The sequence below is a fragment of the Choloepus didactylus genome, chromosome 4 (assembly GCF_015220235.1).
Source record: "Choloepus didactylus isolate mChoDid1 chromosome 4, mChoDid1.pri, whole genome shotgun sequence".
In the NCBI taxonomy this organism is placed as follows: Eukaryota; Metazoa; Chordata; class Mammalia; order Pilosa; family Megalonychidae; genus Choloepus; species Choloepus didactylus.
Genome location: NC_051310.1, coordinates 4,485,099 through 4,750,439, shown reverse-complemented (window position 1 = coordinate 4,750,439; position 265,341 = coordinate 4,485,099). Strand labels below are relative to the sequence as shown.

At 44.5% G+C, this 265,341-nt stretch overlaps 1 protein-coding gene and 3 pseudogenes across 1 annotated transcript; 3 read left to right on the top strand and 1 right to left on the bottom strand.

Annotated features, from left to right (window-relative positions):
- Positions 1-37,847: 37,847 nt before the first annotated feature.
- RCOR1 (REST corepressor 1) lies at positions 37,848-210,462 on the top strand. Its single transcript, XM_037831800.1, is given in 13 exon segments — positions 37,848-38,224; positions 38,226-38,389; positions 38,466-38,525; positions 145,252-145,335; positions 186,115-186,167; positions 187,479-187,640; positions 188,318-188,436; positions 190,924-191,002; positions 193,245-193,439; positions 202,010-202,087; positions 202,306-202,363; positions 202,972-203,201; positions 206,339-210,462. Coding segments are annotated over 13 exon segments (1,443 nt in total). The 5' UTR covers positions 37,848-38,105; the 3' UTR covers positions 206,381-210,462.
- On the top strand, positions 58,446-64,535 carry LOC119531054 (annotated as a pseudogene).
- Positions 168,219-169,684, bottom strand: LOC119531053 (annotated as a pseudogene).
- A 3,188-nt stretch (positions 210,463-213,650) lies between the features above and the next one.
- LOC119533122 lies at positions 213,651-220,503 on the top strand (annotated as a pseudogene).
- The last annotated feature ends 44,838 nt before the right edge of the window (positions 220,504-265,341 follow it).

Below are 265,341 nucleotides of genomic sequence, written 5' to 3'. Positions count from 1 at the left end.
ATGGTTAAGTTCATGTGTCAACATGGCTAGGTCATGGTGTCCAGTTGTTTGTTCAAACAAGCAAGGGCCTGATGGTTACTGTGAGGATAATTCATGGCTTTAAATCGTTAGTCAGTTCATTGCATCTATGGCTGATTGCATCTACAATCAACAAAGGAGATTGCCTCCAGCAATGAGAGAAGTCTCATCCAGTCTGTTGAAGGCCATAAAGGGAGAACTGATGTTTTCAGCAGTCAAAAAGAATTTCTATCTCGATTTCCATTGCCAGCTTCTCCTGGGGAATTTATCAAACCTCCATCTGAGTCCCCAACTTGCAGCCTGCCCTTTGGAATTTGGATTTGCCAATCCCCATGGTCACATGAGACAATTCCTATGATTCATTATATTAGATGTGTATATATATATATATATATATATATAATACATTTTTAAAATATTTATTTTTATATCCAGTCTGTTCTGTTTCTCTTGAATACACTGACTATTACAAGCTTCTTTTCATGTACTTATTGGCCATTTGCATATCTTCTTTGGAGAAATGTCTATTCAAATCCTTGGCTTATTTTTAAATTGCATTGTCTTTTTGTGTTGAGTTGTAGGAGTTCTTTACATACAGGCATACCCCATTTTATTGTGCTTTACGTTATTATGATTTGCAGATATTGTGTTTTTTACAAACTGAAGGTTTGTGGCAACCCTGCACTAAGCAAGTCTAGCAGCACCATTTTTCCAAAGCACGTGCTCACTTCGTGCCTCTGTCACATTTTAATTAAAAGTATTTTCACTGTTTTTTCGCAGATAATGCTATCGCACATTTAATAGTCTACAGTATAGTGTAGCCATAACTTTTATATGCACTGGGAATCAAAAAAATTTCTGTGACTTACTTTATTACGATATTCACTTTATTTTGGTGGTCTGGAAACAAACCTGCAATATTTCTGAGGTGTGCCTGTATTCTGGCTATTAAACCTATTCTCAGATATATGATTTCCAAATAGTTACTGCTATTCTGTAGGTTGCATTTTCGTTTTCTTGATAGTATCTTTTGATGCAGAAAAGTTTTTAGTTTTGATGATGTCCATTTTATCAGTTTTTTCTTTGGTGGCTCATGCTTTTGGTGTGAAATCTAAAAACCCACAGCCTACTACAAGGTCCTAAAGATATTTCTTATTGTTTTCTTGTAATCGTTATATAGTATCAAATCTGACACAGGTCATTGATTCATTTCAAATTAATTTTTTACATGGTGAGAGGTAGGTGTCCACACTCAGACTTTGCTTGAGGATTTCCAGTTGCCCCAGCACCATTTGTTGAAGAGACTATTCTTCCCCATTGAAAGGATATGGCATTCTTGTAGAAAATCAACTGACTGTAGATGTGTGGCTTTATATCAGCCTGAAAGAGTCTCTAGCATTTCCTGCAGGACAGGTCTTCTGAAAGTGACCTCTTTCAGCTTTTGTTTACCTGTAAATGACTTAATTTCTCCTGCATTTTTGAAAGATAATTTTGCCAGATACAGAATTCCTCTTGACAGTTTTATCTTTAAGGACTTTAAATGTGCCATCCCACTGTCTCCTGGCCTCCATGATTTCTTAGGAGAAATTGGCTGTTAATCTTACTGGGGATCCTTGTGGGTGAAAAGTCACGTCTCCTGCTGCTTTCTAAATCCTCTTTGGATTCTGACAATTTCTCTGTAATGTGTCTTCGCTTACATCTCTTATATTCCTTTCGCTCATTGAACACACTTAAGGCAGTTGATTTAATGTATGAGCTTCCTCAGGAATGGTTTCTGTCAAACTCTTAATTCCTGTGAATGGGCCATGCTTTCCTCTTTCTTTGCATGTTTTGTAATTTTTTTGTTGAGAACTGGACAGTCGGAGTGTTATGTTGTCATAACTCTGGAAATACAATTCTCCCACACCCCGGAGCTTGCCAGGTTTTTGTTTGTTTGTTTGTTTATGTTGTCGTTGTTGTTGAGGACTGGGGCTGTTCAAATGAGACATTCCCAACCTATTTTTTTCTCCCACGTGGGGAACTGCAAGAGAAAAGAATGGGTGTTGCCCCTTTAAGACTCTTCTGCTCCTTTTGCCTGATGGTAGACCCCAGAGCAGCCCCCAGACATCTGATAAAGTTTATCAAAAGGAGCGATCCGTGGTCAGATATTGTGAGCACTGGGTCCCCGTAGCTGGGACCAGCTCATTCTCCTGCTGCCAGCCACACGTGGGGTGGGGTGGGGTGGGGTGGGGTCCCCCCTGGAGGGAGAAAGTCACTGTCTACAGCTTACCGCTCTCCCCCAGCTCTCCCTGGACGCTGCGCAGCATTTCTGATGCTCCAGATTTTCAAAATAGTCGATCCAGACACTTCCTGCCAGGTCAGTAGTTGTTTTGGTGGAGGGACTGAGTCCTGCAGCTCCCGACTCCGCCATCTCCCCACGGGCCTCTTTCCCTTTGATTTTAAATGAAATTGAACATCTCGGGTGTTCATCTGAAGGGGTCACAGTTTCTGTCCCAGGGGACGAAGGCTTTCAGTAATGGATGTGCCGATGGTAGCACCACAGTGTGGATGTAATTAACTTGACACTGGTTAAAATGAGAAATGTTGTATTGTATATACGTTAACACAATAAAAACCTTAAAAATTAGACTATCTCACGGGCCCCTACAATTACGGGGGCCCTGGGCACCTGTTTACTGTGCTTAAGGGAGGAGAGTCACTCCTGACAGCCCCTCTGGTTGGAAACTGATGAGGGACATGAACCCCGTCTTCTGCCCTGCCCCGCTCCACCCCACGCAAGGCTCCTCCCACTCCACGCCTTTCTGTGCTGGGGAAATACAAGATGAATTTTTGCTGATTTTTGTTATCTCTTAACAGCCATCCTGTGGTTGGAGCACCTTATTATAACAAGGGTAACAGTAGTGGTAGTAGTAATAGCGATAGTTGTGCACAAAGCCCTCGGCCCTTTTCCAGCCCTTTCATCTCCATCATCTGGCCTTCCCCACAATCCTGTGAGATGCACGATCAGCCACTGTTATTCCCACTTTACAGCTGAGGCAAGCAGGACTCACAGAGGACAGCCAAGCAGTCGAGCAGAGCCCCTGTCCCTTTAAAGGCGCGTCCTCTGTCTGCAGTCCGCTTGGGGTAGGAGGGCGGCACGGATTGGGAGCACACTTGGTGCAAGGGGGAAAGTCAGGAGGTCCTAGCAAGGGGGGCAGTGACAGGGTGCAAGCAGGGGACGGAGAAGCAGAGTCTGGTCGCCCATGGGATGGGGAGAGCCCAATGCAGCCTCCAGGGCTGGGGAGGCAGGAGCTATACTGGGGTGGAGGTGCTGGGGGGGCGGGAAGGGGTCCCAGGAGATATCTGGGAGAGACCTGGTGACGGATATATGGAGCCACATGGTGTGTGTGTGTGGGGGGGGGGGCTGGATTGACGGAAATTGTCCTATGTGTGAGTGAGATTTAAGCCTTCAGAGGCCCAAGACCCTGGAAAGAACTTAACGCCTGTCGGTAATTAAATGACAATATATATTGACTTTTTTTTTAAACTTTATTTATCAAAAAATTAAAAAAAAAAAACATTTCAAACAAAACAAAACAAGGGAATAAGAAAAACAAATATCTTAAAATAACTACATTTCCTCCAATATGCTCCTACCATATCTCAAGAAAATTAGCGAACCCTAGTCATTCCTGAGCATTCCCGTATCATTAAGATCACCCTCAATGTCTTGTCTGTTCTTACTAGATTATTGTTCCCCCTTCACTAGTTGCTGTCTATCTCTAGGTCCCCTGTATTCTACAATATAAGACACTTGTTTTACGTTTTTCATCAAGTTCACATTTGTGGTATCACACAATATCTCTCCTTTTGTAACTGACTTATTTCACTCAGCATTGTCCTCAAGGTTCATCCATGTTGTCATAAGCTTCACAACCTTGTTCTTTCTCACTGCTGCATAGTATTCCATCGTCTGTCTGTACCACAGTTTATTTATCCATTCACCAGATGTAGGACATTTACGTTGCTTCCGTCTCTTGGCAATTGTGAACAATGCTGCTGTGAACATCAGTGAACAAGCACCTGTTTGTGTCACATTGAAGAAATGAAACATTTAATGACAACAACAATTCAGCAGAATCCTTCTTAACCCCGTTGCACTTAACCAGCTCACTGCACTGAGACACTCCAGACCCTCTGTAAAGCACATGGGAAAAAAGCTGAGGGGTGCTCACTATCCTTTCCAAAACGCACACGTGCCCACCCATCCATACCAAAAAGTAGGTCCTCGTTCAAGCAGCTCCCGGAACCTCCAAAGCGCAAGTGTAGAACTCGGGGCTCTGGGCCCAGGGGAGGAACCCCTGATGGGGGCTGCCCTGAGCCTGCCTGAGCTCCCCCTGCGGAGAGGCTGAGCTTTGTTCCCCGACCTCTTTCTACCTGCGGAACTTATCCCCGTGACTGATCCCTTTAATGAAATAGCACGCAAACTGCCGAAACACGAGCGCAAAACCAAAAAAAACAAAAAATAAAATAAATAAAATAAATAAAAACAGAGCTCCTATGTCTGGAAAAACTAAGTCAGTGCTTTGGAAAGACTTGTTAAAAGGAATTTACCTTTTAAAAATTGCTATTAAATTAGGTGTAGGTGAGACGGTTGTAAAGACGGGGTGAGGGAACAGAAAATCCTGGACGGATCCTTGGCGGCGTTGCCCCCCACGCACCTTTGAGTTCCCTGGAAGGGCAGTGGGCCTCGTGGACTCTACGTCCCCAGCGTGTGGGGAAGGCTGCGGCCTGCAAATGCAGCTGCTAAGCTAACATGTCTGAAGGTTCCAGTTCTCTAAAGGGCTGTTTCAATCAACCTCTGTACTAGGGATCGATTGCCACACAACAAATCACCCCAAAACTCAGCCACTGAAAGCAACACACGTTTCTTTCCTCACCATTTTGGCAGGTCATGGGTCCAGAAGTGGCTTAGCGGGGGTGATGACTCAGAGTCTCCCAGGCTGCAGCCAAGTCGTCGGGGGGACAGCAGGCCCTCGCGGCCGGAGCTGCTCACCCGGCTGTTGGCCAGGGGAGAGAGCAGATGGCCAGAGAAAGCACCCAGGACAGACGCCGGCCGTGTTGCAGCCTGATCTCAGAAGTGCCGTCCCACCGCTTCAGAGTCACCGCAGGCTGGACCCCTGGGCACCACCTTGGAGGTGCTGGGTCACGGGCCTCCCCGCAGAAGTCAGTGCAGTCATAACTGAGCACGTCACCTGACCCACACCACCCGCTCTCTAGGATGCCAGCCCTACCATCACCCTCAGTTTATGGATGGGAAACTGAGGCAGAGGGAAGCTGGTTTGTCCCAGATCCTCCAGCTGCTGGGAGCCTGAGTAGCAAGAATTCAAATCCGCATGGGTTTGAGTCCAAGAAGAGGTTGGGGCGAGCTGTGGCCTGAGAAGCCGCGAGCGTGGGTGGGGGTGGGCACTATGCCCTCGCACAGTGGCACCCCAGAATGTGGGGTCAGGGATGGCACTGGGAAGCCCTGGGCTGGGGGGAGATTGATGAACTCACTCAGGGAGCTCACCCCCAGAAGATACCACTTGATGCCCCAATCAGGGCAGCCCCTCCCAAGACCTCTGCATGACACTGGACAAAGATATTGGGGTGCAGCCCCCCACTCTGGCCTGGGGTGGGTCCTGGGCATGGGCACAGGCTGGCTCCCCCGGCTGACCAAGCAAGAGTCTTGGTGGTGGGGGACAGTCCCTGTTTGGGAAGTGGGGTGCTCAGAAGGCAGAGTGAAGGTGTGGGGCAAGGGAGGGGTGCAGCGAGTGGATTTCTCTTGGGAACAGCCCGGCTGTGGGAAGGCCTCAGGGACAGGAGGTTGTTAGTGGGGTCTGGGTTCAACGGCTGAGGGGGGTTAAGGTTTCTGTTTGGGGGGCCTGGTGGGGAGTAGAGAAGACCCCCTTTCCTGGGGCCCTGGCCGGGGCTGTGGCCACACCAGCTGCCCTCTCAGCAGGGCCCAGGCGGGCCCAGACCCCGCCCAGGCTGACGCCCCAGATGTGGCCTCCCAGGTCTCCAGCCCTCAGGCGTCGAGTCAGCAGCACGTCATGGGTGCCCCACCCAGGGGCCGTGCCCCCGGCTCCCAGCGGGTCCAACCCGTTTCCCCAGAGCCCTGCCCTCCGTCCTCGGCCCTCAGCTTCCGCTGTCCCCCCTGCCCTGGGACTTCCTGCCCTGCATGGAGCAGCCCATCCCTCAGGCCAGGCGGCCAGGCAGCCACGCCGCCTCCTCCAGGAAGCCTCCTAGCTATTCCCAGCCCTTCTGAGGGTTCAGATGAGGGGTTTGTGCAGAGAGGGCCGCAAGAATCCAGTGCCTGAACAAATACAGATATTTGGGGTCTCCCCAGAACCGACTTCCATGCACCCAGGGCCCACAGGTCCCAGCCAAGGCCATTCTCCAGCCCCAGATCCGCTGCCCACCCCACCAGCCTCAAAGTCCCTCCGGCAAACACTGCACACCTTCCTCTCTGGTCCCACGGGGCTGGGCCTGCTCACGCCGGCCTCCAGCCTCCAGCCTCCCTTTCCAGCCTCCACCTCCCTTTCCGGCCGCCGGCCTCCGCGCCCACCTCCAAGCCGGGTCCCGGCGGCTCCTCGGCCTCCCCCGCCTCTCCTCCCTCCTCCCCATGCCCGGTCTTTCTTGTCCTCCGAGGCTCAGCTCCAGGCCCACCTGCTGAGCTTGGGAAAGCGGCCTCGCCTCCCCGAGCCTCAGTTTCCCCAGCCTTAACTGGAGGCTAATCGGTCCTCCCGGGAGGACGGGAGTAGGTGCGGCCTGTGGGGTCCCCCGTCCCCCCGCGCCGGCCCAGCCCTCTCCCAGCCAGGTGCTCGCTGCCCCTTCCCGCGCCCCAGAAACAGCCAGGGTCCCCCAAACGCGGCCCGGACGGCCCGGCGGGGGAACACCAGCGCGGAGCTGCTGGGAACCGGGGCGGGATGAAATCCGAGAGGCCCGGGCGGCGGGGTGTCGGGCGCCCCCCACCCAGCGGGCACGCGGAGCGGGGGCGCGCACAGCTGTCCGCGGGCCGGGACCCCCGCGCGCTGAGCCTCGGCCTCCCGGCCTGAGACGGGGTGACCGCTCCCGCCCCCCGGCGAGCCCCGACCAGGGGCCTCTTGGGGCGCGTCCTGTTGTCCGACACCGACAGGAACGCGGAAAAGTCAGGCAAACACCCCAAAAGATGCCCGGGGCCGGGCCGGGGGCCTCGCGGCCGCAGCCCCCAGCCCCTCGCGAGCCCGGCGTCCTGTCATCCGCCCCTTGCGGGAGAGGCGGGAGGCCGAGGCCGGCGACCCGCCCGGGGTCCCAGGGCGCCTGGAGGGGGCGACAGCTCTACCGTATTCCTCAGAGAGGCGGCGCCACGTCGCTGCCCTCGCCCCCGCGCGGCCCGGCGCCATCCCGCGCACCGCACAGCCCGGGTCCGAGCGGCCGAGTGGGGGCGCCGGGTGGGGACGCGGCCGCCGGGGAGCGGCTCCCCCAGCCCACTGCGCGTGCGCCGGAGGGTCTGGGGCCCGCCGCCCCTCCCCCTCCACACGGAGGCGATTCAGCGGGGACTTTGAACCCTGTGCCCGAGCCCTGATCCCGGGAGGAGTAATCCGATTGCCTTTGCAGCCCCGGCCTCCCCTGGCCGCGCCGCCCCTCTCGGGCTGGTCTCCGTCCCCGCCCTCCAACCCACCCTCCGGTGGGGAGAAGGAGGCTGCAAAGGGGGTCGGGGGCAGTGCCATGACCGGACCAGCCTCCCCCTCCAGGGCTCTTTCCTGTGCTGGGGCAGCCCACCCCCTCTTGGGGTCCCAGCCCGGGAGGCCCGCCTTAGTCGGGAAGCTTTTCCTTCTCACCGCCTAGCCACGAAGGGGTCCTTGGCGGGGACCGCACCCCGAGACCCGCTCCTTTCTCCTACTCCCCGCCACGGGGGCCTGGAGCAGCCTGCCGCGCCTCGGTCTCCCCGCGGGCACAGGAGGGACGGGGCTCGGTGGCCGGGGCGCGCTGGGGGTGGGGGCTGCAGCCCCCTGGGTTCACCCGAGGGGTCCTCACCCAGCTTCCCCATTTCTTGGATAAGGGCATCCCAGTTTTCCAGGGGGAACCTGACGCCCTCCCCGCCCCCAGGCCCGGTGACTGGCAGATCCCGACAGCTGGTTTGGGGATAGGCACGGCCTGGGGGGGCCGAGGAGACCCAGGCCTGCGGCTCCGGGCGCCATGGGAGGGAGGGTGAGCCGGCTGCAAAGAAGCAGGCCCGAGGCCGCTCCACTCTGGAACTGTCTGTCTGTCTTTTTGGCTTCAGGCTGCTTAGAGTCCTAGGCCACCCCCACCCAGCCTCTAAGCACCCAGGGGACTCGGTTTATTTTTACCCCGTTTTCGTCTGCCACAGTGGCTTTTCCACATTCCCTCATTCATTCTCCCAGGTGCTCTGAGATGGTGTTGGGGCAGGTCCTGCAGCAGCTCAGACCCAGCCCTGCCCCCTGGGCTTGCGGCCTGGGGGACCACCCAGTTGGGTGGTTCTGGGGTGATCTGTGCCACCGAGCTGTGGGCAATCCATGGGGCACAAGGGCTTGTCTCAGGCTGTGTCTGGAGACCCCCTGCGGAGGTGAGCTTGGCACCCACAGGGTCACCCTGGACATGACAGAGAAGGGGGAGTGGGTGGAGGGGAGGGAGCATCCATGCAAGGACCCCCTCCAAGAGCAGCGAGTGGGCGGGAAGGCCGCCAGGTGGGCCTGAGCTGTGCCTGTGCTGCCCGGGGCCGTGGATGTGACTGGGTCTAAACCTGGGCGTGCCGCAGCCGACAGTTTTGGTCAATTCTTCTGACCTCCCTGCTTGCCCAGGGCTCTGACGACTTGGGAAGAAAAGAGTTCCTTCCTTCATCACGGGACAACAGGAGGATGCCTTCTGGCCCTGGCCGGCTTTGGGCAGAGGTGGGAACAGATGCGTGTGACGCCCACTTGGCGGGTGCTTGTGGGATGTGTGACTCCAGCTGTGCTGGGGCGGTCAGGGCAGAGCAGGGCAGAGCAGGGAAGGCTTCCCAGGCTCTGTTCAAGTAGGAATTGCTAGGGAGATGCCAGGAGAGGGGGAGGGTGGTGGAGAAGGAGCTCCAGAGAGATGGAACAGCATAGGCGAAGGCACAGAGGCAGGAGACCGCACACGGTGCCCAGGAACCCCCCAAAGCAGGAGTTTGGAGTGTTTGGAGCCTGTTGTTTCTCAGAGTCTCTGTGTGAGGCTGCTAAGGGCAGGCAGGGAGCAGTCAGAGGCCCCTAGGTTTGGATGGGGTTGGCTTGGGGGAGGTGGGTAGTGGAGGGGCAGGAAGACGGCCTCAAAGCCGAGGCCTTGTCAACTGGTCAGACTGATCGGGGAGGTTAAAGATGGAGACTCGACCATGTGCTTATCTCTGCTTCCTCCAGAAGCTTCATTAGATTCACGGCAAAGGATAAAAAAGGCAGAAGCAGGGGCAAGAAGACCCTGGAGGAGGCTCCTACACATTTTAGGAAGAGAGAAACTGGGAGAGTGCAGCCCCGACTCGGTGGAGAGCAGGAAGCAGATGCTGATGTGTCTCCCGGGGGTGCCTGCGAAAAGCACCCACGCACCAGCAGAGCCTGGCGGGGCTAGATCTGGGGGTCGGGTGCCGTGGGAGGCGGGGTGGGTTGAGCGTCTGTTCACGGAGTGGTTACAGCCCCTGGGGTGGGCAGACCTGACGGGGACCCCAGTGATTTCTGATTTCCGGGGACCACCCCTGTGATCCCCTCCCCTCAGGTGCAGCAAGCTCTGGACTGACTTCTGGGTTTTTGTTTGTTTGTTTGTTTGTTTGTTTGTTTTTTCAGCACAGCGCTTGGCATCTAATAAGCATTCAATAAATAAATATCAGTTCTTATTGCTGCTATCATCATCATCATCATCATTTCTCTAAAAGGCAATGGGCTGCCACGCTGATGATTACATCACGTTGCCTAGGACCTCGTCTTAGCAGTTGGATGGGGAGATCCTCCTGAGCGTGGTGACGTCAGCAGCTGTGTGGAGGAAGCCACCTGGCAGGGAACTGTGGGTGGCATCTAGGAAGGGTAGGCAGCCTCCAGCCAGCAGAGAGCCAGGGCTCCCAGTCACACGGCCGCAAGGAAATCAGTTCTGCCGACAACCAGAACACGCTTGGGAGCAGAGGCCTCCTCAGCGGAGCCTCTGGATGAGCAAGCAGTGAGCTTGCAGCCTTGTGAGACCCTAAACAGAGGACCCGGCTAAGCCAGACTAATAAGCCATGAAAACTGTGAGATACATTGTGTTGCTTTAAGGTGCTAAATTTGTAGTGATTCGTTACACAGCATAGAAAACCAGTACACTCCCAAGTCCACCCACACCTGCTCCATCAAGCAGGTCCTCCACCCCCCGCCCTCCGTCAGCCCCACAAGACACAAGACGCGTAATCTCTGGACGGAGACCCCAGATTCGGGATGTCAGGCCCGGCAGAGGTGGGGGTGAGGTGTGGGCTGCCAAAAGCGGCTTGACTGACCATCTGCACCCTGAAGAGTGGCCTCCCAGCCCTTCCATGTCCTGCCCTTAGGATGCCAGGAACCAAGTGAAATCCCCCCAGGCAGGAGACTGAGGGGTCTTCCCTGGAGACCAAATGACAGGCCCACTGGATGTCTCCCAATTGCTCACAGCCCTGGCTGTGACAAGCCATGTGACTTCTTTAAGCAATGAAAAGAGTGGAAGTGACATGTGCCCCTTTGCAAGTGAGAACTTGAAGAGTCACCAATAGTCCCACCATTGCTCTTTTCCCTCTGCGATAAGCAAAGCTCATCCTCGGTGGAGGCTTCTTCTTCAGCCTGTCTCAGAATGAAAAACACACCTGGGACAGAGCTGCAGTGACCTGCAGACACCATGTAACATGAGTGAGAAATACACCTTTGCTATTGTAAGCTCCTAAGATTTGGGGATTGTTTGTTACTGCAGCATTGCTTAACAAAGCTGACCGATACACCCAACAGAAAAGCCCTCTTGATGCCTGGTAACACACCCAGGAATCCTTCCCCACACACAGAGATTCCAATCAGCTTATCCATGCCCACTCTGGCATGCGTGGCAGTTAGGGCTTGCCAGACATTAAAGATAAACCTCCAAAAGGAAGGACAAAGACCAAAACTAAGAGAGAAAAGGAAGTGGGGTGAAAAGAGATGATTCCGGAAGCAGACGAAAATGCCACAATAAATCCTAATTCCTCAGAGAGGACATTAATCGAGAATGATATTATTTGTTGTTTTATTTTTCTCTGCTAAGCAGTTTTATTGAGATACATTCACATACCATACAATCCATCCAAAGTATACAATCAATGGCTCGTAGTGTCATCACACAGTAGTGCAAGAGAATGATGTTATTTGTTTTGAATGGAACAAAGAACTAACAGCTCATAAAATTTTAATGACAGTTAAATAAAGGGTGATAGAAAAGGTTAAGGAAATCTCCTAAAGAATAGAACTAAATGACAAAGAAATAGAACTATGAGAAGAAAAAAGAAGAATATTAAAGGATGAGCTCAGGGGTACTCAAATCCAACCACAGGGGTCCCAGGAGGAGAAAACTGGAGGACAAAAGCCTTTGGGGCCCAGGCCCATGGCCCTGCACGGCGATCACCAAAAGACCCACCCCAGGGCAGCACAGCATCGTGCTTTGGTGGGTCTTCTTCAGAACGCCAGGGCTAAATCAAAGATCCTAAATGCTTCCAGAAAGGAAAAGCAAGTCTCATGTAAAGCATTGAGGGTCAGAATTGCTGTGGGCTTTGCGCCAGTTTGGATATACTATGTCCCCCCAAACCCCATATTATTTAATGCAATCTTGTGGGGGCAGATGTATTAGTGTTGATTAGGTTAGAATATTTTGATTGAGTGTTTCCATGGAGATGATGTGACTCAGTCAGCTGTGGGCAAAGCATTTGATTACATTGTTTCCATGGAGATATGGAGCACACCCATTCAGGGTGGGTCTTGATTAAATCACTGGAGCTCACAAAGAGAAAGGGCTTGGAGCATCTGAGAGGGACATTTTGGAGAGAAGCTAAGAGCTGACACTGATGCTGACACTTGGAGATGCATGGAGACATTTGGAGATGCTAGCCAGGAGTTTGGTCCAGAGAAGCTAAGAGAGGACCCCAAGCTTAGATGCACAGGAGCTGAAGAAGTTAAGAGAGATCCAGAGACATTTTGGGGAAAGCCATTTTGAAACACAACCTGGGGGCAAAGGAACAGAAGATGCCAGCCACGTGCCTTCCCAGCTGACAGAGGTGTTCCAGATGCCATTGGCCCTTCTTCAGTGAAGGTATCCTCTTGTTGATGCCTTAGTATGGACACTTTTATGGCCTTAGGACTATAAATTTTGTAACAAAATAAGCTCCCTTTATAAAAGCCAATCCATTTCTGGTATTTTGCAAAGGCAGCACTAGCAAACTGGAACAGGCTTCTCGGCAGTTGCACCGGAAGCTAGAAGGCAACAGGGAAATGTCTCTAAATGCTGGGGGAAAAGGATTTCCAATCTGGAATCCTATAGCTAGCCAAGCTGGCACCAGGCATGAGGTTGGGATAAAGACCTTTTCAGGCATACAAGGATTCCTGAAATCTATCTCCCATGCACCCTTTCTCAGGAAGCTACCAGAGGATGTTCTCTAGTAAAATGAGGGTAGAAACCAAGAAAAAGACTCAGGATCCAGGAAACAGGAGTCCACCCCAGGAGAGAGGTGAAGGGAAACCCAGGTCAACAGAAGCTGTGCCGCAGGCCTAGAGAGCAACCAGCAGGGGTTGATGTAGGAGAAGGAAAATGTGGGGGAAGGCGTGGGACTATGTTAATGCACAGAGAATGCCACTGAGTAATTGTGGAGCCCTGGGAAGAGTCAGAAATGGGTAAAAGAAAGCTCAACAGGTCAGCTACCTATTGCTGTACAACGGATTACCACCCAGACTTAGCAGCTTCAAATAACACACGTTTATGATCTCATGGTTCCTGTGGGTCGGGAGTCTGGGTGCGGCTTCCTGGGATTTCTGGGCAGGGTCTCACCAGCCTGCATGGAGACGCCAGCTGGGATGCCGTCTCATCCGAGGCTCGCCCGGGGAAGGCCCCGCTCCCAAGGTCACCGAAGTCAGCAGAAGTCAGTTCCTGGGTGCTGGAGCACTGACGGCTTCAGTTTCTTGCTGCCTCCAACACCTGCCCTTGGCTCCTGGAGTCCATGGATGTTTCCTTGCCACATGGCCCTCTTGATGTTGGCTGCCTCTGGCATAGCAACGTGCTCCTTCCAAGCCAGCCAGGGAGTTAGGTTCCAGCAAGATGGATGCTCCACTCTCATGTCATGTAATTTCATATGTCCTGTCGCCTTTGTCATATTTTATGGTTACAGAAAGTCACAGGTGATGCCCACAGTCCAGGGGCGGGGCCATGAAAGGGCATGAACACTGGGGGTGGGAGGGTACAAAAGTAATTATTAACTTAAGGAAAAACTAAAAGCTACACCACAAAGGAAATAGAACCAGAGGGCATTGCACTACTTGGCTCAGCAGCCAACAATATTTATGAAATCATAGTGATGGGACAACTGAATAGTGACTTAACCCAAACCTGCTTTATGTCAGCAAGGAGAGGTGACCCAGGGAGAGTCTACGCCTGGAAGTGTTGAAGGGAGGGGCGGGAGAAGCTAAACTCTCTTGGATGAACCTTGAAGACCTCGTGATGAGTGAAATAAGCTGGACGACAAAGGACAGATAGTGTCTGATCTCACCTATGTGCAGTAACTAGAATATGCAAGTTCGTAGAGACAGAAAGAAGATTACAGTCCACCAGGGGCGGCGGAGGGGCCTGGGGAGTTCTAGCTTAGCGGGTGTGGAGTTTCTGTTTGGGGGGGATGGAAAAGTTTTGGTAATGGCTGGTGTTGATGGTGGGTGGCACAGTATTGTGAGTGCAATTAACACCACTGAAGTGCACACTTTAAAATGGTTAAAATGAGAAAGCGTATTTGTATATCTGCTAACACTGTACCAGTCGATAAATCAAGTAGCAGCAGCACAGCATGTTATATATGAACATGAAGGTAAAATTCAGAACAGCAGCCAGAAGAGTTGAAAGTGGTTGCCTCTTGGGAGAAAGACTGGGGGCAGCGCAGGTGGAGAGGGCCTGCAGCTTCTCATTTCAACCTATTTGTCTTTTAAAATTCTGCACATACCGTGTGCATAAACTGCCAACTATTGTGTTACTTGTATAAAAACATTCGTTAAGAGAGAAAGAAACGAGGAGGAGAAGCGTCCTCCAGAGGGAACGGTGGGGTCCCCAGACACCCTGACAATCGTGAGCTTCAGGTTGGGGGGGGTGGCATCCATTCCAAAGAAGGGATCCTGGGGAAGAAAAGGAGCCCCTGGGGACACTAGAGCTGGCGCATACTTGAGGGAATATGGTAATCAGAACTTCCATGGGGAGAATACGGTAACTCCCTGGAGACTGGGAGGCCTGGAGCTCAGGAGCTCTGGGGCTGGATGGATTTGGGGGGACAGTGGTGGGGTTGGGGGGGGGAGTTAGGATCTCTCCATGGGAAGATGGAGGAGGCGCAGGCCCAGGGTGGGATCCATCCCCACGGGACCTCCCCCCCCGCAACTCCATAGATATCACTTGAGGAGACTCTGAAGGCTCCACCAGGTTTTGTTTTGTTTTGATTCAGTAGGTTTCGGAATAACTTTCTTTTTATCAAAGTCATAAATGCTTCTGTTAAAAACATGGAAGGCAGGAGATGCCTTGGGAAAGCAGCACCCTCCCGCAGCGACCACTGTTAGGCTGTCCGACTGTCCTTCCGGACCCTGTTGTTTCTCCTTCTGGCCTCTCTCTCTGCACCCCTGGCCTCACGCTCTGGATTCACCCAGCACCCCCACCTAGGAGCCCGTTCCACACAAAGACAGGGAGAGCGCCTGGCTCCCACGTGGGGTCCTGCATGGGGAGACCCCCATTCGCGCCTCAGGCTCTGCCAATGGGCTCTCTCAGGCCCTGCTGCCGTGGGCACTTCTGCACCCCCTGCCGGGCTTTCTTTTGCCCCCTGTGCAGGGAGGATCATGACCTGGGGGCCTGGGTCCAGTTGGGGACATTGTCACAGGCCAGGAGATGTGTGGCCTGAACATTTGGAGGGGGTTTGGGGGTAAAGGAGAAGGCCAGGGGAGGAATGGTATTGAGAGATGGGGGGAGAAAGGGATTTCTGGGGTTGCCTGGCCTCCTCCGAGGGCATAGGGTCGTGGCGGGGCACTGGCCGAGACGGTGCCTGGAGCACAGCAGTCACCAGGGTGATTCTGGTTTTACCACTTATTTCCTGTGTGGCCTTGGGCAACTGGCATAACTTCTCTGTGCCTCAGTTTTCTTGCCTGTAAAATGGGGGTGATGGACAGCACCCCTGTCACAGGAGAGGAGGCAGGAGACAGCCAAGGGGACAGAAAAAGGAGAGCAGGGCCCTCGCAGAGGAGGGGTACGTGGACTGGGCTGTGAAGGAAAATGCCTGAACCGACGTGAATGGGGTGGGTGGAGGGGGGTAAAGGTTTCAGGGTCTGAGCCGCCCCTGTGGCTCCACTGCACCTCCTGTGGCGGCCCTGGGCTCCAAGTCTCAACTTCCTCATCCAAACAAGGGGCACGGCAGCCCCCAATTTCTCAGCCTTGCCCCCCATACCCTGCAACCTGGGGTGGGTCAGGTGGCCCCCTTCCTCTGGAGCCTGGGGGTGGCTTGGCCAAATCCAGAGGGGGAGCCCGACAGGGACACAGAGTCTAGAAGGTGAATCACGAGCCCGAGTGCAGGAGGTGGCTGGGCACCCCCTGCAGCCCCCCTTGCCAGCCCCAACCAGGGCTTGGGACCTAGCGGGGTGTGTGTGTGTGGGGGGCGGGGGAGTTCCCACACAGGAAGGCCAGGAGGGAGGCTGCTGAATACCAAGGCTGGTGGGAGGGCAGGGTCAGAGGGAGTGAGGGGCCCGGACCACCTCCGCACTGCCACCCTCACCCAGAGCAAGGCCTGCCTGTACTTATGGGGACCCCCTACCTGCCCCCAGCCAGGGAGCCCTCCCGAGGGCTTATTGCGGCAGGAGGGATGATGTGCCACCCAGCAACCCCCGCAGGCACGTACTCAAAGACAGAAACAGGACAGAAGTTCACAAAACAGCGCTCACCCTTATCAAATACTATAGTGTTTTGTTTAATTTTTTTAAATGCTGTTGCTTTATTCATAATCACCCCAAACTGGAAACAACCCAAATATCCAACTGGTGAATGCATAAACAAATGAGGTATATTCATAACAGGAAACGCTACTCGATTCCATCAAGCACCCTACTGAGTGAGAATAAACTTGGAGCCCTGGAAGCTCCCAGGAGCGTCCGTGACTGAGGGAGCCCAGGCTGCCCCTGGAGGGAGCTCAGAGGACCGCACCCACCTAGCCCTTGCCGGCTCCTCTTCTTTTGGCTTCTTGTTATTCTGTCCTTTTACTGTGATAAAACCATAATCGTTCTGCAGGGAGGTGTGGGCCCCTGCACCTGTTAGCCACGGAAAGATCCCCTCCTTCCTGTTGAGAGTCCATCCCCGGGGTAAAGGGGGAGTAACAGGCTCTGTGAACTTCGGGTCTCTAAACATGGACCAAATGCTTAGCTGCCAGCTGGGTGAGATAGAGTAGTTCACGATGGGATCCGACTTGCGTGGATTCAGATCCATTCTGTGTGCTCATCCTCACAGCCAGGCTCCCTCTGTTCCAGAGAGCAAGATGCACAAACAAAACACGAATAACAACAACACACGGATAAAAAGGAAAAAAAAAAAACAAAACATTTTCAGGAATGAAAATCAACGAACTACGGTTACACGCACCACCACCGTCTATGCCAAGGGAAAGAATTCTCATACAACCAGGACATATCCTGCGATTCCATTTATAAAAGCTCTAGAACAGGCAAGACCAATCTACAGAGATGAAAAGCAGATCTGTGGCCGGAAGTGTGTGTGGGAGGATTGACCCCGAAGGAGCATGAAGGAATATTTGGGGTGACAGGAAGTTTCCATATCATGTCTGGTCTGGTTACACAGATGCACATATTGGTCAAAACTCAAGAAGTACTTTAAATGGGTGCACGCTACCATGGGACACTCTTACATAAATGAAAGAAAATGCTGGTGTCCCCTATAAATTGATGACTAATGAGTCAGTGGCCCACAATTAAGGGCGTGCTAACATCTGTGGGGAGGAAGGGCAGGGAAATACAGCTGCATTCTGAGAGGACCTCAGCAGACTAGAGGGGTGGGGGCTGCTTAAGTTTGATAAGCTAACCAGGGGGCAGGGGAGGGGGCAGGGGTGGGGGTGGGGGTACCCCTGGTGGCCTCAGTGCCCCTCGAGGGAGGGGCGGAGGTCTTTGTTCTGTTCTGGGAGGCACCCCCAGACCCTGATGCATAGATTTTTACTGAATGAATGAATGAAAAAATGAAGAATACAGAGCAGGGTGAGCCCGGGAGCGGGCTAAGGAGACTCTGCGGGGCAAAGCCGCGGGGAGCCCCCGGCCTCCAGTCCGCAGCAGGCGGAGCTGGGAAAGCGTCCCGGGGGATCTCGGAGGGGGTCCGCGCTGGAAGGTCACGTGCCCGCCCGGAACCAATCGCAGTGCCCCGGGATGCTCGCCCTGATTGGCTGCGGCCTGGTTCCTGCTCTTCTCGGTGAAGCCGGGCCCGCCGGAGCTGCCCCCGAGGGTGGAGGGGACGGCGGGGACGCCTGCCCTGTCCTCCACGTGCAGGAGGCCGGGCTAAGGAGATACAGCTCGCCTCCGGCGCCGGGTACTCGGCCGCCATGGCCTTGCTTTCCGCTTCCGCGAGATGGGACTGGGCTGTACCCACGGATCTGCCCCCTGCTTCTGTCTCAGCAGCGACCCGGATAGCTTGCCATGCCCGGCTCTGGCCGAGGGGTCGCGGGGACTCCCCAGCTTTGGGCCTTGGACTGTCCCGGAAGACGGCGGCTGCCGCCCCGCATGCGGTGCCGGGCGCCCACGTGGGCAGGAGAGAGCCCCGCGGCCTGCACCCCGGGACCCGGCACTCTCCCGATGCAGGCCCCGCTTCTTTCCCTCCCACCGCCACAGCATCTCCCTCCACCCCGTACCCTTCTTTAAGAATAACGAGGGAGAAATTAGCCGGCCCGGCCCAGCGCTGCCCCCAAGCTCGGCGCGCAGTAACTCAATCCCCCAAACGGCAGGTTCTAGGAACAGCCACCCCCATTTACACCCGGGGCTGCGGGGCCACAAGCAGCGCCTTCCCGCCGCCCGCCCGCACGCGCAGGGCTGAATTCCCACCCGGCTCCAACCACTGGGCCGCCCGCGCCTTCCCCTCAATTTGCCACCGCGCAACTGAGCGTCTCCACGGTTCCATCTGACCACGGGCGCCCTCCTGCTTAAAGCCCTCCTAGGCTCTGAATTGTCCGCGCGTAGGACCGGCTATACAATTTGCAGAAAAAAAAATAGAGACCTTCAAGACAGCTGTCCCAAAGCATTACACCAAGCGCGGGGCGCAGCCCCCAGGCCCCAGCCCCACGTCTCCCCGGCCGCTGCCCCCGCGCCTTCCCTTCAGCTGGGCCAGGGCCCCCGACTTCCATGCGGTTCCCTCAGCGTGACATGCCCTTCCCTGCTGCCTCCTGGCGCGGCCCTAGTTGGGGGTACCACCCGGGGTTCTCCGCCGCGGCCCCGGCCCCAGCCCCAGCCCGGGCCTGCCCAGGGGCCGGCATTTCCCGACTGAATTCACTCGAGTCACCACGTTTTATTCAGAAGATGCCCCCACGCGGTCGGCCCAGGCGCGCGGCCAGCGGCGGCGAGGACGCGCCCCCGCGACCTTCCAGCGACCACGTGGAATCGCCCCCGAGTGACCCGGGCGGGAGCGCGCGCGGGGAGGCCGGGACCCGCCCCAGGACGCGCGACAGCGGGACGCCGCCGCGGGGGCCGGGGCCCTCAGGGTCCTGCCCGCCTCCCTCACGCGGCTTTTCCTTCACAGCGCGCGCATGTGCTAGACGGGGAAACTGAGGCCAGGCCTGGAGGCGACCCCCCCCGGGCCTCAGGGACCCTTCCCGGCCCGCGGCGCACCCCACCCGAGGGAGAAATCCCGCCGGCGGCCGGAGGCGGCGGCGCGGCCACTGCGCGCAGACGGGAGCCGTAGTCATGGTGACCGCGGGAGACAAAGAACCCGCGGCCGCCGGCGAACGGGGCGGCGGGAGGGAAGCTCCGGGCTCGCGGGACGACCCCCTTGGGGAGGGGCCGAGGGCCAGTGCCGCTGTCTCCGGACCTCAGTTTCCTTATCTGGGCAGCGCGGGCCGAGTGGCACCCGCTCCTCCTGCTTATCGCTGCGCTTGGCGGTTCCTTTCTCTCCCTTCCCGTCCTCCCTCCCCACGAATAAAGGCCGAAAGGCCTGTGGGGGTGGGGATGGGGATCTGGGGCGGGGGTGCTGAGTTCTGAGGGGCTCAGCCTCCTCCCCAATGTACAGAGGAGGAGACTGGCCTGGCAGGTGGAAGGGGGAGGTCACCTGGGCTTCAGGTCAGGCTGAGAGGGGCTGGGGGTGACATGTCCTGCGTTGAGACCCAGCCCCGGCAGGGCCAGCTGAGGGGCTTTCTCCGCAGAGGGGACCAGGTGGTGTTGGGCTGAGAGAGCTGAGGTAGGGTCTGGGGGCGTCCCCCTCAGGCTGCCCAGGGGTGGGGAGGCAGCAAGGCGGCCTGGGGGCTGCTGGGCCCAGCCTAGACTGCAGGATCTGGAAGGGGTTCCCCCGGGACTCAGCCCACTTCCCCACTCCTTCCCTCCCTCCTTCCTGCCAGGCTCTGTCAGGGGGATGCCAGGGTGCCCTGGCTCGGGGCACATAGCAAAGCCAAGAGGGACCCCTGGCAGGCCAGCAGGGCCAGTGTTGATTGCACTTTGGGAGAGGAGGCACGGAGCCCTCCGGCGGAAGTGGCCTCCCACACAGCCACCTCTGGGCGTGGCCGTGGCTGGAATGCAGCTGCCTCGGGCGCCTGGGGCACTGAGGCCCGAGAAGGCTCCAGAAGATTTAGCTTTGCTTTCTCAATACCCTAGAGGCTTTACTAGACCAGGCCAGGGCTCCCAAAGGGAACCACACCAGACTTCTTCCTTCTGGAGAAGCTTCCTTGGGGCAGGCTTTGGCCCCCCACCCCCCACCCCCGCAGCCCCTCTCCCCTTGTTGGACAAAGGGTACTCACTCATCCTGGGCTGCAGAGGCTGAGTCGGGGCCCAAGTCCCCCTCTCTTGGGCTGGCCCTGCCTTCAGCACCCACCACAGTCCAAGGACAGGGAGTGGCTCCACTTCAAGACAATGGTGCCCTTCTGGCAGGTGGGCCACCCAGGCCACCTCACACCTTCCCAAGAGCTCCGTCAGTCTGTAGTCACAGGCTGGGGGATGCTGGCCCAGCTCTTGACCCCAAGCTGGGCCTCAGCTTCCCCATCTGTAAAAGGGGATGGCCAGAGGTTTACACCCCAGCCTCTCCCAGCTCCACGATCTCCAAGGCTTTGCTCCAGTCACCACCCGCCCCTCTGGGCTGCACATACCTGTGTGTGCTGAGTGCACCTGAGAAGCAGCTGCAGGGAGCAGAAGGGATCCCTGGGCCAGACCAGAGGACTCTGGCCCGGTCACTGCCCCCCCAGAGCCCCCCAGACGCAGACCCAGGCAGAGCAGGTCAGGTGCGGCGTCAGCAAGCTCCTCAGCACCTGTGAGGCCCTGGCGCACCTTAACTGTTTGGGGCTTGATTTCCTTCCCTGGCACCAGGGTGACTCCAGGGCTCCCTCAGGTGCGGGGGTGAGGATGACTTCAGTTCTCATCCACAGTTCAATGTATCTAAAATCAGGGCGTTTCTTTGAGTCATGTTGGCCAGTGGCAGTGGGGGCACGACTGTCATCATCTGCAGGAACATGACCTGACCATACAGCTGCCCCCTCAACAGCAAACGAACAGGATACTCGGTCATTGTCTGAATCTCTTCCAGAGACCCCTTCTGGGAAGATCAGGAAAGCTCAGGGTGAGGTGGAATACTATTCAGCCATGAAAAGGGGTAAGGTTCTCATGCTCGTGACAGCAGGGATGGGGCTCCACAGAGATCGAAAGCAAACTGGTAATTGCCAAGGGATGGAGGGAGGGGAATGGGGAGTTAACTGCTTAATGGGGACGGGGTTTTCTTTTGTGGTGATGGAAATGTTTGGGTACCAGTAGAAGTGGCATCGGCACAATATTGGGAATGTACAAAATGTTATTACATTGCTCGCTTTAAAATGGTTAATAATCTTATGCTATGTGAATTTCACCTCGAGAAGAAAAAGAAAGTATTAAAATGAACAGACTGGTTGTCCATGGCTTTGAGGAAAGTCCTGGAGACAACACTGGAGCATCTTTTTTAGAAATGCCATGTCACCCATGCTCTCAACGGCACAGACTGATATTACACCGGAAACAGGGACACTGACGACACCGCCAGAATGCCATTCAGAAGGTTCAGACCCTGAATACACAGCCGCTTTAGGGATGCCTTCACCAACTGTTTCATTTCTGTCTTCTTTTTTTATATATGCACCAAAGTGATGTCTGATTTTTAAAATATCCAGTCTGAATAAGGCTGCCGTAAATGATGGAGTGCCATATTGTAATTTACTTAGTGGTGGTAAATGAGTCTTCAGCTTTGACGACAAAATGGGTAACTGAGGCAGCTGCCGGGCATAACGTGCAGGCAGTGGTCCCAGGGCATCGGGCCCCCTCCAGGCCGAGGCGGACGGGGCTCACCCAATTCTGCTGTTCCGGGTCTCAGTGGCTCAGGACCCGCTGCCCAGACATTGGAAATTCTTCCCTGGAGGCCTCACCCTGTCCCTGTCATGCCCCTTCCCCCCCACCCCCCAGCTTCTGAAATGGCCTGGGAGTGGCTTGTCTGTCTGCACTGCTGGGCCTCCGAGGGCAGAGGCTGTGCTCACCCCGCTGCCTGCCCGCTGCCTTTGACATGCTGTTCCTTGGGCTTCGAATGCCCTTCCCACCCTCGTCTGCATGGCACACCACTGCTCATCTTCGCCTCTCAGTGCACACACCCCTCCTGCAGCCCTGTGGCCCCCCTGACAGCACCCCATCACAGCCTGTTGGAGACAGCATCCTTCTGTCCGTCTAGGTCCTGACACCGGGCCGGGTCTTGGCACCGGGGGAGCAGCCGTGGCCTGGAGTGTTTGTGGAGCTAACTAGAGAGTGTCCTCCAAGTAGAAGAGACCTTGGGTTCATCACCCCATTGACCAGATGGGGAAACTGAGGCCCTCAGATGGCAAGGGGTGGGTCCTGAGGCTGCCCTGGAGTCCACCAGAGCTGGGCAGGAGCCGGGACAGCTCGCCCGAGGGAGGGAAAGTGGCCCCGTGATCTCTGGAGTGGGGCTGCCTGCAGTCTCCTCGGCCACTCTCCCACTCTATGACCCTGACCAGGCCATGCCCCAGGCTGGACTTCAGCTTATACCCATCCACAAAGGGGAAGGAGCCGCAGGATGGCTCCAGGGGGTCCAGCCGCTAACACGTGGGGAGCGCTCGGCAAGTGCCTGGCTCCCTGCTGGTGCTCTGCTGGGTGGGCTCTGCCTCGTCCTGCACGTTGGATCCCAGCTCCTTGACCTCCATACACCTTCCCCCAACCAGAGCCAGAGCCCAGGGGCCTCTCTGCAACACCCTCTCCCCCCGGCCTCCCCATCCACACCCAGGGCTTGGCACACATCCCTCCCAAGTTGGAGGCCCTGCCTGAGGTGGCCAAGGTAGGGAGGGGCATCCCAGGTGAGGGAAAGCGTATGTAAAAGGGAGGGATGGCATTGGGCAGAGCCCATTCCAGAACAGGTTGGGGTCAGGCTCCTTTTTTGGGAGCCCTGGGCATGTGATGGAAGAGGCAGGAGAAGCCAGCAGGCACAGGATCGGGCAGGCCTCGAATGCCGGGCTGAAGAGCTTGGCACTTGCTCCTGGAAGTGCCTGGGAGCCATCGAAGAGCTTGGAGCTTGGAGCTGGGCAGGCCGTGGTCAGATAACTTAAGGGTTGGACTGGAGTGTCTGGCAGAAGGCGAGACTTGTGGCCAGGCATCAGGCTCTTGCCCTCACTGAGCGAATGCCATTGTGGGCCTCCAGGTGACTGGCACTGGGCTGGCACTTGGGGAGTGCATGAATGAAGCCTGTACTTGGATTGGAGACACCCAGGAGGGGTTCTGCACATGGCCTGATCCCCTCAGCCCCAGGCCAGAGCCTGAGAGAAGGGCAGCTCTATGTCCTTGGCGGCACTAGAAAATTGATGGGGCGCCACAATGGGTGCAATTTTCTTTGGGGATTCAGCTGCCCCCAGCACTGTGGCCTCCAGGCAGTCTCTCCAGGATGCCACAGCTGTCCTCCAGGGCAGGACTGGGGGAGGAGAGGGGGCTCCTGGGTGCACTCACTCAGGAGCTTTCTCAGACTTGGGGTCTGGGGCCCACTGAGGCCAGAGCCTCCACTGCCCAGTGGGGGACCGAGGCCAGGGATTGCCAGTCAGTCCTGCTGCCCACTTGCTGTGTGGTTTGGGGCAAGTCACTTCACCTTTCTGAGGGGCTCTTTCCCATCGGTATAGAGGATTCAGTGAGCTCAAGAGCAGGAGGATGCTTTTGGTCCAAAGATGGACCCAAGCTAAGTGCTGTGATGTTAACAAACGGTCTGGGCAGTTCTTTAGAGGCACTTGTTTCCCCCCAACCCCAGCCTGAGACCTGGCAGAGCTGGTGCTTAATGAACACGTGCTGAATGACTGAATGAGTGAATGTTTTATCATCTTCCCCGTCCTGACTACTCCCTCCTCCTGCTCCAACCCATCTTAGCCCTATGAGCTCATTCAAACTCGTGACCAGCATTTTTCAAGTCTATAGGACACAGTTAGCACTTATTAGTGCCAAACAAAACAGGCAAAAGGAAGGTGTATTAGTTAGGATGAGCTAGGCAATGTGGCAGTAACAAACGACCCCAGCATCTTCTTGTTTTCCAGCTCAAAATTCTTTATTGCCTACAGATTTTGTACATAAAAGCTTTATTGAGGCATAATTCACATACTATTCAATTCACCTCCTTAAAGTTGTACAATTCAGTGGCTGTCAGTATATGCAGACAGTTGTGCAACCATCAGCACAAGCAAGTTTAGAACATTTTTGTCACCCCCAAAAGGAACCCTATACCCAATAGCAGTCACTCCCTGTGTGGTTTGGATCTGTTATGTTCCCCACAAAAGGACATGTTCTAAGTCAGTCTAGAAACTGACCACCTTGCTCATTATCCTAAGTCTGCCTGCCTTTGTTTAAATGCCGTAAAACACTGAAAGTTTCTCCAGTTCAGGGAGACAGATTTATGGCCTTCAGATCTCCATGCTTTGTGCATAGCAATAAACTCAAAAAGGCCATGTTCTTTTAATCCACTCTTGTGGAGCAGACCTGTTGTAGGTGGGACCTTCTGATTACGGTGTTTCCATGGAGACGTGACCCCGCCCATTCCAGGTGGGTCTCCGTCCCCTTGCTGGAGTCCTCTGTGAGACGATAAAAGGCAGACACATTTTGGAGAGGGCTCAGAGGAGCTGAGATACGTAATCCAGAGTTTGTCCCTGGGAGAAGCTAAGACAGAAACCACGGAAAACAGAAGCTAACCCCGGGAGAGGATCAGCAGACTCCAGCCACGCGCCTTCCCAGGTGACAGAGGAGCCCCGGATGCCATTGGCCTGTCTTCAGAGAAGGTATCCTCCTGTTGATGCCTTAATTGGGACATTTTCATGGCCTTAGAACTGTAAATTTGTGAACCAATAAACCCCCATTGTAAAAAACAATCCATTTTCAGTATATTGCATTTTGACAGCTTTACCAAACCGAAACACTCCCCATTTCCCCTCAAACTCCCAGCCCCAGGCAACCACGAGTCTACTCTCTGTCTCTGTAGACTTGCCTATTCCAGACATTTCATATAAATGGGATCATACAGTGCATGGTCCTTTATTAGTGGCTTCTTTCATTTAGCAAAATCTTTTCAGTGTTCCCCCATGTCGTGGTATGAATCAGTACTTCACTTCTTTTTATGGCCGAGTAACATTCCATTTTATGGATATACAGCATTTTGTTTAATGATTCATCAGTCTATGGATATTAAGTTGTTTCTACTCTTTTGGTCTTATGAATAATGCTGCTATGAACACTTACCTGCAAGTTTTTGCATGGACATATGTTTTCATTTCTCTTGGTTATATACCTAGGAGTGAGATTTCTAGGTGAGATGGTAATTCTATGTTTATCTTTTTGAGGGACAGGTAGTTTGTTTTCCAAAGTGGTTACACTATTTTATATTCTCACAAGCAATGCATGAAGGTTCCAATTTCTCCACATCCTTGCCAACACTTGTTATTATATCTCTTTTATTAAATTATTTTAGCCATCTTAGTGGGTGTGAGGTAGCATCTGGTGTTTTCTTTTAACAATCATCCCCCCATCCCTTTGAAATCACCCTTGTTGACATATCTGAACATATTAGATTATTATTCCCCCTCACTATCGTCTATCACTAGGTCCCCTCATTGTGGGTTTGATTTGCATTTCCCTAATGACTAATGATGTTGAGCATCTTTTCGTGTGCTTATGGGTCATTCATATATCTTCTTTGGAGAAATACCTATTTAGGTCCTCTGCCTGTTTTTTACTGGTGTGGCACGGGATTGATTTCTTGCTCTTGCTTCATGCCCCTCACAGGTCCTCGGGGAGCTTCTCTGGTTGCCACGGCAGGGAAAGATGAAGAGGCTCTTAAAGCTTCTGCCCAGGGATAACACAGGTCACTCCCACTCAGATTTCAGTGGCAAAGCAAGTCACACAGCCTTGCCTAACTTCAAGGGGACATGTGATCCTCCCACGGGCCTGGAAAGAGAGGGTCTGAATATTTGTAAACATTCTTGATGACTCACAGGAGTTAAAGAAATTTCTTTCCTGCAGGACTTCTCAGTGCCCTTACTACTTCGTTAACAGAGTGGGATGCAGCAGGCAGAGCAGGGCAGAGTTATTTGACTGAGGAACCCTTTTCTCATAGAGCATCTCATGGGGTGGGTGTTCCCTGGAATCCCCTTTGAGAAACATTGCTTTGGCTTGTGGCCACTTCCTAGAGCAGGGGTTGGCAAACTTTTTAGAAAGGGCCAGGGGTAAATATTTTAGGCTTTGGGGGCTATCAGGTCTCTGTTGTAACTACTCAACTTGGCTCTTGAAGGGTAAAAACAGTCACAAATAATATGTTAACAAATGGGCATGACTGGATCTCAGTACAATTTTACTTATGGACAATGAAATTTAAATTTCATTTAATTTTCCATTAAATTTCATTTAATGTTCTTTTGCTTTTGTTTTCAACCATTTAAAAATGTAAAACAAAAAACAAAAAACATTTTCAGCTTGTGGGTTGGATTTGGCTCTTAGGCCCCTGCTTGTCAAACCCCATCCTAAAGGATCGAGGGCAGCCATCCTGGCCTGGCATTCTGGCACCTTCATGTCCCTCAACCTCATCTGCTCCACACCGAGCCTGGGCTCGGGCTCTGTTGGATGTTTTTCCAGGAACACATCACGTCCTTTCCCTCCCTGGGGCCTTGCACAGGCTGCCCCCGCCTGGAATGAACTCCTACCTGTTCTCTGCTTGGAAGCCCTGAGGTCTCTCCTGACCTGGACAATCAGCAGCTTCCAAGGAAATAACTGAGACCGAGGTGCTGTAACCCATAACATTCTTTGAAATTTGCTCCCTAACTCCTTGTTAAATTGCACCTGGAAAGTTATCACTTCTATGTATATATGTTATATTCTACAATAAAAAAAAATGATTAAAAAAATCAACAGCTTCCATCGCTCTCTAACTTTCTAACACTGCAGAGGCACAGCTGCCTCGTTCTGTTCTAGTTGCTTATAGACCTATTTGCTTCCCCACCCAGGCCGTGAGCTGCTGGAGGGCGGGGACTTTGTCTTTGTGAGGAGGAAGGGGGCTCCAGGTGGAGAGCCCAGACCAGGCACAGGTGCAGAGGTGGGAATGTGTCTGGAACACTGGAAGGACCTGGAGACTGCTCAGCTGCCTCTGGATTGGAGGGAGACAGGAGACACACCTGGGTTTCTACAGTGATGCTAGGGCAGGTAGGGTTGGTGCAGTTCAGCAATAGGGAGCCATGGGGGGTTCTGGAGCAGCGGAGTGGCTTAGTAAAATTGGTGTTTGGAGGGAGGTCCTTTGTGGTGGCCCACCTCCTGCCCTCTGTTTATGCCAGGCCCTTCTGGCTATTCTCCGCTGACCCTGAGCCTAGAGGGGTCCAGGAGGACCCTGTGAGCTGGATGTGGATCTGCCCTTCCCAGTTCTCAAGGCTCAACGGTGCGCTGGTTTGGATATATTATGTCCCCCAGAAGAGCCATGATCTTTTAATCCAATCTTGTGGGGTGGGACATCTTGATTGAATGTTTCCATGGAGATTTGACCCTGCCCATTCAGGGTGGGTCTTGATTAGTTTACTGGAGTCCTTTAAAGGGAGCTCACACAGAGAACAGGGAGATGAAAAAGTCCACCTTAGGATATACTAAGCCAAGACACACAGAAACTGAGGGAGCTGGAGCCAACAGAGATGCTTAAGAGACACCTGGAATTGCAAATAGAAGGATGTTTGGAGATGCTAAGCTTAGAAATGAAGCCCAGAGTTTGCCCCAGAGAAGCTAACAGAGGACTCCCAGATGCTTAGACAGAGACGCCCTGGGAGAAAGAAGAAAGGATGCACAGGAGCTGAGGGAGTTGCCCAGAGACATTTTGGAGAAAATCATTTTGAAACACAACCAGCAGATGCCAGCTGCGTGCCTTCCCAGCTGACAGAGGTGTTCTGGATGCCATCATCTGTTCTGCAGTGACGGTATCCTTGTGTTGATGCCACAGTTTGGACACTTTTATGGCCTTAGAACTGTAAACTTGTAGCCAAATAAACCCCTTTTATTAAAGCCGATCTGTTCGGTATTTTGCATCCCAGCAGCTCTAGCAAACCGTAACAGCTGGCATCCATGGACGCGTCCAGCCGAGGGTCAGAAGGTCCAGAGTTCAGTTCTAGTTCTGCCAGGACTTCCCGTGGGATCTTGAACAAGTCACTTCCCCTCTTGGGGCCTCATCTGTCAAATGGGAGTGAAGACCCTGCCCCACAGGCTCCCGGGGGTGTTCTTGGGGTCACATAAAACCCGGCCACAAAGGGACTGTGATGACAGAGGCCTGACCCTGGAGGATGACCCAGGGATGGGGATTTGGTGAGGGGCCCGAGGCACGGGCCCTGCAGGGAGGGTGCCGTGGGCCGGCGATGTCAACTCCTCTGGCCCCAGCAACTGGCTACAGTAGCACTCAAGATGTGTGGCGCTTACTTAAAGAATAAAGGAGCCTGAGTGTGGGTTTAAAATGGACGTGGCTCGCTTCTCTGGGAGTTTCCGAATTTAAGAATGAAACCCAGGAATTGCGGTCACACGTGTGTCAGAAAGAATCGTGCCCAACCAAATCCAGCCACCTCTGTACGTGTCGTTCCCATCCTCTAGGACCTGGGTGTGGAAGCTCGCTGGAGCAGATCAAATTAATTGGAGGTGAAAGCCCCCCTTATTTAACAAATGGGGAAACTGAGGCCCCGAGAAGCCCTGACAGGCTCAGGGCTCTCAGGCCTAGCCCTGGGCTGGAGGCTCCACCCTTACCCCGGGATTCCCCCCAGACCTTCCTGGCACAGTGCCCCGAGGGTCTCGGCCTCGCTGCCCTGTCCCCGGGACGCACAGGTGCCAGAGACCCTGGCACTCATTAGTCACATCATTTTTGGCATCTCACACAGCCTTGGGGAACTTCAGAATGCCATTGTCAAAGTATTTTTGAATATTTGCCTTCTCAGCAAGAAGATACTGCAAGAACACTCAGTCTTCCAGATGGATGGATAATAATGAAAATAACAACCAGCGTGTGCTGGAAGGATCTGGGAGCTCGGGACACAGGCCTGGGGAGACACTGGTGCGCCCGTCGCAGCCGCCCAACCCCCTTCTGTGCCTTGGTGCCTTCACCTGTAACACCTGTCAACTGTTCACGGAGCCCACCAGGTGCCCGGCATGGCTCCAGGCTCTGGAGAAACAGCAGTGAACAAACCAGGCGGAGCTCCCTGCCCTCAAGGAGCTGCCATCCCCAGGCCGAGCCAGACAATCAAAAATCAAACAACGGAAATATGAGGTGTAGGCCAGGGAGCAGGAGAGCACGTGGGCGGTAGTGGCCTCTTCCAGGAGGGTGGTGGTGGGGGCTTCACTGAGAAGGTGACTCCTGAGTGAGGATCTGCAGGAGGTGAGGGAGTAAACAAAGGGATATCGGGGCAAGGGCTGATTGTCCTTGTCACCGGACAGGGGAGCTGGGGCATGGAGAAGGACTTCTTGAGCAGTTTGGGGGTTCTTTGGAGTCAGAGATGGTGTCTCGGCTTCCCCACTGCCAGTTCCGGATTCAGCTTTATCGGTCGGGAAGTCGGTGACGTTCGCCCATCTGATTTTGGGTTCCAAGATTTCTGTTGCCGTCTGCTCAGCTGTCTTTGCCCCTTTGCGTTCCTTGAGCTGGGGCTGTGGGCGGACAGAAGGGAAGTGACCGCTCCTTTCCCTCCGCGCTGGACAGTGGCTCCCTGGCCTCCCCAGCCTGCCTGCGGACAGGCCTCCTGGCCCTCCTCGGGGGAACCAGGGGCTGCGGGGTGGGCTGATCCCTCCACGGGCCTGGGGGGGCCCCATGTCGTCCCCCCACCTAAAGGGGTCTCTTCCCGGTCTCTCCCACCCGGAGCCACAAGCCTTCCCTGAGGCCCACCCTGGCAGCCACGTGGAGGACAGACGCTCGGCCTGGAGAGGGGCTGGGGGTGAGCGCGGCGCCCAGGGGGTGCTGAGCCCGTCGCGGTGGCCTCTTGGGGCACCTTCACCACCATCCCCTCCAGGCCGGCACATCCGGGGCCGAGCACCGGGAGCCAGGCAGGCAGGGTCCCCTCTGCCCCTGCAGGGCACCGGGAGCCCGAGATAAGGGGCAGGAGCTGCGCCCACACCACTGCGGTGGAGATAAAGGCTGGGAGCAGGGTGCAGTGGGGGTGGACGGCCCGGGGGGGCCCCTGCTGCAGATGGGGTACACGGGAGGGCTCCCCGAGAGGTGACAGTGAAGTCGAATGAGGAGGAGGAGGCCTGGGAAGGTGTGTGTGTGGGGGTGCCAGGCCCAGGAACAGCAGGTGCCCAGTGCCCAGGGCAGGTAAGAAGTGTGTGGGGGGGATGCGGGGAAGGAAGGTGGGGGAGGCGGGCCGGGTCACATGCGTCCTGGCTGCGGTGGGGAGGGGAAGGGCAGACCCAGTCGCTGCCCCTGTGCTGAGAGGGGCTTCTGCCTTCCAAGCCTGGGAGGGGGCAGTGACAGGCGTCCTGGCTCCCAGGGACCCTCCTGTGGCCACGGATGGGGCAGGTTGTCCCCCCCTGCCCTGGGGAAGGCCCCTGGGGCTCTCCTGAGCCAAGTAGAAGTTTGACCTGTCCCAGTGACCTGTCCCAGGCCTGAAGGTGACCAGCAGTCTCAGCACCCCCACCAGGTGGTCGGCCTTTTACTGACCCAGTGTCCTGGGTGGGGGAGGGTCATCACTCCTGTGGACTGGGGTGGGCCTCGGACAGGAAAGCACAGGTTGGAAGGCCGTTCCCAGATGGCGGAAGGAACCCCCCTCCCTCCCTCTGAGGGTCTCAGCATCTGGGGGCGGGGGGCCAGGCACCAGGTGCAAACGGGCATCTGCCCAGGAAGCCAGCACAAGCTCAGCCTTTACTTCCCTGGCAACCTGTCTTGCTGGGATCTTGTTTAAATGTCTCAGCCTGACCCCACAACAACCCCACAACAGTGGCCACTTAATGGGCTGCCCAGTGGCTCCAGCTGGGTGTGGGGTTCCCAGAGGCACCTAGTGGGCTTCCATTCGCATGGGGGGGAAGGACAATTAGAGGCCTGGGCAGAGCTGGACAGCAGGGTTAGAGCTAGGAAGGGAACAGCAGGGCTGAGGGTGGGGGCCTGGCTGGTCAGGGAGGTCCGAGGGGCTCCCTGGAGGAGGCGACCTGTGAGCTGAGATGTCATGGACTAGCGGGTAACATCCAGGCCATGAGACCCGGCTGGGGACAGATCCCCGGGGCCACCCCAAGAAGGGAGAGGTCCCTGAAAGTGGGGAATCTTGAGAAGACTTGGGGCTGGGAGCCCCCTTTGGTGCTGGGGCTGGGTGCTGTCACAGTGAGTCCATCCACCTGCGTGTGGCCACTTGGGAGCCTCTGCCTGGGAGCCCCCACACTTAGCCCAGCCCTGCTGCCAAGTCCCCAGTCCTCTTGGGAGAATGAGAGAAATAAGTTCCTGGAGAAATTGAAGTAAACGGTGAGGTGAGAGGGCACGGGCCCAACACTTCCCCTCTGCAACTCATTCCCTGATCAGAGCCTCTGGCTGCAGTTGCTCATCTGTAAATGAGGGTCTCAGGCTGTGGGACCAGAGCTGGGGCCTTCCTGTGTGAGTGGGGTCACCCATGCCAGCACCCCAGCAAAGTCAGAGATTCGTCAGTAGTGCCCGGGGCCCTTTGTGAGGAGCCTAGGGTCCCCAGACAGGGCAGGGAGGTGCCCCCCCCCAAACCTGGGCACATGAGGGCAACCGAAACCAAATACATGAGGACAAAACCGCCTGTGGTATTTCCCCGCGTGCAGCTGCCACTTCCTCCACTTCATCCTTCTTCTGTGTTATTTAATCTCTGTTTTTGAAGGGGCTTTATTGAGATATAATTCACATATCATACAATCCACCCATTTAAAGTGTACTGTCTAGTGGTTGCTAATATATTCACATTGTGCCACCATCACTACAATTTGAGAACATTTTCATCACCCCTAAAAGAAACCCATACTCATTAGCAGCCTCTCCCCATTTCCTACTGCCCTCAAGCTGCAGTAATCTCTAATCTACTGTCTCTATAGATTCGCCCATTCCAGACATTTCTTATAAATGAATCATACAATATGTAGTCTTTTATAAGCGGCTTCTCTCGCTTAGCATAATGTTTCCAAGGTTCACTCATGTTCTAGAATGTATCAGTAGTTCATTCCTTTTTTATGGCTGAATAACATTCCATTGTTTGTACACACCATATTTTGTTTACCCATTTGTCACTTGATGGACATAAAATTCTTTCCACTTTCAGCAAGCATAACGCTGCTGTGAACATCTGCAGTCAAGTTTTGATGTGAACATATGTTTTCATTTCTCTTGAGCACGTGCCTTGGAGTGGAATTGACTTGGATCACATAACTCCACGTTTAACCCCTTGAGGAACTACCAAACTATTTTCCAAAGCGGCTGCACCGTTTCACATTCCCACTAGCATGTAAGAGGGTTCCAATTTCTTCACATCTTTGTCAACACTTATTATCTGACTTCTTGATTCTAGCCATCCTAGTGGTTGTGAAGTGGGATCTGATTGTAGCTTTGATTTGCATTTCTCTGATGGCTAATGATGTTGAGCATCTTTTCATGTGCATATTGGTCACTTGTTTATCTTCTTTGGAGGAATGTCTGTTCAGATCCCTTTCCCATTTTTTGATTGAGTTGCTCATCTTTTTATTTTTTTAACTTGTTATTTGGAAATAACTTGAAATTTATAAAAGAGTTGCAAAATTAGTATGAAAATAATATATAGAACTCCAATATAGCTCCCACCCAGATACCTAGACTTACCACTTTCAGAATTTTGCCACATTTGTTCTATCATTCTATCTATCTTCTAAATTATCTTTTTACTATCAAGTAGTAAGAGTTCTTCCTATATGCTGGATACAAGCCCCTTATCAGACATATGATTTGCAAACATTTTCTCTAACATGTACATTGTCTCTTCACTTTCTTGATGGTATCATTTGCAGCTTAAATGTTCTTATTCAATTTTCTTTGGTTACATGTGCTTTTGGTGTCATATTTAAAAAGCCTTTGCCTAAATCAAGGTCCTGAAGATTTACTATGTTTTCCTTTAAGAATTTCATAGCTTTCGCTCTTACAGTTAAGTCTATGATCATTTGGAGTTATCTGTTCAGTTATTAACGCATCAAGTACCAAGATCTTTTGCCAGGCTTAGAAACTTCTGTGATGCTGGAGAAGTGGTAAGGGTAGATGTTCATCTGAGATATCTCCAACAACTGCGATTTAAAGAGCAAGCACTGCGATTTCTGTGGGTGACAGAGCTGCAGGTACTGCCAATATCCCCGACACTGGTAATGGAAGAAAAGGCTACGTTTCTGTTAAAGGCTATTTTAAATAAAGCTGTAGTTACCCCTCCCTGGTGTGTCAGGCCCCTGAACTCTATCCATGGACCCAAGGTTGAGAACCCCAGGGATGGCCAAAGTTCCTGCCTGAAGTCTCTCAGGTTCTGAATAATCTTTTGGGGGCTTGAGCCCTCCTAGAACTAACTTTCGGGCTCTGTCTTCCTGCCCCCTCCCCACCATGGCTGCAGCCCATACCCTGACCTTGGCCTGGCCCTATACTTGGGGAAGTTATTCCTTGCCAAGAAGAATGTTCTAACAACCACCTATTACTAATGATGATGAGAATAGCAATAAGAATTATAAACACTATGTTTAGAGTCAGATAAGCCATTTTGCACTTCCACTCCCCTCGTCCTAAGAGGGTCTCTGGTGCTCAAAGGCGGGAGATTACCTGGGCAGGGAAGTGCCCGGCTCCTCCTCCTCACCTGCTGCATGGGTTTAGGTAGTTTCCTTACTGTAAGGTGGGGATGACAATACCTATGCTGACCTGATGGGATTACTGTGCAGATTAAAAGAGCTGGTGACTTCAACAAGGAGAGCCGAGTCAGGTACACAGTTACATGCCAAAGACAGGAGCTATTATCATCAGGCCTTTTACAGAGGAAGGGAAGGCCTATTTCCTCTTCCTGCGATTCTTTCCCCTGCTCCTCACCAGGTGAACATCGGGTTATCTCCATCATTCGGGACTCTTTGCGTTGTAATAGAAACTCAAGTTGCCCAATTTTAAAAGGCCGGGATCTTGGGCTGGTTTACGGTGGGGAGGGGGTGCAGATGATCCTATCAGGGCTCAGCCTACCCTCTCCAGCTCCACCCTCCTTTCTTCCCAGGCAAGGTGGGGCAGCAATGCCTCCCGGGCAGGGCCCACAGCGGGCTGGAGCAGGCCACCGCCCAGGTGCAAAATTGAAGGAGGAGCACTCCCCCACCCCCTCGGGGACCCATCCTGGAGTCCTAGAGCCTCCTCAGATTTTGCACCCTGGACATCTTCTTTGCTTCCTCAGAGCCTGGGCTCAGCCTGGAGGCTCTAGGTTTTCCTGGTCCTCACCTTCCTGAGAGTTCCAGAAAAGGTCTCGGAAGGGCCCTGATTGGCTTGGCTAGGTCACGTGCCCAACCCTGAGCCAATCGCTGTGGCCAGCAGGCTGGGGAGCCCCGATTGGCCATCTGAGTCACGTGGATGCTCACCAACTGGGGAAGCGCCAAGCAAACTTGTGGTGGGAAGATGCTTTTTGGGGTGGGGTTATGGATCCCTTAGATGCCGTGCTGACAAAACCATAAATCCCTCCTCATGGAATATTTCAGGTCTCAGCCCAATGTCACTTGCTACAGGGGCCCTCCCCTCACTCCCCAGACTGGGATAGATTCCTGTCTGTGCACCCACCACAACCAGTATTATCTGCCATCATTCATTCCTTCCTTCCTCACTCAACACATTTCTAGAGCGTCTGCTATGACCAGGCACAGAGGAGAGAAGAAGGTCCAGGGGGTAACCCCAACATTTATAGGTTGGAAGGAGGGGATGGAGGCTGCAAAGGAGATTCAGGGAGCAGTGAGGTAGGAGAACCAGGTGAGTGTGGTGTCTCCAGGTCCAGAGATGGGGGTGGGGGTGGGGTTTCTGGAAGGAGGAGTGGTCGGCTTCTCAGGTGCTGCTGAGTGAGACCTAGAAGCGATGGCTGCACTGGGTGCAGGGAGGTCATGGGTGACCTTGGGAAGGGAAGTTTAAGAGGGAGTGAGGTGGCAGAGGGAGTACTGGGAAGGGAGTGGAGAAAACAGGTGTAGGCAAGTCTTTGGAGGAATTTGTCTGTGGGAGGAATAGAGAAATGAGGAAACAGGAGGTGCTTTGGGAGAAGGGAGAGGTTTTCCCTTTTTCTGGAAGATGCAGGAGTACCCGCGTTTCCTGATGGGCTGGCCCGGGGGAGAGAGGCTGCTGGAGCAGGAGAGAGCAGGGAGGGGAGGGTGGCAGGAGGTGGGGGCCTGAGAACCGCCTGGGAGGATCTGAGGAGGTGGGCACCAAACAGAGAAGTGTGTCAGTTTGTGTGTGAAGGCGAGAGAGGTCCTGGCTGATGGCTTGTTTTTCTTGTTGAAGAATGAGGTAAAGCCGTTGGCTGGGAGGGAGGGCAGGACAGGCTGTAAGGAGGTGTAAGGAGAGAAGTGAAGGGATGAAATCCTCCTCTCAGAGGGGGTGAGAGTCTCACAGGAAAACCAGGCAGGGTTGCTAGTTTGAGATCAGGAATTACAATCAGCTGAGTTGTGGGTCCCCACTCCCCAAAACAATGGGTAGGAGGTTTCCTTCAGGGTTGCGGTCCCTGTGGTGGAGGGAGAGAGGGGCTGGGTAGTTGGACTCTATAAAAATCAGGTGGGGGGTACTAGTGGGTACTAGTATCCACATTTAATGGATGAGGAAGCTGAGTGTTAGAAGGTTATGGGTTTATCTGTGCAGTTTTGGAGAAACAGTAGAATAGGACCACACACGTTAGGTGTCAAACACTTGTTGAAAGAGCTGAGAGGATGGAATTCAAGTGATGCACCCACAGTCACCCAACCAGGAAGTGATCCAAACTTGGGGGTTGGTGGGTAGGGGACCCCGTGTGCCTGCCCCTTCTCACTGCCCTAATAAACGGCTCACACCCCCTCTGCCCTCTTATAAGTCAATCTTTCCAGAGTCTGGTGGCAGAACTTTGTGGACCCAGGGTGAGCAGCCTGCTCTTAGCCTCACTGCACAGTGCTCACTCCAGGTGAGTCATGCAGGGCGTCCAGCCCAGAGGGCCACCCCTGGTTCCTCACCCTTGGGTCTGCTGCCTGTACCCTGCCCAGGCCAGTGGGGAGCACGGCAGGGAAGTCCCTCTTTTGAGGGGAGTCCAGGAGCAGCGACCCTGAACTGGGTGGGGGCAGGGCTCCTCCCCAGGGAGGGCTCCCGGTTCCCGGAAGGCCATTTAGGCTGAAGTGAACGTGGTCACTGCAGTGGAGTTAGTAATGATGGTTCATGCTGCACAAAATGTGGAAGAGAAAACCCTGATTATTTATTCAGGCTTTAAAACCATAACACTCCAGATTTCTCCTTGTAGCTATTTATATCCCGAGCTGGTGTAAACTGTCCCCATATCAAGCTCAGGTTTGGAGTAACTTAAAGGGAAAACAGCTATCCCCTGCTTTAAAAAAAAAAAAAAATGATTTCATTTATAGACCTCCTCTCGCTTCTTAAGTATGAACCGAGGGCTTGGTGGGGGTGGGACTCCCGGCCCCCATCCAGCTCTAAAGCAGCTCCCGGGGCCGGCCGGCGGCAGGCTGTCTCCAGGGCGGGGATGGGTCTCGGCCCATCCAGCCCCCCGACCCCCCGCCGCCGAGCTCTTCCTCGCTGGGGTCCCCGGGGTGGCATCGGGGGACGGGGGCAGGGCAGGCAGCAGACCCGGAAAAGTGGCTCAGCCCCGGAGGAAGTTGACCCTCCTCCTCTACCGAGGGCCTGGGATAGAAATAGCTTCTTCCTCTTCGCCCTTCCCGGACCCCAGCCCATTTCTAGAAGCAACCCCCCGTCCATTTCTGTAGATTCCCCCCAGCCCCTCCGGACCATTCGGTCCCCTCCATTTATCTTTAAATGGCCATCAAGGACGACGGCTCGAGCCGTCCCCGCCGCCCGACCGGGGCGGTGTGTGTCTGTGGGGGGGAGTCAGGGACCCTGCGCCCCGGACGCGGCGTCCAGGCAGAGGCCGCGGGACCTGCCGGCCCCCGGGCGGCTGCGAGGGGGCGGCGCGCGGCAACTCCAGCCCCCCCGGGGACCCCCAGCCCCCCCATTAGCAAAGAGCCCCGCTCCCCCCCCACAGCTCCCCCACTTTTCTTTCTCTTCACGGGAGGCTGTCATCTGGGAACGCTGTCACCTGGGAACCCTGTCCCCTCGCAGCACGGCGCCCCCAGCCCTGGGGGCAGCCCCACGCCCCTCGGGAAAGATGGGGGCGCGATTAGTTTCTCCCAATTAGTTTCCCTTCTTTGTATAGAAACCGTTCAAACTGTGGCCTGTAATCCTCCGCGAGAGGGGAAAAGTAGTCCCAACCTTGTATTCTATTTCTGTACTCCGGTCCGGCATATTTTACTTTGGGAAGCGGATGGGACTCTCGGTGGGGCCTTCTGGGGGAGGAGGGGCAGCAGCGGGGGGCCACGCGGCGGGAGGGGCGGGGGCCGCCGAGGGGAAGCGGTGGGGACGGCAGCTAACTCCTCGCTATTGCCTGGAGAGATGGATCATGGGGCGTAGAGAGATTGCAAACCTCAAACCACGTACAGCGGGCGATACGCGTCAACCGAACCTGACCAACGGAAGCCCGGAGCCGCCCCCTCCCCGCTTCCCCGCCCCCGCCCTCCAGACAGACGGGCGCGGGGAGCCAACTGGGCTGCCGCTTGCCGTCCAAATCGCACCAGGGCCAATGGGAGCGCGGGCGGGGGGCGGAGCCAAGCCGCGTCGGGTTGGGCTGCGCGCGGCTTCCCCCCGCTCGCCTCAGGCCCCGCCCCCGCCCCTCCCGGTCGCTGCTCCCGGAGTAGTTAGTGCCAGTGAAGTGCGGGCGGCGATGAGAGCGAAAGTTGCGCTCGCCTCGGCGCGGGGGGCTTGAGGGGGCTTTAAGGGGCTTGACGCGGCTCCGCGCTCCGCCCGCCAGAGCCGCCCCCAGCCTCAGCCCGCGCCCCGGGCTCCCGCCGCGCCCGCCCCGCGCCGCCCCCCCCACCTCACGGCCGGCGCCCCCTCCTCAGGAGCCGCGGGTCCCCGGCTCTTCGGCCCGGGCCCGGCCCCCGCCGATGCCGGCCATGGTGGAGAAGGGCCCCGAGGTCTCAGGGAAGCGGAGAGGGAGGAACAACGCGGCCGCTTCGGCCGCCGCCGCCGCCACCGCCTCGGCCGCCGCCGCCGCCGCGGCCGCTGCAGGCCGCCTCGGCCGCCGCCTCCGCGTCCGGCGCGGCCTCGGCGTCCGCCGCCCCCAGCAATGGGCAGAACAAAAGTTTGGCGGCGGCGGCGCCCAATGGCAACAGCAGCGGCAACTCCTGGGAGGAAGGCAGCTCGGGCTCGTCCAGCGACGAGGAGCACGGTAGGTGGCAGCCCGCGCCCGCCCGCGCCCCGCGCCCCGCGCCCGCCCGCTCACCGCCCCTCCGCTTCCCCCGCAGGTGGCGGCGGCATGAGGGTCGGACCCCAGTACCAGGCGGTGGTGCCCGACTTCGACCCGGGTGAGTAGCGCCCCGGGCTGGGGGCGCGGACCCCCTCGCGGGCCGGCGGGGGGCTCGAGCCCGGGGACCCGGGGGCCGGGGCGCCCCGGGGGGTGGGGAGCCCGGCGACAACTTTCTTTTTGTGTGTGTTCGCCCTGCTGCCCGCGGGGAGAACAGCAGGGTGAGGAGGAGGAGGAAAACACGGACGCACGCGCGCGCGCACACACACACACACACACGCGCGCGCATCTGTACACGGGGGAGGTCGAATTCGCCCCATGTCGGGTCGGTGCAGCCCCCCTACTCCTCCGTCGTGCCTCCAAAGACAGGAGGAGGAATCGGCGCAGCCACACCTGGCCTGGGGCCACCGGGGGTCCGCGGGTCCAGGTGAGCTGCGCCACGGCCCGCGCCCGGGGTGGGGGTGGCAGTGCCGGAGAGTTGGCGTCCTGCGAGCGCCCCGGGTTTCCCAGAGCCCGCTGGCCCCACGCACCCCTTTCTGCCCTTGCCAAACGTTGCCCCGCATTCATTTTCTTCCTCCTGCCAGTCCCCGGGCTCTTGCTTGCTCCTCACTCCCTTCCCTTCCCGCGGAGGGCGAGGAGAATAAGGACCCCACAAAAGCAAGTAATAAAAGAAGTGTGTTTTCCAGAGGGTGTCTGCTTGGGGAAAGGCTCGCGTGTGGCAGTGTGCTTTTTAGGACCTATTTATTTGTAAATGTGTACCTTGTTTCGTGTTTTTTGAAGGAATGGGTTATGAAAGAATAGAGGCATTAGAAGCTTTAACTTAACGCATGATTTCCACCTACAAGAAATCCCTCCACCCTAGAATAGAATGGGTACTTACTTCCCTTGCTGCTCTTCTGCGTGAAAGCAAATTTAAAGTGATACAAGAAAAAAATCCAGTCAGACAAAGGAATTCGTCGGATTTGAATGCATGAGATTCTAGCCCATCTCTGTATGAGAGCTTTAAAGGTTGTTGGTATAGAAGTGCTTGAAAGGGCGTGGGTTTTATTTCAGGAATAAAATTCAAAAGAGAATCTTGTAGAGCTGGAGTTAACAGTCTTACTGATTGGAGGGCTCTAGAACTGGAGGTTCTGTATGTATAGTATGCCCCCAGTTCATTTGAAAAAATAAATGCGTAAATGCCTTACTTGGAAGCAAGGCTGCAGAACATTCCAAGTCCTTGAAAAGGGTGATCCCTCTTAAGCCGTTTTTAAGGTAGTAAACTCTGGGTGTTCTTTGAAGCAGAAGTACACAGGGATCCCTGAGTGAGCTCTTGGGCACTTTGGAAATATATGACTTTTCCCAAATCTGCCTTCCAAATTTTGGTCTGTTGATTTAAATCTCTTAAATTTGTGTAGTCTACCACCCAGGTTTGAATTCCTTTTAAACCCATTTTAGTCTTTTTGATAGTTTCCCCTTCCCCCACATCTTCCTTTTTTGTTAGTCACTTCTCCTTTACATGCATGACAGGGCCCGACTCGGGGACCCAGCCTTTTCTCCATGCTGGGCTGCTCTGTTCCTCGGCTGACCACCAGGGGAAGCACATTGTTTTTGGTTACAGTTGACCCTACCCTAATTTTGTAGGTCAAGTCTGTCCTTGCTTTAATACTCAGGACATAAAACGTGTCGCCAAGTTCCCCCCACATATTGTTTTTAAAAATCTTTCAGTAAGTTGGTCAATTTTGGTTACATTAATTTTTAAAGCTCTTACTTAAATACGTTGGATGTGACTAAGGAAAAGAGCATATTTACATTAATGGAAATTAGATTCCTGCCTTTTCTCCTAAATATTGATGTCTGTCTCTGCATTGTTAGGAATGAGCCTTTTTTGAAACAGCATATGTAATAGGATCATGTTTTAAACTGTTCTTGAACCTTTTGATGGAACATGTGCAAATACAAGCTTGCTAGAAACCTACCATTCCAAAAGGTAAAATATTGTAAATGTTCTATTGCATAGTCTTGCTGCAAACTGATTTTGTCTTTTGTATTAACATTTCTGAACTTCCCACTTTGCGTTTGTTGTAACCTGGAAGGTGATCTAAAATGGTGTGGAATAATTTCAGACCTTGTTTTGCCAATCTGTCCGGTTGGGACACATTCTTCAATATGGCTGAAAATTGTGGCACTTTACTGTTTCCCAGTGACTTTTAGGTGTGTTCTTTAAGGAAGGGGTTACTTCCATTTTGGAATAGAAATGGTATACCATGTTTGTTTCATGGGGAAAACTTTTATTTTTTTTAAGGTCTTCAGACTTAACAGTTTCTTTCCACGAGTACAAGTTACGAATGACTTGAGGGTGTGATTGTTACTGCTTTTTCTTTTTCCTTCCTGAGTTTTGAAAGCATTTTGTTCTCCTTTAGCAGAATTTGAACAGGCAGGTGGATGTGGAACTCAGCAGAAAGCCTTTTTTTCTTTTTTTAACCATTATCTCTAGTAAAGGTGTGTAGGTGGACGAAGTTGATATTAACTTTTTTAAAGGCAACTTTTTACTTATCCACAGTATCCCAACTTGACCCTATTTAGCTTTAAAAGCAGATGGTTGGGGCTAGGGCCACCTGATATTCTCTATAAAGTCCAAGGAAGAGTCAATCATCCCTCACAAATAGGGAATGAAATAGAACACTGGAGTCCTAAACGGTTGCTTCAGTTCTTATAATTTACTTAAAAGCTAGGCTAGATCAGTGGAGTATGGCGTACCATCTCTGTTTACAGTGCAAGAAAAGGTTTCATCAGCTGGAGTTTAACACCAAGCCTGGAGTGCAACACTGCCCCTCTAACTCAGCTTTGTCCTCTGTGGGGTGTCCGGGCTACCTTGCCATCACCGCAGAGTTGGCGCTGGTGCCTTTTAGAATTTAGCAGTCACGGGATGGAGCAGGAGGGAAGGCTGCCTGATCCATCCTACCTGCGCTGTCAGAGCATGACTTATTTTGAAATGAGTGGTGTTTTCCCATAAAGAATGTGAGCGTTCCCATGGTCTTAGCCATAAGGATGCAGAGGAGGAGCCTGTAGCCTATTTCCTAGGTCAATTGTTTGGTTCTCTTTCCCTGTGCCATCTTCTGGCTGAAGGAGCACAGTGACAGGATTTTAAGGTTGGCTCAAGTTTGTTTTGTAAAGCATGTGTTACCCAGTCAGCTTTCATCTTGAGTTGATTTTCAGTATCATAGCTCACTAATAATAAAATAAAGACTGACAGAACAGAAAATTGTCAATGATAAAAATTTTTTGAGTTATTGGTCTTTAAAACAATCACATTGAACCCAATATATTTAGTCAGATTTGAACATTTTTAGTTGTCATTGGCTTAACTCTCACTTCAGAGCTGACTTGTATTAGTAAAAAGTGTTATGCTTTAATGTTGAATGGAGATTCTACCAAAGAGGGTGTTTTGACCAGTTGTTCCATTTGTTTTCACTGGCACATTCCTCTTTGGGCACATTACTCTCTATGCTTTAGTTTAATTGTAAAAAGACAATTTTTATAGGTATCCTAAAATTCATAAGTCATGATGAGTGCTTTGTGTTCACTCAAATGAGAGGTGAGGGTTTTAGCAGGTAATAATACATCCTGTGAGTGTTCAACCTCATTAATCAGTGTGGAGAGAGACACCCAGGCCGGTTGTCTGGAGATTGAGTATCCTGCCTCTGTGACTAGGAAGGTGATATAAGATAGAGCTGGTCATTTTATCTCCAGGGGCCTCAGTTTCCCCATTGTGATCAGGGGTTCTTTTTATCACTAATGGTTTATGATTATGTCAGTTATAGAATAGTGTCTTTATAAATTTTATATTTCTTTTGGAAGCAAAATAGAGTAGACTGAGAGTTGGGCTGTGAGAGTAGGTTCAGATCTGGATTCATTCCTGACATTGCCCCTTGCCAACGGTGTGCTGACCCTGGGCAGGTTACTTCACTTTTTGCCTTCATCTGTAAAAGGGAGATTATAGAATTTCTTCCTCAAGACAGGGAATTAACTGAGCTAACATATGTAAAATGCTTAGCACAGTGGCTGGCACACAGTCAATGCCAAGTAAATTTGTTGCTGTCCTTAGAGTTATGACTGATGTAACTTGGGTTGCCGAGCAGAGTCCCTACATTGCACTTTGCTGCATAGGTGCGACTGGGTTGGAATGAAGCCACTGATCGGAATGCACATCGGGTGCTCAGACACTGAAGATGACTGCTTTTGACTTAAGTGTACCTACCACTATTTAAATACTCTTTACCGGAAGAGAGAGAACTAGTCCAAAACATGCATATAGAAGAGAACACTGAGGTCTGGAGAAGATTAGGTTTGTTTATCAGACCTTTTCTAGATAGTGCAGAGGAAGCCTCTAATCCAGCCCTGAGCCAGAGGGTGTGTGCATTAACCAGGTTTTGAGCCACAGAGTTTCCCCTGAACTTTTGGGTTCTTGCCTTCTTGTTCCTGAGAGTTAACACTTTTGAAGTGGAGCCCTCCGCCACACCATCCCTTCACCACATCCATCCCTTCCCTGGATGGTGGCCCTCAGTCAAAGGTTAGGCTGGTTGCAGTTGGCCAGGGCAGCTGTTTTAAAAGTAGTGTTAAGGTCGTTTGTACTAAAGCAGGCTAGGCTTTTTCGTGTGTGTGTGTGTGTGTGTGTGTGTGTGTGTGTGTGTGTGTGTGTGTGTTTAGTATATATTTTTTGTTTTTCTTTATTAGAGAAGTTTGGGGTTTATAGAACAATCATGTATAAAATTCAGGATTCCCATACATCACCCTACCATGAACATTTTGCTTTACTGTGGAACATTTGTTACAATTGATAATAGCACATTTTGATAATTGTACTAATAACTAAATTCCATGGTTTAACTTAGGATGTACTTCTTTGGTGTTTTACAATTCTTTGGAGCAATTTGGTTGGAAAAAATCGTAGTCTTTGGAGATCAAACATCAAAGTTCTGTCCAAGTGACTGCATTCTTCCTCAGCTTATCCTGCTTTTTATATTTTTTCATCTCTGCATTGCCTATAGACTGCTGTGGTTTAGTTTTTATATAGTTTAGTCCTAACTTTCTTCTGAGCCTTTATTCAGAGGTTCCATGCTTACTGTACAAATATGAGAAGAGGCTTCTGTTTGCCCCTTTCCCCTAAAGGATGACAATGATCTCTGTTAAGGAGTATGTATTGTTAGTGCTTATATTCAAAACAGGGAACTTGAAATTACTGTCTGGGACAGAAACTCTCAAGCAGCAGAGTAAAAATGTGAATAAGGTAGGAATTGGGAATTGAAGGCTGATTCAATGATTTGAACTGGGTTGATTCCCACAGCTTTAAATAGCAATTGTGGAAAGTGTTTGTGACCCTAGAAATGATAGGGAGGGATGCAGTTGCAGTATAAGCAATTTCTTCTGTTATATGTTCTGGAAGTATTTCCGTGTTCTTTTATTAATGTATACATTAATAAAATTGATATCTCACTCTGTGGTTGAGTTTTATGGTTTTTGTTGACTTTTTAAAATGGAATATTTTAAAGTTGGTTTAAGGTAGAGAAAATCATTTTGCTAAAATGTCTAAGAGCAATAAATACTTTAAAATAACATTAACATGTCATTTAAATGACATTTTAATGGTAGGCTTAAAACTTGTATTTTTCCCGAACTGGTCAAATTCTTTAAAGATCATCTTGGTAAGAATTGCACACTAGACATAATTCTTTGAAGTTTCTTGACTTTCTGTGCCTCACGGTCATCAAAGAGCAAAATTGTAGATGATCCAACGTTGCTGCTTTGTAGATAAGGAAAGTAAGGCCTTGGGAGAGCAAGTGCCTTTTATTTGTCTGTCTTTCAGGACCTAATCATTATGAATATATCTCCAGGTAGACTTTTACTTGAGGGCCTATGAGGTTGAACACCAAATTTTTATACTTGGAGATGTTTTAAAGCTTTGTTACTGTGTGCACTAATTGGGAACAGTAATACGCATTAATAATTTTAGTAGCAAAAGTAAGGTGAAACTTTTAAAAATTGAGATGACAAGATAGTTACTGTCTTTTTGCAAACTACCATAAGTTAGTATAGAATTGTAAAGATGGAGTTATTTAGAATAGAAAATAATACAAACACTTATGTGCCAACCACTGTGATTAAAAAATGTTAATATTAGGCCATATTTGCTTGAGGCGCAGTAAAGGCGAATCACCCCCTCCCTCCTTCAACTTGAAGCTGATTTATAGCTTTCCTGTGATAGTTCACATCCTCCGAGAAGCAGTTGCCAAGATAGAGTTAGATGTGTGAGAGATTCGTTGGGGGAAATGCCTGTAGAAGGACAAGGGAAACAGGAAGTTTAGGTGGCAGGAGCCATCAGATCTTGAGGCAGGTCTAACAACTATAAAAGAAGAGAGGGAAGGAAGGAATGTTGGCTAGAATATCCTCACAGTACAGTGCAGCTTGGAGAAAATCTCAGCCAGACCAGAGAATGTTCGTTAGAGGAGTCTGTTGGACAGGAATGGCCTGGCTCCAGCACACCTGTGTTCAGTGATTGGCTGGGAGCGCCGGGGCAGAGCCTGGCCTTGGAGCGCGAGGTGTGGGGTGGTCGGCACTGCCAGCTAACACACTCCTCACGGCACATCGCCGCTTGACAGGAGAGCTGAGTGGCACACTCCTAGATTGCTGTAATTCCCATGCATAGCTTTATACTTCAGTACATATTTAGGTATGATAAACTGTGTGTTTTATTGTTGTTAAGATCTTTATGTAAACAGATCATATTGTGCATATCCTTTTTCGTCTTGCTCTTTTCACTTAAAAATGATGCACACATGTAGATGTCATTAACTTGTAGTAACTTCTTTGTAGTAGTCCTCTATATGAATAAGCCATCTTGGCTTTATTCCCCTGCAAAGGTTTAATTGGAATACTTATACTTTTTTATTATTAGAGTATTAAGAGGTAGCCAGAGTTTCTCTGGAGTAGAATTTGAATTATTGGATTGTAGGATATGCTCATCTTCAGCTTGACTAGGAATTGCCAAAATGCTTTCTAAACAGGAACATTCCCACTAGCAGGGCACATGAGTTCCATTTTTTCTCCTAATTTTCACCATGGTGCTAGATTTATTAATTTTTGCCCATGTGATTGTGAAATGCTAGCTTGTCTTTTTGTTGGCAATTTTCTAATTACTATTGAGGTTGAGTATCTTTGCGTGTTTTTTGGCCATTTGGGTTCCTTCGTTAGTGAATTGCTTCTTTGTATCTTTTGCTGTTTTCCTATAGAGTGTTCGTCTTCTTGTTAATCGTATAATTCTTTGTTAGAGTTGTGTATTTAGAGCTTTTGTTTTCTATTTAGTAGGAGGGGGGAAATTGAGTATCTTTGCTTAGGAAGGAGTAAAATTAAGTCTGATTGGAGACTCCGGTTGAAGAGTGGCCTTGATACACAGCCCCTGTGATATTTGTCACCAGGATCCCCGATAGCCAGGATGAAAGTCACTGAGGATTAAGACATATCTTTTTGTTTTGTTTCAAATGGATGTTGTTCAGTTCATTTTGTTGCACTAGTAAGTGGTTGACCCAAATTATAGTGCCAGATGACTTGAAAAGCCCTGATTTGACTTCTGTCCTGTATGTAGTTGTGATAGTATACTAGTTAGAGGGTAAAGTTATGGCTTTGGTTTCCATAATGGTCAGTTTCCCACAAAGATAAAGGTGCTGTGATTGAAAATTCAGCTGTCTGATGGGTTTGCCACTGATTACGAGGGAATGGGTGTATGTATAGGTGGATGGGTGCAACTTGTCATCACCAAAGAAAACCCAGGCTGGTTTGAACATGTTTACATCTATTAAACCATTTACTTCTCCCAATAATCTTTTTTTTTTTTTTTTAATCTTCATTTTATTGAGATATATTCACATACCACGCAGTCATACAAAACAAATCATACTTTCGATTGTTTACAGTACCATTACATAGTGGTACATTCATCACCCAAATCAATCCCTGATGCCTTCATTAACACACACAAAAAAATAACAAGAATAATAATTAGAGTGAAAAAGAGCAATTGAAGTAAAAAAGAACACTGGGTACCTTTGTCTGTTTGTTTCCTTCCCCTATTTTTCTACTCATCCATCCATAAACTAGACAAAGTGGAGTGTGGTCCTTATGGCTTTCCCAATCCCAGTGTCACCCCTCATAAGCTACATTTTTATACAACTGTCTTCGAGATTCATGGGTTCTGGGTTGTAGTTTGATAGTTTCAGGTATCCACCACCAGCTACCCCAATCTTTAGAACCTAAAAAGGGTTGTCTAAATTGTGCGTAAGAGTGCCCACCAGAGTGACCTCTCGGCTCCTTTTGGAATCTCTCTGCCACTGAAGCTTATTTCATTTCCTTTCACATCCCCCTTTTGGTCAAGAAGATGTTCTCCGTCCCACGATGCCAGGTCTACATTCCTCCCCGGGAGTCATATTCCACGTTGCCAGGGAGATTCACTCCCCTGGGTGTCTGATCCCACGTAGGGGGGAGTGCAGTGATTTCACCTTTCAAGTTGGCTTAGCTAGAGAGACAGGGCCACATCTGAGCAACAAAGAGGCATTCGGGAGGAGGCTCTTAGGCACAACCATAGGGAGGCCTAGCCTCTCCTTTGCGCTTGCTTTGTACTTAAACCCAGGGCACTTAGGTGAGTCTCTGCTCCTGAAATTTGGCTGTGGTTATCCTTCAGCAGTTTCAAGTGGCCAACAAAGACTACCTGATGGCCTTGTGTCTGGAAAACTGTCCCCAGGGTTATATTTTTAGATTAGGTAATCATTCTTATTAACTTGAACTTAGGGTATTTCTGTGGAATTTTATGCACACACACACACACAAACACACACTGTCATGCCAAGGTTACAGTTTCTGCTTTACCTTTCCTGGCATACTAGCTTCTGGGCTTGGGCTTGTTCCGATTTGAAACTTAAGCCTAGGTTTGGGGAGATGAGGTGAGAAGAATAGTAGAGTAAATACTCACCTGCTCTGCCCTACTCAGTAACCTGACGTCTTCTGGGAGCTAGTGTTGTCACATACTTTTGTTTTCTCTAAGGGTGGTAGTGTCGTTTTTTGAGCCCCCAATTCAACTTGAAGTATCTTAGGGCTCATGTTCTAACTGTTTGAATTTCATAATAATGTGGTTTGAGCATGTGCTTGGTTTGGCTGAATTTCCTTGAATAGGCATTTTGTAATGGACATGGGATAATTAAGCATGGAGTGTATTTATTTAAAAAATGGAAACCTAAGGGAAAAATGAACCTTTAAGTTGCAGTTAAAAGCTGATTTCTTCCCCGTTTTCCGTGCCTTTCTTAATGAACTGGTATGAATCAAGGAGATGCACATCTTGTGCAAGATACAGTCTTTAAATTTTTTTTAATTTAAGGTGAAATTCGCCTAACATAAAATTAACCATTTTAAAGTGAACAGTTCAGTGGCATTTTTTACATCCACAAGGTCATGCAACCACTTCCTCCATCTAGTTCCTAAACATTTTTACTCCTCCAAAAAAACCCTGTCCTGTTAAGTGATTAACTCCAATTCTCCCCTTCCTCCATCCCTTGCCAACTACCAGTCTGCTGTCTCTATGGATTTACCTATTTTGGATATTTCGTATTAATGGAATCAGATAATCTGACCTTTTGTGCCTGCCTTTTTCCCTTTAGCATAATGTTTTTGAGATTTGTTTCTGTCGTAGTGTATATGAGAACTTTGTTTCTTTTTATGTCTGAATAATATTCTGTTGTATGGATATGCCACAATTTGTTTATCCATTTATCACTTCATGGCTATTTGGGTTATTTCTCCCTTTTACCCTTTTAGCTATTGTGAATAATGCTGCTGTGAACACTTATGTGCCTGTATTTGTTTGAGCATCTGTTTTCAATTCTTTGGTATACCTAGGAGTGGAAGTTCTGGGTCATATGGTAATTTTATGATAGGCTCTTTTTTTTAAAATTCAATTTTATTGAGATATATTCATGTACCATACAGTCATCCAAAGTGTACAGTCACTTGTACCATCATATATTTGTGTATTCATCACCACAATCAATTTTTGAACATTTTCATTACTCCAAAAAAAAAAAAATAAAAATAAGAATAAAAATAGAAGTAAAAAAGAACACCCAAAACATCCCATCCCCCCCATTATTCATTTAATTTTTGTCCCCATTGTTCTACTTATCTGTCGACACACTGGATAAAGGGAGTGTGAGCCACATGGTTTTCACAATCACACTGTCACCCCTTGTAAGCTACATAGTTATACAATCGTCTTCAAGAGTCAAGGCTACTGGGTTGCAGTTTGACAGTTTCAGGTATTTCCTTCTAGCTATTCCAATACACTAAAACCTGAAAAGGAATGTCTGTATAGCACATAAGAATAACCTCCAGAGTGACCTCTCGACCCCATTTGAAATCTCTCAGCCACAGGAATCTTATTTTTTTCATTTCACTTTTCCCTTTTGGTCAAGATTTTCTCAATCCCATGATGCCAGGTCCAGGCTCATCCCTGGGAGTCATGTCCACATTGCCGGGGAGATTTACACCCCTGGGAGTCATGTCCCCAATAGTGGGGAGGGCAGTGAGTTTACCTGTTGAGTTGGCTTAGAGAGAGACCACATCTGAGCAACAAAAGAAGTTCTCTGGGGGTGACTCTTAGGCGCAATTATTATAAGTAGTAATTATTATAAGTAGGCTTATCCTCTTCTTTGCAGAAACAAGCTTCATAAGGGCAAGCCCCAAGATCAAGGGCACGGCCTTCTAAACTGGTAGTCCGCAAGCTTGTGAAAATACCAGCAATTCCCCAGCTGGGGAAGTTTAATATTTCTACATTTTTCTCCAGTCCCTCAAGGGGGCTTTGCAAATACATTTTTATTCTCTGCTCAAATTACTCTGGGATGTATATAGTGAGCTTTCTAAGGAATGACCAGACTGTTGCCTGTTTTTTTCTGTGATGACTAAACCATTTACATGCTTAGCAGCAATGTATGAGGATTCTGATTCCTTTACATTCTCACCAAGGCTCTTTATTTCCATATTTTATTATTAAGTTTCCTCTTCTGAGCTAGTTTATCAGCAGAGGTTTCCCTGCAAGTCTTTGGTGAGTATAGGGTGATGGGCTAGGTTAGAGTTTTATGACCCACTGTCTGCTCTCGAGGAGTTCAGCCTAGTGTAGGAGATATATGTATGAAGTATGAAAATTCTACTGATGGAAGTGTACAGAGGGCACTGTGAAACAAGGTGTAGTGGGGTCACCTGATCCTTCCTAGGGTATAGTGTAGGGTGGGGAATTGAATAATCGGCACACTTCAAATGGATGGTCCTTTGAGCCAAGCCTTAAAAAAATACTAGTTGTAGTCAGTGTTTATGATTTTAGTTGTTTATTAATTTAAAAGTCAGTTTTAAAATTATGTAATATATGTTTGTAAATTTATAAAAAATACTTGTTTTGGCCATTTCTAATCTTTAGTTTCAGCCTATATTTTTCTCTTTAATTGTATAGAGATTGTGATGTCAAAACAATGTAGCCACAAGTTCCATGTAGCTATTTAAATTTAAATTACTTTAAAAATTAAATAAAATTAAAATTTATTGCGCTGTTCACATTTCAAATGCTTAGTAGTCTTATATGGCTACTGGCAGCCCTGTTGGACATGTCAGTATAGAACATGTCCATCATCTCAGAAACTGATTGGATAGCACCAATCTAGAGGTTCTGATGAATTGAAAGCTTCATTGTTACTAATTTATCTAGTTAGTGTCTGAGACTTGCCTCTTTGATCAAATCAGAGTGCATGGTAAATTATGAGGCCTGTATACTGAATTCTTTTAATGTAGTATTTGTTGAAATATTACTTGTTAAGGATTCAAAATAAAGCTTTTCAAAAATAATTAAAAGTGGAAGCTTAGGAGAGCTTTGTTTTTTGAGGTGGTTATTTAGTATCTACCTAAAACCAAAAGATGATTAAGATGAATGGGACATAAAAGCCATCAATATGATGGTTCAGTCTTGACTTGAAAGTTTAGGTTCTTTAAAAACAGCTTTATTGAGGGACAGTGGGCATACAACAAACTGTACATATTTAAAGTATACAATTATGCATATACTAGGCTGTGTGATGTTCCACTGCTTATTGACGCCCTGTTTATTTGTTTAATCTTTTATTCCGTTTCATTTTTAATAGTTTCTATTGCTACATCTTCAGATTTATTGACCTTTTTTTTCCCCTCAATGTCTGATCTGCCCTTAAATCCCATGTAGTGTATTTTTCGTTGCAGACATTTTAGGTTTCGTATCTAGAAGTTTGATAGATTTGAAAAACATATTTCATTTCTCTGCTAACATTTTCATTCTTTCCTTTAACTTCTTTTTTAATATAATAAATTTATTTTTAAATGTGGCAAACATAACATAAATGTTATGTTTACATAATGTTTAAATAACATGTAATGTTAATGTTTACATAACATAAAAATCGTTAATGATTTTAAGTGGGCAATTCTTTAACATTAAGAACATTGACAATACTGTGTAACTTTCACCATTATCTATTTTCAGACTATTTCGTTATCTTAAACCAAAACTAAACTCTTTTAGCAATAATTCCCCATTCCCCCCTCCCCTCACCTCTGGTAACCACTATCTGCTTTCTGTCTCCATGAATTTGCTTATTCTTATAGGAGAAACCATTCTATATTTGCCTTTTGTTTCTGGCTCATATCACGCAACATGATGTCTTCAAGGTTTATGCATGTTGTGGTGTGTACTAACACTTCCACTTCTTTTACAGCTGAGCAGTATTTTAATGTAGGGAGAGACCACATTTTGTTTATCCATTTGTCTGTTGAGGGACACTTGTGTTGGCTACCAATTTTTGACTATTGTGAATAAAGCTGTGATGAACATTGGTGTACAAATATCTGTCTGAGTCTCTGCTTTCAGTTCATTTGGGTATATACCTAGGAGTAGAATTGCCAGTCATATAGTAATTCTGTGTTTAATTTTCTGAGGAACCACCAATCTGTTTTCCACAGTAGCTGCACCATTTATATTGCTGCCAACAATGTACGAGGATTCCTACTTCTCTGTCTACTCTCCCACACTTGTTATTTCCGTTTTTTTTTTTTTGAATAATAGCTATACTAGTGGTTGTGAAGTGGGATCGTGTTGTAGTTTAATTTGCATATCTTTAATGCCAATAATGTTTGAGCATCTTTTCATTATACTTACTGGCTCTTTGAATATCTTTTTTGGAAAAATGTCTTTTCAAATCTTGACCCAGTTTTTAATTGAGTTGGTTGTCTTTTTGTTGAGTTGCAGGAGTTCTTTAAGTTTTCTGGATATTAACCCTTATCATAATATTGGTTACCAAATATTTTCTCCATTGTGTGGGAGTCTTTTTTTTCTTCCCCATTTTCTTGATAGTATTCTTTGATGCATAAAAGTTTTAATTTGGATGAAGTCCGTTTTATGAATTTTTTTCTTTGGTTGCTCAGGCTTTGGTGTAAAATCCAAAAATGCATTGCTTACAGCAAAGTCCTGAAGATATTTCCCTATGTTTTCTTCTAAAAGTTTTATAGTATTTGCCCATATGTTTTGGTCTTTTCTCTACTTTGAATTTTTGTATATGCTGAGAGGTAAGGGTCCACATTCATTCTTTTGCATGAGGATTTCCACTGGTTCTAGTACCATTTGTTGAAGAGACTACTCTTTACCCATTGAATTGCTTTGGCACCCTTGTCAAAAATTAATTGGTCATTCAAAAGGGGGATGTGAAATGAAATGAAATAAAGCTTCAGTGACTGAGAGATTTCAAACAGATTCGAGAGGTCACTCTGGTGGACGTTCTTATGCACTATATAGATAACTCTTTTTAGGTTTTAATGTATTGGAGTAGCTAGAAGTAAATACCTGAAACTACCAAACTCCAACCCAGTAGCGTTAACTCTTGAAGATGATTGTATTACAATGTATATTACAAGGGGTGACAGTGTGATTGTGAAAACCTTGTGGATAACACTCCCTTTATCCATGTATGGATGGATGGGTAGAAAAATGGGGACAAAAACTAAATGAAAAATAGGGTGGGATGGGGGGCATGATTTGGGGTGTCTTTTTTATTTTTATGTTTTATTCTTATTCTGATTCTGGGTGTAAGAAAAATGTTCAAAAAATAGATTTGGTGTTGAATGTAACAACTATATGATGGTACTGTGAACAGTTGATTGTAACACCATGGATGATTGTATGGTATGTGAATATCTCAATAAAACTGAATTTAAAAATCAGTTGTTCATAGATGTGTGGCTTTAACTCTGGAATCTGTCAGTTCTATTCCACTGGTCTATATGTCTATCCTTATGCCAGTACTATGGTTTTAATTACTGTAGCTTGTACTAAGTTTGAAATCAGGAAGTGTGAGTTCTTCAACTTTGTTCTTCTTTTTCAAGATAGTTTTGGGTATTTAGTGGCCCCTTGGCAATTCCATAAGAATTTGAGGATCAGCTTTTCCTTTCTCCAAAAAAGCTGCTGAAATTTTGATAGGGATTGCATTGAATTTGTAGATTGCTTTAGGCAGTATTGACGTCTTAACAATATAGTTAAGTCTTAAAATCCATGAACATGGGATATCTTCCCATTTATTTAGGTCTTGTTTAATTGCTTTCAGCCATGTTTGCAGTTTTCAGTGTACAAGTCTTCATGTCCTTGGTTAAATTTATTCCTAGGCATTGTAGTTTCTGAGATGCTATTGCAAATGGAATTTTTCTTGATTTCCTTTTAAGAAGGTTCATTACTGGTATATAGAAACTCAAAGGATTAATGCATGTTTATTTTGTATCCTGTACCTTTCCTGAATTTATCAGTTCTAGTAGCTTTTGGGGGATTCTTTGGGATTTTCTATACATTGAATCATGTCTTCTGATGAATAAGGATAATTTAACTTCTTCCTTTCAATCTAGATGCTTTTTCTTTCTTTCTTTTGCATGATTTCTCTGGCTAGAACTTCCTGTACAGTGTTGTGTAACAGTGGTGACAGCAGGCATTCTTGTCTTGTTCCTGATCTTAGAGGAAAGGTTCCAGTCTTTCACCATTGAATATAATATTTGCTGTGGGTTTTTCATAAATGCTCTTTACCATGTTGAGAAAGTTACCTTTTATTCCTAGTTTTCTGAGTGTTTTTATTGTGATAGGATGTTGGATTTTGTCAAATGCCTTTTCTGTATCAATTCAGATGATCATGTGTTTTTTTTCCTTCATTCTTTAATGAGGTGTGTTGCATTGATTGGTTTTCTTATGTTGAACTGTCCTTGCATTCCTGGAATACATTCCACTTGGTCATGGTGTGTGTGTGTGTACACACACACACACACTCACACATATACTATATATGTATATATTCTTTATATATATTGTTGGATTCAGCTTTCCGTTATTTTGTTGAGAATTTTACATCCATATTCCGAAGGGATATTGATCTGTAATTTTCTTTTCTTGTATCGTCTTTATCTGTCTTTAGTATTAGGGTAATGCTTGCCTCATAGAAGTGAGTTAGGAAGTAATTCTTCCTATTCTAATTTTTGAAAGCATTTGAGAAGGATTGTGATAAGTCTTTAAATGTGTGGTAGAATTCAGCAGTACAGCCTTCTGGTTCTAGATTTTTCTTTTTTGTGAAGTTTTAAATTGTTGGTTCAAACTACTTTTTATTGGTCTGTTGAAATTTTCTATTTCTTCTTCTTCTTCCTCTTCCTCCTCTTCCTCTTCCTCCTCTACCTCTTTCTCTTCCTCCTCTTCCTCTTCCTTCTCTCCCTCCTCTTCCTCCTCTACCTCATTCTCCTCTACCCTTTCTCCTCCTCCTCTTCCTCCTCTTCCTCTTCCTCCTCTACCTCTTTCTCCTCCACCTCTTTCTGCTCCTCCTCTTTTTCCTCCTCCTCTTTCTCCTCCACCTCTTTCCTCCTCTTCCTCCTTCTCTTCTTCCTTCTCTTCCTCCTCTTCCTCCTCTTCTTCCTCCTCTTCCTCCTCCTCTTCCCCTCTTCCTCTTCTTCCTCCTTCCTCCTCTTCTTCCTCCTTTCTTCCTCTTCTTCTTCCTCTTCTTCCTCTTCTTCTTTTGGCATCCCTGGGTGGGCTTGATCTATTTCTTCTTGCATCAGATTAGGTCAATGTGTATTTCTAGGAATTTGTCCATTCATTCAGGCTTTCTAATTTGTTGGCAAATAATTATTGTTAGTACCCTCTTAATCCTTTTTATTTATGTAAGGTTGGTGGTAATGTCCCCACTGTAATTCCTGGTTTTAGTTATTTGTGTCCTCCTTCCCTTATTCTTTGTCTGGCTAAAGGTTTGTCAAATTTATTGACCTTTTGAAAAACTCAATTTTTGGTTTTCTTAATTCTCTCTACTGTTTTTCTGTTCTCTATTTCATTTCTCTCTGCTCTAATCTTTAGTACTTCCTTCTTGTGGTGGATTGAATTGTGTACCCTAGTCCAGTATCTATTCTTTGTATTTGTGGGTGAGGACACATTATAAATAAGATTTCTTCTAGATGTTACCTCAGTTATGGTGTGGCCCAACTGAATCAGGTTAGGCTTTAATCTGGATTACTGGAGTACTCTATAGCCATAGTTAAAGTGAGACAGAGAGAGAATCCACAGGGAGCAGCCAGAGCTGGAAGTTAACAGAGACCAAAAGACAAAGTGGTAGAAGCTGCCATATGCATTGATGTGTGACCGAAAATCCAAGGAACACCAGGGATTGCCGGCCAGCCAGAAGATACCAACCCCAGGAGGCTCTAAAACATGATCGAGTAAATGCCCGTTGTTAAACCAACCCATTGTATGGTATTTGTTTTAGCAGCCAGGAAACGAAAGCATTTCCTTCTCTTAACTTAGAGTTTAGTTTGCGCTTCTTGTTCTGATTTCTTTAGGTGTGAAGTTAAGTTACTGATTTGATCTTTCTGTAAACTTCCCTCTGAGCACTGCCTTCACTGCATCCCATAATTTTAGGATGTTGTGTTTTCATTTTCATTCATCCCAAGATGTTTCCTAATTTCCCTTTTGATTTCTTCTTTATTCTATTGGTTATTTAGTAGTGTGTTCTTTAATTTTCACATATTTGTAAATTTTCTATTTTTCCTTCTATTAGTTGATTTCTGACTTTATTCCATTGTGGGTTGATTAGATACTTTGTATGATTTCAATTACTTCAGTTTATTAAGATTTGACTTGTGGCTTACCATATGGAAAATGTTCCAAGTGCATTGGAGAAGAATGTGTATTCTGCTGTTGGATGGAGTTTTATATTCATGCCCATTAGTTAATTGGTTAATAGTGTTGTTCAAGTCCTCTATTACCTTAATAATTTTCTGTTTAGATGTTTTATCAGTTATTGAAAGTGCTGTATTGAAGTCTCCAAATATTGTAGAACTATCTATTTCTCCTTTCACTTCTGTCCGTTTTTGCTTCAAATATTTTGGGACTTTTCAGTGAGGTAAATATATGTTTATACTTGTTAAATCTTCTGCCTGGTGAGCCTTTATCAATATGTCTTTTTTTTTGTCTCTTGTTATCATTTTGACTTAACATCTATTTTGTCTGACAATAATATAGCCATTCTGCTGTTTAATCTTATTGGGGAATCCTTTGTGAGAAAGTGCTACTCTCTTTGTCTTTGGATTTTGACAGTTCCACTCTGAAGTCTAGACTTCTTAGAGTCTATCCTGCTTAACACTCCTTGAGCTTCCTGGATGTGTGATTCATGTCTTTCATCAGATTTGGGAAGTTTTGGGCCACTATTTCTTCTAATACTTTTGCCCCTTTCTTTTTTGTCCTTCTGGGGCTTTAGCGATGCATATGTTGGTACTCTTGATGGTGTCCCACTTGTCCCTTAGATTTTCTTCAATTTTCTTCATTATTTTTTCTTTTTGCTACTCATATTGGGTAATTTCAGTTGCCTTGTCTTCAGGTTAACTGATCTTTCTTCTCTGTGCTCAAATCTGTTGTTGAGTCACTCTAATGAGTTTTTAATTTCAATTCCTGTACTTTGTGGTACTAAAATTCCTGCTTGGTTCCTTTTTATAATTTCCATCTCTTTATTTTGTTTAGTCAGTGTTTTCCTAATTTCCTTTAGTTCTTTGTATATCCATTCCTTTAATTTACTGAACATGTTTAAAACATGTGGTTTAAAGTCTTTGACTAACAGATCCAATATATGAGCTTCCTCAGGGATGGTTTCTGACAGATTCTTTTTTTCCTGTGAATGGGCCATGCTTTCCAGTTTCTTTGAGTGTTTTGTAATTTTTTTTGTTGGGCATTCTGAGTATTATGTTTTTATAACAGGAAATCTAGTTATCTCACTCCTCTGGGATTGTTAGGGTTTTGTTGTTGTTGTTGTTGTTTATGATGTTGAGGGCTGGAGCTGTCAGTTTGTGACTGTACGAAATTATTTTTCTCCTCAACAGTAAATAGGAAGAGAAAAGAGAGATTAAATAGTTGGTACTGCCTTGTTGAGACTCTTCTGCCATTTTGATTGATGAGAGTTGAAAAATGGCCCCTTTTAGAAACCGCCTGCCTCCTAGTGAGCTGAAATAACTAATTTAAAAAAAACCAGTTTTTGGAGGACTAGGTCTTTTTATAGTCTGCCTTGTCACTGCTGCCTGCCTTTCTTTTGGGGGATGGTTGCCACTCCACAGAGGGTGAAATTCGTTACCACAGTTCACCAGCCTCTTCCTCCAGCTCTTCCCTGGATGCTGCACAGCATTCCATGAGACTCGGGAGTTTTGAAATAGGTAATTCGGCTAGCTCCTGCCAGGTCAGTAGTTGTTATGGTTGAAACACTGATTCCTTACTCTACCGTCTTCTCTCAGTCCTCTCCTCTTTTAACTTCCTGAGCACATGAAATACAGTTAAAATTGTTAGAATGCCCTTGTCTATTAGTTCTGTCATCTTTGCCATTTCTGGGTTAGTTTCAATTGGTCAGTTTTTCTCTGCATTATGGGTTGTCTTTTTTCCTTCTTTGCTTGTCTGGAAATTTTTTTTGGATGGCAGACATTGTGAATTTTGCTTTATTGGATGCTGAATACTTTTGTATTCCTGTGAATATTCTTGAGCTTTGTTCTGGGATATACTTAACTTGAAAGAGTTTGATCACTACACTTAGTCTAGGACTCATTATCTCCCACTACTGGGGCAAAACTTCTCTGAGTACTCTACCTGGCTGCCCTGTGTGAGCTTTATGGATTGTTTCCTGTGATTCTTTCTGTGGTTCTTTACAGAAAAACTTCCTGGAGTGTGTTCTAGTTTGCTAATGCTGCTGGAATGCAAAACATGAGAAATGGATTGGCTTTTATAAAAGGGGGTTTATTTGGTTACACAGTTACAATCTTAAGGTCATAAAGTGTCCAAGATAAGTCATCAATAGTTGGGTACCTTCGCTGGAGGATGGCTGGTGGTGTCTGGAAGACCTCTGTTCGCTGGGAAGGCACCTGGCTGGCGTCTGCTCCAAAGTTCTGGTTTCAAAATGGCTTTCTCCCAGGATGTTCCTCTCTAGGCTGCAGTTCCTCAAAAATGTCACTCTTAGTTGCTCTTGGGGTGTTTATCCTCTCTTAGCTTCTCTGGAGCAAGAGCCTGCTTTCAATGGCCATCTTCAAACTGCCTCTCATCTGCAGCTACTCTCTCAGCTTCTGTGTATTTTTCAAAGTGCCCTCTTGGCTGTAGCAGGCTAGCTCCTTCTGTCTGAGCTTATGTAGTGCTCCAGTCAACTAATCAAGACTCATATTGAATGGGTGGGGCCACGCCTCCATGGAAATAATCCAGAGTTATCACCCACAAAGTTGGGTGGGGTGCATTTCCATGGAAACAACCTAATCCAAACGTTCCAACTTGTCTGCCCCCACAAGATTGCATCAAAGAACATGACTCTTTCTGAGGGACATAATATATACAAACCGTTACAGAGTGTCTTCACAGGCCTGTGTTTCAGTGCTTCTTGAATATTCGAGGGGACTGTTTTGCAGACTTCTGAAGTTCTCTTTGTATACAGCTCTTTCTTTTCTGATATTGGCCCCAGGAGTTCAGCTGCCTTGGCTTCTGACATCGTCTCCTCGCCTCAGGGAGGCTGTCTAACTCTGCCTGCGTTCTCCCTCCACAGGCTGATGCTTGGAAACTCTCCAGGCCACCAGCTTGGGCGGTGGTAGGGTTTGCCCCATTTCCTCCCAGATCTCAGGGGCACTTTGTTGCCTGCTGTCCAGTGTCTTGAAAGATACCATTTTAGTTGCTGGTCTGGTTTTCAGTTGTTGAAGATGAGAGGGTAAATTTGATTCACGTTAACTTCACCTTGGCTGCAAGCAAAAGTCTAGATTTTTTTAAAAAAGGAAACTAGAGGAATTGGGTACTCTCTTGTATTTGTTATAAAATGTCAATAAGTGTTTGAACGCTCTTACCTCTGTCCTGTTCAGTTTATTCTTAAAGTTGTTATAGCTTTTTAACTTTTAAAATTTTGTTTTAGCTTCCTGGAAACATTCTGTAAATAAGATAGTAATTTTTTTTAGAAACCAGAATACCAAATTTCATATTTTCATATAGTCATTATTCATTTCAATGTTTGTGATAAAGTGCTTGATCTGATTTACCAGCTTATTGAAATTTGATGCTTACGTTGATATTTTAAGCCCAGAATTTTCCAAAGGGAGGATGGTTTTGTTGAATTAACTGTTCTTTAAAATATGTCATTTAAAAATTGTTACTTCTAATTAATTTACTTCTGAGAGAAGTGTAATTCAGGAAATATCTCATAGTTGGACTGTCAGGGACGTCTATTGTGCAGGAAATAGTAAAATCCATATTTGTGTGTGTGTTCTCTTGAAGCACTTTTAATAGAACCTTTATGATTTCCTAATCATTATCAGTTAGATGTCTTTTAGATATTTGAACATCTGGCACTTTCATATGCCACATGTTGGTATCCTTAAACTGAGTTAGGATTTATGCATCAGTTGATGAACCGTCATTTTGAGTTCCTGCTTGGGGCTCTGCTTGCCTGGCAACAGGTCTGTTTCCATGGCATTGCCATTTTTGTACGACTGGTAAGGGGAGTTAGTGCAAAGGTTGTGGGGGTGGGGTTGCAGGCCCACCCCATGTCCTGCTTTAGCTAGAATAGCTGAGCTTTTTATATGCTTTTGCATATTAAGTTTTAGGGTAATAATTTTTTGTGAGAGTTTTATTGCTGTAAAAAAAGTTGGAAAACCACATTCGCTCTCTGCCTTGTTAAGGACAAGTGGCAGTACAGGAGAGAAAGAGTTGATACCAGTAATGCAAAGTGTAGATTTCACAAACATAATGCAGTTGTGACAAAGCTAATAATCATCAGGCATTCTAAAAGCACCCAACTTTTACCTTGGCTAGGCATACTTACTGGTTGACTGTTTAAATGTGTACATGTATGAAATTGGAATTATAAACTGGAAAACTGAGATGAGATGTAATTGGATGTTTTTGTGTTTTAGTTTTCCAGGAAGGCAATTCTCCTCATGGTATGTCTAATACTTTGCTTTCATATATTCTACTTTTGTGCATGTTTTTAGGAACTCATTATGTTAGAAAGTGGTAGACTGCTTATGCTTCTGGCTGTCTAAACACAGTAATTTGACTCTTTGTTACAGAATATTACACTTACATAGTTTTCCTGAATATCAATAAATTTGCTTTTTTGTTTAGGAAAAATTTGAACAGGTAGAAAAATAGAATATTAATTAATCCCATATGCCGACAACCACGTTTAAGAATTGTAAAAAGTTTGCCATATTTGCTTCATCTGGAAGAATTTGCTTTTAAATGGCACTTACACATTATAGAAAATGAAACAGTTGCATATTGGATATTATATTTATGTGGGTACCTACTATTTGTTGTGCTCATAATATGCCTGGTGTGGTTTGATAAATGCTGTGTGCTAGAGGTATGCCTGGTGCTCTGAGAGCCTGGGGTGGGCGCAGGGGGATGGGAGGGTGGTTGAAAGTTCATGTAGAAGGGAAGGCTTTCTAGAGGTGATCCTTAATGTACATTTTGAAGGGCAGATGAAGGAAAGACACTTGAGGCTGAGGGAGCTACACATTTAGATAAATCTGAGTCCCCCGGATAGAGAGGGCTTGATTATCCAGAGGAATCCTGAGTAGTTTGGTATGCTTGAAGCTTTGCTAATTGGGAAAGTGCTGGAAGAGCTTGTACATAGAAAGGATCTAGCTAAGGCATTTACTTGTTTTTTTTTTTTTAGCAGTTTTATTGAGATATAATCCACAAACCATAAAATTCATCCTTTAAAGTGTACAGTGTAGGGCTGGTGTGGTGCCTTAGCCGGAAGGGTCTGCGCTCGCTGCTGGGACTTAGGGATCTCGCAGGTGCTGCCAACATGTCTGACATTGAAGAAGCCACTAACCAATTCTTAGATGTGAGCCTTCATGCGAACCAGAGGTCTATACAGGTGACAGAAAGTTCCCTCAGAAGTGAGTCTGAGTATCTCTGAGTTACCATTGGAGCCACCATACCTACTGGTTTTGAGCAAACAGCTGCAGATGAAGTGAGAGAGAAATTAGGAACATCATGCAAAATCAGCAAAGACTGGGGCAAGATATGTTTTGACATTTCAGTGGAAAGTCTGGCTCAGGTCCATTGTCTGAGATCAGTTGATAACTTATTTGTGGTTGTTAAAGAGTGTAAAGATTACCAGTTCAAAGAAACAAAGGAAGAAGTTTTAAAGGATTTTGGACTTGGCTGGGAAGTGTCCATGGTCAGACTCTCTGAAAGTATGGAAATTCAACACCAGTTTCAAGGAAAAAAAAAAAAAGTAGAAAAATCAATTGTAATTCAAATAAAGGGAAGATTGATAATGAACAAGGATACAAAATAGATGAGAGAGATGTTAAAAAAGAGTTCACTAACAACACCTTAGATGCACATGTCTTAGACTATTACAAAACTCCAGCCATCAAAGAGGAGATATCAATGTTAGTAGGTGATTTGGCATCTTCCAAAGAAGATGAGACTGATGAAAGCTCAAGAGAAGAAACTGAGCCTCAAGTGCTGAAGTTTTGAGGCACATGCAGCAGGGCAGGTGAGAAACATTGCTTTACCTCAAATGAGGCTGCAAGAGATTTTGGGGGTGCCATTCAAGATTATTTTAAGTGGAAGGCTGACATGACAAATTTTGATGTGGAGGTTCTTTTGAATATTCATGAAAATGAAATAGTTGTGGGCATTCCACTGACAGAGTCTCCACTGAAGAAATATCATGCATTTTGGACCTACAACTCTTAGATCTACTCTTTTTTTTTTTAATTCATTTTATTGAGATACACTCACATACCACGCAGTCATACAAAACAAATCGTACATTCGATTGTTCACAGTACCATTACATAGTTGTACATTCATCACCAAAGTCAATCCCTGACACCTTCATTACCACACACAAAAAAATAACAAGAGTAATAATTCAAGTGAAAAAGAGCAATTAAAGTAAAAAAGAACACTGGGTGCCTTTGTCTGTCTGTTTGTTTCCTTCCCCCATTTTTCTACTCATCCATCCATAAACTAGACAAAGGGGAGTATGGTCCTTATGGTTTTCCCAATCCCATTGTCACCCCTCATAAGCTTTTTTATACAATCGTCTTCAGGATTCATGGGTTCTGGGTTGTAGTTTGATAGTTTCAGGTATCTACCGCCAGCTATCCCAATTCATTAGAACCTAAAAACGGTTGTCTATATTGTGCATAAGAGTGCCCACCAGAGTGACCTTTTGGCTCCTTTTGGAATCTCTCTGCCACTGAAGCTTATTTCATTTCCTTTCATTTCCCCCTTTTGGTCAAGAAGATGTTCTCCATCCCACGATGCCGGGTCTGCATTCCTCCCCGGGAGTCATATTGCATGTTGCCAGGAAGATTCACTCCCCTAGGTGACTTAGATCTACTCTAGCCTATGGGATGCTCAGGCTCTGTGCTCCTCAGTAGAACAAGGGGCCATACCAATAGCAGGGGCTACCGAATGGTCTGACTTACCATATTGCTGGTGATAATAATCCATTGGCTGTGAATAGAGCAGCATATAACATCTCATCTTTGTTGACCAAGAATCAAGTTAAAGAAAGCAAACCATCGTGGGGCTTGCCTATAGTTGCTGTTCAATGGGATATCTGCAATCTGCCATTGAGAACTGGCTCTGTGGATATTATTGTAACAGATATGCCATTTGGCAAAAGGATGGGCTCCAAGAAGAGAAACTGGGAACCTTTATCCAGCTTGCCTATGGGAAATGAGCCGTGTCTGTAGACCTGGTACAGGTACAGCTGTACTATTTACTCAGGACAAGAAATGCTTCACCAAGGCATTATCTGCAATGGGACAGGTATGGCGAAAGGTGCATACTGTCTGGGTGAATATAGGGGGTGTTCGTGCTGCAGTTTATCTTCGGAAACATACCACCCAGGCTTTTGATTATCATTCAGAACAAGATGGAGAAAGAGGAACCCCTTGGTAATGCAAAGAACGAAGATGATGTTGGAAAGGTCTGCGTGAAGAACTGGCTTTGAGGGAAAAATAGTGCAGTTTGCACTGTGTTTAAACTGTCCAGAGCTCTGTTAACAAAAGGTGTGAATGTTAATGTGATGGAATTGAAGAAAGTCTTATGAGGAAGCAGAGCTTTTCTTTGGAGCTGTAGGTAGGCAATGAGTGTTTTTCTTAAGATGCTTTAAAGATGCTTACTAAAATGCTCTAGTATTTGGGTTTGGGACTTTATGTTTTCAGACCGTCTAGCAATTTCAGTTTTCCATTGTAGCCTAAAAGAAAGGAAGAGAACATATCAGAACACCTTAGGCCGTATCTCCAGTGTCCACACAGCTTTGCTTTTCAACTGCTCAAGTTCTTGTTACCTCGTCCTAAAAAAGTGTCATTACATTTTGTGAAGTGTTTGCCCCACTTACAAGACTTGGGGGAAAGTTTACCATCTGCTTTAAATAGTAAAATCTGCATATTATTCAGATTAATACATAGAACTAAAATAGAGGACTAGAATTTAATCCCTAGGGATTGCAAAGATACTGAACTGTTAATAGTAGTACAGACCATTTCTATTTGTAAATAGAAGTAAATTTATAGATAGAAAGATGGTATGGGACCAATAAGCCAAATTAAAACAATTTTTTTTCTTTCAATACACAAAAGGTGTGTTACTTTTAAAAGCAAAACATAAAAATCTATCAAAGTAAGATCCTTTATTGGTTTATTAAAGGGACTAGAGAACAAAGTAATGTATCTTTGAGTGAAAAGTTTTACTTTTTGGGTCAGTGTAAGTTCTATTTATTTTTTTCTTTTGGATAATTTTTCACATTAGGTACTTTTCCAGTTTGAGTCCTTCCTGAGATGGTTTTGTGGAAAATGAAATAACCTCAATATTTACTCCTTGTGAAAACAGTGCCTCTCTGAGGCAAAGAGCAGTTGAGATTTTATGTGGAATTTTTTTATAGTATTCTAAGTTTATTTTGAAGTTTCTGGCTGCATTCTCTTTAGATTTTCAGTGTCGTGTTAGTAATTTAAAAGTATTACTCATATTATCTTCTAATGTCTCACTTTTAGAATAAAAAGGACACAGTACTTCCTTCCTTTTTAAGAATAAACAGTTCACATTAGTAACATAGCCAGCAGTCCCAGTTTGGTCTCTCTCTGATATACTATCCACACTTGAGCCTGAAATGGAAATAAACACATTTATAAAGGAAAAGAAACAAACCAAAAACATGAAACAAAAAACAAAACAAAAAAAAGCCAAATATAAAGTGTACAGTGTAACGGTTTTTATTGTATTCACAGTTTTGCATCCATCACCAGTCTAATTTCAGAACATTTTCATCTAGCCCAAAGAAAACCTGTACACTCATCATTCAGAATTTGTCTTATTTTCAGTGCCAAGTCTTAACAGCTCATGCCTGTTTTTGATATACATATACAAAAAATTTACACATGAACACACATATACATCCATCCTTTAATGTATTAGGAAAATAATAGTGTAATATTTTTGTCAAAAGGTAAGATATGGACTATGAGTTTTTTGTTTTTTTTTTTAATTAAATTCAGTTTTTTTTTTTTTTTTACCATACATTTATCCACAGTGTACAATCAGTTGTTCATGGTATCATCATAAAGTTGTACATGTATCACCACAATCAGCACTTGAACATACTGATTACTACAAGAAAAAAATTTTTTTTTTTTTAGCAATAAGAAAAAATGATAAAAAGAAAAATAACATGTCATGCAATACAATATACTACTAAGGACAGCAAATAACACCACTACCAAGAATCCCATATTACTCCCCTATATCCCCCTCTCATATACATTTAGCATTGGCATATTGCCTTTGTTACATTTAATGGAGGTATATTACAATGTTACTGTTGACCATAGACTCCAGTTTGCTTTGATTATGTTTTTTCCTGAATACCATCCCTTTTTCAAATTTCTACACGGTTGACATTCATTTGCTTTCCCACATGCAAAAACATTTTTATATTTGTATATTTAGTGACAGTCATCGGCCACTCCAGTTTTTGCCACGTTATACAGTCCCAGTCTTTATCATCTATCTTTACCACTGCTGTCATACATTCTCCTATCCCACTTCTTTCAGCTTTACTCACAGACATCTTTGTTCACTGTACTTACAATACCGTGCTACCATCACACAGTATTATGCTATCTATTTCTGGATCTATGCAATCAATCCTAAACATTCTGTAGTCCTTCAGCATCAAATGGCTGATCTCTGCCCTCTTTCTATCTCCTGGTCGCCTGTGTTGTCAGCTTTTAACTCCCAAAGTTTGTTCATTAATGTCTGTTCATATTAGTGAGACCATACAGAATCTGTCCTTTTGTTTCTGGCTAACTTCACTCAACATAATGTCCTCAAGGTTCATCCACATTATTACATGATCCATGTCTTTGTTCTGTCTTACAGCTGCATAATATTCCATCATGTGTATATACCACAGTTTGTTTATCCAGTCGTCCTTTGATGGACATTTGGGCTGTTTCCATCTCTTGGCAATTGTGAGTAATGCTGCAATAAACATTGGTTTACAAATGTCTGTTTGTGTCTTAAGTTTCAGTTCCTCTGAGTATATACCCAGCAATGGAATAGCTGGGTCATATGGCAAATCTATATTTAGCTTCCTGAGGAACCTCCATACTGTGTTCCAGAGTGGTTGCACCATTCTGCATTGCCACCAACAATGAATAAGTGTGCCTCTTTCTCCACATTCTCTCCAGCACTTGTCATTTTCTGTTTTTTGGATAATGGCCATTCTGGTAGGTGTGAGATGATATGTCATTGTGGTTTTGGTTTGCATTTCCTTAATAGCCAGTGAAGTTGAGCATTTTTTTCATATGCTTTTGAGCCATTTGTATTTCCTCTTCAGAGAAATGTCTGTTCATGTCTTTTGCCCATTTTTTAATTGGATTGTTTGTCTTTCTGTTATTGAGATGCAGGATTCCTTTATATATTTGGGATATTAAACCCTTATCTGATATGTGGTTTCCAAATATCATCTCCCATTGTGTAGGTTGCCTTTTTACTTTTCTGACAAAGTCCTTTGATGTACAAAAGTGTTTAATTTTGAGGAGATCCCATTTGTCTATTTGTTCTTTGGTTGCTCGTGCCTTGGGTGTGAGGTCTAAGAAACCACCTCCTTTCAGAAGATCTTTAAGATATTGCCCTACATTTTCTTCTAAGAGTTTTATGGTCTTGGTGCTAATGTTTAGGTCTTTGATCCACTTTGAGTTAATTTTGGTATAAGGTGTGAGATGGACATCCTCTTTCATTCTTTTGGAAATGGATATCCAGTTCTCCAAATACCATTTATTGAACAGGCTGCTCTTTCCCAGTTGCTTCAGCTTCACTGCCTTATCAAAGATCAGTTGTCCATAGATGTAAGGGTCTACTTCTGAACAGTCAATTCGATTCCATTGATCAGTATATCTGTCCTTATGCCAGTACCATGCTGTTTTGAGCACTGTAGCTTTGTAATATGCTTCAGAGTCAGGTAGTGTGAGACCTCCCACTTCTTTCCTCTTTCTCAAGACATTTTTGGCTATTCAGGGCACCTTACCCTTCCAAATAAATTTAGTTATTGGTTTTTCTATTTCTGTGAAGTAAGTTGTTGGGATTTGAATTAGTATTGCATTGAATCTGTAAATCAGTTTAGGTAAAATTGCCATCTTAACTATATTTAGTCTTCCAATCCATGAACATGGTATGTTCTTCCATTTTTTCAGGTCTTGTTCAATTTCTTTTAGCAGTTTCTTATAGTTTTCTATGTAAAGGTCTTTTGTGTCCTTGGTTAAGTTTATTCCTAAATACTTGATTCTTTTGGTTGCTATTGTAAATGGGATTTTTTTCTTGATTTCCTCCTCTTGTTGCACATTACTTGTGTATAGGAACACTACAGATTTTTGCGTGTTGATCTTGTAGCCTGCCACTTTGCTGTATTCATTGACTAGTTCTAGTAGCTTTGCTGTAGATTTTTCTGGATTTCCGACATATAGAATCATGTCATCTGCAAATAGTGAAAGTTTTACTTCTTCCTCTCCAATTTGGATGCCTTTTATTTCTTTTTCTTGCCTAATTGCTCTAGCTAGAACTTCCAGCACAATGTTGAATAATAATGGTGATAGTGGGCATCCCTGTCTTGTTCCTGATCTTAGAGGAAAAGCTTTCAGTCTCTCCCCATTGAGTGTGATGTTAGTTGTGGGTTTTTCATATATTGCCTTTATCGTATTGAAAAAGTTCCCTTCTATTCCTATCCTTTGAAGTGTTTTCATCAGGAAAGGATGTTGAATTTTGTCAAATGCCTTTTCTGCATCAATCGAGATGATCATGTGGTTCTTCTGCTTTGATTTATTGATGTGGTGTATTACATTAATTGATTTTCTTGTGTTGAACCAGCCTTGCATACTTGGAATAAATCCCACCTGGTCGTGGTGTATTATTCTTTTAATGTGCTGCTGGATTCGATTTGCGAGTATTTTGTTGAGGATTTTTGCATCTATATTCATTAAAGAAATTGGTCTATAATTTTCTTTTTTTGTAGTATCTTTGCCTGGTTTTGGTATTAGGGTGATGATGGCTTCATAGAAAGAGTTAGGTAGCTTTCCCTCTTCTTCAATTTTTTTGAAGAGATTGAGCAGGATTGGTACTAATTCGTTCTTGAATGCTTGGTAGAATTCACATGTGAAACCATCTGGTCCTGGGCTTTTCCTTTTTGGTAGCTTTTTGATGACTGACTCAATCTCTTTACTTCTGATTGGTTTGTTGAGGTCATCTGTTTCTTCTTGAGTTAATGTTGGTTGTTTATGCTTTTCTAGGAAGTTGTCCATTTCATCTAAGTTGTCTAGTTTATTAGCATATGGTTGCTCATAGTATCTTCTCATTATCTCCTTAATTTCTGCAGGGTCGGTAGTTATATTTCCTTTCCCATTTCTGATTGCATTTATTTGCATCTGCTCTCTCTTTTTTTTTGTTAGCCTAGCCAGTGGTCCATCGATTTTATTGATTTTCTCAAAGAACCAACTTCTGGTTTTGTTGATTCTCTCTACTGTTTTCCTGTTCTCAATTGCATTTATTTCTGCTCTAATCTTTGTTATTTCTTCCCTTCTGCTTGCTTTGGGGTTAGTTTGCTGTTCTTTCTCTAATTCCTCCAGGTGAGCAGTTAACTCTTCAATTTTTGCTCTCTCTTCTCTTTCATTTGCCTCGAGGTATTTACTAATTTCTCTTGTAATTTCTTCCTTTACCCACTGGTTTTCAAAGAGGGTGTTGTTTAGCCTCCATATGTTTGTGAATTTTATGACCTTCTGCCTTTTATTTATTTCCAACTTCATTCCATTGTTGTCTGAGAAAGTGTTTTGTATAATATCAATATTTTTAAATTTGTTGAGACTTGCTTTGTGACCCAACATGTGGTCTATCCTAGAGAATGTTCCATGAGCACTTGAGAAAAAAGTGTATCCTGCTGTTGTTGGGTGTAGTGTTCTATAAATGTCTGTCAAGTCTAGTTCGTTTATCATACAATTCAACATCTCTGTTTCTTTAGTGATCCTCTGTCTAGATGTTCTATCCATTGATGAGAGTGGTGTATTGAAGTCTCCAACTATTATTGTAGAGGTATCTATTTCTCCTTTCAGTGATCGCAGTGTTTGCCTCATGAATTTTGGGGCATTCTGGTTTGGTGCATAAATATTTATGACTGTTATGTTTTCTTGATGAATTGACCCTTTTATTAATATATAGCATCCTTCTTTGTCTCTTTTAACTGTTTCGCTTTTGAAGTCTAACTTGTCTGATATTAATATAGCTACTCCCGCTTTTTTTCTGGTTGTTGTTTGCATGAAATATCTTTTTCCAACCTTTCACTTTCAGTCTATGTTTGTCCTTGTGTCTAAAGTGAGTTTCTTGTAGACAGCATATAGATGGGTCCTGTTTTTTAATCCATTCTGCTAGTCTGTGTCTTTTTATTGGGGAGTTTAATCCATTTACATTTAGTGTTATTACTGTAAGGGCAGTACTTTCTACTATCATTTTGTTTTTTGGAATTTATATGTCATATCTTATTTTTTCCTCTCCTTTTACCTTTCCTGATAATCTTCATTTCTGCACTCTTCTCCAACTCTCTCTCTCTTGTCTTTTCCTATCAGCCTGTAGCACTGCCTTTAGTATTTCTTGTAGTGCCGATCTCTTATTCACAAACTCTCTCAGTGTCTGTTTGTCTGAAAATGTTTTAATCTGTCCCTCATTTTTGAAGGAAAGTTTTGCTGGATATAGAATTCTTGGTTGGCAGTTTTTCTCTTTCAGTATCTTAAATATATCATGCCACTGTCTTCTTGCCTCCATGGTTTCTGCAGAGAAATCTGTACCTAGTCTTATTGACCTTCCCTTGTATGTGATGGATTGCTTTTCTCTTGCTGCTTTCAGAATCCTCTCTTTGTCTTTGACATTGGACAGTCTGACCAGTAAGTGTCTTGGAGTAGGTCTATTGGGATCTACTCTATTTGGGGTACGTTGTACTTCTTGAATCTCTAATTTTCTGTTTTTTATAAGAGTTGGGAAATTTTCAGTGAATATGTCTTCTATTACTCTTTCTGCCCCTTTTCCCCTCTCTTCTCCTTCTGGGATACCCATAACACGTATATTTGTGCGTTTCATGTTGTCACTCAGCTCCCTAAGACCCTGCTCATGTTTTTCCATTTTTTTCACCAACTGTTCTTTTGTGTGTATGAATTCAAATGACCTGTTTTCCAGTTCACTGATCCTTTCTTCTGCCTGTTCAAATCTACTGTTGTGTCCCTCCATTGTGTTTTTCATCTCCTCCATTGTGGCCTTCATTCCCATGAGTTCTGCCATTTGTTTTTTTAAGTTTATGAATTCTTCTTTATGGTCAGCCAGTGTGTTCTTTATATCCTTCAGCTCTTTTGCTATATCTACCTTCATTTCATCAAATTTATTTAGCATTAGTTGCCTCCAGTCCTGTGTCTCAGCTGAGCTATTAGTTTGTTCCTTTGGCTGGTCCATGTTTTCGTGTTTCCTGGTATGGCTTGTTATCTTAAGTTGTCTAGGCATCTGATTTTCTTGATTAGTTTATTTTGGAGCTTGTTTTCTGTCTTTTACCTAGTGGTTTTCTTGTTGGTTGGCTTTGTTCTCTGGCCTCTGTTATTCAGTTCAACTTATTCTAGACCTCTAACTTAGGTTCTATTTAGTTGATCAGAATTTTTCCCCTCTTGTTTTTTCTGTTTCTTGCTCTGCCTCTATGTAACCTTTTTGTGAGTGGGTCTCCTCAGATATGATCGACCCTAGTCAGATTTTCCCAGTCTAGTGAGGCCCAGGTCTCATTGGGAGGCTATGGAGTTTTCCTGAGAATGAGACCCTCCTATGAGGCCTTTAGAATCAGTGCTTTTCCTCTCCTGTCCAGCAGGTGGCGGTAGCCAGCCCGCAGCTCCCCCACCAGTGTAAGGAGGTCTGGAGCCTTTAGCTCTCCTGGTGACTCTGATCCTGTCAGGGACGTGGCTGACTGAAGCCGGAATCTGAATTCCAGCCCCTGGGGTCTGAATTCCCAGAAGGAGGACTGCCAGTTGAGCTGGACCTCCCTCCACTCTCCCAATCCTCAGAACTCCAGTTGTCTCTCAGAGGCACTATTGCCTTCTCCTCTCTCCTCTTTGGGGCATCTCCAGCTAGATTCCTTGGTCAGCCTGAGTTGCCAATTAAAGACGGGGGTGGAGGCCTTCAGTAGTGAATACGGAATTCAAAGACACTGTGGGTACTCTGTCTCCCCCAAGCCCAGCCCAGTCCCCCAACCTGGGCTTTCCGATAGAAAATAACCACATATATTACTTTTAGATTTAAAAAAAAATAGAAAAGAAAAACAAGAAAAAGAAAAAAGAAAAAAAAAAAAAGAGTCTCTTTTAAAAGTCTTTCCCCAGCCTGGAAGTTTTGTCAGTGTCAGAATAGAGCATTTAAAGATATGCTTTGGGCTATTGTCTGATAATTACTCTCCAAAAGCTTCAGTTCCACCCCTGCCGGGGGCTATTGAAATGCAAAAAGATAAGGGATCAGTGAGAAGCCAGAAGGGACAAAATGTAGGGGAAAAAAAAATGGCTTTTTTGGAGTCTGGGAATGGGTGCCCGCTTTTACGTGCCCCCACTTCTCGGAGCCCAGCCCTTCTTTAGCACCCCAGCTCCCAAAGTTAGTTAATTAATTTGTTGATTAATTCTGCAGTTGAGGCTGGGTTGAGCCTCCCTTCTTGCCCTCAGCAGATTGCTGTTTTTTGGTGTTGTTTTTTCCCCCCTTTCAGGGAGCCGGCAGCAAGACAGTCTGTGAGGTCTGGGTGGGGAGGGGCGCCAGACCCCGGTCCGGGGAACTTACAATGTTCGCTGCGATCTCAGCTTTTCCTCCAATTCCAAACTTGCGTCCAGTGTGCGACTGGTTACTGGAGACCCCGAAAACACTGTTTCATATAGTTCTTGGGTAATTGCCAGCTGCTCTAGGGGAGAGACGAAATTCTGCTCCTCACCACTCTGCCATCTTGCCCCGTCTCCAGTTTTATTTTTAATAGACATAAAGGTAGGCTGGGATGCAGGGGTTCAGTCTTAAAAACCAAATTGGGTGTTGGTACGCAGGGTAAAAGTAGAGTGGCATGCTGCAAAACCAGACTCTGGCCCCCTCCTCACTGTGGATCCAAGCCAGGGGTCGGCCTAAACTGGCATCTCCCTTGAGAAGAATTGGGCCCAACAGAGAAGCTGGGACTAGAGTAATGATGCCATCCGGGAGACGCTGCTGAACGCCCTAAGTTAGGGCCCGACGAAGTGTCTGGGAGGTTAAGGGAGGAAGAAATTACTTTCACCTGTGGAAATCAGGAACCGGCTTCATGGAGGAGAGGTGATAAAAAGAGGAAAATGTTCAATGTGAAAAGGGGGAGCAGGCTTTCGAAGAAGAGGAAACAAAATAAGCAAAGGCAGGGAGGCTTTTCGAAACGTCAAGAAGGATGTTGGGCAGAGCTGGCCTTTGTTTTTTTTTTTAATTAAATTCAGCTTTATTGAAATACATTCACACACCATACAATCATCCATGGTATACAATCCACTGTCCACAGTATAACATAGTTATGCGTTCATCACCACAATCTATCTCTGAACATTTTCCTTACATCAGAAAGAAACAGAACAAGAATAAAAAATAAAAGTGAAAAAGGACACCCAAATCATCCCCCCATCCCACCCCATTTGTCCTTTAGTTTTTATTCCCATTTTTCTCCTCATCCATGCACTAGACAAAGGGGGTATGATCCACAGGGTCTTCACAATCACACTGTCACCCCTTGTAATCTACATTATTATATAATTGTCTTCAGGAGTCCAGACTGCTGGGTTGGAGTTTGGTAGTTTCAGGTATTTACTTCTAGCTATTCCAATACATTAAAACCTAAGAGGTGTTATCTATATAGTGCATAAGAATGTCCACCAGAGTGACCTCTCGACTCCATTTGAAATCTCTCAGCCACTGAAACTATTTCGTCTCATTTTGCATCCCCCTTTTGGTCAAGAAGATACTCTCAGTCCCACGATGCTGGGTCCACATTCATCCCCGGGAGTCATATTCTGCATTGCCAGGGAGATTTACACCCCTTGGAGTCGGGTCCCACGTAGTGGGGAGGGCAGTGAGTTCACCTGTTGAGATGGCTCAGTTAGAGAGAGAGAGGGCCACATCTGAGCAACAAAGAGGTACTCGGGGGGAGACTCTTAGGCACAATTATATGCAAGTTTAGCCTCTCCTTTGCAGTAACGAGCTTCATAAGTGCATGTCCCATGATCGAGGGGTCAGCACATCAAACTGCCAGTCCCAGTGTTTGTGACAACATCAACAGCGGTCCAGGTGAGGAAGTCCGACAATTCTGCACCTTCTCCCAGATTCTCAGGGCTGGGGAGGGGGAGGCTGTAAATATATTTTTTTCTTATCTGCCCAAATTACTCTGGGATGTGTCACTATTTCACTCCAGCCTATACTAACCTACCGTATCGCACTTCCTATTCAAAGTTCCATGCAATTGTGGTGTTTGAACAAATCGACTGTAGAGTTGTACTGTTTAGAAAATTTAGATCCTGTACCGAATAGATATCTCTTCCCTTGGTCTCATATGGAAGTTGAAGTTTTAAAACACAATCAGTTTCAACCTTTACCCTTTGGCCTGGCTTGCCCTGGTGTTAACCAGACCTGCTTCATTCATATCACTAATTGAAGTCTGGGCTCTTTTTCAGCTTTTTTTTTTTTTTGACAGTGGCTGTGTGCACTAATACTGACATTCATATCTGCCGAGCTCTAGCTCTGAGTTTCAGGTGTCTCAGAGATATGCATTGTTCCAGAGACCAATCAGGTTATACGCTAGGGGATCAGCATCTCAAAGTTTAGAGATAGGCATTACAATTCAGGGATAGAGTTAACTGCTGTAAGAGCTTACAATCTAGGGACTATTACAATTATTATGTCCACGTTAGTCTAGGACCATGAGTTTTTAAACTACACTACTCCATCTTTGAGAATACTTGCTTTTGGTGAATGACACTGGAAGATTTCAAGCCCGAGGATAATGTGAGCATAATTGCAGTTTGGAAGGGTAGGTGGTTGTAGTGTTCAAGAGAGCGTCTAGGAATGAACTCACTGAAGGTAGAGAAGACCACATGTTCATAACTTTTAAATGATCACTTACTGGGGTCCAGGCACTGTGGGCACTGTGTGTAGGCTACTTTAAGACATCCCAGCCCTCATGGAATGAAGTTCTGGTGAGGCGATGCTGTTACAGGACTTCAGAAGGGGATGATGGATTTAAGGATTTAATGATAGATTGGATGTGGGGCACAAAGAGGCCACAATGACTCAGGGATTTCTGTTCAGGTAACTTGGTGACTGTTGGCGCCATTTACTGAAATAGAGAAGATGGGAGTTTTGAGATTAAAGTGAGGGTATCTGCACGTAATAATGGTCAGCATCTGTTGAGTATTAAAGCTCTGCTCTTTTCTCTCCTAAGTTAGGTCTGCCTCCTCTGTGTTCCTGTTGTATCTTGTTATATTCCTCTATTAAAGCACTTCTATTTCTTTAAGTAGTTATTAGCTTTTATGTCTTCTCGACTGCCTGTTGAGAAAGGAAACACCTACATCATTTTTGTGTGTCTTCCTAAAGACTGTTCATACCAGCTTGAATGTGATTCCTTTTTATCATCTCCACTGCTGCCATAGTCCTTTGACCATGGTCATTTATAACTTGAAAATTGCTGTGGCTTTCTAGTAAGTGTCCTGTTTCTGTGCTTTTTAAATGTTAGTCAGATTATGTCTCTCCACTGCTCAGAATCCCACTGAGGCCCCCATTTCACTTAGGGTAAACGTGGTAGACCTCACAATGGCCTGTAAGACGCTACCTCAGTCTGGCCCTCCATTACTCTGACTTTATCTCCTTCACTTCATCCAAACAGGATTTGCTCAGATGTTACCTTCTCAGTGAGGCCTGTCCTAACCTCCCTCCCGATTCATTCATCCAATCAGTCATTTATATTTTATTTATTATTATGGAAATTATCCAGTATATACGAAAGGAGAGCAAGTAGTCACCTCCAGGTCTCCTAAACTCAACAATTATCAACTCAGGCCAGTATGTTTTATCTAACACTCTTACTCTTCTCTGGTTATTTTGAAGCAAATCACTTCACTTGTAAATACTTAAGTATGTGTTTCTAAAAGATGACTTAAAAAGAATCTAACTACAGTTGTTACAATTTAATAAAATTAATAGTTATTCTTTAATATCATCAAATCTACAGTCAACTATTTTTAAACAGTTGGCTTGTTTGAATCAGAATTCAAACATGGTCTACATGTTGCATTTAAAAAATAGCTTTATTGGGGTATAATTGACATCCAATAAACTGCACATATTTAAAGTGTACAATTTGATTTTTTTGACATGTATATACAGCTGTGAAACTGGTGAGTATACTCATCACCCCAGGTTTCCTTATGCCCCTTTGTAATTCCTCTTACATTTCCCTGTTACTGCATCTTGACTAAAGCAAAATTCTCCACATATTGTATTTTCATCTATAGATTTCCCTGTTTTTGTTTTTTCTTGTAATTTATTTATTTGTTGAGAAATACTAGATTGTCTTATTGGGTTTCCCTCATTCTGGATTTTTCTGATTGCCTTCCTGTGGTGTTTAACAAGTTCCTTTGTCTTCTGCATTTGCTAAAAAACTGGTGAATTTAGAGGCTTAATCAGTTTCTGATTTAACCTTATTTTTTGCAAGAGTAATTCCTAAGGGGGTATTTTGACTATCCTATTTAAAATAACAACTTCTGTCGTACTCCAGTATCCTTTGTCTTGCTCTATTTCTTTTTTTCCTAGCATTTAGCACCTTCTAACATACTGTACATTTACATATTTATTGTTTAATGTCTGTAGTAGAATGTAAATTCCACAGGGGCAGGAATCTTGGTTTTGTTTACTGTTTTTGTTCCCTGTTTTCCATTGTTTAGCACATAGTTGGTGCAAATTAAAATCTATTCCATAAATAAATGAATGAATGAAATACAAAGGCCTGGAACTGGGTAAAGTAAATTGTCCTTCTGCTTACTATCTTCCACAGAAAGTTAAAAATTTCTTTTATTAGAATAAGTGTGCTTGACAACATTTGAATTGTCAACTCTTTTATTACAAAAACCATGTAAAATCCTTTGGGATTTGGGCCTTTGGAAACTTGAGAGGTGACCCTGGAGGAGGGATTGTGTGCCTGGTCCTGCTTCCTCTTGTGAGAATGGCCTTCCATTTGTTAGCACCCGGGATTTATTGGCTTTTTAAAATTTTAGCTCACAGTGGAGGCCTCCTTCAGCGGAAGCTGAGAGTGTCCCTGAACTTAGAATGAGACTGCCTCTCTGCCTGCCTAGAGGCTTCGAGGGTCCCTGCCCTCCCTCCTCAACATGCACGGCCTCTGCACCCGTGTCTGCCATGGGGCCTCAGGATTGACCCCCCAGCCTCTGCTTTCTGCGTTCATCAGTCGTCAGGAAAGCCAGGGTTCCTAGGTCAGCCCTGTTTCACGACCTTTGGTCTCTGTACATTTTTTCCCTTTATTCCGTCTCTCACTCCTGACCTTCTTGAAACCTTTTTACTGAGCCCTCTGAAACTCAGGGTACGTCAGCAGAATCCCCTTAATCCTCAATCTCTTCTTTACCCTTACGTTCTTGTTCTTACTGAAACTTGGTTGTTTCCTGATGACAGTGCTTTCCCTGCAGCCCTCTGAAGTAGTGGCTGTTTCCCCCGTATCCCTTTATCACCCCTAGAAGTGGACGTCCTCCTTGTTCTTATTATCGTTTCCATACTTCTTTCTTTCTTAAAAACACTATACTGTGAAAATCACGCCATCAGATCATTCCAGTCACCGATGCTTTTTGCTGTCATCTCCCTTTCCACAGACCATCCTCTCATATCTTTAACATTTTAATGTTCCTGGCTCTGGTATATGGAACTCTTTATCCTTATGGAGTGTCCCTCCTTATCTCTAATAATACTTACTTGCCTTAGTATGTATTTTGTCTAATATTGGAACAGCTAGGCCAGTTTTATGCTTTTTAGTGTTTGCATGGTCAATTTTTCCATTTATTTACTTTTAGGCTTTTTTAATTCTGATGTTTTAGGTGTGTCTAAACAGACTTGTCTCCAAATCCTAAAAGCAAATCTTTCCTTTTAACTAGAGCATTTAGTTCCATCTAATTCCTGATATGTTTGTATTTAGAGCTACTGACTTATTCACAGCTTTCTATTTGTCACATCTGTTCTGTTTTCCTTTTTCTCTCCCTTTGACCTTCTTTTGCATTGATTATTTTTTATTACTCTACCCCACCCCTCACTTAGCTTTGTAGTTGTATGCTCTTTTTTAAAAAACTGAATTATTCTCTTAGTGGCTATTCTAGAATTTAAAATTTACAACCTTGATTTAACAATCTAATGTTAACTTGGTACTTTAGAACTTTTTACAACACTTAAACTTTAGTTACTCCCTTGTGTCTCCAATGTGCCATTGTTGTCATATATTATAATTATGTATTTTAATGTCCACAAGAAACTATTATTTTATGCAATTACTTCATTTGGATTTAAGCTACATATCTGCCCTTTTTATTGCTCTTAATTCCTTTAATGTAACTTGAGTTTTTATCTGGGATTCTTTTTCTTCTGTCTAAAGATTACCCTTTGATATTTCTTTTGTGTGAGTCTGCTAGTGATGAATCTTTCTGGAAATACCTTTATTTCGGCTTCATTCTTTTTTTTTTTTTTGGCTTTTATAAAAAGGGAGTTTATTTGGCTACACAGTTACAGTCTTAAGGCCGTAAAGTGTCCAAGGTAACACATCAGTAACTGGGTACCTTCACTGGAGGATGGCCAATGGCATCTGGAAAACCTCTGTTAGCTGGGAAGGCACGTGGCTGATGTCTGCTCCAAAGTTCTGGTTTCAAAATGGCTTTCTCCCAGGACATTCCTCTCTAGCAAGCTTGCTCGTCTTCAAAACATCAGCTCACAGCTGCACTGAGTTCTATCTCTGAGTCAGCACGTTTATATGGCTCCACTGATCAAGGCCCACCCTCAATGGGTGGGGCCACACCTCCATGGAAATATCCCATCAGTTATCATCTACAGTTGGGTGGGGCGCATCTCCATGCAAACAACCTAATCCAAACGTTCCAACTTAATCCCCGCTACTATGTCTGCCCCACAAGATTGCATCAAAGAATATGGCTTTTTCTGAGGGACATAATACATTCAAACTGGCACAGGTGGTAACAACACATGTGGTTTGCAACCAGAGACAATTTCTTGAATATATGTCATCTTATATTATTTAATATGCCCTATGGTCTGGCTAAGCCATTATATAACTTCCACATTTGTATTTATGGGAGAAGGGTGGAATAAGCTTCCTCTCCGCTACCTGAAAATTTTAGGATTCTGTACTATGATGTAATTGTTGGTTTGTCTGTCTGTCTCCTCCACAAGTATTTAATGACTACTGTGTACCAGATCCTATGTCATTTAGGATACAGAGATGAAAAGACAGGGCCCTTGCCTTCAAGGATCTCAGATTCTAATGAAGGTTGGTAAACAGATGACACAGAGTGATAAGGATGTGAATGGAAAATTGTTCACGGTTCAGGCAAAGAATCAGTAACTGGGAGGTTCAGAGAATTCGGCTTCATTCTTGTAGGTTAATTTTGCTGGGTATAGGATTCTAGGTTGGGAGTTACTCTCCTGTAGCCCTTCAGAGATATTTCATTGTATTTTGGTTTCCATTTTTTCTTAGTAGTAGATTAACTGTCAGTATAACTGTAATCTGGCTTTTTTTTTTTTCCCAGTCATTTTAAATGTTTATTCTTTGTATGTGGGTTTCAGCTGTTTTATTGTCATGTATCTGGGTGTGATAGTTGGAAGTGGTTAATGTACCCCGGCAAGGCCGTGTTCTTTTAATCCAGTCCTGGAGGTGCAGACCTGTTGTAGGTGGGACCTTTTGATTAGGATATTTCAGTTGAGGCCTGCCCCATTCAAGGTGTGTCTTAATTCTCCTGCTGGAGCCCAAAGAGGATAAAAGCCCAGAGAGCTAAGAGATGAAAGTAAGAGACACCCACAGAGAAGCACCCAGAGAAGTTTAGAGAAAAAGCCACCAACAGAGAAACCAGAAGCTGAGGCAGTGGAACCTGGGAGGGAAGGACCAGCACCCATCGCCGTGTGCCTTGCGATGCGACAGAGGAGCCCCAGGTGCAGGAGCCTGTCTTCAGAGTCCAGGTATCGTCCTGTTGATGCCTTGAGCTGGACATTTTCACGGCCTAAGAACTGTAAATTGTAAGTTAATAGATCCCGATTGTAAAAGCCAACCCATTTCTTGTATGTTGCATTTTGTCAACTTTAGCAAACCAAACTCCAAGGTGTGAAAATTTTTTTTTTAATTTACTCTGCTTAGGAATCTTTGGTCTTCTTGAATCTGTTGTGTGCTGTCTTTCACTAATTTTATAAAGTTCTCAGTCACTATTCAAATATTACGTATGCTCCATTTTCTTTCCCCCTTTTTCTGGGATTCCAGTTATACATATGTTCTGTAGCTCTGTCTGATAGCCTCAAATCTGTGTTTTTCTCAAATTTTTTTTTTGTTGTTACATATACACATGAAATTTCCCATTTTGACGACTTCCATGAATATAATTCAGTGATATTAATTACATTCACAGTGTTGTGCTACCATCATCACTATATCCATTACCAAGACTCTTTTCATGACCCCAAACAGAAAATACTTTTTGAGCAATAATTCCCTGCTTACCCCTGGCTCCTGATAAACTTGAATCTATTTTCTGTCTCTCTGAATTTGCGTACTCTAGATATTTCATATACAATATTTGTCCTTTTTTGTCTGGCTTATTACATTCAACATGATGTCTTCAAGTTTTATCCATGTTTGTAGCATGCATCAGAACTTCATTCTTTTTTTTTTTTTTTAAACCTTTGTTCCTTTTTATTGTGAATAATATCCCATTGTATGAAGACACCACGTTTTGTTCATTCATTCATCTATTGATGGACACTTACGTTGTTTCCACCTTTTGGTGATTGTGAATAATGCTGCTGTGGACATTGGTGTACCAATAGCAGTTTGAGTCCCTACTTTAAGTCCTTTTGTGCATATACCTAAGAGTACAATTGCCGTGCCATATGGTGGTTCTTTGTTTAACTTTTTTTTTTTAATATATATAAGAAATTTTATTTTGAGATAAATTCAAACTTACAGGAACAGTTGCAAAAACAGTACAAACCCCATACATAGAACTCCAGCATAACCCAGCCCCCCTCCCCCGATACCCTGATCCACCACCTTTAACATCCTGTCACACCACCATTTCTTTCTTTCCCTCCCTCTCTCCCTCCCTCCCTATCTCCCTGTCTATCATCCATCATCTATTGCTCTGTCTTCTGAACATATGAGAGCAAGCTGCACACATCCTTGAAAAAAACCATATAATTCACATATACATTTCCCATGAACAAGAACATACTTTTATGCAATCCCATTAAATGCAGCTAAGAAGTTCAAGAAATTCAACCTTGATGCAAAGCTTACATTCTATATTTCCTTTTTTATTTTTTTCTTATGTCCCATCTGTGTCCCTTTGAGCCTCCTCTCCTCCATCCTCAGATCTCATCCAGGATCATTCTTGGCATTTAATTGTCATCTATTTAGACTGTCTTTTTGTTTGTTTGTTTGTTTCAATTGTGGAAACATATATACACCTATAAATCTTCCCATTCCACCCCCTCCCTAGCATTCCATTAATGGGATTAATCACATTTAGAATGTTGCAATGCTATCACCTTCCCACCATCCCTTTCTAGAAGTTTCCCTTCACCCCAAACAGAAACCCTACACTCATTTCTTAATTCCTCATTGCCCCTTTCCCCACTTCTTGGAACCCCTACTCTACTTTTCATCTCTATGGTCATATTCTTTGATACTTTGTTTTTGTTTACCGTGGGCCTTAAATTTAACATCTTAAATCTATAACAATCTTGTTTTTCTTTGATACCAACTTAACTTCAATATGACACGTAAACTATGTTCCTATACTCCCTCATTCCCCCACCTTTATGTAGTTCTTGTCAAAAATTACATATTTTACATTGAGTCCAAAACCACTGATTTATCATTACAGTTTATGTATTTTAGATCCTGTAGGAAGTAAATAGTGGAGTTACAAATCAAAAATATAGTAGTATTGGTATTTATATTTAGCATGTCATCTTTAGTGGTACCCTTTATTTCTTCATGTAGTTTCAGTCAATTGTTTAGTGTCCCTTCCTTTCAGCCTGCTCAACTCCCTTTACCATTTCTTATAGGATTGATCTACTGGTGGTGAAGTCCCTCAGTTTTTTTCTCTGTTGGTAGGGCTCCCTTTAGTATCTGAAGTAGGGCAGGTCTTTTATTAGCAAAATCTCTCAGCATTTGTTTGTGAAAAATGTAAGCTCTCCCTCAAATTTGAAGGAGAGTTTTGCTGGATAAAGTATTCTTGGTTGGAAATTTTTCTCTCTCAGAATTTTAAATATGTCATGCCACTGCCTTTCTCGCCTCCATGGTGGCCGCTGAGTAGTCACTACTTAGTCTTATGTTGTTTCCTTTGTATGTGGTGAATTGCTTTTCTCGTGCTGCTTTCAGAACCTGTTCCTTCTCTTCAGTATTTGACAATCTGATCAGAATATGTCTTGGATTGTGCTTATTTAGATTTATTCTATTTGGAGTTCGCTGGGCATTTATGCTTTGTGTATTTATATTGTGTAGAAGGTTTGGGAAGTTTTCCCCAACAATTTCTTTGAATACTCTTTCTAGACTTTTACCCTTCTCTTCCCCTTCTGGGACATCAGTGAGTCTTAAATTTGGATGTTTTATTTTATCTATCATATCCCTGAGATCCATTTTGATTTTTTTAATTTTTTTCCCCATTCTTTCTTTTGTTCTTTCATTTTCTATTCTCTGGTCCTCAAGGAGCCTGAGTTTTTGTTCAACTTCCTCTAACCTTGTATTATGAGTATCCAGAGTCTTTTTTAATTTGGCCAACAGTTTCTTTTATTTCCGTAAGATCTTCTGCTTTTTTATTTACTCTTGCAATTTCTTCTTTATGCTCTTCTAGGGTCTTCTTTATGTCCTTTATATCCTGTGCCGTGTTCTTGTTGCCTGTCTATAGTTCTTTGATTAATTGTGCCAGGTACTGTGTGTCTTCTGATCTTTTGATTTGTGTGTTTGGGTTTGGGTTCTCCATATCGTCTGGTTTTATCATATGCTTTAAGATTTTCTGTTGTTTTTGGCCTCTTGGCGTTTGCTTTACTTGATCCCTAATTTGACAGAACTGCAATTTGGTGGCATACTCTTTCTCTAACCAGCAGATGGTGTCCGTGAGTCACCCATTCCCCTCAAGTCAGTTCTCCCCCACTTTGTCTTTGTGGTGTGTGGGGGTCTGATTCTTTTGGGGTCCAGTTGGTGCACCAAGTTTGGGTGTGTTGCTGGTCTTGTCCACCCTGAATGTGGGGCATGTGTCTGGGTGGTTAGGCAGGCAGGGCAGCTTTAATAATCAAACCTCCCAGGTGTTCCCGGAAATTTAAGGCTGTTGCAGGAGCCTAAGCCTTCATTTCAGTCTTTCCACCGATTGTGTGTGCTGCTGACCCAGAAGTCCTTGGTATTCGCGTAGGGTCCCTGGGATTTCTGAGCGGTTCTGCCTTCCCAGCTGTGCTCTTCCAGGACCTCTGCTGAGGGAGGGTCACGCCACGTCACTAGAGCGCACCGGCCCGCCAGGGAAGTCCTGGGTCGCTGGGCCATGCAGGGGCAATCCCAGCCCGCTTTAAAGATGGCTGAATAGGATGTGTTAACTTCCCCCTTTTCCCACAGCTCCGCCCTCCCAGCTCGGGGACAATCAACTGTGGGTGTATTAAAGGCCACTGTCCATGGCCGATATTTTGGCTTGTGTGTAGTGCTGCGGGAAAGATTCCCTGTTACACTGGGTTTCTTGGCGTGGCTCTGGGCTGTGGGTCTGGCCCCGGGCAGGAGCGTCCCCTGCCTGCTGGGGAGATGGCTGCAAGGAATGTGTTTTTTTCCTCTCCTTTTGGCCCCCCTCTGCTCCTTTGGTCTCGAGACAATCAGCAGCAGGTGTGGGAGGGGGTATCCTCCACACCAGACACCGAGGCGTTAGCCCATCCCGCTCCTGCTGTGCTTCACTGCGTGGCTCTCCTCATCGTATCTGCAGCCGCTCCTGGGCTTTTTTTTTCCAAAGAACTAGTCAGTCTCCAAATGCCAGCCCACCGTTTCCATACACCGCAGCGCAGCCGCGGGACTTTCAGCCGACTCACTCGTTTGAGAATGCAGGCTCCTGGTTTCACCAAGTGGACATTCCCTGTGGATTTAGCAGACTTTGTACGGCTGGTGCATTGCTGGCAGTGGTGTTCTGGGTCACTTTCTGGTTTTTATCTAGTATTTTTCACGGAGGTGTTTTTTTGCCCTGTCTCACCTAGGCACCATCTTAGGTTCCCTCTCCTGTTTAACTTTTTAAGGGACCACCTGTTTTCCACAGTGGCTGCACCATTTTACATTCCCCCCAAAATGTACAGGGGTTCCATCTTCTCAGCATCCTTGCTACATTTGTTATTTTGTGTGTGTGTGTGTGTGTTTTTGTTTTTTTTATAATAGCCATTCTAGGGGATGTGAAGTGGTATCTTGTGGTTTTGATTTGCATTTTCCTAATACCCTAATGACTAAGGATGTTGAGTGTTTTTCATATACTTATGGGCCATCTGTATATCTTCTTTGTAAAAATGTCTAGTCAAGTCCTTTGCCTATTTTTAAATAGGATTGTTTGTTTTTTGTTGAGTTGTATTTGGATATTAAACCTTTATCAGGTACATAATTTGTAACTATTCTGCTAATCTGTAGGTTGTCTTTTCACTTTCTTGATAATGTCTTAGTTTGCTAAGCTGCTCAAAGCAGGTAACATGAAATGCATTGGCTTTTACTGTGGGAATTCATTAGTATACAAAGCTTACAGTTTTGAAACAATGAAAATGTCCAAATCAAGGTATCATCAGGCAATGCTTTCTTCCTGAAGACCCACTGCCAGCGATCCTGGGCACCTCTGTCATATGGCAAGGCACACGGCAGCGTCTACTGGTCTCTCCCTTCTCTTCGGGAAGTCTTCAGCTTCTTGCTTTCCTGGCTTTCTCTTGATTTTTCTGTATTTATCCTGTTTATAAAGGACTCGTGTAAGAGCAGTAAGACCTACCCTGAATAATGAGGGTTATTCCTTAACTTAAGTAGACTCACCAAAAGACCTTACTTACAATGGGTCCAAACCCACAGGAATGGATTAGCTTTAAGAACATGATTTTCTGATTCCAAACCACCACAATGCCCTTTTATGTACACAAAGTCCAGTTTATCTATTTTTTCTTTTGTTGCTCTTGTTTTTGAAATCATATCTAAGAAATCATTGCTGAATCCAGATCATAAAGGTTGTATTTCTTCTTCTAAGAGTTTTGTGGTTTTTCCTCTTTTATTTCAGTTGTTGATCCATTTTGAGTTAATTTTTTTAATCATTTTTTAATTGTAGAATATAACATATATACAAAGAAGTGATAACTTTCCAAGTACAATTCAATAAGTAGAGAGGAAATTTCAAAAAAATGTTATGGGTTACAGTTCCACACTTTGTAATTTCCTTATTGTGAAATATAACATATATGCAAGAAGGTAATGTCTTTCAAAGTATAATTTAACAAGTAGTTATATAGGATATTTCCAAAAATGTTATGAGTTACAATATCATAGTTATTTCCTCATTGTGGAATATAACATATATATATAAAAAGGTGATAACTTTGAAATTGCAATTTAACAAGTAGCTATAGAAGAAATTTAAAAGGATTCTGTGGGTTACAGTTCTACCATTTTAATTCTTTCCTTCTAGCTATTCTAATACCCTAGCAACTAAGAAGAAGAAAATTATATAGGGATTCACTATTCACGATCCTTTGTTAAATTCCATGTTGTCTGTTGCTACCCCTTCCTCTAGTTTAATCACTTTCCTGATTTTCAGGGATGTCTAGGCAGTGACCACCCTTACTTGTTGATGTTGAAAAGGGGTGTCTACATTATGGAAAAGGGGACACATCTGGTTGATATTCTTGAAGAGGCTGTTGCCTCTGGGTTTTGGGATTTAGCTGGCATAGGAGCTCTCTGGAGGATTTAAGTTTCTGAAAAATAAACTTAGTTTGTGAAACTTTTATAGATCCTCAGGTAGGGTTTTCAGGACTGCTGTTGACTTGGGTTTATCATACTGTGGTCATTTGGCATATCTGGCTGAAGCTTGCATAGGAGTAACCTCCAGGAAAGCCTCTCAACTCTGCTTGAATTCTCTTAGCCACTGAAACCTTATTTTGCTGCCTTTCTTTAACCCCATTTGATCAAAAAGGCATTTTCAGCCCCTTGATGCTGGGGTCAGGCTCATTCCTGAAATCCGTGTCCCGCGTCACCAAGGAGACTCATTCACCTGGGGGTTTCTTTCCTACATTGGGGGTGAGTGATGGATTTATTTGCAGAGTTAGGTTTAGAGAGAGAAAGATCACATTTGAGCAACAAAAGAGGTTCTCTGCAGATGACTCCTAGGCCTAATTATAGGTGGGCTTAGCCTCCCCTTTACAACCATGAGTTTCACCAGAGCAAGCCTCACAATCGAGGGCTTGATTTATTAAAGTAGGGGGTTCCAAAGTTCACATAGCATATGTTATATCCGTGATGATTCATCCATATCTCACATTATCATCACTTAGTTGTACCATCCTCATCACGTTCCCTTTTAAACAGTGCTTATGACCCAAAACACCTCGTAGCTCTTTTCAGCCCTTAATTATTTGTCCCTAGTATTTGTGTTGTACTAGTATGGTATTCTTATTAATTATAGTCCCTAGTAGGCAATATTTAGATTTTTCCCATATACCATTCTGTTGATACCTCTCTGTACCAGTGTCATACCTGAGAAGTATATCATGTAAGCACCTATCTATATCTGTAGTGGTGATCTGTGGGAAACATGCCTTTAAACAACCCCTTTCAGTCCTATTTGCCTTCAGTACACCTCTGATACTTATAATCCCATTAACAAACAGTCATTATCCCTATCCATTACATATCTTTGAATTCACCATCAACATATCTGAACATATTAGATTATCATTCCCCCTCACTAGCTTCTATCACTAGGTCCCCAGTATTCTACATTACAAGACATTGATTTTACATTGTTCATGGAGTTCAGAGGAGTGGTAACATACAATATCTCTTATTTTGTGTCTGACTTATTTCACTCAGCATTATATCTTCAGGTTTCATTCATGTTGCCATATGTTTCAGACCTTGTTTCTTCTTACTGCTGCATTGTATTCCATCGTATGTATATACCACATTTTGTTGACCTACTCGTCTGTTGAAGGACACTTGAATTGTTTCCATCTCTTGGCAATTGTGAACAATGCTGCTGTGAACATTGGTGTACAAATGTCTGATTGTGTCCCTGCTTTCAGATCTTCTGGGTATATAAGGAGAAATGGAATTGCCAGATCATAGGGTAATTCGATATCTAGTTTTCTGAGAAACCGCCAAACTGTCTTCTACAGCAGCTGTACCATATACATTCCCACAAGCAATGAATAAGAGTTCCAATTTCTCGACATCCTCTCCAGCATTTATTGTTTCCTGTTTGTTTAATGGCAGCCATTCTTATTTGTGTGATATAGAATCTCATTGTCGTTTTGATTTGTATTTTCCTAATACCTAGTGAAGATGAACATTTTTTCATGTGTTTTATTTTAGCCATTGGTATATCCTCTTTGGAAAAGTATCGTTTCATATCTTTTGCCCATTTTATAATTGGTACTATTGTTGTTGAGTTGTACGATTTCTTTATATATGTAGGATATCAGTCTCGTATCAGATATATGGTTTCCAAATATTTTCTCCCATTGACTTGGCTGCCTCTTTACCTTTTGGGCAAAGTTTTTTGAGGTGCAGGAGCTTTTGATTTTGAGGAGTTCCCATTTATCTATTTTTTCATTTGTTGCTTATGCTTTGGATGTAGGGTCTAAGAAGCTACCTCCTATTACTTGGTCCTGAAGATGTTTCCCTGTATTGTCTTCTAAGATTTTTATTGTGCCGTCTTTTATATTGAGGTCTTTGATCCACTTGGAGTTAATTTTTGCATAGGGTGTGAGGTAGGGGCCCTCTTTCATTCTTTTGGTTATGGATATCCAGTTCTCCCAACCCCATTTGTTGAAGAGACTATTCTGTCCTAGTTCAGTGGATTTGGGGGCCTTATCAAAAATCAATCGACCATAGATCTGGGGATCCATTTGCAAACTGTTACTCCCGTTCCAGTGATCAGTATGTCTGCATGCCAATACCATGCTGTTTTGACCACTGTGGCTTTATAGTAGGCTTCAGATTCTGGAAGTGTAAGTCCTCCCACTTTGTTCTTCCTTTTTTTAGGGGATTTTTGGCAATTTGCGGCCCCTTTCCCTTCCAAATAAATTTGATAACTAGTTTTTACAAGTCTGTAAAGTAGGTTGTTGGAATTTTGATTGTAATTGCATTGAATCTTTAGATCAGTTTGGGTAGAACTGATGTCGTCTTATCCATGAGTATGGACTATCTTTCCACCTATTTAGGTCCTTTTTTATTTCTTTTTAGTAAACTTTTGTAATTTTCTGGGTAGAGGTCTTTTGTGTCCTTGATTAAGTTCATTCCTAGGTACTTAATTTTTTTAGTTGCTTTTGTGAATGGAATTTTTTTTGATTGCCTCTTCAGTTAGGTCATTACTGACTTTTGTGCATTCATCTTACATCCCGTCACTCTGCTGAATTTGTTTATTAGCTCAAGTAGCTTTGTCATTGAATTCTTATGATTTTCTAGATATTAGATCATATCGTCTTCTAGAACTTCTAGCACAATGTCGAATAATAGAAGTGACACTGGGCATCCTTGTCTCATTCCCTATCTTAGAGGGAAGACTCTCAGCCTTTCCCCTGTGAATACTATATTGGCTGTGGGTTTTTCATATATGCCTTTTATCATATTGAGGAAGTTTCCCTCAATTCCTACCTTTTGAAATGTTTTTATCAAAAAAGGATGTTGAATTTTGTCACATGCTTTTTCAGTGTCTTTTGAGATGATCATTTGATTTTTCCTTTTCAATTTGTTAATGTGTTGTATTACATTAATTGATTTTCTTATGTTGAACCACTCTTGCATGCCAGGAATGAACCCCACTTGGTTCTGGTATATAATTCTTTCAATGTGTCTTTGGATTTGATTTGCAAGTGTTTTGTTTAGGACATTTGCAACTATATTCATTAGGGAGATTGACCTGTAGTTTTCCTTGTAGTATCTTTATCTGGTTTTGGTATCAGAGTGATAGTAGCTTCATAAAATGAGTTAGGGTAGTGTTCCTTTTTCTTCCATTTTTTGAAAGAGTTTGAGCAGGAATGGTGTCAGTTCTTTTTGGAAGGTTTGGTAAAATTCCCCTGTGAAGCCATCTGGCCCTGGGCTTTTATTTGTAGATTTTTGATGACTGATTGGACCTCTTTGCTTGTGATTGGTTTGTTGAGGTCTTATATTCCTGGGTCCATCTAGGTTGTTAATGTGTTTCCAGGAAATTGTCCATTTCCTCTAAATTGTCTAGCTTGTTGGCATATAGTTGTTCATAGTATCCTCTTAGGATTTTTTTGTTTTAAATTTCTTTGGGGTCCCCGTCTCATTTCTGATTCTGTTTATTTGGGTCTTTTGACTTTGTCAGTCTAGCTAAGGGTCTGTCAATCCTGTTGATTTTCTCAAAGAACCAACTTTTAATTTTATGTATTCTTTTTTGTTGTTGTTCTCTTGCTCATTCACTTATGCTTTAATCTTCTTTATTTCGTTTCTTCTACTTGCTTTAGGGGTAGTTTGCTGATCATTCTCTAGCCTCGTCAGTTGTTCAGTTAGGTCTTTTGTTTTCTCTTTTGCTGTTTGATGTTTGCATTTAGAGCTATAAATTTCCCTCTTAGTGCTGCCTTCTTTGTATCCTGTAGATTTTGATATGCTGTGTTCTTGTTTTCATTTGTCTCTAGATATTTATCTATTTCTCTTGCAGTTTCTTCTTTAACCCACTCCTGTTTAGTAGTGTGTTGTTTAACCTCCATATATTTGTGAGAGTTCTGGTTCTTTGATGGTTGTTGATTTCTAGTTGTATTCCATTTTGGTCAGAGAATGTGCTTTGAATAATTTCAGTCTTTTTAAATTTATTAAGACTTGTTTTGTGCCCCAGCATATGATCTATACTGGAGAACGTTAACATGGGCACTAGAGAAAAATGTATATCCCCATACTTTGGGATGTAATGATGTATATATGTCTGTTAAGTCTAATTTTTATCATATTGTTTGGGTTCTCAGTTTCCTTATTGGTCCTCTGTCTAGTTGTTCTATCTATAGAAGAGAGTGGTGTATTGAAATCTCCCACTGTTATTGTAGACGTGTCTGTTGCTCCCTTCAGTTTAGCCAATGGTTGTCTCATGTATTTTGGAACATCTTGATTGAGTGCATAAACATTTATGATTGTTATTTCTTCTTGGTGAATTGTCCCTTTTATCAATTTATAGTGTCCTTCTTTGTCTCTTATGACATCTTTGCATTTAAAGGCTATTTTTTTCTGATCTTAGTACAGCCACCCCAGCTTTCTTTTGGTTGAAGTTTGTGTAGAATATTTTTTTCCATCCTTTCACTTTCAGTCTCTTTGTGTCTCAGGGTCTAAGATGATTCTCTTGTAAACAGCATATTGATTGGTCATACCTTCTAATCCATTCTACCAGTGTGTATCTTTTAATTGGAGAATTTAATTCATTCGCATTCAAAGTTATTACTCTGACGGGAGTTCTTGATCCAGCCATCTTATCCTTTGGTTTTTAGTTGTTAGATCTGTTTTCTCCCTCTCTGTCTTTTTTTCCTTTAAGTTACCTTTACCAATACTCTTCAGTTCTGTGCCTTTCTCCAGACCTCTCTCTCCTTTCTTTTTTTTTTCTCAGCTGGTATAGCTCCCTTTAGTATTTTATCTTGTAGGGCAAGTCTCTTGTTAATAAATTCTCTCAGCCTTTGTGAAAATTTTAAGCTCTCCCTCAATTTTGAAGGAGAGCTTTGCTGGATAAAGAATTCTTGACTGGCAGTTTTTCTCTTTCAGAATTTTAAATATATCATACCATTGTCTTCTCGGCTCCATGGCGCCCGCTGAGTAGTCAGTATTTAGTCTTACTTGTTTTCCCTTGTATGTGGTGAATTGCTTTTTCAGAACTTTCTCTTGCTCTTCAGCATTTGACAGTCTAATCAGTATTTGTCTCAGAGTAGGTTTATTTTGGTTTATTCTACTTGGAGTTCGTTGGGCATCTTTGATTTGCATGTTTATGTTGTTTAGAAGGATTGAGAGGTCTTCCCAACTATGTCTTGAAACACTCTTCCTGGCTCTCTTTACCCTTCTCCTTCTGGGATACCAGTGATTCTTCTGTTGTGCACTTCATGTTGTCTTTCATTTCTCTGAGATCAGTTTCATCTTTTTTCACCATTTGTTGTTTTGTGTGTTCGCATTTGATTGTTTCTCCTCTAGTTTACCTATTCTTCTGCCTCTTCAAATCTGCTATTGTGTGCCTCTAGTATATTTTTAATTTTATGTGCAGTGTCTTTTATTTCCATAAGATGTGCTATTTTTTAAATTTACTCTTTCAAATTCTTGTTTTTGCTCCTCTAGTGTCTTCTTGATTTTGTATATGTCTTTATCCATGTCATTGAAGTTTTTTTGGAGATTTATTTGTACTGCTTTAATTAACTGCTCTAAATTTTGTGGCTCTTCCCACTTTTGAATTTGTTCTTTTGGCTTGTCCATGTATTCTAGATTCTTCAGGTGCTTTATGATTTTCTGTTGGCTTTGGGGCATTTGCTTGTCTTGATAAGGTTATTTTGGGAAATGCGGGATTATTTGAGCATTTGTATATAATTTGGGAGAGCTACAGCTTGCTGGAGTTGGATCTCTCAAGCTGGTCTTCCCTGAACTTCTCCTGTGCGCTGGGGAGGAGTCCAAACCAGGTGAGGAACCAGTCAGTGCGCCTGATCTCCATGTTCACTGGGGACTGCTTGCCCTGGGGCTGCATTGTTTGCCCTGGGCAGGTGAACAGGGAGTCTGCTGAAGGACCTCCTGCAGGTCACATGTGCCCAGCTCCCTGCTTGCTTTGTGCCCATGAGCCTCTGGGGTATGGGAGGGGCTCCTGATGCCTCCTTATGGCGTCCTCTCATTTCCCTATCTCTTATGAGTGCTCCCCCAGACTTCCATAGGGGGAGAGCAAATGCTAACTCCCTGGTTCCCTCGCGGGAGCTCCTGGCTATCTGGCTGTAGTGGATCACCTCCCCAGCTAAGTGCCAAGGTGGGCGCACAGGAGTGGAGAGCTCACTCCCCTGCCCAGATGTTGTCTTGCTCCTCCCAGCCGGGGTGGCAGTCCCTACCAAACAAGCACCCTGTCCCTCAAGGCACCATATCTCCACATTTTGTTGTTGTTGTTGTTTCATGTCCCCACCACGTACTGTAGGGGTCTCTCTGTGGTTGGTCACACCCTGAAACTGTGGTCCCGGGTATCTTCTGGTCCCTCCTTAGTTACTTTCACAGAGGAGAAGCCCCTCCGCCTCACCCACTCTGCTACTTCCCAAAAGTCCCCATTTTAAGTTAGTTTTTGCATGTGGTATGAGGTCCACCTCATTATTTTGCATATGGATTTCCAGTTTTCCCAGCACCATTTCTCGAGAATATTCTTTCCCCATTGTTTTCCAAAAGTTTATATTTCTGGGCTTCATTTCAATTTATTCTGTCTTGTCTTTCTCATTTTTCCTGTGTCTATCTGTTGTTAAACCCATCCATTGAGTTCTTACTTTCAGTGGTATGATCTTTTCCCAGTTTTAGAACTTGTATTTGGTTCTTTTTTTTATAGTTTCCACTTCTTTGCTGAAATCGCGAATTCATCCCTCTTGACTTTCAGTTCATTGATCCTACCATGCTTTCCCTGACCCTTCTTCTCAGGTTTCTACTCTTGTTTTTCATGTCCCTCTGTACAGTTTCAATTCCATAGTCAGTTGCTGTAATTACGCCATCGTGATTAGTCTCTCTGGTCTCCCTCTCTCTCTTGTGCTACCTTGTCTTTCTCTCGTTTTGTCCACCTCCTAGGCTAAGCCTTGGCCAAGCTAGTTAGCCTGGAATCCCTAGAAAATGGAGCATAAAGCAAAGCATATGTGCAGATTCTTCATTGGGGTTGGAGTGGGCATGGGGGGACAATCCCGGGAAATTGAGAGGGAGGAGGAATAAAGAAAGTGAGGCAGGGAAGGAGGGAAAAGAAATACAGAGAAGTATGTTATTGAGTTGGCCACAGCTTCACAAGAAACTTAGCTGGTTGCTCTGTCACACTGGAAATCTCTAGAGAATCATGGTACTTTCTGTGGGGACAGGGAGGACAGCTGAGAAATTTATTGGCTCCTTCCCACTCTCTTTGGTCAGTGTTGCCCCATGGGGCTTAACATTCTATACTTCTGGGTTATGTTAACCTGGCCTCCCCAGGCAGCTGCTTGAGAAGCAGCTGACCTGGGGCATTGGATTTGCTGTGGCTTCTGCCACAGTAGGTACAGTGAAGGCCGCTGAAGTCCAGCCTGTACCACCAGGAGAGGTGGAAACATCTGTTGTTAGATGAGACACTGGTATTGTGCTGGAGCTTTATGATTATGGGATGTGTAAGAAGCTCTTGTTAGGGCTGTTGGAGCTACTCCAGCTGGGGAGTAGAGTAAGAAGTTGCAGCCTAGAGCAGCAGGGAAGACTGAGTGGATTTCAGGAGAGTGTGCATGAACTGCGTCTGCTACGTCCCGTTGAATCTAGCTTTTTACCTATTGTTTGTTTGCAACATGATTGGGGAAAGCTTGCTGACTAGCCTCGCTTTCAGGATCACCAACATCAAGAAAGCCCAAAGAGGCTTATGTTCTATTTTCATATTCAGTTTACTCTACTACATAGTAGGTATCTCTCTTTAAACTTCTAATTCTTCCTTCCCCATCCTCCCTTTACTTCACTGGGAAAAAAATGGAAGCAATTAGAAGAAAACTTCCACAGGCTCCTCCTGCCATATGTGCCACCTACCCACATGTGTGTTTAATACTTTACAGTACCTCATCTCCTATAACTGTTTATTCTTGTAGTTAAGGCCAACCCCTCTATGTGTGTACTAGACTCCGTCCTTTTCCACCTCCTCAAGGACATTGTTCCCGTCATTCAGCGTTTATATGTATCATCAAATTTGTCTCCTCTGTTGTGTCATTGTCATCAGCATTAAACACTCTGTTTCCCCTGGTTTAAAACACTCATACACACACACACAATTCCTCTTGATCACATTTCCCCCACCAGCCACCACCCTGGCTCTGTTCTTCTCTTCAGCAGAACTGAGTGTCTGAATTCTGCTGTAATTTCTTCTTCCCTTTTCTCTTTTGAACACATTCCAGTTAGGTTTTACCCTTACTGCTTTTCCAAAATTCCTCAATGACTTCTGTGGGCTAAATGCATTGGGCAGTTTGCAGTTGTCACCTTATTTGACCCATCTGCCCCTAGAGACCCAGTGGATCTCTTCTTTCAAACTCCTCCTTCTCTTAACATCTTGAACAAGACAATGTTGTCCCTACATTGTCTGGTCTCTGTGATCCCTGACTTCAGCTCTAACTACTCTTCTCTTTTCTCTTCTCTGGGCACAGTATCTTACTTGCTAGTGCACTGCTAGATGTGTTCGTTTTCCTGGTCAATCTATCTAAAATTGCAGCTGCGTCTTTGGCACTTCCTGTTCCCTTTCCTTGCTTTATTTTTTCTCGTTAGTGTTTATCATTATGTAACATACTTCACTATTTATCTTGTTTATTGTCTGAGTCCGTCAACTTGAAGGGAAGCTCTGTGAAGCATGGGCTTTTGTCTTGTTGCCGCTTCTAGAATAGTGCTTGGTGTAAATTTGGCTGTCAATAATAACTTTTTTTTTTAAACATGGATGGAAATTATTTCCAGGAAGTTTATAAAATACAGTTTTCTGGCCTGGAATTTTCAGCGGTGAATACCTTTATTGGCCTACAAATGCTGTTTTTTTTTTTTTAAATGCAGTTTTATTGAGATAATTCACACACCATAAAACCATCCAAAGTCTACACTTACTGGCTCACAGTATCATCACATGGTTGTGCAAACAGCCTCATGATCGATTTTAGAACATAAAAGAAATGAAAAATAAAAAATAAAACCAAAATCCTCCCATACCCCTTATCACCCCCTGTTATTGACCCATAGTATTGGTGTAGTACATTTGTTACTGTTGAGGAAAGAGTATTAAAATATTACTCCCAACTATAGTCCATAGTTTGCAAAAGGTATTTTTTTTTTTCACAAATGCCTTTTGTAGTCCAACCATAGATGAGCTCATGTCATTCTGAAGGCAGCTTGCCAGCTTGTCACCCTTGAGTGTCTTGTGTACGTGTGAAATAACCAGCAGTGTGCTAAAGAACTTTGCAAACATGATCTTATTTAATCCTCCTAACAATCCTAGGACCCAAGTGGCATCATTCCTGTTCTACAGCCAATAAAACGGAGATTTCGAGATCTTAACTAACTAGCCTGAGGTCTCGAGTGATAAGTGGCAGAATCCAGCATGGGGTGATTTAATCTAAATCCTGTGTTCTTGACTATCATTACATTACATGCCACTTCTAAGATATAGAGATGTAATCTTGTTTTTTTCTTTTTGAAAGTTTTTATTGTGGTAAACATATATGCAACATAACATTTTCCATTTTAACCAGTTTCCAGTATACAGTCCTACAGCTCAATGGTGTTATGGTGTTAAGTACATTAACAATATTGTGCTGCCATTATTACCAAAACTTTTCCTTCACCCCAGACAGAAACTCTGTCCCCATTAGCTGCGGTCGGGGTTACTGCTTCTAGGGGGAGTGGCGGCCGGTAGCCGAGCCCTCAGCTCTCGGGGCTGCTTAAAGGGTACCGGCGGCGGGGGCTCTTTCCCGGAGGCGAGGGCGAGGCGGAGGACGTTGGCCAGAGTCCTCGGCGAGAGGCGTGCAAGGAGGGCGGCGATAAGGACAAAAACACTCTTCATCCAGTAGGGGTATGCGCCAAAGAGATTTATTCAGGGGTGATTACAGGTTATATAGGCTGGTAAAAGGGGCAGGGCTGGAAAGGAGGTGAAGTAGCCTAAAATGGCAATATTGAAGGAAGAGGGGCTAGGATTGGTTCTGAGAGGACGCAGGAGCCGCTGCAGCGGGCGGGGGTTGTTCTGGCCATGGTGCATGCGCGCTGGCGGTGGCAGAAGTGGCCTTGGCACCAGGGAGTGAGTGGGTAAGATAAGGTAGTGGGGAAAGGGCAGTTGGGAGAAAGGCGGTTTCTTCCGGCAAGCCTCCCCTGCCAGTGGCATTTTGGGTGAGGAAAAGGGAGCTGCCTTGACCTCGCTCCTCAGGCTCGGGGGGGCTGCAGAGGGCACTCACGCCCGTACCTACTACCCTCCCCAGGGGGTGATATCAAGTCCCCTGGCCCAGGCCTGGTAAGTCGAGGCACAAGCTCAGTCCCCGCAATTCCCCTTTCTTTTCTAATTAGAGGAAGAGGCTTTACCGGAGAGGTCCGCTAAGGGTGAGGGAAGGGGGAGGTAAGGGAAGGGAAAAAGGGGTTGACGGTGGTTCAGCGAGGCTGGAGCTTAGTGTTGGTGTGGTGCCCGGGCGCTTGACAATGGCTCCGCTGCAGCGGGCTGGGAGAAGGTGAGGGGTTTAAAGTTCAGGGGTTTAAAGTTCAGGGGTTCAGAGAAGCTGGAACTCGAGGCGAGAGCGATGTTCAGGTGATTGAGAAGGGCCTCGCGGTCGGCGGGTTGACCGGTGGCGTTGAGGTCGCGGAGGGTTGGCTGTCATCTTGGAGTGGGGAGCGTCAGAGGTGGCGAGTCGCTGATACTGGATTTGCACGAACGAGGAAAAAATGGCATCTGTTTGTTTTCTTACAAGCTGGACAATTTTGCGTATGATGCAGGGTCCTAAGATGAGAGCTAGAATAATTATTAATAGGGGGCCAAGAAAAGGAAGGATGTATGGGAGGATGGGAGTGAAAAAACTGGACCAATAACTGGTGGCTTCACGATCTCTTTTACGCTTTTCCAGTCCCTCTCGGACCCTTTTCAGGCTGTCCTCGACGAGACCTGTGGAATTGGCATATACACAGCACTCTTCTCCTAGGGCGGCGCAGAGGCCTCCTTCTTTGAGGAGGAGAAGGTCAAGACCTCGGCGGTTTTGGAGCACGACTTCAGAGAGGGAATTGACAGAATTTTTTAGATGGTAAATAGCGTTTTGTAGGTGGCGAATGTCCTCGTCAACAGCCGCCCTGAGGTGAGTTAGGGCGGAGCCTTGACTGGCTAACGCAGCGATTCCGGTGCCAGCGCCGGCAAGACCTAGGAGGGAGGCAATTGTAAGGACGGTGATGGGCTCTCGCTTTTGCAGAGTAGCAGGAGCTGCAGTTCTTTCCAGACGGAGGAAGAAGTCTTCTTCGCTATGATATAAGACCCTAGGGATAAGGACAATTAGGAGGCAAGTTTCTTTATATTCGCTGATGATATTCGTGCTGAGACAGGGGGTAAGTCCTGTAGAGGAGCAGAGCCATTGGGAGGAGTTATGAGGAATGAGAAACTTTGCCGAGCTGCTAGGAGATGAGTAGCTGGCACAGGCAGTGAGGTCGGGAGAGTTACTGGAGCGAGGGCGGACGCACTTTCCCGTATAGGAGACTGAATGAAAGGTCAGGGGGACGGCAGAGGTATTCCAACTGCATTCCGAGGGGCTGTCTTCTGTGCTTTCTGAAAAGGAGAGGTTGGAGGCAACGGGCTCGTACAGTGAGGAAGAGGTGGAGAGGCAGAGCCAGCAGGAGGAGGTAAAATTGGGGTTGGAGGAGTTCACTGAGGCAAAGGCGGCTTGGATGAGGCTGAGGAGGGGAGAGGAATAACGAGAGGGGGGCAGAGGAAGCTGGGGTGGTGGGGTTTGAGATGTAGTTGAAGTACGTTTAGTTGGAACTAAGGTGCGGCTGGAGAGCTGTGGAAAAAGGGGGTTAATGACTTTATTGGGACCAATGCCAGAGGGTGTTTTTAAAGCAGTATTTTGGTATGGTTGACTTACAGCCTCCTTTTTTATTAGAATAAGTGATTCTCGGTCGGCTCCTTTCTCATAGATTCTGAAGCCTTAAGTTTGACCGAGTAACCAGGAGGGATTAGTGGGGAGCTGCACTGTAAGATTAAGATGTGTGCAGGATCCCTTACTTTCTTGGCCGAGCCAGTTAACAATAGGGAGTTTGCACCCTGTAGGGGCCCACTTTAGGGTAAGGTAATGATTAGGAACAGGAGGCTTCCAATTAGTGGCTAATGTTTCACACCCCCAGTATGCACAGTAGTACTCGTTGGGGGAATTACAGTACGATTTTCCAGGATTTGAGGATGGGCACATGTAATATTGGGCCTGGGGATCACTTACCTTTTGAGCGCAGGTTTCTTCGACTCTGGAGACAAAGGTGGTGAAAGGCTTACTCGGCTCCTGGAAGAGCTTGGTAAATTTATTAGGCCGACAGGTAGAGCAGTTGGCAAACGCGCGCAAGGCGATGCCTCTGAGGACAGTCCAGAAGGCAGCAGGGGCATTAACATAAGCAGACGCATTTAGAAACGCTCCAGTGCCCAAATAGGCTTCGGGGGGATGATAGACTCCAATGGCTGCGTCTTGCTCACTTTGCTTAGCTGCTTCTGCCTGGAAGTGAGCACGCCAGTCAACAAACTGACCGGGGTTAAAAATTGAACGGGCAAGCGAGGCCCAGTCTTGGGGGATGCAATAGTTCATGGCGAGATCCTGTAGTATTTGGGAAGCATATGGGCTACCTAACCCGTCCTCCTTGACGGCCTTGCGAAGCTGCTTGATAGTATCTAAGTCAATGGGATACCAGTCATGCGGCCTCTGTGGGGTGGGGGCAAGGTTAAGAGGAAAACAGCGAAAAGCACGAGAGAAAGGAGGACACGCTTGCAGAGGACTTGGCGCGGGAGTGGGGGTAGGGGGAGCGTTGCCCCAAGGATTGCCTTGAGGTGCTGAAGGCAGCCAGGGGTTGTTAGTCGGCAGGGTGGGAGGAGCGGCGGCAGCTGCCGGTAGCGGCTCCGAGGGGGAGCTCGCCGGAGGGAGAGGCGGGAGTGGGAGGCCCCAAGCGTCGCAAGATGGCGGCGCAGTAGGCGTGGCTAAGACACAAGATGGTGGATCAGCCCCACCCTGTGAAAGGGTGGGGTTCAAGGCATAAGATGGTGGACTAGCTCCGCCCTGTGGAAGGGCGGGGTAAAGCGTATGCGGTTTCTGGCCCAGCTTAGGGCTGATGTCATCGCCAGAGCATTTCCTCCCCTCGATGGAAGAAGAAGGAGGAAGTTCGCCATCTTGGCGTGGCGCAGTGTTATTTTGCTTTTTGGGAGTCACCTCGAGCGCGTTGTTAATCTGCTTGACTAAGGACTCCGTGTCCGAGTCATGATTTGAATTAGTATCGCTATCTGAGTCTGTTGGCTGGGTTGATAGGGCCTCTTTGGATTTAACGGGGCCTCTATCAGGGGGGAGGGAGCCTTGAAGGCAGGAGCGGATGGTTATTAAGGTGGGGAGCAAGCCGGGAGGGAAGTGCTTGCTCTCATGTTCCATGGCATTAGTGACTCGATCAATAAGGCGATCATAAGTAACAGGGTCCCAAAGATGGCAAGTGATGAGCCATGGGTTAAAGGGCAGCAGGAGGTCCCAGTATATCTGCAGCTGCCGGACAGACACTTTACAGCTATGCGTGTCTAGGAGACCAGCCAGAGCACGAACTTGAGGTGCCTGACATGTAGATATACGATTACCCATAGCTGAGGGGAGAGGAGGGGGAGTTGTTCCCGAGCCGGGCCGGCCGGCTGGCAGGGAGGAGAAGGAGGAGTTGTTTACTGAGCAGAGAGAATGAGATAAACTGTGGCTGCAAGGCCGAAGGAGACGGCGAGAGCGGAAAGCAGTGCCCTTTGGCAACGAGAGCAGTCAGGGGGGGCGGTTGCAAAGAGGCACACGGCACCAAATGAGGAAATAAAGATACAAAGAACTACAGCAAAGTAATGGAGGGGAAGAGGGAGAGTGTTAGGAGGAACGGGGGTCATAGAAGTGCGCATACAAGAGGACGAAGAGAGCGTGGGGGAAGGGAGGAGTTCCTACTGGATGAAGAGAGCGTGGGGGAAGGGAGGAGCGGCTTCGGAGCAAGGAACCTCCCACGGCTCCGGAAGCGGCGAGGGAGAGGCGGCCCTTTACCTTGCAGGCGAGGAAATGGGAAGCTGGAGGGGCGTCCGGGCGAGCGAGTGACCTGCCAAACTGTCGTGTGGAGACGTTCCTCACACGGGGCACCAGTTGCGGTCGGGGTTACTGCTTCTAGGGGGAGTGGCGGCCGGTAGCCGAGCCCTCAGCTCTCGGGGCTGCTTAAAGGGTACCGGCGGCGGGGGCTCTTTCCCGGAGGCGAGGGCGAGGCGGAGGACGTTGGCCAGAGTCCTCGGCGAGAGGCGTGCAAGGAGGGCGGCGATAAGGACAAAAACACTCTTCATCCAGTAGGGGTATGCGCCAAAGAGATTTATTCAGGGGTGATTACAGGTTATATAGGCTGGTAAAAGGGGCAGGGCTGGAAAGGAGGTGAAGTAGCCTAAAATGGCAATATTGAAGGAAGAGGGGCTAGGATTGGTTCTGAGAGGACGCAGGAGCCGCTGCAGCGGGCGGGGGTTGTTCTGGCCATGGTGCATGCGCGCTGGCGGTGGCAGAAGTGGCCTTGGCACCAGGGAGTGAGTGGGTAAGATAAGGTAGTGGGGAAAGGGCAGTTGGGAGAAAGGCGGTTTCTTCCGGCAAGCCTCCCCTGCCAGTGGCATTTTGGGTGAGGAAAAGGGAGCTGCCTTGACCTCGCTCCTCAGGCTCGGGGGGGCTGCAGAGGGCACTCACGCCCGTACCTACTACCCTCCCCAGGGGGTGATATCAAGTCCCCTGGCCCAGGCCTGGTAAGTCGAGGCACAAGCTCAGTCCCCGCAATTAGCCATGGGGAGTCCCATTCTCCATCACCCCCACTCTCACCCATGTCATCTTGTTTCTTGTCAGGTAGGAATTGGGGTTTCTCAGGCAGATTATTTAACCCTTTAAGCCATAATAGTGTACCCATGTGCATATTTAAAGTGTCTGCTTAATGTGTGCGTGGTTCAAAGCAGCCACTCAGAGTCCCTTTCTAGGATCAGTAGGAAAATAGTGAAATGCTAAATACTGATAGGACTCCAGCAAGATAAGCTAGATTTCTTAGGTAGTGGCTCAGTGCCTCCCAAAGCAATCATTTCAAGAGAGTGAAAGTTTCAAAAGGGAGAAAGTAGAAATTGCTAGTCCTTTTAAAGGGTAGGCCCAGAACTGGTACATTCTCACTTTTAAAAAATTATCTCAGAGAAGTTGTAGATTTGTAGAAAAATCATGCAGAAAGTAGAGTCCTCATATTCACCCCCATTATTAACACCTTGTGTTAGAGTGGTATCTTTGTTACAATTAATGAAATAATATCGTTACAATTGTGTTATTTTTTTAAAAGCAGTTTTATTGTGATGTATTCACATACCATACATTCCATCCAAAGTGTACAATTGATGGCTTTTACTATAATCACAAGAGTTGTGCATTCATCACTACAATAAATTTTAGAACATTTTCATTACTCCCCCCCAAAAAATCCCATATTCCTTAGTCACCTCTCAATCCCTCTGTCCTTCCCCAGCTCCACATAACCACTAATCTAATTCTGTACCTATCGATTTATTTATATTTAAATTTTATACAAACAGAATCGTACCATATGTAGTACTTTGTGTCTCGTTTCTTTCACATAGCATAATGTTGTTTTTTTGTTTGTTTTAAATTGGGATTGTTCAGAAACCATGCAATTATCCAAAGATCCAACGTGTATTATCAGTTGCCCACTGTACCATCATACAGCTGTGCATCCATCACTACCATTAATTTCTTTTCAATTTTTAGAACATTTTCATTACTCCAGAAAAGAAATAAAGACAAAAGAAGGAAACTCAAATCCTCCCATACCCCTAGCCTAACCCTCCCTCCATTATTGATTCAGAGTATTGGTATAGTACATTTGTTACTGTTGATGAAAAAATGTTGCAATACTAACTGTAGAATGTAGTTTGTAATAGGTATATATTTTTTCCTATATGCCCCTCTATCATTAACTTCTAGTTACAGTGTCATACATTTGCTCTAGTTCATGAGAGAGATTTCTAATGTTTGTACAGTTAATCAAGGGCATTGTCCACCACAGGATTCACTATTTTATACATTCCCATCTTTTAACCTCCATCTTTCCTTCTGGTGACATATGTGACTCTGAACTTACCCTTTCCACCACATTCACAGACCGTTCAGCACTGTTAGTCATTCTCACAATGTGCTACCATCACCTCTTTCCACTTCCAAACATTTACGTTCACCCTAGTTGAACATTCTCCTCATAATAAGCAACTGCTCCCCATTCTTTAGCCCCGTTCTATATCCCGGTAACTTATATTTCATGTCTATGAGTTTTACATATTATAACTAGTTCTTATCAGTGAGACCCTGCAATATTTGTCCTTATGTGTCTGTCTTGTTTTACTCAATATAGTGCCTCAAGGTTTCTTCATCAACCCATTTTTAAGATGTTTTGTTCACACACCATACATTCTGTCCTAAGTAAACAATTGATGATTCCCTGTATAGTCGTTTATTTATGTATTCACCACCATCACCACTATCTATATAAGGACATCTCCATTTCTTCCACAAAGGAGGAGGAAGAGTCAAAGAAGGTAGAGAGACCAAAAAAAAAAAAAAAAGAAAAAAGAAAAGAGAGGGAGAGAAAGAAACATCACAGCTAGGAAGTGATAAAAAGAAATAGCATTAAACCAAAGTATAATAAAGAGTCAGACAACATCCCCAATTCCGAGTCCCATACCCCTTCCTTATGCCCCCCCCATATGCCTTTAACTTTGGTATATTGCCTTTGTTACATTAAAGGAAGCATAATACAATGTTTCTGTTAACTATAGTCTCTGGTTTGCATTGATTGTATTTTCCCCCCAATCCCACCCTGTTTTTTAACACCTTGAAATGTTGACATTCATTTGTTCTCCCTCATGTAAAAACATATTTGTACCTTTTATCACAATCATTGAGCACCCCAGGTTTTACTGAGTTGTCCCTCCCAGTCTTTATCTTCCCTCTTTCCTTCTGGTGTCTCACATGCTCCTAACCTTCCTCTTTCAACCATGCTCACAGTCATCTTTGTTCAGTGTACTTAGATTGCTGTGTTACTATCTCCCAAAATTGTGTTCCATACCTCTCACTTCTATCTTTTTCTGTCTGTCTGTAGTGCTCCCTTTAGTGTTTCCTGTAGGGTAGGTATCTTGTTCACAGAGTCTGTCATTGTCTGTTTGTCAGAGAATATTTTAAGCTCTTCGCCACATTTGAAGGACAGTTTTGCCAGATACAGGATTCTTGGTAGGGTGGTTTTTCTCTTTCAGTATCTTAAATATATCACCTCACTTCCTTCTTGCCTCCATGGTTTCTACTGAGAAATCCTCACATTAAACCAAAGTAGTGATGGATTGCTTTTCTCTTGCTGCTTTCAGGATCCTCTCTTTATCTTTGACGTTTGAAAATCTGATTGTCTTGGCGCAGGCCTATTCATATCTATTCTGTTTAGCGTACGCTGCACTTCTTCATCTGTAATTTTATGTCTTTCATAAAAGATGGGAAATTTTCATTGATTATTACCTTTATTATTGCTTCTGCCCCCTTTCCCTTCTGTTCTCCTTCTGGGACACCCATGATACCTACATTCCTGCAATTTGTGTTGTCATTCAATTCCCGGAGACGTTGCTCATATTTTTCATTCTTTTCCCTATTTGTTCTTTTGTGTATAGGCTTTCAGCTGTCTTGCTCTCCAGTTCCTGAGTGGTTTCTTCTGCCTCTTGAGATGTGCTGTTGTATGTCTCCATCATGTTTTTCATGTCTTGTTTTGTGCCTTTCATTTCCATAGATTCTGCCAGTTTTTTCGATCTTTTGATTTCTACCTTATGTATGCCCGATATTTTCATTATACCATTCATCTCTTTTGCCACATCTTCCCTAAGCTTTTTGAATTGATTTAGCATTAGTTGTTTTAATTCTTGTATCTCAGTTGAAGTGTAAGTTTGTTCCTTTGGGCCATAAATTCATTTTTCTTAGTGTAGGTTGTAGTTTTCTGTTGTCTGGGCATCTGGTTTCCTTGGTTACCCCAATCAGGTTTTCCCAGACCAGAACGGGCTCAGGTCTTAGAAGGAGGCAATAGTATATGGTTTTCCTGAGGGTGTCCTAGAGGATTGACACACCCTGTGAGGCCTCAAGCTGCTGTGCTTTTCTGCCCAGCCGGTGGCACCTGTCAGTCTGTAGCTCCAGACAGGTATAAGGAGTTGTGGCCTGTGGCTGTTTTCCTCCAGGCTCTGGGATCTTGTTCTGAATGGAAGGAGAGATAGAGATAGAACTCTTGGGGAGATATCATTTGCATTTGAATAGTTTCTGACTGCTATCTCCACCCTTGTCTGGGTCAGAGCGCGGGGAAGTGAAAATGGCTGAGGCTTCCTCCACTGAGCCAAAAAAGGGGCAGAAAGCCCCCCTTCAGGGCCAGTCCACAGCCACCCTCAGTTTTACCTGTTGGCTGGATATAACACTAGGTCCTCTGGGCTCCCCCTCCCTCCCAGAGAGGTCCTCTGGATCTCCAAGGTCAGTTGTCACCAAAAGCCTCTGCTTGTTGGGGATTCGTAGCTTGTTTTGAGCAGTCAGCGTTTGTTAATTAAAACCCCCATTGGAGCTGGGCTGAGCTATATTCACTTGCTGGGGGACAGCTGCTCTCTAGCACAGTGAGGCTTTGCAGTTGGCCATGGAGCAGGGGGCTCTCAGCTCTGGTCTGCAGATTTACTTACAGATTTTATGCTGTGATCTCAGGCAGTCCTCCCAATCCAGGCTGTTGTATTATGTGTGGACAGTCACGTTTGTCCCCCAGCAGTTATTCCAGATTATTTACTAGTTGTTCCTGGTTGTTTATTAGTTGTTCCAGGGGGACTGACTAACTTCCATTCGATGCCGCCATCTTCCCCTCCTCCCATAATGTTTTTTAAAAATTATTTATTTAAATTATGGAAGTTGTATGTTTACTTAAGTCATGTAAAAAAATACATTGTTCCCATATACCCCCTCATTGTTGACACTTTGCATTGGTGTGGTACCTTTGTTACAATTGATGAAAGAATATTAAAGTATTACACTTAGCTCTAGTCCATTGTTTGCATTAGGTATATTTTTTTCTCATGTACCATCATATTATTAACACTTTGTTACAGTGATGTCTATTTGTTATAATTCATAAAAAAAATTTCACATATTTGTACTGTTAAACCACAGTCATCATCCACAGCAGGGTTCACTATATTATACAGTTCCATGCTTTAGCTTCTAACTCTCCTTCTAGTGACATACACGACCCTAAACTTCCCTTTTCCACCATATTCACACACGTAATTGAGCGCTCTTAATTACACTCACAATAATGTGTTACTGTCACCTCTATCTTTTTCCAGGCATTTACAATCAACCTTATTAGAAATTCTGCACAAATTAAACATCAGCTCCCCATTTTCTATTCTCATTCTATCTTGCGGTAACCTATAGTTATGAGTTTGCTTATTATTATAATTAGTTCATGTCAGCGAGACCACCTATTTGTTCTTTTATGTCTGGCTTATTTCGTTCAGCATAATGTCCTCAGGGTTCATCCATATTATCACATGAATCAGGACTTCATTCCTTCTTACAGATTGTACTATTTGTGCAATGGTTTCACCCTCAGGAGAAAGCTTCCTTTCCTCTGTTCCTTCTCCTGGAATCTTGATCTGTTGTGTTTGTATTTATTTTGCCTCTGTATATTTTTTTACTCTTCTTTCCTTTCTTTGCCTCTGCCTGCTTTCGACTGGACGGCACATTCTAGGAGGGTCACCCTGGAGAGGACTTTCCCAACTCAGTATTTCCGAGCCAGAACAGGGCCAGGGACCCAGGTGTGGGGTGCAGACCAGCTCCAAAGAGCCCTGGGAAGAGAGAGGGTCAGGAAAGATGTCAAAACTATGCTTTTCCTGGCCTGTGCATTATGGCATCTTCAGCAAACTGTTCCCAGAGGCCCTAAGGAGGCCTGTGTCCTTGTCCTGGTCAGGGCTGGGTTGAAACAGTGGCTACGGAGGTCCCTGTCTTGGGTGGGCTAAAACAGCACTTCAGAGCCGGGGCTTAACGATCTAAACCCTCAAAAGCCATGATCTGCAGGCTGTGTCACCCGACTCCCCACCCTGGTTTTGGGGAAGAGGACTTCTGTGTCCCTGTCTGTCCATAGCAGCAAGCCAGGAACCAGACTGAGGTGGCCCACCTCGAGGGTGGGTGCCAGTAGTGGCTGCGGAGCGAGTTACTCACAGTTCTCTGCCTCTTCATCCCGCTCTTCCCTTGATGCTTCCCAGTGCTTCCCTGGCCACTGGAGCCCCAGAACAGATGTTTCAGACAGTTTCCGCCTCTCCATTAGCTGTTTTGGGAGGAGAAGTGAGTCCTGGAGCGCTCTACTCTACCATCTTCCCTGGAAGTTCCTATAATGGTACTGTTAACTATAGTCCACAGTTAATAGTTTATACTTAGGGTTCCCTGTTGCTTTTGTATGGGCCTATGTGTTTTTTTTTTTTATTTGGCACATAATCACTTTTGCCACATTCCCTTGGTTAACATGAGTCACAGACCAGCCTGGCTCATTGTGAAGAGGGGATTACCTAGGGCAAGGTTCAGTGGGAGTAGACTAGCTCCTCCATCATCCATTCTACTGTTGAGATAACAAAGGCTATTAATAGTTATGCCAGGTCAAAAGGTGTAAACTGGGGTTGTCTAGGACTAACCTGGGCATATGGTTATCCTAATCATACACATGCTCTGGAGGGAACAAGAGATAAATACTTCTTTGAATCTGTTTCCACATGCTTCTCCTAGTGTGAAAAATATGACTGATTCTCATGGTTAAAGGTGACATTTTCTATTGAGACATGACCTCTAGACCTAAGCCAGCAACTTTTATTTGGTTGCTCAATGACTACAGAGTTACCTGTTTTAACACTAGAGGGGAATACTGGCTGAATTTACTGAGTAATGATTTTGTTTGTTGGTCTCCACTGTGGAGCTTTCCTGAGGGATTTTTCAAGATTGATTTTGACCATATGTTATTTTCACCTTACATGCAAACTTGAAACCTAATCCTCTCATAAAATATAGCTCCATTCTGCAGCTAATGAGATGAACTCAAAAGTCTCTTTCATCTCTGAATTCTCCTGTACTCCAAAAGAAAGTTGTTACAGGCACCCAGATGACAATCTTGGAGAGCTATAGTGAAGGTTTTCACAGTTCAAATGTGCTCTAGGGCCAGGTGGGAAACATGGGGTAAAGTTTGCCTCATCCCATACTTCGAAGGAAAATTAGTTTGCAATATGAAGTGGAATTTGTTCTTAATAGAATATTCATTCTTGAAATGTTGACAGTAAAAGAAAATTCTAAAATTAAAAATCCTACTTTTCTATATAATAGAAGGTAGATTCAAACAGCTGTAAAGTGTTCCCATAATGTCTCAAATCATAGTTTAGCATTTCTAGTATATGCTTCATGCCTACATGCTTATGCACCCACATATGTTTGTGCTTCAAGGATACATGTAGTTCCTGTGGAGTGCTTGCCTGAAGCAGTTCTGCATCTTAGCCTGGTTGGGGGTGGGTTGTCAATGACAATTCTTGACTTAAATGCAGGGTAATGGCTTTGTTATTAATCTTGACTACATTATGAAAAAACAAACAAATCTTTAAACCAAGCTTCCGCAGATTTGAATAGTTATAAGATCTCTCTAGCTAAACAAGTAGCTGATGTGACTGTGGTCAGATGAAGCTCTGTGCTTCACACCATCTGGCGGAAGGGGTTTCCACTGACTTTGATTGCAGGTAATGTACATTAAGTAAATATTCTATTTTAATGACATCTTTCATTGACATGCTTTTAAAACATTTTCTTGTGAAAATAACATGCAGAAAAGTGATAACTTTCAAAGAACAGGTTAAAAAGTAGTTATAGAGCAAATTTGAAAATACAGTATGGGCTGCAGTTCCACAATTTCAAGTATTTTCTTCTGGCTGTTGTAATACACTAAATAGAAATATCTGTATAATGAGTCAGTAGTCATAATCATTTGTTAAACCCTAACTTCTCTGTTACAACCCCTCCCTCTCATTTGATCATTCTCTCAATCTTCAGGGATATTTGGGCAACGACCATTCTAACTTCTTCATGTTGAAAAGGGGTGTCGATATTATGGGGAAGGGGCATGCAACTGGTTGATGTTCTGGGAGAGACTGGTACCTATAAGTTTCAGGGCTTATCTGGTGTAGGAACAATATGGAAGTTAAGTTTCTGCAAAATAAACTTATGAGGTAAAATTTTTATAGCAACTTAGATAGAGGCACCTTACAATTTTTAGAAGTACTGTTGGTTGGGGCCTGGCATACTGTGGCAATTTGCAATATCTGGTGCAAGCTTGCATAAAAGTAACCTCCAGAATGACCCTTTGACTCTATTTGAAATCTCTTAGACACTGAAACCTTATTTTGTTACATTTCTTTTTCCGCTTTTGGTCAAGAAGGCATTGTCAATCCCATGATGCCAGGGCCAGGCTCATTCCTGGGAGTCATGTTCCTCATTGCCATGGTGACTTACATCTCTGAAAGTCATGTCCCACGTAGTGGGGAGGGTAATGAGTTTATTTGCGGAGTTTGGCTGAGAGAGTGAGAGAGAGAGAGAGAGGCAGAGAGACAGAGAGACCACATCTGAGCAACGAAAGTGGTTCTCTGGGGGTGACTCTTAGGTGTGTTTTTAAGTAGGCTTAGCCTCACCATTACAGTAATAAGTTTCTTAAGGGCCAGCCTCAAGGTCGAGGGCTTGGCTTATTAAGTTGGGAGTCCCCAATGCTGGAGAGAATATCAGGAATTTCCCAGGTGGGGAAGTTATAATAATTCCATATTTTTTCTCCAGTCCCTCAAGGGACTTTGCAAATACTCTTTTGTTATCTGCCCATAATACTCTGGAATGTATCATAGTACTACATTAAGCTATATAGAATCACCAGATTCTAGACTCCATGTATTTAGGTTGTTTAAATAAACTGGCCAGACAGGTTAAGTTAGATAATGTGCTACAAAATTTTAAATTTAAATTTTAGACCAAAATAAACATCTCTTCCTTTGATTTCATGCAGAAATTGAAGTTTTCAAATACAGACAGTGTCATCCTTTACCCTGTTTTCTGATTTACTTTAGTCCGAACTAGATCAGCTTCATTCATATCTCTAACTGAAGTGTTATCTCTTTTTTGTCTTCTGTAACAGCTGCTGTATGCTGTAATGCTGACTTTCAGAGCTACAGAACTCTAAGTGTGAGTCTTAGATGTCACACAGGTACCCATAGGTCCAGGAAACTACCAAATTATACCCAAAGATCTCAGCTTTTCAGAATTTAGAAATGATAGTTAAAATTCAGGAATAAATGTGACTTCTGTAAGAGCTTACAAACCAGGCCCTAATTTTCTTTTAAGCATTTTCTAAATGAGGCCATACAATATTTGTCCTTTTGTTTCTGGCCTATTTTGCTCAACATAATGCCCTCAAGGTTCATTCACCTTATCGCTTGCCTCACAACTTCATTCCTTTCTGCAGCTGCTCAATATTTCATCGTATGTATACCCCACAGTTCGCCCTTCTGCTCCTCAGTCAATGGACCCTTCAGCCACCTCCATCCATTGGCAGTCCTGAATAATGCCTCCATAAACATCAGTGTGCCCTCAGTTCTTCTTAGTCTATTTGTAGTAACTGTATTGCCTAGTCCCATAGCAACCCTATATTTAGCCTCCTGTGGATCTGCTCCGTTATCCCCCGGAGGGGCTGCACCATTCTGCTGTCTTACCACCATTCAATACACATACTTCTCTCTCCACATCTTGTCCAGCACTCGTATCTTTCTGTTTATTTATTTATTGTGAGTCTGCAGTTTTAGTTGAGATGTATTCACATACTATATACTCTATCCAAAGTATACAATCAGCATCTTACAGTACCCTCACTTAGTTGTACAGTGATCATCACTCTCAATTTTAGACAATTTTCATTGCTTCAAAGAGAAAAATAACAGACACAGGCACACAAAAAAGAAAAGAAAACCCCAAAACACACTGTATCTCCCCCCACCCCAATTATTTACCCTCAGTATTGGTGTGGTACTAGTAAAGTTTTGCTGTTAAATATAGTCCATAGAATGCAATTGGTAACTTTTCCCATGTACCACTCTGTTATTAACTCTTTTTTTTTTTAATCATCATTTTATTGAGATATATTCACATACCACGCAGTCATACAAAACAAATTGTACTTTCGATTGTTTACAGTACCATTACATAGTTGTACATTCATCACCTAAATCAATCCCTGACACCTTCATTAGCACACACACCAAAATAACAAGAATAATAATTAGAGTGAAAAAGAGCAATTGAAGTAAAAAAGAACACTGGGTACCTTTGTCTGTTTGTTTCCTTCCCCTACTTTTCTACACATCCATCCATAAACTAGACAAAGTGGAGTTTGGTCCTTATGGCTTTCCCAATCCCACTGTCACCCCTCATAAGCTACATTTTTATACAACTGTCTTCGAGATTCATGGGTTCTGGGTTGTAGTTTAATAGTTTCAGGTATCCACCACCAGCTACCCCAATTCTTTAGAACCTAAAAAAGGTTGTCTAAAGTGTGCGTAAGAGTGCCCACCAGAGTGATCTCTCGTCTCGTTTTGGAATCTCTCTGCCACTGAAGCTTATTTCATTTCCTTTCACATCCCCCTTTTGGTCAAGGAGATGTTCTCCATCCCACGATGCCGGGTCTACATTCCTCCCCGGGAGTCATATTCCACGTTGCCAGGGAGATTCACTTCCCTGGGTGTCTGATCCCATGTAGGGGGGAGGGCAGTGATTTCACCTTTCAAGTTGGTTTAGCCAGAGAGAGAGGGCCACATCTGAGCAACAAAGAGGCATTCAGGAGGAGACTCTTAGGCACAAATACAGGGAGGCCTAGCCTCTCCTTTGCAGCAACCGTCTTCCCAAGGGTAAAACTTATGGTAGAGGGCTCAACCCATCAAACCACCAGTCCCCTATGTCTGTGGTCATGTTAGCAACCATGGAGGTGGGGTAGGCGGATACCCCTGCATTCTCCACAGGCTCCTCAAGGGGGCACTACATCTTTTTTTTTTTTTTCCTTTTTTTTTTTTTTTCTTTTTTTTTTTTAACTTTCCCTTCTTTTTTTTTTTTTTTTTTTTTTTTTTAGAAACATGCAACTTTTATTGCCTACCATCTTTTACAGGCAAGTCCCAGTTACAAACACAAGTTTAAACCACCACGAAATCTTTCAAAACAGTCTTGAAAAAACTCATTCTTATCTTCCCGTTATTACATTTATAAATTTTGATGTCTGTAACATTTTTTTTTTTGCATTTATAATGCTATTTATTTATTTATTTATTTTTTTCATACAAAACAAATTGTACTTTCGATTGTTTACAGTACCATTACATAGTTGTACATTCATCACCTAAATCAATCCCTGACACCTTCATTAGCACACACACAAAAATAACAAGAATAATAATTAGAGTGAAAAAGAGCAATTGAAGTAAAAAAGAACACTGGGTACCTTTGTCTGTTTGTTTGCTTCCCCTACTTTTCTACACATCCATCCATAAACTAGACAAAGTGGAGTTTGGTCCTTATGGCATTCCCAATCCCACTGTCACCCCTCATAAGCTACATTTTTATACAACTGTCTTCGAGATTCATGGGTTCTGGGTTGTAGTTTAATAGTTTCAGGTATCCACCACCAGCTACCCCAATTCTTTAGAACCTAAAAAAGGTTGTCTAAAGTGTGCGTAAGAGTGCCCACCAGAGTGATCTCTCGTCTCGTTTTGGAATCTCTCTGCCACTGAAGCTTATTTCATTTCCTTTCACATCCCCCTTTTGGTCAAGGAGATGTTCTCCATCCCACGATGCCGGGTCTACATTCCTCCCCGGGAGTCATATTCCACGTTGCCAGGGAGATTCACTTCCCTGGGTGTCTGATCCCACGTAGGGGGGAGGGCAGTGATTTCACCTTTCAAGTTGGTTTAGCCAGAGAGAGAGGGCCACATCTGAGCAACAAAGAGGCATTCAGGAGGAGACTCTTAGGCACAAATACAGGGAGGCCTAGCCTCTCCTTTGCAGCAACCGTCTTCCCAAGGGTAAAACTTATGGTAGAGGGCTCAACCCATCAAACCACCAGTCCCCTATGTCTGTGGTCATGTTAGCAACCATGGAGGTGGGGTAGGCGGATACCCCTGCATTCTCCACAGGCTCCTCAAGGGGGCACTACATCTTTTTTTTTTTTTTTCCTTGTTTGTCTTTTTTCTTTTCTTTTTTTTTTTTAACTTTCCCTTCTTTTTTAAATCAACTGTATGAAAAAAAAGTTAAGAAGAAAACAAACATACAATAAAAGAACATTTCAAAGAGACCATAACAAGGGAGTAAGAAAAAGACAACTAACCTAAGATAACTGCTTAACTTCCAACATGTTCCTACTTTACCCCAAGAAAGTTACCTAATATAGCAACATTTCAGTGAACTTGTTCCTACTACATCCATCAGAAATTAACAGACCATAGTCATTTCTGGGCATCCCCAGAACGTTAAATAGCTTATCTGTTCTTCTTGGATTATTGTTCCCCCTTTCTTAATTGCTCTCTACTGCTAGTTCCCCTACATTCTACATTATAAACCATTTGTTTTACATTTTTCAAAGTTCACATTAGTGGTAGCATATAATATTTCTCTTTTTGTGCCTGGCTTATTTCGCTCAGCATTATGTCTTCAAGGTTCATCCATGTTGTCATATGTTTTACCAGATCGTTCCTTCTTACTGCCGCGTAGTATTCCATCGTGTGTATATACCACATTTTATTTATCCACTCATCTGTTGAAGGACATTTGGGTTGTTTCCATCTCTTGGCAATTGTGAATAATGCTGCTATGAACATTGGCGTGCAGATATCTGTTCGTGTCACTGCTTTCCGATCTTCCGGGTATATACCGAGAAGTGCAATCGCTGGATCGAATGGTAACTCTATATCTAGTTTTCTAAGGAACTGCCAGACTGACTTCCAGAGTGGCTGAACCATTATACAGTCCCACCAACAATGAATAAGAGTTCCAATTTCTCCACATCCCCTCCAGCATTTGTAGTTTCCTGTTTGTTTAATGGCAGCCATTCTAACCGGTGTTAGATGGTATCTCATTGTGGTCTTAATTTGCATCTCTCTAATAGCTAGTGAAGCTGAACATTTTTTCATGTGTTTCTTGGCCATTTGTATTTCCTCTTCAGAGAACTGTCTTTTCATATCTTTTGCCCATTTTATAATTGGGCTGTCTGTACTATTGTCATTGAGTTGTAGGATTTCTTTGTATATGCACGATATCAGTCTTTTGTCAGATACATGGTTTCCAAAAATTTTTTCCCATTGAGTTGGCTGCCTCTTTACCTTTTTGAGAAATTCCTTTGAGGTGCAGAAACTTCTAAGCTTGAGGAGTTCCCATTTATCTATTTTCTCTTTTGTTGCTTGTGCTTTGGGTGTAAAGTCTAGGAAGTGGCCTCCTAATACAAGGTCTTGAAGATGTTTTCCTACATTATCTTCTAGGAGTTTAATGGTACTTTCTTTTATATTGAGATCTTTGGTCCATTTTGAGTTAATTTTTGTGTAGGGGGTGAGGTAGGGGTCCTCTTTCATTCTTTTGGATATGGATATCCAACTCTCCCAGCCCCATTTGTTGAAAAGACCATTATGGCTCAGTTCGGTGGCTTTGGGGGCCTTATCAAAGATCAGTCGGCCATAGATCTGAGGGTCTATCTCTGAATTCTCAATTCGATTCCATTGATCTATATGTCTATCTTTGTGCCAGTACCATGCTGTTTTGGCAACTGTGGCTTTATAATAAGCTTCAAAGTCAGGGAGTGTAAGTCCTCCCACTTCGTTTTTTTTTTTAGAGTGTCTTTGGCAATTCGAGGCATCTTCCCTTTCCAAATAAATTTGATAACTAGCTTTTCCAAGTCTGCAAAGTAGGTTGTTGGAATTTTGATTGGGATTGCATTGAATCTGTATATGAGTTTGGGTAGAATTGACATCTTAATGACATTTAGCCTTCCTATCCATGAACATGGAATATTTTTCCATCTTTTAAGGTCCCTTTCTATTTCTTTTAGTAGAGTTATGTAGTTTTCTTTGTATAGGTCTTTTACATCTTTGGTTAAGTTGATTCCTAGGTACTTGATTTTTTTAGTTGCTATTGAAAATGGTATCTTTTTCTTGAGTGTCTCTTCAGTTTGTTCATTTCTAGCATATAGAAACATTACTGACTTATGTGCATTAATCTTGTATCCCGCTACTTTGCTAAATTTGTTTATTAGCTCTGGTAGGTGTATCGTTGGTTTCTCAGGGTTTTCTAGATATAAGATCATATCATCTGCAAACAATGACAGTTTTACTTCTTCTTTTCCAATTTGGATGCCTTTTATTTCTTTGTCTTGCCGGATTGCCCTGGCTAGCACTTCCAGCACAATGTTGAATAACAGTGGTGACAGCGGGCATCCTTGTCTTGTTCCTGATCTTAGAGGGAAGGCTTTCAGTCTCTCACCATTGAGTACTATGCTGGCTGTGGGTTTTTCATATATGCTCTTTATCATGTTGAGGAAGTTTCCTTCAATTCCTACCTTTTGAAGTGTTTTTATCAAAAAGGGATGTTGGATTTTGTCAAATGCTTTTTCAGCATCTATTGAGATGATCAATTGATTTTTCCCTTTCGAGTTTTTAATGTGTTGTAATACATTGATTGTTTTTCTTATGTTGAACCATCCTTGCATGCCTGGAATGAACCCCACTTGGTCATGGTGTATGATTTTTTTAATGTGTCTTTGGATTCGATTTGCAAGTATTTTGTTGAGGATTTTTGCATCTATATTCATTAGGGAGATTGGCCGGTAGTTTTCCTTTTTTGTAGCATCTTTGCCTGGTTTTGGTATTAGATTGATGTTAGCTTCATAAAATGAGTTAGGTAGTGTTCCATTTTCTTCAATGTTTTGAAAGAGTTTGGGTAAGATTGGTGTCAGTTCTTTCTGGAAAGTTTGGTAGAATTCCCCTGTGAAGCCATGTGGCCCTGGGCATTTATTTGTGGGAAGATTTTTGATGACTGATTGGATCTCTTTGCTTGTGATGGGTTGGTTGAGGTCTTCTATTTCTTTTCTGGTCAGTCTAGGTTGTTCATATGTTTCCAGGAAATTGTCCATTTCTTCTACATTATCCAGTTTGTTGCCATACAGTTGTTCATAATATCCTCTTATAATTTTTTTAATTTCTTCAGGATCTGCAGTTATGTCACCTTTTTCATTCATTATTTTGTTTATATGGGTCTTCTCTCTTTTTGATTTTGTCAGTCTAGCTAGGGGCTTGTCAATCTTGTTGATCTTCTCAAAGAACCAACTTTTGGTGATATTTATCCTCTCTATTGTTTTTTTGTTCTCTATGTCATTTATTTCTGCTTTAATCCTTGTTATTTCTTTTCTTGTACTTGGTTTAGGATTGGTTTGCTGTTCATTTTCTAGCTTCTTCAGTTGATCCATTAGATCTTTGATTTTGGCTCTTTCTTCCTTTTTAATATATGCGTTTAGTGCTATAAATTTCCCCCTTAGCACTGCTTTTGCTGCATCCCATAGGTTTTGGTATGTTGTGTTCTCATTTTCATTCGTCTCTATATATTTAGCAATTTCTCTTGCTATTTCTTCTTCAACCCACTGATTGTTTAGGAGTGTGTTGTTTAACCTCCAGGTATTTGTGAATTTTCTAAGTCTCTGATGGTTATTGACTTCTAATTGTATTCCATTGTGGTCAGAGAATGTGCTTTGAATAATTTCAATCTTTTTAAATTTATTGAGGCTTGTTTTATGTCCCAGCATATGATCTATTCTGGAGAAAGTTCCGTGAGCACTAGAAAAGTATGTGTATCCTGGTGATTTGGGATGTAATGTCCTGTAGATGTCTGTTAAATCTAATTCATTTATCAGATTGTTTAGGTTTTCAATTTCCTGATTGGTCTTCTGTCTGGTTGATCTATCTATAGGAGAGAGTGATGTGTTGAAGTCTCCCACAATTATTGTGGAAACATCAATTGCTTCCTTTAGTTTTGCCAGTGTTTCTCTCATGTATTTTGTGGCACCTTGATTGGGTGCATAGACATTTACGATTGTTATTTCTTCTTGCTGAATTGCCCCTTTTATTAGTATGTAGTGGCCGCCTTTGTCTCTCAAAACATCCCTGCATTTGAAGTCTATTTTATCTGAGATTAATATTGCTACACCTGCTTTCTTTTGGCTGTAGCTTGCATGAAATATTTTTTTCAATCCTTTCACTTTCAGTTTCTTTGTGTCCCTGTGTCTAAGATGAGTCTCTTGTATGCAACATATTGATGGTTCATTTTTTTTGATCCATTCTGCGAATCTATATCTTTTAATTGGGGAGTTTAATCCATTTACATTCAACGTTAAAACCGTGAAGGCATTTCCTGAATCGGCCATCTTATCCTTTGGATTATGTTTACCATATTTTTCCCTCTCTCTATTAATATCCTTTATTGTACCCATACCGAATCTCTTTAGTACTGAACCTTTCTCCAAGTCTCTCTGTCCTGTCTTTGTTTCTCTGTCTGTAGGGCTCCCTTTAGTATCTCCAGTAGGGCAGGTCTCTTGTTAGCAAATTCTCTCAGCATTTCTTTGTCTGTGAAAAATTTAAGCTCTCCCTCAAATTTGAAGGAGAGCTTTGCTGGATAAAGTATTCTTGGCTGGAAATTCCTCTCACTCAGAATTTTAAATATATCGTGCCACTGCCTTCTTGCCTCCATGGTGGCTGCTGAGTAGTCACTACTTAGTCTTATGCTGTTTCCTTTGTATGTGGTGAATTGCTTTTCTCTTGCTGCTTTCAGAACTTGCTCCTTCTCTTCTATGTTTGACAGTGTGATCAGTATATGTCTCGGAGTGGGTTTTTTTGGATTTATTCTATTTGGAGTTCGCTGAGCATTTATGATTTGTGTATTTATGTTGTTTAGAAGATTTGGGAAGTTTTCCCCAACAATTTCTTTGAATACTCTTCCTAGACCTTTACCCTTTTCTTCCCCTTCTGGTACACCAATGAGTCTTATATTCGGACGTTTCATAATATCTATCATATCCCTGAGGTCCATTTCGAGTTTTTCAATTTTTTTCCCCATTCTTTCTTTTATGCTTTCATTTTCCATTCTGTCATCTTCCAGGTCACTGATTCGTTGTTCAACTTCCTCTAGTCTTGTACTATGAGTGTCCAGAATCTTTTTAATTTGGTCAACAGTTTCTTTAATTTCCATAAGATAATCCATTTTTTTATTTAGTCTTGCAATGTCTTCTTTATGCTCTTCTAGGGTCTTCTTGATTTCCTTCATATCCCGTACTAGGGTCTCATTGTTCATCTTTAGTTCTTTGAGTAGCTGCTCTAGGTGCTGTGTCTCTTCTGGTCTTTTGATTTGGGTGCTTGGGCTTGGGTTATCCATATCGTCTGGTTTTTTCATATGCTTTATAATTTTCTGTTGTTTTTGGCCTCGTGGCATTTGTTGAACTTGATAGGGTTCTTTTAGGGTTTGTAGACCTATTGAAGTCCTTATCTCTAATTTATCAGATCTACAGCTTCGTGGAGTACACTTTCTCTAACTAACCAGCAGGTGGCGTCCACGAGCCACCTGTTCTCCACAAGCCAGATCTCCCCTGCTTAGCCTTTTTAGTGAGTGGGGGAGTGAGTCTTGTGGGGCCCAATTGGTGTACCAAGCTTGCGTGTGTAGTTGGTGTTGCCTGCCCTGTATGTGGGGCGTGTTTCTGGGCAGTCGGGGAGGGGGGGTGGCCCTAACAATCAAATCTCCCTGATGATCCTAGAGGTTTAAAGCTGCTGCAATAGTCTAATCCTTCAGTTCAGTCCTGCCACAGTTTGTCTCTGCCACTGACCCACAAGTCTTTGGTATTGGCGTATGGCTCCTGAGACTTGCAAGTGGGCCCCTCTTCCAGGCTGTGCACCCCGGGTCCTCTGTTGAGGGATGACTGTGCTATGTCACAGGTGAGTGCCGTCCCCCCAGGGCAGTTCTGGGCTGCTGGGCTGTGTAGGGAGGCTCCCAGTCTGCTGAAATGATGGTTGAATGGGGCTTTGTTAATTCACACTGCTCCACCTTCCCAGCTCTGGGGCATTCAGCTGAGGTTGCAGGGAAGGCTAATGTCCACGCCCAGTTTTGTGGTGTGTGCCTGTTATTTGAAGCACTTCCGTCACACTGGGTTGTCTGGGGCAGCTCTGGGCTATGGGGCTGGCGATGGGCAGGAGTGTTTCCTGTCCACCAGGATGGTGGCTGTGAGCGGACACCCCCCTTTTCTTGGGAAGTTGTGTTGTTTAGTGAATTTTCTCAGCCACTGGATTATTGCCTTTTGTCTCAGAGCTCTCTTAGTTCTGCTCTTGACTTGACGTGCCCAAATTGCAATTCTTTGAAGCTTTCTGTATTGAGATTCTTAGAGTAATTGTTTTAGAAAAAGCAAAAAGGATTTAAAAAAAAAAAAAAAAAAAAAAACGGCCCTCCTCAGAGATCTAATGGGTTATTGAAATGCTAATAGACAAAGCAACCAGGGCCATTAAGGAAAGGTGCACAGGGCAGAGAGATCAGCTTTGCTTCGGGATTTGCATATGCGCCTCAAGGCCTGAGCTCCGCCCTTCCCCTTTCTGTGTTCACCAGAACTTCAAAAATCCTCTGCTTTTATTTTGGAGTTTTCCGTGTTGTTTTTTTTCTATGCCTGTCTCCTGTCTGCTGGGCTGGCTGCTCTCAGAGTCTCTGGTGTCTGGTCTCAGTCTATCTATGGTTGGAGTTTGAATCAGTAGAATGAGTTTTCTATAAGAGCAGCCACTGCAGTTCTCCCTTCTCCTTCCCGGAGCTGACAGCCCCTCCTCCCCCGGGACTGAGCCTGGCAGGGAGGGGCGCGAGTCCCCTGGCCGCAAAAACTTACAGATTTCGCTGATCTCAGCAGTTCCACGTTTTCATGAGTGTTGTATGAAGTATGCCCAAAGACAGATTGCTCTGTGGTGTCCAGTCCACGCAGTTCCTGGCTTTTTACCTACTTTCCTGGAGGAGTAACTAAAACTTACAGCTCACCAGTCTGCCGTCTTGCCCCGCCTCCTCCTGTTATTAACTCTTTATACAAGTGTCATACATTTGAAGTAGTTCATGCAAGAATTTATTTATATTGGTAGTGTTAATTGGTGAGATACATGACCTTAATCCTTTTCAATCATATTCACCATCACTAGGCACTATTACTTACAATTACTTATGGGACGCTTGGCATTAGTGATGTCGTCTGACTCTTATTTTACTTTGGTTTAATTCTGTCTTTCCTTTTGTTGCTTTTTAGCTGTCTTTTTTTTCTTTCTTTTTCTTTTGGATCATATTTTTTAATCTGTTCTGCCAATCTGTATCTTTTAATTGGGGATTTAGTCCATTAACTTTCAAGTTGTTACTGTAAATTCAGTTCTTGAATCTGCCATTTTCTCCTTTTGTTTTTGTCAGATTTACTTTCTTCCCCCTCTCTTTTATCCTTTCAGTTACTGTTACTAATACTCTTCAATTCTCTTCCCTCCTCCATACCTCTGTCTCCTATCTTTTTTCTTCAGCCAGTGGAACTCCCTTTAGTATTTCTTGCAGGGCAAGTCTCTTCTTAACAGTAATACCACTGCCTTCTTGCTTCCAGAGTGCCTGCTGAGTATTCAGAACTTAGTCTTACGTGGTTTATTGCTTTTCTCCAGCTATTCTCAGGACTTTTTCCTTCTCTTCAGCATTAGTAGTCTGATTAGTATGTATCTTGGAGTGGATGTATTTGGATTTATTCTATTTGGGGTTTGTTGAGCTTCCTTCATTTACATATATAAATCTTTTATAAGGATTAGGAAGTTCTCCTCAAATAATCTTCCTGGCCCTTTACCCAGTGATTCTTATATTTATGCATTTTGTGTTGTCAGGGACACCAATGATTCTTCAGGGACACCAGTGATTCTTATATTTATGCATTTTGTGTTGTCAGTCATTTCCCTGAGATCCAGTTCAAATTTTTCCACTATTTTTGCTATTTGTCTTTTGTGTGTTCAAATTCAATTGCTTTGTCCACTAGTTTACTTGTTTTTTCTTCCGCCTCTTCAAATCTGCGGTTGTGTGTCTTTTGTTATATTTTTAATGTGATCTCCAGTATTGTTACAGTTTGCTAATGCTGCCATTACGCAAAATACCAGAAATGGATTGGCTTTTATTTGGTTACAAATTTTCAGGCCTAAGGCTATAAAAGTGTCCAAACTAAGGCATTGACAAGAAGATACCTTTTAGATAATTTTCATTGCTTCAGAGAGAAAAATAACAGACACAGACACACAAAAAAGAAAAGAAAACCCAAAAACACACTATATCTCCCCCTGCCCCAATTATGGCTGGCGGTGTCCGGAACACCTCTGTCAGCTGGGAAGGCGCGTGGCTGGCGTTTGCTGTTCCCTGGTTGAGTTTCAAAATGGCATTCTCCAGAATGACTCTGGATTTGTCTCTCTTGCCTCTTCAGCCCCTGAGCATCTAACCATCTGTGGGTGCTCTCTTTCTGGGTTAACATCTCTTTTCTTAGCATTTCCAAATGTCCATCTCTCCACATCTCCAGGTATCAGGTTTCAACGGCCTTCTCCACAGTGCCTCTCTCAGCTGCTCTTGGAGCATTTTATCCTCTCTTAGCTTTTCTGGAGCAAAATCTGGGCTAGCAGCTGAGAGCATCTCCAGATATCTCCAAGTGTCAGCATCAGTGTCAGCTCTTAGGTTCTCTCCAAAATGTCCCTTTCAGCTGCTCTGAGTTGTTCTGTCTGTGAACTCTCTTTTAGGACTCCAGTGATTTAATTAAGACCCACATGGAATGGATGGGATCCATATCTCTGTGGAAATAATTTAATCAATGATCTCGCCCACAGTTGATTGAGTCACATCTCCATGGAAACAATCAAAGATTAATGTCTGCCCTCACAAGGATTGCAATACAGAATATGGCTTTTTGGGGCCATAATATATCCAAACCATCACAGGTATCTTTCATTCCTGTAAGATATGCTATTTTTCTATTTATTCTTTCAAATTCTTAATTCTCTTCTAGTGTCTTCTTGATATTCTTTATGTCATCAGCTAAACCATTGAAGTTTTTTAGGAGATTTTTATTAACATCTTTGATTAGTTCCAAATTCTGTCTCCACTTGCTGTGTAATTACATTTGGGTTTTCCATATCTTCTTGCATCTTCATATCCTTAGTGTTTTTTTTTTTTTTTTTACTGATTTCTAGGCCTTTGATTATCTTGATAAGGTTATTTTGAAAGTTGATTTTCTTGGGTCACCTAAAATTTTGTAGTTGGTTGGTGTTGCTTTGAAGGTCCTCTTCGGCACTGGGTTTGTCAGTAACTCCCAGCCAAACCAAGGCCAGGGCCTCATTTGGGTGGTGCAAGTCTATCTGAGATGTGTTAATAGCTGTGAAGAAAGGCAGTTTGCCAGAGTGCCCTTTCCTGGTCTTCCCTGCAGGTGGCACTCTTGGCCAACCTCTTCCCCTCAAGCCCCCCTCTCCCCAGCCGTGGCAGCCTGCTGTGCGTGGCCCAGACCAGGTGAAAGCCAGTCAAAGCTGAAGGTCTCTGGGTGTGCTGAAAGCTGCCAATCCCAGGGGTATCGTGTGGGCACTGTGCATTTCAGCAGAGAATCCGCTTGAGGGCACGAAGGGTCTGGTGTTTCTCAGGCAGCTGTGTGGAATGACATTGGGCTGAGGGACTGGGAGTTTGAACTTCCCCAGCCTGCAGCAAGTGTGAGGGTGCCTGGAGCTATGGTGTGGCTCGCCCCTCACCCAGCCTCTCAGCCCCTGCACACCCTGAGCACCCTGGGCCTCCATGTAGAAAGGATAGAGGAAGCGGACCTAGAGTGTCTCTTTCACTGGCCAATTTTCAGATCGACTCTTCTCTGTGTCTTCCACCTCCTCCTGAGGGTTGGGACCTCCAGTCTTCCCCAAAACCCGGTGCCCGCAGCGACCTGCTTCAGAGGTGGGGGCTAGGCACCGTGCGCCGCAGCAAGGTCTGAGTGTATGGGTAGAGCAAGTCTGCTGTCTCCTGGGTTCCCACGCCTAGCTCCGGGCTGCGGAGGTGGGACTGTGGGAGTGCACTGCTCCTTTGGCCCTACTCCGGCCCACGCATGGCAGCCAGCCCCAGGTGTGCGCACAGTTGAATAAACTCACCCTGTCCTCTAAGTCACCATTTCCCTGCTTTTTCATCAGGTCATCCCTATACAATGTAGAAGTTCCTCTCTCACACTCGGAGACTGCCGTCCCGGTCGTTTTCTTTTACCTGGTTGGTCCATGGTAGAGGGGTGAACTGTACCTCTTCTATTCCGCCATCTTCCTGGAAGCCCATTGGCATGTTTTGTATGCCTTTTTTTTTAATGTTGCAGCAGTTCTAGCACTTGTTACACTAGTAGTAAGGAAGGCTAATTTCATGAATAGCCGTTTTTCTACTTTTAGGGAAAACGAGGAAAGTAGATTGGTGAATCAGAATGACCAGTAAACTTTCTTTTCATTTGTTTGACAGACTCATCTATTGAGATTCAGAGAAAATGTTAAGTTTTTTTCTTTAAAGATGACTTTGGCATAGATCATGTTAATTTCTCAAATTATTAAATAATCACATGGGTAGGAATTACCATTTATAAAGCACCTTTTATATGTGCTCATTTAATCCTTCACCACAGTCTTGTGAAGACGGTCATTGGTATTTTACATATGAGGAAACTAAGGCTGACTTGCCCAGTGTTGTATGTAACAGCTGGTAATTATCAAAGGCCTTGTGTTTGATCTCAGGTCTTTTTGACTCCAAAATTATCATGGCTTTCCTCCCCTCATTTTTTGTGTACTTATTCAATGCCCCTTTATAACTGCGCGATCTATACCTTATCATCCATGAAATACATAGATAAACCCATACTGGGAAAACTGTTACATCTTGCTGTATTGCCTTCATATTTTTCACATGCATGTTTCTTACGTTGTTATAAATATATTGAACATATTGGGTTTTTAAACTTGGGTCCCCTGAGTTCTCCAAAATTGAGTGCAAAATGTTGTATGTGCATTTTTTTGTGGAAAATGCCAGTGTCCATGGCTTTCATCAAATTCTCAAAATGGTTTCTGATTAAAAAAAAAAAATCCTCAAGAACCGCTGCTTTATACCACTATGTTCCCAAAACTTTATTATTAAATGAATTACTATTCATAAAGTGCTTAGAACAGCGCCTGACAAGATATAATTTCACTATTATTGTTACGACAAATATTTTTCTTTGTGTATGGTCTTCAAAACTTGGTCCATTCAGGTGTATTAAAAACAAGAAAATATCCAATAAAATGTTTAGCTTTCCCCAGATTTTAGGCTGAAAATGTAGAATGGGTTTCCACTTTGTTTTCAAGCCAGTTGAATGAATTTGGTGCATCAGAAAGAACAGAAGGCTGTGTACCAGCCTTGGGAATAACAAAATAGCTGAAGGTCATTTCAGCTTAGGGGCATCACTCAGCTAAAGCGTTATTCATAGTTAATTCTAGAGACACTTGGTGGCTGCAGGTTTAAGGAGGGAGATTCTAATAGAAGGCCATTTGGGATTTGTAAGGAATGGAGAGATGGATCTTAATGGGACATATATTCTTATTTTTTAATATTGTACTCTACCCAAATTTTAAAAACGGTTCTCTTGTGATTCTTTTCTTGATTCATACAGCTGCCACCGTACTGTTCATGACTGTAGCCATGGGAACATAAGTAGGATGGCATGAGTTTATAGCGTTGCTAGGCAGGTCTAGCTTGGAATGTATTAAAATCTTCTCGTTAAAAAGTGTTTGGATTTTACCTTTTGTGGGGGAAGGTAACTAAACAGGGTGTTTTGGAATTACAACTGTGAAGTTGTATGACCTGTAATTGAAGGGACTAGTTGTGTTTTTAATTAGCTGACTGTTTGAGGTTGAAGAGAATTAGTTGAAATAATTGATTATGTGCCTTAAACCTGGACCCACCCCATGTCTAAAGGTCAGTATTCAGATGTGTGTGGACTTGATATGAACACTTGATCCGTCCCAGAGTGTACATCAACTTCCAGGACGGGGTCAGAGCTCTTTTGACTCAGAGATTTGGGGGGTGCAATGGGGAACTAATCAAGGAAGCCTTGTGGTGATTGAGGTACCTGTGTCCTGTTTTGATTGTGATTGTAATTTTTTTAAAATAAAAATTTTTCAAATGGGTATTATTGTATATAATTCATAGAATGGAAAGTTACCTATATCCTAAAAGTCAGAGTTCCCCTATCCAGAGGCTACCATGCTTGTTAACTCGTTTGATTAAAATTTAAAGACTTATTTGAGCAATTACGTAGTAATAATAATATTTATGTATTTCTATGTGCCATTCATTGTCATAAGTAAAGAGCAATTTCAAGAAGTAGTTACTATTATCTCCATTTTACTGGTAAGGAAATTGAGGTTTAGTAAAGTTAATTTGCACATGGTTTCATATTTCTTGCCCACTAGATCGTTATGTCCCAAGAAAGCAGGAACCCTGTTTGATTTCTGCCTTTTCCCCTTGTGTTTAAAATAAAACAGTTCCTGTGGGGTTTGGGTAGTGTGTCAAATGCAGTGTCTTGAAGATTGGTTTCTATAGAGGTGGTTGTATCCTCATTTATTAGTTTTGAACTTGTGCAACTGTGACTCAGACTTCTTTTTGTAGAGAAGTAGGATTGGGGATTTGTGCAGGACTTTGGCGTATTTATCAAGGGAACCTGATGTATATCATTTCTGGATTTCATGTTGGGAACATCCGAGAGAACGTGATTTGATACGGTCAGGCATTTGGGCAGCAGGAAGTGCATTTGGGGATTGACGTGTGACTCCCTCCTTTCCCTTCACTCCTGCCCCAGCTCTGTCCCAGCCCAGCGCCCTCTTCGTTTCCTCATCCAGTGGAAGGAAGGCATGGTTTTATTCCTTTGTTACCAGTATTAACAAGTAGCTCTTTTTGGTCTTGAAAATCTTGTATTCAGTATAAGTTGTATGTAGTACCTCCATTGTCTTAACTTTGAATCATTAAAAACAAAGTTTTAGGTCTGGGTCAGATTAGTGAGATTATTTGGCAAGTGGAATTGAGGATTACAGAAAGAGAATGCATTTTCTTAGTTTGTTAAATAGGGGTAGTATTTATCTCGTAGGGTCGATGTTTGGATTAAGAGACAATCTTTAGTCTTGGGCTGATTGATAATTTTAATGTTGATACTAATAGTTAAACTTCCTGAACATTTGGTGTGTGCTGGCATCAGATGGGCAGAACATTATTCTGAGACACAGTAGAGGAGGGATTTGAGTATGGGGGAGTGGAGCCAGGAAGACCATTTTAAAGATTTTATAGTATTCTTAAACTTGATAGTGAAAACTGAGCTTAGCATTAGAAATAGAAGAGTGAGGTTGGATTTCAGAGAATGTGAACAAACCATGTAGGGCTGGCAGGAAGGAAGGGAGGTAAAAAGATGGAGTTGTGTTGCCTTTGGTAATGGGATACTATAACTAACAGTAGAGCAGTCTGGAGATGTCATTAATGTTTTGGAAACTGAAGAAGAAGTTAATGTATAGTAATTACCTTGGCAGAACCGAGAAAGCTGAACTAAGGGCGGTAGTGGTGCTGGTAAGAAGCAATCAGATTGTGGCTGCAGGACCTCAGAAAGGCCTCCGTAGGAAGTGGAGATGCCAGGCACCACAGAGGTGTAGGTGTGATGTGCAGGAACTAAACTGGGTGGCCACCTGAAAGTCTGTGTAAGAAGTCCTTAGAGCCACTCCGCAGCCCAGCGTCTGACCCTTCCCACCCCAGCAGAGGACAAGCTAACTCTGCAGAGGTTGAACCAGGAAGACTCCAGATGTGAAGAGCGGAAGTGGGATGGGACTGGACACAGGGATGTGGTGGGAAGGTGTGTGGATTATTAAGTGGAAGTTTGCATATTAAATGGTAAGAACCTGAGGGTGCCCAGAATTCTTATAGCTTGGCTTACACCTGCTAGGCATGAGATTCGAAGATTGTTCTTCCGGAGAAACTTGGCCCAGCCAGATGTGAAAGAAATACAGCCTCTGACAATTGGGTGTCACCCAGTATTCCAGCTATTACTGCTGCATAACAACTATTGCCACTACTACTGCCTTTAATCAACAGTAATCATGTTCTTCTCTCTCATGGTTAGAGGGAACTTAGGAAGCACTCAACTGTACACCTCTGCTTGAGTTTCTCATTAGGGTGTGGTCAGATGGTGGCTAGAACTGGAACAGCAGGGGTGCTAAGCCCGTCAGGCTGGCTAAACTCTTTCTTCATATGGTCCCTGGGCCTTCGCTTGTGATCTCTCTGCATGGCCTAACGTGTGCCAGACTGCTGACAATGGAGTGCAGGTTCACAGGCGGCTGTCCCAGGAGAGCTGAGTGGGAACGGTAACTGCCTCTTGTGACCTGTCCTTTGAAATCACATGGTGTCGTGAGCCTTACTCAGCTCCGTTGAGAGAATCTTTCCATACAGATTTTAAGATTCTTAGAAGGCTCTTGGTCTGTCTGTGTGTGGGGTGTTTTTTTTTTTTTTTTTTTTTAAGCATTAATAATTCTTTTATTTTTACATACTATTTTTCTTTTAATACTTTATTTTTAGTTGTGGTAAAATGTACAAAACAAAGATTGTTTAACTGTTTTAAGTGGACAATTCTTTGACATTAGGGACATTGACAATACTGGTAACTTTCACCACTATTTCCAGACTATTTTTATCATCCCAAACCAAAACTCATACTCATTTAGCAGTGACTCCTATTCTCCCTTCACTCTACCCCTGGTAATCACTGCTCTGCTTTCAGTCTCTGTGAATTTGCTTATTCCAAGTATTTCGTATATGAGAAATCATACAATATTTGTCTCTTCTCCCCTTCCTTCCCGTTCCCTCCGAGTTCTCATAAACCACCCTGTAATTAACACCTTGCATTAGTGTTGTACATTTGTTACAGTTCACAAAAGAACGTGTTAATAATTATACCATTAATTAGAGTCCATTGTATTTAGCATTCAGCAGGCTTCACTGTCATACAGTACTTTGTTGCTTTCTTAAACTTTTATTCTAGTGATATATATATACAACCTAAAATTTCCCTTTTAACCATATTCAGATATATAATTTGGTGTTGTTAGTTAAGTTCACAGTGTTGTGCTACCATTACCACCATCCATTACCAAAGCTTTTCCATCATCCCAAATAGAAACTCTTGCAATTTAAGCTTTAACTCCCCATTCCCTACCTCTACCCTGGCCTCTGGTAACCTGTATTCTAGGTGTTTGAGAATTGTTAACCTGTACTGCTCAGAGAAACAGTTTAGCAGCTGGCAGTTCAGTGTTCATGTACAGTTACATAGGAGATTATGTCATACGTTTATAATGTAGTTAGGTTCTTCTGTCATAGTCTGCTTCCATCCTGGGATCCATGACCTCCTGGTTGATTTTTAAAAGTTGCATACATTAAAGATCATTCTCTGTCAATGTTTTATTTTGAAAAATTTCAAACTTAAGATTGAAGATTTATAATAACAGCAAACACCCTTATATCCTTCACCTGAATTTTCCAGTTAACATTTTGTCACACTTGCTTTCTCTCTCTCAAAACATTTTTTTATGAACCATTTTAGAGTAAGTTGCAGACCTGACTATTTCCTCTTAACCATGGTACAGTGGTGTGGTACTGTTGTCTGATGTGTAGTCCAGGCTCATATTATCTTCCTTATCTCAGTGAAGCTGTGTACTCAGTCAGGAATCCCAGTAAGGATCTTGTATTACCTTTAGTAGTTGTGTCTCTTCAGTCTCTTTAATCCAGAAAATGTATCCCCAGCCCTTTGTCTCTTGTGACATTCACATTTTTGCAGTGTTTAGACCAGGTGTTTTGCAGATGAGCCCTTAATTTGGGTTTGTCTGATTGTTTCCATGTAATTGGATCCAGGTTAACACTTTGGGCAGGAATACAAAGTAGGTGATTGTGCCAGTTTGGATGTATTATGTCCCCCAAGAAAAAGCCGAGATTTTTTAATCCCATCTCATGGGATATTTGGGTTAGGTTGTTTTCATGGAGTTGTGACCCACCCAGCTATGGGTGATAACTCTGATTAGATTATTTCCTTGGAGGTGTGGTCCCGCCCATACAGGGTGGGTTTTGATGAGTTAACTGGAGCGCTATAAAAGCTCACAAACAGAAGGACCTCAGAGCAGCTATGAGTGACATTTTGGAGAGCTGCAGCATAGACAGACATTTTGGAGACGTCCATTGAGGGTAGACTTTTGCTAGTTTGAAGTTTCCCTGGAAGAAACTAAGAGAATACACCCAAACACCTAGAGAGGAACATCCTGGGAGAAAGCCATCTTGAAACCAGAACCTGGAGCAGACACCAGCCATGTGCCTTCCTAGCTAACAGAGGTTTTCTGGATGCCATTGGTGTTCTTCAGTGAACGTAGCCTGTGGTTGATGCCTTTATGGCCTTAGGACTATAACTTTGGAACCAAATAAACTCCCTTTATAAAAGCCAATCCATGTCTAGTGTTTTTCAAAACAGCAGCATTAGCAAACCGGAACAGTTATGTTTCCTTAGCGTGTCACAGCAGGAAGGCACAGGATGATAGTTTACTCCATTGTGATGTTAATTTTTGTGTTTGTTAATCACCACATGACTTGTTAGTTTCTATGTCAGCTGTTAGCTTAGAACCTACTGAAAGACCTTCCTTTCTTCTCTCCTTGAACTTGCTTTCTTTTTCTGTTTCTCACAGTTCTTCTGTTTCCTAACCTTTTTTTTTTTTTTTTTTTTTGGTGCTTTGCCCCTTGAAACTGGCTGTGGTATTAAGATTATTATCATCATCATTTTGGGAGTGCAAAGTGCTTTATTTATACTTGGTTCATGACTTGTAAGAGAGCTGCAAGGTGGCTGGTTAGGAGGCTCCTGGTCGTGCTTGGAGGTGAGCCTGTTGAAGAGTTGGTCAGGGGGGTCACCCGTCTTCTTGACGAGTTTCACCCCTCTAGGAAGTGGCTCTCCAGGAGTCACAGAGAGGAGGGACTGTGCGGACAGAGCCCAGGGCATGCGGATCCCAAAGGGCTGGGCTCTGGCTCTTCTCCAGGGCTGTGGCGGTGCCTGTGGTGCCCCGGCTTTCACCCCCCTCACCCTGGGAGGGCGTCTGCACGTCCTGGCTGAGCTGGCTGCCCTGCTGGGTTTCCCTCTTCGGGGACTCAGTGCCCTAGTGTCTTTTAGTCCCTGACACAAATAAACTCTTGAAGTTAAGTTTATGGAAGTTTAGCTTCAGAAGCTATAGTTCTAGTTAGTGAAGGTCTGGGTGGCCAGTTGATACATTTAGGAATAAGAATTTACCTAAGTTTTAAGCTTTGTTTCTTTATTATTTTCCTGATTCCTACAGTGAGTAATCTATTTAAAATTCTACACAGTCTTTTTTTTTAAATAACATTTTTTATTGTGAAATATAACACATATAGAAAAGTGATAAATTTCAAAGTACGTTTAACAAGTAGCTATAGAGCAAATTTCAAAGAATGTTATGGGTTACAGTTCCATCATTTCAGTTCTTCTAGCTGTTCTAATACCCTCAAGGCTAAAAAATAGAAATATTTATATAAAGATTCATTAGTCATAATCTTTTGTTAAATTCCATCTTGTCTGTTCCTCTAGTTTAATCACTTTCTTGGTCTTCAAAGTTGTCTAGGCAGTGACCACCCTAATTTGTTCATATTGAAAAGGGGTGTGACATGGGGAAGGCGGCTGCATCTGGTTGTTGTTCTTAAAGAGGCTGTTGCCTCTGGGTTTTAGGACTTCTCTGGCATAGGAACACTCTGGTGGATTTAAGTTTCTGAGAGATAGATAAACTTAGTGAGTGAAACTTTTATTGAGTCTCAGATAGGGACCCAGGTATTTCGGGACTACTGTTGGTCAGAGCTTGGCATACTGTGTCCATTTGGCATGTCTAGCTGAAGCTTGCATAGGAGTAACCTCCATGGCAGCCTCTCAACTCATTTTGAATTCTCTTAGGCATTGAAACCTTATTTTGTTGGCTTTCTTTTCCCTCTTTTGGTCAAAAAGGCATTCTCAATCCCTCAAGGCCAGGGCCAGGCTCATCCCTGGGAGTTGTCTCCCAAGGAGACTCACTCGCCTAGGGGTTGCGTCCCATGTAGGGGGGAGGCTAATGAATTTATCTGTAGAGTTAGGCTTAGAGAAAGAAAGGCCACATCTGAGCAACAAAAGAGATTCTCTGGAAGTGATTCTTAGGCATAGTTACAGCCTCTGCTTTACAGCCAAAAGTTTCACAAGAACAAGCCTCAAGATCCAGGGCCTGACTTATTAAATAGGGGGTTCCTGATTTCACATAGCATATACTCTAAGGTACACAATCGATGTCTCACACCATCTTCACTTAGTTGTACAATTATCATCACTCTCAATTTTAAAGAATTATCATCACCCCAAAACAGCCCCTAATTGTTTATCCCTAGTAGTAGTGTGGTACTAGTAAGGTATTACTATTAAATATAGTCCATAGTTTGCAATAGGTAGTTTTCCCCATATACGACTCTGTTGTTAACTCTCTGTACCAGTGTCATACCTTAGAAGTAGATCCTATGCAGTCTTTTTATGTAGTTTTAGAATATGGTTGTGACAACTATAGGGAGATAAAATTTAACTTTTAAAAAGAACAAACAGCAACTATATTTGGTGAGGGCCAACTTAAGATGTTTTGATACTGTTGAGACCATGTTAATGTGAATCTTATGACCCTCTTTAGCTGTATATATCTATGTAGGGTTAAAATTAATTTTTCAACTTCAGTTTTCTTTATTGTCAGGAACTTGAGCAAGAAGGTAGCATTTGATTCAAATCCTATTATGCTATTACTGCCATTTTCATACCTCTTCATTAAGCTTCTAATAAAATTAAAACATTTTAGGAAGAATCAGGATTGTGGAAAAGAGGATATGTTTCTAAAACCTATAGTTTTAACTTGTCTTAAAATCACAAGATTATCCTTTATGATCATCGGTTGCAAGCATAGCAAATTGGGAGGGAAATGATAGATTGTATTGTTCTGCCTGATCGTCAGCCTGGCCATCCTCTTTCCTTCCCCTTCCTGCTCTGACTCAAGTCCTTGAAGCATGGTGGACCCTGACTGTAGACAAACCTCCTCCCTTCCACTTCACCGATTTCAAATAAAGAGTGTTTTTCAGAGTTTGGAGGAGAGGGTCTCACCAGAGTAGGGGAACGGAAACAGAAGGTTCTAATGTGCTGATAGTGGCTCTTCAGTCGATTTTCTGTTTCTTAGTGCCCTGTAAAGGCTTTCTCCCTCCCAGGTACTCCCAGGCACCCCACCTTTAGCAGGTACACAGTGGTCTGATTTATACTGTCATCAGAAGCTATTGTGACAGTTAACGGTGTCTTTATGGAAATCTTTTCACCTTTCTGTGGCTATCTCTTCATGTATAACCTGGTATGACCCACATTGGGATTTTGTGAGGATTAAATGAATTAATACATGTGAACTGTTGAAATAGTGCCTGATGCACAGTAAGCGCTCAACAAATATTAGCAGTTCCACTACTACAAGAGAAAGAGAATAGAATGCTTATATAATCGCACATAAAATAATTCTTTTGCCTAGATTGAAGTTGTTTGTAGTATTTTATCTTTAATTTTAATGGATCTGGAGTCATATCCTTTCTCATTCCTAAAATTATTTGTTCCTTATTTTTCTTGATCAAATTCTGCAGAGATTATTTTATTTTATTATTATTATTAGTGTTTTCAAAGGACCAACTTTGGCCACCTGTATCTGCTTTCTATTTCATTAATTTCTGTTCTTCATTGTTTTTGTTTCATTTTCATTGAGTTTATTCTCTTATTTACAATTTATTTTGTTAGAAACTTGGCAAAATAATTTTAATTACTTTAATTATACTAATTTTTAAATTTATTAAACATTTCTTATAATAGCTACATTGAAATATAATTTGTATGCCATAAAATTAACTCATTTCCAGTGTACAATTCAGTGGTTTTTAGTATAGTCACAATTTATACAGCCATTCTCAATTTATAAAATACTTTCATCATCTCCCCCAAAAAAACCCACCCCTCCTTAGTAGCCTTTCTGATTTATCATAAGCATTTACAGATACACATTTTCTTGAAAGTGCCTTTTCTAAGGCTTTCCGTAAGTTTGTAGCAATTTTAAAATTTTGGTCGAGATTTCTTCCTTGACCCAGAATTATTTAAAAGGGTATTTCAGGACATAGAAAATTTTTTGTTTTGTCTTTTAATTGCTGACTTTTAATTGCACTGTGGTTAGAAAGTGTAATCTGTATGGTACTTCGTCTCTGGAATGTGTTTAGAGACAACTGCTTATACCCATTTAACTACCACCACAAATAGGGTACAGAACATCGCCATCACCCCAGGTAATTCTCTTGTGCCTCTTTCCAATTATCACCTCCTCTCTCCCTCCGCTTTCTGATTTCTGTCACCACTTGATAGTTTTTACTATTCTTGGGTTTCATGTTGATGGAATCACATGGTATGTACTCTTTAGTATTTCCTCTCTTTTGTTTTTGAGATTAATCCATGTTGTTGCTTTTTTCATTTCTGTGTAGCATTCCTCTGTATGAGTATACCACAGTTTGTCCATTCTCCTGTTGATGGACACCTGGACTGCTAGGTTTCACCTGTTACAAATATGTCTGTTCTTAGTATTTGTATAAAAGTCTTTTTGTGCATTAATATTTTCATTTCTCTTAAGTATATTGGGGTTCAATTGCTGGTTAATAGGATAGTTTTAAGCTCAGCTTTATAAGAAACTGTCTCAGGCTTTTTTTAAGATCATCTTTTTTTGACCTTGGCATTCTTAATTTTACCCCAGTGGACCTAGACGTGGTTTTCTTTTTCATTCATCCTGTTTGGTAGACATAGATATTGTACCTCCACTCTCGGTGGACATTTGTCTTTCATCATCTCTATAAAAATTATCAGGTTTTGTTGCTTCAAATACCAACTCTCCTCAATTCCATGCTCTTTTCCCAGGACTGTGGGAACATGCTAGTATTACTTTTTCCATTCTTCATAGCTCTTACCAAACCCATCTTCTAAAATTTTCATCTTTTTATCTTTGTGTTGCATTGAGAATAATGTTTTAGCTTTGTAGCTTTTCAGCTGCATCTAATCTGCTCTTTAATTTTTCCACTGAGTTTTTTTAAATGTAATTTTATTGGGATATATTCACACACCATACAGCCCATCCAAAGTATACAGTCAGTGGTTCACAGCATCATCACATATTTGTGTATTCATAACCATGATTATTTTTAGAACATTTGCATTACACCAGAAAAAGAAAAAATAAAAAGAAGACCCCAAACATCCCATACCCCTTTCCCCTCCCTCTTATTGATCACTAGAATTGCACTCTACTCAATTTTAAGACTTGCAGTAGAGGTAGGTTAACTAAGATAGTGTAGCATTGTCAAAGATAGATATATAGATCAGTGGAACAGAACAAAACATCCAAAAGTAGATCCATACAAACACGAGCAACTGGCTTTTTTTTTTTTTTTGCTATATAGTTATGCAATAATTATCAAACATCAAGGCTACTGGATTACAGTTCAACAACTTCAGATACTTCCTTCTGGCTATTCTAAAACCCTGGACACTAAAAAGAAATATCTGTATATTGAATCAGTATTCATAGTCATTTGTTAGATCCAAATTTGTTAATTACACCTCCTCCCTCTCATTTGCTCTTTCTCTCAATCTTCAGAGATATCTGGGCAATGACCATTTTAACTTCTTCGTGTTGGAAAGGGGTGTTGACCTTATGGGGTAGAGGCAAGAAACTGGATGATGTTCTTGTAGAGACTGGTACCTCTAGTGAGTTTTTTATTTGGGCAATTATACATTTCTTTTTTTAAAAGTCCTAATTGGTTCTTTTTCAAACATTTTTGGTAATTTTTGATGATATCTCGTTGATTGCTCATTGTTGAGATTCCAACTTTCTTTTTTTTTTTTTTACATTTCATTTGTATTTATATTTCTGCATCTCACAGTTACAATATTTGATGTCTAGTATCTCCAGACTCTCAGTTATGGTGGTTTGTTTCTTTGTCATTTTTGTATGTGAGCTCATACTGATTGATCTTACTGTGGCAGTCCTGTGAGCCTAATCCTCCATGAAGTTAGCTTTTTTTCCTTTTCTTCTGCTGGATCAAGGAAGGTTAAAAGCGGGGTAGCCTTGGTTTATAGTTAAAGGTTTTTAAAGTTGCTTGTTAGTTGCCCAAGTGTTTTTAGGCACTGAGTCTGTTGTAATTTGCTTCAGTGTAATTACACTGTAAAATTGCATGGGTAAGATCAAATTTGCTGAGACTAAATATACTGTGATTTTGCTATTTTTTTTACTTTATTTTTACTATAGTGGAAGTCCCTGTCAGAGCTCAGAGTTCTTAAATTTGAAAGGTGTATTTAGTTTACCTTATAAGTAACCTGTGCAGGTTTGCTTGTTTTAGGAAAAGAACAACATGCAAAATAAAACTAGCATTATGAAATTATTCTTCACAGATTTCAAATGCGTTTCCTTAACATATTTTTCTTTAAAAGTAAGCTTAATTGCACAAGGACTATTTGAATACTTTCTTATGGTAAAAGTCCGAACAATAAGTTAATGTATGAGACAAAAGCAACAATTCCATTTCTTCTTCCCAATTCTGTACCCTACATCTTTCCTAAGAATTATTTACTATTTAATATACAGGTTGGTTTGTGTTATCCACAGCTTGATTTTTTTTTTTCCTTTTAAGTTATATTTTTTAGTTTAGTTTTCTCATTTGGTGTGAGCTGAGGGTATTTATGTGGTTGCATTCACCTGGGGACTTGCCCAGGGCTAGAATGTCCTTATTTTTGCCTTTTAATTAATTTATTCATAAAACAAATAGTATTTCATGAAAAACAATTAATGGGATCATACTCTGTTACCACTTATTTTTTATAATTCACAAAACAAACAGTTCATCTATTTAAATTGTACAGTTCAGTGATTTTCACTACATTCACAGAGTTGTACACCATCATCACAATCAAGTTTAGAACATTTCATCACCCTTCCGTACTTGTTAGCAGTCACTCCCCATTTTCTCCTAACCTCCCCTGATCAGTAACCACTGATCTACTTTCTGTCTTTATAGATTTGCCTGTTGCGAAGCTCATATAAATGGAATCATATAATCTGACTTAGCCTAATGTTTTTAGAGTTCATCCATGTTATAGCATGTATTAGTACTTCATTCCTTTTTTCCCTTATTTATTAAAGCAGTTGTAGATTTACAGAAAAACCATGCAGAAAGTAGAGTTCCTATGTTACCTCCCAACCCCACCCTTCTCCGCACACATACAGTTCTCCCTGTTAACATTTTGCATTAGTGTGGTACCTTTGTTACAATTGATGAAACAATATTGTTATAATTATGCTATTAACTGTAGTCCACAGTTTACATTAGGGTTCACTTTTTGTGTTGGTTTGGTGGTTTGTGGTTGGTTGGTTTGCTTTTAATTCTGGTAGCATATATACAACTAAAATTTCCCATTTTATCCACTTTCAAATAAACAATTCATTGAGTTAATTATATTCACAATAGTATGTTACCATCACCACCATTCATTACCAAAACTTTCCATCTCACCCTAAACAGCAGCTCTGCCAATTAAGCACTAACTTACTTCACCTGTCGCCTGGTAATCTGTATTCTAATCTCTGACTATGAATTTGCATATTCTAATTATATCATAGAAGTAATATCATACATTTGTTCTTTTATGCCTTGCTTATTTCATTCAACATGATGTCTTCAGGGCTTACTCATTTTGTGGCATGTACCAGCACTAAACTTCTTTTTATGGCTAAACAACATTCCATTGTATTGATGGACCACATTTCGTTTATCCGTTCCATTGATGGACACTTGCGTTGTGTCTAACTTTTGGCAACTATGAATAATGCCACCATGAACATCGATATGAAAATACCTGTTTGAGTTCCTGCTTTCAGTTCTTTTGAGTATATACCTAGAAGTGGGATTGCTGGGTCATGTGGTAATTCTATGTTTAACTTTCTGAGGAACCATCAAATTTTTTTCCAAAGCAGCTGCACCTTTTTACATTCCCATCATCAGTATATGAGGATTCCTGTTTCTCCACATCTTTGTGGTGCCAGTACTTGTTATTTTCTGTTTTTTTTTTTAATAGTAGCTACGAAACTTCATTCTTTTTTAATAATACTCCATTGTATGGCTATGCCATGCTTTATTTTATCTAATCTTCAGTTGATGGACATTTGGGTTGTTTCTACTTTTTGGCAGCACAGACACTGTTTTAAGTAATACCAAATCACATAATTAAAGCTTCTTCCTTTTTCTTTTTTAAAAAAAGATTTGAAACTGAACAAACTTTAAATAATAACAGATTTGTCAAACATTAACCTTTTGCTGCAAGAACAATTGAAATGTTAATATAGCCAAAGCAAATTCTCCCTCCCCCATTGTGGCTGTTAACCTAATTTTTCCATCTTTTTGTACATGTTTTATACTTTAAATGTATGTACTTCCAATAATATATCATTTTTATGTTTTAAGATATAAATTATGGTGTTGTACATTTCCTTTAAGTTGCTTTTTGTAATTAAAGTTGCCGATATCCGTGGATCTGATTAATTTTATTATCCCATAATTCCTTTGAATGTATATACCATGGTTTATCCAATTCCTGTTGATGGGCTTTGAAGATGTTCTAGTATTTCACTATTACAAACAGTGCTGTAGTAACTTTTCTTCCGTGTATTTCCATGTGTACATTTTTAAAACCTCCACCGATAGTTTATACACTTATGTGGTGAAACAATTTGCTGATATTCTCTGTTCTCACCCTTTTAAAAAAAATGCTGGTTAGGATCCAATATATTAATTTCAATAGGCCTGACATAGTTAAAAAACAGTGATTTGGGGTATGTACTATATCTAGAAAAGGAATTGCTGGGTTGTAGGATGTCTATACTTCAACTTTACTATACATTGTCAGTTTTCTCTGAAAAGTACTTGTACAAATATACATTCCCACCAGCGGTGTGAATACCCTTTCACCCACCTTTCCAATAATTTTTTTTTTTTAATTGAGATTGCTCGCATACCATATAATTATCCAAAGATCCAAAGTGTACAATGAGTTGCCCACGGTACCATCATACATCTGTGTATCCATCACCACAATTAATTTCTTTTTCAATTTTTAGAGCATTTTCATTACTCCGGAAAAGAAATTTAAAAGAAAAAAAAAGGAAACTCAAATCCTCCCATATCCCTAACCACCCCCCCTCCATTGTCTATTTATTTATTTTTAATTAAATTCAGCTTTATTGAAATATATTCACATACCATACAGTCATCCATGGTTCACAGCCAACTGCCCACAGCACCATCACACAGCCATGCCTTCATCACCCCAGTCCATTCCTGAACACCCTCCCCACATCAGAAAAAAACAGACAAAGAATGAAAAGTAAAAGTAAAAAGAACACCCAAATCACCCCCCCATCCCACCCTATTTTTCATTTAGCTTTTGTCCTCGTTTTTCTACTCATCCATACATACACTAGATAAAGGGAGTGCGATCCACAAGGTCCTCACAATCACACCGTCACCCCCTGCAAGCTACACTGCTACACAGTCGTCCCCAAGAGTCCAGACCACTAGGCCCCAGCTCGACAGACCTGGGCATCCACCTCCAGCCATTCCAATACACCAAAACCCAAAAGGTGTTACCTATATAGTGCACAAGAATGTCCACCAGAGTGACCTCTCGACTCCACTTGAAATTCCTCAGCCACTGAAACTACTTTGTTTCATTTCACACCCCCCTTTTGGTCAAGAAGATGTTCTCAATCCCATGATGCCAGGTCCAGATTCATCCTTGGGAGTCATATCCTGTGTTGTCAGGGAGATTTACACCCCTGGGTGTCAGGTCCCACGTAGGGGGGAGGGCAGTGAGCTCACCTGCCAAGGTGTCTTGCGGGGGGGGGGGGCACATCTGAGCAACAAAGAGGTACTCAGGGGGAGACTCTTAGGCACAATTACATGCAAATTTAGCCTCTCCCTTGCAGTAACGAGCTTCATAAGGGCAAAGCCCATGGTAGAGGGCTCAGCACATCAGACCACCAGTCCTCAATGTCTGTGACAACATCAGCATCAGTCCAGGTGAGGAAGCCCAGCACCTCCACATTTTCCCCCAGCTCCTCAGGGAGGGCCTTCAAATATGTTTTTATTCTCTGCCCAAATTACTTTGGGATGTGTCACTACTTTACTCTAACCTATACAAACCTACCATATCTCACTTGATATTCAAAGTTCCATGTAATTGTGGTGTTGGAACAAACTGACTGTAGAGTTAAGCTGTTTAGAAAATATAGATCCTGCACCAAATAGACATCTCTTCCCTTTGTCTCACGTGGAAGTTGAAGTTTTAAAACACAGTTTTGACCTTTACCCTTTGGCCCGGTTTGCCCTAGTCTTAACCAGATCTGCTTCATTCATATCACTAGGTGAAGTCTGGGCTCTCTTTGTTTTTCTGGACCCATTTGTAGTCTCCTGTTTGTAGGCTATGGCACAGTCTATGTGCAGGACCTTCCTCCTGGGGAATCTGCCCCATTGCTTTCTGCAGCCTCTGTCTCTCCTGTTGGCAGACACAATAGTTTTTATTGGCATTTTGAGTCCTCAGCCTGTGCAAGAGCCATATGCCTAGCTTCAGCCCTCCTTTGCACTGCTGCAGCTCCCCCTGTGCATCCACCCATGTAGCGAGCACACCAGTGAATTAATTCACCAGTTTCAGAGGTGGTTCCTCTGATGGTCAGCAGCCTGTTCTACTTTAATGCATCCTTTAAATTCCCATAGTGATTTCCACAGGGCTCTGCAGTTTTGTTGGTCAATCGAGAGCTGTTCATAGGGCATTGCCCAAAAGGCACTTGGATCTGGCAGCTCCTCAGGTACTTGTTTTTCCCCCATTTAAATTTTTTTTTCAATCAGAAAAGTTTTGAGTTTACAAAACAATCATGCATATAATACAGGATTTACTATTGATGACAGGACTTTTAATAAATTGTATTATTTTTTAACAATAGTTACCTTTGTTACAATTGATGGAAGATTATTATTAAAATAGTTTTATATATCATCCATTATAAGGTACATTTTTCCCCACATACCAGTCTTTTATTACTACCTTGTCATATACTTGTTATAATCCATAAAAGAAAATTCTTATACTTGTATTATTATTTATAGTTCATTGTCAACAACAGTGTTCACTGTGCTGTACAGTCCTAGGTTTTCTTTTTTATTCTAGTAATATATACATCCTAAAGTTTCCTCTCTAAAAACTCTCTAAAAACCTCTATAGTTCAGTGCTGTTTATTACACTCGCAGTAATGTGCTACCATCAACACCATCCATTTCCAAACTGTTACCATCAGCCTAAATAGAAATTCTGTATCAGTTAAGCATCAACTCCCCATTCTCAAACTGTAATCTATCACCTGGTAACCTATATTCTAGATTCTAATTCTATGAGCTTGCTTATTATAAATTGGTTCATAACAGTGAGATCATAAAATACTTGTCCATTTGTGTCTGGCTTATTTCACTCAACATAATGTCCTAAAAGTTCATCCATGTCGTCACATGCATCAGGAGTTCATTCTTTTTTATAGCAGAATAATGTTGTATTATATGTACATACCACATTTTGTTTATCCATTCATCAGTTGACGTACACTTGGGTTGTTTCCATTTTGGGCAATTATAAATAATGCCAGTATGAACAGTGCTGTGCAAATGTCTGTTCAAGTCCCTGCTTTAAGTTCTTCTGGGTATACTATGCTATTGTATAGTAGTGGGATTGCCAAGTCATATGGCAGTTCTATACTTAGCTTCTTGAGGAACCGTCAGACTCTTTTACAGAGGCTGCACCATTTCACATTCCTACCAGCAATGAATGAGTGTTCCTATTTCTCCATATCCTCTCCAACATTTGTAGTTTTCTGTGTTTTTAATAGTGGCCGTTCTAGTAGGTATGACAGGATATCTCATTGTGGTTTTGATCTGCATTTCCATAATAGCCAGTGATGTTCTGCATCTTTTTGTGTGCTTCTTAGTCATTTGTATTTCCTCTTTGGAGAAATGTCTATTCAAGTGGTTTGTCCTTTTTTTTTTTTTTTAAATCAGGTTTATTGAGATATATTCACATATCGTACAATCATCCATGGTGTACAATCAGCTGTTCACAGTACCATCATATAGTTGTGCATTCATCACCCCAATCTATTTTTGGAACATTTTCCTTATACCAGAAAAAGTAAAGATAAGAATGAAAAAATAAAAGTAAAAAAGAACACCCAAATCACACACACACACACACACCGTATTTTGCATTGTTTTTTGTCCCCATTTTTCTACTCATCCATCCATACACAATCACACTGTCACCCCTTGTAAGCTACATTGTTATATACTCGTCTTCAAGAGTGAAGGCAACTGGGTTGCAGTTTGATAGTTTCAGGTATTTGCTTCTAGCTGTTCCCATGCATTAAAACCTAAAAAGGGTTATCTATATAGGGCGTAAGAGTGCCCACCTGAGTGACCTCTGAACTCCATTTGAAATCTCCCAGCCACTGAAACTATTTCATTTCATTTCACATCCCCCTTTTGGTCAAGAGGATGTTCTCAATCCCACGATGCTGGGTCCAGATTCATTCTTGGGAGTCATATCCCTTGTTGCCAGGGAGATTAGCACCCCTGGGAGTCAGGTCTCATGTAGCGGGGAGGGCAGTGAGTTCATCTGCCAAGCAGGGTTAACTAGAGAGAAAGGCCACATCTAAGGAACAAAGAGGTACTTGGGGAGAGTCTTAGGCACAGTTATAAGCAGGTTTAGCTTCTCTTTTGCAGTAACAAGCTTCATAAAGGCAAGCGCCACAATAGAGGGCTCAGTGTACCAGACCGCCGGTCCTCAGTGTTTGTGAGAACATCAGCAACAATCCAGGTGAGGAAGTCCAACACTTGCGCATTTTCTCCCAGCTCCTCAGGGGGGCCCTGCGTATATATTTCTGTTCTCTGCCCAAGTTACTTTGGGATGTGTCTCTGTTTCACACTATCCTGTACAAACCTACCAGGTCTCACTTCCTCTTCAGATAAGGGTTTAATATCCCTAGTATCTAAAGCGATCCTACAACCCAACAACAGAAAGACAAACAACCCAATTAAAAAATGGACTAAAGACATGGGCAGACACTTTTCTGAAGAGGAAATACAAATGGCTCAAAAACATATGAAAAAGTGCTCAGCTTCACTGGCTGTTAGGGAAATGCAAATCAAAACCACAGTGAGATATCATCTCACACCGAGTATGGCCATTATCCAAAAAAATAGAAAATTACAAGTTCTGGAGACGATGTGGAATAAGAGGCACACTTATTCACTGTTGATGGGATGTGGAATGGTACAACCACTCTGGAAGACAGTGTGGAGGTTCCTCAGGAAGCTAAGTGTAGCTTTGCCATATGACCCAGCTATTATTCCACTGCTAGGTATATACTCAGAGGAACTGAATATTAAGACATGAAGGACATTTGTAAACTGATGTTTATAGCGGCATTATTCGTGAAAGCCAAGAGATGGAAACAGCCCAAGTGTCCGTCAGCGGATGAGTGGATAAACAAACTGTGGTATATACAAATGAAAGAATATTAAGCAGCTGTAAGACAGAACAAAGACGTGGAACATGTAATAAAGTGGATGAACCTTGAGGACATTATGTTGAGTGAAGTTAGGCAGAAACAAAAGGACAAATACTATACGGTCTCACTAATATGAACTAACATTAATAAGCATACTTTGAGAGTTAATAACTGATAACACAGGCTACCAGGAGATTGAAAGTGGGTAGAGATTGGGCATTTGATGCTGAAGGACTACAGAATGTTCAACAGGATTGATTGTATAGATCCAGAAATAGATAGCATAATACTTTGTAATGGTAGCACAGTATTGTAAGTACACTGAACAAAGATGTCAGTGAGTAAAGCTGAAAGAGATGGGCTAAGGGCATGAATGACACCTGAGATAAAGATAGAAGATAAAGACTGGGACTGTTTAATTTAGCAAAAACTGGAGTGGTCAATGATTGTGACTGCATGCATGTGGAGAACAAATGAATGTTAACCATGCAGACTGTTGAAAAAGGAGAAGGTATCAGGGGAAAATGTGATTAAATCAAACTGGAGTCTGGTCAACAGTAACATTGTAATATGCTTCCATTAAATGTAACAAAGGCAATATAGCAAAGCTAAATGTGTATGAGAGGGTGATATAAGGGAGGGATATGGGATTCTTGGTAGTGGTGTTTTTGTCTGACCCTAGGATTATATTATGTTGTATGATATTTTATTTTTCTTTTAATTATCTTTTTTATTATTTGTTTAAAATTAACAAAAGCCTTTTTTTCATAGTAACCAATATGTTCAAGTTCTTACTGTGGTGATAAATGCACAACTATAGGATGATACTGTGAACAGCTGATTGTACACTTTGATAATTGTATGGCATGTGTCTCTTGGTCTAAGATGACTCTCGTGTGAGCAACATATTGATGGTTCGTATTTTTTAATCCATTCTGCCAATCTGTGTCTTTTAATTGGGGAGTTTAATCCATTCACGTTCAGTGTTATTACTGTGAAGGCAGTTGTTGAATCAGCCATTTTATCCTTTGGTTTTTAATTGTCAGATGTATTTTTTTCTCCCTCTTTATTTCTTTTAATGTACCCTTACTAATAGTCATCAGTTCTGTGCCCTTCTCCAGACCGCTCTCTTCTTTCTTTTTTCCTCAGTCAGTAGAGCTCCCTTTAGTATTTCTTGTAGGACATGTCTCTTGCTAACAAATTCTCTCAGCATTTGATTGTCTCAGAAAATTTTTGCTGGATACAGAATTCTTGGCTGGCAATTTTTCTCTTTCACAATTTTAAATATGTCATACCACTGCCTTCTCGCCACCGTTGTTCCCACTGAGCAGTCAGTATGTAGTCTTATGTTGTTTCCCTTGTGTGTGGTGAATCGCTTTTCTCTTGCTGCTTTCAGAACTTTCTCCATCTCTTCAGCATTTGACAATCTGATCAGAATGTCTTGGGAGTGGGTTTATTTGGATTTATTGTATTTGAATAGAGTTTGTTTGGCATCTTTGATTTGTGTATTTATGTTGTTTAGAAGGCTTGGGAAGTTTTCCTCAACAATTTCTTTGAAGACTCTTCCTAGCCCTTTTCCCTTTCTGGAACACCAGTGATTCTTATATTTGTGTGCTTCATATTGTCCACAATTTCCCTGCGATCCGTTTGAAATTTTTCTATTTTTTTCACCATTCATTCTTTTATGCCTTCACTTTCCATCACACTATCTTCAAATTCACTAATTTGTTCCTCTACCTCTTCAAATCTGCTGTTATGTGTCTCAAGAATCTTTTTAATTTGATCAGCATATCTTTTATTTCCATAAAATCCTCTATTTTTTTGTTTACTCTTCCAAATTCTTCTGTATGCTCTTGTAGGGTTTCCTTCATGTCCTTCATATCTTGAGCTATGATATTGATGTTTGTGATTACTACTTTCATTAATTTCTCCATGTTCTGTGTCTCCTCTGGCTTTTTAATTTAGGTGTGTGGGTTATCCATATCTTCTGGTTTCTTCATATGCTTTATATTTTTCTGTTGTTTTTGGCCTCTTGGCATTTGCTTATGTTGATAGGGTTCTTTTAGGATATGCAGCATTATTTGAACATATATCGATAATTTGATAGCTACAGGTTGGTGGAGTGCACTTTCCCTGATCTACCAGCAAATGGTGCTCCCGAGCCACCTGTTACACTCAAGCTAGTTCTTCCCAACTTTGTGTGCTGAGTGGGGGTTTAAAACCATGTTGAGGTCTTATCAATGCACCAATTTTCCTTGTGCAGTGGGGATTGCCAACCCTGTGGGTGGGGGCATGCCCTGTGCAATTTGGCAGGGAGTCTGCTCCAGGAGACAGTGGTCCCAGCCACTCCCGGGTCTCTGAGTAGAGTAGTCTGGGGCTGCAGAGCTGCACGTGTCACCTTCCAGCTTGTATGCCCCACAGTCCCTCTCTCCCGTGGGCCCCCGAATCTCTTGTGTTGGGGGAAGGCTCCTGGCACTGCCATAGGCTGTGCAAGCCACGGTCTTCCGTGGAGGAAGAGCGGACACTGTCACAAGCCTGCTGAATCCCAAGTTCCCTCAAAGAAGCTCTCAGCCACTGGGTTCTGAAGGGTCATCTCCCACTCAGCTGTGAAGATGGCTCCTCGCACGTGGAAAGCTGCCCCCTTCTGTGATTGTCTGCCTGCCCCAAAGGCCAGTCCCTGGCATGGGGGCTCTTGGCCGTGGGTCTGTGAAGGGTTATCACCCACGCCAGTTACTGAGTTAGCAGATTGTCTGGTTCCTGGAAGGCTGCCCCCCACCCCGGCCATCAGCCGGCTCCGGCCGCCTGTTCCTGGTGTTGTTCCGAGCTGAATGCTCTCCTGTCTCTAAACGCAGCCTCTCAGTTTCTCCGAGTACACACACACTATGGGTGTAGAGGTCCCTGCCCAGCCAGCGGAGCCCTGGAGCTGCTGTTCTGGGGCACTTTCTCTCCTTTACCTAGTGTTTTTCATGGAGGAGAATTTTGCTCTGTCTCTCCTAATCTGCTATCTTGGATCCACCCCATTGGTCTTTGTATTCCATTTGGTGTCTCCCCCTCCACACACACATGCATTGATTTTTATTATTTTATTTTTAGATTATGTATAACTTAACATTGTTCTAAATGTTGATACGATATTATGTGGACACCCACATTCCTTTTGTTGTATTTCTACCTTCCATCCTTTCAAACTTGTTCCCATCCACCCCATAAATTCATGTTTTATTTTGCCAAATTCATAGCATTTGTAGTTGGGGTGTTTTTTCCCCATCCTGCCATCGTTTTTCTTTGAAGTAACTGCCCGACAGATTTTACCAAAAGTGTAGAAATCCTTCCTTTATAAAACCCAGAGCACATTGATAGACAGAATTAAAGACTGCAACTAGTAGTTTCATAAAAGCAGGAATTCTTAAATCAGGCTTTGTGAATTTTCTAGAAGTGTATGTATAGTGATGTGTGTATTTGTTTATATTTGAATGTTTTCTAAAGAGCCAAGTCTATTACTTTCATAACATTTTCAGAGTTGTTTATTTTTACAAAAGTATAGAGGCATAATTAGTGAGTCTCTTGTCTCTTGAATGCTTTTCAGGCATATCCTTGCATGTTAAATTTGTTAATGGTCATTCTTTTAATAAAGTTATTAAAAGAAGATTTGGATACCCTATTGTCAAATCGTTAAAAAGTTATTCTGGCAGAGAAGAGTGAGGAGGTTCAAATCACACCTGAGGAATTCCTATTTTAAGAAAATATTTGAACACCCTGCCACATGTGACTTTCTTTTTGGATGGATGCCCAATGCCTGTAAGCAGAGAACATAGTGTAGTGCTTAAAACCTTGGTTACTAAAGCCACTCTACCTGACCTGAGCTAAATCCTGGCTCTTAGTGACCCTCCTTCCTCGTCTATCAAATGAGAATGATAAGTATACCTACTCCATATAGTATCTGTTTGTTAATTAAATGAAAGTAAAATAGCACAGGACTAGGAAGTAGAACTATTTTGGCCGACTCAGACACCTTCCCCACTTCCACCCTTATTGTATGATGGTAAGTGTATGGATTCCATTAAGGCAGATTTAAATAAGAGGTGGTGATGTCATCATATTCTGATGTTTAGAAAGACTAGAGTGGTGTTGTTAACTCATTGATTGCCTGTTATAGCTGTTTAATTTTAATAATTACATGAGAATTTTCCTTTTTTGTTTCTACCAAGCCAAACTGGCAAGACGGAGTCAAGAAAGAGACAACCTTGGTATGCTGGTCTGGTCTCCTAATCAGAATCTGTCAGAGGCAAAACGTAAGTCTTGGAGAACCTTCATTTTCTACCCTTCTTATTTCATACAAGGTTTCAAACATATCTTTGTAGCTGTGAGTTCTTCCATGTATTACATTTCTCATCTATTAATTAGGGGAAGTAGTGGGTAACAGAACAGTCTGCCACCACCACCATCCAAAACTTTTCCATCACCCTGCATAGAAACTCTGTACGTTTTAAGCTTTAACTTCCTATTCCCTACCTCCACCACATCCCCTCCCTACCTCCATCGCATCCCCTGGTAACCTGTATTGTACATTCTGACTCTGTGAATTTGCTTATTCTAATTAATTCATATCAAGTGAGATCATACAATATTTGTCCTTTTGGGTCTTATTTCATTCCACATGTTCATCCGTGTTGTCACATGTATCAGAACTTCATTCCTTTTTTTCCAATAATTCAATTTTACTGAGATATACTCACCTACCATACAGTCATACAAACATACAATCAGTTGTTCACAGTACCACCATATAGTTGTGGGTCCATCATCAAAATTAATTTTTGAGCATTTTCGTTACCCCCCCCACACACAAGTAATAAGAATAAAAATTAAAGTGTAAAAGAACAATTAAAGTAAAAAGATCACTGGATACTTTTTTTTTTTTTTTGCCCCCGTTTTTCTACTCATCCATCCATACACTGGACAAAGGGCAGTGTAATCCACATGGCTTTCCCAATCATATTGTCACCCCTTACAAGCTATGTTTTTATATAATTGTCTTCAAGATTCAAGGGTTCTGCGGTTGTAGTTTGATCATTTTCAGGTATTTACTGCTAGCTATTCCAATTCATTAAAACCTAAAAAGGGTTATCTATATTAAGTGTAAGAGTGCCCACCAGAGTGACCTCTCGGCTCCTTTTGGAATCTCTCAGCCACTGAAACTTATTTCATTTCCTTTCACATCCCCCTTTTGGTCAAGAAGATGTTGTCCATCCCACGATGCCGGGTCCAGATTCCTCCCCGGGAGTCATATTCCACATTGCCAGGGGTGTTTACACCCCTGGGTGTCAGATCCCACATAGAGGGGAGGGCAGTGATTTCATCTGCCAAGTTGGCCTAGCTAGAGTGAGAGGGTCATATCTGAACAACAAAGAGGCGTTCAGGAGGAGACAACTTAGGCACAATTATAAGCAGGCCTAGCCTCTCCTTTGCAGTACATTCTTAACCCATCTACCACTCTATTTTTAACTCTTGGTAAAAGTGTCATACATTTTTCTGTTTCATGAAAGAACATATTTATATTTGTAGAGTTAATCACAGACATTGTCCATCACAAGGTTCACTGTGTTCTAGCTTCCCATATTTTATCATCTAGCTTTCCTTCTGGTGATATACATGACTCTAAACAATCCCTTTCAGCGACAGTCACAGATAGTTCAGCACTGTTACTTACAGTCCTAGGAACATGCTGCTGTCACCTCTATCCGTTTCCAAACGTTTAAGTTCAACCTAGTTAAAATTCTGTACATATTAGGCAACAATTCCCCATTCTCTAGCCTCATTCTATCTCTTGGTAACTGTCCTAGTTTGCTAATGCTGCGGAATGCAAAACACCAGAGATGGATTGGCTTTTATAAAAAGGGAGTTTATTTGGCTATACAGTCACAGTCTTAAGGCCATAAAGTATCCAAAGTAACACATCAGTAATCGGGTACCTTCACTGGAGGATGGCCAATGGCATCCGGAGAACCTCTGTTAGCTGGGAAGGCACGTGGCTGGCGTCTGCTCCGAAGTTCTGGTTTCAAAATGGCTTTCTCCCAGGACATTCCTCTCTAGCAAGCTTGCTCTTCTTCAAAACGTCACTCACAGCTGCACTCCGTTCAGTCTCTTTGAGTCAGCACATTTATATGGCTCCACTGATCAAGGCCCACCCTGAATGGGTGGGGTCACACCTCCATAGGAGTATCCCACCGAAGTCACCACCCACAGCTGGGTGGGGCACATTCCAAGCAAATCTAACCAGCACCAAAACGTCTGTCCCACAAGACCACAAAGATAATGGCATTTGGGGGACACAATACATTCAAACCGGCACATTCCACCCCCTGGACCCCAAAATGACATTATCTTTCCAAATACAAAATACATTCATTTCATCACAATATCACAAAAACTTAAACCATTTCAGTAACAAAAGTTAAGTACAAGATCCCATCAAAATCAAATATAGGCGTGGTCAGTCCTAAGGCAAACTTTTCCTTTAGCTTTGGATCTGTGGACTTAGAACAAGTTATATGCTTCCAATATACAAAGGAGGGACATTCATAGGATAAACATTCCCATTGCCATAAGGAGAAACAGTAAGGAAAACAGGGTTAACAGGACCAAAACGGTTCCTAAAACCTGCAGGACAAACTCCATTAGATTTCAAAGTCTGAGAGTCATTTACAGAACGACATTGCATCCTTGGGGCTTGAGAGAGCGGGAGTCTAACCCTTCCTAAGGGCCTTTCTGGCAGCCCTTTCCTCTCCAAACGCTTAGGTGAGTGCTCCAACATTTCCACACATTAACCCTGTTTTCCTTACTGTTTCTCCTTATGGCAATGGGAATGTTTATCCTATGAATGTCCCTCCTTTGTATATTGGAAGCATATAACTTGTTCTAAGTCCACAGATCCAAAGCTAAAGGAAAAGTTTGCCTTAGGACTGACCACGCCTATATTTGATTTTGATGGGATCTTGTACTTAACTTTTGTTACTGAAATGGTTTAAGTTTTTGTGATATTGTGATGAAATGAATGTATTTTGTATTTGGAAAGATAATGTCATTTTGGGGTCCAGGGGGTGGAATGTGCCGGTTTGAATGTATTGTGTCCCCCAAATGCCATTATCTTTGTGGTCTTGTGGGACAGACGTTTTGGTGCTGGTTAGATTTGCTTGGAATGTGCCCCACCCAGCTGTGGGTGGTGACTTCGGTGGGATACTCCTATGGAGGTGTGACCCCACCCATTCAGGGTGGGCCTTGATCAGTGGAGCCATATAAATGTGCTGACTCAAAGAGACTGAACGGAGTGCAGCTGGGAGTGATGTTTTGAAGAGCAGCAAGCTTGCTAGAGAGGAGCGTCCTGGGAGAAAGCCGTTTTGAGGCCGGAGCTTTGGAGCAGACGCCAGCTGCCTTCCCAGCTACAGGAGGTTTTCCAGATGCCATTGGCCATCCTCCGGTGAGGGTACCCGATTGCTGATGTGTTACCTTGGACGCTTTGTGGCCTTAAGACTGTAATTGTGTAGTGAAATAAACCCCCGTTTTATAAAGGCCTATCCATCTCTGGTGTTTTGCATTCTGCAGCATTAGCAAACTAGGACAGTAACCTATATTCTAAATTCTGTGACTATGATTTTATATATTATAATTAACTCATAATTGTGAAATCATAAAATATTTGTCCTTTTCTGTATGACTTATTTCACTCAGCATCATGGCCTCGAGGTTCATCCATGCTGTCTGTCACATGTTTCAGGACTTCATTCCTTCTTACTGCTGAGTAATATTCCATCGTATGTATATTCCACAATTGTTTATCCATTCATTGGTTGGTGGGCACTTTGGTTGCTTCCATCTTTTGGCAGTTGTGAATAATGCCATTGTGAACATTGGTGTGTGACTGTTTGCATCTCTGCTTTCAGATCTTCTGGGTGTATATTGAAGAGCAGAAATGCCGGATTGTAGGGCAATTTAGTTTTCTGATGAACCACCAAATTGTCTTCCACAGCAGTTGTACCATTTACATTCCCACCAGCAGTGAATAAGTGTTCTATTTCTCCACATTCTCTTCAACACTTGTAGTTTCCTGTTTTTTAATAGTGGCCATTCTAATGGGTGTGAGATATTTCATTGTGGTGTTGATTTGCATTTCCCTAATGGCTAGTGAATATGAGCATCTTTTCATGTGCTTTTTAGCCATTTGTGTTTCCTCTTTGGAGAAATATCTGTTGCTGTCATTTGCCCATTTTATAATTGGGTCTTCTTTTTATTGTTGAGTTGTGGGATTTCTTGATATATTCTAGATATCAAATGCTTATCAGATATGTGGTTTCCAAATATTTTCTGCCATTGAGTTAGCTGCCTCTTCACCCTTTTGACAAAGTCCTTTGAAGCACAGAAGCTCTTGATTTTGAGGAGTTTCCGTTTATCTATTTTTCTTTCATTGCTTGTGCTTTGGGTGTAAAGTCTAAGAAGCCAACTCCTATTACTAGGTCTTGAAGATGTTTCCCTGTGTTTTCTTCTAGGAGTTCTATGGTATTGGCTCCTGTGTTTAAGTGTTTGAACCACTTTGAGTTAATTTTTGTATAGGATGTGAGATATGGGTCCTCTTTTATGTTTTCGAATATGGATATCCTGTTCTCCCAACCCCACTTATTGAAGACCTGTTCTGTCCTAGTTGAGCTGATTTAGGAGCCTTGTCAAAAATCAATTGACCATAGCTCTGAGGATCTATTTCTGAATTCTCAATTTGATTCCATTGATCAATGTCTCTTTATGCCAGTACCATGCTGTTTTGACCACTGCGGCTTTATGATAAGGTTTAAAGGCAGGAAGCGTGAGTCTTCCCGCTTCATTCTTCTTTTTCAAGATGTTTTTGGCTGTTCGAGGCACTTTTCCCTTCCAAATAAATTTGAAAACTGGCTTTTCCAATTCTGCAAAGTAGGTTGTTGAAATTTTCATTGGTATTGCATTGAATTTATAGATTGATTTGGGTAGAACTGACATCTTAATGACGTTTAGCCTTCCTGTTTTATGAGCACGGAATATCTTTCTACCTGTTTAGGTCTTCTTTGATTTCTCTTAGCATTGTTTTGTAGTTTTCTGTGAACAGGTGCTTTACATCCTTGGTTAAGTTTATTCCTAGGTATTTGATTCTTTTAGTTGCTATGGTGAATGGAGTTTTTTTTCTTGTTTACTTCTTGGATAGCCCAATCCTATTGTATAGAAACCCTGCTGATTTCTGTGTGTTGATTTTCTGTCCTGCCACATTTTTTTTTTTTCTTCTCCAGGGTTTTCTAAATATAGGATCATGTCATCTGCAAACAGTGAGAGTTTTACTTCTTCCTTTCCTATTTGGATACCTTATATTTCTTTTTCTTGCCTAACTGCTGTAGCTAGAACTTCTAGTACAATGTTGAAGAACAGTGGTGACAGTGGGCATCCTTGTCTTGTGTCTGATATTAGAGGGAAAGCTTTCAGTCCCTCCCTGTTGAGTATGATATTAGTTGTGGGTTTCCATGTAAGCCCTTTATCATGTTCAGGAAGTTTTTATTCTCCGTTTCATTTATTTCTGTTCTAATCTTTTTTATTTCTTGCCTTCTGCTTGCTTTCGTATTACTTTGTTGTTCTTTAGTTTCTCCAGTTCAGTTAGGTCTTTGGTTTTATCTCTTTTCTTCCTTTTTAATGTAGGCATTTATGGCTATAAATTTCTCTCTTAGCTCTGCCTTCGCTGCATCCTGTAAATTTTGATATGTTGTGTTCTCATTTTTGTTCATTTTGACATATTTACTGATTTCTCTTGCAATTTCTTCTTTAACCCAGTGATTGTTCAAGAGTGTGTTGTATAACTTCCATATTTTTGTGAATTTTCCAGTTCTCCAATTGTTATTGATTTCCGTCTTCCTTCCATTGTGATCAGAGAATGTGCTTTGTGTAATTTCAGTCTTTTTAAATTTATTAAGACCTGTTTTGTTCCCAGCATATGGTCTATCCTGAAGAATGTTCCACGAGCACTTGAGAAGACTGTATATCCTGCTACTTTGGAGTGCAATGTTCTATGTATGTCTGTTAGATCTAGTTCATCTATCATGTTATTTACATTCTCTTTATCCTTATTTATCCTTTCTTTAGATGTTCTATCTGTTGAAAAGAGTGGTGTGTTCAAGTCTTCCACTATTATTGTAGAGACATCAATTGCTCCCTTTAGTTTTGCCAATGTTTGACTTACGTACTTTGGGGCACCTTAGTTTGGTGTATAAATATTTATGATTTTTATTTTTTCTTTGTGAATTCCCCCTTTCATTAATATAGTGTTTTCTATCTCTCTGTCTCTTTCATCATTTAAAGGTTATTGCTTGTATGGAGTATCTTTTTCCATCTGTTCACTTTCAACCTCTTTGTATCTTCGGGTCTAAAATTTGTCTTGTCTAAACAGTATATAGATGGATCGTGTTTTTTTTTTTAAAATCCATTCCTGCAGTCTGAGTCTTTTGATTGGGAAGTTTAATCCATTAACATTCAGTGTTATTTCTGTAAAAACCATCCTTACTTCAACTGTTTTATCCTTTGGCTTTTATTTGTCATATCTGATATTTTCTGTCTTTTAATCCTTTTAGTTACCCTTACTGATAATCATCATTTCTATACTATTCTCCAAGCCTCTCTTTCCCCCATCTTTTTTTTTTTTTTTTTTTCAGCCAGCAGAACTCCCTTTAGTATTTCTTGCAGGGTAGGTCTTATGTTAACAAATTCTCTCAGCTTTTGTTTACCTGTTAATATTTTAAACTGTGCCTCACTTTTGAAGGATATCATTGCTGAATAAAGAATTACTGGCTGGCAATTTTTCCTTTTTAGTATCCTAAATACATCGTACCACTGCCTTCTTGCCTCCATGGTGCCCGATGAATAGTCAACCCTTAGCTTTAGGTAGCTTCCATTGTATGTGGTAAAGGCTTTTCTCCTGCTGCTTTTAAGGTTTTCTCCTTTTTGGCATTTGACAGGTTCGATTAGAATGTGTCTTGGAGTGAGTCTATTTGGATTTACTCTACTTGGAGTGTATTGGGCTTCTTTGATTTGCATATTTATGTCTTTTATAAGGGTTGGAAGATTTTATGCAATTATTTCAACTGTTCTTCCTGGCCCTTTACCGTTTACCCTTTACCCTTCTCTTCTCCTTCTGGTACACTTACGAGTCGTATATTTGTACACTTCATGTTGTCCATCATTTTCCTGAGATCCAGTTTAAATTTTTCCATTTTTTTCCTCCATTTTTTCTTTGGTGTATTTGAATTTGGTTGTTCTGTCCTCTAGTTTGCTGACCTTTTCTTTTGCCTTTTCAAATCTGCTGTTGTGTGTCTCCAGTACATTTTTAATTGCATCTGTAGTATCTTTCATTTCTGTAAGATCTGCTATTTTTCCTATGTATTCTGTCAAATTCTTCTTTATGCTTGTCTGATGTCTTCTTGTTATCCTTTATCTCTTTAACCATGTCAATGGAGTTATGTAGGATATTTATTTGAACTTCTTTGATTAGTTGTTCCAAACTCTGTGTCTCCCCTGAATTTTCAATGATTGCTTTGGTCATATCTTCTTGTTCCTTTATGTGCCTTGTAATTTTTTGCTGTTTTCTGGGCATCTCATTATCTTGATCAGATTATTTTGAAAGTTGTTTTCCCTCTCTTGTCTAAGGTTTTGTTGTTGCTTGGGTTCATCTTGAAAATCTCCGTTGGCACTTGGTTTGTCAGTATTTACCAGCCTAACCAGGGCCAGGGTCTCACACAGGAAGTGCAGCCCCTTTCTGAAGAGTCTCAGTGGGTGGGCAAGAGAGCAGCTTCTGCTACTTTACTTTCCCAACGTTCCCATCACATCGTGTTCTTGGGCAACTGCAGCAGCCTAGTGGCAGGGTCCAGACCTGTTCGAGGTCCAGTTCAAGGCTGTAGGACCCAGAGGGTCACCCTCACTGGCCAACCGTTAGATCAGGACAGTTCTGCATCTCCCTCTTTTCCCGAGGGTAGTGCCTGTCTGTCCCAGGTCCGGGTGTTCCCGAAGCTGTCAGCCTTGGGGTGGTGGGTGGGCCCTGGAACCATAGTGGAGTCTCTGTGGATTTAATGGTGCTGCTAGTTCCCGGACTCTTGGGTGGAAGGACAAGGCTGCGGGACCGAGAAGGTTAACTTCACTGGCCAGCAACTGAACCAGGACTGTGCCGCGTTTCGCCAGTTGGCAGGATCCAGGCCGATGGCAGCAGCCGCCTTGGGGTGGAGGATGGGCATGCTTGAGCTCACGCATCCTATTCACAGGCCTAGTTTCTCCACTTTTTCATCCAGCTGCTCCTTATATGTTGCAATGGTGCTTCCCTGGTCTCCTAAGCCCTGAACCACTGCTTTGGGCAGTTTCTACCTGTTCTCCAGGTGTTTTTGCTGGAGGAATAAGTTTTCCTTGTCCTGTACCATCTTCCGAGACGTCCTCTGAAGTCATTATTTTTTAATGTGAGTGTTTAAAACTATAAATTTCCCTCTCAGTACACTGCCTTTTCTGCATCCTGTATGTTTTGGTATGTATTTTCATTTTCATTTGTCTCAAGATATTTCATAATTTCCCTTGTGATTTCCTCTTTAACCTTTGGTTATTTAAGTGTTCATTGTTTCATTTCCACATATTTGTGAATTTTCCCTTTCTCCCTCTGTTATTGATTTCTAGCTTCATTCTGCTGTGGTTGAAGAAGATACAATGTATGATTTTAATATTTTTTAGTTTATTGAGACTTATTTTGTGCCTAAGATATGGTCTGTCCTGGAGAATGACCCATGTGTACTTGAGAATAATATGTATTGTTGTTGCATGAAGTGCTCTGTCTATATGTCTGTTGGGTCTAGTTGGTCTATTGTGTTGTTCAAGTCTTCTATTTTCTTATTGACCTTCTGTTTAGATCCATCGTAGAAAGTGATGTATTAAAATCTCCTGCTCTCCCTAAGTCTGTCAGCATTTGCTTCATATATTTTGGTCCTCTGCTGTTAGTTGCATATATATTTATAATTGTTACATCTTGTTGAATTGACCCCTTTGTCAGTATATAATTATTGTCTTTGTCCCTTGTAACTGTTTTTGTCTTAAAGTCTGTTTTATCTGACATTAGTATAGCTACCCAAGCTCTTGCATGGTATATTTTTTTCCAGCTTTTCACTTTCAACCTACTTATGTCTTTGAACTTAATGTGAGTCTCTTACAGACAGCATATAGTTGTGCTTCATTATATTTTTTAAATAATTTGAACAATTTGGAAGTATTTCTTCATTTTGTCCTGTAATAATGATTCAAAGATTCCTAAACTTGTGGTTACAATAATCTTTTACTTTTTGCAGTATGCTGTATAAGCTAATACTGAATTAAATAAGAGAACAAGTTCAGGGTGGTAAAAAATAATGTAATGTAGTATATAACCGATTTCAGCTGGGAATTTACAGATATATAAAGATGAAGAGTTGAACATATTTTTAATTTGAAGGATTACCAAAAACAAATGTATGTTACTGGCAATAGGCCTTGTAATATAAAACTTCAGCCTATCTGGAAATGAAACTTTTGAATTGACAATTTGTTAATATGTTTAAATTTTTATTTGGATATTCTGACTACCTTTTTAGGTGGAAGGTATGTTATAGCTTTTAGTAATATTAACTGTATTTTCAGAGTATGGTTTCTCAGCTTTTCTGTCCCTGCTGCTTAACTAATACCATAAAGGATTAATTTTATATCTAATATATTACCATAAGTTAAACTGCTCTTTTCAAAATCTGTATTTTATTTGTAACTTAAAAGAAAGATGACAAACTAAATCCACTTTTTGAGACATTTTCAGTGAGGGTGCATTTATGGGCTCTGTGAACTTGAAATCACACCAGAGTTACTGACATATGTGCATTTTTCTGAAGAGAAGGACACTGAGTTCTGAAAGGGGACTTTGTCAATATGGGTAAAGAATCATTGCTCTCAAACATAGGGGGGCTTAGAAAGCCAAGAGTGGTAAATGTGGCTGAGGAGTCTGTTAAATTGTGAGGAAAGGCTGGAACTCCTATGCTTCGATTAGGCTTTCCCAAACTTTCTTTTGCAGTATTGAAATAGGTGTTAATTGTTTTCCACTGCCAAACAAGTGTGAGAGGTGATGCACATTTTATCTCCCTTTTGGATATTCTGAATCCATGTTAGCATATTTAAGGTGCTGATAACTCATGGTGAAGAAACGTTTAATTTTGATCTTGAAGAATTGGGTTTTTTTTGTGTGTGTGTATTACTGTCTGTGAACATGGGAAATTTGATCACTCTTAGTAATGCTCACTTTAGCAATGAAAACCTAATCATCTCTGTGTACTCTAATTCTTAAAGGAGTACCTGGGTTTTACCTCCGTCGGGCTGCAGTCTGATGAGTTTGTAATGAAGAACAGAATAGGAAAAGGAAGAATATTGACATTTCTGGACCCTTTCCAGGCTCGGGGAGGCCTTTTAAGTATTGCCTGAAAGTTATTTTTTCTATTCCACTTTTTAATTTGCTGTTCTTACACAGTCCTGATCCTGAACCCTGCTAATTAAGTCTCCTTCCATGAGGCTTTTTGATATTCAGTCATCCTGCCATGCTTAACAACCTTTATCTAAGCTAAACATAGCTCGTTACTTCATCCTTTTTAAAGATGATTTGAATTGCGTATCTCTTCATCTCTTTGTTTTCCTGGATATATTCCAGTTGTCACAAAGCCCATCTTACATTATGGTGCCCAGAACTGAATATTAACAATAGTGAGCATGTGTTGAGCCTTTATGCCAAACAAAGAACTGAAATGTTTTCTGTGCTCCTGTATCATTCAGTCTTCATAATAACCCAAGAGGAAGTTTTTGCCCCCATTCACAGATGGGAGTTCCAGAGTTCAAAGAGGATTATGGTAACTAACACAGAGAGTGCTGGAGCCAGGTGTGCTGGCTCCTTGCTCCTGGACCAGCTCTAAACAGCTCTGAGGTTGAGTTCAGTAAGTCTCTGTCCCCTTTATTCCAGCCACTGTACTTCTGTTTTTACTGACTGAGCTGCTGTCTGTTTTACAGACTGTGCTGTTGTGTTAGCTGTTGAAGTCTTTGGAGTCAGAACTTAATTTTAATATTATCCTATTTTTCTAGACCTAGGGATAAAAGAGCAGAATATGAAATGTTAATAGACCTTTATTTGCCTAAAATAAATTGGTAATTTGTAAGCTTTGATAGTATTCATTAAATCTTTGAACTTTGAATATCAATCTCAAAGTAACATTTTATGTGTTGTTGAAAGTTCAGAAAAGTATAAGGAAGAAAAAAAATCACTCGTTCATCACTTGTTATTCCGTTACCCAGAGATAGCCACTGTTGGCGATTTTGGCATGTTTCTTCCAGTCCGGTCTTTCTTCAGTCATGGTATAACATTCCATCGCATGGATTCATTTGTGTTTTTAACCATTCCTCTATTGCACAGTTGTTTCTAGTTCGTCGCTCTTGCAAAGAAAGGCGGCATAGAGCTTTATCTACCTTGTTTTTGATTTTGAGATTTTCTTAAGATAAATTTCTAGAAATGGTATTGTGGGCCAAAGGGAATTTGCTTAACTGCTTGCATGTGAGGATGTGAACATGATGTGGTTCCTTGATGGTGGTGATCTGCTTTCCTCTTAGTAAGGTCCCGTTTACGGAGCTATGGGAATTGTACTCCTTGACTAGTAGTTTAACAATAGTTAGGCCTTAAAATATTTTAAATGTTATTATGGTGTCAGTGTAGACAAATATATAAAATTTGGTTTATTTGCTGCCTTATCTTCCCCTCACCTCCCCCCATATAGAGACAAAAAAAATATTTTCTACTTACTTTTCCTCTTTTATTTTGAAAAAAGGTGGAAGTTTTGGTTGTTCAACATATTTTCTGACTTTAAATAGAAATAGGAGATTTGAAACGTGTAAATTTCTAGCAGATACCCACAAAGCCTGGGTAAGGGTATCTTTGGATCCCTGGCTTTTCCTATGTTGATTCTTTCCTCTCAAAGTGGCTTCCTCATAGGGTTACTGAAAAAAATTTAAAATTATCTTGTAATTATGAAAATAAATGCTCATTGTTTAAAATTGATACAGTAGGGAATCTGTAATATAGACAGTAAAAACTCTCTCATAGTCACTATTCACAATGCATGTGAGTTTTCCTAATATTTTAATGCATATACATAAGTGTTTAAGTTTTTTAAATCACAAAACATGAGCTGTTCAGCAGTTTTCTCTTAATATATCTGGGACTTCATTCCATGTCCATACCTCTAGTCTTTTTAGTCTTTTTTTTTTTTTAATGGAATTTTTTTTTATTGGAGAAGTTGTGAGTTTACAGAAGTCATGCATAAAATACAAAATTCCTAAATACCACCCTATTACTAACATCTTGTGTAGATGTAGAACATTTGTTAAAATTGATGATAGCACATTTTTGTAATTGTGCTGTTAACTATAGCCCATGGCTTAACTTAGGGTTCACTATTTGTATAATGTAGTTCTATGGATTTAAAATTTTTTTTATTGTTTCTATGTATATAATCTAACGTTTCACCTTTTAAACACATTCAGACATGTATTTCAGTGCTGTTAATTATGTTCACAATGTTGTGCTGCCATTACCACCATCCATAACCAAAACGTTACCATCATTCCAAATAGGAACCCTGTTCATTTTAAACCTTAACTTCCCTATTCCAACCCTATCTTTTACTTCTTTAAAAAAAAGCTGTAATGAACATTCTAATTTATTCCTTTAGGGTAAATCCCTAGAAATAGAATTCCTCTGTCAAGGGGTAAATACATCATGTTTTCTTACTTTTTTCCCTGTGTTTTTAAAATGCAATTTTATTGAGATACATTCACATCCATACAGTCATAAAAGTGTACAATTAGTTGTTCACAGTATCATCACATAGTTTTACTCATTGTCTTCGTTTTCACATAGTTTTACTCGTTGTCTTCATTTCTACGCTCTTCTCCAAGCCTCTCCCCTGTCTTTTCCTGTCTGCCTGCAGTGCTCCCTTTAGTGTTTCTTGTAGAGCAGATATCTTGTTCACAAACTATCTCAGTGTCTGTCTGAAAATATTTTAAACTCCCCCTCATTTTTAATGCAATTTTATTGAGATATATTCACATATCATCCAAAGTGTAAAATCAGTTCACAGTATCATAACATAGTTGTGCATTCATCACTACAATCAATTTTTTGAACATTTTCATGACTCAAAAAATAAGAATTAAGAATAAAAATAAAAGTAAAAAAGAACACCCAAAACATCTTATACTCTTTTTTCCCCCTATTATTCATTTACTTTTTGTCCCCCTTTTTTCTACTCATTTGTCCATACACCAGATAAAGGGAGTGTGAGCCACAAGGTTTTCACAATCACACAGTCACACCATATGAGCTATATAGTTATACAATCGTCTTCAAGAATCAAGGATACTGGATTGCAGTTCAAAAGTTTCCAATATTTCCTTCTAGCTATTGTAGTACACTAAAAGCTAAAAAGGGGTATCTAAATAATACATAACAATAACCTCCAGGATGACCTCTCAAATCCATTTGAGATCTCTCAGCCACTGAAACTTTCTTTTCCCCCTTTTGGTCAGGAACATTTTCTGAATCCCATGATGTCAGGTCAAGGCTCATCTCCAGGAGTCATGTCCACATTGCCAGGGAGATTTACACCCCTGGAAGTCACGTCCCATGTAGGGGGAAGGGCAGTGAGTTTAACAGCCAAGTGGCCTTAGAGAGAGATGCCACATCTGAGCAACGAAACAGGTCCTCTGGGGGTGACTCTAAAGCACCATTATAAGTAGTAATATTAACCTCCCCCTTTGCAGTGGCAAGCTTCATAAGGGCAAGCCCCAAGATTGAGGACTTGGCCTACTACAATGGTAGTTCCCAATGCTTGCAAGGATATCAGGAATTATCAAAGTGGGGAAGTTTAATATTACCACAGTTTCCCCCAGGCCCTCAAGGGGGCTTTGCAAATACTTTCAATTCTCTGCCAAGATTACTCTGGGATGTATCAGGGCGTCACACTAACCTGTACAAACCAACCAGATCTCACCCCGTATTCAGGGTTTCATGTGATTTTTGTTTTTGAATAAATTGGCCATACAAGTTAAATATATAGCTGCAGTGGTGAGGTATGTAACTAGGTGAATGGCCCTTGAGGACAGTATGTTGAGTGAAATAAGCCAGAATCGAAAAGACAAACATTATAATGCCTTACTAATATGAACTAACTATAATGGCAAACTCTGAGAATTAAATCTGAGAGCATAGGTTATCAGGGGAAGGCTTACGGTAAAGGTTCCTAGATTGTAAGCTCTTACAGCAATTACATCTATTCATGAGTTGTAATGGTTATCTCTAAATTCTGAAATGCTAAGCTGGTCGGTCCCTGTAACTTCGTGTATCTGTGTGACACCTGATACTGAGAACCAGACTTTGGCAGCTATAAATGTCAGCATTATCCCATAAAGCAAATACTTAGAAAGCTGAAAAAGAGATCAGACTTCAGTTAGAGATACGAACAAGATGGACTTGATTAGAACTAAGGTAAGTCAGACTAAAGAGAAAAGGATGATATTGACTGTGTTTTAAAACCTCAACTTCTGAGTGAGACTAAAGAACGATGTTTATTTGGTGCAAAATCCCCCTCATTTTTGAAGGACAGTTTTGCCAGATATAGAATTCTTAGTTGGCAGTTTTTTTTTCTTTCAGTATCTTTAATATATCATACCACTGCTTTCTCACCTCCATGGTTTCTACTGAGAAATCTGGACATAGTCTCATTGAGCTTCCCTTGTATGTGATGGATATTCTCTTGCTGCTTTCAGAATTCCCTTTGTCTTTGACATTTGATAATCTGATTGTTAAGTGTCTTGGAGTAGGTCTATTTGGATGTGTTCTGTTTGGGGTATGCTGTACTTCTTGGATCTGTAATTTTATGTCTTTCAAACGAGGTGGGAATTTTTCAGTGATTATTTTCTCCGTTATTCTTTCTGCCCCTTTTCTCCTTCTGGGACACCCATGACATGTATATTCTTGTGCTTCATGTTGTCATTCAGTTCCCTGAGACCCTACTCATATTTTTCCGTTCTTTTCCCTATCTATTCTTTTGTGTGTAGCATTTCACAAGGCCTGTCCTCTAGTTCATGAATCCTTTCTTCTGCCTCTTCAGATCTGCTGTTGTATGTCTCCATTGTGTTTTTTTAAATTTAATTTTATTGAGATTGTTCACACACCATACAATTATCCAAAGATCCAAAGTGTACAATCAGTTGCCCACGGTATCATCATACAGCTGTTCATCCATCACCACAGTTAATTTTGTTTTCAATTTTTAGAACATTTTCTTTGCTCCAAAAAAGAAAGGCAGAAAAAGGGATCTCAAATCCTCCCATAACCCTAACCACCCCCTCCCCTTGTTGACTCACAGTATTGTTGACTCATGGTATTGGTATAGTGACCTGATGTGGGACCTGATTCCCAGGGGTGTAAATCTCCCTGGCAACACAAGGTATGACTCCCAGAGATGATCCTGGACCCAGCATCGTGTGATTGAGAACATCTTCTTGACCAAAAGGGGGAAGCAAAATGAAATAAAGTTTCAGTGGTTGAGAGATTTCAAATGGAGTAGAGAGGTCACTCTGGAGGGCATTTTTCTGCACTATATAGATATCCCTTTTTAGGTTTTAGTGTATTGGAATAGCTTAGAAGGAAATACCTGAAACTGTCAAACTGCAACCCAGTAGCCTTGATTCTTGAAGACGATTGTATAACTATCTAGCTTACATAGGGTGATTGTGTGATTGTGAAAACCTTGTGGCTCACATTCCCTTTATCCATTGTTTAGATGGATGAGTAGAAAAATGGGGACTAAAACTGAATGAAAAATAGGGTGGGATTGGGGGTAGTGGTGGAATGATTTGGGTGTTCTTTTTCACGTTTATTTTTTATTCTTAAAATAAGGAAAATGTTCAAATGTTTTGAAGGAAAGTGTTCAAAATTGATTGGGGTGATGAATGCACAACTATATGATGGTACTGTGAACAGTTGATTGTACACCATGGATGACTGTATGGTATATGAATATATTTCAATAAAACTGAATTAAAAAAAAAATCGAGGGCTTGATTCATAACATAGGGGGTTCCTAATTTCACAGAGCATATGTTTCGTCCATGATAATCAACCAACATCTCACATTATTGTCACTTCATTGTACAATCCCCATCACTCTCCATTTTAAACAACTCTCATGACGAAAAATACCCCATAGCTCTTTTTTTTTTAAAATTTTTATTGAGATTATTCACATACCGTACAATCATCCAAAGATCCAAAGTGTACAATCAGTTGTCCCAGGTACCCTCCTACAGCTGTGCATCCATCACCACAATTAATTTTCATTCAATTTTTAGAACATTTTCTTTACAGCAGACAAGAAACAAAGAAAAAGAAGAGACACACACACAAAAAAACAAAACAAAACAGCTCAAATCCCCCCATATCCCTAAGCACCCCCCTCCATTGTTGACTTGTAGTATTGGTATAGTACATTTGTTACTGTTTTTGAAAGAACACTGAAATACTAACTAGTATATAGTTTGTAGTAGGTATGTATTTTTTCCCTGTATGCCCCTCTTTTATTAGCTTCTGGTTGTATTGTCATACATTTGTTCTGGTTCATGGAAGAGATTTCTAATATTTGTACAGTTAATCATGGACATTGCCCACCATAGGATTCAGTTTTATACATTCCCATCTTTTGACCTCCAACTTTCCTTCTGGTGAAGAGTCAAAGAAGGTAGAGAAACAAAAGAAAAAGAAAAAAGAGTTAAAAAAAAAAAAAAAAAAAAGAACATGACAGCTAGGAAGCAGCTAAAGGAAAGATAACCTTAAATCAAAGCAGAATAAAGAGTCAAACACCACCATCAATGCCAAGTGTCTCACACCCCTCCCCTATCCCCTCCTCTTACCTGCATTTACCTTGGTATATCGCCTTTGTTACATTAAAGGATGCATAATACAATGATTCTGTTAACTATAGTCTCTAGTTTTCATTGATTGTATTTTTCCCTCAGTGCCTCCCTGTTTTTAACACCTTGCAAGGTTGACATTCATTTGTTCTCCCTTGTGAAAAAACATTTGTACATTTTATCACAATTGTTGAACACTCTAGGTTTCACTGAGTTACACAGTCCCAGTCTTTATCTTTCCTCTTTTCTTCTGGTGTCCCACATGCTCCTAACCTTCCTCTTTCAACCATATTCATAGTTATCTTTGTTCAGTGTACTTACATTGCTGTGCTACCATCTCCCAAAATTGTGTTCCAAACCTCTCACTCCTGTCTTCTCCTATCACTCTGTAGTTCTCCCTTTAGTATTTCCTTTAGGGCAGGTGTCTTGTTCACAAAGTCTCTCATTGTCTGTTTGTCAGAGAATATTTCGAACTCTCCCTCGTATTTGAAGGACAGTTTTGCTGGATATAGGATTCTTGGTTGGTGGTTTTTCTCTTTCTGTATCTTAAATATATCACATCACTTCCTTCTTGCCTCCATGGTTTCTGCTGAGAGGTCCACACATAGTCTTATTAAACTTCCTTTGTACGTGATGGATCACTTTTCTCTTGCTGCTTTCGGGATTCTCTCTTTGTCTTTGACGTTTGATAATTTGATTATTAAGTGTCTTGGCGTAGGCCTATTCAGATCTATTCTGTTCGGAGTACACTGTGCTTCTTGGATCTGTAATTTTATGTCTTTCATAAGAGATGGGAAATTTTCATTGATTATTTCCTCTATTATTGCTTCTGCCCCTTTTCCCTCTTCTCCTTCTGGGACACCAATGATACGTACATTCTTGTATTTTGTTTTGTCCTTTAGTTCCTGGAGACGTTGCTCATATTTTTCCATTCTTTTCTCTGTCCTTTTGTGTGTAGGCTTTCAGATGCCTTGTTCTCCAGTTCCTGAGTGTTTTCTTCTGCCTCTTTAGATCTGCTGTTGTATGTTTCCATTGTGTCTTTCGTCTCTTGTGTTGTGCCTTTCATTTCCATCGATTGTGCTAGTTGTTTTTTTTGAACTTTCAATTTCTGCCTTATGTACGCCGAGTGTTTTCTTTATAGCCTTTATCTCTTTTGCCGTATCTTCTCTAAACTTTTTGAATTGATTTAGCATTAGTTGTTTCAATTCCTCTATCTCAGTTGAAGTGTAAGTTTGTTCCTTTGACAGGGCCGTAAATTCATTTTTCTTAGTATAGGTTGTTTTCTGTTGTCTAGGCATCTGACCTCTTTGGCCACTCGAATCAGGTTTTCCCAGACGAGAGCAGGCTCAGGTCCCAGAAGGAGGAAAGATTCAGTATCTGCTTTCCCTGATGTTGTGTCTTAGAGGATTGACACATTCTGTGCTTTTCTGCCCTGCAGGTGGTGCCTGTCAGCCTATCACTCCAGACTGGTATAAGGAGGTGTGGCCTGTGGCTGTTTTTCCCCTGGCTCTGGGCTCTGGTTCTGAATGGAAGGCCCTGTCTCTTGGCAGTTTTGAACAATGCCACTAGGAACATTGGTGTACAAATTTCTGTTCATGTTGCTGCTTTCAGATCTTCTGGGTATATACTGAGAAGTGGACTTGCTGGATTGTAGGGTAATTCATTATCTAGTTTTCTGAGAAGCCACCAAACTGTCTTCCACAGCAGTTGTACCACTATACATTCCCACCAGCAGTGAATAAGAGTTCCAATTTCTCGACATCCTCTCCAGCATTTGTTGTTTCCTGTTTGTTTAATGGCAGCCATTGTAATTGGTTTGAGATGGTATCTCATTGTGGTTTTGATTGCATTTCCCTAATAGCTAGTGAAGATGAACATTTTCTCATGTGTTCTTTACCCATTTGTATTTCCTCTTTGGAAAAATATGTTTTCATATCTTTTGCCCATTTTATAATTGGGCTATTTCTGTTATTGTTGTTGAGTTGTAGGATTTCTTTATATATCCAGGATATTAGGTTCTTACCAGATTTATGGTTTCCAAATATTTTCTCCCATTGTGTTGACTGCCTCTTCACCTTGTTGACAAAGTCTTTTGCGCACAAAAGCTTTTGATTTTGAGGAGTTCCCATTATCTGTTTTTTCTTTTGTTGCATATTCTTTGGGTGTAAGGTCTCAGAAGCTACCTCATATCACTAGATCTTGAAAATGTTTCCCTATATTTTCTTCTAGGAGTTTTATTGTGCTGTCTTTTATATTGAGGTCTTTGATCCACTTTGAGTTAATTTTTGTATAGGATGTGAGATTGGTGTTGTCTTTTATGCTTTTGAATATGAATATCCAGTTTTCCCAATACCACTTATTGAAGACCTGTTCTGTCCTGGTTGAGTGGATTTAGGAGTCACATGACCAGTTACAGAAACAAGGACTATGATGGCATGAATATTTCCTCCTTGTTTTTTTATGATTATGTTCATATTTGTCTGTAAAGCAAATATCTTCACTTTATTCTCTGTCTTATCCCCTCTTCATATGACATAAGCTGTATTGTTCATTTTGCAGTAGTTAAATTAAAGGAAATCAATTTTAAGAGGTAATGTCACCCAAAGACTTGCACCCTATTCTGGAGAGATTTAGTGCATTTCTGGTTGTATGCTGGACAGCGGGGTATTTTATGCGAAATATGTGTCTGTTATTTTTCTCTGCTTAGAGATAAAGTATGGTTTTAGGTGATGTGTGTAACTGCCAAGTTGACAAGGGGTGGACTGTGATGGTTAGGTTCATGTGTCAACTTGGCCAGGTGATAGTACCCAGGTGTCTGGTCAAGCAAGCACTGGCCTAACCATTGCTGCTACATTTTTTGGCTGGTTAATAAACCAACAGGCTGGTTTGTTAAATCATCAGTCAATTGGCTGCAGCTGTGCCTGATGACATCAACAAAGGATGTGTCTTTTATAATGAGAGAATGTAATCAGCTGGATTTAATCCAATCAGTTAAAGACTTGTAAGCGAGACACATAGAGAACTTTCATAGCTCTGAGGGTCTATTTCTGAATTCTCAATTGGATTCCATTGATCAGTCTGTCTCTGTTTATGCCAATATCATTCTGTTTTGACCACTGTTGCTTTATAATAAGCGCTGTAAGGGCAGGAAGCATGAGTCCTCCCATTTATTTTTCAAGATGTTTTTGGCTGATCGAGGCTCCTTCCCAATAATAGCTTTTCCAATTCTGCAAAGTAGGTTGTTGGAATTTTGATTGGTATTACATTGAATTTGTAGATCAGTTTGGGTAGAATTGATAAGTTAATGACATTTAGCCTTCCAATCCATGCACACAGAATGTCTTTCCATTTATTTCAGTCTTCTTTGATTTCTTTTAGCAGTGTTTGTAGTTTTCTATTTATTCGTAGATATTTGATTCTTTTAGTTGCTATTCTGAATGAATTTGTTTCTTGTTTACCTCCTCGGATAGCCCATTACTAGTGTATAGAAACCCTGCTGATTTTTGCGTGTTGATCTTGTATCCTGCCTGTTTGCTGAATTCATTTATTAATTCAAGTAGCTTTGTCATGTTTTTTAAATCAGGATTTTCTAAATATAGGATCATGTCATCTGCAAACAGTGAGAGTTTTACTTCTTCCTTTCCTATTTGGATACCTTATATTTCTTTTTCTTGCCTAACTGCTCTAGCTAGAACTTGTTGCACAATGTTGAGTAACAGTGGTGACAGTGGGCATTCTTGCCTTATTTCTGATCTTAGAGGGAAAGCTTTCAGTCTCTCCCTGTTTAGTATGAGGTTAGCTGTGGGTTTTTCATATATGCCCTTTATCATGTTGAGGCAGTTTCCTTCGTTCCTACCTTTCAAAGTTTTTTTTTATCAAGAAAGGATGCTAGATTTTTGTCAAATGCCTTTTTTCCAGCAATTTATATGACTGTGTCATTTTTCCCTTTTGGTTTGTTAATGTGGTGTGTTACATTAATTATTTTCTTGTGTTGAACCACCCTCGTATACCTGGGATATCATACTATCTCAAATGTGGTCCATTGGGAAGATTCAAGGCCCCTAAGTGTGATTAAAAAAAAAAAACAGACATAGACAAGCATGCCATGAACCTAAAACAACTTTCTTAAACTGGATAATAATCATTCAGGAAAAGTCCTCTCCCAGAGCTGACATTACAAATTCCAAGTAAGCTATGAATATTCTCCTCTGAATTTCTTTTAAAAGGCCATAGGTTAAAACAAAACAAAAATCAACACCCCAGATTTCTTAAGGAACAAAGTGGAAAAGTACCGAATTTCTACCAAGAGCCAACATATATATAAATATGTTATTTAAACAGTTTTATTCACACTCCATGCAATCCATGACTGTTCGTATAATCACATAGTTATGCATTCACCATCACTTTCAATATGAGAATATTCTCATTTCTTCTGGAAAAAAAATAAACCCACACCTTTTATATCCTGCTATTATTGACAATTTAACTTTGGTATAGTGCCTTTGTTATAATTATTGAAAGACTATTACTATGTTACTGTTAACTATAGATCTTAGTTTGCATTAATTGTAATTTTTCCCATATACCAGCCTATTATTAACACTTTGTAATAGTGATGTACATTTGTTCTAGTTCATGTAAAAACTTTCTTATATTTGTATAGTTAACCACCGTCGTCATCCACTCTAGGTTTTGCTAAGTTATGCAGTGTCAGTTTTTATTCTCTAGCTTTCCTTCTGGTGACTTACATGACCCTAGCCTTCCTCTTTCAACCACACTCATAGTCAGCTTTGTTAATTACAGTTACAGTGTTGCACTATCCATTTCTGAACCTTTACAGTTGACCTTATTAAATGTTCTGTACTCCTTACACATCATTGCCCAATCTATGCTCTCTATCTCATGATAACTGTGCTCTTGACCTTAACTCCCAGAGTTTGCTCATTATAGTTAATTCGTATTAGTGAGACCATACAAAATTTGTCCCTTTGTTTCTGAGTTATTTTGCTCCACATAATGTCCTCAGGAAGAACCAAGATTTTAAGTTTCTTTTTTGGAGGGCTCGCCCACCACATGAGTGGTGGAAGTGTTTTAAAAAGACGAGTCCACTATGAAGGGAAAGAATTGTTTGTTCTAGTGGGGGGAGAGAGGATTGCTGGAAATGACCTTCCTTTCTGTAGACTCCACCCCAAATTAGAACCCATTAAAACACATTAATTAGAATGCCCACCTTAGTGACAATCCTAGGTTTCCAGTAATACTACATATAAACTATAATCTTAAGGAAGAAAGTTCCAAAGGAGACTAGTAGCTTTTTTGTACAGGCACATGACTTTTCTGAGAAATTAGGCTCAGGAATTTCCATCTGAAGGACATATTGTTAAGAGGCAACGTGCAAACTTTAGGCACTACTCATATACCCTTCAATAACACTTTACACTCATTTCTCCCCTGAATTATTTCCTTCTTATTGTACCATAACCTCTCCGTTAGCAAATCTGCTACCCTATAGCTTCTCTTTAAACACCTCCCTCTACCTCAGTCTCCTTATGTTTTCCATTATTGTGGTAAAATTACTTTACATTTTAAAAAAAGCAAATATTTATGCAATGAAACCAGAAGATAAAATAAACTCAAGTTAATTTGCTCTGCAGAGCTGTGTGGAAGTGAAGAAGTTGAGCTCTTATTTAATCCTCCTCTGCCCTCCACACTCAAGTATATCTGCTTCCTAGTAAACCTGAGATTGGGGGAACTACACCCTCACTTCTCCTTCCCCATATGCCCTTGTCAGGCAATGTTAAAATCTCAAGGGAGAAAGAGCTGTCACAGTTGTCCTATGCCAAGTTGCCAATCCCTCCTGGAATGAAGGTAGTTTTACCTAGTCTCTTCTAAACAGAAGAGAATGTTCATGAAATGAAGTGTTTAAAAAGCCATTGAAGATACAACTTACTCGAGCATTGGGTTCATTTGTCTGCTCATAGAATGTGTGGGTTGAGAAAGGAATCAAGTAGCAGCATTTGGAGGTAGTCCTGGGTTACATCCTGATGAGGTCTCTCCCTCCTGCAGGAAGAGGTTGCTTTTCTGTGTTGAGAGGGAGGTGGGAAGGAGGCATGACTTAGACCTTTGTGGTGGTCTTCACAGGCTGGATGTTGCTCCTCTCCACAGTTGGGCTTTTCCTTGCTCTGTTGGCCTGCTGTACCTGCCCTTCAAAGACCCATGTAATATCCTCAAAAGCTCTGCCACAGGTCTCAGGGACTTTGAAGAAGGCAAAGACCAAGAAGATAACAAGGAAACGTGAAGATGTTAAAAACATAGGCTCATAAATACAATGCAATTCAAGGGAAGAGCAGTCCCACCAAAAAGTTGGAGGTTCAGTTGGAACAACCAGCCCCTGCCATTGCATCTGGGCGGGGTCCCTGGCTGAAAAGTTCAGCCACAATAAACTAGGGAATGTGGCCAGGTCCAATTTTACAGAAGGCCACGAAGATCACAATGGCTCCAATACAGACAAAGCTCATCCGATCATGTTCATCCTTTGGTAACAAAGAAGTAGTCACGAGAGTGGAACAAAGAGTCATCCCTCCAAGGCCTAGCATATATAGAGTCCTCCTTCCTGCCTTTTCCACCAGGAACAGTGAAATCATGGTGAAGATAGTATTGAACACACTGGCACCAATAGTGTCACAGACTGGCTCCTCAGTACCTGCATCTTTGAAGATTTCTGTAGACTAATAGAACACAGCATTGATTCCAGAGAGCAGCTGAAGGAGCTGGCACATGATGGAAATGATGATCAGCTGTCGGTATTTGGGTGCTGTAAAGATCTCCAGCACATTGACTTTCTTTCCTTGTACCATCCTAGTAGTCTTGTCTTTCATTTCCTGGATGTCCTGGCACCCATCCTGAATGCCCCACAACCACTGGAGGACCTGCTTGGCATTCTCCTCTTCCTTTTTGTTAATGAGCACAAGATCTAGGACTTTGAGGGCAAAATGGAAGGGCTACACTCTGCAGGACAGCTGGAATGATGGTGAAGCTTAATAGCACAGGCCACAGCTCTTCACACCCCATGATGACTTCCAGACCAAAGATCTGTCCCACCAGTATCCCAATGACAATGTCCAGCTGGTTGAAGTTCTGAGGACACCCTGTAGGGCAGTAGGAGACACTTTTCCAATGTACATGGCACAAAACCTGTGCAGAGTCCACGGAAGAGGCCAATAACCAAGCAGCCCATGACCAGCATTTCAACCAGCCCCATAAGGCAGCCACCAATGATAGCCAATAGGTTGACAATAAGCATCAAATTGCACCTGCCAAAGCAGTTGACAAAGAGTCCAATGGAAAAGGAGCTGATCATACACCTACGGAGAAGATAGTCACAGATGAGGACCAGAGGGATGTGAGCAAGACCTCTAAGGGACGGTTATCCATCATCTCTTCCAAAGTATAGTTGAGGAAGAGCTTTATGATAGTCTGAGGAGCACTCATGACTCTAGTCTTGTGGCCAAACTGGAAACAGCTGATTGTGGCAGTGGTGATGTTGACGATCAGAGGTATACTAACCTTTCATGGTTCTAATTTATTCCTTCCAAATCCTCAACAAAGATCTAGGAGTAGTATTCCAGAGATACCTCTTCAAGGCAAAAAAACCTTCAAAAGATCCTTCTCGACAGCAAGTTTTTTCTGGTCCCCAGGAGCGCATAACCTCACTCCTCATCTTTAGCAGTATCACTCTCATTCTTTCGATCTTGTTCATTTTGTGGAAATTTACCAGGCTCTGCCTTTATGTGTGTGCTTTTCTCAATGCGTGTTATACTTAAATAAAAACTGTACATGCATAACTATACCCATACAGTCATGCACATAAACACATATGTGTACATAGGCCCATATGCAGGCATGCACACAAAACAGGGTGGGGTCTCAAGAGCCAGTATTGTAAAGAAGTTTATTGGATGATTCTGATCAGGTAGGACTGAAAACTACTGAATTGGATCACTGCATTAGTAGAGTTAAATGACTGGCTTTCATTCTCATGTTAAACCAATTCTGTGATTGTAAATTGTACCCCTACCTGTAGTTGAATCTCTTACAAATGTTAATGAAGGAATTCGTTTTAATAATGCTTTAGATTTGTATGTTTTGACTTCTCTGCTACTTTGTGAAGGATTAGAGCAGGATAGCTTATTCTTGTTTTATAGGTGAGGAAATGGGTTTGGCAAGCAAGTTTTTGACAGAAACTGAGGACTGACTCATGGCCCAGGGGTCTTCCACCTTAGTCTGCCCTGAGGTTATGGGTGAATCAGCCTTTTTTCCTTTAGTGGCAGGGAATGTTACCTTTAGTCAGAGGAGATGCTCTCTTTGTTTTGAGCATGGTTCCTTCTTCCTGCTCAAACTGCCCAAAGCCTGGCATTTATAGGGGAGGACACAGCTGGGGTGGGTCTCAGTCATCAAGTAAGCTGACTTGATGTGAAAGAGATGCAAGGGGGTCCGGTGTCGCTACGCTGATTTGGGCACTCTTAAGGAGAAAGGTGGATGTTGTTTTGAGTAGTCACAAATAAATGTTATTCTAGTGATTATCAGTTTTAAAAACATGGGAGATTATACATATGACAGGTATTACATATCATCTTACATAAAGATGTATGAATGTAAGTATTTAAACCTTCTGGAAGAATGCACAAATGTATGATTACTGGGGTTAGTGTGGAAGAATGCTCTTACCCTTTTCCTACTGGAATTGTATTTGTTTTAATAATGTAGTGCAAACAAAAGTTTAAATTGAACATTTTAGAATTACTCATAAAATTTTAGTCCTGGAAGAGACTTTTAAGGTCAGTCTTTTACTGATTAGGAAACTGAGGCACAGAGAGGGGTTATGGGACTTAATAACTTGATCCTGGAGAGGATATGGAGGTGAATTTAGGTAGGAATTGATGCCAGAGGTTGCATTTAAATGTACACGGTTATTTGGATATTCATATTTTTTATCTCTGTCTGACCAGATTTTCTATGCAACTGGGTGGGATTTTGTAGGATTTACTGGGGGTTGGGGTCACTCATTCTATAAAAAGGGATTTTTATAAAACAACATTAGGATAGAGCCTTTTCAAAAAGAAAATGCATTTTATTTCTAACTTTGAAGGGCTGGTTGATTTTTTTAATTATGCCAGGGCAAAGTCTCTGAGTCTTATCTCATTTCTTGTGCCCTCTTTTCCCTCTGAAGATACGGAGTGGGGCCATTCAGATGGCAGCTGTAGTAATGTGTGTGCCCGCCAGGCGGCAGAATTTGCTCAAACAAGTGAGGAGAATGTGCTTTGAGTGTGACTCACTTTAAACACAAAAGTAGATGCCATGGTATTTATCATATTCTTGAAGAAATTTTTGGCATGCTCAGTTTGTGTTACGAGAGAAATTGGTGCCGTGTTTCCTTTGCAGTGCCCAATGCTATTGCAAATGTTAAGATTTTTTTAAAAAGCTGGATTAAGGCTCTAGCTCTGTCCTCCACCCACCTTTAGATGTCAGTCTATTGCGCTGCATAGAATATGCAAGATCTCACGGTGTCCTGCACCTGCAGTGATTGGGGGAGGGAAGGGTGAGTTGGAGTTCCTGTGACAGTGTTGGCCTGCATTCTTCCCCCCTTTTTTTGCAGTTGAATTTGAGGCTCATTATTGATACTAAAGGCCGTTTAGTTCATTGGATGACAAAAATGAACAGAGAAACCAGTGAAGCCTGGTGCAAGGCATCCATCTGAGTCTTACCCTCAAAGTCTCCACTGCTTCATTCATCAGCACGGTTTCTCTTTCATTAACTTCATTCAAGTATGTTGACCAGCCTTGCTGGGTTCCCTGGGTACCATGCAGGCTGTGTCATATGAAGTGCAAGGGAGCCTGTGTGTTCTAGGGTCAGACTCTTGGAGGCCAAGTCCTGGTTCTGCCTTTTGCCAGATATGTGACCCTGGGCAAGTTACCTACTGTCTTTGAGCCTCGATTTCTTCATTTCTGAATAGGAGTAATTATAGAAATATTGGGAGGATTTAAAAGATCATCCTAATGACTCCTGGGGAGGAATGTAGACCCGGCATCGCGGGATGGAGAATATCTTGACCAAAAGGGGGATGTGAAGGGAAATGAAATAAGCTTCAGTGGCAGAGAGATTCCAAAAGGAGCCGAAAGGTCACTCTGGTGGGCACTCTTACGCACAATATAGACAACCCTTTTTAGGTTCTAATGAATTGGGGTAGCTGGTAGTAGATACCTGAAACTATCAAACTACAACCCAGAACCCATGAATCTTGAAGACAATTGTATAAAAATGTGGCTTATGAGGGGGGACAGTGGGATTAGGGGGCCATGGGGATCACACTCCCCTTTGTCTAGTTTGTGGATGGATGAGTGGAAAGGTGGGGAAAGGAAACAAACAGACAGACAAGGGTGCCCAGTGTTCTTTTTTACTTTGCTTGCTCTTTTTCACTTTAATTATTATTCTGGTTATTTTTGTGTGTGTGGTAATGAGGGTGTCAGGGATTGATTTTGGTGATGAATGTACAACTATGTAATGGTACTGTGAACAATCGAATGTACAATTTGTTTTGTATGACTGTGTGGTGTGTGAATATATCTCAATAAAATGAATATTAAAAAAAGATCATCCTAGTAAAGAGTTTAGAACAATGGCTGGCACTTAGTTCTCTATTGTCATTACTTAACCAACATAGTTGTTGAATCTTTAGGAAGTTTTTCTTCATTTACCATTATTATTTACTCATGACTTTGCATTCCCATGCATCCTGCTTCTGCTCTGCTATTTCATTTATGTATGGTCCCTTTTGTTACCTGTGTACATAAATTCTCTTGATGAAAGGCTTGTGCATGCACGCATGCCTGTTGCTTTTTAGTTGTCTTACCTCAACAACATAACACATTCACCTGTGTGCTTTCCATGATAGAGTTATTGTCTCTTCAAAAGAGCCTTTGGTTAATGCAGGCAGTGTGCTTACAGAATCAGAACGATGCATATCTTTATGCATTGTAATTTAAGATTAAACAGTTCTTCTTGGTTGTCTCAGTGGGAATTTTCAAGTTTTAAAAACACTGCAGGTATGCAAGTGATTGTTCTGCTTGTGACTGTGGCCGATTGGAGTGTCCTGTAGGCCGCACAAGGTGCGCCCCTTGTGCTGCCACGTGAGGACCCCCTGGTTCTGTATGCTGTGCGTTGGAAAGGCTGTGGGTGCTCAGGCCCAGGCCCAGCCTGTGAAAACTTCCTGGCATTTCCTAAGCCTCATGAGCTTTGCTCATCATCCTAACCACAGCTTACCTGATGAATCGTCTCTGGCCTGTGGTAGCTCCTCCCTCCCAGGTGAAGAGGAACGCTGGCTAACCTTTAGTCTTGTGGGAAGGGCGGTGTGGTTGGTGAAATCAAAATTGTTGCTGGCTGCTAGGGATAGGAATTACTGGAAAAGTCCTCAGGCATCCTTGTCTTCTTTGCTTCAGAACATTTTATCTTAGGTTGTGTTTCTCTTGCTCCTCTTTTTGTTTCATCTTTTACCTATCTGCTTGAAGTATTTGGTCATTCTTTTTTAAAAACCTTTTTATTTTGAAAAACTTTCAAAGATAGCTACAAAAATAATAAAACCCCGTAGAGAGAACTTCAACATACCCCTAAAATGCCCCCCTGCCGCAGATATCCAGATCCACCAGTTTTAACATTTTGCCATCCATCAATCTGTGAATCTTTCTTTCTGTCTATATTCGTCAGTTTGTTTTCTGAACATTTGAGTATAGGTAAGAACAAGGACATCCACTTGTATATTCACCTTCAGTGCAGTTATCAAGTTCAAGAAATTTAACATTGGTATAATGTTTTTCATATGTCCCAGTAATGACCTTTTGAGTCGTCTCTCTTCCCTTGTATGATCCTATCCAGGATCATTTATTGCTTTTACTAGCCATTGTCTCTTTAATTGCTCTTTCCCTCTTTCCTCACTTCCTTCTCTCCTTTCATCTGTCCTCTATTGTGGAAACATATCTACAACATAAACTTCCCATCTTAACCACTCCCAAGAATATCATTCAGTGGGACTAATCGCATTCATAATATCGTGGTACCCTCACCACCTTCCTCTACGAAAACTTTCCCATCTCCCCAAATAGAAACTCTCCATCCGTTATGCATTAATTCCGCTTTTCCCCTGACTCCCACCCCAGTACTCTAATTTCTGTCTCTATGAGCTTGCATATTCTCCAATATTTTCTTTACAGTTACATGGGGCTTAAATTTAACATCCTAAATCTGTAAGTCTTGATACCAACGTAACTTCAGTGGTATACTATGTTGCTACACCCCTTCATCCCCCACCTTTATGTAGTTCTTGTCACAAATTACATGTTTATACATGATGAGTTCCAAACCACTGATTTCCCATTACATTTTTTTAACATTGCATGATATTTTGTAACTTTATTTATTGAAAAATTAAAACAAACAACAGAAAAACCCATCACAGTTCAAACAAAGCAAAGGATTAAGAAAAACAACCTAAAATAACTACTTTGCTTCCAATATATTCCTATCACATCCAAGAAATAATATACCATAAGCAAACAAAGGAATAAGAAAAACAAATAATCTAAAATAGCTACATTGCTTCCAACACGTTCCTACCATATTCCAAGAAAATTAACAAACCCTAATAAAACAAAGGAATAAGAAAAACAAATGAGCTAAAATAACTACGTTGCTTCCAACATGATCCTACCATACCCAAGAAAGTTTATAAACCATAATCATTCCTAAGCATTCCCATAACATTGAGATTACCCTCAGTAATTTACCTGTTCTTATTAGATTATCGTTCCCCCTTCACTAGTTGCTGTCTATTGCTATGTCCCCGACATTCTGCAATATAAAACATTTATTTTTCACAGAGTTCACATTAGTGGTAATGTACAATATCTCTCTTTTTGTGCCTCGTTTATTTCACTTAGCATTATGTCTTCAAGTTTCATCCATGTTGTCATGTTTCATGACCTCATTCCTTCTTACTGCTGCATAGTATTCCATTATGTGTATATACCACATTTTTTTAATCCACTCATCTGTTGAAGGGCATTTGGATTGTTTCCATCTCTTGGCAAATGTGAATAATGTCGCTGTGAACATCGGTGTGCAAATATATGTTCATGTCACTGCTTTCAGACCTTCCGGGTATATACCGAGAAGTCAAATTGCTGGATCGAAGGGTAACTCAATATCTAGTTTTCTAAGGAACTGCCAGAGTGGCTGAACCATTATACAGTCCCACCAACAATGGATAAGAGTTCCAATTTCTCCACATCCTCTCCAGCATTTGTAGTTTCCTGTTTGTTTAATGGCAGCCTTTCTAATTGGTGTGAGATGATCTCTCATTGTGGTCTTAATTTGCATCTCCCTAAAAGCTAGTGAAGATGAACTTTTTTTCATGTGTTTTTCAGCCATTTGTATTTCCTCTTCAGTGAAATGTCTTTTTATATCTTTCATTGCATATTTTATTCAAAGAAATCCAGTTTACTTTTGAAACAAAACATATTTTAATGTATCTAAGTGAGTATAAACATGTATAAACATTGATAGTTTAAAATGTAAATGACTTCAGTTTCTCATATTTGTTTTTCATACAAAAAAGACACCATATTGAGAAAAAAAATGAAAAATAGCAAATTAAAAAAGAAGCCCCAGAATTCCTTTCAAATGTTAAATTAGATTATAAATGAAATGGCAGTATTAATTATGTCCTATATTGTGCTATGCACTAGAATTTTTACTTAATTTCCCCTTATCAAAAACAATTATAGTCCTGAAATTTTCCTTTTTGGGAGTTTTTTGATGACTGATTCAATCTCTTTACTTGTGTTGGTCTGTTGAGGTCTTACATTTCTTCTTGAGTCAGTGTTGGTTGTTTATGCTTTTCTAGGAAGCTATCCATTTCCTTTATTTCTGTGGGATCAGTAGTTATGTACCCCCTCCCATTTCTGATTTTATTTATTTGCATCCTCTCTCTTTTTTTCTTTGTCAGCCTAGCTAAAGGTTCATTGATTTTATTGATTTTCTCAAAGAACCAACTTCTGGTTTTGTTGATGCTCTCTGTTGTTTTCATGTTGTTAATATCATTTATTTCTGCTCTAATATTTGTTACTTCTTTCCTTCTGTTTGCTTTGGGGTTAGTTTGCTGTTCTTTCTCTAGCTCCTCCAGATAAGCAGTTAAGTCCTTGATTGTTGCTGTTTCTTCTTTTTAAATATAGGCATTTAGGGCAATAAATTTCCCTCTTAGCTCTGCCTTTGCAGCATCCCATAAGCTTTGATATGTTGTGTTCAAGTTTTCATTTGCCTCAAGATATTTACTGATTTCTCATGTAATTTCTTCCTTGACCCACTGGGTGTTTGAAAGTGTATTGTTTAGCCTCCATATATTTAAGAATTTTCCATTTGCAATGGATGGAGGTGGCCTAAGGGTAGACTGACTGATGAATGGAAGGGCAAACTGTGGTGTATTCATGTTTCAGAATATTGAGCAGCTACAGGAAGGAATGAAGTAATGAGGCATGCAACTAGGTGAATGAACCTTGAAGACATTATGTGGAGTGAAATAAGCCAGAAACAAAAGGACAAATCTTGTATGGTCTCACTGATATAAACTAACTGTAAGGAATAAACTCTGAGAATTCATTGTGAGGATAGGCAATCAGAGGATAGAAAGTGGGCAGACATTGGGCAATCTGATTAAGGAGCACAGAATGTTCAAATAAGGCTCACTGTAGAGGTTCCTTGATTGTAAGCTCTTACAGCAGTCACATCTATTTCTGAGTTTTAACTGTTATTTCTAAATTCTGAAATGTGCTCTTTGTGTATAACCTGGTAGTTCCCTAGAACCTTGGGTATCTGTGTGACACCTGAGGCTCCAAGTTAGAGTTTGCAGCTCTGAAATTCAGCATTACTCCATACAGCAACCATGAAAGAAGTTGGCCTCGCTTGAATCATTTTGCAAGGGATCCCACTGTGTAATGTGGACAGGGCCCAAACAGTCCCAGAGACATGGACGCCTTCTACAATGGGTCCCACAGGAATCTCATTGTGCCTGGTTTATTTCACTTAGCATTATGCCTTTTAGAAAGTAAAAAGTGGAGTTACAAACCAAAAATGCAATTCTACTGGCATTTATGTTTACCCATGTCATTGCCCTTACCTGGGATATTTATTTCTTCACATACCTTCAATCTGTTGTCTATTATGCTTTCCTTTCAACCCGCAGAACTCTCCCTAGCATCTCTTTGAGGGTGACAAACTCCCTCAATTTTTGTTTATCTAGAAATGTCTTAATTTCTCCCTCATTTTTAAATTCAGTTTTATTGAGATATATTAATATACCCCACAGTCATCCACAGTGTACAATCAGTTGTTCACCATACCATCTAATAGTTGTGTATTATCACCAAAATCAATTTTTGAACATTTTCATTATTCCAAAAAAGTAAAAATAAAAATATAAGTAAAGAAGAATAGCCATAATATCCCATACCCCACATCCCTCTATTATTCATTAAATTTTTGTTCCCATTTTTCTACTCATCTGTCCGTACACTGGATAATGTCTCCCTCATTTTTTTTTTCAAATAAAAATAAAAGCAATAAAGAAAAACCAAAACTTTCCAACACCCCCCCAATCCCACCCTATTCTTCCTCTAATTTTTGTACCCATTTTCCCACTCATCTGTCCATATGCTGGATAAAGGGAGTGTGAGCCACAAGGTTTTCACAGTCACACAGTCACACTGTGCTAGCTACACATCATCCTCAAGAATCAAGGTCACTGGGTCGCAGTTTGACAGCCTCAGGTATTCTAAGCATTCTAACCTCTAGCCATTCTAACACACTAAAAACTAAAAAGTGATATCTGTATAGCACATAACAGTACCCTCCATAGTGACCTCTCGACTCCATTTGAAATCTCTCAGCCACCGGAACCTTGTTTGTTTCATCTCACTTCTCCCTTTTGGTCAAGAAGATCCTCTCAATCCCACAGTGCTGGGACAGGAGTCATGTCCCACGTTGCCAGGCGGATTCACACCCTTGGGTGTCGTGTCCCATGGAAGGGGGAGGGTAGTGAGTTCACCTGCCAAGTTTTCGTAAGTTTCTTTCTTGAGATTCATTCTCTGAGGTTAGTATGTTCTTCAACGCTGAGTTCTTGCAATTTCAAAATTGTTTATTTGTTGCTTTGATATTTGAATAGCAGATAAACTGGATACAAAATTCTTGAGGACTTGACAGACATTACTCCTCTTTCTTCTACTAAGGAATGTTTAAGTTTCTCTGAAGAAGGCTGAGGTCAGCCTGTTTTGACTCATGATATTTTTTTGACTGCTATCTGAAAGACTCTTAGATGGCCAGAAGTTAACAGACTTTATTATGATGGAGCTGACCAGCACCCTGTCACTGGGTAGCCTCTCCTGAAAAATCCCGAGACAGCAAATGTTTTGTCTCTACAAATTACTGGGAGAGATTTTCCTCGTTCGAGGTCCTTTCTTGTTTGCTTCAGCTCACTAAGAAAACCTCTCAACCTTATTGCTTAGAAATGCTAACCATCATTTGAGCCTTCAGCAAGTTGTAATCTCTTGGCTGGTTGGAGGGTCTTGCTTTGATGTTGATAGCTGCTGACTGATCAGGGTGATGATTGCTGAAGCTTAGGGTGGCTGGGCAATTTTGTTTCACAGAAGCCATTATGTTTGTAGTAATGGGTCATTGCCTATTAATAAACTCCATCACCAATTGGTAAGCAGCAGAGCCGGGTCTCAAACTCAGGTTTTTCTGACTTTGAAGCCCATTTTCTTAACCCAGATGTTAGGCTTCACTGAAGAATGGCCGATGGCGTCCAGAACACCTCTGTCAGATGGGAAGGCACATGGCTGGCTGCTGCTGTTCCTTTGTTTCCAGGTTGTTTCAAAATGGCATTCTCCAAAATCTCTCTTGGCTTGCTCTCTCTTAGCTTTTCTTGAGCAAACTCTTGGCTAGCATCTCTTAGCTAAGCATCTCCAAACGTCCTTCTGTCTGCATCTCCAAGCATCTCTAAGTGTCAGCAAGCATCTGGGTCTTGGCTTAACATATCCCGGGGCATTTTCATCTCTCTCCTCTCTGTGCAATCTCCCTTTAAAGGATTCCAGTGATCTAATCAAGACCTACCATGAATGGGCAGGTTCAAATCTCCATGTCAACATCCAATCAAGAGGTCACACACCAAGGGGTCTTCCTGCCTTGTCAGAGATGCTGCAGGCCTCAGGCACCCTCCTCCTTCTCCCATGTGGGCCTGTGGCCCTCCCTCATTTTTGAAAGGCAATTTTGTTGGATATAAAATTCTTGTTTGGCGGTTTTTTGCTTTCAGCACTTTAAATGTCATCTCATTACCTTTTTGCCTTCATGCTTTTGTATGAGAACTCGGCCTTTACTCTTTTGAGGCTCCCTTGTATGTGACATGTTGCTTTTCTCTTATGGCTTTCGAACTCTCCATATTTGGCATTTGACAGTTTGATTATAAAATAATGCAGTGTGAGTCTATTTGGGGTTATCCTTTGTGGAGTTCCTTGAGCATCTTGGACTGTCTATTCGTGTTGTTCATTAAATTTGGGAAGTTTTCAACCATTATTTCTTCAAATATTCTCTCTGCCCTTTTTTCTCTTTCTTTTCCTTCTGGAATTCTCACAATGTGAATATTGTTACACCTGATGGTGTCCCACAGGTTCCTCAGGCTCTGTTCACTTTTCTTCATTCCTTCTTTCTGCTCCTCAGACTGGATGATTTCACTTTTCTTATCTTCAAGTTCACTGATTCTTTCTTCTGCCAGTTTCAACATGCTATTGAACCCTTCCAGGAATTTTTAATTTCTGTTACAGTGGTTGTTCCAGTTTCGTAAAGCTGCAGTTATGCAAAATATCAGAAATGGATTGGCATTTATAAAGGGGGTTTATTCGGTTACAGATTTACAGTTCTAAGGCCATAAAAGACTCCACACTAAGGCATTAACAAGAGGATGCCTTCACTGAAGAAAGGCTGATGGTGTCCGTAACACCTCTGTCAGCTGGGAAGGCATGTGGTTGGCATCTGCTGGTCCTTTGCTCCTGAGTTGTACTTCAAAATGGCTTGCTCCAAAATGTCTCTGGGCCTCTGTCTCTCTTAGCTTCTCTCTTTCAGCTCCTGTGCATTCTTGCTTCTTTCTCCCAGAGCGTTTTTTTCTGAGCATCTGGGGGTCGTTTCTTAGCTTCTCTAGGGCAAACTCTGGGCTTCATCTCTTAGCTTAGCATCTCCTTCTGTCTGCTTCTCCAAGCATCTCTAAGCATCTCTGTCCTCCATTCCCTCGGAAACAGTTTCCCCAGGGTCCCAGCCACTGCTCTGTGTGTCCTACAGCCAGCAAACCCTTGACTGCTTTCCCCCAGTGTTCTGTAGGAGAGCTTGATGAGCTGCCTTTTACACATAGGACAAGATCTAGGATCCTGAGCTCCTCAGGCCACAACCGGACAGATGGGGCCAGGCGTATGTACTCTCAGTATGTACATGAGGGGAATCAGGGCCAGGGACCCACACTGGGAGCAAGCTCCAAGCTGGTGAGGGGCCAAGGAGGGGGCCTCCATGAGATCCTGCTGCCTTTTTCTGTAATCCTTTAACTACTTTATGGAGCTTTGAGAAAGGTGTTTCTGCCAGTTCTTGCTGGTTGTTCAAAGCTTCTGTGGAGGACAGAGCCCTGAGGCAAGCACCTTACTCTGCCATCTTGATGGGTTGGGCCTCTCTTCTCTGTTTTTTTATAAGTGCAGTTGGGAGTAGGTTTTATTTTCTTAGGTTGAAAGTTTATTTTTTTTTCCTTTACTTAGGAATATCATAAGGAGGTTGTGAAAAAAATGCACTTTCCATTTTCTCTGCTGTGTTTCTAGCAGCTACTGGCATTCCTAGAAAAGGAGTAGGGTGGGGGGTGGGGAAGGGCGTGGGAGATTCTTGAAACTGCCAAGTTACTCATGGGAACAGGAGCTGAATGCCTTGACCTGGGGAAACAAGGCCCGTGTGCGCAGAAGGCTGCCTTCAAAGTGGATTCCAGTGCGGGGGGAGCGGGGCGGAGGGCGGACTCCAGCATCGTTTTCACATTTAGGCTGAGGTCAGCCTGTTCTGACTCATGAGAGCTGATTCCTGGAAAGGGCAAGGACGGGGCTAAAGGTAACGTAGTCATTAACTGTGTTGCTTACCGTGTGCCAGGCACCGCTCAGTGAGCTCGTGAGAAGCAGAGCCGAGATTTGGCCTGGAGCCTTCCTACCCCATGTTGACTGCACAGTACCCAGCGTTCATTCAGCAAATGTTTGCCTAATCTCTGCTGGACACTGGGGACAATGAAAAATTGTCTATTTGCTAGTGGGTGTCAGATGGCACTTATTTTACGGTTTATAAGACTTCCCCAATTACTTTATTTTATCATAACCATCAGGGCACCCAGTAGATATACCAAATGACTTCACTTAGGGGCTCTGACAGAGTCGAGTTCTTTGTTCCTTCACTTTAGAGTTGAGTCCTTGGGGTAGTCTCCAAGAAAATCTAAAAGGTGCGTGGTTTTAAAGGCATCTTAGTAAGAATGCCCTGCCATGTACAGCATGACATGGCACAGCTGTTCTCAGCTGCAGGAGTCAGAATCCACCTGTATTAGTCTGTCCCAGTGTCTGTCGTCGCCTGATAGTTGTTGAAAACAGACAAGCAGATGAAAATGGAGTAGTCTACACAGAATGCTCATGTTCACCTTGTGATTTTTTTTCTGCTAAATCTGGTTGGAGACAGTGGGGACCCAGCTTGTTGAGGCTCATAACTAATTTAGCAGAACAAACTGGAGCAGAGAGCACCTACCCCGAGAGGGTGGCAGGACGGGCTCCAGGTTCCTGGGCAGCCCACGCAGGCCACCTGCCCCTCCTCAGCCTGGCTGCTTTGGAATCTGTGGAAGTGTGAGGGTGGTTTCTTGTTGGTTCGACAAATGTTTATAAGAAGCCAGTTTTAGACAGGGTAGACAATCAGGTATTCTCCAGGCCGACCCTCAGTTCACTGCAGATTGTCTTCCTCCTTTCCCCTCACATACACATTTTATTGTGTCTTCTAAATTTATTGAAAAATGATTTTTTATAACTCAGCTTTTAAAATTGGTCCAGTGAGGAGTGAGCATTAGAAACATAGGCACCTTGTCCTTACAGGAGACTGAGCTGCTCCGGGTGGTCGTGTCTCTGCCGTTCAGGCTCCGGGGAGTCAGTCGAGGGGCAGCAGCGAAAGCCGTCAACGTGCCTGATTACGGTTCCTTACGATGATATGTTTCGGGTCACTTTATAAACATGAGCCTTTTCATCTTTCAGTCCAGTTTTTCTCATCTTCAAGGAGTGCCCACTGCAACACACAAACAGGAGGCATCTCCAAGCTTTAGAAGACTGTATTTTAGTTTTGTGAAGCTGGTGGTAGACCCTCACGTTGTTGACCCCAGTCTCATCACTTTCTACAGGTGCTTCCATGAGCATCCAGGTGGCCTCCAGGGTGGACCTCTTGGCAGGGCCTAACCCCATGAGCAGCCGCCTTTTCACGAGCCTCACCACACATTAGTGTTTTTCAGAACCTTTGAGCGCTTTTCTGTTATTTTTGGCATAACCCACCCTATTGTGAAGTAAAAACCAAGCTACAGAACACAGCCTAACGTGGACACAATAATTGTAATAGTCCCAAGATTGTAAGCTCTTACAGCAGTTAACTCTATCCCTGAATTGTAAGGCCTGTCTCTAAACTTTAAGATGCTGATCCCCTAGCATATGTTGTCACAAACATTGGGACTGGCAGTTTGATGTGCTGAGCCCTCAAGCATGGGACTTGCCCTTATGAAGCTCATTACCACAAAGGAAAGTCTAAAGTTGTATGTAATGGTGCCTAAGAGTCTCCCCCTGAGTACCTCTTTGTTGCTCAGATGTGGCCCTCTCTCTCTCTAACTGAGCCATCTCGACAGGTGAACTCGCTGCCCTCCCCCCTACGTGGGACCCGACTCCCAGGGTTGTAAATCTCCCTGGCAACGCAGAGTATGACTCCCGGGGATGAATGTGGACCCGGCATCGTGGGACTGAGAGTATCTTCTTGACCAAAAGGGGGATGCAAAATGAGACGAAATAGTTTCAGTGGCTGAGAGATTCCAAATGGAGTCGAGAGGTCACTCTGGTGGACATTCTTATGCACTATATAGATAACACCTCTTAGGCTTTAATGTATTGGAATAGCTAGAAGTAAATACCTGAAACTACCAAACTCCAACCCAGCAGTCTGGACTCCTGAAGACAATTATATAATAATGTGGATTACAAGGGGTGACAGTGTGATTGTGAAGACCGTGTGGATCACACCCCCTTTATCTAGTGTATGGATGAGTGGAGGAATGGGGATAAAAACTAAAGGACAAATGGGGTGGGATGGGGGGATGATTTGGGTGTTTTTTTTTCACTTTTATTTTTTATCTTGTTCTGGTTCTTTCTGATGTAAGGAAAATGTTCAGAGATAGACTGTGGTGTTGAACGCATAACTATGTTATCATACTGTGGACAATGGATTGTATATCATGGATGATTGTATGGTGTGTGAATGTATTTCAATAAAACTGAATTTAATAAAAAAAAAAAAACAAAAAAACCAAGCTACATGTTTTGGAGTAACCCCATCCCCCTCCCCCCTTTTAAATCATCTTTTTCAACTTTTGTGACAAACTCAGATCATTCAGTTTTCATTAGTTGACTTTCAGGTAAATTGGAATACTGCTATATTCTGGATGAAGCAACTAGTCAGTCCACAAGTATTTTAAAGGTTTAAGAAGAAAGAAAAAAAATTAGTGCCTTAGTATCAAGTTGTGTGCTACTGGAGATTTCTAACTGAGTTAGATGGACTCTTCTGTCAATGGAAAATTTTTTTCCACATTATAAGAATACATGCTAATAATTTTAAAATTCTTTTTCAAAATTGATTTATTTTGCCTAAATTGTCAGTTATACCATAATTAGGTGATAATTGTGGTATAACAAGCAGCATGCTGGGGTTTAAAAGATCTGACTTTTAATTTATGTCTCTTCCATTTACTGTGTGGCAATAGGTAAGTGAGCCACTTTGAGCCTTTCTCCTAAGTGTAAGCTTGGTGATGATACCTGCATCTCCCTTACTGGAGGTGTGCAGTTCCAAGTAAGGTCACAGCCCACGGTGTGAATCAGCACAGCTTTTTGGGAAGGCAGTATGGCAACATATTTTAAATAGAAAAATGTGGATGTGTCACGGATATGTACATGTCCACAGAGATGTAAGTGTGAGGATAGCTACCTAAGAGCAAAACCTAGAGGCTTGATTAAATATGTGCAGGAGGACCTGGAAAGATAACAGACATCACCAGTAAAAACTAGTCACAAACAGCAAGTTCAATATGACCTCATTTCTATTTTAAAAAATATTGTCATCAGGTAATGTCTGCAACATAATCTGAAACCACTGAGATTTAGGGGAGGAGGACCTAGGAGATAGTGGGGGTTTTGCTGCTTATGTCATAAAACTATGCTATGTGACTTTTTTTTTTGAGCTTATTATTTTTAGAATTCATTTTATAAAGGAAAGTCATACGGCCGTAAGGCAGTGCTACCGACTCCCAGTCCATGGTTTCACTGGCTCGCCTGAGAAGACTGGGAGGTCCTCAGGGAGGACGTAAGCCCGTCTTTGTGGTGGCGTCCTCTGCAGGTGGCTGCGTCCCTCAGTGCTGCGTGCTTGCCCTGGCCTCATCGTGTTGACCTCACAGCTCCCACCCAGTGTCCATTCTAGAACATACTGATTGTAAATAGATGTTTGTGGAGTTGAAACACTGGTTCCAATAAATTCACAATTGATTCTGCGAGTGTTGAACTAAAATGTTCTCCTTTTCACTTTGATCTCCTCCCACCGCCTTTTTTTTTTTTTTTTCATCTTAGGGTCATTTGCCCATTAATTTCCATGCAGTATTGCATTCAGTGTCTCCAAAGCCAGAAATTCTTAAGAGAGCTGGACTGTTGAACACAAGTTTGCTTTTATTACAGTACCTTGCCTAAGTTAATAGCACTCAAGAAATACAAATAAATGAGAATTTTTGTTGTGGTGATAACTTCATTTATCGGGCACTCAGTTTGTATTTGAGTATTTAAAGCAAATGCGAGGCATTCTGTCACGTCTCTGTAAACACTGTAATAATGCATTCCTGTGTGATAAGGGGTCAGATATCATCTTCACATCTAACAAACTTAGAAATAATTCCTTTAGAATATCTAATGTCATTGCAAGGCACACACACACACACACACACACACATACACCCTTATCGTCATAAGGTACTTTTCAGCATTCTAATTTAATGCACTTAACTCTGTAAGGTCAGTGGAATTCTTTCTTAATAGATGGACCTGAAGCTCAGAACAGCTAAGTATTTTGTTTACAGTTGCAAGCTAGTGAGTTGAGGTCCACAGGTGTTCCCAGACCCAATTGATATACAGTTTATATAAAATTTAGAATTAACTCTTAGAACTTTTTTAACCCAAAAATAGCTTACTTATTTTTCAACCTCAGCCAAGATTAAAAATGAACCCAAATTTCATATTTCTTTTTATTTCTAAATAATTTTTCAAAGTATCAAAATATTTGCTGTGGAAAGAAGTAGAACCAAGTTTTAAATAAAATAAGAAAATAATCATAATCTCACCTTGAAGAGACAATTGTTAATATTTAAATATGTTCTTCCAGCCATTTCTGTGGAATTTATATATGTGAAAGAGATCCGTAATGGGATCTATTTTATGGTGTACTGTGTTATATTCTATTCTTTATTTTTAGTCTTGTGCATGGCAGGCTTTAACTAGATCTCTCAGTATCAATTCCAGCAACATAGACTGTGCTCTGTCCCACCACCTGCTTACTGGTCTCACCTTGTTTTTCAGTGGATGAGTACATTGCCATTGCTAAAGAGAAGCATGGGTACAACATGGAACAGGTAATGACATGATTTTCTTTGGTTGTTAAAATGGATTTTATAGCCAGTCCATTAAATGTTTTCTTCTCTTTGTAGAAGAGCATCATTTCCTCATTAGCAACTTTCTGGAGGTTATTAGCAGTGTTATCTACATTGCTTGGTTCCCTTTGTACTGCTTGGGGATGTGTGCATTAGAGGGTCCTTTGGTCTGAAAGGCAGGCCTGCAGCCTTTAGGGCAGAGGTAGCTCCAGGGCACTTTCTCATTTGTGTGTCATTCTTCCGGGTGCCTTTTCTCATCACACTCAGATCTGGTGTTTTGATATTCATGGTTTTGAATCACTTGTAGGTTATACAGATTTGACTAAAATTTTGTTTTAACTGTTGTTTGGAGTATATTGATGAGAAATCCATATTTATTTTTCTCCAAAACATCTTATATCAGCCTTATTTCTAATTACTAGTTTGAGTACATTATGTTGGCTTAGTGATCTAGGTCCTACAACCTGTAAGTTAACTATTTCTCATTTTTCCTAATACCAGCGGGTACCACTAGTTTAGATTATATAGAATTGTACTCTTTTATCTTTACTTTACTTTTACTTATTAGACCCTAGTCATTGAAAGTACTTTTAGAAAAGCCACTTAAAATAAAATATTTCCAGAATCTTTCAAAGCAGTAAATGTGTGCTTCTCTTTTTCCAAACCCTGCCCATGAACTTCCCAAGGTTGCTCAGAAAATCCTCAGTTTTTTAATTCTAGTTAGAAAGTATAAATGTTATTAGTGATTGTTAAATATACTTGTATATCAGTTCCGAAGTATGATCATTTCCATATTAGAATCATAATACAGGAAATTTTCTCAGGAAAGTATTACTGAATTATTTCTCTTTTGTTTCTTATTCGTTCCTTACCCATTTGTATATTTTTTTCCTTTCTGAACAAAAAAAACAACTTGATATTTGAAATTTTTTTTTTACGAAAGGGACACAAAACAATTCTGTTTTTCTAAGAGCACGGATTCTAGAATCACACTGTTTGGGTTCAGATCCTGCTTCTGCCACTTACTAGGGCTGTGAAGGTTGACAGGTTAGTCAGTTTCTCAGGGCCAGTGTATTCTAATTTGGGAAGTGGGAGTAATGGAATTTATCTCATAAGGCCTGTGCATTAAATGGGTTAATGTACAAAAGGGCTGCTACTTAGAACTATATATGAATTAGCTATTTATTAATTTGGGTATAAAGAATATGCTCTTCTCTTGCCAACTTCATTTCCATTTTAATTTTTCATTCCCGTCCTTGCTTGGTCTAAAATTTCACTGATATTTTTTCCTAGGCTCTTGGGATGCTTTTTTGGCATAAGCATAATATTGAAAAATCTTTGGCTGATTTGCCCAACTTTACCCCATTCCCAGATGAGTGGACTGTGGAAGATAAAGTCTTGTTTGAGCAAGCCTTTAGTTTTCATGGGAAAACTTTTCATAGAATCCAACAAATGGTGAGTAAACGAGACCATTGGTTTTCTTTTCTTTTCTTTTTTTAAGCCTCTCTCCTCTACATCATTCTGGAGGCATTCCCATTTTTAATAAAGTTCTCTGGACACCTCACTACCTGCCACTGTGTGGATGTGAGCTTCAGCTTACAGCCCGGAAGTGCTTCCGAGCTTGTTGGCATAACCGCGGCCCCCACCCCCAGTCTCTGTTGTTAGGGCTCCCCAGAGGTTAGATACAGGAAAGGATCTTTTGAGTCCTGGTGGTTGCTTGGTGGAGCATCATGGGCCCTCCTTGTCTGCCTGGGGTAAGTTGGTTATCTTGTATTCCAGAAAGCTATTTGGTGGATTCCTACCATGAAAGCTTATTCAGACTGCTTGCGTTAAGTGCTAAAATGAATTTTTAAGAAACAAACCCAAAGTTATGAGAAGTTTGAGAGTATTCAAACTCTTAATTGATCTTGAACTAACTTTATAATCTTTCATGGAGTAAGTTTCACGTGCAGACTTTAATAATTTGAAAATGTATTGATGAGAATTATTTTATCAAGATTTTCTTTATCAGAAAAAAAAGTGACTTAAGACATTTCTGAATATCTGAGGGTGACCCTTATTAAATGTATCTAAATTCACTTGATTTTTAAAGATTAGCTTTAAAGCCAAACGAACTTACTTTTTATATCTAGCTTCCTGATAAATCTATTGCAAGTCTGGTGAAATTTTACTACTCTTGGAAAAAGACAAGGACTAAAACCAGTGTTATGGATCGCCATGCTCGGAAGCAGAAGCGGGAGCGTGAGGAAAGGTGAGTGCCTGGCTGTGGGTGCCGTCCCGCCCTTACAGGAATCCTTGACTTGCTAGAATTCCTAAGGTTTGGCAGTTACTGAAGGCGTAACAACTGGGTTTCCCCCAGTAACTTCCTGGTGGAGCCACAACTCAGCAAAGTGTTCGTCACCTAAAGGTTCTAAATGTCCACAAGGTGTGTTAAAGGACGCTTGTTGTGTTGGTCAGATGTTGTCTCTCACCGCCCTCTTCCTGCGGTCAGTGAACTTCCATTTCGAATGAGTGCAGTTCCCTGCATATTCTTGCCCTGCCCCTTGAAGGTGTGTCCCTATTAAATAAAAAAGATTCTTTTACTTCCTTGGTCAAAATTCATTTGGTATGTTTATACAAGGTGGATTTGATACACTTTTATGTCTGGTGTGTGAAAACAGTGACGTGGTTTGGATTTCCTTTTTCCCTTTTTTGACGCTCTCTGTGTGTGTGTGTGTGTGTGTGTGTGTGGGTTGTAGTGGGATAGCCTGGCGTGTGTGTGTGTGTGTGTGTGTGTGTGTGTGTGTGTGTGTGGGTTGTAGTGGGATAGCCTGGCGTGTGTGTGTGTGTGTGTGTGTGGGTTGTAGTGGGATAGCCTGGCGTGTGTGTGTGTGTGTGTGTGGGTTGTAGTGGGATAGCCTGGCGACTTGGTACATGTCCCGTCGCTCCCCCGTTTTCCCAAGCCCTGTGTGATGGCCGCGGGCGCGTCAGGAGAGGGTTCTCTTCGCAGCTCAGCAGGCACTGCGGCCCCACTCACATCTTAGTTTTAATACTCCTCCCTCCCCAGTCTTGCTTTCCTCAATTCTAAAATGGAGATGATAAACAAAAGACCGAAAAAAAAAAAAGGAAAGAAAAATAAAACTAAGTTACTTGAAGTCCAAAAGGCAGTACATAAATGTAGTGGTTTTTGTGTTAGGGTGGTGAGACTATAGGTGAGTCTTTAAAATTATTTTTTCCACTTTTTCTATAAAATATTTTTATAAATTAATACTAAGAAACAAAATGAAGGAGGATGAACTAGATGATCCCTAAGGTCCCCATCCAGGACAGTGTTTTATGATTTTAAATGAAAGAGACTAACATGTGACAACCAAGTCAAGGATCACTTTTGGAGAATTCAGATCTCTGGGACAAGCCTAAAATGAGAGCTCTTTCCAGCTGTAGGAGTCTATAAAATTGTTGGCCTTGATTCATTTGCATGTTTTTTGTCTACAGCATTGTGCTCTTCTAACCAAAGAAAGGTGACAAATAATGCTGGATCTTTTTTTTTTTTTTTAATATTGCAGCCACATTTGATTAGAATTTTAATTTATTCCCATTATATGTTTATGAATTGATTTACTACAAACAGGTACATTCTCTGCTAAGCGGCGATTGTAATTAAATCGGCAAATAGATTGGGCTTTGTTATCCCTAAACAGGAAATCATGAGAGCATCAGTTGGCGCACCTCGGTTCTCACTTGCCAGGTGCTTTTCTTTGCGTGACTCCCAGTGGTGCCAAGAGCCACTGTGCTCCCACCCCCTCCCTGTACCTTCACCCCTGTTGGGACACCGATGGCAGAGACACACACTTGGCATGGCACCAGCACCTGAGAGGTTGCGCCCCGGGAGGGTCCTGGCAAGATTGGGACCCCAGGCTTGTTCTCCTGGCAGACACCCTTCCCTGGCCAGAGCTTCTCAGCACCCGGGGTTGGCTTAGGGCACAGTGGCCTAGTCGCCTGGGTTGGGTTCCTGAGACAGAGTGGGGTGCTGGCTTCTGCAGCCCGAGTGTCCAGCCACCCCACTTTTCACTTGGTTTTAACTGTGGGCAAACTGGGGCAGGCGGCTTGACTTCGTGAGCCTGAGCTGTTCTCATTTTTTTAAAGTAAAGAGTTCCCTCCCTACCACAGGACTTTTTAAAGAAATACTTCCTGGGAGAATATAAACAAGAGCATTTGAAGTAGCATACAAATGTGTTTCCTTTTTTTAATTTTAAAATATCAGTTATCCAGGCCATCAGAAAGCATTTCCCATGTTAAGATTTGTCTGGCTGTGAGTAGACAAATGTGACTAGAAAAATGATTTTTTACTTTCCAAAGAGTTCATTTCCAATGCAATGGAACTTTATTCTTGTATTATTTCTCTGTTATATCTAATGATCATGTACTACTTATAAATAATTGTAAGTAAATTTCTTTTAAATTTGGTAGTTTCCATTGAGGAAATTCTATTTCTATTCTATTTCTATTCCCTTGGTATAGAAACACTTTAGAAATATAAAGCAATAGTGTTCTAGACCTGGTTTGGGAACTTAGAAGTCTATTTTAATATTTTTTCAGTTAGACTAAAAAAACTACATGGTTGATATTTTATTTGCATTGTTAAATATTCTGAAACCAAATTTTATATTAACTGTTGTTAAATCAATTTCTTGCCTATATTGTGTGTTAATGGAATTAGTATAAAATAATCCTTCAGTAACTTGTTCTTGTCTTCCAGTGAGGATGAACTGGAAGAAACAAATGGAAATAACCCCATTGACATTGAGGTTGATCAAAACAAGGAAAGCAAAAAGGAGGTATTTTTTCCCTAGTATTTTTAGGCAGACACATTTTATTACTAGTTCCATATTAAAACATTCCTCTTACTCATTCAGCTTCGTATATCAAGTCCTGTGTGCAGGGCATCATGATACACTTTTTAAATAATATTGACTTTGCTATATAGAACTTAAAATTTTGTTTGCCAAGAAAGACAGGTAAAGGAAGCCTTAGAAGAAAATGTAGCCAGTAAGTACAGATTTTGTCTGCAGTAGCCGTCCTCACTGCTCTCTCTTCTAAGCCATCAGCTCGGTGGCTTAAAGCGGTGTTGGTCAGGACACCCGTGAACCAGCCCGGCTCCTTGCTCCGCCTTCACGGCCTCCTTCCTGCACTGGGGTCTGCCCATTCCAGGGGTGGCTGCGGGGGCAGGAGGGGGCAGGCAGGCCCGCTCCTTAGGCAGGAAGCGGTGAACTGTTAAATCTTAAAACTCATCGCATAAGCGGTTTTTAGTCTGGATTCAGGGACTCGTGAATCCCTACAACTGCCTGTGGCTTGTACTTGTGTTCATGTAGGTATTTTTCTGAAGACATTCCATAGTTTCAATAACATTTTCAGTGTTCTCTATCCCCCTAAAACCTGGAGAAGAGCGTCTAAATATACTTAAGCTTTAAAATTGTATCAATAATACATGCTTTTTAAAGACAACGTAGGAAATACGGCTAACAAAAAGAAGAAAATGAAAATTGTTTACAGTTTATCACGCATAACTGCCGTTGACGTATTGGAGACTGTCTTTCCAGACTATTTTTACTCATGTATGCATAATTCTGAATCTATACTCAGTTTTTAAAAATATAAAATCAGATCTTACTATCATTTTTTATGACCTCTTAAATTCACTCTAACTTGAACATATTTTGGTCAAATATATTTCTATATATAGCTGCATGTTATTTCATCCTCTGAATTTTTCACAGTTGAGTTAGCTTCATTTATATAAATTTCTGTGTTTTGCTTTTTTTTTAAACTGCTTTTTGCTGTTTTAAACAATGCTGAAATAATGATCTCATAGGTAAATATTTGTGCACTTAATTTTTTCCATTAGAATTAATTTTTGGAAATTGAGTTGTTGGGTCAAAATGTTCCAGATACATTTTTAAAACTTTTATGTCTCCAAATTGGAAACTGGTGACCCTTTCTTGATGCACCCTTACTAGTAGTATATATGAGTGCACAAATAACAAGATCATTTAAAGGTTAAATTAGATTGTAATTTTGGCAATTTTATTTACATTACCACAATTTCTCATTCAAAAAGAAAAATGCTTAAATCTTAGTTTCTTTTACGTAGTAAAAGAGACATATGGTCAATAGGTAAATGTAATCGAAAGCATGGTGCTGTGTGCTATATTGGACATAGCTTACCACCTGCTGGTACTGTAGGAGGTCAGCACTCCTATCATCGTTTGCATTGTCTTTTTAGTCTTTTTTTTTAAATATGAAGCAAAAAGCCTAGACATATTTCTGCTTTATCAGTAAGTATATACTCACAAAATGAGATTATGAACAGTTACAAAAACCTTCTTAAAATGTTGGCAGTAAGATGTAATCCTTTCCTTGCCAAGATTTTACTGTTTCTTTCTGAAAGTTTTGCTTTTAGAGAAAGCACTTTTTAAAAAATAGCATCAGTCATGCATTTTTTAATGACAGAAAATATTTTGAAGCAAATTATAAAAGTTGCCCTAAAAGTTAAGTATCATCGAAAAGGAAAAGGTGTAAAAATTCATAGTTTCATGTTGAAGTTTCTTAATGAGAAGCGTTAAAAGCTTGCTTATGGATTTTTGTCTTTGTTCATGTGCTGAAACTTTCTCTTTCTGTGTCATATGTCCATCCATATTGCTAAAATAGCTCTCTGTGCTTTAAAAAAAGCCAACAAAGATGAGGGGAATATTGGGATTTTTCCCCCCCATATTGCTATAGGAAGCTCAGAATACTTACACTGTTCGCTGAAAGAATGCCTATTGCCAGAGGCTCACAGTGATGGAATAAGGGTAAATCTGTACAAGAAAGAAATGGAGTTCACTGTGAGGTGTTTAATCAAAATTCAATAGCCCATGTTTTTATCTAACTGCAATTATAATTTATAGTTGATAATTATGGGATGGAATGGTATTTGTCTTAGATTATTTGGAGCCATGTTAAGGAAATCTGCTTATTACTGTTCATTTGAAATGAAGTTTAATTTTTTAGTCTCATTTGCCAAATGTGTCTATCACTCAGGTCCCCCCAGCTGAGACAGTTCCTCAGGTCAAAAAAGAAAAACATAGCACACAGGCTAAAAATAGAGCGAAAAGGAAACCTCCAAAAGGAATGTTTCTTTCTCAAGAAGATGTGGAGGCTGTTTCTGCCAATGCCACTGCTGCTACCACGGTGCTGAGACAGCTGGATATGGAGCTGGTTTCACTCAAGCGCCAGGTATTCGTGTGCTTGTCCTGCACCAGTCCCCGCGCTCTTTAGAGGCATCTGTACTCTTCACACGTGTGCATGTTTTCTTCTCATAAATCTCGAAAGGGCATTTGGTTCCTAAGGAATTGACAGACATCACTTTTAAAAGTTCACTTTTAAATTGAAGTATTATATATTTATAGGAAAATATACAAATCATAAGCATAGAATCAATGATTTTTCACAAAATGAGCACACTCAGTCACCTCTGCCCAGGCCAGGAAGTGCAGTAGTTTCCTTCCGGTCACTGTGCTCCTCGGGACGCGCGGCATTGCTTTGGAAGCCCGTGTGTGCCCCTTCCGTTCATCACCCTCCCTTTCCAGTAGGTGGCCTCTGTTTTGACTTCTAAAACCACACATTATTTTGTCGGTTTTTGGATTTTATCTAAACAGAATCATATGGTGTGGTTTCCTTTCTGTCTGGCTTCCATTCAGTGGATGACACCCATCCATGTAGTGTAGAGCCCTGGTTCTTATTCTTTCTTATGCTGTATAAATATCCTGCAGATTATCCACTCTACTGTTGATAGAAATTGAGTATTTCCATTTTTGTCCATTACAAATAATGCTGCTAGGAACATTCTTTTATGTAACTCCCAGTGTATTATATATGCATTTCTATTGGGTATATATCTAAGCGTAGAATTGCTAGATTATCGAGTATGCATATATCTAGAATTAGAAGACTGGCCAAACAGTTTTCCATGTGGTCTTGTCAATTTATGTGAGTTTTTGTTGCACTACATCAGTACTATTGACATTTTGGGCAGGATAATTTGTTGGGGGGTGGGGGGCTGTCCTTTGCGTTGTAAAATATTTAGTGGTATCCCTGGGCTCTACCCACGAGATACCAGGAGCACCTCCCTGCCCTCCCCAGTTGTGACAACAAAAATGTCTCCAGACCTTATTAATGGGGGTCAAAATTGCCCTGGTTGAGTGGCACGGCACTAACTCATTATCAACATTTTGTTACTCTTTTAAATTTTAGCCTTTCTGGTGGGTTTGTATGATCTCATTGTAATTTTTTGTTGTGGTTTTATTTTTAAAATTTTTACTCTAGCAACATATATATGATCTAAAATGTCCCCTTTTAACCACAGTCACAGATAAAATTCAGTGCTGTTAATTATACCCACAATAATGTGCTTCTTTCACCACTATTCATTCCCAAAACTTTACAATCAACCTGAATAGAAATTCTGTACAAATGGAGCATTAGCTCCCCTTTGTCTAACCCCAGTGTAGCCCCTGGTAACCTATATTCTAGATTCTAACTCTTTGAATTTGCTTATTATAATTATGTCATATTGGTGAGATCATACACTATTTGTTCTTTTGTGTCTGACTTATTTCAATCAACATAATGTCCTCAAGGTTCATCCACGTTATCACATGCATCAGGACTTCATTCCTTCTTACGGCTGAATAATATCCCATTGTATATATATTGTTGATGGGAATTTGGGTTGCTTCCATCTTTTGGCAATTGTGAATAATGCCACTATGAACATCGGTGTGCAAATATCTGTTCAAGTCCCTGCTTTCAGTTCTTTTGGGTATTTACCTAGTACCATATTGGGATTGCCAGATCATATGGCAGTTCTACACTTAATCTTCTGAGGAACCCCAGGCTGTGTTCCACCACAGCTATACCATTTTACACTCCCACCAGCAGTGAATGAAGTGTTCTCATTTCTCTGCATTTCTCTACATCTTCTCCAACACTTGTAATTTTCTGTTGTTGTTGTTTTAATAGTGCCATTCTAGTAGATGTGAAATGATACCTCATTGTGGGTTTCATGTGCATTTGATGAATTGTAGGGTTTCTTTATACATTGTGGATATTAAACCCTTATTGGATATGTAGTTTACAAATACTTTCTCCATTGAGTAGGTTGTCTTTTCACTCTCAAGAATCTTTTGGCTATCTAGGGCCCCTTACCCTTCCAAATAAATTTGATGATTGGCTTTTCCATTTCTGCACGATAGGCTGGCAGAATTTCTTAACAATATTTAGTCTTCCAATCTGTGAACATGAGATTTCCTTCCATTTATTTAGGTCTTCTTTGATTTCTTTGAGCAATAATCTTTTTGAAGCTTTCTATGTACAAGTCCTTTACCTCGGTTAAATTTATTACTAGATGGATTGTATGTTGTGTGAATATATCTCAATAAAATTACATAAAAAATTTATTCCTAGATGTTTAATTCTTTTACATGCTTTTGTGAGTTGGATTTTTTTTTTTTTTTTTCTTAATTTCCTCCTTAGGTTGCTCATTCCTAGTATATAGAAACATTACTGATTTGGGGGTGTTGATCTTGTACCTGCTGCTTTATTGAATTCATTAGTTCCAGTAGCTTTGTTGTAGATTTTTCAGGACTTTATGGGATCATGTCATCCGCAAATAGGGGATGATTTACTTCTTCCTTTCCAATTTGGATGCTTGTTTTTTCTTTTTCTTGCCTAACTGCTCTAGCTAGAACTTCTAGCACAATGTTGAATAACAGTGGGGATAGTGGTCATCCCTGTCTTGTTCCTGATCTTAGGGGAGAAAGCTATCAGTTTTTCCCCATTGAGTATGATGTTAGCTGTGAATTTTTCATATATGCCCTTTATCATGTTGAGCAACTTTCCTTCTATTCCTAGCATTCTAATTCTAAGTGTTTTTGTCAAGAAGCATTGCTAGATTTTGTGAAATTCCTTTACTGAGTCAGTTGAGATAATCATGTGATTTTTTTTCTTTTTGTTTTTTTTGATGTGATGTATTACATTAATTGATTTTCTTATGTTGACCCACCCTTGCATACCTGGGATAAAACCCACTTGGTCATGGTGTTAAATTCTTTCATTGTGCTCTTGGATTCGATTTGCAAGTATTTTGTTGAGGATTTTGCATCTATATTCATAAGAGAAATCGGTCTGTAATTTTCTTTTCTTATAGTGTCTTTATCTGGCTTTGGTATTAGGGTGATATTGGCTTCATAGAATAAATTAGGTAATGTTCCCTCCTGTTCAATTTTTTGGAAGAGTTTGAGCAGGATTGGTTTCAGTTCTTCGTGCAGTGATTGGTAGAATTCATGTGTGAAACCATTGGGTGCTGGGCTTTGCTTTGTTAGGAAGTTTTTGATGACAGATTCAACCTTTTCATTGTAATTGGTCTGTTGAGGTCTTCTGTTTCTTCTAGAGTCAGAGTAAGTTGTTCCTGTGTTCCTAAGAATTTGTCCCTTTCATCTAGGTTGTCTGATTTGCTGGCATACGGTTGTTCATGGTATCCTCTTATGATTTTTTTATTTCTGTGTGGTCAGTAGTAATGCCTCCTCTTGTTTCAGGTTTTACTTCTTTGTGTTTTCTCTCCTGTTTTCTTCATTAGTCTACTTAAAAGTTTGTCAATTTTATTGGTCTTATCAAAGAACCAACTTTTGGTTTTTCAGTTCTCTCTTTTTTTTTTTTTTTTTTTTTTTAAATCTTCATTTTATTGAGATATATTCACTTACCACGCAGTCATACAAAACAAATAGTCTCCAACTATCACTGTAGAGGTGTCTATTTCTCCCTTCAGTTTTGCCAGTGTTTGCCTCTTGTAACTATGATTAGATGCATAAATATTTATGATTGTTGTTACTTCTTGGTGGATTGCCATTTTTATTAATAAATAGTATCCTTCTTTGGTTCTTATAAGAGCTTTGCATTTAAAATATATTTTGTCCAGTATTGGTATAGCTACCCAGCTCTTTTTTGGTTACTATTTGCATGAGGTATCTTTTTCCATCCTTTCACTTACAATCTGTTTGTGTCTTCAGGTCTAAGGTGAGTCTCTTGTAAACAACAAATATTTGGATCATGATTTTTTTATCCATTCTGCTGACCTGTGTCTTTTGATTGGGGAGTTTAATCCATTGATATTCAGTGTTACTGCTGTAAAGGCAGTACTTCTGCCATTTTATCCTTTGGTTTTTATATGTCATATCTTTCTTTTCTCTCTCTTTTCCTTTATTGCAATCTCCTTTTCTGTATAGTTGACCTTTTGTGATGTATCTGACTCATCCCTTTCTCATTTCTTTTTCTATTGTATATATCATCCCCGCCCCGGCTGTAAGATAAACTTTTATTTCTTGGCTGACACCACTTCCCCACTCTTGCTTCTCCTGACACTTCTTCCCCTGCCCAAGCAGTGGTTGCCCAGTCCAGAATATGTCGTGGCCATAGGGGTTGCTGAGTCACTTCACCTTACAGGCTGGAGGAGTGGGGGCTTGAGGATGCTCCCCCCACAGACCTTAGCCAGCAGGAGGCCACGACTCACCGAATCCCAAATCCTGCATCCTGGCGGGAGGTGGCAAGGCCTCCTCCCATGTGTCCACACCTGATGGGAATACCAGACAGAGCCCCCTGCTCTGGGAATGGTGGCCCTCAGTGCAGGCCCTTGCCCAGGCCACAAGCCCGCCCCCACCCCCCATCATGGGGCAGCAGAGGCTTCCCTAACTCCTTGCTCCTCAGGGACGGACAGAGCCCTTGACACCAGGCAGGACAGAGGCAAAGAGGGAGCAGCAGCCAGGAGCAGGCACCTTAGTTGGGTCTCCCCGAGCCAGGCAGGCTGTCTGCCATCAGCTCTCAGGGGCATCAGGGGCGCAGTTGGCTGTGATACAGGCACTTGGGTGCCTTTCTGTCCTGATGCTTGCTGATATTTGTCTCTGGCCACTGCCCTCTCCTTGGCATCAAAATACCAGACCGTGATGGCATACCTGGTGGCATAGGCCGGCTTCACCTCGCAGTGGCTCCACTGGTCAGACGGAGAATGAGCAGTGGGTCCAAGAGTGGCTCGATGTTGGCTACCACAGGCCGGCTCTCAGGCCCCCATGCACCTTGATGGCCCATTCTGACTGTGGTATAGATCTGTCGCCATGGGGATTGTCAGCATACCTCATGTTCCCCAGCCCGTTGCCAGGGTAACGCCACCATGACCGTGGTGCACCCATTGATGACCTGGCCACCCAGCTGCCCAGCACTGTGCCAGATTAGCACATCCAGATGGGCCACGAGAGCACCGATGCTTGGACAGCCTGTCTCCTGGCCTTCCACCACTGGATCTGGTCCCTGTGGGTGCTCTGTGGCGGGATAGCACACTGGCTCACTAGGTCCCCGCCTTGCTGCAGGCCTCCCCCTCAGCCAGCATGCAGCCGCCACTGCTGCGCCCAGCAAGCCGTCCTTGACACGGTGCCATGGTACTGCACATAGGGCACAGCGTAGTCCGAGGCCAGCCCTCAGGTGTGGTGGCAGTGTTTCCTCCCTCCCTCTAGCCATTGCTTCGCCACCACCACTGTAGCAGCCCACACCCCCTCTCCTGCTGCCTCCTGATTCTCCTGCCTGGTCCGGCAGCTTGCTGGGCACAGGGGCATCCCCACCATCCTTTGCCCATTTCCGTTTTGGGGCTTTGGTGACCAGCACCCTCACTCTTTAGTGGCTGCAGCTTGCCACCATCCTGCCCTCCAGAGCCCTCACACACACGGCTGGCAGTGGAGAAGGTAGCTGTGACTCTGGGGTCCCACTGCCTGCCAAGGCCTCACCAGGTGCTCCCAGACAGTGGTCGGAGGGTAGCAAGGAACAGGACAGGAATTCTCCAGCCCCATCCTGGCCTAGCCAGGCTCCAGGGGCTCTGACACAGACCCCAACAACTGCAGGACAGCCTGACTCGGGGCTGGGCTGGCACAGGCTGTCCATGGCAGCAGCGTCTTGGGCTTGTAGGGCACGGCCTTGGCCCGTGGTGCCACCCTCCTCCCCTCCCCCTCCCCATCCCCTCCACTTGATGTAGCCAGGGGCTGGGGCAGCCAGGCCTGGTGTGGGCAGGTGGTGGGGTTCAGGGTGCTCGCTGGCCCCAGGTACTCTGCCGTCCCTAGGGGCTTGGGAGGGGACACGTCAGGGTGGTGAGCTTTTTCCTCTGGCCCTGCACCACACAGTGCATCATACCCCAACCTCTGTGTATTTTTTAAATACTTTCTTTCTGGTTAATCTTTATCTATATCCTACCAGTTTGGAAAGAGACCAGCTTAGCTTCAGTAACATACATGTTCTCTGCTCCCACATCCTTTGGTTTCCCTTCTTTATGTAGTTTTTGTCCCTCTTTACCACTTTGTATTTTGCCTGTCCATTAGCAGGAAATATGCCTTTTTCTTGTTCAATTATATTTTGACTCTTAGAGGAATTAAAGTATGCAGTCATGTAGTGAGGGTACAGTACTACCAGGTTACTCTTACTAAAGATCTCCTTTTCTTTGTACTTCTCCAAGCCACTCTTTCCACCTGCAGAACTCTCTTCAGTACTTCTTGTAAGGCAGGTCTTTTGTTGACAAATTCTCTTCAGTATCTGTTTATCTGTGAATACTTTAAACTTCCCCTTATTTTTGAAAAACAGTTTTGCTGGATAAAGAACTTTTGGCTGTCATGTAACACCTTAAGTTATCAAGTTCAAAAAATTTAACTTTGATACCAAGTTTACAGTCTATATTCCAGTTTTTTCATGTTGTAATAATGCCCTTTTGAGCGCTGTCTCCTCCGTTCTTAGATTTCATCCAGGATCACATACTGCATTTAGTTGTCATTGTCTCCTTAGTTGCTCTTCCTTCTTTGTTTCTCTCCCTCTCCCCCCTCTCCCTCCCCCTCTCTACCTCCACCCCCCACCCCTTTACTCTCTTTCTCTCTTTTCTTTCTTCTTTAATTATGCAAACATGTATACAACCTAAATCTTCGCACCCCAGCACCTCCCAAGCATACCATTCTCAGTGGGATTAATTACATTCAGTATCGCGGTACCTCACCAATATCCATTACTAGAACTTTCCCTTCACCCCAAACAGAAACTCGACTCCTGCCCCTGGTAACCCGTACTCTACTTTCTGTCTCTGTGAGTTTGCCTATTCCCTGATATTTTCTTTGAATCAATATCTTCATTGAGTTTTCTGGTCCATAATATTCCTTACTTTTATAGATCTTTAATTTTTCTCTAGGTTTTGTTGTTCTTGTGTACCAGTCTTTTACATAACCTCTGCTTTATTCTTAAATATTTGAGACTTTTCTAGTGCTCTTGTAAACAATGTTGGCTTTAAATTTTCCTCTTTCTAATAGTTTGTGGGTGGTGTGTGGAAATGGCCCATCCATTATATCCGATTGTGTAATACACTTAAATAAAAATGAAAACCCTAATAGCCTGGTTCATGTTCATATTCATATTCTCTCTCTGGCATTTAAAGCAAAGTGTGGATTGATGGGGTTTTATTTTATTTATTTTTTCTGTTTTTGACTTCTTAATCTTGAAGGTTCCCTTGGAAGGTTAAATGGGAAGTCGCCTGTCAATTCCCACAAGAGAAGCGTCGGTCTGGAGTGGGTCTGTGGCCCCTGTCTTATTCTGGTGCAGTAGAAGGGCCACACGTCCCATGCATCAGGATCTGCTTCTTGTTTTAGCTGCTGGCCCAGCTCTAAGGAGATTCGCATGATCTTTCTGGGCCAATTAATCTTTGCCTGCCAGAGTTTACAGGATATATGAGGGCTACCGTGTGTGTGAGCATTTAAGCTTTGTTCACATTGGAAGAGCTCTCTCTGATTGGGGCTGTGAGTTCTAGCCCATATTTTCATCCTTCTCTACGAGGGGCTCGTTTCCCCTTTTGCCGAGTGAGTCCTTACTGCTTGCTGTTTGCCGTTAATATGCTGAGGAAAGAAAGGGAGCCCTCTTCTTCCACGGAGGAGTTACTGACTAGAGTATGAACCTGAAAGATGCCTTGGTTTTTAGAGCAGGGAGTTTTTATCTAAAGGTAGCTGTTCAACGTTGCATTGATGAAGAGGGAAGGCTTCATTAGGAGGGGTAACAGGATTGTTTTCTCTACTTGCCACAGCCTCCCAGGGTGCCCGTTGAGTGGTGAGTTCACTACCAGACACAGCAGCAGTTTTATTCTGAATGCCGCCTTTTGGTGGTGTGTCAGTTAGGGAAGAGTTTACCTGAAAGTAACAGCAGCCTCAGCAGTTAAGGATTTGTGTTTCCCACATAACAAGGTGTCCAGCATCAGTGCTTGCTTGCATGCCAGTTCATCTGTTCCGTGATGCTCCCTGGGACCCTGCTTCTTTCGGTTTTTCTGCTCCACCATCCTTACTGGCTTCTCATCTTGCTTGCTGCCTCATGTTGAAAGCTGCAGAAGCCATTTTGCAGTCATCACATCTGCATTCAAGGCAGTGAGAGAAGGAGTTGGAGGCACTGCTAGCCTGTTTGTCCCTTTTATCGGGAAAAGGGACAGCCTTACCAGAAACTCCTAGCCAGTTTCTGAATGTGTCTTCATGGGTAGAGCCTTTTTACAATCCTTCTTGGTTGCCTCAGTTTGCTCTAAGCAAACCAATGAAAGAGTCTAGTTCAATGCACTCAAAGGATAACATTAGGAACCTCAGATCTTGGCTATAATAGAAGTACTTTTATGATCTTGGTTTTTTGTTTTGTTTTGTCTTCTTATAATATCTCTATAAAAGTTTTCATTTTTAAAATGAAAATCTTTTCTCCCCTCTTAGATTCAGAATATTAAACAGACAAACAGTGCTCTCAAAGAAAAACTTGATGGTGGAATAGAACCGTACCGACTTCCGGAGGTAGGATTACATTAACATCGTTTCAGAAGTCAGACTCGGGCTTTACATGTTGAAGAATTGGATATCTGATTAATACATCTCCAGTGTACACCTCTTAGAAAGAAAGGCACAAACATAATTTTAAAAACATAGTTGATGTTAAAATTCTGATTATGAGAAAAGGGGGACATATTCCTCTCTAAATGTAATGTGCTAATTTGACTTATTTGGATATCTAGATGGTTCAGAAATTTAATGCACGTTGGACCACAGAAGAGCAGCTTCTCGCCGTACAAGGTATGGGAAAAGTTCTCTTTAGAGTTTAGCTGCATTGGTGGCTTTTAGGAAAATTTGGGCCCTGCCCTACTCCCAGCACATCATGTTGAAACAAATTCTTAGAGGATTGTGTTGTTCTAGTAAGCATCATTTTAGCCAAATTATTGCGTTCCCCTTTGGCATGTCTCACAAAGTTGTGAAAGTTAATCTGGGAGCCTTTCATTTTAGCAATAATTTGTTGAGCTGTGAATTGTCAGCAAGAACAAAATCCTGAAAGAAGCAGATTGTTATGATTTAAAGGCTGGAGCTGTTCTGGACCTGGAGATCCTGAACAGAAGACTCCAGTGTGTTTGCAACCACAGGGTAATTGTCAGGTGACCTCAGTTGTCATGTGACATGAGATGGAAAGACACAGACCTAGAGCACAGGATTGTACTGAACTCATACCTGTCCTCTGCAGGCTGTGTCGAGTCACCCACTCTTGCTTCCCACTAGTGCGACGTGCTAAGCTAACGCCTGCTGTATGAGTGCCTGTATGCTTTCTTATCTGGGTGAGGGTTAAGTCTCACTTGTGTTTTTAAAAAATTGCTTTTCTCTTGTTTGAATAAAATGCTCTCTTACATCCTTAGCCATCAGGAAATATGGCCGAGATTTTCAGGCAATCTCAGATGTGATTGGGAACAAATCAGTGGTACAAGTGAAAAACTTTTTTGTAAATTATCGACGGCGCTTCAACATAGATGAAGTTTTACAAGAATGGGAGGCAGAACATGGCAAAGAAGAGACCAATGGGCCCAGTAACCAGAAACCTGTAAAGTCCCCGGATAATTCTATTAAGATGCCTGAAGAGGAAGACGAGGTAAATCTGAAACAATACAGTTTCTTCTCTGCCAGGTTCATGCTTGATATTCCAGTTAGTTTCTAAATTGACTTTTACAGCTATGGAAGTATTTTTAGGTTTCAGCTGTCAGTAACTTGACTTTACCTGTAAATGCCATACTATGTATGTTGACTCAATTCTTGGTCACTCTATTACTCAAATTCTTAGTTCCATCTTAGTTTCCTCCAGCCACAGAATATTCTGCATTGCCACTGTTCTCTTAAATACAGTAAAAACTTTACCCTAAAAACAAAAAGTTGGATGGGGACTGTGGAGAAAGCTCAATCCTATAGAACATGGGGTTATGTCATTTTGATGGGTTAATGTGTCGGTGGGCAGGTCTGCCTAGCCAGCCTGCTGCCCCTGGAGACCAGCTCTGCCGTCCATGCCTCCCAGCCTTTTGAGGTTGTTTGGGGCTAACTGGCTTAAATATTGATGGGGACAATTCTAGGTCCTGTGGCTGGCTGGAATTTTCAGGAGAGTGGCTGACATTTTGATAGTCTCCATGATGGTGGCACTGATTTCATCAGCCTGATAAGGAGAGATTAGGCAGGAAGATGCACTGAGGCTGCAGGAACCCATCTGCCACCTCCCAGCTTTGTGTGATAGGGTGGCTTGCTCTTGCCCATCTAGTCTGATGCCCCCCTGTGCTGGGTGTCCACCCCCCACCTCACCCCCCACACTCGCAGAAGATGAGGGACTGGGCCGAGGCAAAAGTAACTGCCAGTCACTGTGCATCTGAATTTGTTCGATGACATGGTAATTTCAGCATTAACTTAAGCTTTATAAGGAAAACTTCAATTTTCTTATCAAAGTGTTCCCCAAACCATGCAGGAATGATTTGAAATTACCAATTTTGGGTTGTCCGTGTTACTCCTTTGCTCTGAGAGCACAGTGTATAGAAACAGCAGAGAGAGCCTCCCTGGGTGTGTGCCTGGGGACGTCTTGTAAGGAAGACGGCTGGTCCAGGCCTTGCCTCTGAGCCCCTAAGACGTCCAGCTGTTTATAGAGCTTTCTACCCGAAAATCTTTCTATTGAGTGTACAAAACCTCCATGGCAGTGTGAGCAGTGCCCTGGGCCGCCCCCATGCATGACCCAGCCTGAGGTCCTCAAATGTAATAAATGTATTTGAACAAAATTAAGGCGTTTTCTTCTGACAGAGAGTTTGTCTCAGTACTCACTGCCCCATTAGCAACAAATTAACTTCCCTCAAGACCTGGACTTGATTTAGGAAGTACTAAAAACATGGGAATTACTGGGGAAAGAGCATTAGAATTTGCAAAGAATGAGGGCTTTCTTCCATGAGTGTTTTCCAACTTCATCCCAGGGTTACCAGAAGCTAAAATAATAAGATTAAACTCTGGCTATATTCCCTCTTCAAATTTAATCAAAATGTGTTGACAGAACTGGCATCAAAAATCTGATAGTAAATTTACACCCAAGGGTCATCACCAACGGAATGCCAGCTCTTTTACGTCTACTTTTCTTCTTGGTCTTATGCCTGGTTTATTTACTCACTGACTCAGAGTCAGTTCTTTTTTTTTCCCTTTATTGTTTGTCTTAAGTTCCATCCTCGGTGGTGTGGCCCACTTACCAAGCTGATTGCCGTCTGTTGGAGCACTGGCTCTTCTGTAGCTAGACCTCTCGCCAAACAGCAAATCTTAGTTTCTCTTTGGTGGCTGATCTTCTCTATGTCTGTTTACCCAAACTTTTCTTCAGAGAGAACAGGAGATAAGCAGAATGGTATTATCTAATTGTCTTTAATATATCATCTTTAATATCCCCTTGAAAAAGTTCTCACCTCTCTTATCATTTAAAATATGCATTGACACTCCTGCTCCTCTGTTTTCTCTGCTTTAGTCTCTCTCTTTTTTGTGGTTCCCATAGCACCAGCACTCCCCCCTCCACTGCCCTGCTTTTCTCTTCTCCCTGTGTTAGTTTTGCAGAAGGAAATTAATCTGTACTGGCCAGCTGCTTCTCTGTGTCCACCAAGGGCCTAAGGGAACTTGTTAGAATCCTGGTTAATTGTGTCTGGTCAGTGCTCAGAACTGATGTCCTTGTAACTGCACATCCTCGTTTATCCTTTGGAGCCCAGCAGCCAAGAAAGATGTATGCTGATGTCCTGCCTGCCCCCTCTGCCCTCAAATTGTATGTATTATGCAGTACAACTAGGGAAACCCAACATCAGAATTGCCAAAAGTTCTGTTGACGTTAGGGTCCATAGGTTTTGGACGTCAAGGAGTAAGTTTTCTGGGAGGTTGGCCCAAGGGGTTGGCGCCTTTGAGACTCAGAGTTCTCTGAGGTGGCCAAGCAGTGTGGATGGGAAGGGAGGGCACAGAGGGAAAGTAAAGATGACTGGTTTGAAGATAATGATTTTCACTTAAAATTGTGGGATCACCAAATGTATTAATAGTGAGGAGAAATCTCCTGATTTAGGTCATAACAGCTCTAGTCCATGGTGATTTCAGTTGCAGGAACAATAGTTTTCAGAATTAGATTCAGAGCCGAGTTGTTTCCCTAGCAAAAAGACACAGTCTTAACTCCACAATAACATGAGTTTGTGCACATGGAGCCTTTAGGTTTGGGTCTGGGAGTGTTCTGGAACGTGGGAATGGGGAGTTGAGAGAAAATGTGCAGCCTTTAAGGACAGCCCAGTGACCTCTGTCCCAGCAGGACTGCTGGTAGGGCTAGCAGGTGCCACAGCCTCCCCGTACTCAGGAGCAGCACACCCTGAGCACACAGTTAGCTACGTGCTGGGCTGATGTGCTCTGCACGGGTGTTTTTATTTAATCCTGTGAGGTAAGCATCACTATGATGCATATTCTGTGGATGAGGAAACTGAAGCCCCCCCAAAAAAAGATAACTCTTCCCAGGGCCTTTAACTAGAAAGTGGCGGAGCCGGGATTCGAGGCCAAGACATCTGACGGTAGAGGCCTCTCTCTTACCCTGCCCTTCCACCTTCCTCACCCTGGCATGGCCGAATCCTTGGTGTGTGTTTGAAATACACTGTTTGCAACACAGGTTTGGTGGGTGTGTGCCCTCTCTCTCTTTGTGTACGATGTGATTGTCCCTTTCTTACCTGCTTTCTTTGATCCTGTTTCCTCTCCTCTCCTCAGGCTGCTTCTGTTCTCGACGTCAGATATATGGCCGCCTCCTGAGGAGCACTGGCCGCTCGGACACTTGGTATGGACTACGGTGTTGTCCAGGATATCAGGTATTACCAGACATCTCCTAGCCATCTGCATCACATCTCTGTGGACAAGCAGCTACTACCAAAAAAAGGCATCTACTTCCAGTCCTGTGCTGCACCTGCCTTAATTCTTCGCTCGTTCCTCCACGTTGGCGCCACTTCCCAGAGCGCCCCATCGCACCTTTCCCGCTCTGCCCGAGTGCTGGGAGATCTCACGGCCCGTGCACCTCCCGGGACTCTGGGAGCTGTCTCCCCAGTCAGAGCCCCCCCCCACGGCAGCTCCTCCCAGTCCACAGCTTCGGAACAGGGAGCCGGCTAGGAAGGCTCAGCGCTCTTCCCGCATGGCCTGCAGTTTCTTTGTGCATAATGTAATTTTCAGAGTAACTGTGACCCTCGTGACCTTCTAGAAAGTTCCTCATGTTCTTTCCTGAGGCCACCACCTAAGTTATATCATGCTTCTTTGGAAGTCACACCCATGGGCAGGCTGCATGGTAATCCTCATTGTGCCAAGTGTCCAGATGGGACCCTCGCTTCCCTAAACTTGGGGTGTAATTATGGCTTATAAACGTGGTGGGCCTCAGCCTCTCCCTTCTCCCTTCCCAAGTGGTCGGAAGCCCGTTCACGGCACCTGTCCTTGGACACTACAGCCTGCAGGGCACGTGGACCCCGAAGCTTTTGGCTTTGTTTCTCAGCGTTGTCGTCGCAGGACGGTTGCCCCCCTCATTCCCCCCCCACCTAGCTCCAAGAGATTTGGTCCACACCACTGTACCTGGTGCTCGTACCCTTGGAATCGGTGCCTTCTCCCTTTGGCAACCAGATTATCGATCTTTTTTGTGTTTTCGTGTCTTATTTCTTTTCTAAAGTATATTGCTTGCCAAAGATGACATCACTGGGATTAAGAGACAGGGGAGGGCTGGCTGCAGATTCTGACAGCATGCAGGGTCCACATGTCAGGTTAGCTCAGTAAAGGGTATTGGAATAGCTGGTGATGGTTTTATAAAAGCTACACATTGTCCCCTGGTCTCCTGGTTTGCCTTTTACATGTCACTCCATATATCCTTTTGGTCCTTCACGTACTGATGTGATCCACCACAGCACCACCCCTCTTTTATTATTATAGTACAGGGCAGAGAAGTGATCGATTTATAGGTCTGTGAGGACCAAGATGAAAAGAAACAATCTACAAAATGGTATGTAATGCCTTCTGCTTGGGCTGGTAACTAGTAAAAATTTCTAATAAATGTTCTAAGACTCCAGAATGATTTTGATTTTTTAACAGATTGTGGACCTCCTGTGGGGTTGAGGAACAGATAGTCAAACTGCATTCTTATGGAATCCTCTTTCCCCATCTCCACACTCAGTTCAGCCTGCACAAGATATGTTGAAGTACCTTTTCTGTTTTAATTTTTAATTTTTTGGCCTCATTTTCAAAGTTAAACACTTTTTCTGCTTTGAGTACCAAAAAGGGGGGCAGGGGGATGCAGATGCTCTAAGACATAAATGGAATTCTTAAGAATTTTAAATATGCAATTAAAATTTGATGCGTTTTTGAGTCCCAAGCACCTTGCTTTTCTTCTAAGTCAGCTGATTTTTTTTCTTTAGAAAGAGTCAGCTAGAGACTGACCCTAGAGATTGGAATTGTGTATTTTTTTTTAGAAACTAGAGAAAGGTCATTCAAAAGGGGAGTAAAATGGGACTTTTCCAACTTTTGTAATTTTGCACCTATGCCAGGTGTCTGTTGGTCAGGTAAAAGCATGCAAGAAACAGCAGCAGAGCAGAGCGAGGGCATGCACAGCTCGCTTTTCCTACCTGGAGACAAAATAACACTAGAAACGATGGAGACTTTTGTTTGTGTTTGTATCACAAACCTGCTGTGTGTACTGGAAAATGGCAGGAAAAACATGGGGTGGAGTCCGCATGGGTTTTGCACATCTTTTAAAGGGGACACTAAGGATGACCCAAAGCTTTGGGTTCTCCTTGCTTCTTGTCCAGACGTCCTTCGTATTAAAGCAGCAGTAGGCAGCTTGCTGCAGTGGGTTTCTCACTCTGCCGGGAGATCTGTTCCTCTCCACGCCCAGGCTCTTTTCCTTAAGAATCGATCCTTCCGGGCAGTGCTTTGAGGTTTGATGCTAATTATTATTTAGCAGGACCAGCAGACAGCAGTGCCAGGCATTCGTCTGCATTCTGCACTGTCCTAGTGCTTGGCTCCTGGCACTGAGTGGGCTCCAGTCCCGAGAGGTCACAGTGCTGGGGCACTTAGGATCTCAGCAGTTGAATTTTGGCTTTCTCCCCAAGGAAGAGGGGCACATAATGTTCATTTGACAGAAAGAAAAAAGATAGAGTCTTGGCCTGACTGCCTTTGTTGTAGTTTCATGCATAAGATAGCACTGTGCTTTAAACATGTTTTCATTACACAGTCTTTGCAATGATGTTGTAAATGCAAGAAATCACTTAGCTTTAAAAGTTGAGTGGTTTGGTCTATTTATGTGAAGACCCTTTTTAACATATCAAGAATTAGGTGCATCAGCAGGTCGTGTCTGGGGTGTCAAGGGTCCACCATGATAACCGCTTAAGACGTAATGTTCCCTTAAGCTTTGTCTTCTTAAAAATTATCAATGTGAATGTCATAATTATATATATTTTTGTGGAAAATTCTCCTAAGTATAAGTTATTGTGCAAAATATAGTATCATTAAGCAAATGATAGTTTAACTTTTAGTTTAGAAATCCTAAAAGATATAAATTGTATTGCGTATGCATTAAAAGTTTGTTTTATTTAATTTTATGTGTATGTGTAAAGTGTTAGGTAAAATTTTTTTTCACTTATCCATTCAGACACCTTATTACTTGAATGTTGTGTTAACTGGTCTGAACGGTGATGGACTCGGTAATGTGGCTCTTTGGCCCTGGTTGTGCTGGTCAGGGAGGTGAAGGAGCCCAGGGGTCACTGGCCTCGGCAGAGCCACGTCCAACTCGTCCTCTTGGTGGGTTTGTGCCTGCCGGGACACTAGTTCCTCCAAACGGTGTTTGATTGTTTTCAACTGGTAAGACCCTTTGATGGCCACAAACCTCTAATCATAAAATGAAAATGAAAGAATAGTTGAGTTTTAAAACCCTACTGTGGTGGGCTAATTAAGCAGTTGTTTTCTGTGTATATAAAGTTTTCTCAAACACACCACTGTAAGTGTGCTCATTGTCACTTTAAATTTCAACTATGCCCGATTTTTGTCTTCTAAGATGTACCATTGGTGCAATTGCACACCAAAAATAAGCCAAGCAGTGCACTACACTAACTGGATCCCTGCTTGTGGGAGCAAAGGAAAGAGGGAACCAACTCAAAACCAAGAGCCTCCTTTTCTCTTTTGTCTAGCCTGTTTCTAAATCTAGTGACCTAGGATTCAAGCTTTTAATATCAAGTGAAACTTTGCCTCAGATTGGCTCAGTGTGGTCAGCTAATCTGAATCAGTGATCTTGTGCAATGCTTGAAAACAGACACTCCTTCTGCCCCTCCCTGGATCTCTGCAGCTTTTCCTAATTTTAGTAAAGCACAATTGCAGTCACATTACAGTTCAGAAGAAGGAAGGTCAGTATAGTCTATGCATGTTGTATAATATTGAGTGTTTACAGTCATCATCTCCTAAAACTAAAATTTATACTGGAGTGGATAGTATTCCATTATGTAGACTTAATCAGTTTTGCTAAGTGCTTTTTAGATTGCTTAAAAATTTTTCAAGATTTTAAAAGATGTATAAGGTTAAGTTTGCAAATATAACGGAAATGCTGTATATCTTTTGAAGTGATAAAATCCACGTTGGAATTTTAAAGAAAATACATTGTAATAATGCTGTTGTAAGTAATATTTTAACGTCTCTCTTTGCCTGTTTTCTATTTCAGCACATTCATTGTGGTGAATGTTCGTAGCATTATAATTGCTTAGCCGTTGAATGATAACATTTGTTAGTGGAAATTGGAAGGTTTATTTGTGAAATTCTGCAGAATTCCTTTTTCTATTTCCAATATTTGCTGACGTTAAATAAAAATTTTCAAGCCATTGATGTAATAAAATATGAAACTAAACCATTTTCTGTCCCCCTCCCCCCAAACAAAGCAGTACCCCACCCTAAAACAAAGTGGGGTTTGTTCCCATCCCTTTTGCTCTGGATCTTGGGGTAATTTCCCCAGAATTGTGCCCTGTGGAAGCACAGGTGTGGATGGATGCCTTTTGTCTGTAGCCTTTAGCTCTATTTGAAGTGCATTCTTATAAGATGTTCACATTACGGTGGAATCAAATTGAGGAACAGGAATTTGTGATGGTTGAGGGCATAAATGAAGATGTTCAGTGAGTGTGTTTTTCCCATCAGCACCTGTTCTTTTCCCAGCTCCCTTGATGCTGCTGCCCCGTCGCGGCCCCTGGCCTGGGCAGGGATGAGGCAGAGACGCTGCGGCCTTGTCCTCTCTGGTCGACTGAGAGAGCGGCGCTCCAGGCCCAGCACCTCTTGGGGTACTGGGAAGACTGACCGTAGCATCCACTGGCCGCCGCAGCCTCGGTGGCTTCAAATCCGTCATTGCCCCAGACAGCAGTTGAGTAGGAAGCTGGGTCCCTGTGTGTGAGCGACCCTGCGTGGTGTAGAAGTGGGCGTGGGGTGTTTGCGACAGACTCGGGTCTTCTCAGAGGACACACGCTCCAGGTCACAGCGGCACGTGCTGCCGGAGACGGTACCCGGTGCCGGGGAGAGCCTGGGAGGACAGGCACAGCCATCCTGGGCCTCCGAGGAGCAGGCCCCCCTCGAGTAATCCTGCAGAGAGGGAGACCCGAGGGAGGCGCCCGGGAAAGCAGGTTAGGGGCTGGGGGCCTCAGTGTGACTGGGGTGTGGGTGGAGGGAGGGGATTGGGCTCGTGGGATAGAACAAGAGGGAACAAGTGCCAAGACCAGAACCCGGGTTTCTTCCTGCCGGGCGGTGGAGGAAGAAGGGGAGCTAATGGCAGAGGTGAGGCAGGTGTCCTCTGTCAGGTGCCATGGGACGTCCGCCAGCCCAGGCACTCAGGCGGGTGCAAAGGGTGGAAATGGAGTCCTGGAGGCGTGGGGGAAAGAGAACCTCGTAAAGCTCGGGACGGACCAGAGCGTGTGTCGGGCGCAGGCAGGGAAGGTGCCCCCGCGGAGGGTCAGGAGACCCAGGCCCCCGCCTCACGTAGTCCTGCCCCGCGCGTCTCCTCGCAGCCCCTGTGCTGGCCCCGTGCGGGGTTCTCCAGGGCATCACCTCGAACCGCAGCCTGTGCGGACTCTCCTGCCCGCCTCACTTCCCAGGGCTCCCTCTCAAGGTCGAACTCCTGACCCCCGGACCCTCGGTGCAGGATCTGCCTTCTGGTGAGGAGCCTTGGGAGCTTCTGTCGGGCAGAGGCATCCAGAGAGCAGCTTCAGCAGCTGGTGTCGCCAGAAAGGGAGCGACCCCATGCAGGAACTCCCGCTTTCCCGTGGCTTCCCCTGCCTTGACTTCCAGCCACGAACCAGGAGGAGCTGGCCAGACTGCTCTGGGATCTGGTCTCAGCCGTTCCCGCGGCAGCAGCGTCTTCTTCCTTGCTTCCTGCATGTCAAGTAGCTGCCAGCGGTGGACTCGTGCAGTAGGAGCTGTCTGGAACATTCCAAGTGGTCGGATTCATTTCCTCCTCAGCAGATTTGAGGCCAGGCCGTCCCTCTCTGCAGCTGCTTCATGCTTTCGGTGTCCTGGGTGATCCTGACTTGCTCTTTGGTCCTGTGCTGGATGAGTCTGGCTGTCTGTCTTTACGCACCTGGGAAGGGCATGTCCAAGCCTCAGGTGCTCTCCCCTGGCCCTTCCTGCACTCGTCCTTGGTTGATGGCACTGCCATGTAGCTGGTCACCAAACCAGCATCATCCACTGCCGAAACTCCCCTCGAGTCCCCCTGTCACTACTGCCAGGGACTCCTCTTTGCTGAGGTCAGACATGGCTGCCGGACTCACCTGGTCTCCAGCCCCCAGCAGCCCACTTTCCCTCTCCCATGGTCAGGGCCCTTTCCTGCCTAAAACGCTTCACTGTCTTTAACAGAAAACACAAAGCCTCAAGCCACAGCCCTGCCTGCTGCAGGCGTCTCTGCTGGGTGCCCCCCCCGGCCCCTCCTTCGGGGTTCAGTCAGATGCCACCACCTCCCGGCCCCCTCTCCCCGACCTGCAGCAGCGGGGGCAGCTCCCAGGGCTCCTGCTCCGCCAAGGCTCCCGCTGTGCTTTCCCTCTCACTCTGTACCGTGAAGGGCTGGTTGCAGGTGTTCTTTATCCCCTTAAACAGGTAACCAGCGTAGAGGGTAGGAAAGGCGTGGGGTAAGAGGCAAGTTTCCTGCCCTTGTCTTCACCCCTCGTGCTCTCCACAGGCCCTCCCTGGTCCAGTGCTCACACGTCCTTCCAGAGACGGACAGCACGGTTACACCCACGCACACACACCCAGTAATTACTTCCACACGCACAACACACTCTATACGCTGTTCGGAATCTTAGTCTTTCCTTAGCAGCACATATATGTAAAGTGGTTTCGTTCTTTTCTCCTGGCTTCATGGTATCTTATTTATTCTTCAAACCTCAAGTGATGGGCACTTAAGTATCATTTGGAAATAACCAATATCGTTTTGAATACATGCATGTAAGTTGTGGAGCACACATCTAGGATTGGCATTTCTGGGTCAGAAGGTGGCTTCACATTTACATTTGATGCACGTTCCTGTGTTGCCTTGAGTAGAAGCTGTGCGGTTCCTCCTCCAGTCTGCCATGACTGCCCACACCTTTCCTGACGCTGACAACTGGACGTTGCATAAGCTTTTCTGCCCACTAGACTTGGGAGCTCCTTGGGGTCAGGGCTGTCGTATTCATTTCTGTCCCGAGAGCTGGCAGTAGTAGCCAAGTACACGGCCATCAAAGGAATGGGGTGACTGGGTACACGGAGGAGAAAACATAAAAAGGCCCAGGGAGTGGGAATCCCAACTGCCAATTCCTGGGCATCCAGAGGGGGGTTAGCTGAGGTTTGGGGATTTCTAGGCCCTTTGCTTTTGTATTGAGCTATTTGCCATTTAGCTATATATTGACAAAGTAATGGAAAAAGAAAAGAATTCAAACTAAAGATGTGTTTGTCGGGTCAGAAACGAGGTTATGGATTCTGGTTTCAGGCCTTCCACCTCCCATCCGCCCTCACCGCCCCCTCCGCCCTCAGTGGGCAGCTGGCTGGGTGACACCTGGGATCAATGTCCCAGTGCTGTGGCCTCCCTCCAGCCGGGAGGCGGCCGGGAGGGTTCTCCAGGGCTGTGAGAGAGGCAGGGGCAGTCCCGGGGAAGGCGGAAGAGGTGCAGGTGCACCAGCAGATGTGGTTTACCTGGACCAGCAGGCCCTCTGGGTGTCAGGTCGGGGCTATGTTTCCTCCTCATCCTGTGGGGGGTGTTAGTGTTGCAAGGGGTTCTTTGGCCGGTCATGGGGCAGCCGGGCCCGTACCCCTGGTGCTGACTAGCCCGCATTTGTTGCTTAGTGGTCTGAGGCGTGGAAGCCTCCCAGGGCCTGTGGTACCTGCTTCCCGAAAGCCTTCCTCTCTGCCTGCTGTCTCGGGGGCCACGTCTGAGGCGAGAGGTGCCATCGAGCCCTTCACACACACACACACACCTCTGCCTGCCTTAGAAAGCTCCACACCTCGGGTCTGGGCAGCCCAGGCACCCCTGTCCTCAGAGCAGGCACTGTGTTGCCCCAACCTCTGCTTGCCACGGCTTGGCCCCAAGAAGCACTGCATCACAGCGGTATGGAGGATGGGGGTTCATGGCACTGAAATGATCCAATACATTTAGCAACAAGTGCAGCTTCTGCAAATAATCATGTTTAGCAAATTATTTGTTTTTTAGTAATTGCTTTCTTTATCAAAGATTGCCTTGCCCTTTAAAGTCCAACCATGTGTTGTTTCTTTAATCCTCACAGCGACCTGCAAGGAGGGGCTGTCATGACCCCTGTTTTACATCAGGGGAAACCGAGGTTCAGAAGCCTGCCTGGCCCACAGTCAGATGGCCAGGAAGGGCCAGAGCCAGACTGGAGACCTCCAGCCTCTGCTCCACTATGCAGCCCCCCGTTGAGACTCGGGTGCTGTGCTCACAGCCTTGCTCTACGTGAAACCCCCCCTTACCCTCTCCAGGCCTGTTTCCTCACCTGCAAAGCAGGGATGAGGGCCCTTTTAAAGGGGGGTGAGCCTAAGGGAGAGAGGACACGTAGCAGCTTCCTCCAGCCCAGTTGCCTTGCTCAGAGCAGACGCTTGGTAAATGCCTGATGCCTGCCTGCTGTAGAGAAAACCCTCCGTGGGTTGCTGGCATCTTGTGTGGGTGTGAGGGTGAAAGCTGGCATTTTCCCAGCTCATCATCCCTCAAACAGAACTCTCGCTTCTCAAACAGTACCGCAAATCTTGCTCCGCTAAACCAGTGATCACCGGGGGTTTTTTGGTGGCAAATCCAGTCAATAAAGAATTTCTTGACAATGAATTCTCAGTATATTTGCATTTATTTGTAACTTAGATACATGTACTGCTTTTAGGTGCTATGTTTAGAATTGGTAAAACTAACAAGTTGTTTTCTTCCTACACCTGCTGTTCTAGATGATTCTAACAGTGATGACTCCCGGCCATCAACACTGCGGCCTGGGACGGCTCTGTGGTGTTAGGGAGGGAGGCCACTGCTTTTCAGATGAGGAAACCTGGCTCTGGAGCGCAAGTGACTTGGGGGGGGTTAGGCTGGGGCCAAGGTGGCCCCACTGTGGCTGCTGGGAAGTGGGTTGAGGAGGGCTAAGGGCGTGGGGCAGCGCCTTCCTGTTCAGTCGGTTCAGGCCGAACGTGGGTCCTTCTTGCTCCTCTCTGTGGGTGCAGCCCCAAGGGCCACTGCAGGGGCGGCATCCTGCCCGCAGTCCCCAGCTGTGCTTCGGCCCTCCTCTCACCGAGGCTGCCGCTCACCCCGGCCCTCTGCAAGCCGCCCTGCCGCAGGTCTCCTTGTGTGGACATTTCCAGGGTCCCTGGCTTCCAGCTCCTCTCCAGCCTGCCCTGTCCTCCCCAAATTGAAATGCTGCCCAAAATGAAATGCTGCCCGGTCATTGAGACCCCCCCCCCCAGTGCCCCTTCCTCCCTCAGGTGTGACTCCAGGACACTGAGCCCGGCACCAAGTGGGTGCTCGGCATCAGCACCAGGAGGCCGGGGGCTGCGTGGGTCCCATGAGCCACCGTCACGGCAAGGCCGACCCCCAGTGGGCATGTCGGGCTCCAAGTGGCCCTGCCTTGGGGGGGTTCTTCCCCGCTAACTGGGCTGGATTGCGTGGCCTGCTTTGGCGCTGGAGCCTTGGCAGGCGAGCATCAGCAGAGGCTTGGGAAGCTCTTGCTGCGAGAACGTGGCCACCCTCAAAAGGCCCGAGACGACCTGCTGGAGAGGGGGCCAGCTGAGGCCACGGCGCCATGCAAGAGACCATCCTGGGTCCCACAGCCCAGTGGGGTAGCCAGATGCCCAGCCACCATGCCAGCCCGGTGAGACCAGTGCAAATTGCTGACCCACAGCATCATGAGCAAATAAAATGGCTTTGTTTTCAGCCATGGAGTTTTGGAGTAATGACAATGTTCAGACCACAGAAAATAGTGCTCGTGCTTTGACACTGGGCTGCCGCGTGAGTCCACAGCTCGCAGATGCAAGGCCTGGCCCGTGTTCCCCTCGGGGGTGGGGGTGCACTGGGGCGCACCCTCCGGAGGCCCTGGTGTGACATCACTGCAGAGAAGCCCGCGCAGCCCCTTGAAACAGCTCCCCTGAGATCCCCACCCCGGCACCGCGTGATTTCCCGCCTGGAAGGGAATTAAGCACATTTCATTTGGGGCTTTCTTGGCAGCTGCTCTCAACAGCCCTCCAAGCTAATAAGTCTGGGTCCTGTTGGTTCACTGCCTTTTTCATTAAGGAAAGTCAGAATGAAATGCTTGCCCTCCTCCCCGGTTTCTGCCACCCACATTTCTCCTTGCCTCTGGCTTCAGCCCACATGTGGCTGGAGCGATTTCCAGCTCTGTGAAGCCCAGTCTTGCCTGGCCAGGATTCAGGATTCGGGGGCTCGGAGTCTGTCCCTCCTGAAGACAGTACGTCCTCCAGAGCTTGGTGTGCCCTGGTGAGGAGGCCACAGGGTGAGACCCAGAGCCACCTCCACCCGCAGCAGCCGACCTAGGACCAAGATGCCGGGCAGCAGGTGGCAGGGAAGGTTCCCAGCCTTTCTGGGAGTAGCCAGTAGGCCTGAATCTGCCCCCAGGGGACCCAGCAGTGCTGCCTTAGAACCCCAGCCCCTGCTCTGCAGTGTGAACCGGGATGAATCGTTCATGCTCGCTGGGCCTCCTTGAGTTCATGGGTTTGTCAAGTCATTGAGCCCCTGCAACATGGCGCTGGAAGAGAGTGATGAGCAAGCCAGAGGAGGCCTTTGCCTCTTTGGAGCTTGAATTCCAGTGGGGGGGTACAAGCGAGCTCGATCGCAGCAGATTGCCTAGGAAGGAAGTGATGGGATGTGGTAGTGCGTGGAGCTGGGGGGCAGCTCAGTTGGCTGGGCAGGGATGACCCCTGAAGCCTGGGGTGCTGGGATGGGCGGAGGGTAACCACAGGCTCACCCCACCTCAGAGGCCGGAGCTTCCCTGCCCGTGTGGAATCCAGGAGGGCTTCACTGGCAGCTGTTCGTTTGACTTTGAGGGACCCGGTCTGGCCTGCGAGGGGCCAGTGAGCGAGTCCCAGGCTTTCAGCGGTGGGAAGGCAGGGGCAGGTCCCGAGCTGGTGCCACAGGAGACCCTGGCTGGGATTCGGACCTCCCCTCTTCTCCATCCCCACCTCTAAGCCCAGACTGTGGTCTCGGAATGCCATTTCCCCACGAAAGGAGCCAGCGCTCCACTCCTTGCAGAAACAGCTGGCTCCATAGGGGAGGATGTGGACAGGATGAGCCTGGGATGCCTCGTTCCAGGAGCACAAGAAGCATTCAGACCACCAGGGTCACGTCGAGGCTCCCAGGAGCAGCCCTTCAGGACCCTCACTGGCCTGAGACGGAGCAATTTGGCATCAAAGAACGGTGGCTAATGGGAACACAGCAAATACAGGGATCCAAAAGTTCTTAAATGTTAAAAAAAAAACAAAAAAAAACCAATGCCCGTTGGTCATTGTTGGAGACCAGAGGGTAACAGGCACTCATCCAACTTTCCTAAACAAACTTTCAGGAAAAAGTTCTTTATAGAAGAATTTCAACTAATCAACATAGAAGGATATGATGGAACTAGGAAATTACTAATTTACAACCCCTGTGGACTCCTGGGTCCCAGGCAGTGGTCATCAGTGGCTGCTGAACCCATCGAGAAAAGGCTGCAGGAGGACTTGGCGATGGGACAAGGTGGAAGAGTTTAAGAGCACGAGTGTGAGGGGTGACACAAACACGCCCCCGAGGCTGCGCCAGGGCAAGAGCACAGAGCCTCCCGGGAAGTGTTCTTGTCAGAAAATCGAACCTCAACTTTTTCCTTTTAAAATTAACTTTACTACAATACAATTTACGAATAATAAAGGCACCCGTGTTGTGTACAGTCCAGTGAGTTTTGACAAAACCGTGTAGCTGCCACCACAATCGAGATATAGAACAGGTTCCATCACCCCTCAAAGATGCCTTCAGGCTCCCTCCCGGCCGGTCGCTCCAGCCCCAGGCAGCCGCTGGTCTGCTCTGGAATTTCATATAATTAGAATCATAGAGTATCTAATCTTTTATGTCTGGCTTCTTTTGCTCAACATAATGTGCTTGAGATTCTTCATGGTGTGTTTAGTAGCAGTTTGTACCACATTAATTACCATGTGCTATTCCATCGTATGACTATATTATCAATTTGTTTTTCCATCACTTGCTAATGGACATTTGGGTTGTTTCCAATTATTGGATATTATGAGCAATTATTATAATGTGGAAATCCTTGTACAAGTCTTTTTGGACAAATGTTTTCATTTCTCTTGGATAAATTACCTACAAGCAGAACTTCTGGGTAAGTGCCAGTAACTGCCAAACCGTCCTCCAAAGTGGTTGTGACATCTTCCACTCCCAGCAGCCGGGTCTGAGAGCTCCAAGTGTCCACGTCCTTGTCAACACTTGCTATTGTCGGTCTTTAAATTTCAGCCATTTTAGTTACAAGCTGATTCTAAGTTATATGGAAATGCAAAGATCGAGAACAGCCCAGCTATTTGGAAAAAGAAGACAAAGTTGGAGGATTCACACCGTCGGATGACTTACCTAAACTACAGTAATCAGGACAGCATGGTACTGGCAGATGTAGACATACAATCAATAAAACAAAATAAAGTCCTAAAAGAGACCCACACAAGTAAGGTCAATCCACTTTTGACAAAGGATAGTTTTTCCCAAAATGATGCTGGAGCCATCCTTGTGGGTGACAAGTAAACTTCAATTCTTATCTCACAGCAGGTAGAAAAATTGACTCAATGGATCATAAACCTAGAGGGAAAAACTAAAATTAGAAAGCTTCTAAAAGAAAGCATAGGAAAAAAGCTCTGTAATTTTGGAGTAGGCCAAGATGTCTTATAACTAAAAAACACTGACCATAAAAAACATTGATGTTGAACCCAAATTTGAACATTTAGATCTAAATAACATTTACAGAAAGTATGAAGGATAGAGAAGTAACTTAAATGACACCTCAAGGAAACAATCAGCCCAACCTAGAATGTAGGAAATCCCACAAGAGAGGTGGTTTTGATTTAATGACATTAAACCAAACAGGGTGGGATTTAAAGAGACTTAAAGACCTGACAACCAAATGCAATGTGTGGACTTCTTTGGATCCTGATTTGAACAAACCAACTACAAAAAGTCTTTGGGAAATAATGGTGCAATCAGAATATGGACTGGGAAACAAATGGTTTTAAGAAGAGGTTTATTATATTTGGTGTGATAATAAGATGGTGATGTTTAAAAAAAAAAAATGCTAATCAGCAACGCAATCAGAAGAATTTGTGGGGGAGATGCCATGGTATGTGGTATCTAGGATTTGCTCTGAAATATCCCAGCAGGGAGGATGAGTGAGCGTGGTCAAGGCTGCTGCATTTTTTTTTTTTTTTTTGAGATCATAGATTCAAATATATTGCTTTTTAAAATTGAAGTGAAATTCACATAACATGAAATTTAACAATTTAAAGTGCAATTTAAGTGGCATTTAGTAAATTTAGTAAACCACCTCTAATTACAAAATATCTTCATTACCCCAGAATGAAAACGTTACCCCCTCTAAGCAGTTACTCCCCGTTCCCCGGCCCCTGGCCCCTCCAATCTGTTTGCTGCTTCTATGGAAAATGTGGCTTTTGAAGCTGGGTTGGTTATACTATTTTCTCTAGTTTTGTGTATGTTTTAATTATCATAATAAAAATGTTCAACTTTGCCTCTGGGCTTCTCTGGGGCCAGCAGCCGCCCAACCAGGGGCCGTGGGCTCGGTGTCAGCCAGCAGCCTGCAGGTGGCTGTGCCAGGGCGGCAGTGGCGGCGGCAGAGCGCACGGCCCGGGAGGCAGAGGAGCCGCTGGTGCTGCCCGGTGCCGGCGTCTGTAAGTGGTTCACCGTGCGCATGGGGTTCGCTTCCTGTCCTGCCCGCCCGTGCCGGGGTTGCGCTCGACCCCCTGGTGGACATCTTTGTGCATCAGAGTAAGCTGCACATGGAGGGCTCCCGGAGCCTGAAGGAGGGTGAGGCGGTGGAGTTCACCTGTAAGTCTGCCAAGGGCCTGGAATCCATCCGTGTCACCGGACCTGGTGGGGAGTCCGTATTGGGAGTGAGAGGCCGCCAAAGGGGAAGAGCATGCAGAAGTGCACATCAAAAGGAAACAGGTGCTGCAACTGTGGCGGTCTAGACCATCGCTGCCAAGGATGCAAGCTGCCACCACAGCCCAAGAAAGGTCACTCTCCAGAGCATCAGCCATATGGTGGCCTCATGTCCACTGGAGGCCCAGCAGGTCCCAGCTCACAGGGAAAGCCTGCCTGCTCTGGGGAGGCAGAAGAGATCCACAGCCCTGCCCTGCTCTCAGAGGCCCAGAATTGAGCCTCAAGGAGTGGGGGCAATCCTTTTGAGATCAGGAAGTTCCAAGGAGCAGGCATCAATGGGCAGAGTGGAGAAAGTGGGAGAGGGTGCGTAGGGGCAGCTGGAACTGCCCAGCATCTGAGGCTGGGTCCACAGCATTACCCCCTCTTTTGTCTTGGTGGGGGAAGGGGGTGAGGCAAAGGAACTCCAACCATGCACTATCCAAGTGAGGGCTTTCAGGAGAAATACCCCTAGAGCCTATGTGAAATACTCTAGAATATCTAGTTTTATGACAGTGGCCTGGATGGGGAAGTTTTCCTCTGAAAGAGGATTTATAAAAATTTCTCATCCCAGAGTGGAAAGAGCAGATGGATGGCCCCAACCCAGGAGCCATGACATTCTGTGGGAGGGAATCTCTCAGGTGGAGCAAGGTTTTTCCATGTCTCGTCTCATCACCCTCTCTTGGGACAGGGTGCTGGGAGCTGACCTAAGCAGTGGCTTGTGACGACAGGCAGAAGGGGTGGTTGGTGGGACAGCTGCAGACCACTGCGCCCGAGCTCACTCCTGCCCCACTCTGGGCTGATGCGATTTTATTTATTTGCTCCCTTGGTTAACTGCACCTCGGGTCCCGCTTTCTCCAGGACGCCAGCTGCACCAGCTGTGTGCAGATGACGTATCTTGTGCATTTTAACTTTTTTTTCTTAATATAAGTATTCTGGTTTTGTACTTTTGAATATTTTAATCTAAGGCCTTCATTCCTGCCTTGTGTTTTCAGGTACATGAGCCATCTCAGAGATAAGCTGGCAACAGCTCCAGGTCTGCATAGCAGGAACACTTGTATTGTTGTTGCTTTATCACCACAAAGAACAACTACTTGAACTACCTCATTTTTGCTGATTAGAGCTGGCTTTTCTGCCATAGTGTCCTCTGGAAATCCCTCCCTTTATGGGAGACTGGGTTTTACGTGGGCCACCTCTGACCTGATCTCCTACTGGAGGACTGGAAACTAGTATAAACGGGAAGATGGTACAGAGGGGTTAGGAGAGGCTGGGCCAGGTTAAAGGTCAAGAGAAGAAGCCAAGATTAGGTGAGAGCTACCAACATGGTAATAAGGGATTCCTGTTCCCAATCTCTTGACCCTAGGGCACAGGGCTTGCTTGGCACACCAGGTCCATCCTCTGGATCAGGCTGGGCCCGCCACGCTCTGTGTGTGTGTGTATGTGTGTGCGCGTGGAGACGCCCAAGGATGGATGGATGAAGTGAAGAGTAAAATCCTTGACCTTTCCTGCTTGGCTTCCAGAGCTCCCGGAGCCAACGTCCTCCCCTGCTGTAGTAGTGATGAGAGCGTCACAGTAGCTAAAGGAGAAAGGGGGTTTCATTCACACGCTGTAGGATCCTCCAAACCTACTCCGCTGTGTTGAAACGGGGTAAATGCACTAGAACGCACTGGGGGCTGTGCATGAGGTCCTGGGTTCTCATCTCCCCCAAATGCTCCCCCCTCTAGTTACTGTATTTGTCTAGGCACTGTAGAACTTCACCAGTCGCTGATTTGGTGACTGCTAGGTGGCCTAATTTGTGTAAACATAATGTGTCAGTCTTCCTCCGTGTTCTCTCAGGGTTTTTATTGTTTACGCTTTTGTGTGTGTGTGTGTGTGTGGTGAAAGGAAAACAGCCAAACCGTCTTTGACAGATTCTGCACCAGGCAGAAAGATCTGAAACATGTTGGGAGCCCCTCTTTGAAGTGGGGATCTTGAACCCTCCTTTCTTTTGTGTTCTCCTTCCCTTATTTCCTATCGTGGACTAGATCTTCTGTCCTAAAAACTTACCCCATCTCCCCTTTCCAGTTCCCCCTCCCCAACCCCCCATACACATGTAATTTTGGGGTTATCTCCACAACTCTTCAATGACTTATGCAAAAGACCTGAAGAATCTAGGAACCCTCCATCCCTCATTCCCAACCTTCTGACTCCAGACCATGCCTGGATGGGACGCATGCCAAAAGGTAAATGCTGCTGTACTTGGACTGACCACACCTGCTTAATCATCAGTCCTGGGATAGAGAGAAACAATGGGTGGGGGTGAGAGATCCAAAAAGGGGAGAATGTATATCCAAGTCACCCGGGAACTTTTATGCAGGTGCAAGAAATTTATGTCAAAGTGGCTGCAAGATTGTTTAACAGGAGACGGAAGAATGTAACTCATGTTTACTGCTAGAAACCAAAGCTCTGTGTGGAACCTGGAATTTATGGGGATGAAAGGAGGGTAGGAAAGCACGTACCTGCAGGAGACTGAGCCCTCTTGGGCTTCTGAGACCCTGTCACGGGGTGTGTTTACTTGATGGTTGGTTTTGTACTGGGTACTTCCTTCCCCTTCTGCTCTCTTTTATAACACGTGAATAAATACTTATTGGTACTGAAAAAAAAAAATGTTCAGAGTCCTGCAAGGGCCCAGCCCCCCGCATGGCCAGTGCTCCCACCGTCCCTATCTGCTGTGTGTCATCAGGTTGTTTTTATCATAAGTAACCAGTGACCCCAACTCCCAAGTGGCTCTACCAGCGGGGGGACAGACAGGGTGGAGCCGCCGCGGGCAGTTCACGGGGCTCCAGCTTTGGCCGCGTCGAGGGTTTGCTCTCAGTCTGCAGCTCGCTGGCAAAATGGTTTTGCAGCCTCCCTGGTCTCTGTGCCCCAGCACTCTCCCCCTCTGCACCCCAACACCCCCTGCACCCCACTTCCCCGCCCCCCTCCCTCCAAGGCCTCATGCTTGCCTCGCAGGGCAGGGCCCTGTCACAGTCTTCGTGTCCGGGACCAGCAGGGCTGCTCGCTTTCTCCAGAAGTAGAGGCTGGTGGAGGGGTGCGGAGGGGTACACGCACATGCTCGGGGAGCCCCTCTGGGGGGTCCGTCCTTTCTCGGACCAGCACCAAGTGTGTGGGAGCCCCCACCCAGGCCAGGCCAGCAGGGGCTTGGAGGCCGCGACGTCCAGGCCATGGAGCCGTGGGGTGGCCAGGACAGCCTGGAGGGGGGGACCGGGCGTGGCTGTCTGCGGCCACCGCTGCCGCGGGGTGGGCGCCTGCCTGAAGCTGGGCTGTGCCTCGACCCCTCCCGGTGGCCCATGACGTCCACGGCCCCCGTGACGGGGTGTGAGGAGCTGCCTTAGACGCTTCTTCAGCAGCTGCTCAACGGACAGAGGCGTTTACCCTCCCGAGGACCCGGCACTGGCCACGCAGCGGGAGCGGGGGCAGCGGCCTCCACCGCTGCTCCCCCCGGCCCCGGCAGAGGACGCGGTGTCCCACTGATGACCTCACTCTCTCTGGGGGTCCGGAGAGGGGTCTCTGGGCAGCTTGGGGCTGGTACCAACAGCTACCGGGGGCCAAGCCACGCGCCCCAGGCAGAGGCGACGCTGGAGAGTGAGTGCCCCTCAGCCCTGCACGGTGAAGGGCGGCGAGTCGGAGGCCACCGCTTCCCTCTCTGAGCCCCAGTGTCCTTGCGTGTAACAGGCTGACCCGCCTGGCTCCCAGGGCAGTTGCGAGACTGCACTTCGTGGGTGGAAGGCCCACTGTGGGACACGGAGTGGGCACGGCACGGGCAGACGGAAAACTCGGAGCCGTATTTCCAGTTCCAAGAGATCCCAGCTGGTGCTCTGACTCTGCGCCTTCTAGTCCTACCCCTGCCCCCGCACCACCTCCCAGGCCAAGATGGGCCCCCGAGGCGGGCACAGCTCAGTGCCTGGCATGGGAGACGCACTCCTGATGCAGCCATTCCCTCATATTCACCCAGCCCAGCGACCAGGCTTGATGATCATCCCACAGGGGGATCGACCGGCAGCAGAGCAGAGCATTGGGGGTCCCAGGGATCTGCTCTCATGTTCCCACCGGGTGGGAGGGCTGCTCCTGCTGGCCCAAGCCCGGCGCAATGGGGAGGCTGAACCCACAGGAGAGGCGTCCAGGTCCCCTGCAGAAAACCGCCATTGGACGGACTGCCCCAAAGCAGAGGCCGGGCCTGGGTGACACACGAGAGGCCCTGGAGGGCTCCCCCTGTCAGCCGGCGGCCATCCGCAAGGCCTGGCCGGTCCCCACCCCCGCGCGGGGTGGACGCGGCCGGGCCCAGGGTGGTGGAGCCCGGAGCCCGGGCGGGGGCTGACCAGGCCTTCCTACCCGCAGAGAAGGGAGACAGCCCCTCGGGGCGGCCGGCGTCTCCCCGGAGGCTGCACCCAGGCCCCCTCGACTGACAACGGCGGCTGCGTGGGGAGGCCGGGAGCCCACCAGACCAGCGTCTGCGGAGCACGTCCAGCGCACCCTGGGGTCACAAGCACGCCAGTCACTTTGTCTCAGGGGAATGGGATCCGCTGATTGGCTAGGCCAAAGTCACATGCCCGCCCCTGAGCCAGTCACTTTGTCTCGGGGGAATGGGATCCGCTGATTGGCTAGGCCAAAGTCACATGCCCGCCCCTGAGCCAGTCACTTTGTCTCGGGGGGGGGGAGGAATGGGATCCGCTGATTGGCTAGGCCAAAGTCACATGCCCGCCCCTGAGCCAGTCACTATGTCTGGGGGGGGGAATGGGATCCGCTGATTGGCTAGGCCAAAGTCACATGCCCGCCCCTGAGCCAGTCACTTTGTCTCAGGGGAATGGGATCCGCTGATTGGCTTGGCTGATCCCAGACGGCGACGCTGCCTCTGAAGAATTAATGACTTTTATCATGGTAACATATATAACACCTAAAATTTACCATTTTAACCATCTTTAAAGTGTACAATTTGGTGGTATTAATTACATTTAAAGTGTCGTTCTAGGGCAATAACGGTCGGGGACCCGGCAGTGACGTCACCCGCAGGCGCGCTCCACGGGGTTTGTGAGACGCCCGAGGGCGCTGGCGCCGCCTGCGCATGCGCTTTTACGTCGGTGCCATTCTGTCCTCCCCGCCACGTGCTCCGTTCTGTGGTTTGGCCTCCTGTTCACCCTGCGTAACCAGCACCGGGTTAGTACTGGGTGGTACCACTGGGTAACCAGAACCAGGAGTGAATGTGTTGAGATTTTTGCTGTGTTTCATGGTAGGAAAATTGCGAAAGAGCAGACATAGACGACGTTGTGGCATAAAATAAACGCGGGCTTGGAAGCTGGCTCCCGGGGCGCGTGCGAGTGCGCGTGTGCGATGCACTTTCCTTCGCTGCACGGCTGCGGGGTTCTTCGCCTTGGTGGGAAAACTTGGGTTGGTGGTTTCAGCCTAGTAGGGCAGATAAATCTTAAAGGACAGAGGAGCAGATTGCTATTGGAAGTTGTTAACAGCATTGCTGGCTCTTTTGACTATGTAAGTATAGAATAGAGATTAAAACTATCTGGTTATCCCATGTATTAACACAGAGTACGTCTCAGATACACAGTTGTGTTGAACGTTTTACAATCTAGCCTTTCCGTTCCATGCACTTTTTGAAAAATCTTTGTCCTTATTTGAGGGGTTTTGTTGTTGGGTTTTTGTGTTTGTTTTTCTGGGTATCTGCCTCCTTCGACCCCTGAGCTTTGCAGGTAGAAATATGTGATTCAAAATTATGTTTCTAAGGTGTTTATTGTCGTGCGGAGTTTGGTTTGCATTAACAGGCCGCAGTTTTCCACTAAAGGGGGTGGGGGCAGTCATCCACGAGACAATCTAAAGGTAAGTCATTAGAAGAATTCCTTAATCGGAAATTTTAGCTTTGCATTTCATTGCTGTTTCCTGAAAACAGTTTGGTGATGCTCCTGATTTGCCCGTCCAGTGCTTTGATTCTTTGGCTCCACCTGTTCTTTCACTTTAAGAAAAAAACAAATAATTGTTGCAGAGGTCTCTGTATTTTGCAGCTGCTCTGCTGTAAGAAACTCTTTTCCCAAATGAAATTATTTTTTTTAAATTGGGGTGCTGCCATCACCACCATCCATTACCAAAACTTTTTCATCACTCCAAACAGAAACTTTGTACCCATTAAACAGTAACTCCCCGTTGCCCCTCCCCCTGCCCTGGGTAATATCTAATCTATTTTCTGCTTATGAATGTGCCTTTCTAGATATTTCATGTAAGCATAGTCACACAGTGTTTGTCCTTTTGTGTCTGGCTTCTTTCACTCAGCATAATGTTTTCAAAGTCCGTCTATGTCGTAGCACATATCAGTGCTTCATTCCTTTTTACGGCTGAATAGTATTCCATCATGTGGATATACCACATGTTGTTTATCTGCTTATCTGTTGATTGACACTATTTTCTGCCTTTTGGCTATCATGAGTAATGCAGCTATGAGCATTGTTGTACAAGTACCTGTTTGAGTCCCTGTTTCCAATTCTTTGGGGTACACACCTAGGAGTGGAAGTGCTGGATCATGTGGTGTGCCAGTTTGGATATATTATGTCCCCCCAAAAGCCATGTTTTAATCCAGTCTTGTGGGGTATTTGGATTAGGTGGTTTCCAACCCATCTGTAGGTGAAACATTTTGAGTAGATATTTCCATGAAAGTGTGGCCCTGCCCATCCAGGTTGGGTCTTAATTAGATCACTGGAGTCCTTTAAGAGACCCTTGAGCACCAACAGACATGCTAGGAGCCGAAAGAGTTGCTCGCTGATGCTTGGAGATGCAGACAGAAGGAGTTTTGAGATGCTAAACCAAGAGAAACCCCGAGACAGTTTGGAGAAAGACGTTTTGAAATACAGCCTGGGAGCAAAGGACCAGCAAATGCCAGCCACGTGCCTTCCCAGCTGACAGAGGTGTTCCAGACGCCATTGACTGTTCTTCAATGAAGGTATCATCTTGTTTAATCCTTAGTTGGACACTTTTATGACTGTAGAACTGTAAATTTGTAAAAGCCAATCCATGTCTGGTATTTTGCATAGCGGCAGCATTAGCAAACCAAAACCTGGTAATTCTGTTTAACTTTTTAAAGAGCTGCCAAACTGTTTTCCACAGCACCTGCAACATTTTACATTCCCACCAGGAATGTTTGAGAGTTCCAATTTCTCTACATCCTCACCAACATTTATTTCCCACTTTTTAAAATAATAGTCTTCCTGGTGGATGTGAAGCAGTATCTCAATTTGGTTTGATTTGCATTTCCATAGAGACTAATAGTGTTGAGCATCTTTTCATGTGTTATTGACCATTTGTATTTCTTCTTTAGAGAAATGTCTGTTCAAGTTCTTTGCCCATTTTTAAACAGGGTTGTTTGTCTCTCTGTCATTGAGTTTTAGGAGTTCTTTATGTATTCCAGATATTAAATTTTTATCAGATGTATGATTTCCAAATATTTTCTCCCATTCTATAGTCTGTCTCTTCATTTTTTTGATAATGTCCTTCGATGCTCAGAACTTTCTAAGTTTGATAAAATTCAGTTAACCTATTTAATATTTAATATTTTTTTTATTGCTTGTACTTTGAGGGTCATGTCTACGAATCCACTGCCAAATCCAAGGTCCTGAAAATGTTCCCTGTTTTCTTTTGTCTTAGTTTGCCAAGGCTGTATTTGCTGTAACAAATACCACATACTAGTTGGCTTAAACAGCAGGAATTTATGGCCTCACAGTTGCAGGGGATAAAAGTCCAAAGTCGTATGGGCAGGGCCACGCTTTCACTGCTGTCCGTCGTGTCCTCGGGGGCACACTGCAGAACTTGAGCTCTGCTCTGGCGTGTGACCATCTCCCCCCAGCTGTCCCCTGCTGACCGCGCACACTTCCTGGTTATGAGCACTGTGTCATGTCGGATTACAGCCCACACCGGTTCAGCTTCACCGTGTCTTAACTAACAACATCTCCAAAGACCTTACTTACAAACAAGTGAGTTCACTTCCACATGACTGGGCTTGATACTCGACCACGTCTTTGTAGGGGACGTGATCCAATCCCTAGCAGCTTCTAAGAGCTCCGTGGCTCAGCTCTTATGTTTAGGTCATCGATCCATTTGGAGCTAATTTCTGGATAGGGTGTGGGGCAGGCATTCAACTTCACTCTTTTGCATGTGGATGTCCAGTTGTCCCAGTGCCATTTGCTGAAGGAACTTTTCTTTCCCCATTGTATGAACTTACTCAATTAGCCAGTTTATCTCAGGGCTCTCAGTCCCGTCCCGTCGGTCTGTATGTCTGTCCTGATGCCAGTACCTCAGGGCCCTTATGATTACTGTCACTTTGTAGGGAAGTTTACCTTTAATGTCCAGCAGAGTATCTTATAAGTCAACTCCTAAAGACACCTCTGTCAGTTTTGCCCTGCTGCTGCTCCCCTAGGGACTGGGGAGAGACAGAGACAAGTATGGCCTGTTTCCTCCGACCTCTGAAATGCCCGCTAGCAGGTGGCCACTGTTCCCCATCCTCTGACCACTCTCTGTCCTTAGTCCCAGGGCTTCTGGGGGGCAAGCATGGGCCAGCAGGGTCTGGCGTATTCCTTGCCCACATCTAGACCCCCGTGGCGACAGAGGCTTCCGGACGTACCAGGAAGCTGACGCAGTTCCCGGGGCCCCTCATGTGCTCCTTTCGAGGCCCTGGGAGGGGCCCAGGCTGTGTGTTCACGTGGACGGATGTTCTTTACAACGTTCGTGAATGTAGCTATTTGATGGCAGAATCCTAACGCTGCTGTCTCTTTCCATTCCAACGTCCTCCCTCTCGTCCTTGTCTTTACGGCAAGTGGAGTTCAGTTGGCTGAGGACATTTTGGGGATCTGGCTGAGGAGGAGTTTGGGGTAGTTTGTGCAGTTGCTGTCTCTTCTCTGTGACGTCATTGCTGGCCAGCCAGTCCACCCGCTCTGCTGACAAACTCCAGGTAGTGCCACCAGCCAAAGGCGCAGGGACACAGGCTGGCTCAGGATGAGAATTGTGTCCATGGGGCCCAGCTCCAGAAATCCATGGGCAGTGGAGAAGCATGGTATGAAATGCAAAGAGCCAGAACACTGTCTCTGGAAAATTCTTCCGCTCAGCAGAGGTGTAAAAATGTGATTGCAGGATGCCGAGTAAAAATCAGCGCTCTCTCCTGTAGGAAATACACTCACTAGTGCAGCACGTAGTTTTAAATGCACCATATTTTTGATGGGTGTTGTATACTATAGAATTTATCAGAATCCCTACATTTGGGGGCACAGACCAGCAGCAAACTTGGAGCATCGAGTGCATCTGAGTGTGACATCACACGCTTTATGCACACCAGTATATCAGAATAAACAGTGCCCAAGATTGCCTCCATGCAAAACAGTCGACAGAAATGTTTGCTGTAGCTTGATATATCATAACAGCAAATTTTACAAATCATTTGCATTCTTCTTGAGTATGTCTTAATATCAGATTCATTGAGTTAATACTTTTTTGGGATAATGGGAAAGAAGTAGCCAAAAATCTCAACTAAAAATGTTACAAAAATGACCTTACAAAATTGTCTTAGGTAATGGAAAAAAAAAAAAAAAAAAAGGAAAAAAGCTTAAGGATGTGTCTGGCAGTTCATTAATGAATGTATTTATTAATGAATATATTATTTGTGCTGTTTGGAAATTTGCAGTTTGCTGTGAATTCTTTTTTTCATTGAACACAAATACCAACTCTCACTCCTCATGTCCTAATCATCGTTTCGTAGTCTCTTTGTGAGAGTTCCCGCAGAGCTGGCCGCTTGCCTGTTCCCTCTGCCCGGGCACCATCCCCACCCCCCTTACAGATGAGGGGCCTTCCCTGAGCATCTCCTGAGAGGTGGGTTCTGGCTCCAGCGCAAGTCACTGACCATGTGGTTCTAGAGTTTTGGAGCTAGAACTGGGATAGTCCCAGGGAAATCCAGCTCTGTCAGAAAATGAGGGGGCAGCCAGACCCAGGAGTCCTGGGGCCCATCTTTGGGAAGCCCAGACTCAGAGGGCAGCTTACAGCCGCCCTTCTGCACTGGCCCAGCCTTTGGACCCACTGTCCCCCTCCCCTGGGGCCCCCCTTTCCTCCCCTTGGCCTCCCGCTCCCCATCAACGGGCAGGAAAGGAGGGTGAGGACGGGGCACCCCCCGGGCCAGCCTCAAAGCAAAGGCTTGGAACCCCGCTTCCCAAGAGCACCACTGGGGGGCTGGGCCAAGGTGCAGGTCGGTGGACGTGCCCGGGAAGTGGGAGGGTACTTGGAGGCAGGAACGGGGGTGCCAGTGGGAACTGCCCTCCCACGTCCACCCCCTGCAGATGGTCACCTGAGGGCTGGCCTGGAGCTGCTGCCCGGCCACCTCATCCCCGGAGGCCGGACCCTGGGTACCCATCCTCTAGGAGCAGCCAGGGCCCGCAGCTCGGCTCCCCACTTTCCTTCCAGCCCCACGGGCCACTGCACCAGTGTCAGCAACACTCTTGGAGGCCCTTGCAGGCTGACTCTCGATTTGAAACATCAGGAGGGGAGACCCCACAAGTCCAGGAGCGTCCGATTGCGTCCCCCTCTTCCAGGGGGGCTTCGTGTGTTGCCTGCATCTGCCCACTTGCTGCTTTGCTGGCCCTGCTGCTGCAGTCCTGGCCACACACCTGCTCGGTGGCCTCCCCTTGTCCCAGCTGCTCCTGCAGCCCCTCTCGCCTTGCCTCTAGCCGGGGCTTCCTCATGGCCACTGAAGCCCAAGTCACAGCAGGATCTGCTCGGCGCCCACAGATGCACAATCTGGAGCTGCAGCAGGCATTAACATCCTGTGCCTTGAGGAGAAGACAGCCAGCCGATTCCTTCCTCTCCCTTCTTCCCCCATGGACTGCCACATATGCAGTGTGGCTTTGTGCAGCCTCTCTGAAAATGTACCATGCCACAAGCAAGTCAGTTTGTCCTGCAGCTGTGGCTGGTTCAGTAATGTGCTCCCTTTTACTTGTTCTTGCTCCCTTCCTGCCACACTCCCCTTGTTTTCTCACACCTGCTTCCTTGGGATTGCACTTCCTGATAAAGAGTTGGCACGTCAGCGTTTGCTCTCTAGGGAAGCTGGCAGTCCACTGTCTTCTGACTTGCTGAAGCTGTGGATGTGCATCTGTGAGGACTCACATTTGCAAGTGATGGAAACTAACTGGCCAATTCAAGCAGAAAGGGATCTTATTAAAAGGATGTTGAGGTTGAAGACTTCCAGTAGTGGCTGTGGAGTGATGTGGTTGTGCAGGCCCTTCTATAGGTAACAGTGCATCTGGACAAAATACTAAAAAACAAACAGACTCCAACTATTTAAAAGAACAAGAAAGCACCCCCAAGCAGAGAGAATCTGGAGAAGCATTCCTCCTGAAAAACTGCAACTAGACAGGGTAAGAATGGTGAGTTTATGACTTCCTTACCTGAGGACAGCTCCAGCACCCTCTGCCAAGGTGGAGGAAAACAGCAGCAGAACCCCACAGCACCACCGTCTTAAATTCAGAGCTGCAAGTTCAGAGCTCCAAGCCAGAAGAAGGAGTGGGGAAAACTCTGGAAGTGAGAGACCATGAAAGGGATGAGACCCTGAATCTGAGTGTAAACCCTGCTCAGATCCCTGCTGACCACAGAACTGCACAGGTGCTGCAAAAGAGCGGAGAGGAGTTCCCCTTGACAGGCAACCGTGGAGGTTGAGGTCTGTGAGTTTCCTGCACTCCTAACTTCCTGCTTCAGTGGCAGGAAGCTAAAGGCTCACTGGCTTGAGATATCAGAGAACTGAGCCTGATGCTGGCAGAGCAGCTGTAAATTTAGGGAGGAATCCTAAATTCCTATCAAGACAAAGCCAGGGGACCACAGAGAGAATGAACCCACAAATCCAAGTATAAACTCTACTGAAATCCTTGACTGACCACAGAACTCTACAGGCACGGGGGAGACCTCCAGGAAAGCAGGTGAACGAAACCAGCAGCTAAAAGCTGAAATGACTCAGCAGAGATATGAGCTGCTGCACACAGTGGGGAAAAAAGAGTTTAGTATGAATCCAGGCAAGTTAGCTTCCTTCTGCAACAACAACAGAACAGTCATCATAAGAACACAACAGACACTAGAATCATCATAATGTATCATCTACAGTGTCCAGTTTTCAACCAAAAATTAGTAGACATTTAAATAACTAGGAAAGTGATGTAGGAAGGAAAAGATGGTCAATAGAAATTGATCCAAGTGGGCCCAAGATCTTGGATTCAGCAGACAAACACATCATAACAGCTGTTATAAATATATATAAAGAACTAAGGGAAAATTGGATTTCAAAACTTTTAAACATGGAAATTCTAGAGCTGAAAAGTATAATAACTGAAATGAAAAATTCAGTGGATGGGTTAAATAGCATATTAGAGATGGCAGATGAAAGAATCAGTGAACTTCAAGATAGATCAATAGAAATTAACCAACCCCAAAAAATGGAGAGAAAAAGACTGAAAGAAAATGAACCAAGCTTCAGAGACAGGTGGAAGGTATCAAGCAGCTTGACATCTATGTAATTGTTGTCTCAGGAGAGGAGATGGAGTTAGGGACAGGAAAAATATTTGAAGAAATAATGGCCAAAACCTCCCCAAATTTAGTGGAAAACATGAAATTATAGATCCAAGAATCTCAGCAAACCCAAAGCAGGATTTTAAAAAAAAATGAGAACCCCTGCTAGGCACATGACAGTCCAACTGATGAAAGCCAAAGATGAGAAATTTTGAAAGCAGCAAGAGAAAAATATCATATCATATGGAGGGAGAACAATTGTATGATTAACAGCTGACTTCTCAATAAAAACAATAAAGGTAAGAAAAATTTAATAATATATTCATGTAAGTGCCAAAATAAAAAAACTGCCAACCAAGAACTCTGTATCTAGCAAAATATTCTTCAAAATGCAGGCAAAGTAAGAACATTTTTAGACAAACATTGTGCTGGTTTGGATGTATTATGTCTCCTGAAAGGAGCAAGCTTGCTACAGCCAAGAGGGACACTTTGAAGAATGCACAGGAGCTGAGAGAGGAGCTTCAGCTTACAGAGACGTTTTGGAGATGGCCTCTGAAAGCAGACTTTTGCTCCAGAGATGCTAAGAGAGGACAAATGCCCCAAGAGTGACATTTTGAAGAAGAGCTGTGGCCTAGAGAGGAACGTCCTGGGAGAAAGCCATTTTGAAACCAGAACTTGGAGCAGATGCCAGCCACGTGCCTTCCCAGCTAACAGAGGTTTTCCGGACACCACTGGCCATCCTCCAGTGAAGGTACCCGATTGTTGATGTGTTACCTTTGACGCTTTATGGTCTTAAGACTGTAACTGTGTAACTGAATAAACCCCCTTTATAAAAGACAATCCATTTCTGGTGTTTTGCAAAAGGGCAGCATTAGCAAACTAGAACAAACGTAAATCGAAAAAATGTCACCAGCAGATCTTCATTGTACGAGATGCCAAAGCATGTTCTTCAGGGGAAGGAAATGCCCCCAGATGGCATCTCGGAGCTGTGGGTTGGAATGGAGAGCACTAGAAATGGCAAGGATATGGGTAAATATAAAAGACTAGATGTAATAGAGACAGAAGCCACACCAATAATTTGAACAGGGAGATTTTAACATAAAGAATTATAAACTATTACAAGATGGTTAACCACTAACACAGGTAAAAGAGAACTCTGAGGAATGCAGAAAGCAGCTACTACATCTAGAGCTGAGGGAGGAGGAAGAAGAAGGGATTAAGAGCCCAGAAGAGACTCCGAGCCCAAGGCTGAGGTTCCAGTCTCACTGCTGAGGTTGTGGCCACCAAGGTCTGGCAGCCTGGCGGCTGTGACGGGTCGTGGCAGAAGGTGCTGGCTGGAGCTGGGCACGGTTATGAGCTGCGCTTGGTCAGGAAACTCATTGGAGAGGGAGCACAGGAGGGTCCCTGCAAGCTGCCAGCAGCCGAACTGCAGGGGGCAAAAAGCAGTCCAGAAGTGGGACGAGGAGCCCGTCTTTGGCTCTAGCTTAGCCGTGTCCCTCTTCCACTCTCCACTGACGAAGCCCAGCCTGGTTCTGCTGGCAAAGGAGAGACGGTTACGCGGTGCGGCTCCGCAGGGCAGGGCAGGGCAGGCGGGGCGGTTTGGAGCAGGAGGGCCATCAGCCGATAGCCGCACACTGTAGCCTCGCCTCTGCTTTTCATCTTTATTTAAAAGACATCTTACTGTTTAAAGCAAAACTGATAATGCTGTATTGTTGTGTTTATAACATATAGATGTGATATAACTGTACAGAGGACATGGTTAAATGGAAATGTACTGTTGCTGGTTTCTTATATATTTTTATTTTATATATATTTATTTTACATCTATAAAATACCTTAATTTTACCTGAATAAACCTAAGTAGATTGGGATAAGTTAAATGATATTTTAATCTCTAGAGTGACCATTAAGAACCAGTGCAAATATATATAGCTAGATTTAACGTTCTGGGGATGCCCAGGAATGACTATGGTCTGTTAATTTCTGATGGATATAGTAGGAGCAAGTTCACAGAAATGTTGCTATATTAGGTAACTTTCTTGGGGTAAAGTAGGAACATGTTGGAAGTTAAGCAGTTATCTTAGGTTAGTTGTCTTTTTCTTACTCCCTTGTTATAGTCTCTTTGAAATGTTCTTTTATTGTATGTTTGTTTTCTTTTTAACTTTTTTTTCATACAGTTGATTTAAAAAAGAAGGGAAAGTTAAAAAAAAAAAAAGAAAAAAAAGAAAAACAAGGGAAAAAAAAAGAGGTAGTGCCCCCTTGAGGAGCCTGTGGAGAATGCAGAGGTATTCGCCTACCCCACCTCCATGGTTGCTAACATGACCACAGACATAGGGGACTGGTGGTTTGATGGGTTGAGCCCTCTACCACAGGTTTTACCCTTGGGAAGACAGTTGCTGCAAAGGAGAGGCTACGCCTCCTTATGGTTGTGCCTAAGAGCCTCCTCCCGAATGCCTCTTTGTTGCTCAGATGTGGCCCTGTCTCTCTAGCTAAGCCAACTTGAAAGGTGAAATCACTGCCCTCTCCCCTACGTGGGATCAGACACCCAGGGGAGTGAATCTCCCTGGCAACGTGGAATACGACTCCCGGGGAGGAATGTAGACCCGGCATCGTGGGACGGAGAACATCTTCTTGACCAAAAGGGGGATGTGAAAGGAAATGAAATAAGCTTCAGTGGCAGAGAGATTCCTAAAGGAGCCGAGAGGTCACTCTGGTGGGCACTCTTATGCACACTTTAGACAACCCTTTTTAGGTTCTAAAGAATTGGGGTAGCTGGTGGTGGATACCTGAAACTATCAAACTACAACCCAGAACCCATGAATCTCGAAGACAGTTGTATAAAAATGTAGCTTATGAGGGGTGTCAATGGGATTGGGAAAGCCATAAGGACCACACTCCACTTTGTCTAGTTTATGGATGGATGAGTAGAAAAATAGGGGAAGGAAACAAACAGACAAAGGTACCCAGTGTTCTTTTTTACTTCAATTGCTCTTTTTCACTCTAATTATTATTCTTGTTATTTTTGTGTTTGTGCTAATGAAGGTGCCAGGGATTGATTTGGGTGATGAATGTACCACTATGTAATGGTACTGTAAACAATCGAAAGTACGATTTGTTTTGTATGACTGCGTGGTATGTGAATATATCTCAATAAAATGAAGATTAAAAAAAATAAATAAATAAATCAAAAAAAAATATATATATATAGCTAGAAATCCAATAGAGAAATTATGGAATACTAAGAAATATTGTATCAACACAAAAGAAGGCAGGAAAGAAGCAATAGAGAGCCAAACGAGATGACCCAAATTTAAAAAACACAAACACTAAAATGGCAGATCTATATCTTACATAACTCCAACCTAAAGTCCGTGTAGATGGAACAAACACGCCAATTAAAACATAAAGATTATCAGACTAGTTAAAAAAAAATCCAACTATATGCTGTCTATGAGACACACCCCTTCAATAGAAAGGCGTGGCTGGCGTTTATGAAAAGGTGTGCCACACAGACGGGGCATGAGAAACTGGGCATGGCGTATTAACACAGTGATACCCGGGCACTCATCGTTGTTGTTCCAGCTGGTGCTATAAGTACCAAAAACGAGGAGCACCAAATTTTTCCCATAAGGTATAATGTAAATAAGTTTAATGCTTTCCCAAACCAAAGACAGTGATATTTTTAAGGCAAAATGTAAAAAGATATGGTTGTATATCATTACTTTACATGATAAATAAGCCAATAAATTAATAGATACTTAGATTAAATAAAATAAAACCTTCACTTTCCCTGTACTGAGAAGAGCCCATGGCCTACAGGGATGGTGGGCGCGAGTGGTGGGGAGGAGCAGAGGCTGCAGGGACTGTGGCTTGGAAGGAGCGTCTCCTCCAAACGGACCTCGGGCACTTGCACTTCAGGCGTTCTTCCTCTTTTCTGCCTTTTTTCAACTTGCACCGCAAGCTCTGACACACTCTTTGTCACCTTCACTAAAAACTTATCTGATGAGGACTCGTCTGTCTTCTTTTCAGAATTCCTCGAAAATGTGAAATTCTTTGGTCATTCAATAAATTCACATTGCTGCTTGTCAGGGCTTTGTCCGGATGGTGCTTCTCCACAAAGTTGTGAACTTCTGCCGATTTTGCACACGTTTCTTTTATCAAGGAACTGGGGACATCCTCCTTATCCCCTCCTCACCTGAGGAGGTCTCTTCAGCCACCTCTTGCTGCTGTGCCTTCTGCAGCTCCTCCACTAACTCCTCAGCCTCAGCCTTTTTATCTCTGCTTCGCTCCTGATGAGCGTGGAGACCGTTGTTCTAGGCACACTGTAGTCCCCAGCAACATCAGTAATGAGAACACCGCTCTCATATTTGCCTGTTGTTTCCTTTTTTTGCTCATTGGGGTGCAAAGTAATTTTCTTTTCAGCTCAGCACTCTAACTGCTCATTTTCTTAGGACCCATGATGAGGAAAAAAGTGCAAAAATACACAGAATGACCACAGAAGCTAAAATAAGACCACAAGGAGATGTGCCCAGGGCACGGGCTACTGCGTGACTAACGCGTGACCCTTCATGTTGGCTGGAAAGGGCAGTGAGTCCTAAACAAACGGCAAGTGCCAGGACAAAACTTTCACATCAAAATGCATCGAGTACAAGGAGGAGCTAAGATGGCGGCATAGAGAGGAGTGGAAGACTGTTAGTCCCCCCCCGGAACAATTCATAAATGACAAAAAAACTAGTAAGTAACCTGGAATAACTGCGGGGAGACAAACATGACTGTCCACTCATCATCCACCAACCTGAATTGGGAGAATGTCCGAGATCACAGCATAAAATCTGTAAGTAAAACTGCAGACCCATGCTGAGAGCCGAGAGCCGAGAGCCCCTCCCTCACAGAAGCTGTGTGGTGCTAGAAAGCAGCACTCTCTCAGCCCACCTCCAGCTGGGGTTTCAGTGTTAACTGCTCAATACAGACAGCAAATCCTCAACAAGCAGACAGAGGCTTTTGGTGACAACTGACCTTGGGAGAGTCGGGGGACATAGCTATCTCAGGACGGGGAGCCCAGAGGATCAGGTGCTATCTCTGGCTGATGGGTGAACCTGGGAGCTTTTCTGTCCCTTTCTCTCTCTGTGGTCAAAACTTCAGCCGTGCTCCCAGCTCTTTACAGTTGAGACAGCCTCAGCCATTTTAAAATCACAGCACTTTGATCAGCAAAGTCAGAGAAACAAAGAACTTATTGATATGCAAATGACCTCTCTGGAGGGGGCATAGCTTCCCAAGAGGAAAGGGAGGGGCCCAGCTCTACTGCCTGCCTTACCGGAACCAGACCCCAAAGCCTGGGGGAGGAAAGCCACAGGCCACATGCTCTTACATAGGCAGTGACAGGCTGACAGGTTGACAGGTGCACCTGCTAGGCAGAAAAGCACAGGGTGTGTCAATCCTCCAAGAAAAACTATCAGGGAAACCGGATACTGACTATTTCCTCCTTCTATGACCTGAGCCTGTTCTCATCTGGGAAAACCTGATTGGGGTGGCCTAGGAGGTCAGATGCCTAGACAACAGAAAACTACAACCTACACTAAGAAAAATGAAGTTATGGCCCAGTCAAAGGAACAAATGTACACTTCAACTGAGATACAGGAATTTAAACAACTAATGCTAAATCAATTCAAAAAGTTTAGAGAAGATTTTGCAAAAGAGATAGAGGCTGTAAAGAAAACACCGGGCATACATAAGGCAGAAATTGAAAGTTCAAAAAAACAACTAGTAGAATCTATGGAAATGAAAGGCACAACACAAGAGATGAAAGACACAATGGAAACATACAACAGCAGATCTCAAGAGGCAGAAGAAAACACTCAGGAACTGGAGAACAAAACACCTGAAAGCCTACACATGAAGGAGCAGATGGAGAAAAGAATGAAAAAATATGAGCAACGTCTCCAGGAACTTAAGGACGAAACAAAGTACAAGAATGTACGTATCATTGGTGTCCTAGAAGGAGAAGAGAAGGGAAAAGGGGCAGAAGCAATAATAGAGGAAATAATCAATGAAAATTTCCCATCTCTTATGAAAGACATAAAATTACAGATCCAAGAAGCGCAGCGTACTCCAAACAGAATAGATCTGAATAGGCCTATGCCAAGACACTTAATAATCAGATTATCAAATGTCAAAGACAAAGAGAGAATCCTGAAAGCAGCAAGAGAAAAGCAATCCATCACATTCAAAGGAAACTTAAGACTATGTGCGGATCTCTCGGCAGAAACCATGGAGGGAAGAAGGAAGTGGTGTGATATGTTTAAGATACTGAAAGAGAAAAACCGCCAACCAAGAATCCTATATCCAGCAAAGCTGTCCTTCAAATATGAGGGAGAGCTCAAAATATTTTCTGACAGACAGACAATGAGAGACTTTGTGAACAAGATACCCACCCTACAGGAAATACTAAAGGGAGCAGTACAGAGTGATAGGAGAAGTCAGGAGTGTGTGGTTTGGAACACAATTTTGGGAGATGGTAGCCCAGCAATGTAAGTACACTGAACAAAGATAACTATGAATACGGTTGAGAGAGGAAGGTTGGGGGCATGTGAGACACCAGAAGAAAGGAGGAAAGATAAAGACTGGAATTGTGTAACTCGGTGAAATCTAGAGTGTTCAACAATTGTGATAAAATGTACAAATACGTTCTTTTACGAGAGAGAACAAGCAAATGTCAACCTTGCAAGGTGTTAAAAATGGGGAGGCACTGGGAGAGGGATGCAATCAAAGTAAACTAGAGACTGTAACTAACAGAATCATTGTATTATGCTTCTTTTAATGTAACAAAGGCGATATACCAAGGTAAATGCAGATAAGAGAGGGGTATAGGGGAGGCATGTTAGACACTTGACATTGGTGGTGTTTGACTCTTTACTTTGATTTAAGGTTACCTTTCCTTTTGCTGCTTCCTAGCTATCATTGTTTTTTCCTTTCTTTTTTCTTTTTCTTTTGCCTCTCTACCTTCTTTGACTCTCCTTCCTGCCTTGTGGGAGAAATGTAGATGCCCTTATATAGATAGTGGTGAAGGTGGTGAACACATAAATATGTGACCATACAGAAAACCATCGATTTTTTACTTAGGATGGAATGTATGACATGTGAACAAAACCATTTAAATAAAAAAATGGGTTGATGAAGCAACCTTGAGGACAATATACTGAGTGAAATAAGCCAGACACATAAGGACAAATATTGCAGGGTCTCACTGATAGGAACTAATTATAATATGTAAACTCATAGACATGAAATATAAGGTACCAAGATATAGGACGAGGCTTAAGAATGGGGAGCGGTTGCTTAGTATGAGCAGAATGTTCAACTCGGATGAACTTAAATGTTTGGAAATGAACAGAGGTGTCGGGAGCAAGATGTGAGAATAACTGACAGCGCCGAATGGTGTGTGAATGAGGTGGAAAGGGGAAGCTCAGAGTCATATATGTCACCAGAAGGAAAGTTGGAGGTCAGAAGATGGGAATGTATAAAACTGAATCCTATGGTGAGCAATGTCCATGATCAACTGTACAAATACTAGAAATCTCTTCCATGAACCAGAACAAATGTATGACAATACAATTAGAAGTTAATAATAGAGGGGCATATAGGGAAGAACTATATACCTATTACAAACTATATACTACAGTTAGTAGTATTTCAACATTTTTTCATAAACAGTAACAAACGTACTATATCAATACTACACGTCAACAATTGAGGGGGGTTGGTTAGGGATAGGGGAGGTTTAGAGTTTCCTTTTTTTCTTTTTTCATCTTTCACTTTATTTCTTGTCTGGAGTAATGAAAAGTTTCTAAAAATTGAACAAAAATTAAGTGTAGTGATGGATGCACAGCTGTATGAGGGTACCAGGGGCAACTGATTGTACACTTTGGATCTTTGGATAATTGCATGGTATGTGAACAATCTCAATAAAAATTAAAAAAAAAAAAACGCATCGAGTACCAAAGTCGATGAGTTTCGAAGCAGTCAAGTACCGAGGTGCCTCTGTATTGCAACAAATAGACTTCAAGAGGGAGATCATTGCTTGACGCAGAGGACATTTCATGAAGAAACGGTCCTGCCTGCGTCTCCCTCCCCACGCTGAGCACTGCCAGTTTGGATGTATTATGTCCCCCAAAACACCATGTTCTTTGATGCAGTCTTGTGGGGGCAGACGTATTAGTGTTGATTAGATTGGAATTTTTTGATTGAGTGTTTCCATGGAGATGGGACTCAGTTAACTGTCAGTGAAACGTTTGGATAATTTTCATGGAGGTGTCACCCCACCCATTCAGGGTGGGTGTTAATTGGATCACTGGGTGCTTTAAAAGAGCCACACAGGCCCAGATGCTTGCTGCAGAGAGGGGCACTTTGAAGAACACACCGGAGCTGAGAGAGGAGCTGCAGTTTACAGAGACATTTTGGAGACGGCTGTTGAAAGTAGACTTTTGCTCCAGAGAAGCTCAGAGAGGACAAACGCCCCAAGAGCAACGAAGAGTGACATTTTTAAGGACCTGAAGCCTAGAGAGGAACATCCTGGGAGAAATCCATTTTGAAACGCAACCTGGGAGCAAGCAGACGCCGGCCATGTGCCTTCCCAGCTAACAGAGGTTTTCCGGACACCACTGGCCATCCTCCAGTGAAGGTACCTGATTGCTGATGTGTTACCCTGGACACTTTATGGCCTTAAGACTGTAACTGTGTAACCGAATAAACCCCCTTTATAAATGCTAATCCATCTCTAGTAGTTTGCAAAAAGGCAGCATTAGCAAACTGGAACAGGTCCCCTCCAAGGGGGATCCCCATTGGCAGGAGGGGGCTGGACCCCCAAGGCTGATCGGGGCTGGGGAAGGAGGGCAGGCCACTGTGGGGAGAGCTGCTGGGACCCGCAGCGGGGAAGGAGTGGGTGGTGAGGGCAGGGTGGGGTGCCGCACCCAGGCGGGGGGGGCTGTCCCTGAGGGCCGGGCAGCAGGGGCAGCCCAGGACCCCCTCGCTGAGCATGTCTCCCCCCACTCCCCTCCTGGGGTGTTTCCACACAGGAATACGGGGTACACAGGACCCATGTGTGGTTTGTAGGGATGTAAGCAGGGGGTCCCCGTGGCATTTTAGTTGTTACTGCTCCTGGGAAGTCCTCGCAGATTGGGGTACAAAGTCCCCAGGAAGCCACCTGTGGGGCCCCTTGCAGAATTGGGCTCAGGGAAGGGAGTCCCCGTGTCCCCCGGCATGGCCATGAGAAGGCTCAGGACAGATCCCCGGCCACTTCCAAGACCCAGCCTCTGTGGTTGGTGGTCCCCTACGCCCCACGGCCCCCCTGCCAGCAAAAAGTCTAGCTCAGTTTGCCTCCGCCGGCCCCCTCTGCCTCAGGCCTCGCCGGGCTCTGTCTCCTGGCTTCGCCTGGGCCCTGTGTCTGTGGGCAGGGGGTGGTCAGCCCAGGGTCAGCCACCCCTGCCAGGCCGCACCTACCCCCAGTCCGTCCTGACGGCGGCTCTGGGGAGAGGGCAGCAGGACCCCCAGGCTGGGCCGGGTGGGGGGGTGTGGCACGGTGGGGATGCGCTGGAGCCCTACACAGTTAGGGGTGCCCATGTGCCGGATGGGGGGTGTCAGGTGACGTGTAATGGCCGGCTGTATCCAAGGGCCCCTGAGAGAAGGGGGCGGCCGCCCAGTGCCTCAGTCCCCACCCCACTCATGACAGCGGAGCCCACACGTGGAAGGGAGGGCACCTGCTCGCTCGGGGCCTGGCAGGCAGAGCCACCCGGGGCTCAGGAGGCCTTGCCGGGTGGGGACACTTGCTGGGCAGGCAGAGTGATGGGCTGGACTGTGTCTCCCCAAACCTTCTGTTCCCCAGAACATGGCCTCATTTAGAAACAGGGTCATTGCAGAAGGAGTTAGTCACATTAAAATAAGGTCCTCCTGGACTACGGAAAAATGTAGAAATGTTAAACTGATATTCTCACAAGCATTGGGGGCTACCAATTTAGTTGGCCAAGCCCTCAATCTTGGGGCTTCCCCTTAAGAAGCTTGTTACTGCAGAAGAGAGGCGAAGTCTACTTATAATTGCGCCTAAGAGTCTCCCCCAGAGAACCTCTTTTGTTGCTCAGATGTGGCCTCTCTCTCTCTCTCTCTCTCTAAGCCATCTCGGCAGGTGAACTCACTGCCTTCCCCACTACCCCACTACGGGGAACATGACTCCCAGGGGTGTAAATCTCCCTGGCAACACGGGATATGACTCCTGGGGATGAGCCTGGACCTGACATCGCGGGATTGAGAACATCTTCCTGACCAAAAGGGGGAAGAGAAGTGAAACAAAGTTCCAGTGACTGAGAGATTTCAAATGGAGTTGGGAGGTTACTCTGGAGGTTATTCTTATGTGTTATATCGATATCCCTTTTTAGTTTTTAGTGTATTAGAATAGCTAGAAGGAAATAACCTGAAACTGTCGAACTGCAACCCAGTAGCCTTGATTCTTGAAGATGATTGTGTAACTATGTAGCTTGCACAGGGCAACTGTGTGATTGTGAAAACCTTGTGGCTCACACTCCCTTCACCAAGTGTATGGACAGATGAGTTGAAAAATGGAGACAAAAAATAAATGAACAATAGAGGAAATGGGGGGCTGGGATATTTTGGGTGTTCTTTTTTTACTCATTTTTATTCTTATTTTTTTGGAGTAATGAAAATGTTCAAAAACTGACTGTGGTGATGAAGGCACAACTATGTAATGGTGCTGTGAAGCCGGGAGAGACGAGGCGGGTTTTCCCCAGAGCCTTTGGGGGATGCACCTGCTGACCCAACATCAGACTCGTGGCCACCTAAGCCACCGTGTCTTGGTGCTTTGTCTCACAGCCCGGGAGACGCAGGCCGCGGGCAGGGCGGGTGCTTGGCCAGTCTCCCTGTCCTGGGCAGGCCGAGGCCCGGGAGAGCCAGCCCAGTCAGGACGTCACAAGAGGGGGCTGCAGAGCCTTCAAAGAGGGTTCCTCGGGGCGCCCATGGGCAGTGGCTCTGGGCTCTGCTGAGCCAGGGGCCACAGAATGTTCCAGCTTGACACAGAAAGGGAGGGTAGCTGGGGAGCCTTTTGAAGTCTTATCTCCATAAACCTGCCCAAAGTGGCACAGGCCTCCTGGGAAGCTTCTGGTCCACCGATGAGAAGCCGGGCGGCCTTCCGGGCTCACTTCACAGCCCCGAGACTGTGGCCCAGTGGTTCCTGGGCAGTACCTGGTTCCAGGGAGCTTGGGCCTCCACCACCAGGCAGGCCTCCAGGGTTGTGGATGTTGAGGTGTGTGGGCCCTTGGCCTCCTGCCATCCTCTCCCCTCTCCTCTAGAGGGGCCCAGGCAGGCCTTGAAAACCACCTGGGTGTGGGCTCCGTCCCTGCCACACCCCTCACCCCTCGCCCCTGACAACCCAGGTCTGCCTGCGGTTTAAGCAGGTTGCCTCAGCCTGGGGCACCCTCAGGCATGGCCACCGAGTGGAATTGACCCCCCGAGGGCTGAGCTGGGCAGTGTCCGGGGCCTCGCTGCTTCCTCTGGTTTCGGTCACTCCGTGGGATGTGACAAGGAGAACGCTGGCTTCCGATGACACGTCCCAGGGCTGTCCCCAGGCCGGGCCTTCGGGCAGCAGCTGGGGCCCTGTGCACAGGGGGGACGTCAGTCCCCGGCTGGGCCACACGGCGGGGCGCTGGGAGGGCTCTAAGCTCCAGCCTCCACCTGGGGCATCGGGGGCCCCTGAAGGAGCAGGGCCTGCCAGCCACCCCACCTCTCCTGCAAGGGGGTCTGAAACCCACCCCCCCAAAACCCCGACACACTGCTGGGCAGCCCCCCCATCCGAGACCTTGGGCTGGGGACATGCCCTTCTCTCTGGGGCACCCAGCACTAAGCTCCCAGTGCCCCTGCCCCACCCGGGTGGCCTCTTGCCGGGAAGGCCCTGCCCTCTCCAGGGTCGCAGCCAGGACCCCGGAGTCCCCTCCCTTAACAGCCACCCAGTCCAGCCGCTGTCCCTCCTGCCCCATCCTCCCCTCCCTCTCCGCAGACACTCCTGCTTTCCCAGCTGCTCCAGCAACACCGAGCACCGGGGCGGCTTCAACGGTGAGAACCTACTGGCTCACGGCTAGTGGAGTCCAAATCTAGGCGGCGTCAGGCGGTGCTTTCCTCCCGGAGGCTGGCGCTCCAGGGCCCGCTGCGGCCACCCCTGGGCCTGGGCTTCTCTGCACGTGGCGGCCTCTCCTGTCTCTCCCGGCCTCTCCCGGGTTCCACTGACCTCCAGCTTCTCGCTCCCGTGGCTTTCTCTCTCTGTCTGAATTTCCTTCTGCTGAGGGAGGACTCCAGAAATAGGATTAAGTCCCATCCTGAATGAGGTGGCTCATCCCTTAACCGAAGGAGCCTCCTCATAGTGTCCTACTCACAGTGGGTTCACCCCCACAGGAATGGATTAATTCAAGAACGTGGTTTTCTGGGGTGCACAGCTCCAAGCCACCAGACACTGCCTTAGCTCAGCTCCATAGCATCCTCTCAGACCAGAATTATCGAGTGCTGGCTCTGGGGACAGGGGTCCTCTAGCTCTCCCACACCACGGCCACCCCCAAATTGCTGCTCTAAGGGAGCCCGGCCATTCCAAACTTCCCACTGTCCTTTGAACACACGGGCTTCCTCACGGCTCTGTACCTGCCTGAAGTGCCATTTCCCAAGCCGGCTCTGCCTGGCAAACTCCTATTCATCTTCCAAAACCCAGTGTACATGACCCCTCGATTTGGAACTCCTTCCTCTGGGTACCCTGACCCAGTTTGTGCTTCTGTTATTAAGTTATGGTGTCATATAGTAATTGACCACATGTGTAGTGGGACTGAAATGCTGCTATTTAAAAAAAGAAAAACAGCTCCTTCCTCCTTCCCTCCCTTCCATCCTGTCTTCTTTCGTTGTTTCCTTGGTCAGAGCAGGAGTGGGGTGAAGGTGAGAAGCCTTCTTTGGTTGATGGATTCTGTGCACGGGGCTTTAGGAACTGAACAGTAAAGCACAGTCAGGAACTGGGGGTTCTCAGCGACAGGGCGAGACGGGGTGACCTGCTCCGGCTCATCCCTGGCCAGTCCGACAGATGAATTCTCATTTCCTTGTGGTGGGTTCAGAGTCAGGAGAGGGGGGTCCCTGGTGGCCGAGAAGAGACAGTGTGGAATAGAGGCTTTGTCAGGAGGGTGACTTCTGGGGGGAGGAGGCAGGCCCTGGCTGCGGAGGTGGGGGACCAGCCCCAGGCCCCCACAGTGGCTTCTGGGGACACCCTCCCATCTGCTCCTGCAGGGAGGTGAGGATGGTGCAGATGGGGTGCAAAGCGATGGGCAAGTGCAGGGGAAGGGCGGCACCGCCAGGAGAGCGCTGCCCTCGTGGGCAGAGGGGCCCGGACTACTTGGTTCAGAAGTTCAGGGGCTCGCCCAGGCAGGGAGCGGGGACTTGGGGTCACCGGGGACACCGCCACACCGCCTCCTCTGAGCAGCCTTGCCGCCTCGGGGAGCTTCCGCAGAAGCAGGCTTGTCCCCAAGCCGGGCGCGTGCATGGGAAGGACGATGGCCGGCTGCTTGGGGACAGAGTGGGGCTGCGGCCACGCTCTCAAACCCCAAATCGGCCTGGGGGATCACTTCTCCAGGGGACGCAGGGGGTTCTCCCGCACCCAAGCCTGCCCCCTCCCAGGTGCTACACACCCAGCCCCCGCCCTGGGCCACCCTCCCCCCTGACCCCGGCACCCATCCCGTTCCCAGGCGCCCAGAGCTGCAGGGCCCAGGAGCCAGCCGCGCGGCCTCCTGGTAAAAGGGAAGAAGGACACAAATCCCCTTGCAGTTGTGGCCGTGCCGGGACGGTCGCTGGGGGTGCTATTCTGCCAGCCAGTGTGGCTCGGGCGCCCGCCCCAGCACCTGGGGGCCCTGGCTTCTCAGCCGGAGGAGGCGGCACTTGGAGAAGTCTGGGACTGAGAGGGCGTGTGCTGGGGTCCGCGTCTCCCCCGTGCCCGGGACCGTCTCCTAGTCCAGCTTGCACCCATCTTCCCCCCAACCTGCCCTGGAAACGGGGGCCAGAGGGGCCCGCAGCCCCTGCTGACATCCCCTTCCTCCCCCGCAGGCCTGCCAGTCTCTGCAGCCCCCCGCCCGGCTGCCCTGGGAGGCTGGACACACGGCGAGGAGGCTGCACCCCAAGGATTCAGGGACCCCTTCCCCAGATCACACAGCTAAGTGCATGTATGAGGACCCCTGGGCCAGGCTCCAAAGCCCAGGGCAGCTGCGATGTGACCCGGTCGCCCCCAGTCTGTTCTGCCCCCGCACCCCATTAGTTTTGGCCTGCATCCCAGCCCCTCAGCAGGCTGGGGGTCCCTAGATGGCGAGACCTTTCCCTGCACAGCTCAGCTGAAGGATTGAGGGGCCCCTGTCTGCCTTTCCTGCCCCCCAACAGGCAGGCCTTCCCCCGGGCCTCCTGGGTCCGTCCCCGAGGAGGTTGGGGGTGCCCCGGCCCTCCCCTCCGGGGTCTGGCTGCCTATTCCGGTCCTGCCACCTGCTGGGGGGCCCTGGCTGTGGGCCCGGGGGGCAGGCCCGGCTATTTTTGGCGCCCTCGGATCCGAGGCAGCGTCAGGCTCAGCCTCTCGGGCCCTGGAGGTCTCCCCTCCCCGGCGCGGGGCTGCGGGGGGCCGTGATCCTGCGGGGCCCGGAGGAGACTGAAATCTCCAGCGGACCCGGGTCCGGCCCCCGATCCCGCGCTTCCTCCCGGAGCCGGCGGGGCGAGGCCCGGGGCGGGAACCAGCGCGGGGGAGGCGGGGCCCTTCCTGGTGTCGCCCCCTGGGTGCCGGGCCCTGATGCGTCCGCAGGTCGCGCTGCGCCGCCAGCCCCCCCGGGCGGCCCTCCCCTGACGGCGCCTCCCGGGTGGGTCTGGGGTCCCCGGGGCCGCGGCCCCTCCGCGTTGCAGGCGCCAGGCCCGGCGGCCCCTGCTGGGTGCGCTGGATGAGCCTGGACGCGGCGGGGAGCGTCCCTGGAGGTGCCTCAGTATTTGTGGCTGTGCAAACCCGGAATCAACAAATAATAATCAGCAAATCGACGAAAATTACCCCAACTGCCAACAGATGATAACACACCAGGAATCCACCAGGAATAGGCGCCGGGCTCCCCTTGCCGTTCGTGCCCCTGGTGTGAACCGAGGGGATCACAGCCCAGGCCAGCAAGGCCAGCTCTGAAACAATAGAATGTTCTATTCTCTTCTATTTTTTAAGCTTTTTAAAAATAATTTTTTGAATTTTAGAACAGTTTTAGATTTACAGGAGAAGTGTGAGGATGGCAGAGTCCCCCACTCCCCAAGCCCAGTTTCCCGTGGTGTTATCTCAGGATGGTTTGGTACGTCCGTCACGATTAGTGAACAAATATCGCTCCGTTATTTTTAACCAGAGCCCGTTCTTTAGTCATAGTTCCTCGTTTCCCCCCTCAGGTCCCGTTTCTGTCCCAGGATCCCGCCCAGCAGCTCATATCCGACTTGGTCGTCGCTCCGAGGCTCCCCTGGGCTGCGGCAGATTCTCCGATTTCCCTCGGCTGCGGCGACGGGGACGGCTGTGAGGCCAGGCCCGGCGTCCTGGGGAATGCGCTGCACCGGGATTTGTCCGGCGTTTTCTCACGTTAACCCGGGGTCTCGTATGCCTGGAGGAAGACCCCTCCGGGGTCCACGCCGCCAACATGACTCCTCATCGGTGCTGGCCTGAGCTCCCGGCTGAGGTGTGTGTGGGGTTCCACACTGAGAAGGCGCTCACCCCCGGCCGGGCCCACCTCGCACAGCCCACCCTTGCTGGGGAGCGGTGTCCCCCTCCCTGAGGGCAGACCATCTATAGGAATTATTTGGAATTCTTTACCCAGGGGATCCATCTCTTCTCCCCCATTTGCTTATTTCTCTGTGTCCTGATTTCTCTTTGCAGGGCCTCCAGCCGGACAGACTAAGGCCCACCCTGATTCAGTTTGGCCTCATCCAATCCAAGACCCTGGAAGATCCTGTTCACATCCCAGGAGACCCCCTTAACGAATAACCACCTCTCCAGGGGACGTGCTGACGGGCGGGTTCAACCCACAGGAACGCAGATGAAGACTTGAACCTGCTTCGATCTCCCACATTTGGGCTAGAATCCGATACCCATTTATTTTGTTGCTCAAATTGCTCCAGCGTTGGCCACTGGGAGCTCTTTAGTTGGCCCCTGGGCCCCTTTGGCCTACCCTCATCATTGTGATGTTTTTCTGAGCAATTGGATAAGTTGTGACATACATGGTCGTCCAGAAAACCAGCACCACAGTGAGGATAATGAACATAAACATCACCCAAAAAGGTTCCTTCTGCCTCCCTGCAATCCCTCCCTCCCACCTGCCCCTCTCCATCGTCCCCGTTCCCTCCTCCAGATTTTCTGTCACTAAGGATTAGTTTGCATATTCTGGGGTTTTAGATACCACAATTTGCTTATCCACTCACCTGTTGATGGACATCTGGGTTCTTTCCAGTTTTTGCCTATTACAAATAAAGCTGCTATAGACATTCCCATGGACCCAGGTGCCCCCCGCCAGCCATGTATGAGAGTTCTGGTTGCCCCACATTCTCACCAACACTTGGTGTGGTCAGTCTTTTTAATATTTCCAGGCCAATAGGAGGGTAATGATTTTAATTTGCTTTCCCTAATGACTGATCACATTAAGCATCTTTTCATGTTCTTATTTATCACTCATATATCTTTTGAGATGAAGCTTCTGTTCAATTTTTTACCCATTTATAAAATTAAGTTGTTTGTCTCCTTATTATTGAATTGTAAGAGTTCTTTATATATTCTGATACATGTCCTTTTTTAAATACGTGATTTGCACAAAATTTGATTTTAAAAAAGCCTCTATTATATCAAATATAAAAAACTGAAAAACTGTCTTATTTTAATTTTAATTTCAACCATCAACATTTCAAACATACAGCGAAACTAAGACAAGAATAACAATTCCTGGGTGCACCCATCACCCAGCCTCAGCAATCGTCAAGCCTTCGCCATCTTGTCCTCTGCCTCTCTCACAGGTGCGTTTTAAAGCAGATCTCGGGATCACACCATCCTCCTTATGAAGTTTCTTACTGATAAAGACAGAAAACGTAAGTGCGGTCGGGGTTACTGCTTCTAGGGGGAGTGGCGGCCGGTAGCCGAGCCCTCAGCTCTCGGGGCTGCTTAAAGGGTACCGGCGGCGGGGGCTCTTTCCCGGAGGCGAGGGCGAGGCGGAGGACGTTGGCCAGAGTCCTCGGCGAGAGGCGTGCAAGGAGGGCGGCGATAAGGACAAAAACACTCTTCATCCAGTAGGGGTATGCGCCAAAGAGATTTATTCAGGGGTGATTACAGGTTATATAGGTTGGTAAGAAGGGCAGGGCTGGAAAGGAGGTGAAGTAGCCTAAAATGGCAATATTGAAGGGAGAGGGGCTAGGATTGGTTCTGAGAGGATTCAGGAGCCGTTGCAGCGGGCGGGGGTTGTTCTGGCCACGGTGCATGCGCACTGGCGGTGGCAGGAGTGGCCTTGGCACCAGGGAGTGAGTGGGTAAGATAAGGCAGTGGGGAAAGGGCAGTTGGGAGAAAGGCGGTTTCCTCCGGCAAGCCTCCCCTGCCAGTGGCATTTTGGGTGAGGAAAAGGGAGCTGCCTTGACCTCGCTCCTCAGGCTCGGGGGGGCTGCAGAGGGCACTCACGCCCGTACCTACTACCCTCCCCAGGGGGTGATATCAAGTCCCCTGGCCCAGGCCTGGTAAGTCGAGGCACAAGCTCAGTCCCCGCACGTAAGCATAACACTATTACACTTCACGTCGTCTAATATTCAACCACTGTTCTCCATTCCCTTTTCGTGGTGATCATTCATATTTGTCTTCTCATGGCTGATTTGTTTCAGGACCCTAATGAAGGCCACATGGGGTCTGTCAGAGGGTGTCCCCCCTGCCCCCTTCTTTCCTCCCCCTCCTCCTCCCCCTCCTCAGAGCCCTGCCCTCGTGCAGTGCACAGCCTCGGGACAGGCTTGCAAGGACACTTTGATATCCTCATCCTACTCTTCCCCAGAAAGATCTAATGCAGTGGCTCTTTTTTTTTTTTTTTAACTTTATTGTAGTAAAATATATAAAACATCAAGTGTGCCATTTTAACTATTTTGTAAGTGTACAATTCAATGCTGTTAATTGCATCCATGTTGCTGTGCTGCCATCACCACCTCCATTACAAAAGCCTTTCATCACCCCAAATAGAAACTTTGCTCCCATAACCAAGTTCTTTGCCTTCACCACTGCCTGAGCCTAGTAACCTCTAGTCTAGTTTGTCTCTAGGAATTTATCTGTTCTAGATATTTCATATATGAGGAATTTTACCACATTTATCCTTTCGTGTCTGGCTTCTTTCCCTTAGCAAAATATTTTTGAGTTCGTCCATGTTGTACCATGTATCAGAACTTCATTCCTTTTTATGGCTCATGACTGTTCCACTGCGTTTGTAGACCACATTTTGTTTATCCCTTCGTCTACTGATGGGCACTTGTGTTGTTTCCGTCTTTGGGTCATTGTGGATGATGCTGCTGTGAACGCTGGCGTTCAAGTATCTGTCGGGGCCCCTGTTTTCAGTTCTTTTGAGTGTGTGCCTAGGAGTGGACTTGCCCGGTTATGTGGTAATCCTATGTTTAACTTGCTGAGGAACCACCAAACTGTTTTCCACAGCGGCTGCAACATTTTACATTCCCTCCAGCGGGGCGCAAGGGTTCCTGTTTCTCCTTACCCTTGCCCACACTTGTGTTCTGATAATACCCATCCTAGTGGGTGTGAAGGGCCATCTCACTGAGGTTTTAATTTGCATTTCTCTAATTGCTAATGATGTTGAGCATCATTTCATGTGGTTGTTGGCCATTTGTATTTCTTTGGAGAAATGTCTACTCAAATCCTTTACTCTTTTAAAATTGGATTGCTTGTCCTTTTGTTGCTGAGTTGTATTCTGGATATTAAACCCTTATCAGATGTAGGATTTCCAAATATTTTCTCCCATTCTATAGGTTGCGTTTTCACTTTCTCAGTAATGTTCTTTGATAACAAAAGTTTTTTAATTTTGATGAAGTCCAGTTTGTCTATTTTTTTTCCTTTGTTGTTCATGGTTTTGGTGTCGTATCTAAGAATCAGTTGCCAAACCCAAGGTCTTGAAAACCTGTTTTCTCCTAAGAGTTTTATGGTTTTAGCTCTTGTATTTAGATTGATTCATTTTGATTTAATTTTTGTATATGGTGTGAGGTAAGGGTCCCACTTCATTCTTTTTCATATGGAAATTTAGTTTCCCCAGCACTGTTCGTTGCCGGGACTGTTCTTTCCCCATTGAATAGACATGGCACCCTTGTGAAAAATGGACTGGCCAAGGAGGTGTGGATTTATTTCTAGATTCTCAGTTTCCTTTAACTGGTCTATATGTCGATCCTTATGCTAGTACCACACTGTATTATTCCTGTGGATTTATAGTCAGTTTTGAAATCAGGAAGTGTGAGACCTCTAACTTTGTTATTTTTTTTTTCAAGATTGTTTTGGCTATCTGGGGCCCCTTGCAATGTGATATGAATTTGAGGATTGGCTTTTCCATTTTGCAGAAAAAAGGGGGGGGGGGGCGCTACTGGAATTTTGATAGGAATTCATTTTAATTGCTTTGGGTAGTATTGACATCTTAACAATATTGTCTTCCAATCTGTGAACATGGGATTTCTTTGCATTTATTTAGGCCTTCTTTAATTTCTTTCAGAAATATTTTGTGATTTCCAGGATTCAAGTCTTTCATATCTTTGGTTAAATTTATTCTAGGTATTTTATTTTCTTAGAAGGAATTGTTTCCTTTTTGGGTGGTTCATTGCTGGTGTATAGAAAAAAAAAAACTGATTTTTGTGTGTTGATCTTGTACCCTGCAACCTTGCTGAATTCCTTCATTAGCTCAGCAGGTTCTTGTGGATTCTCTGGAATTGTCCATATGTAAGATCACTCCGTCCATGAATAGAGACAGCTGTATGCCTTCCTTTCATATGTGGATGCCTTTTCTTTTTCTTGCTTAATTGCCCTGATTAGAACTTTCACTACAATGTTAAATGGCATGGGTGAACACAGACATCCTTGTTTTTTTTTCCTGATCTTGGAGAGAAGGATTTTAGTGTTCACCATTGAGTATGATGTTAGCTGTGGGCTTTTCATAAATGTCCTTTATCATATTAAGGAAGTGCCCTTCTATCACCAGTTTTCTGAGAGTTTTTATCATGAAACGGTGGTAAATTTTGTCAAATGCCTTTTCTGCAAAGATTGAGATGAACATCTTTTCCTCTTTGGTTTTCTCATGTTGAACCACCCTTTTATTCCTGGGATAAATTCCACTTGGTCATGGTGTATAATCCTTTTAAAATGCTGTTGGAATTTGTTTGGCAGTATTTTGTTGAAGATTTTTGTGTCTATACTCAAAAGGGATGTTGGTCTGTAATTTTTGTGTGTGTGTGTTGTCTTTATCTGGCTTTGGTATCAGGGTAATACTGGCCTCATAAAATGGGTTAGAAATGTTCCCTCTTCTTCTATTTTTTGAAAGATTTTGAGAAAGATTTGTTTTAACTTTTCTTTAAGCATTTGGGAGAATTCTCCAGTGAAGCCATCTGGTTCTGAGCTTCTCTTTGTTGGAAGATATTTCACTACTGATTAAATACCTTTACTTATTAAAGGTTTTCTGTTTCTTCTTGAGTCAGTTTAAGTAATTTGTGTTTTTCTGGGAATGTATCTATTTCATATATATTATCTAATTTGTTGGCATAAAATTATTCATCTTATTCTCTTATAATACTATAACCCTATAGAGTATTCTATATATGTCCTTTTTGTTTCTCTAAGGTCAGTGGTAATGTCCCCACTTACAGTTCTAGTTTTAGTTATTTGTGTCTCCTCTCTTTTTTGTCAGTCTAGCTAAATTTTGGTTAATTTTATTGATCTTTTAGAGAACTGATTTTTTGTTTTGTTCATTCTCTCTGCCATTTTTCTATTCTTTATTTCATTTATCTCTGTTTTAATCTTTATTATTTCCTTCCTTCTGCTAGCTTTGGGTTTACTTTGCTCTTTTTTTCTAGTTGCTCAAGATGCAAAATTAGGTTATTGATTTAAGATCTTTCTTCTTTTTTAAATTGGGCATTTACAACTATAAGTTTTCCTCTGAGCATTGTCAAAATCACTACACCCCATAAGTTTTGGAATGTTGTGTTTCCTTCTTCATTTGTTTCTAAGAGTTTGCTAATTTTCCTTGTGATTTCTTTTTCCACCCCTTGGTTGTCGAAGAGTGTATTGTTTAATTTTTACATACTTGGGAATTTTTCAGTTTTCCTTCTCTTACTGATTTAAAACTTGATTCCATTGTGGAAAGAGAATTTCAATAGAATTGGTATAATTTCAATCCTTTAAAAGTTATTAGATTTGTTTTGTGACCTCACATATGGTCTATTCTGGAGAGTAATCCTTATGTGTTTAAGAAAAAAATGTGTATTCCACTGTTGTCTGTTTATGTCTGTTAGGTGTAGTTGGTTTATAGAGTTTTTCAAGTACTCTCTTTCCTTATTGATCTTCTGTCTAGATGACCTACCACTATTGAAAATGGAGTATTGAAGTCTCCAACTATTATTGTAGAGCTGTCTATTTCTCCCTTCAATTCTGTCAATATTTGCGTCATATATTTTGGGGCTCTGTTTTTAGCTGCATATATGTTTATAATTGTTATAATTCTTGATGAATTCTTTTATCAATATGTTATGTCCTCCTTTGTCTTTTGTTTTTGTTAAAGTCCATTTTGTGTGATATCAGTATAGTTCCCTAACTCTCTTCTGGTTACTATTTGCATAGAATGTTTATTTCAGTCTTTTTTTTTGGGTCTTTCACTTTCAACCTGTTTATGTCTTTGGATCTAAAGTGTCTCTTATAGGCAGCATATGGTTGCATCATGATTTTTTATTCATTCTGCCAGTCTCTGCTTTTTGTTTGGAGAGTTTACTCCATTTACATTTAAAGTGATTAATGATAAGTAGGGACTTCCTTCTGCCATTCTGTTATGTGTTTTCCGTATGTCTTATGTCTTATACTTTTCTTTCCCCGAGTTTCTTTCATTACTGCCTTCTTTTTTTAGTTGATTTTTTTGCAGTATACCATTTTGATTCCCTTCTCATTTCTTTTGTGATATGTTTTTTAGATATTTTCATGTGGTTACCATAGGGATTCATTTAACCTGCTAAATTTATAATAATCTGGGTTGAATTGATACCAAGTTAATTTCAATAGTGTATGAAAACTCTGCTCCTATATCTTTCTGCACCTCTTTATGTTACTGTTGTCAATAATTTCATCTTTATACATGCGTGCCCAATAACAGATTTATAATTATATTTTAATGCATTTGTTTTCAAAATTATGTAGGAAATAAAAAGTAGAGTTACAAATCAAAAATGCACTAACACTGGCTTTTGTATTTGTCCAGGGACCCATCTGTGCTGATCACTGCTGTGGCCCCACCCATGTGGGGTCTGTCTTCTGGAGGCCGTGGGAGGGAATTGATTGAGTAACCTTCTGGAAATTCACTTCTTTGCTATTGCCTGGCACAAGCTCATGTCTGGGTCTCTCTTGCAATCCTCGGCTTCTCCTCCTGGGTCTTCATCTCAGTAAACAGCCCCACCCTCCCTCTGGCCGCCCCAGCTCCAGTCCTGAGCATCGTCTGGTTTGCCATCCCCCTTTCTCAGCCCACAGCCTGTTAGCCTCCTCCCAGTCTATCTGCCTCTGCAGCTGCCCCCAAACTGTGCCTTCTGCTGGATGCCTCTGCTCCGTCCCCAAGAGGCCATCACCACGTGGGGCTACCAGGAGTCAACATGCACATCTAACCGGCTCCTTCCTCCTCCCTGGCTCCCCTTGGCCCTCAAGATAAACCCAGAGTGCCTCGGCCTGTCTCCTCAGCTTCCCTTACTCTGGTCTCTGCCTCTCCTCACCGTCTCTAATTCTCCCCATGTTCCCCAGTGCTTCTGAGTGCTCCCCAATGCTCCTGAGTGCTCCTCAGTGCTCCCCAAAGCTCCCCAATGCTCCCCAACACTCCCCAATGCTCTCCAACACTTCCCAGTGTTCCCCAACAGTCCCCAGCGCCCCCCCCAATGCTCCCCAGCGCTCCCCAAAGCTTTCCAATGCTCTCAAATGCTCCCCAGTGCTCCTCAGTGCTCCTCAATGCTCCTTAGTGCTCCCAAATGCTCCTCAGTGCCCCTCAGTGCTCCCCAAAGCTCCCCAATGCTCTCCAACACTCCCCAATTCTCCCCAACACTTCCCAGTGTTCCCCAACAGTCCCCAAATTCTCCCCAGTGCTCCCCAATGCTCCTGAATGCTCCCTAGTGCTCCCCAATGCTCCTCAGTGCTCCTCAGTGCTCCATGCCTCACCTAACAACCTGTGGCTCCTGAAAATCCTGGGCCATGAAGGCCTCGGCCCTTGGTCCCACTGTGCCCTCTGCCTGGTGTCCTCCACTGCTGACTCCTTGATTTCGAAGCCTCGGCTCAGGCACCCCTTCCTCCAGGCAGCCCCCCGTGATGACCCCAGGACCCTGAGCACTGGGCACACACTTGAACTGACCATACTGTGTGGCTGTTATCTGCTTCCGCATTAAACTAAAGCCCTTTGAGGGTAGGGACCATGTCGTAGTCACCCTCACGCCCCTCTCCCCTGGTAGCTCAGCCCCCTGCACACAGCTGGTGCTCCTCAATTGTCTGTGCACCTCCACCGAGGCCTACTGACCTCTGAGGATGGCCCCGGGTGGAGAGTGACACTTCAGTGGTGGAATACTAAGGACGCAGTTCGGTGGCCGTGTGCAGTGGAGAGAAAGAGGGTGTCCAGCGAGGGCAGGCGCCCAGGCCAGCAGCTGTGCTTGGAAACTGGAGGGTCCTGGCACATGGCGGGGACGGCCGCTCCCACTGGTGCCAGGGGTCGGGGTCAGGCAGCTGACCGGTCACACGTTGTCCGAGTTGAGTGCGGGGCCGCCACTGGGCCGCCAAGCCGAGCTGCCGAGTGACCGTCGAGTGGAGCGGCCCGTTCTGTGGCTCTCGTGAGGAAGGTCGGAACAGACCACGGGGAGGTGTGGCAGAGGTCGTGCCCGTGCGAGCCGCCAAACACTCGGGGAAAAGCACGAGAATTCACTCAGCTTGCCCAGTCGTCCTTCCCTCCCCTCTGCTGTCATCACAGACGCCTCCCACCCAGGACGCCTCCACTCTGGCCACAGGATGAGGTTTTGGGAGTGAAAGGAGGGGAGTCACGGCCAGAAAGGGGCCACCCAGAGCCCCCGACGCTGAGCGAGGCCCACACGACCATGGAGGCGGCTGAGCCCCGCGCCAAGCTCGGCTTCCGGAGGCGGTGAGCTCATCGCTGACCCAGGGGCTGAGTTCCAGATCCAAAGTACAGATAAAGTTGCGCCCTCAGAATGTGTATCAACCCTTATTTTCGGATTGGCCAATGGGGTCAACGTTGGACGTCTGCATTTTTTTTTTTTTTTTGGCCTGTCTGCATGTCTGCAGGATTGGGATATATTGGGAAGGTCACTCACGTGGCCACTGTCGCCTGAGAGGAGAGGAAAATGAACTCAGCAGGCCTGGGGCCTGGAAGCCGGTTCTCGGTGGAGACAGAGGAGGGCCCGACGAGCCCGAGGAGTCATCTGAGGACACCACAGACCAAAACTCCCCTTTCCGTTTATTTTGATAGGTGGAATTTAGTTTCAGTTATTTAAGATAATACTCCATGAGATATTTTCAAAGACAGATGGGAGCTTAATAACCTGGGCTCTTGTTACAGCTCTCGGCTGTTAAATCTTTATAAACCTCGGCTCGGGAGCCGGGAGAGGCAGCTGGGCCTGGACATCCTGAACCAGGAGGATGAGATTGCAGAAAGCAAGGGTTCAGATACGGGAGAGGGTTTGTTTCCCATAAGGGCCTCGAGTTTGGGGGTGAGGGCCGCTCCCCAGCTGATGTTGTGAGTGGGGGGCCTTGCCAACACCGGAGGGAACCCACAAACTGGTCTCCACATGCAGGTTTAATTTCCTTCTGACCTGAAGTTGCCCCACTAAAAGCAGGGAATTTCAGCACCCAGGGAAGAGACAGGGTTGGAATTATTTTTACCAGCCCAAGTTAACTGGGGCACATCCACGGGCTGTATAAGGCCCTGGGGTCTAATTTCTGTTTCCCTGATTCTCTCATCCCTCCTTTGAGGCTCAAGGAAACTAAGCACGGCCCAAGGTCCCGAATCCACCAGGCTGTCACCTGCTGCTGCTTCCTGTTGGGAAAGGACGCCCCTTGGGGGCCTCATGGGTGGATTTTCTATCCGGGTCCCTTGTGCTCACCTCAACAGCACCCATCCCTGAGCTGCACCCCTCTCGCCCCCACATCTCTGCGGGGTCCCCGAAGGATGTGACGCAGGCCCCTCAGATGGTGCACGTCAGGCTCATCTGAGCCGTTTCTCTCCAGACTGATTCACTCCGGCCTCGGCATCTCCTGCCCTGTCCCCTTCCCCCTTTGTCTGGCGGGTCATCACGTCCTGCTGAGGACAGACCCAAACTCGCCTCAGATCTGCCCTGGCCCCCAGCTGCCAGCCCAGGCCCAGCCCCCTCTGCCCGCAGCCGCCCTGGGCCACACGCTCCCCTGAGCCCGGCGGAAGGGGACCCCACAGGGTGGGGTTCAGGTCACACCCAGCCCGCCAGTGTGGCCCCATCTTCCCGGATCCCTTCTCCAAAGACCCTATTCCCAAACAGGGTCACATCCGTGGAGCAGGGCTTAGGACACGAGCGTGGCTTTTTGGGGGACATATTCAACCCATCATGCGTGGCCTTGCCTAAAACAACGGGCAGCTGCGTCTCCGCCCTTGGCCAGTTGTCACCGTGGCTGCCCCTGGGCGAGAGCTGGGGACATGGCCAGGCAGAGGCCCAGTGCGTTGGCCAAGGTCCCCCAGTCACTGCGGGAGCCGGAGCCCGGGCACTTACACCATCTCCTATACCCAGCCAGCTGGAAGTCCTTCTTTTAAAAATTGAGTATAATTCACATTTATTCATAAAATTCACTGTTTTAAAGTGTCCGATAAAGTGGTTTTTAGTATCTGCACGAGGTTGTGCAACCATCACCACAATCGATTTTAGAACAAATTCATTACTCCAGAAAGAAGCCCCGCACCCCTTGGTGGTCACCCGTTTCCCTCCACCTAACCCCAGGCAACCACTAATCTACTTCCTGTTTCTACAGATTTGTCTCTTCTGGGCATTTCGTGTAAGTGGAACCAGACAATACGTGGCCTTTTGTATCGCTTCTTCCACTTACTATCTTGTCTTCAAGGTTCAGCCCCGTTAGAGCATGAATCAGGGCTTCTTTCCTTTTTATTGCTGAATAATATTCCATTGTGTGGATAGACCACATTTGGGTTACCCACTCATCAGTTGATGGAATTTCATAGCAGTGAATAATGCTGCTATGAACAGTTGTGTACAAGTTTCCATGGATGTTTGTGTACAAGTTTCCACGGGGACATGGGCTTTCATTTTTCTTGGGTAGGTGTCTGGGAACTGCTGGGCAGACGTCTTTGCAAGGTGAAAGCGTGCGCATATGTAAGGGGTTTGCAGGTGAGGTCTGTATCCTGAGCACTGCGCAGGGAGTCAGGAGGTGGAGGCTGTGGTAGGACCCTGGAGAGGGCCTGCTCTGGGTGGGTGTACATGACAAGGGGGCGGAGGTCACACCCAGCCCCAACCGAGTGTTCGCACACGCGTGTCCTCCCGGGGGAGGGAGCACAGCCCTCTCTGACGCCTCGTGCCGGGGAGAGCTGGTGGTGCTCCCCGCGGGGGGCAGAGATGCCCAGGACCCCAGCCTCTTTGCTTCTCGGACAGAGGAAGCCACTTTTCTCCTGCACCGACTTTTCAGTTGCACCTCGATGTCTACACGGCTTTTTCCGTGGTCTCTATCTAAACTTGAAAGTAAAACTTAGCTAATGCTCACTAGAATTGATGTGCAAAGCTCAGCCCGAAATTTAATTGTGTTTACTAAATAGCTAATAAATATTTACCACCAACCTCCTTGCTTCATAAAATTGAAGGCAGCTCCTTCTGTGTGCTTTCCTGGCTGTGAGACTGAGGGAGAGAGAATGCGCTGAGAGCGGAGAGGAAAATCCAGCGTGTTTCTTTCCCGCTAGGTAACTGTGGCCGGAGGCTGGTGTTGTCTGTAATGAGATCAGATCAGTCGCCCCTGCCTTTGATCAGAGCTGATAATTTTATTCAGAAAGTGAGCACTTACAAGGGTTCATTTCAGTTGCAATTCCAAACCAGATCTCTTTCATTATGCATGGAAAGCTTACAACATTTTCCACTGAGATGATTTTTGCATTAACTGAAAACTTAGCAGTTCTGTCATTTTTGAATTATAAATTTTTGATTCTCCTTCTTGGTCTCCTAAGTCCACCACTGGGTCTTTTAAAATCTGAAATTTGACTGACATGGACTGAGTCCCCAAAGAAAGATTTATATCCTTGGCATTTAAAAAGAAAAATGATGGAAAATCACTAAATCCCTTCAAATGCTGAAATGTAGTTACAGCTCTCCCCATGTCCAGTGAGAATTTAGTAATAGCAGAATCTCAATGTTTAATATTGAAGTGTTTATTCAAAATAACAACGACAACAAATGTTTTGTGAGGGGCAGCTTGGCATTTGTCAAACCTGCTGGCGTGCCCGCCTGGTTCTAATTTGGAGCTGGGCCAACTGGAGAGACGCCCCATGACACTGACTTTCATCCCAACCCAAAGTCTGCAGCCTCGGACAAGGGCAGAGCCCAAGGACAAAAAGCAGGGTGTTCTGCATCCCAGAGTAATTTGGGCAGAGAATAAAAATATATATTCAGGGCCCCCCCTGAGGAGCTGGGGGAGGATGCGGAGGTGTTGGGCTTCCTCACCTGGATTGTTGCTGATGTTCTCACAAACACTGGGGACTGATGATTTGGTGTGCTGAGCCCTCTTTCTTGGGCCTTGCCCTCATGGAGCTCCTTACTGCAAAGGAGAAGCTAAACCTGCTTATAATTGTGCCTAAGAGTCTCCCCCTGAGTGCTTCTTTGTTGCTCAGATGTGTCCTCTCTCTCTAGCTAAGCCACCTCTGCAGGTGAGCTCACTGCCCTCCCCACTACATGGGACCCGACCCCCAGGGGTGTAAATCTCCCTGGCAACACAGGATATGACTCCCGGGGATGAATCTGGACCCGGCATTGTGGGATTGAGAACATCTTCTTGACCAAAAGGGGGATAGGAAATGAAACAAAGTAAAGCTTCAGTGGCTGAGAGATTTCAAATGGAGTCGAGAGGTCACTCTGGTGGACATTTTTATGTACTATATAGATAACACTTTTTAGGTTTTAATGTATTGGAGTAGCTAGCAGTAAATACCTGAGACTCTCAAACTCCAACCCAATAGCCCTGACTCTTGAAGACGCTTGTGTAACGATGTAGCTTGCAACAAGTAACACTGTGATTGTGAAAACCTTGTGGATCACACTCCCTTTACCTAGTGTATGGATGGACGAGTAGAAAAATGGGGACAAAAGCTAAATGAAAAATAGGGTGGGATGGGGGGGATGATTGGGTGTTCTTTTTTGCTTTTATTTTTTATTCTTATTCTTTCTGGTATAAGGAAAATGTTCAAAAATAGATTGGGGTGATGAATGCGTAACTATATGATGGTGCTGTGAACAGTTGATTGTACACCATGGATGATTGTATGGTGTGTGAATATATCTCAATAAAACTGAATTTAAAAAAAAAGCAGGCTGTTCTGGGAATTCTCAAGGGCTACTTCCCACTTGCCTCCAGAATCTACAGATGCCCCAAAGCCCCTCACTTACGGGGGAGGGGAGACTCTGGCTACTCAGGGAAAGGTCTTGGGTGACAGCTCTGCGGGTCAGCATGAGGAGCAGGTCAGAGGGTCAGCGGGTCAGAGGGCAGAGGGCAGACCCAGGAGACCCTCCCTCCTCTCCGCCGTCCATGCAGTTACAGAGGGTGAGCAGGCCTTGGGGTTTCCGTAGCGGACACTATTAGTTCCCGTGCTGGTTTGTTTTTGCTGCAGAACGAATAAGCCAGAAACTTAGTGACTTTAAATAAGAATCACTTACTAGCCATCGACTCTGGACGGGGCACAGCTGGGTGGTTCTGCGGGCCCTGCCTGGGCTCCCTCAGGTGTCACCGTTCTGGGGGTGGCAGACCAGCTGACCGGCAGGCCTCCGTTCTCCCCGAGGTGGCCCTCCTGGAGGTTGGCTTGGGCGGAGTCACCTGGTGCCAGGGTTCCCAGTACGAGAGGCAGCCACCCTCAGTGCACAAGCGCTTGCCAAGCCTCTGCTTGCCTCACGTTTGCTAACGTCCCATTGACCAAAGCAAGTCACCCAGCCAAGCCCAAGTTTAAGGGGTGGGGAATATCTAGCCGCCAAAGTCACCTGCAAAAGGACCTGGCTGCAGGGAGAGGAGGAATTTGTGGCCCATCTACCATCGTGCCCTACCTGGGCCACCTTTAGGGGGCTGGTGCACCCATTCCCCAGCTGCTAACAGCTCACAGCCGCCTCCTTCTCCAGAGAGGCCCTGGGCTGATGGGACCCTCTCACGCCAGCCTGCACCCCCTCCCCGCTGCCTGGGGGTGACTGTCCCCGTTCTTCAAGAGGGGGGCAACTCTGTGGTCCGATTTACACTCCTGAGCCCACTGGGCCTCAGGCCCGGGCTACCGTTTTCCTGAGCCCACCCCCTGGCTTGGCTCTTTCCCCTGCCCTGTCCTGCTTCTCTCACTTCTCACGAGTTTTGCCTGAAAAGCATACCCTCCATGAGCCACATGTCCCAAGCCCGGCTGAGGCTCTCCGTCCGGGGACTTGACCGTGGCACGCTGTGTTTCCCAGAGGCCACAGTGATATTTCCTACCCCACTTGCTTTGCCACAGTGGGGGTTTGACACTCCCCCATTGAGAAGGGGGTTCCTGTCCCTTCCCCTGGAATCCAGGTGGGCTTGTTGATGGCTTGTAAGGCAACAGTGACGGTTTGTGACATCCAGCAGTAGGTTATAGAAGGTTGTTCTGCTTTGTCCGCTGATGCCCCCTTTCGAAGCCATCAGCTGCCACGTAAGCAGTTCAGCTGCCCAGGGGTTGCCATGCTGTGAGGAAGCCCAATTAGCCACGGGAGAGAAGCCCCCACAGCCCCCACAGTTCCAGCCTCAGCCACTGTCTGACCACACCTGGAGCAGAGACGCAGCCCGAGGTCCCCAACTCCTGACCCACAGAAACCTGGAGAGCAAGTAAAACAAGTGTTGTTGCTTTAAGCTGCTACACCTTGGCCTGAGACAGCGTCCATCTCCCTGTTTCCATCAGAAAGTACCGACAAGGACGGATGTCCTGAGGACTCAGGCCACTCTCGAACCATGGTCCTCTGGTTCACGCTGTGCCAGGTGACCGTGCATGTGTCTGTCTGCCCATCCGCCTCATCTGTCTTCTGACCCCAGGGGCCTCTCAAAGCACCCGACCTGCAGCTGGGCCAACGACACTCGCCAAAGTCCTATAGCTCGGGGCCCCGGGTCTGTGGCCCGGTGGAGCTTCCTTGCTCTCCAGCTTTCCTTCCTGCCCCTCTAACCCCCCTTCCACGACAGAATCCTGGAGAGACACTTCTGGAACAGGGTGCCACTGGAAGGGCCAGTGGGGTGTTGGGTAAGTGTGCCTGTTTCAAAGGAACAGAAGTTTGTGCAGAGGCCACTTAGACCACTGTCTGCAGCCCCGACCTGGTGGGTCAAGGTGGTTTCTCTGCAAAAGGAGCTAGAATTTCCAAAGACTATAAAGGCGGCCCCTGGAGTCCACTTGGAGGCGTTGGCATCCATCCCAGCCCCCCAAGGCCACCCGCTGTTCAGCGTCGGGGAAGGCAACACACTTCACCACCCAGGAAGCCGCGGATGGCGGGTGGCAGGCAGGGGCTGGGGGGGTTGTTGGCAGGAGGATGATGCTGAGAGGTGGTGGGTGACAGGGCAGGGGGTGCGAGCTGAATGGTGGGGGCGGAGCAGGGAGATTGAGGGGAAGGGGGAATGGTGGGGGTGGGCCGAGGGGGACGTGGGGAGAGAACGGTGGGCAGGGGAGTGGTGAGGGAGGGATGGAGGGTGGTGGGCAGGTAGTGAATGGCTTGGGGAAAATTCCAGCACTTCTGGAACTGCGACGCATATTAGCTAAACGATGCTCCTGGATTTTGCCCAATTATGAAAGGTCTAGGAATTGTGTATTTAAGCTGTCTTGTTTTTTGGGCAAATGCCAGAGAGTCTATGGCATTTTTAGGGTTTCATGTCCTTTGACCACCCAGTGACAACTGGATATCGTCCAGGAGCAAAACCAAACCAAAACAAACCAAAACAAGACAAAAAACAAACCCAACACTACACAATTCTGAAAGAATTTCAGTGGGTTTAAGGCCCCCCCCCCCCCGTCACAGTCCACCCCAGAGGATCATGAAGCTTGGTGCAGAGTGGACTTAAAGAAGTGGGGGGAGGACCCCGTGCAAGGTGCAGCCCCAAGGGGCCCCTGGGAGGGGCAGCAGGAGTTCCTCGGGCTGGGCAGGGGCTCGGGCTGAACAGATGGAGCAGGTCTGGGGTGGAGCCCACCGCTGAACAGGCCAGCAGACATCTGTGAATAAAAGAATCATTCAAAAGACATGCAAGTGACATTACTTTGTCCAGGGGAATAATCAATCTTATTTGTGCTTATAAATGGGGGGAAGTGCAATCAAAGCTCTGGACAAGTTGGGGGATTTTTCCTAAATTCTACTTTAACATTTGTTTTCTTTCAGGAAAGCATCTCTAAAGAGATGCCATCCCTGCCAGAGCCAAAGCAGGGAAGAAAAGAGCAAGTTCCATTCCTAATTACCCTGGAGGCCTCCGTCAACCCCAGGCCCATCGGATCGGAGAGGACAGCGTCTCTGGGGCACTGCCTGCAAGTGGCTGTGAGGAGGCTCTTGGTTCCGGGGGCACCGGTGGCACAGTTTCTGCATTTGGAGTTGCAGAATGAGGTGCCCCATCTGAAGAGCAAAATCCCCACACAAGACGTGAGTGCTTGATTTTGGTTCCTTAACCATCTGCGGGGAAATTTTCTAGTTTGCCACACACTCAAAAAGAAACAGCAAGGGGGAAAGGCCGTTTCCTATTACCCCAACATCCCAGGCTCCATCGGAGCTCCCAGGGTGCCCACCCGGGGCCTCACCCCTGCTGGGGCCTCATGAGTGGTCCACGGCTCTTTTTACCCCCAAAAGAGGGGGAGCATGTCACGCAAGGGGTGTGGGACAGGCCCAGGACACTTGGACGTCTGCTGCAGTCCTGGGGTCTCTTGGAGTTACATCCTCACGGTGGCTCTGGGTCCCCAGTTTAGGAAGGACGATAGAGCTGGTGTTTGGCAAACTTGTTGAACCAATGAAACAGCATTAT